We start from the raw sequence: 236,732 nt of genomic DNA, 5'->3' as shown, positions 1-236,732 counted from the left end.
CCTGTTAATGGAGCTTCCTAACTGCCATCCTCTTGCTTCCTCCTGATGCCCAGAGGGAAATGAGGCCAGATCACCTTGAACAGAAGCCTTAGTCACAAGATCCAACCTGTGTTGGCTCAGGAAAAATTAAAGGGGAACCTAAGTTGGCAGTACATTGGGAAAGGAGACCCCAGAGCTGAGTGCAAAGGATTGGAAGTGGCACCAGTAGAGGGCATTCTCCATTGGATAGGGATGAGTGGGTTGGCGGGGTATTTTTGAGATCATTGGGTGCATGAACCATGTTCGACAAAAAACACACAAGTTACATCTCATCCTCTCAAATGGCATATAAGATAGACCAGAGATGCTACCCCAGGGGAACAAAGGAGCCTAAAGAGGGCATGATGTGGTACATATGGCTTACTCAGTTTTCTCCTGTGCAATAGGATGTTGCCTTCCAAGAAGAGGGATTACCGCATATAATCCCCTCCAGCCACAGTGAAAAAAAAAGAAAAGCAAGTCAAGACTGCTCACAGCTAGGGTGACCAGATGTCCCGATATTTAATCCTTTGTCCCGCGTCCTGATCAATGTACGATGGGGACGCCATTTGTCCTGATATTCAGGTAAGGAGGCAAGCGGGAGGGATGCACTGACCCCATGGTTCTCCGGGGCTGGAGCACCCATGGGGAAAAATTGCAGCCAAGCTCCCCCACCCTCGCCTCCTTCTCCACCCCAGCGTGCCGTGTCCCTGCTCCTCCCCCCCTCCAGCACTTCCTGCCGCCTAACAGCTGTTTGGAGGTGCTTAGCGCTTTCCAGGAGGGAGGGGGAAGGAGCGGGTACACGGCGCACTCAGGGGAGGAGGCAGAGAAGAGGCAGGGCAGGGGCGGGGACTTGGGGGAAGGGGGTGGAATGGGGGCAGTGCGAGGGTGGTGCAGAGGCGAGAAGAGGTGGGGGGTGGGCGAGCACCCACCCAGCAGAGAGGAAGTTGGCGCCATAGGGGTGAGTGGCAGGCGGGCGAAGAGGTGAGTGGCAGGTGTGCGGGCGGGGAGGCAAGCGGTGGGTGGGGGACTGAGGAGGGACGCAGTAAGCCAGGAGCAGGCAGGGGGATGAGGAAGGGCGTAGTGGAAGGGCTGAGTGGGGAGGGGGCGGGACCTGGGGCAGAGTGGGGGCGGAGCCTGGGAGGAGCAGCGGTGGGCTGTGGGCGGGGCTGTCCCGATATTTAGTGTGGTGATCTGGTCACCCTACTCATGGCTACTGTAATCTGCACTTTTACTATGCTGTACGTGGCACTGCAGCCAATATCAGTGCTAGCCTGGGGTTGTTGGTAGACTCTGGGCACTTACAGGATGTATTGGTGGTTAATATAATCTAAGGTTCCCTTGCCATAATGACATCATACTGACCATACATATGACAAGGAACCAGTATTCATTGGGATATATGCCACTTGATGTTCAGGTATATTCAGTGGTGAGCTGGAGCCGGTTCATACTGGTTCGCGCGAACCGGTTGTTAAATTTTGAAGCCGGTTTAGAACCGGTTGTTAAAGGGGTGGGCAAACTCCAGCCGTGGCCTGTGGGACCGTCCTGTCTGGCCCACCTGAGCTCTCGGCTGGGTAGGCTCCCCTGAGAATCCCTTTTTAATTTTTACTCACCCGGCGATGCTCTGGCTCTTCAGCAGCACTTCAGCGGCAGGCCCTTCACTCGCTCCAGGTCTTCAGCGGTGGGTCCTTCAGTGCCACCGAAGACCTGGAGCGACTGAAGGACTCGCCGCCGAAGTGCCACCGAAGACCCCGAGCAAGTGAAGGAACCGGTTCTTCAGCTTTTGGCAGCTCATCACTGGGTATATTGAACTGAATGTGGGAGCACTGTTTTCTTTACAAATTGGTCTCTGAGTGGATTGAATTTCTTTTCTGAATATGTTCCCTGTTCATTTTGCTCTGTTGCTGAATGTATTGACTCTTTATTTGATGACTGAATATAACCATACACTTTTCCAACAACATGTGCAGAGAGAAGCCAGCATTCCAGCACTCCCCAGCATGCACGGCCAAAATAACATTGTATCTACGACACTATTAGACATAATACATTGTGCTGTCAGGATACGTGCATAGATGAATAATTCCTTATCAGCCACGTCTGATTTGCCTCAGTTACTTTGTTTTTCCCCCTCTCTCCTGAGATTTGGAACTACATTCCCGTTAGCCATTCATCTACTGTCTAGCTACTGATAGCCCCAGCTCCCCAAGCCACTGTGCTACGTAATATAAAGATCTTTCACATCCAGCTAGGTTTAGAAGATCTTTATAATTATTGTTTTATTGGATCACTGAATTATAACTCTGTGCATGTGCTGGACAAAAACTGCATCAGCCCTGCTGGTAATGTCTACCTTACAATACTTAGTAGAAGAGTTGATGTATTACCAGATGGCTGCTTTGAAACTGCACCACATTCTGCCCAGGACTGCTGGTCTGATGGGCTTTCACTGGTACAGAATCAGGCTATCCTTCTTGGAGATATGCTTCAAGGTTAGCTGAAGGAGTCCATCAAGAAATCATAGATTCATGAATCATAACGCCAGAAAGGACCACTGTGATCATCTAGTCTGACCTTCTGTATAACACCTTCCCTGAGTTAACTCTCATTTGAACTACAGCATATCTTTTAGTAAAACATCCAATCTTGATTTAAAGATTTTTCCAGTGATTCCATGCTTTTGAAGCTGCTTTGTCTTTGTATGCTGCTCCAAAAGAGACAAAGAGTTGATCAAGCAAGCTGAATGTTTTTGTCCTCCTCAAGTAATGTTTAATGGTTCTGTTTGCATCAAGCAGCGAGTGCATGATCCTTTCCATGTTACATTTCATGCTGGGAGAAGAGGAAACATGAGGGACTACTGAGTAATACTAAAGATGGAATTTTGCTTTGGGTTGACACAGGGCACAATTTTCAAGATTGCTTTGCCAGGGTGCAATGCAGCTAGTGGGAATTTGCAGAAAAACACTGCAGTTTCTCTCAGGCTTCTGGCTAAGGTAATCACAACCCAAAAACACTACCTTGAACAAAAGAAAGTTTCAGGGCCTGGTTCTGCCACCGTTCCTCACACTGAGTTCAATGGTGCTATTTCCAGCGTGAGACCCTAGTTGACATGAGTAAGGATGGAAGAACCATGTCCTAAAGAAATATTGTAGTGACCTTCAGTTCAAAAGGAGGAGTGGCAATGTCTTTTGAACACCAGACTGAGTCACTACCATGGAATCTTGGCTTTAGATGCATGACTGCTTATAAAAAACTCTTGACTGAGGCAAAAGGTCCTACAGAGAAGCCCCCATCAGTAGAGCCTTTAATAATGCTAAATGCAGAAGCTTGGCCCTTTAAGGTCCTAAGAATTAGAATTTTCTTTAGGTAACATTAGGGAAATTTTAAAAATTCAGCTATCTGGCACATGAAGGAGGAAATACACCTATCAACATACCATGAGAAGGTTCTTCACACAAGGTAGTGCTCATCACTGGTCGGTTGTTTCTGATTGAATGAATTACTTGAATGAATATTGACTGAGGCAGATTATACTTGGGGCTTCACTCAGCCTCTCACAATCAGTGCCTACAGGGACAGGCTGCTGAGATACAGTAGAAGACCAGCCCATGAGACAACAGTTTGTCCACGTGAGGAAGAAACCAGAGCATAGCTAGGGTCAACAGAGCCAGATAGGCAAAACAGCTTCTTTGCAATCTGAGGCTAAGATAATCAGTTTATATTCTCTCCCATTAGTCTTCTGAGCACCTTGGCAATGCAGATAAAAGAAGGAAAGGCCTAGAGAAGGCTGTGATTTGTAGCAACAGAGACCATTTTATCAGTATAATCCCGTATCTATTGTAGAACAGAGGCACTTTGCAGTTGTGGCAAACCTGTCTATCATAGATTCTTGCTGTAGATTTGTCTCACCCTGGTTTCTCCATGACTCACCTTACTTCACCTGTAGTCACACAGAAATCAATGGCACTACTCATGGAATAAGACTTAACTGAGATTGAAGAAGAGTCAGAGAATCAGGCCCCAGTGAAATATTTCTAAATTAAGATTGCACTTTCCAGGACCTATGCTAGAATAGCGGGCACAATCTGTTGTGAGGCTGAGTTGGTTCCCCAAATACCTGGGTTGCTTTGAGAAATAAGAGAACCATTTTTCCCCATTTCAAGAGGAGTAATCTTTCCCTTAGCAAAGCTACCCTGTCCCTCCTGAATTATTGAGGTTAGCCACCATCACAGCACTGTCTGAACTGACTTGGACTGGATCCTGTAAAATCTGTAGCCTGAAATCTAATAGCACAGAGTGAATGGCTTTCATTTATAGCCGCCTGGTATAAAGGTGTTTAACTACTTGCCCTGTGCTGACATCTGGATCATATGGTCTCCTATCTGAGGATAACAGCTCCTTTTGTTCCTGTGAAACCTCAAGGGAGATATGGATTCCTCTTTGACCTTGTTAAAAGGTCTCTTTGGTGACGAAGGCCTGCAAGACTTCTTGCCATGACACCAGGATGTTTTGCTTGAGGAATGAGTTTGTTGCTTTTATGGCACTCAGAGGGGGACGAAGTCCCAAGGTAAAGCTGAGTGGGAAAGGCAGGGGCTCGTGCAGCAGCTGCAGAACATTTAGCTTCTTTGTTGAGGTAGCTTACCAGTTCCAGAGCAAAGGATGCAAAGGGGAAGGCAAGGAGACAGGGCAGGTTGCTGAGTGGGCCTGGCAGTAGTAGTGAAACTATCTGAGTGTGCTGTGGAGGTACCCTTGGTGACAACACAGCAAGGAGCTGCTCACACGAAGGGTTCACCTTAGTTAGGCCTGTCAAAATTTAGCAGGGGACCTGTCTACTGTACTAGGCTCTGGAGATGGCTTGGTTGTGAGCGGGAGATCCGAGCCCATGCACTCCAGGCACATAGTAGCTTCAGGATCAGGCCACCGTGGGCAGAGCAGAAGGTAAACAGCTTCTTATTTTTCTCCAGGGATCTTCTTCTGAAACCCAGAGTGCGCTATGCACCAGCAACTGCTCCTCACTAAGGAACAGCACAAACTGGTGTACACTAGCAACAGCGACCCCATCAGCCAGAGTCTTTTCTTTCTTCTGATTCATTTATTTATCTGTAATCACCTGAGGACCGAGGGAACCCCCCTTCCCCCCGGTATAAAGGGCTGTTGTTCAGTGCAGAAACAGATACACTTCTGGCTCACAGCTGAAAGAAACCCAACAGAACAACAAAAGAGCAGCCTGAATTTTTCCACACTTCAAAAAGGTTTGGGATTGTCAAAGTCAGATTCAGGACTCACATAATTTGTCAGACCACTCTGTTTATTAGCAAAGAGCCTTGCTAATGCACCCAGATGTGAGCCCCTCTCTGAGGCCCAAGATAACCTATTTATACAGCTAAGCCAAAGCCAATTTAACATAAGAGACAAAAGAAAGCAGAAACTGACAAATATACATACATATCTTATTTGCATACTAATGTTTACCAATCTCCTAGCTCAGTAGGAGCTCTAAGTTAATTAGTTTGAGGACCCATTGTCTCACACTCCTTAATGTTTCTCTTCCTGACAACTATATTTCAACAAATCCTTCAAGTAGCATTTCTTTAATGAATTATAATTTCAATATAATTCATTCTACTTTCACAACCCCTCCTTTTGTTCCACTTTCACAACCCCTCCTTTTGGTCAAGCTACACAATGACCAACAATTACTGGGTTCCACATATCAAGCACTCTTTATCTCTTTGTTCATCAGTGATATTTAAAATCATCAAATTAGCACTCTGGTTTGGGGCAGCTATCTGTGTAGCATGTCTGACACAATTTTGGATACAACAGGAAAGTAACTGAAAACATACAAAAATTATTAGGATTCCAAACAGGAAAGTTAGGGCTCCCTGAAACAACCAGTTTCCTATGCCAGAGAAATTGAAAAGGTTACTTAGCCACTTCCATAAAGAACTTGGCTTTTCGTGGGGAAGATATGCGATTTGTTCTAAGTGGCTAGCACGATCTATTTCCTCATTGGTGTTGTCTGGTGTATACACACAGCAGTCTTTTCCAGTGAGAGCACAAGTCCCTCCTTTTGCCGCCAGCACTATGTCCAATGCCTGACGGTTTTGGAGGGCCATCTGTCGGATTGCCCCTGTTTCTTTGGCCAGGGCTCTTAAACTTTCTCCGGTTTCATTTGCCATTATTTCAACTACTGCTTGTAACCTTAGGAGCCTTTTTGCATGGTGTATTACTCCCCCTAATGGTATTAAGGAACCGCTGCTCTTCCCAGGTTAAGGGGCTTATGTTATTTACATACCATTGGGCATCTGTTAAGTCCCTTCTTTTTCGCCTGAAATTGCGGAGGCATTCTCGAGGGAAGGTTCCTAGCACTCGTAATTGTGGGAAGAGTCGGGCAGGATAACAGATTCCTGACCAATTAGCTGGTAGTGCGGTATAAGCTCTGGTCCCACACACCCAGTGATGGCCTATTAAGGCCGGGAAGGGTTGGTTGCACCCATTTGTCATATAGGTGTTTGCAAAGGAGGAGTAGTATCCCCTAAAGGGTACAGGATAATTCTCCTTACGAGGAGTGGTGTTATTTGCATGACATTGAAAGATTGTATTGTTTTCACTAATGTTACTGTAGGGGGAATATGAGATTGATTTCTCTGTTTGATCCCAGGTTGAGAAAAAATTCATATCTCCATACCCGGCCCGCCACTTTTTAGTTTTGTTTGAATAATCCCGTACACCATTGGCCACAATATGCTGAAGGCAACGGCTTTTCCCCAGATCCAGTCCCAGTCCCATTACACACCCAACACCAATGACCTTTTCCCTCCACCACACTTATCCATTTAGTTGCATTTATTCCCACCGCTTCCCAAGTGTCATTGCTGATCCATATTTTGTTAAACGGACGAAGCCCTCCAGTGAGATCTGGGGACTTGAGTGGGATAGCCAGGACAGGAATACCAGTTTGAGAGTGGGCTGGGATGTGGCTACAGACCCAGCAATTAGAAATATTAAGGGTCTGAGCTATCCACACCTGCTGCTGGATAAAATAATTGTCATCGTGGTCTCCCCAGACCGTAAGATACCAGCAGCTGAGGAACAGCGTCTGCTTCTGGCAACCCTTATGAGAGCGTAGATTGTAAGGTATTGCAAACTGTTCCTCTACGTCTTCTTCTGGAGTCAAAATTGACTCTGCGTTGTCCTGAGGTGATGATTGGTTCTCTGGGGATGGTGCCTTCTTACACTGTGAAGCATGTATCCACGCTGCAATGCCAGATAGTTTAACAGCTGTCTGTGTAGTAAGCAGTACCTGATGAGGACCCTTCCACCGGGGCTCCAAGGTGTGCTTTCGATGATGGCGCTGTAGTTAGACCCAATCACCTGGCTCGAGGTTGTGGCAAGCGTCGGAGGTGGGTTCCGTGGGCCAGGCGACTCGAACCTGTGAATGGAAGTGACTTACAGCTTGCATTAGTCCCTTGCAGTACTGAAGGAGCGCACTGTGAGTCAAGTTCAAATCTGGAACGGGAGTAATGGTAGTCATAGCTCGCATAGGGCGTCCCATAACAATTTCAAAGGGACTTAATTTATGCCTTTGGGATGGAGTGGATCTCATGTCCGTAAGCGCTAATGGTAAGGCTACTGGCCAGCTTAATCCTGTAGAGTTACAAATTTTAGCAAGCTTATTCTTAAGTACACCATTTCATCTTTCAACTGCAGCTGCACTCTGTGGGTGGTAGGGACAGTGCAACAGGTGTTTGATATGTAATATACGGTCCAGGTGTTGAACAAGTTGTCCAGTAAAATGTGTACCCCGATCACTGGACAGAGTAGCAGGAATTCCCTTGACAGGCATAATATGATTTAACAAACATTTGGCAACAGTGAGTCAGCCTTGCGACAAGGAAAGGCTTCAATCCAACCGAAGAATAAACATACCATAACCAATATAAATTCATATTGTTGACACTTAGGCATTTGTGCAAGAACGGTGCTTGAGGCAGGCCCTGGGCCACTTTTACAGGTTTACCAATATTATGGCTTTGGCAAATGGTACAGGCTGCACAGTGGCAGGTTGCAAAAGAGCTACAATGGGGGGGGGGGCCCACCATCCTGTCTTAGTTACAGCAGAGACCATCCCTTCCTTTCCGACATGCAAAACACCGTGTAGCAGGGCGGCCAGAGATGGGTAGAGTGAAAAGGGGGCTACAAAGGCGCCAGCAGGCGAGCACCAAAAGAAATCGGGATGTAGAGAGCAACCTTGGGCAACCCAGGATTCTTTCTCGGTTTCTGGGGCAGAGTCTTGGAGCAGGGTGAGGTCAGTGAGGGACCGGGAGGGTAAGAGGAGAGCGGAGAACAAGGGCATCAGACATTTCGACTAGGTGCGCTGCAGCAGCCACAGCACGCAGGCAGGGGGTAAGCCTTGGGCAACAGGGTCTAAAATGGCAGAGAAATAAGCCACTGGGAGGTTCTTTTCTCTGTGCGTCTGAGTGAGAACTCCAGTGCACACCCAGATTGTTCGTGGCAGAAAATGGTAAAAGGCTTAGAATGGTCAGGCAGCCCTAAGGCAGGGGCAGAAGCCAAACCCTGTTTGAGGGAAACAAAGGCAGAATTGGCCTCAGGGGGCCACGGCATGGGGTCAGGCACAGAGAATCCAGTGAGTTCCTGGAGAGGTTTTGCAAGGGAGCCGTGGGGACAGGAACCCCTTGGTCAGCCGATCCCCAGACAGAGACAGCGCCCAGACTCAAACACACCATAGGGAGGACGGATAGACACAGAGACAAGACAGTCCTCAGTCCGGACAAAACACAGAAATAATTACCTGACCAGATTCCTGATGTCAGATCCTGGGATCCCTACCAGAACAGAGTGGGAACCAACAGGTTTGATGGCGTAGACTTCACTGTGGTCATGCACCCTTCCGTTCTGGCGGAGGACCGCTTGGGCCAAATGCCCAGGTGCCTGCTTGCCATGGCCGTCCTAAGAACAGTCAGGAGTCACACGGCCCCAGTGAAGACAGTTGCCATCTCGGTGGAATATTTGACAATCTCCAAATTGTCAAAGTCAGATTCAGGACTCACGTAATTTGTCAGACCACTCTGTTTATTAGCAAAGAGCCTTGCTAATGCACCCAGATGGTGAGCCCCTCTCTGAGGCCCAAGATAACCTATTTATACAGCTAAGCCAAAGCCAATTTAACATAAGAGACAAAAGAAAGCAGAAACTGACAAATATACATACATATCTTATTTGCATACTAACGTTTACCAATCTCCTAGCTCAGTAGGAGCTCTAAGTTAATTAGTTTGAGGACCCATTGTCTCACACTCCTTAATGTTTCTCTTCCTGACAACTATATTTCAACAAACCCTTCAAGTAGCATTTCTTTAATGAATTATAATTTTAATATAATTCATTCTACTTTCACAGGATCAAGGTTTGGGTGGTACTTTATTCAAATCAAAACACCCGATCCCTAACCACTTATTTAGATTGTCTTTAGCTATCTTGTAAAAGCCAGTTATACAAATACAAAGGTGCCTTATATAGGTATAGCTTATTCTCCTTTCCATATGGGAATAAGCTATACAGGTATAAACACCTTTATACCAGTACTGTATAACTCTGTCTGAACTGGGGAGAAGTGGATGTTGAATCACTCTCACTATATTGGTATACAGACAAAGCAGTACAACTTTCTGGTGCAGAAAAGGCCCCAGTTTGCTAATTTTACAAAGCCTTATGGCTAATTTTCTAGTGTGGCCTATTCTATCAGCATTGCACTCAGTATACACCTGTGACCTGCCTCACCTGCTGCCCCTTCATGACTTCATCCTCTCTGCAAGAGAAAATAAACTTGGTGAGTGAATCCACCCCAAACAAACAACCTGATCCCACTCCCAGCTGCCAAAACTTTTGTTACAAGTATGGGTGGTGGAAATTTGCCTGAGGCCCCCATAGCTTACTACGCAGAGGGTGACTTACTATCTAAAACCTAGGCTGGGCTTTGGTTTAGAGCAGGGGACTGGGAGTCAGAGTGGATTCTGTTCCAAGTTTGCTACTGATTTGCTTTGTGATCTCTCTGCCTCAGCTTCCCCATCTGTAAAATGGACATAATAATCCCTCTCTCCCAGGGATGTTGTGAGGGTTAGTTACTAAATCTGGAGAAAGGTCTTTGAGAGAATCAGGTAAAAGGTGATAGAGGAGTGCAAGTATCATCAGCTTGGCTTCATCTGCCAGTGGAAGTCATCCACATGGCAACATACTCAGGCTCAAAAAAATGGAAAAGCTTTGGCTCTTTACAAACATACCCTTACTGTGTCCTCTAAAATAGCTGTGTTTGCAAGCGAATGACACCAAAGCTCAAGAACTGATTCCTCTTCCCCCCAAAGGAGAATGCTGTTCTTCAGTTATAGACCATGGTAGATGAAGGGAACTAACGGGTCTGCTGGAATGCAGAATGAAAATGGGGAGAAGAAATAAACACAGGTCTCTGTGCCTGAAAGATATCTAGTCTAGCCGCTCATCGCCTGGACCTCGGTAGTGCCAGTGCTTTGAACCCGACAGAAATGTGGCAAGACTCTGAATATTGTGTGAATCTGTACACACACACGGGTCCCTGGGCGACTGCCTCTGGACAATCCACAGCTACATACAGATGCCCCTGAAGAATACTCTCTCACACACGCAGGTTTAAGGGCATTCAACACTGGCATCCCAAGGCTTTTACTCCTTTTAAGATGTGAGGATGAAACCAAAATAATCCCTCAACCCATGACATTTTCTGAATGAGATGTCTGCGGCTGGCATAGTATCTGAAGAACCCAGCCCCTGAGTGGCTGCCAATGTCTGCCTGGGTGCTCTCACCCCTCTTGCCAGTGCTTTATTTAGTTTTCCAGATTTCACGGCAAACAGCTTGTGAAGTCTGAGTGCCCATTACCATAAGATGCTCCCTGGGAATCATAAAAAGAAAAGGAGGACTTGTGGCACCTTAGAGACTAACCAATTGATTTGAGCATAAGCTTTCGTGAGCTACAGCTCACTTCATTGGATGGATCCGATGAAGTGAGCTGGAGCTCACAAAAGCTTATGCTCAAATAAATTTGTTAGTCTCCAAGGTGCCACAAGTCCTCCTTTTCTTTTTGCGAATACAGACTAACACGGCTGCTACTCTGAAACCTGGGAATCATGCAAGGCCTGCGGGGGAGGAGGGAAAAAAACACATACTTCCGTGCTGGGTGCTAGCATGACCAGACAGCAAATGTGAAAAATCGGGACAGGGGGTGGGGGGTAATAGGAGCCTATATAAGAAAAAGACCAAAAAATCGGGACTGTCCCTATAAAATCGGGACATCTGGTCACCCTACTGGGTGCTGAGCATCCTTTGCAGCACGAAGGGAATTTCCCTGCAAGGCGCTGAGAATAGAGAGAGGCATTTTCAGAATGAGAAGAGAGAAATGAATGGGAGGGTTGGGAAAAAGAGAAAATGAGATGGAAGGAAAAGGCAAAATAATCCTGTTTCTAAGGCACACAGTGAAATGACTCTTCTCCCCAAAAGGGCTTTATTTCAAGCCAATGGGTTGTGGAGTCCTGGGAAGTGGACACGTCTAGTGCAGGGAGGCGAGAGTTGGGGGATAGGGGCAATGCCCCCCAGCTTCAGCTCCCTCTCTCTCTGCCCAGAGTTCTGCTGAATGTGACATTTTTGCCCAGTGCCTCACACACAAAACTCTGCTGCTAATTTTATGCCCAGGGTTCTGTTGCTGTGTAATTTGAGGCCACAGACTCCTCCAGCAGCCTGTCAGCCAGGGTGCACACCACTTCCAAAGCGACTCCTGCTGCCCAGGAGTGGGGGAGGGGAAGGAGCCAGGCAAGAGATAAGCCTTGTGTGGGCTGTATGGCTGACTATAGTCTAGAGCAGGGGTGGGCAAACTTTTTGGCCTGAGGGCCACATCGGGGTTGCAAAACTGTACGGAGAGCCGGGTAGGGAAGACTGTGCCTCCCCAAACAGACTGGCCCCCACCCCCTATCCGCCCCCTCCCATTTCCCACCCCCTGACTTCCCCACTCAGAACCCCCGACCCATCCAACCCCCCCATGCTCCTTGTCCCCTGACCCCCCCGCAGGACCCTACCCCCTATCTAACCCCCCCCTGCTCCTTGACCCCTGACTTCCCTGACCCCTATCCACACCCCCGCCCCCTGACAGGCCCCCCGGGACTCCACGCCTATCCAACCCCCCCACCCCGCTCCCTGTTTGCCCCCGCCCCCAGAACCTCTGCCCCATCCAACCGCCCCCGCTCCCTGTCCCCTGTCTGCCCCCTGGGATCCCCTGCCCCTTATCCAACCCCCGCCCCCCCACTGTGCCGCTCAGAGCGACAGGAGCTCGCAGCCGCGCAACCCGGCCAGAGCCAGCCACGCCACCACGCTGCCCAGCAGGAGCGGCTGGCCAGAGCGCTGGCGGTGCGGTGAGGTGAGGCTGCGGGGGAGGGAGGACAGCAGGGGAGGGGTTGGGGGCTGGCCTCCCAGGCTGGGCGCTCCGGAGCTGGAGCACCCACAGGGAAAAATGAGCAGGTGCTCCGCACCCACTGGCAGCCAAACTCCGCCCCCCTCCCTTGAGCGCGCTGCATTCCTGCTCCTCCCCCTCTCTCCCTCCCTCCCTCCCAGCACTTCTGTCCGCCCCCAAACAGCTCAAAGGAGGAGGCAGGGAAGAGGCGGGGCAGGGACTTGGGGAAGGGGGTGGAATGGGGGCGGGGTGGAAGCAGAGCAGGGGTGAGAAGAGGCAGGGCGGGGATGGGAACTTGGGGGAAGGAATGGAGTGGGGGCAGGGCCAGGGGCAGAGGGGGGTTGAGCACCCACCGGCTGGAGCAGAAGTTGGCGCCTATGCCTTTGTCCCCCTCCTTCCATGACAAGCAGCCTTGCCATTCTCTGCTGATTATCTTACGCAGGATCCTCACTTTCTAGGAAAGTGGAGGAAGCACTGAATTAAACCCAGATTCCACACCGCTTACGCCTCCCCTGCAGCTGACACTGCAAAATGGAGACCACCCAGCACTGCTCTCCTCTTCCCACTCCCAGTTCCCTTCCTCTTTAATGCACCAGCCAGCAGATGGAAAAGGGGAACGACGTGTTAAAGAGAAGAAAACAGACCATGACAGCAGAAGAAATGGAGGGGACACCCAGTCCCCTCCCAGTTGGTACGTATCAGGCTCCTTTTCTTTCCAAAAAGATCATGGGTTTGCACTGTTCAGGTAGCAGGAAGCAAATCGTCCCCCTCCACATGCTCCATTCTAGGCCCTTGTGACCAACACACCATTGTATTCACACCCAACACACCATTGTAATAATCTCTGTCCAAAATATGCCTTGTGAGGTATCATTTGACAACTAATAACTCACTGGTCAATAATATCATGGTGACATGAGTAGCAACATTATATGTAAAGTTATGCATTCCCTCTGAATGATGTTGGTAGCATATGTTCAAATTCACATAGCTCTGATTAGGAAGGGGTGGTTAAACAGATTTATCTTAAACCGTGGAATGTGTGTTTACCTCAATTTACGTATAGGTAGTAAACAAAGAGCTTGAGACAGCCGGGGGCAGGAACAGACCGGCCTGCATTTTAGCAAACAACAGCATGGAACCTCTTCCACCATGAGACTCTTTGTCTGCATCCTTATAGTGGGAATTAACTTTATCTAGGGGGAACCCTCAGGAAAATGCATTTGAAAGAGTGACTGGACTCTTTCAGAAAAGTGAGGGGCAAAAACACCCCATGGTACCTCTCCCTATCTCTCTCTCTCACTTTGGGAGAGATCCTGACCTGAAATTTGGCCATCCTTGTTGCTGGGAGCACATGGTAAGGATTTTATCTTGAGCCAAGTCTTAGCTTGTTAAGTTTTACCACTAGAAAGCATTTTATCTTTATTTCTCTTGTAACCATGTCTGATTTTAATGGCTTGAACTTGTACTCACTTAAAATCTCTCTCTTTGTAGATAAAAACCCTTGTTTTAGTCTTAATCAAACTAATCTAGTGCTGTGTTTAAACTGAAATGTTGGGAAACTCCAATTAAAGTAGCAAATTGTTGTATATTGACCCCTTACCAGGGCAATAGACTTATGATATCTGAACTGTCCAGGAGAGGGCTGGACAGTGCAGAACACATGTCTTTGGGGAAAATTCAGAACTGGGAGTGTGTTGTGGTCACCCTGCAAGTAGTAACCGAGGCTGCTGGGCTCAGTGTTGCTGGCAGGCTGTAGCTATCCACAGATACTCGGTGTGACCTGCATGCTGGCTGGCTGTTTATGAGGAACCCAGGTGGGACTTGCACCAAAGAATTGTGAGGCACCCCGGGTTGCAGGGCAGTTGGTGACAATCCCTCACTTGTCTGGACTGCACCCCGAAATGTGATAGTGGCGTAGTCTAAACAGGATTTATATACAACTTGCTATTTGAACTGAGAGTTACACTTTAAGCACGAGTGTAACGGTTTAAGTGAGTCTCAAGTGTGGTGGCTGGGAACAGTCAAAGAAAGGCTACAGTTTGTTGTTTTCTGTTTGTTTATTTCAGATGAAAGACAGAGAATAGAAGCAGGGGCAAGATGAGCAAAGAAACATATGCCAAATGCACCAAAAAATAGAAGAATTGTTTTCAGATCACTGCTTATTCCATGCTGGAAAAAAGCCAGAGGACTTAAGAAGCCTCCTCATGGATTATGACAAAGCCAAGGGAGGGCATGCAGCTTGCCTGGACTCATCTGAGGTCCCAGAGTCTACAGCTTCAGGAAGAAATAGATCCGCCGGCTTACAAGTTAGCCCCGAATGGATGCAGCAGTAGCAAAAGAAACTGCAGTTGGAAACCCTTTGGATCCAACATGAATGGGAAGAGAATGAAAAGAAACTAGAAGAGGACAATAAGAAATGTCAGTGTGAAATCAAGATGTGGGAACTAAGGGTGGACAATCCTCAAGCAATGATCAGTCCTACCCAAGAAACCCCCAGCATTGTGCCCTGCATACAAAGAAACAGACTGTATTGAAGAAAGGCTATGAGAAGTATCAATGGCAACTGGGAACCACATCCTACCCAAAGAGGGAAGAAATGTATCCTTGTGGTAGTGAACTTTGCCACTAGCTATCCTGAAGGAGTTGCTCTAACACAGGGGCTGATTCTGTGGCAAAAGCCCTTTTCCCTATTTTTAGCACAATGGGTTTCCCTAAAGAGATTTTATCTGACTGTGGGTCAAATTTCATGTCTCAGCTGTTTACTGAGTTCTGGAAGTTGTGTGGGGTGAATCAAAGCTGCACCACATCACCCAGAGACAAATGCACTAGTGGAGAGGTTTAGTGGAACTCTGAAATCTATGCTGGGAAAGTATGCAAATAAGAGAGTTCAAGACTGGGGTGAAATGCTACCCTATTTGCTATTCATTTATGGGAGGTGACCCAAGAAACAAGCAGGTTCTCCCCATTTGATATCCTATACAGAAGGGAAAGTGAGGGGACCCGTAGATCTCCTCAGAGACTCCTAGGAAGAGGACACTGAGGCTAAGGGAGAACCAGTAACTGAATATGTACAAAGGTTCAGAAAAGAGTTAAAAGATATTACGGGTATTGTTGAGACTAACCTCAGGGGTAGTCAGTCCAAACAAAAGGAGTGGCCTGACCTACATACTTGTAAACAGTCTTTTGAAATAGGGGACTTGGTGTTAGTATTAAACCCTGTGAAAAAAATACAAAATGCAAAATTCTTGGGAAGGATCTTTACAGGTGATAGAAGAAGTGAATAAAAATACATATCATGTTAAAAGGCCTCATGGTAATGCTGACCCACATCTGGTGTATGTAAACAAACTTCACAGCAGAGAAGTCATGGTAAACATGATCTGTTGTGTAGAAGGGGAAACTGAGGCACACTGCCTCATTGATTTGTCCAGCTTGACAAAGCCCTGGCTGGGATGATTTAGTTGGGGATTGGTCCTGCTTTGAGCAGGGGGTTGGACTAAATGACCTCCTGAGGTTCCTTCCAACCCTAATCTTGTATGATTCTATGATTTGATGATTGAAGACCAAACTGACTTATCTCTGGAAAGCATCAATATCTGCAGTGAGTTAACACCAGTTGAAAAGGCAGAGGTGTTACCTGTGCTGCAAGAACCCAGAGAAGTGTTTTCCAGCAAGCTGAGGAAGACTCACTTGTTGATTGATAAAATCATTACTGGAGGAGCATAGCCATCTCCCAGCAGAGCAAGGTGCAAGAGCAAATTCACACAGAAATACAAAGCATGCTGGACCATGGAGTAATTAAAGAGTCTGCCAGCTCTTGGGCATCACCTGCGGTCTTGATCCCTAAGAACGACGACACTATGAGGTTTTGTGTTGATTGTGGGAAACTCAATGCTGTCAGAGTGCCAGATGCTTATCCTACGCCTAGAATTGATTAAATGCTGGATATCTTAAGCAAAGCTAAATATCTCAGCTCTTTTGGTTTAGTTAAGGAGTACTGGCAAATTCTTTTAAATGATGATGCACAGAAAAAAAGTCTGCTTTTATTACTGATATGGGACTGTATGCATTGAAAGTGATGCCATTTGGGTTAATAAATGCAGGAGCCACTTTTCAGAGGCTGGCCAACCAAGTATTAAATGGATTACAGGACTTTGCAAGGTCTCTGACCTGCTACCTCCAGGCCAGCCAGTGGCCTTTTTAGGCCCTACCAGCCCAAGAACTGATCTGAGCAGCACAGATACAAGAGTGTTTCAGTAAAGCCACCAGCAATGGTGGAAGGAGATCATCTCCCTTCTTCTCTTATTCTTTCTAAGCCAGCCCCTTCTGCATGCTGTAATGCCCAGGCACACCCACGCTGTCTCTCCCTTCCCCACCTTCACAGGGGAAAAATCAAATCAAATTAATGTACATTTGAGGCAAAACATCAACCTTTTCCTGCCTTTTTCAGTGCAGTGAATCCTTTGCAATAATAAGGTGTTGCCTTCATGATGACAATTTCTCCCCACAAGCACTCCTCCCAACCTCCTTTCTCCATCACTATGGACAGCACCTCCACCCTGCCTGTCACTCAGGCCTATAACCTGGGCATCATCTTTAACTTGGACCTATCTCTAGGTTCTCACACCTAGGCTATGGCTAAACCTTGCACATTCTTTCCATGACATCTCTAAAGTATGGCTTTTCCTATCCATCCCCACAGCTAAAACTCTTCTCAAGGCTCTCATCATCTTGCATCTTGATTACTGCAACATCCTTCTCCCTGACCTTCACAAATGCAATCCTGTATTGCTCACATTCATTCAGAATTCTGCTGTGAAGATCATTTTCCTAGCCTGTTGCCTTGATGATGTCTCCCCTCTCTTTGCATTCTTCTACTGGATCACACTTCTCTGTTGCATCAGACACAAGCTGCTTGTCTTCACTTTCAAGGCCCTTCATGGCCTTTCCCCATCCTACCTACCATCTCTCATTCACTATTGAAATGTCAGCTCCCACCCCGGACACCAGCCTCCATCACACACTTGTTACATTTTCAAACAAGCACTTTTGTGTTTTCTCCCATGCTGCTCTCACATTTGGGAGGAGCTCCCCATAAATATTTGCAAAGCCGTCTCATTATCCACCTTCAAATCCCTCCTCAAAACTCTCCTGTGCTGTGATGCCTACAAAAAACTTGACAACAGTTAGGCCACTGTTGCCCTGAGACCATTTCCTATCATGCTGAACAATATTTTCTCATAGTTTCCTTTGTACTACCCCCATCTGTCTATATCCATCTGTCGTCTCTTGTCTTATGCTTAGATTAGAAGGACTTTGGGGCCGGGATTGTTTTTTGTTCTGTTTGTACGTGCCGAGCACAATAAGGTCCTGGTCCATGACTGGGGCTCCTAGGTGCTACAGTAATAGAAATAAATAAATAATGATATTTAGGGTAAACTCATGATTTTGCTTAAGGAAGAGGAGATATGATATCCCCTGGATGAAACTATTGAGTCTCTATGAGAAAATCCTATCATGTATTTTTTTTATTTATTCATTGACTTAGTGATTAACACAACAGTAGATAAGCACTTTCCATAAAATGCACAAATCATCAGGCATTGACCCAATAAGTGTCCATCAGTGTCCCACAAGTTACTAAGAATTCACCTGCCACAAACATCCAACCAGAAAGAAACAAATCCCAACAAAGGCTTGGTTGAGCAAATGTGTTTTGCAGTTTTATCTGAAGATCATCCCAGGCAGATCATTGGGGAAGTGAATTCTAAAGACAAGAACCATAAATTGACAATGCTCTGCCACTGGCCATGAATAAATAATATCCAAGAACCATGCAGGAAATTCCCCCAGCTATTCTCAACCATCATGGTGGAACACAGAGAAAGTGGTGATCACTTAGCCCTTTTCTACATTAGAAAGGGTTTGCCGGTATAGCTATACTGACAAACCCTCATAGTGGAGATGCAGCTTATACCAGCAAAAGATTTCTTTTGCCAGTATAGCTTATACCAGTTCCCCAAATGAAATAAGCTATGCCAGCACAAGGACTTTTTTGCCAGTATAACTGCATCTACACTAAGGCTTTTGTTGACATAGCTATGTCAATTTGGGGGGTGACTTTTTCACACTCCTGATTGACATCGGTATGCCAGCAGAGCCTTTGAGTATAGGCAGTTATGATAAGGTGGCCCCTGCCTAGAGCACCCTCCAGCAGCAGGCTGTGACTGAACAGGCCTGTCTGCCTCAGTTTCCCCTTGCAGAGTTCCCAGTAACTCCACACCAGGCTTATTCTCTGTCTCAGTAATACCCATCTTTGAGGCCAGTTAATTACCAAAACATAGTCCACACAATATATAACAGAAGCCCCAAAACACAGTCCATTTATCACCCCCAGTGAATGTAGTCCTTAAAATCCCATATCCTTGTCCATCAATATAGCACATACCATGCTCCAGCATCTTGCACCACACCCTCCACTTTTGTCCTTTTGCCAGGACAGCCACCCAGCCCTTCCAGCTGGAATGCATCTCCTCTCGTCCCAGCGGGAGCCCCCAAAGCCTCGCTGCTGGGAGTTCATCCTCATCAAGAGAGCATCCCTCAGCTGTCTGGCTCCAGCTCTCCAACATAACGTCAGCAGGTAAGCCCCACTACTGCTCCCCCGCCTTCAGCTCTGTCCAGTTTAGAAGTCATCAGGAACACCCTGGGCTGCTCTCCGGTTTTCAGCGCTCTCCAGCCCTGCCTCTCTGGCTTAGGGAGGTCAGCCAGCAAACCCCTCTTGCTGTTCCCCTGCCTTCAGCTTCCCCATAGGAACCCCTTCACAGCTTCCTTCAGGGACCTCCCACAGTCTCCTGGTTTCTAGCGGCTTCCACCTACCAATTTTCTGACTCTCCTAGGCTGTTGTCAGGCAGCTCTCACTTGCCCCTTTTCCTGATTTACTCTCACTAACCGTCCTCAGGCACTCCCCCATTTATACAGCCCAGGTACCCTCTCTTAAAACCCAATCAGAAGGCAGCGGACAAGTCACAGGTGTACTGGCCTCTTTCCTCTCATAGGGTTGATGTCACCCTGTGGCACCAGGCCTTATACAACTGGTTCCAGACCTTTACACACAGCAAGAGGAATTAGAGTACAGGGACCTGACTGAGACCAAACATACCCTCTCCTGACCACTCTCTAAGTAAGACCTAGAGCATCTTTGGGGGTCATAGGTAACAGACTGTAAAGATTTTTAATGTTCAAAGCACAGTCATTGTAATTCCCTTCTCCATTCATTGTGAACTTTGAACCTGGGATGCAAGGGAGGAAAAGGTTAGGGTGAAGAACATGGTCACTCGTTCCTCATCCTGAGTGTGGTATAAATAAATGTCTGAGATAGAATAGACAGATAAATGCCCATGTTTGCTGGGAGACCTGCTACCCTGTCGACTGGAGAAAAAGAGGGGCGCAGGGGAGGAGAGAAAGGGAGAAAGGACAAGGAAGAAAGAGGGAAGCAGGAAAGAAGAACATGAATGGAGAAGAAAGACAGGGATGTGGGGAAAGATAAAGTACAGAGAAGGAAGGGGAGAATCCATCCACTTCTCCAAAGGCATGTCTTGGGTTTCCAAACCTGACTACACATGTCCTGTTTGCTAATTTATGAGAGGCACAAAATTGGACCAAGTAGCAGCTGGGCTGTAAATCACTCCTCTTGGCTAAGCCATGCTGAACTAGATGTGCAGAGGGGGAGAGGGCTGAGTGAGTCAGAACCCAGAGCCTCCCCTTCTTTGAGTCATTGCTTGAGATATGTCCTCTAGGCTTCCAAGATCTACAGGTATCGTGAGATGACACTCATCCTTCCCTAGTTCTTTCTGATACAGGAGTAATGGAGCCTTGCATCTTTCCACTGCCTGACCCCCCCGCTGCACCCTCCCACCCTCCTCAACACGCTTTTATCTCCATGGTACTAACAATCCTGCTGTTCCAGACGCTCTCTCCAATGCCTGTTTTTCCATTTCTTTCACTCCTTTCAATTGTCTACCTTCCTCCTCCTCTCCCTCTCTCTCCTTTTTCCTCCCTTGTTTCATTTCTCTCTTTCCACTTCTCTACCTCTCTCTTGTTATTATTTTTCATATATCTGACAGTAGGGCCCAGAGGACCCAGTCAGGGACCAGGGCCTCACCATCCCATGCACTATACAAATGTATCATGCAAGACAGGCCCTACCCCAAAGAGCTCACAGTCTAACAACAATCCTAAATGACCTGCTCCCTCTCCTTCCCTTTCTTCATCTTTGTCACCATCCTTCTTTCTTATCTTCATATCTCTTTTCTTCCTGTCTTTCTTTGCCTTCCTAGCTGGGGAGAGGGCATTTGGAAGAGGGAGGGAAAGCATTTCTGGGGGGAGGAGGGTTATTTGGGGGGGCGCAGGGGGAGGAGGGTTATTCAGGGGGGCAGCCATAAGCAGTGCTAAATTTATGCCAAGGCTTGCCAGGGCTGAGCCATGGCACCTCTAGGCCTGGCAGTTCGTAGTCCCTGGCACCTCTGGGCTTGCTGCATCAGTTACAAATATAAAAAAAATTGCTTGAGCCCCAGCACATAATTTCTTGAGCCCTGGCACCTCTTTCATTACAAATTAAGCGCTGGCCAGAAGGATGGGTAGAGAGGGACCTCTCAGCCAGCAACGAATGAGGCTCGCCAGCTGAGGAAGCTGTCAGAGATGACTATGCTGGTTGTATCAGTGGGATGTGGCCATGCTGGCACTTAGTTGATTGAGCTGCAATTGACTGAGGCTTTATCCCGACAAGTTAGCAGGGCAACTTCAATGGCTTGTTACCTCCCTAACCATCGACGAACGTGCCTTTGTGCGTGGTTTGATGGGTTGGATCACAGAAACCCCCTGGGGGCTGCCACCTGATGTGCCAAGACTACTTCTGCTCCTGCTTTCCTGCCCTGTCAGTTTAGGACTTCAGTGCCCTGCCTGGTTTGAGCCAGACCCGCTACCCTGCTGCAAACCCAGACCCAGGTCTGAACCACATCCCCTAACTGCTATAGGCTTACCTGAAAGCAGCTTACAGAAGTGTTCCTGTCTTTAACACACAGATGCCCAACTCCCAATGGGGTCCAAACCCTAAATAAATCTGTTTTACTCTGTATAAAGCTTATACAGAGTAAACTCATAAATTGTTCGCCCTCTAAAACACTGACAGAGAGATATGCACAGCTGTTTGCGCCTCCCCCTCCCCAGGTATTAATACATACTCTGGGTTAATTAATAAGTAAAAAGTGATTTTATTAAATACAGAAAGTAGGATTTAAGTGGTTCCAAGTAGTAACAGACAGAACAAAGTGAATTACCAAGCAAAATAAAATAAAACACTCAAGTCTACGTCTAATCAAACTGAATATAGATAAAAACCTCACCAGTTCCAGTAAGCTTCCTTTTACAGACTAATCTCCTTCTAGTCTGGGTCCAGCAATCACTCACACCCCCTGTAGTTACTGACTTTTGTTCCAGTTTCTTTCAGGTATCTTTGGGTGTGGAGAGGCTCTCTCTTTAGCCAACTGAGGCAAAACGGAGGGGTCTCCCACTGGCTTAAATAGACTTTCTCTTGTGGGTGGAGACCCCCTCCTCTCTCCTATGCAAAGTCCGCTACAAAATGGAGTTTTGGAGTCACCTGGGCAAGTCACATGTCCATGCATGACTGAGTTCCTTACCAGCCAAGCCACATTCCTGGGAAAGCCCAGATGTGGATTGGCGTCTCCAAGTTCATTGTTGGCTTAAGGGCTTCTTGATTGGGCACTTACTGAGCCTAGCCTTTTCTCAGGAAGCTGACCAACTGCTTCACTAAAACTTACTCAGAATCAAACCAGTATGCAGCCAATATTCATAACTTTGAATACAAAAATGATACATGCATACACATAGGATTAATAGATTCAGTAGATCAGAACCTTTACAGAGATATTTTACATGGCATATGTAGCATAAAACACATTCTAGTTATGTCATATATACATTCATAAGCATATTTCCATTAAGCCTTATGGGGGGCACCGTCACAATGGACTTGACAGTCGATTGATCTTTCTAGTCCAGACAAGACCTCTGACAGTATGTTCAGACACTGACTGGATGTCTTTCCTAACTGGCTGAAGTCCCCTTAGAGTATATGGCTAGTAGACACCATCCATCCTGAAATGTCCAGGATGGTCCACTGACCTATAATTAAAAAGTCCCACATTCCTTTGGAAAATGTAGAGGTCACGGCCAGGTATGGGGGTAGAGAATCCAGTCTCCTATATCTGGGGAGGGCTTCAAGGGAAGGGGAGGAGACATTGGGGGAATTCTCCTAAAAAAATGAAGCTTCCAGGAAAGTTACCTTTACTAACACCCAGCAGGAAGTAATGATGGAGATTCTACGAGTAGGATGCCAGTCAGAAAGAATAAACTGTCTCTCCATCCTTCTTCTCTCACTCCCCTCTCTTCCTCCGGAAAGTCTCTCCTCTTTCCTCCAACCTAATCTTCTCCCTCCTATCTTCCCTTTCCCCTCATCCTACTCCCCTCCCACATCATCTTCCCAACCTACTTTCCTCCCCACTCTCCTTCTTCCTTTCTATCCCCATCCCACCCGTCTCTCCACCCCGTACCACATCTCTGACCTTGAAAGAGAGAATGGAATTCCTCAAGGCGCCTTCCCAAATAGCAGCTAATGACTTGGCTTTTGGCCAGGTCCTGCCCTGATGGCTCTCTCTTGTGAACTGGCATGCCGAGCATGGGAGGAAGTTTTTGAAATGAGAGCCAGGAAATCCACAGGCTGACCTGGTAGTCCTAGGGAAAGCCAGGTCTGTATTAATTATTCTTGTAAAATAAGCAGCAGAGTTTAGTGTCTGAAGCGTCTTGCCCCCCACCCCCGAAATAATGTCCAACATTGCACATGTTCAGTGCTGGTAAATGGGGGAGAGAGTAGTGGGAACAGACACCACCAACATGAAGACTTGGACCAAACTTCTGCTAGCGCAAGCAGAGAACTCAATAGAAGTGCTCCATTTTTACCAGCAGTGAATGTGGCTCTCTTTGTGTTCTCTTTTGTCTCAGGACCTTAGCCACCACCTCAGCCACTCACAGACCCACCTTACCCCCCTCGCACCCAGACCTCAAAGGGTCTCGCTGAAAGAAACTGACACATTTGAAGACACTGCTCCCCAGTCGTTCCTATAGAGACTGGCTGTGTCAAATTATGTGCTGTTCTGACAGTAAAGCAAAAAAGAGGTGGAGAAAATTCCATGTGATTTGAGACTTGAACTCTCATGCCCAGTGAGGCTCAGGAGAGCAGCAGAGGGTCACAAACATACTTTGATCTGACAACAAGAAGCATAAGGACATCAATACATGCATCAGCCAGCTGTCCAGTTGAGTAGGACTTCTACTTCAGAGATACTGTCTGAAAGTTTCTTGACATTTTGTGGTCACTTATGGAAAAGTCACTGTTGCACACAGTTAAAAAGCATTGCTAGGGCTGACCAGTGCAGCTTTGTTACCCATGTAATCAACCAGCTAGTTTAATTACACAGGAATTCTTACATCAGAACAGGCTTTTGGTGCAAGCACTCCAGTATCCCTCTTCTTGACACATCAAAGCACACCGATTGTCTTTCTATGGTACCCCATTTGCCACAGTGGTTTATGCCAGATGTTTCAGAGCATGGTTAAGAACAAAATGCATCTGCACATTTCTGCAATACAGCAATTTCTTACCCTTGCTGGTGATCAGCTTATGCACTACAGGCTTGATACCTTTAGCTAGTGTCAGGGCAGAATAGTATACTATATAATATTATATATACTATATAAATGTATAGTGCTTTTTCAGGTCTCACTATGTTATATGCTGCAACAGTATCATGCAGCAGTGAGTTCCGCAAGCTAATTAGGTATTGTGTGAAAAAGCATTTCCTTTTATGCACATTGAAATGTTTTTTATCAAGTGTCTCTCCTTTATTTTGGCTAAGGATAAATAGAAGAGTTTGGCTGGTCTTCTCCCTCCCATTAAGTATTTCATAAATTTTTAGCATCTCTCCTCTCACCAAGCTCCTTTTTCCTTGCTCTTTTGGGTGATACAGAAAGATAAAGTTTAACTGAGAGTTAACACAAGCAAACGAACAAACAAAATCAAACCATGGAACAATCACTCATTTATAGTTTAGGCCCCAGCTCCTACTTCAATGGGACCATTCACAGTGTTTAAAGTTAAGCAGGGGTGTAAGTCTGTGCAGGATTGGGGCCTCCAATGATTAGTATAACAGGGCCCCGTTCTTGCTTGCAACCGCCAGGCACTACTGTCAAACAATAAAAATAGCAAACAACAGCAACACAGAGGCCTCCAAGAGACAACCTTCTGATCAGTTAAAGGTTTCAGAGTGGTAACCGTGTTAGTCTGTATCAGCAAAAATAACAAGGAGTCCTTGTGGCACCTTAGAAACTAACAAATTTATTCGGGCATAAGTTTTCATGAGTTAGAACCCACTTCATCAGATGCATGGAGTGAAAATACAGCCCCCCCACCTGAAGCAAATACTCACCAGCAACTACACACCACACAACAAAAAAACAACCCAGGAGCCAAACCCTGCTACAAACCCCGGTGCCAACTCTGTCCACATATCTATTCAAGGGACACCATCATAGGACCTAACCACATCAGCCACGCCATCAGGAGCTCGTTCCCCTGCACATCTACCAATGTGAGATATGCCATCATATGCCAGCAATGCCCCTCTGCCATGTACATTGGCCAAACCGGACAGTCACTATGCAAAAGAATAAATGGACGCAAATCTGACATCAGGAATCATAACATTCAAAAACCAGTAGGAGAACACTTCAACTTCTCTAGTCACTCAATAACAGACCTAAAAGTGGCAATTCTTCAACAAAAAAACCCATCAAAAACAGACTCCAACGCGAAGCTGCAGAACTGGAATTAATTTGCAAACTGGATACCATCAGATTAGGCCTGAATAGAGACTGGGCATGGTTGGATCATTACAAATCCTAAATTTAATTTCCCCAATACTAATTTCTCCCTACTGTTACTCACTAGGGTGACCAGATGTCCTGATTTTATAGGGACAGTCCCGATTTTGGGATCTTTTTCTTATGTAGGCTCCTATTACCCCCCACCCTCTGTCCCGATTTTTCACATTTGCTGTCTGGTCACCCTATTACTCACACCTTCTTGTCAACTGTCTGTAATAGGCCACTCTCTTAACACTTCAAAAGTTATTTTTCCTCCCTTGGTATCTTTCTGTTAATTGATTTATCTCGTTAGACTGACCTCACACTTGGTAAAGCAACCCCCATCCTTTCATGTATTTATACCTGCTTCTGTATTTTCACTCCATGCATCTGATGAAGTGGGTTCTAACCATGACAGCTTATGGCCAAATAAATTTGTTAATCTCTAAGGTGCCACAAGGACTCCTCGTTATTTTTGCTGATCAGTTAAAGTCCCTTTACCAATGAAATGTCTGGCTGAACCTCCCTAGCGCTGATGTAGTGAGTATCTTTACATTTGATTGCATACACACAGTACTAGTCACCGCCTCACCCCCACCCTCTCTACGCTGCTACACCCAGGCAGTGTTCAGAGAACACAGCTGCTCTGCTGAGAACAAACACACGTACACCTATCTGCATGCTGCCCCAGAAGGAGTGGGGAGAAAGACATTCCCCAGACAGGACAGACTGCTTAGGTGTTACAATAGGCAAGAAAGGTAAGATCATCCCTGACATAACACATAACAGGTTTAGGTTGGATATTAGGAAAAACTTCTTCACTAGGAGGGTGGTGAAACACTGGAATGCATTACCTAGGGAGGTGGTAGAATCTCCTTCCTTAGAAGTTTTTAAGGTCAGGCTTGACAAAGCCCTGGCTGGGATGATTTAATTGGGGATTGGTCCTGCTTTGAGCAGGGGGTTGGACTAGATGACCTCCTGAGGTCCCTTCCAACCCTGATATTCTGTGATTCTATGATAACACGATCATGGTTAGTCTGACACTGAAGGAAAGAGCTGACTAGCACACTACTATCTGGAGCAACTTTGGGAGGAGAATGTTTATTATATCCAGCTTGTTCCACTCAGAATGTCCTTGGCCTAGATTTGCAAAGGAAACAATTGGCTTAAAGGTCCATACTGCTAAACCTCCCTTTCTCTGCCCTTCTGTTAGCATGCTGGTCTCCTGCAAAGTCCCAAAAATGATCCTTTTACTTTGCAAAGATAAGACTGCATTGTGCATCACTTTTCAAGGCAGGTTTTGAGAATATGTCTGTGTTTTGTTCTCCCATCTTTAGGCTCCTTGTAAGGAGCTATTAGTCTTAAAGGTTTCTTAATCCCCCAACTAAATTTATCAGCTGTTGATTGCAGCCAAGAGTTAAGCTAAATTAAACTTTGGAATCCCATGTACAGTGTATCAGATGCACTTAAGTTCGGTGGAGCTGCGAACCACCGAATGTCCCAGTTACCAAATGCCAGGAGACCCGTCCTTCTAATGAGGTTTCTCAGAGCGCTTTCAGCTATTCCAGACCGACACAGCATTCACCACTGAAAACTGATCCAAGGAAGCAATCTGCCACTTGAACCCATACTACACAGCAAGGGTGAGTATGCGTGCAGGCGGGTGCAGCTGTGTGCATGTATGGAGGGGATGCGTGCTATGGCTGTGTGCACGTTTGAGGTGTTTGTGCCAATACATACACGTGGTATACATCTTTGTGTGTGTGTCTGCTCTCCATTACTTACCTTCAGGTATTCTCTTTCTCTCACTCAGCATCTGTCACAGTTGTCACCTCTGCAACTCCCACGGCTGCTCTCAGCCCAGACAGTGAGACACATTACATACACAATCCACATAAAGAATTGGTTGGGTTTTGTGACACCGTCATGTTCCCCCACCTTCCAGAACTGTGCAGTTCTGTGCTATCCCAATGTCCGAAGAGGCCCAGCTACTGACCCGCATATGCCACAAAAACAGGCAAGGTACAACAGAGGACTTCTCCAGTTAAAAATACCTAGAAAAAAATACGGACATTTAAGAGAAAGAGGAATAGGATACAGGCCTTTCACCTCTAGGTCACCTGTTCAAAATTCAAGCCAGGTCAAAAGTCATGGCTATCTAAAAGTTGCTCAGTGGCCATGTAAAATGGCCAACTTCCTAGCAGACAGGTCTTCTGATCACAAAATAAACACCTGTTGGTGCTAATCAGTCCCTTTGTTGGTAGTCTCAATAACTGAGGGCCTGATCCAACTCCTATTAAAGACTACGGATAGACTTCCATTGGCTTTAGTGGGAGATGGATTAGCCCCAGGGCAAGGGAGACTGAAATCCCATTTCATGATCTAGAAGTGGTCCCTGCAAGACAAGGGTAAGGTACATTGGTGAAGCAGTATGGGGAAGCTTGTGCTGCCAGAGGCCACACAGTTCCTGCTCTGCAGACAATGGAAGATTTCTCTCTCTGAGGCTATCAGTCTTTTTTCCCAGCATAGTATTAACTTTTTCCTAGGAAAGGAAAAGGGAAGGCATGTGGAATTTGAAATTCTGCCATCCCATATCCCCACAGCTACCAGACACAGAACTGGGAAGGGAAGTGGGACAAAACACAGTCTACACAGCATAGAAACAGGCAGGTGAACAGACCCCGATACAACAGCTCAGAGAAACAGATGCTAGTTCACTGCCCTCCTCCCCCCATCACCCACCAACCATGCTGAGTAGAAAAATCAACAGCAGGGGTCTAGCCAAAGCCATGTGATCGGGTCAAGTATCACTCTCAGGAATGTATGTCACTCAAGAAATAGGACAAACAGCGAGCAAGTCACCTGGTTGTACCCATAGAAGTATAAAGGATGCCCACAATGTAAAGAATGCAGTCAGGCAATGAGCTATCTCCCTATCCCGTGTGTGTGTGTCTTGTGTCTGTGTAGCATTAATAGCATGTAACCTGAAAGAGAACCCTCTGCCCAGCCCATCCCGAGACAGAAGAAAACCCTCTCCTTTTCAGGAGAAAAAAGACATCCTCCCATCCTGACTGTGGCTTTTGGGTACTGCCATGGCATACGGGTTTATGACTGTCAGGGTTCCTTCCCCACTCTGAACTCTAGGGTACAGATGTGGGGACCCACATGAAAGACCCCCTAAATTTATTCTTACCAGCTTAAGTTAAAAACTTCCCCAAGGTACAAACTTTGCCTTGTCCTTGAACAGTATGCTGCCACCACCAAGCATTTTAAACAAAGAACAGGGAAAGAGCCCACTTGGAGACATCTTTCCCCAAAATATCCCCCCAAGCCCTACACCCCCTTTCCTGGGGAAGGCTTGATAATAATCCCACCAATTTGTACAGGTGAACACAGACCCAAACCCTTGGATCTTAAGAACAATGAAAAATCAATCAGGTTCTTAAAAGAAGAATTTTAATTAAAGAAAAGGTAAAAGAATCACCTCTGTAAAATCAGGATGGAAAATACTTTACAGGGTATTCAGATTCAAAACACAGAGGATCCCCCTCTGGGCAAAACCTTAAAGTTACAGAAAACAGGAATAAACCTCCCTTTTAACACAGGGAAAAGTCACATAAAACAAAAGATAAACTAATCCGCCTTGCCGGGCCTACCTATACTGGTTGCAATATTGGAGACTTGGATTAGGATGGGTTGGAGAAGATGGATTTCTGTCTGGCCTCTCTCAGTCCCAAGAGAGAACAACCATGTAAACAAAGAGCCCAAACAAAAGCCTTCCCCCCCCCCCCAAGATTTGAAAGTATCTTGTTCCCTTATTGGTCCTTTGGGTCAGGTGCCAGCCAGGTTAGCTGAGCTTCTTAACCCTTTACAGGTAACAGGATGTTGCCTCTGGCCAGGAGGGATTTTATAGCATTGTATACAGAAAGGTGGTTACCCTTTCCTTTATATTTATGACAATGACTAATATGAATAACTAGAGAGAATCAAATCCCCACTCCACCTGAGAAAGGCAAAAGAGGCCCACCTCAAGAGAGAGAAGGTGGACACTTCATATGTGGTGTACCAGTTACTGAAGTGGTTAACCAATGAGACGAGGTCCTCCAACGCACTCAGAGTGAAAGCAGTGGGGGTGACCCCATAAGAGGTGCTATCTTTCTGTGGTTCATGCATTGTGACCGCCATGACTCAGCTCACCAGAAGAGAGAAAGAATGATCCATTGGTAGGGGGTCTGGGACTCAGGAGGCTCCGTTCAATTCCTTGCTCTGCTAAAGGCTCCCTGAGTGATCTTACAGAAGTCACAGGCTTTCTCTGTAATGGGGATAATAGTGGTGTTGGAAAGATAAATACATTAAAGATTGTAAGGTACTGAGGCCCTACTAATGGGGTGGCTGTACAAGGACCTTATCTAGTCCAGGGAGGTTCACAAACGGTGGTTCTGGCAGGAGAACTAAAAGGGAGGATGTCTCTGGTGGGCATGGCAATGCGTTAACTTCTGTTGGGAGATACTCGACACTAAACTCCCTTAAAAAGAGACAAGTATCAGAGGGGTAGCCGTGTTAGTCTGGATCTGTAAAAATGGCAAAGAGTCCTCTTTGCCACTTAAAAAGGAGAGATGATGCTACCGGGCAGAAGCAAATGTAGGTCTACAGGGCGAGGCAGTTTCAAGGTGCAGGCTCCAGGCAAGGCCGTGTAGAGCTCTATAGGGCAGCTGATAAAGCGGTGTCATCTTTTGAAAATAATATTGTGAGTCTTGGGGGGGGGCGTAAAAATGTAGCTACTAAGTCGTAGATTCCTGTGCCTGGGAAGAATGGATTTTCCCACAGTCGAGGTGTGAGTGGAGTAGGGAGGGATTATGGGAAGGGTTGCTTAACAAAGCTTTGTAAGGGGGAATTGTGGTATACTGGGTGACTAGGAGTGCATATACTGAGACAACAAGGAGTTGCTCTTGAACAAAACATCTCATCAGAAGAAAGGGCATCAGAGGGATGCTGCTGAAGATTTCAAATCTCCAGTCTGAGATTCACCTGGAGGCCTCCCAGATGAAGAAGGGAAGAATGGTGCTGGACAGGCAGCCTTGAATGGAGATTGAGGTCCTCTGGCATTACAGCCAGTCCAGCATGGGCAGCAGCAGTGTAAGCCTCCCTCACTCGTTGCCCCCTACCATCTGAGCTGGTGAAACAAAAGCAAGGAGTGAAGGAAGTTCACAGCACATGGCCTGTTCAGTCCTTGAACTCTCCACTGAGATACCCAATTAGGGTCAAACCAGGTGGCTGTTTTTGTGATGTGGACATTTGTCCATAAGCAACTGGGCTGAGGCCCTCCAGCTCATTTCACATAGCCCATTGAACTGAACAGAGTAATGACTTTTAGTTACTACTATAGTCTAGGGCTGGATTCAAACTACTGACCTAAAAGATAGCAGGGTCTGTATCCTGTAGCCTCGGGGGGCGGGGAACCATTAGATAATGAAATATTGCCACTTAAATTACCAGCTGACAGAATCTCACTCCCTGTCTGAGGCTAGTTATAGACTTTCTTAGCCAGCACTTTTCCATGGTATGTTGGCAGGAAAAAACCCAGAATGAAGTTCTGGGATCATCACCATGTTGCCTCCCCCAGTTCCGTCCCGGCCCCAGGACAGCTGGAGCTACATGAGTCCTGTACAAACTTCTGACTAGTAAAAGACATTTCATTTTGCACTTTGAGTTAGCAGACAAAAAACATCTGATTAGCTGAAAATCTTTACAAAAACCAGATTCCTTCCACTTGGAAGCATGCTCATAATCCAAATTTGGGGGACATAGTCTGGGGATCCAGATAACCACGAGACCCCTGACTGCTAAAACTGAAGGTAAGTCTCATTGAAGGCTATTTACCCTGATCTAAATCCATTCAGTTCTCCCATCTCCCCAGCCTAGTGTAAGTGTGGATAGGTAATGTAGCCACCTTTCTGCTGAGCTAGTTTATACCGGTATATAAACCCCTGTGGAAATAATTATATGGGTTTGTCCACCCGAGTGTGAATAACACCACAGTGGCAATTACGACAACTGCCTGATAGATGCAACTACCTATTGTAGAAAAAACTGATTCTTTCCATTCCCCTAACCTGGGGCTCAGGGCTTCCCACTGGGGCTAACAGCCATTTTTGCTTTTGTAGATATCCAGTTGAGAGTTGCTGGGAGGTTTTATGACACACAGATCTATTTCTTCGGCTCTATTTTTTTGTTTTCTTGATTAGTGAGCTGAACCCAGCTCTCACCAGGGGCTTATATAGAAATGGTTATCACTGGTTTTGGTTTGTATTCTCTCCTTCTGCTGTTACCTCTCAAGACCTTTCCCTTGCTTTTCCACATCCTTTACAGTATGTTAAGAGCAGCAAAGGTCCCAGATCTCGTCGCTGGAGTGGCCTGCTGGTGACCTACTTCCAGCATCAAGTATCCATTTACAGTTGCTAGATTCTGAGTCAATTTTCACAGAAGCGGGTTCAGAGACTAGAACTCACAAACTTTGATTCAAGGATTATAGAGTTCTAGCAGGTAAAATAAAGGAACTGTTCCATGGACTGACAAGACGTAACAGAAACTAATAAATATTTGAGCAGGTCTGACATCCAAGGCATACAAACAAATCATAGAGATAATTGGTATACACGTGTAAGCAGTGTCAGGATGAGCTCCACCCTGACATCTGGTGGTGAGGTGTGGCAAGTTGTGGAAAAGAACTTCAGGGGCCGATCTCATTTGCATAGGCACACCCACCACGCCTCGAATGAGACCATAGCTGCCCAAATGGTCACTTTGGCTGCTGTGGGATCCCCAGTGTCTCTGTTATTGGGGCAGGAAGAATAAATTGTTATTACCCTGATTATGGGAACTGTGCTTGGAACTGTACGTGGCCTTTTGTTATGATGGAGGGATTCACCATCAACTAAGTAGCACTCGCTAGGCAAGGGTCATGGGTTCCAAAACTGTGTGAAGGGAGAGAGGCTGGGGACAAGTATTAATACTTGGTGGCATGGGCCCCTTGGTGAGGGCCTTACATGCTAATTGCACTTCTTCCTCTCTCCACTGTGGAATATCAGAGCTAATTTTGATTTCATTAGAAGTCTAGTTATAGGCTGCTGAGCTCACTTTGGGCTGACAGTGCACCAGCACTGGGGCTCCCCTACTACAAGCTGAATTCACCTAAAAGCTGAAATCACTGAGTGTTGTGTTAAGTAGTGGGGGAGCCTGAAGATATATTGTGGAGCAGTTCGACGCGGAGCAGTGTGTGGATGGCAGGAGCTGCTTGTGGGCCGTGGAGCTGAGCAAAGGAGTTCGTGGGGCGGCTGGCGGAGCGGAGCGCAGCTGAGCGAAGGAGTTCGTGGGGCGGCTGGCGGAGCGGAGTGCAGCTGAGCGAAGGAGTTTGTGGGGTGGCTGGCGGAGCGGAGCGCCGCTATGGGGCGGTCAGCTTCAGATCATGTAAGGTGCCTCTTACCCCCGTCCCATTTCCACCCAGGTTGGGAGGTAAAGCTCCGCAGATAAACTTTCAAACTCTGGGGCTGCCCTGACCAGGGACAGAGACTTTTGGGGCATTGGACTTTTGGGACTTTGGGTGATTTGGGGTTGCTGGACTCAAGAACCAAAGGGAAAAGGGCATGCCCCAATTTGCCTGGGGTGGGTTTTTTTTTTGCTCATGGGTTGTGTTATGAATCCTGTTGGTGGTGTTTCCCCAACATAATGCCACATTGTTTCTCTCTGTTATTAAAAGGCTTTTGCTACACTCAGACTATGTGCTTGCGAGAGGGGAAGTATTGCCTCTTGGAGGCGCCCAGCGGGGGTGGTATATATTTGTCCCAGGTCACTGGGTGGGGGCTCGAGCTGGTTTGCATTGTGTTATTGGAATGGAACCCCTAGATATTGAACCCGGCCCTTGTTGCTGCCAACTCTGACGGGCAGAAGGGTTACACACGAAAAGATTGACATATTTCAGTCAGAAAGTAGTGGTGCAAAAATATGCGTGTGCCCACACACAGGAGAAGATATATCATCACACCTCAGCAAAGAACACTGGTATACAGAAACAAGTTTGAAAGTTTATTCCTGGTGAGAAAAAGAGCTTTGCACTCTATGTATTTTCAAACAGCAGGCTCTGAAAAATGGGTGATTTCTTTTAATTGGGATACATTTCATGCACAGTCTGTTAAACGGATCCTTCCCTATTTCATGCACACGTACCAGAGTGGGCTTTCCCACACCTACTCCACCCAATACCCGTGGGGCATTTTGCTTACTCCTTTTTAGGCTAAAGCTTAACATCCTTTAGCACTCCAATGTGTATTTCGAATGAGATACAAAACCCCATTTGTTGTCATTAAAGATTCCAGGGTACTCTTTGTAAGAGCAAGGGTGTTTGCCCTAAAGCCCCTGTCAGGCAATTACTTTCCACCTACTTAATAATTCCTACTGCACTTGAATTAGTTAAAATTATTCTTCACTTCTCCTCCCAAAAAAAGGGTATTGGTAGACAGCTTCTGGCACAGAAAAGATGTTACATTGCACCCCAGATGTAGCTGCATCAGAGCTGGTCCCAGGGACATGCAAGCAGTGTAGCTGCATGGGGCACCCTTTTGGCAGACAGCTCACGAGGGCTGGGAAGAGTGGCAATACTGTATTTTTCCCTTTTTTAAATAGGAAGAAGATGGAAGAGAATCAGCTGGAGCCTCAAGAGAAGAGAGGGTGAGTCTGACTGCAGCCTCATGAGGAGTAGGGGGAAGTGGACGGATACAGCTCAAGACTCATAATGAGGACACAGAAGAAAATGGTGCCATCTAGGAGAGTCTTACCCTTCCTCTAACAATAGGTCAGATCAGCACCAAGCTGCATTTCAATAATGGGTGAAGTGATCCCTACAGACAGCATATGCCCTATAAAGTGCTTTGAGACCCTTTTAATTGAAACGTGCTACAGACATCCAAGATATTCTTTTAAGTATTACAATCCCTGTGGGGATTGTTTTCAAATCTAATTGGCATTGTGCTCAGTCACTATGTCCTATGTGCGCCCCTACCCCCAGCAACTTCAACCTGATTTATTATTCTTGGATTACTTCCTGGGGGCAGGATGGAAACTGCCACAGATAGTTAGGATAGCCCACGAGCTCCGAGAGTAAAGCAATCCTATATTATCCTTGGCACCGCAGTACTGGAAAGATGCCGACAAAACTGGAGGGAGTTCAGAGATGAGCAACAAAAATGATTAAAGGGCCAGAGGGACTGATTTATGAGGAACGATTAAAAAGAACTAATTATGCATAGCTTGGCTGACTGATGACTGGGGGATAACATAACTGTCTGTAAAAATATCTGAAGGGTACACATGCCCAGAGAGAGAGGAATTGTTCAGGGTAGACCAAGGAGATAGAAGTGGGAATAATGGGATAAAGATGAGAAAGGAAAATTTAAGCTGAATAGCAGGAAACATTTCCCATCAGTGAGAGCTACAAAACTGGGCAATATTCTCCCAAAGAAAGTGATCGTGTGAGTCACTTAGCAAACAATCAGAAAGGGAATTTGGTGTTAGGGAAAGGTGTCAGATTGGCAGCCCTGCAGACTGAAGTCTCTTTTTATCCACATAACGGATACAGCATGGAGCACTTCAAGCTTCCTTTCTAATGAGCTACCAATGTGCACCAGTCCTGACCCTGAGGGTTTCTCTCAGCTGGGTCAGTTAACTTCAGTTTAAAGCACCTCCAAACATAGCTCAGATGTTGGTGTGTGTGGACAGTAGGGAGCCCAGGGGAAGCACCCAAGTAAGAGCCCAAGTTAACTCTGCAAGGAAGCCATACTCTAAAAGAGAAAAGCGAATTCAGTTTCCAAGGCCTACTCAGTTCTTGATCTCTCCTGAAACAGCCGGCTGAGGTGGCAGCTGCATGTCTATTGATTGGTGTGATGAGACACCATCTCTACCCAACTAATTTCATATAGGCAAACTTTCACTGATCAGATGTCAGGTTCTAACAAGATTCAGTGACTCCGGACCTGGGCTGGATTTATAGCAGTGACCCAGAAGAGTCTGGGTCTGCATCTCAAGCTCACCAAGTGGAAAAAATATTAGCTAATGAACTATTGTCAGGTAAATTAGCATCTGACAGAGTCCTCGCTCTCTGTCTTCTGACAGAGGGGTGTGGATTTTCTTCCCTTTTTGTGAATAGGCTTCAGCAGGAACCACCTCCACGGATAAGAAAGGATTTCAGTCTCTTCCTCTAATCTGTGTGGCTTTCCCACTGCTGGACTAAACAAGGCAATCACATTGACTAGCACTCCACTTGCTCTGCATTAGCTGCTGGGTTCTCGGTCCCCACTGGTGGACAAATACACACATTTCCACACATCAGGCCAGATGGAAGGGAGGAGAAAGGCAGGGCCACAGGCCAGGAGGAAAGGCATACAGCCCTCATCTCCTCAAACCAGTTAAAAGAAGAAAATAAGAGGGAAAGGCTGCCCTGCTAGCTGCCAAGAGGAGGGGGAATAGAGCCCCCTACAAACACCCAAGAGGATGCTGCCATCCCCAAACCAGCATTTACTCTTGTTACCACATCAGTCGGGTAGGAAGTGGTGACTTGAGCAACAAACTCCATATTGCAGGTTTAAGCAAAGGGCACATTGTGGGACCAAGCTGCTTTAGTAGCCATCCTACCTGAGGGAAACATTCAAGAACATAAACCTCAGCTAGCTCATAACATGACTAGATACACCGTCTCATCCACCCAAAGCCAGGGCAGTGGGGCAGCTGGGTGTTGGAGGGAGGAACAAGGAGTTCAGGATCACCCCCAAAATATAACCGCATCTCCATCCTACCATTGTCTGAACTAAACTCTGTGGTGGACTGGAAATTCAAGGGCATGTACAAGAAAGTAAGTATGTGATAAATAACCCAAGGGACACTCGACTGAGCTTCAGAGCTGATTCCATACAATGCCCGCTTTTGAAATTGCCTCAAGCTGCTGGAGAACTTCCAGTATGCCACCACATCCAGCACCAGAGTGATGCAGAAACTAGAGGGCTTTGATGCAGTATTTAGGTCCAGTCACCTTGCCTATACCTCTGTTATGTTCCCTCCCCTCTGGAATCCAGCACTCACGCCAGGAAAATAACTCCCCAGAGGAGAGCTTCAGATGTGTTACTGATGTGTCTGACCATTTCCGAGCAATCTGTGTTGGTTCTGCACTTGAGAGCAGTTGGCTAACAAGCCCTGAAATAAAAAAAAAGACATGCCTTTTTTTCAGCAACAAACATCCAGCAGATAGATCAGTGTGATTAGCGAGCCCCTGTAAAAACGCCAGGGGAAATGAAAGTAGCAAAGGGAAGTGCCCTCCCCAAAATACTGAAGGGCACATGGGGCTCAGTGCCACTTAATTATTATTCTTATTTTACTAATTATACAAAGCAATCAATAAATCAGTAGTAAGGAGCACCTGCCAGAAGATGGCAGTGGATTGAGATGAGACAGCTCCATTTCCTGGCCCTTCTGTGTTAAAGGGGGCCTGAAGAAGAGCTTGTCTCCCCACAGAAGTGGGTCTAATAAAAGATATTACTTCACCCACCTTGTCTCTTTACAGAAGATTATTCCCCGTGGCTCAGTCTTGTCTGAGAGCAGGATTCCACCTTAGCAAGGAAATCAGGGTTAAGTGGTAACACTTTCAGTGCAGGCCAGCTTTGGGGAGGGGAAGACCTTATTGCCTCTTGTACGGAGAGGGGATTTGCCAAGGCAGCAGACAAGAAAGTTACAGGATCCCCAATCCCTAAACCTGCTCCCCCTTAGTCTCTGATGCCTCCTTGAGCAGGGTACGTCTTCCCACCCCTTCCTTCCCAGATACAGCGGGCCTCCTTTCACCTGGGGCTCCCTGTCTGAGCAGGGCTCTCGGCGATCACTAAGGCAGCCATTTGCCTCAGATGTCAAACTGAACCCTTAGCACTACAAACTCCATAATAAAAGCGTCGCTTGCCAGTCTGCCAAGGGAACAGGTTTCGGGAGCTAGGGAAAGATGGGTGACAAGGATTATTAATAGCGCCCCTTGATTAGCTAGCGGGGAGGTGAATGTGATACTGAGCGTGTCCCTGGGTAGCTGACACCGGTGAGGAGGGGGTATCACCCACCAAAAATAGAAAAGGCCAGGAGCCTACATAAGTGGGGTTCCCAGCCTGGCTGTCACCTCCTTTGGCCCCCTCCAAATCTAACAGCCCTTCCCACAGCACTTGGGAGTGTTCAGAAGGTAAGTAGCGAACAACTGGCCCACTTCCATAGCAAGGATCAATTCGTCCTGGCAGAGCAGGAGAGCAGGACTCCAGCCTGAGGGGAAAAAGGGGGAAATTCACCCCCTCCCCCCATAAATAACAGTAAAGGGAGATAGCAGAGAGCCCCTCTTCAGAGCCAACTGCCTGCAGGTGGAAGACTCCAGAGGAGGAGAGACAGGACCCTGTGGAGGGGGAAATGACTACATAGTCAGGAGAAATGGAGGGAAAGCAAGGGGGAAATGGGAGGGGGGAAAGGGAAGGGTGGTGCAAACAACAGCATCTCCCGCAAGACCCGCTAGCAAACCTTACACACCAAAGCCCCCTGTTGCAGAAAGGAAATTGGCTCTTTCGACCTCAGCTCCCCTTGGGCAGCCGTTTGGATGCTGTGCAGAGTGCTCCATCCTTTCTGGCAAGAGAGTCCCAGGTTTCTGCCCAGCAGCTGCTGTACCTGGGGCAGAGGGGGGGCCGGCTGGTTGTTGTTGCCAAGGTGCTGCCTGCGTTGCTTGGTGGTGGTGGCTTTATTGTTACTTTATATTTACATCGTGGGGCGTGTTGCCTGCCTGCCTGCCTGCCTGCCTGCCGCTAGCCCTGGGTGCACCCTGGCCCCAAAGGAGGTTCTATGACTCCAGGGACCAGTGAGCCGCAGCCACGGGTGGGGGAGAAAGCCCGAGTTGCAAGGCGGGGAAAGAAACCACTCTTTCACACCCCCTGCTTTGTGGGTTGCAGCCGACGGGAGAGAGCCTCCAGGGCCTGTCCACCAGGGCCCGCTCCCACAGGACACAAGCAGGGGCTTCTCTCTGTTATGCAAGTGAGGGGGAGAGGATGTGAGCACCTGCTGAATTCCGAAGATCGTGTCAGGGGCATTTTGCTGTTTCTCCTCAATGGCTGGGGGTCGCTGGGATGAAACCTGAGGGAGGCGTGCCACGGGCTAAGGGTTGGCGCGGTTGATGGGGGTGGGCACGGAGCTCCGCAAGCCAGCTTCGGGGAAGACTTTGTCACCCTCTTGATGTTTACTCGAGGCCAAATGCAGCTGCGATCGACCTGGCAAATGTCTTCGTGGCGAGGGGGGAGGCGAGAGAATTCGCTCGGGTCGGCTCACAGGACAGGAAAACTGAACTGAGTCTGACCCGCGCTGCTGCACTTTAGGCTTGGCACAAGCCCTGAGCTGTTTGGGTCCGCTTTAGCCACTGCTTAGGGGAGAGCTGCTCAGGGCTTGACCCAGACACCCAGGCGCCCTCTGGGTGCGGGGCTGTGGTTCACCTGCGGAGAAAGGAGTGACGGGCTCCTGCCACGAGCAAATACAACAAATGGGGACAAGAAGGGGCCAAAGATTCACCCACCCTCCGGCCTCCAGTGAGGTGAGGCCCTTGTTAAACAAAAGGACCCCAATATCTTAACACACACGCACAGGTGCGCTCAGTGGCCTTATACCAGAACTAGGCCTGGACTTGGGGCGGGGAGGGGCGTGTTCCCTTACGAAGCAGCTGAGGAGGAGTCATTGAGAGGATGAACAAAGTTTCTCCCGAAGCCTCTTTCCTCTCTGGGCCCGATGATCCTTCAAAATCTTAGGCAGCGCAGCCACCCCATTGCCTTCAACGGGAAGGAGTGGCGGGGGTGGGCCCCGCAGCTGTGCTGGAAGGCACGACACAGCCCGGCCCTTGGTTTAGGTACTCGACGTGCAGCCAATGTGCCGGCACCTCCCGCACGGATCTGCCCCAGTGTCCCCACGCTTCAGCGCCCCCGGCACCTCCCGCACGGATCTGCCCCAGTGTCCCCACGCTTCAGCGCCCCCGGCACCTCCCGCACGGATCTGCCCTCGTGCCCCCGGCACCTTGCGTGGCAGAGGAGGGAGGTCGGGTGGATCATTTCTGTGAAGAGCAATGGGCAAGTCGCTTACCAGGCAATCCAGACAAACTTCCCGGGCGGCTGGGCCGGCTGCTCCCAGCGGTGACTGAGCAGCGCGGCACAAAGCCTGAGCAGCCTGCGCCCGCAGGACCGCACATCAGCATAGTTACTATGGCACCTCCAGCTTCACCCTGCTGCCCTCGTGTCTGGCGTGTTGGGCGTCAGACCGGGGCTGTGTGTCAGCTACGGGGCTGGGGTGAAGAATTCAGCCCGGGGGCGGGCTAAGACAGGGGGCTCCCAAAGAGCCGAGGGCTGAAAGGTGCCGGGGGGGGGGGGGGCGGGAGGGAGAAGCGTCTCCAGCTAAGGCTAAATTCCATCCGCTCCCCCACCCCAGCTGGCGCGCGGCTTGAGGCGGGGCGCCTGCTGCAGTGCCGTGCTCCGCGCCGCCGTGTGGAACCGGGACAGCGCACGTCTGATTTCCCCGCGCTGCACCACTCGCTCTGTCCCGCTGCACCCGGGAGTCTGCCCTTGACACAACTCCTCTGCCAGCCTAGATCGGCCCCTGGCGCTGCTCCAACGGGGCTTAGTCTGCAGCCTTCCAGAGAACCACCCCCCCCCCCCGCAGCCCCCATCCACACACCGACACGCACGTGCCCCAGAGTGCTTGTTTCCGCAGCCCACTTCGGCTAGCGGCCCTTCCCCCTCGAGAGCGGTCGCTGGCACGGGTCCAGCCCTTCCCGGTGTGCAGTCCCCAGCCGGCGCTGCAGCTTGGGTCATATGCGCAGGAATGATGAGAGAGGCACTGTTTAATCTTTTCGCACTCGCCTCTCCCTTCACCCAGCGGCAGGATGGCGATGTCGGACCTGCTCAGCACGGAGGAGATCAAGGCGGCTGTGGGAGCCTTTTCAGGTGAGTGGCTTTTCCTCTCTCCCCATGCGGGGCTGCGGTGCAATTGTGCTCCGCTCGGGGAAGGTCAGAGGAGCCGGCTGGATAAAACATCCGATGGGGATGGGGAGAAACGTGCAACGTGAGCATGTCGGGCTTATTAAACCCAGGCTGTGTCCCCTGCAAACTTCCCCGGGACACTGGAGACGTGAAACGCTCCATTCATTCTAAGGAGAAGTAGGTAGCGAAAGCAGACAGACTCGGTTCCTAGGCACGAGATATTTCCAAACGGAACAAAGCTGTAGCCACACTAGGGAAGGATATGCCTGGGGGGGGGGGGGAACAGAGCCTGGGAGACCCCCCGCCCCCCAAATCCTGTCCCCAGCGTTGCAGCGCTCTCGGTTCTTGTTTCACTGGCAGACGCAACTGCTGCGGTCTGTCCTGTTAGGGGTTTTTACTTTTCAGGCTGAAGAGGAGTCGAGAGAGTGGGCTCAGCCTGCTGGGTTGCAGAAGCTTCCCGCAGGACAGATGGCTGCAGTGCGCCTTACTTCAGGCACAGATCGATGCCTCCCGTTTCAAACTCCCCCCGTTTCTCTCCGCCAGCGTTCGACAGGTGACCCCCCAAATAAACCGCACGCCGCTGCATCTGCGGCTCGGGCTTCTGCCGAGCAAGCGTCGGGATCTGTGTTCTCGGATGAACACGATCCACGCCCCCCCCCCCCAACAAAAACTCCCTTTTCCAGCCTGCAAAGGGGGAAGCCTCTTTTTACTTCCTTCCCCCCACACACAGAGCGCACAGCCGGGAAACTCGACAGCCCGGAGCTGACGGGACATCGGGCCCCGCTCTCTTCGCTGCGGCAGCTGCCTCCATGATTCTAGGACAGCCACAAAGTCCCCCGGCACGTTGCCCCTGGTGGAATTAACTACGGCTCCGGACTCAAGCAGCTCCCACGCGCCCGAACCCCCTTATGTTGCTGTAAACCCAGAGATGCTACTAGGATAAGGATGCTTTGCAAACAGGGCAGCCTACTGCACTTTGATTTCCCCTGACATCTCTCCAGCCCCCACTGTTATAGGGCTCCCTAGGGGTGGAGGTGCTGGTGAGGGAAGGGAGAAGTGGGCCAGATAACCTCATCTTTCCTCCCTACTTGTGCAGCATATGATCTTGCAGGGGCCATGCAGCACAGCAGTCCCCCCGACCCTGCCCCAGAATACATACTACTTCTGCCTGTCCCTTTGGCTCCTAAAATGCTCCACTTGATGTTTTGAAGCCAGGTGTGGGGAATGAGGAAATGGGAGATGTCACCATAAACTAGAGGCAGGTCTTCTCGAGTCAGCCTGCACGGCTGAGCCGGGCAGAACTCTGATTTCCAAAAGGAGAAGTTTTAAAAATATGTTCGGTACAGTCTGACTCCAGTTCAGGTTTCAGGTGAATGCTCTTACTCCTCTTTGGGACATCTGGCAGTGTAGGCACTGGAGAGGAAGGGAGGAGGCCTGGGTTTAATTCCCCAACTCCCTCACTGCCTCTTGGGGTGACCTTGAGTAAGCCACTTCCCCCCTTCTGTACAGTGGGGGCACTGTCTCTGGCCCTTTGTCTATTCAGAGTTTAAGCTCTTTGGGGCAGTGACTGCATATTGCTCTGTCTATATACAAGGCCTAGCATAACAGGGCCCTGACCTTGTGGCCTCTAGGGGTAGGATTAAGAAGGCAGGTTCTTTGTGGCAGAGGGAGAGAAAATCAGGAATATCTATACCAATGTGCCTCAGTAACCAGCCTACAACTAACCCAGCCTCACTCTTCTTCTCCCGCAGTTGCTGAATCCTTCTGCTACAAGAAGTTCTTTGAAATCCTGGGGCTGAAAAAGAAGAGCCAGGAAGATGTAAAGAAGGTTTTCCACATTCTTGATAAAGATCAAAGTGGCTTCATTGAGGAAGATGAGTTGAAGTAAGTAGGTCAAGTCCTCCCTCTGTCCTTACATTAAGAGGATGTGTTCATATTTTCATCTGAGTGAAACACACCCTAATACGCAGTCCCATTCAGACTTCTAATTGCCCTGTCTTGGGCAGTGTCCGGTTGTTTGCATGGCTCAGCAGGGGGAGTAAACAGTTAAAAGTAGGATCAAATGTGTGTCGAGAGAAAGGTATCTAACTTTTATGTGAGTGATCTGTAATCTAACTACAACTCCTCTATCTCAAACAATTCCAGGTGAGAGCACTTGTTCTGTGTGATAAAGAAGGTCGCCAACAGGGGCCAGGCCTTTGGATTCAATTGCATGTGTCAACACCACTGCTCATCATCTCTAAAAACCAGGAACGTTAAACCCTACTGACCCAGCCTTCTCTTTGTCCCATGCCTTTTCTTTAGATTTGTACTGAAGGGCTTCACCCCTGATGGCAGAGACCTATCTGATAAAGAAACGAAGGCGCTCCTGGTTGCTGGAGATAAGGATGGCGATGGCAAAATCGGCATTGATGGTAGGTGGCTTCAGGAGGGTCAAATTCTGCCCCTAGTACAGAGGTATAAGCACCATAGGCTTCATTGCCAGTTGTGACCTTGTGGAGGGCAGATTAGGACTTTAGTTACATTTCAGGGCTTGCTAAATTTGTGGTACCTTCCTTGGTGCAGAAGCTGAGTCCCAACACTAGAGGGAGCAGGAATTCATAGAAACCCAGATTTAGCACAGGATGGGAGATAGCAAAGGCACTCACAGGGGGGGAGGGATAAAGGGCCCCCTCCAACCCTCACTGAAGTCAGGGGGAGTATTTCCATTGGTTGCAATGGGCTCAGGATCAGGCCCTCAGAGTTTACAGGAGCTGAATTTGGAGGCAGGGAGAGAGAGACACAGCAGGAGCTGAAGAGCAGCATTTCTCCTTGATTAAAAAAATCCTGTTTCACTTAAATGAGAACGTGATGCAAGATTTCTGATGGCTTAGCAAAGCAAATTCTTAACATTCAGTGTTGAGTAAGTCCATTGTGCAGCCTCACTGTCTATCCAAGTTCCCACCATATGCATGACACCGACAATCTTCACAGGGAAGATAGGGAAACCTGTCATTTAACTTCATTAACCATCAAGCTTATAGCATCAGGCTTACAAGAAAGGGGCACATTTTTGTCCACAGCATGGCTAGAAATTTAGAAACCGATATTTTGCTCTTGCTGGCAACTTCTTGTCAAAATAATCCACAGACTGCATTTCTCCCTTTCCTTTTTCTTTTCTCTCCTCCACATTACCGAGGCTCATTAGAACAGATATGAAGTTGTGCAGGTCTGAATGAATCCTTTCCCTCCATTATAAGAAAGGAGGTGGAAGGGGGGGGTTCTAGCTGAATCATCATGCCAGCTTAGCAGTAGAAAATCACTTTGTAACCTCCCATCATCCTGACAGCCTCTTTGACAGGGTGAAAATTGGAAACATCTCAATTTTAACTTCAGATAGTCCTGTCTTAGTATTATCCATTCTCTTGGATTTATAAAGGTGTGGTCTTCAAATGGTATGCAAAATACAAGTGAAAGTGAGGTTACTTAACATGATCTCACAGTTTATAGGGTAGAAATAGAAGGGATGGCATACAAAATTACCCAATGAGAGAGGTGACAAATAAGATACGCTCAGCTGCCTGACCATGGCACACCAGTAGAACAGTGTCTATGGGCCTATTTCCAGGCTAAATCCTCTTAAGTTCTCAGGCCCTGATATGTCACAGTGACATAGGAGCAAAGCGAGCTGTTGCTGATTACTAGCAGCCGTCTTGAACTCAGGGTTCTAGGTCATAAATCTCAGATACTTTCACATGCTTTATTACTGACCGAGCCTTTCCAGTCCCACTCAAATCAGTGGCTCAGTTCCCAGAGATCTAGACAGGAGTGCAATTTACAGGAATCAAGTCATCTGAAGATCCTTGTAAGGATGCTCATAGTTGGTTGGCCAACGTGATAACTCCACGGCTGCGAAACAGGAGCAATCCCAGTTGAGTTAAAAGAAACCTCTACTTATGAAATGTTTCAGACTCATCTTGGCTTATATGAAAGAGAAGGGTGTTGGCATCTCTTAAAATTAATGGTGTGGCCAACATTTAAAAAAAAAAAAAAAAGGGAAGCGATGCCTGCGAGCAGACCTATTCTATGAGAGCAATCTGGAGTATCTCCTCAGCCAAGTCTCCTCTCCCATCAGTTTCGCACCTGTGAAAGTCCACTGAATTCTGTGGAGTTACTGTGGATTTACCCTAGTGTAAGTGCGAAGGGAATCAAGACCCTGATTCTTTTTCCTTGCACACTTCTGGCCAACACCCCCACCAAGCAACATTCCAGAGCTCTCCTCCCTCCCAAGCCTCATTCTACTAGCAAACTGCTGCACCAGTGAGGCGTGGAACGTGTGGCAATTTACCTGTTGTGAGGGACAGAGCAAAAGAGCAAGGAGAAATGGTGATAAGCGACATGTTTGAGACACTTTGCCCTGTCTCACAATATGCCTGATTCACCAACCATGATAGCCTCAGCAGCTCCAACGCCCACAGCTATTTCTTAGCTTTGGTATTTTTCAATTTTGATGCTATATTTTCTGCTACAGAAACACTGGATTTTTTTTTCTAATAAATGAATTGTCCTCCTTCACCCCAGGTCCATCCCTTGGGTCAAGTTTTCAAACGCCACCCTGATCATTAGCTGACTATGGAGATCCAGCCTTTTACAGATGATGGTAATGAATTGGATATCCCCTCAGTCTAGTTCCCAGCAGCCCATAACAGTTCTGAGAGATGAAGGATTGGCATTCCTGCCTTCTAAAGATTTATTTGAGCATGCCAGGTCCACCTGTTCCTCAGTTCTTTCATTGTAGGCTTCCATCTTAGCTGTCCTATGGAGCCTCCTTCAGAATCATGTGTCAGATTAGGAATGATCTCTCAGATCTCCTGTTCAGAGCTCATCTCTGCTTCCACACACAATTCAGGAATTATTCCAATAATCTATCCATACTTCTGGCTAAATGGATCAAGATTTATATTTTGGGGCTGGCCTGCCAATCTAGAAGTGTTGAAAACACAGGGCCTACTCCTGCAAGGTGCTGACCTGTCTCTTGAGAGGTACTGAATCCCTTCATCTTTCATTGGATCCAGTCAAAATTGAGGGACCAGAACAACCTCCAAGCCCAGGTCCATGTTACCCAGGAGGGTGACCATCCTCCAGACCTCATCTCCCAGACTGAAGGGGAATGCTACTGAGGCCACAGTCAGTTTCAGGGCAGGTGAGTCTAGCCTTCCACAGTCCCTCAGCTGGAAATCATCACCACCACCACCACCACATGCTCAGATTCCAAGGGCACAAGAGAAAACCAAAAAAAGGAAGGTTTGTACTTGAGGTCATTTTTTGACCTCTTATGTGCTATTGGACAAATAAATCATACCCTTCAGTTCCTCTAGCTGCCTGATGCTGCTAGGTCTGTGATGTCAGAAGCCATGTTCTCCAGGGAAAAGATCGGAAAAAAGAGCCAAACTTTTATTCAGGTAGATCACAATCTTTATCTAGTACATGTATTCACGCTCCACTCCAGCTGAGGTTCTGGGAATACTTCTAATTCCACCAGTCATTTTCTCAGAACTCTGTCATGAAATATGTTCAGACTTCAAATCCACTATTTGTTGGCTCAAGTTAAAAAAAAAAAAACACACACACACAACACTAAAAGAAAAATCAGGAGGGGGTAAAAAATGTTCTGATGAGTTTCTCTTTTGCACTCGTGTGTCCCAAAATAATGTATTACCAGTTTGGAGAGAGAAATGATTAGTCTATAATAAATTCAGAGATTACCTTTGGTAGTTCAATGAAATACCACAGGGTTTGTGCTGGGTCCTCTGCAATGTTCAGGGAAAGTCTGCTGATGGTCCAAAGAGCATTTCAAAATAAAGTGAAAATAAGTTTTACATAATTAGAACTCTGGAATTTGTTTAGAATACTTAAATGTGATATACTGGGAATATAGGAATCATTCACAGACATGTAAAATATAGGGGTTATTCATATACATAATGTATTTTAATAAATAAATAGCTTTGAGCTATGTTGACAATATACAATAATAGCATCAATATAACTATTACTTTAGAAAATATCTGGCTATAGCCATGATTAATGTATTTGCAGATGTGCTGCCAGCCACTGACAGAGCGGAATCCACCTCACTACAAAATTTATATCCAGTGCTTGCCTTCTTCCTTTTAGGTGATGTCTGTTGGGTTCACAAAGGAAACTGACTTTGTGACTAAGGAGTACGGCACAGCTAAAGAGACTGGCCAAGCGGGCACCAACGGGCAGTCTGGGTGGATTGACATATCCTGAATTCCCTCTTTGGCTTCTTAAAAATGGTTTAGCTTCACTGTGAGGTTTTCTGACCCACAATCTGACCCTCTGATTCATTTTGGTTTATAAGCCATTCAATTATTGTAAAAGGTTGTTAATGAAGTTGCCCCTGCTGTCTCGGTGATGCTGTGAACCTCTATAACATGCTTCTTAATTTAAACAAATTTTCCCTTCTCCAGAATTCATAACTTTGGTGGCTGAATCATAAAGCCTTTGACCAATCTGAACCTTCCATCTGCCCTTCACCACCTGATTCCAGCCAACTCCTGCTGACCTCCTTGGCTCCTGTTCTATTTATTTTTGTTATTTTATACTCCCACTCTGTTCTCTGCAGCCCTGTAACTCTGTAATTGTGCTGAAAGATGCTGTTAAAATAAAGGTCACTGTTTTTGGCTCTACTTTCTGACTATCACATGTTCCTTCTTTCATTTAGGTTTGGGGTATGTTTTAGAGGAAGGGGATATTTTCTTATGATTTTGTGCTGAAACCATATCTGCTATTGTATCTCTGGTTAGGGTAAGGTGGGAAAGCATTAAAATAATTACTTGGGGGTGAAATATACCTAGAGTGACTCATTCAGTCAACATCCCTGCATTGGGGTAAGACTGATTTCACTCTCCTTAAACCATCTCTGATAGATGGGTGTGTATACAAAGCCTTGACAAATATCTAGCACTGGCAATCCCATAAGCTCATTTGGCAGTTTGTTCCTCTGACTTACCTGTTCTTCTAGCTCTAAAGCATTTCCTAATATTTAGCCTATATTTTCCCCCGATTCATTTCGGTGATCAAGACACTGCTCCCCAGATGTACCGTTTGTTAAATGTGTCCAGTGCTTAGAGATCTTTGGAGGAAAGGTTCTCCGGAAATATCGGTTGGCATCAGTCATGCAGGGGGATCATTTCACACCACTGAAAATACAAACCTTTCTGGGATGGAGCGCAGCGTGTATTGACGAGCAATACTACACAGCGACTTCGGCCAGGAAACAAAAAACGATTCACCAGATGAAGGCACAGGAGGAAAAGGAGAAGAAAAAAAAAACAGCAGAGATTGGGCCACGATGCCGGCGTTAAAACACCTACTTGTGATGAAGAGCATCATGTAAGTGTTACGACTAGTACTAGGTCCTGAGTCACCATCATCACATCATACACCCTCCAGTACTGTGGGGACCAACACCGCTCTGTGAAGCCAGCCCGCACTCCATAGCGCCATTCCCCAGGACATGGCTCCGTGCGGACTCAGCAGGAAGCATACTTATTGAAGTTTGTGTTCCTACAAAAGGAGTCCTCTGCTTTTGCAGAACTACAATGCTAACGGATGGATGGGTGTGAAGAACACATTCATCTTCATGAAGTCTAAGTAAATGAAAATGGAGTAATAAAGCAAGATAGTGTTTGCTAACTTGATGGCTTTTTCTCAGCAGCTGCTGACCTCAAGTGGCAATAAGATGTAATTACACCGAGAGTAGTCACGGGGCTCACTAGGCAAGTGTAACACAGACTCATCCTTGGCCAGGATCAAACCTGGGACACCTCTGAAGCGTCAGGTATCTCTACTGCATGAGCTGTGAGAGAGCAGGAAGGCAGCAATATTTCCAACCCCAAGCATTCAAAAACCACGGGTCAGTGCTGCCTCCGTCCCTCCCCGCCCCAAAAAATCATGACATTAGCTTAAAAACCATGCGATTTTTAATAAGTAAAAATGAATTTGGGATCCTTTATATTTGCCTTCTGGTTTTTATGAATCCTAAAGGCTCATTTTCCATATTTTCTCTGTAACCATGAGGGTTAGAAACTTACTTTAAAAAAAAAATCGTTGCAGAATAAACCTTCGGTTGCTCACTTGGGCTCTAAAATCCAAAGTTTCATTTAGAACAAAGTTTCTAGCCTGTCTGGTTGTGACGAAAAATGTTCCAAATGTGAATCAAGTACAAGTCAATATCCACTTCTGTCTGAACAGCCTGACACAATAAAGTGTGATCATCTACAAATTTCACTATCAAAGTATTGTTGACTATTGCACTGCTGATTTTTTAACATTTAGCTACTGACCTTGCTCTGTAAGCCCAAACTGCGTCCACATTTTTGCAAGGGCCAAAAGCCCCAATTGTTTGCTAGTCAAGTGACAAGAACTCCCAGCACCCTCTTGGCTACTTCTATTATTCAGGTTTCAGAGTAGCAGCTGTGTTAGTCTGTATTCGCAAAAAGAAAAAAGGAGGACTTGTGGCACCTTAGAGACTTATCTGACCATAAGCTTTCGTGCGCTACAGCTCACTTCATTGGATGCATCAAATAAATTGGTTAGTCTCTAAGGTGCCACAAGTCCTCCTTTTCTTTCTATTATTCAGTTACACAGTTTTGATACAAAAGTCTGCAGCATGCTGTAAATAAACATTTGGGGCACTATAAAATAAACAATCAAATTCAATTACAGGGGCTACAGTACTGACTGAATTAACCATTTTCATATTTAATTCAATAAAACCCTCAATTGTTTAATGCATCTAATGCTGACATAGAATTTACAGTGTAGATTGGAGACCATAGGCAGATTTTAGGTCAGCCTTGCAACAGAGTATACATTATACTATGCCTGTTACACACATAAAATATCTACATAGCCCTGTGGTGTAAGATCACATACTGAAAGCCCCTACAACTGTCATGTGCCTATGCAAGGCAGCAGAGTTAAATTCACTCTTAGCTTCATGATTTGCAGATAAAACCTCCCTCTCTGTCCTGAATGTTAAGTCCTCTATAATCTTTTTCCCCTGATCATCAAACGCCAACGAAAGTCATGATGTTGGAGGATAAACCTTAAATAAGCACTACAGCCATTATACATCTTGACAGTGGCTTGGCATGTTTGCAAAAAGACATGGAATTGACACTATGGAAGGAATCTGAATAGGCTTTGGTCCCTAGATTTAAGGAGGTTTAAGATAGGTAAATTATGTTCAGCCACACGATGAAAGACTCCACCTGTTTGTGCTCGTTTGTCCTGCTGCCAGGAAAGCATTTGCCTGGGATGGGGGTGCTTCTCCCAATTTTCCCCAGGCTACAAGATATTTTAAAGGATGGGAGAGCAGGTTTTACTACCTACTACTACTCTTGCTACCCCATGTGTAGATTATATCTATCTTAAGTATCCATAAAGGCCTTTGTACTATGGAATCTAAGCCCTGACAGGATTCCACTGAGGCCAGGATTGTAACGGATACTGAACAGCAGCAGTCTGTGATGTCTTCATCTGCCTCTGCTGTCCTGGGTGCAACTTGCTACTGGTTCTGCTTCATGAGGATGAGGACATGGGAAACTAACTGAACACTGAAGGCAGTGAGCTTGCACTAGGGTCACTAAGGATACAAGCCAACATGCAGAACCTGGCGATAATGTGCAAAAAGAAAAGAACCCAGTTTAACTCCCAGACCCCAGTGGAGTTTATAGGGCCAACAATTAGAGAATGCATTGTTTTATTTGTAAACCATCCACAACTGATATGGAATTTTTTTTTAAACCACACTCACTTTAGAACTCACTTTAAGAACGCCCTCCAACAGGCACTAAACTGTCGTGAACCTCCTGCCCCCCCCCCAAACGGTTTTAGAAACTTTTCTCCAAAGTAGGGAACAGAGGGAGAGAAGGGAGTTACCTGGTGTCTTTAGCCATGGGCTACTAGCTATCTAATCTGAGACCATTTCATAAATGTAGAAGTGATATAAAGCCAAGTACTAGAAGGCCAATTTGCCATTGTCCAGGCAGTTAAAATGGAAATGCAGGTAGCTGCTTGCAACAATGGGATCAGGAAACCTAGAAATGAAAAGAAGGTGGTGCTTCAAGAAGTAGGTAAGACTGGCCAGCTAAAATGGGAGCTGAAGACCAAAGGAGTGCACTAAAACCCAAGCAGATGTGAGCTAAAGGGAACAGGAACCTTGACAGCAACCAAATCAGAATGCTCAACCCTTACAACAAAAGAATGTGGAAGACCTGGGCCTGATTCTCCACTCTGTTACCAATTTTGCACTGCTGAAATTCAGTTGATTTCAGCAGAGTTACAGGAGTGTAAAACTGGTGTTACAGAGGGAACAATCAATTCCCTGGGTGTTAAGAATATGTTAATCTGGATCCTCTCCAATGGAAGTGCTGTCATGGTCGGAACCCCAAGAAGAAAAGAAACTGTCCAGGGGAGGGACAAAGGTCAGATGCCTAAAAATGGACCGGTTGTGGGGAGAGCTGACTGGCTGTTTGGAGGGAATGAATGAAATAGCAGTTTTATCAGTGTTTGGGCCTGCTGGCTGGGAGGGTTTTTTGAAGTTCTGATTGTTTCATTGTTAACTGGTTTTATTTTTCAGTAGGTTGTAATGCACCTAAAGTTCAGAATGGGCACCACTGAAGAGCTAGTGAAATACATAAAGTTTTGAACTATTAAGTTAGTGATCTAATAGAAACAAGTTAATCAGACTCACTTAGCTCCAGACCCACAAGTGTACTTAGGTGCTGTAGCAGCATACAGACTCACCAGTGCGGCACCTCCCACTGGTCATCCCTGGAATTAGCTCTTGTCCAGCTCCAGAGCTCCTCCTTCTAGCCAATGTCTCGCCTGCCTTAAGCCCTATGTCCCTTCCAGACCCCAGTGCCCCTTACCCAGGGGTTCTGCCCCCCAGCAATCCCCACACTCTGGGTCTCCCCTCCCAGGGAAACCCCCAACCCTCTATCCCAACCTTGCCTCAGTAGCTACTGAGAGTCATCATCGAGCCCCTATTCACTGGGGCAGACTGCCATCTGTAATGGCCACTCATCACTGGCAAATGATGGACCACCAAGTTGGACCACCTCCCTCTGCAGCCCCAGTATCTTTGTAGGCCTTCACCAAGGCTTGCAGCCTGGTGGTTTACCAGGCTGGATCTCCGCAGCTCCTCTTGCCCTTTCCTAGCACTGCTCTATGTTTGGTACCCTGAGCTCCCAGGCAGCTAAGTCCTTCTCTCTCTAGGGCTGGAGTGAGACTTCATCAGTTCCTGGCCCCGAGCCCTCTTATCAGGGGCCAGCTGAGCCCTAATTGAGCTTACCACACCTGTGGTCAGCTACTCCCTCCGCTGCTCTCGCTGCATATCCCAGCTGCAGCCCTCTCCAGGGCCGCTTTTAACCCCTGTTCTGCTGGAGTGGGGTAGCTGCCCCACTACAGGTGCCCAAAGCCCAGATTAGACGTCTAGATCCCAAATTTAAGAGTCACTGTGATCCACAAAACCTCCACTTAGCTATCACCTCACCCTATAGGTACCTAAACTCACTCGGTGCCTACATTGTTGGGGTAAAAGTTCCCTAGGGGCCTAAGTTTCTACTTCTGGGCATGTCCAGTGCTGCCTCACACTAGGCACCTGGCCACCTGAACCTCAGTATGAGCCACAAACCAGGGGAAGATAGCCACTCCTCTGCTTATCTTACCTGAAGGCCTCGATCCAATAGTCATGCTCTGACCACACCTACCAGATCAGGTCCCATTCAAAGTCCAACCAGGGGAAAAGGTGGTGGTAAGTCATTGGAGCAGGGACACAGGGTCTCCCACCTTCCAGATGCGTGCCCTAACCACCAGGCTATCTCTCTCTCTATCCCAGAGGATTGTGCGTGTATTTTGGAGCAGGGGTTCTCAACCTTTTTCTTTCTGAGCCTCCCCTCTCCCCCCACCAATATGCTATAAAAACTCCTTTTCTGCGGATAAAAGCCAGGGCTGGTGTTAGGGGGTAGCAAGCAGGGCAATTGCCTGGGACTCCATGCCACAACAAGCCCCACAAAGCTAAGTTGCTCAGGCTTCAACTTCAGTCCCAGGAGGCAGAGCTCAGGGACCTGGGCTTCAGCTTTCTGCCCTAGGCTCCAATGAGTCTAATGCTGGCCCTGCTTGGTGGACCCCCTGAAACCTGCCCATGGCTTCCCAGACCTCTGGTTGAGAATTGCTGTTTTGGAGGATGGTTGCAAGTGGGTATCCTTTGCTGTTCTCTCTATTTCTTTCTCTTGGGGAAGTGGGGCTTTGGGTATTTTGTATGTGTAGCTTTGTGGTCACTGAATGTTATATTTCAGGGTTTCTTTTGTTTTAACAGGCTTTTGTCTGCCCTCTGGGCTGGCATGGCCAGGCCCCGGGGACAGAGACCTCTGTTTGTTGTGGATTTTGAGGGTTTAACCCATGGCCACGTGGGTTGCGGATTTTGCCTCTAGACTCTCTGATTCTGCCTGTGTGGAGAGGTGGGTTGCAGCTGTGGGGAAGATGACTAGATTTAAAAATGTGAGGTATGGCTCCCGCACGAGCAAGGCTGTGGTGTTTGTTGCTGCAGTTAGCCTTGTTGAACAGGTGGTTGTGGAGGGGATTGTTCTGCAGGGTGTTTTTGTCCCTGTTGTGCCCCTCACCACACCTGCTGTTAAAGTCACTGTCTCTAATGTGTCTCTTTTATTAGGAAATAAGCAGCTACCTAAAGACCTGGCAAGTTATATTAAGATTCACTAGCCCTATTAGGATAATTCCTTTGGGCTCTAAACCCCAGAGGTTCAGCATGTCTTGTCCTTTCATAGCCAGGTTTATGTGATATTAAACTATGCTTCCGAAGTGTTAGAAGTTTCTCTGAAGTATAGCGTTGGGGAGTGTGAGTACATTGTGTTTGTTGTCACTGAGGACATGGCCTGTTTTTGTTGTTTGAGTCTCCTACATTTGATCAATCAGCGCGCTAAGAAGAGGCAGGCTGCCCCTGGGAATGTAGGGGTTTCCTAACAGGCTCCAGTTGGTTTGGGGCGGTGGGGTTCGTGCCCCCTTTACCACCTGGGGAAGATGGCATTACTGGTTCTGTGGCTCCTGACTTAGTGGGCTCTCGGCCTGAGCCTGACTGCAAAATGGAGGCTGAGCCTGTTGCTATGGAATCCGTGGCCCTGGCTGAGGATCAGGTTTGCTGACGAAGCCCCAAAATAAAAAAACGGTTGTTGAAGGTGGAGGAAGTTCCAAGCTTCTGAGGGGGCTGCGAAGCGGGCTGGTTTGGTCAGCACAGTCGGGGAGCACGCTGTTGACTGTACTGCTGAGAGTAGTTCTTTGGTTGGGAGCATGGAGAATTCTCAGCTAGTAGTTTTGCCCCCAAGGTCCCAGCAGCCCCCACCCTCTTGTCTCTCTGAGGTTCCCTCAGTCGAGGTCAGTAGTGACACTCCTTCTGAGAGAGTGGGGGATGATGAACTCACAGATTCTTTGGATGATGAACTCCCTGAGGGGAGTTTTCTGGATGAGACGAATGGGAAACATGAAGTAGAGGGGGACAGATAGATTAAGGTCAGGAAACCAGTCTTTGTTGTCCGCTCAGCATACTATGAGACATGTCTCTATGTGTGAGTTTGACAAACAGAAATGGTACAGACTGAAAAAACTGATGACCAAAGTGCGTGTCCCTTTGACCAATGGAAATGTTGGGGAATAATGGATATGGGAGAATTCAGTGTTGCTGTCTGAAGTTCTGGGAGTTTTTTCTGCATCTTTTTTCTTATTAATAATTTTGTATGTGGCTCTCTGAATATAAGTGGGTGTAGGGACATTATAATACTTTTACCTGTCCCAGGAAACGGTGGACATTTCATTTTTGCAAGAGACCCACACATAGGGTGACCAGATGTCCCGATTTTATAGAGACAGTCCCAATATTTGAGGCCTTTTCTTATATAGAAGCCTACTGCACCCCTCCCCCCCCATCCCGATTTTTCACACTTGCTGTCTGGTCACTGTCAAAGTCAGATTCAAGACTCACTGAATTTGTCAGACCACTCTGTTTATTAGCAAAGCGCTTTGTCAATGCACCCAGATATATGTGAGCCCCCTGCAAAAGCTCAAGCTAACTTATTTATACAGATAAGCCAAAGCCAATTTAACATAGGAGACAAAAGGAAGCAGAAACTGGTACAAATAAGATATGTATGTATATTTGTCAATCTCCTAGCTCAGTAGGAGCTCTAAGTTAATTAGTTTGAGGACCCATTGTCTCGCACTCCTTAATGCTTCTCCTCCTGACAACTATATTTCAACAAACCCTTCAAGCAGCATTTCTTTAATGAATTATAATTTCAATATAATTCATTCTACTTTCACATCACCCTACCCACACAGATGCAGGCAACCAAATTGATTGGCTTGCTGATTGGAGAGGGGAGGTTTTCCTGAGTCATGGTTCCACTGCAAGTGCAGGGATTGCCATTCTCTTTGCGGACAGGGTGAAGCCTGATTCGGTGGTTTTGCAGGAAGCTGTTCCAGACTGCTCAGAAGAGGTCGAACAGTCAATAGACAGTCTCTTCTTTTGATTAATGTCTATGGTCCTACTATAGGGAAAAACTGTGTGTGTGTTTTCAAACCTTGGATGCTCTTTTGACAAATTGTTTGACAAATGGTATTTTAATTTTTTTTGGGGGGGGGGGAGGTTTAATTGTACTCTTAATAAGAGATTGGATAGGAATAGTTTGGAACTGCATCCACTGTCCGCTCAGTGACTTGCAACACTTTTACAGGATTCTGGTCTGACTGATGTGTGGCAACATTTTCACCTTATGTGCGGTACACCTCGTTGGGTACATGTGCCAGCTCTTTCTCTATGACCCATTTGGACTGTTTTTATGTTTTTACTCATCATTTGTCTCATTTGCTTTCCAGTTATATTGTCCCTATTGGGATTTCAGATCATGATTTGCTCTTATTTGTGTTGTCTCTTCCTTCTACTCAAGACCATCATTCATACTGGCATTTTAACATTTGCCTTTTACAAGATGTTCGCTTTTGGGGCTCTTTCAATTATTTTTGGGAAGCCTGGGTTCCCTGAACAGGTGTTTTCCTCTCCTTGTGGCAATGATGGTAGGTTGGTAAAGTTAATATTAAATATATTTATCAGCAATACATATTCCAGATAAGTCTGGACCTTCGCTGGAGTATAGATTATAGAAGACTTAGTAATGATGTTGAGTTGCATAAGAGCTGGAAATATAAAAAATAACGTTTGCATGACCTATTGGATAACAAAGTTTAGAATGCACTGGCTAGGGCCCAATGTCAGGGCCTTTCTCAAATGGATGTGCCTTTTAAGATTTTCTTTGGCTTGGAAAGAAAGTTTTTCTTGGTTTTCTTCATGCAGAGCTGAAGATGATTGACCACTTCAAGATGCCATTAGGCCAATGTCATTAAGATCCTGTGGGGATTAGGAACTTTGCCATGAATTTTTCCTCAGACCTGTACGTAGGGTTGCCAACTTTCTACTCACACAAAACCGAACACCTTTGCCCCCCTTCTCCGAGGCCCCACCCCCTGCTCACTCCATCCCCACCTCCCTCTGTCGCTCGCTTTCCCCCACCCTCACTCGCTCATTTTCACTGGGCTGGCTCAGGGATTGAGGAGATGAGGGCTATGGCTGGGGGTGCGGGCTACAGGGTGGGGCCAAAAATGAGGAGTTCAGGGTGCGGGAGGAGACTCCAGGCTGAGGCAGTGGGCTGGGATGCAGGAGGGGGTGAGGGTTCCAGCTGGGGGTGAGGGCTCTGGGGTGCAGGAGGGTGCTCTGGGCTGGGACCGAGGAGCTCGGAGGGCAGGCAGGGGGCTGAGGCACGGGAGGGAGTGAGGGCTCCAGCTGGGGATGCAGGCTCTGGGGTGGGACTGGGGATGAAGGATTTTGGGTGCAGGAGGGTGGCCCGGACTGGGATCGATGAGTTCAGAGGGCGGAAGGGGGATCAAGGTGGGACAGGGGGTTGGGGCACAGATGGGGGTCGGGGTGCAGGCTCTGGGCAGTGCTTACCTCAGGCAGCTCCTGGAAGCAGCAGCATGTCCTCCCTCCAGCTCCTACACGGAGGTGCAGCCAAATGGCTCTGAGCACTGTCCCGTCTGCAAGCACCGCCCCCACAGCTCCCATTGCCCTCGGTTCTGGGCCAATGGGAGCTGCAGAGCTGGCGCTTCAGCAGGGCCAGTGTGTGGACCCCCTGGCTACCCTAATGCCTAGGAGCCGTAGGGGGGACATTCTGCTGCTTCCAGGAGCCGCACAACGCCATGCTTGCCTTAGCCGCACTGCACTGCCAACCAGACTTTTAACAGCCCAGTCAGCAGTGCTGACTGGAGCCGCAAGGGTCCCTTTTCGACTGGGCGTTCCAGTCAAAAACCGAACGCCTGGCAACCTTACTTGTATGCCTCAGTGTGGCATGGTGTTCACCCCATGCAAGGCCTAGAAGGGTAAAGATGGTTAAAGGGGCCAATGAACTGCCCAGGCTGCACCCAGAGAAGACAGGAAACAGGGATTTAAGTAGAACAGGCTCAGCTGGGCAAGAACAGGTGGGGCCTCTATCAGCCAGGAAGCTGGCAAAAGAAGGTACTGGAGGGAAGGAGTCTTCAGTCACTTCCTGGAAGAAGGGAGAGGTGTCTGGGGCTAGAGGCAAGTAGCCTACAGTTACTCCATGTGAGGAGGGAGTGTGGCTTGAGGGAGAGCCAGAGAGGTAGGTTAGGCTCAGGGGGACAGCAGCAAGGTGTGGGGGTAGGTTGACCTTGGTTGCTGATGAGAGGCCCCTGAGTCATGGCCTGGAGTAGAGGGTGGGCCTCTACCAGCCACTGATGAAGTGACACCAGCAGAGTGGTGAGCAGGAAAACTGCCTGAACCTATTTGTCAAGAGGGACTTTGTTACCCCACAAGGGGGGAACACGGATGGTGACCCAGCCAGAGGGCCAAGTCACGAAGAGAAGACTGCAGTTCCTGCAGTGAGTGGGGTCCACAGGGCAAGAGGATGACAGGAGACACTGCCAGGGGAGGATGCAACACCTGGCTGGAGCTATTCCCCAGAATGGCCACCAGCGATGCGTAAACCTGTGATACACAGAGTCTGTGTGTCCATCCGAGACTTGGTGAATCCTTGAGGATCTTCCTAGGATCTCAATGTTGAATGTGGACAGACTTGAACAGTACCTGATGCTCTCAGAATTGACTTCTGCCGTTTTGGCTTTGCTCCAGAGCAGGCACCTGCTACTGATGGGTTGCCTATGGAGTTTTATAAGAGCTTTCAGACCCTTCTTGGACCTGAGTTGTTCCAGGAGAGCATCAGAGAGAAGATATTGCCAGTCAGTTGTCATCGAGCAGTTCTTACCCTGTTGCCTAAGAAGGGGGACCTTGGGAAGGTGAAGAATTGGAGACTTGTGTCCCTGCTTTACTCCGACTATAAACTTTTTCAAAGGTCTCGGCAAAGACTGAAAACTGTGAATGGTTTACTCATGCACCCTGATCAGATCAACTGCATCCCCAACAGGTCCATTTTTATAAGCTTTATAAGCTTTTCTTATTGCGAGATATATATATATATAATATATTACTGGGTATGCGCTATCCAGTCTCTGTTATGCATATTGCAAAAGCACCTTTCCGGCCTTTCTCTCCTTTTTTCATCTTGTATTCCAGTGAAAGTCTTTATGCTGACTATGTGACTGTGTGTTTATTACTCATGATTGTGATGTCCAGGTTTTGACTGAATGTCAGCACTCTCTTAGGAACACTTCTTCAGCTTGCATAAACTGGGGGAAGAGTGACACACTCTAGCTGGGGGCTTGGGTGATCTTCCGCCTCCCCCCCCGACTTTGCCAGAGAGGTGGAGCTGAGGCTTGAAGCACTAGGAATTATGCTAGGACCGATATTTGGGGTTGGAATTGGGAAGGAGTCATGAAAAAGTTAGAGGAGGTTACAAAGGTGGAAATGGTGTTTGCCTTGACTCTCCTTTTGAGAGCAGGTGCTAGAGAGCATTAATAATTTAATTGCCTCTTTTTAGAAAAAGTTCAGAAGTTTCTTTTGGGCTTTTTCTGGGAAAGCATCATTGAGGCAGGGTATTTTATTTCTGTTGTAGAAGGTCTCCTTGATCTTTTGAGCAGAGTTGCTACTTTTTGGTTACAGTCTCTGCAGCCATTATTTGGAGATGAGCCTTTTCCTTGGAAACAAAAGGCCTTTGCTTTACTTCAGCAGATAGGGGTTGGGTTTTGATCAGGAACTTTTTTTGATGGCCCGTGGCTGCCTCAATTTTGAGATGTTACCCAGTTGGAGATTTTTTTTTAAGCTGAGGTCACAGGATAGGCAGCTGGAGTTCCCCGGGCTCCCTTGTTTATAACCCTGCCATGAGGATTCCTAGTCTTGTTTCTAGGAGTCTTGTCTCCTCCCTTATTGCAGCAGGTGTAACAAAACAGGTTCATTTAATTGATTTTACTCCTTTGACATGGGCCTCCGTGCATATCCTGGCTGTCAAACTTGGTTTTCATTCCATTCGCTGCTGGGTTTCTTGGTTTATATCAGAGGTGGAATCAGCCCTTCCACGGGGCAGTATTGCCAGTCTGGACAGTTGCCTCCTTGACGAACTATTCCTAATGTTTCTATTTTCTTGCCTGTTGCTCCTTCAATGGATTGGGATGTTAACAAACCTGGCAGTTTGGTTGCCTTCAGTGGGTCTTCTGAATTTACTTTTAATAGCTTAGGCCATAAATCATTGCATATACTTGTGGTAAAGATTCCACATTTTCAAACACCTGTTGATTAACAGATATGGTGTGGAGAAGAGAGCTTCTGGTGGCAGTTTTTCCAGTCTTGGGGCAGAAGTGGGAGGTGTGTGGAGGGGGGGGGGGGAGTGAAGGGGGAGGGCCTGGGGGGAAGAGGTGGAGTAGGGGCAGAATGGGGGCAGGGTCACAAGTGAAAGGGGAGGAATGGGGGAGGGGCTCCAGACTTGAAGCTCTGACCAGGGCCAAGAGCACCACTGCAGTCCCAGCCCCTCACCACGGGGAGGTGAGAGCTGTGAGCTGGGGCAGGGCCTCTGCCAGAAGAAGCAGGGCAGGGAGTTAGCCTCCCCGAGGGGAAGCTTCACCCACCACCTATGACTAGGCCATAGCTCAGCACTTGGACCACACTCATGGGAGACCCCTGTTCAAATCCTCTCTCCCTCTAGCAGAAGAGGGAATTGAACCTGGTTTTCCCACATTCCAGGTGACTGAGTTGGCTAAAAGTTATAAGCTCAGCTCCTCCTCCAGCCATTTTGCAGGGTGCAAGGTAGGCACCTAACTCATTTCTGCAAGAAACAGCTTGGGTGCCTAAGACACCTGACTCCAGGCAGCGGGTTCTTCTTGTTCGTGGATCACTAAGCAGGGACAGGCACAACCCCTGCAGCCCAGATTTAGGCATCTATCCTTGAGAGAGGGGCAGGACTTACGACACAACCCTCTCATCAGCATCTCCTATTGGCTTGCTCCCCACCTAGCGTGCTGGCTTTTGTGGATCACATTCTAGGCACCTGCCTCTCCCCATTCATTGCAGAGGGAGCCCAAGGGCCTAACTCATGCTTTGTGGATTGCAGTTTTGTTCCTGGGATTTTCTAAGCGCCTCAAAATTAGGTGCCACGACACTCAGCATTGTGACACCTAACTCCCTGTGTGGATCCCACCCACCCGTCCAACTTTTATACCATAGAAACACATGGCATACATGTCAAGACAATCAAAAGCGTGGATATCACAGTCGCTAATTTCTCTGGCTGCTTCTCCCACCCTATAATCATCTCTCTTTCCACTGGTTCTCAGCCAGCTAGCTTTCACCCATGCCTCAATCTCTGTTAGATACTGAGTAAGCAATCCTACTGCACAAGCAGGATTAGAACTTGAAGAGAGAGAAATATGGAGCTAGGCATCATCAGTATATTGAGGCATCATAACTCATACTTCCTTACTAATGGCCACGTCTGCAGTTTGTGTAAAGTGGTGACAAAATGGAATCTCACAGAAGTCCACAAGACAGCCCTCTGAGCAGCTGTCTAATGCAACCTCTGAGATCAAACAAAAAGGGAAAGCACCACTCTAAAGTGGGCCCATTTATGCATGTAGCTGCATCAATAAAACCTGTGTCAGTCCCTGTACACCACTTCAAATGCCTACAGGTGAATCAGTAAATACTCCACAGTCAATGGTATCAAAGGTAGCTACAGATCTAAAAGAAACAACAGGGATACTTGATCTTCCTCCATCACCAAGAAGAGATCATTAACCAAGACCACCAGTTCAGTATCTGTACTATACCCAGGCCTAAGACCAAACTGAGCAATATAATCACCCCCTTCTCCTCTTTCTCACTGGGGGTTACCTACAGCGTGGGGCACCCGCTGCCCCAGCACTGGCTTGTGGCTGGCTGTCCCCGCCCCCATGGGGGCTGCACTCCCACACGCAAGGCCAGGGCCGGCTGCAGAACCCAGAGAGAGCACGCGCAACCCCAGGCACGGAGAACAAAGGGCGGAGGGGGCCGACTTAGAGGGAAGAGAATCGTGCGCATGCGCGGTTAACTCGGCGTTGAGTGAATGAGCTGCGTGGAAGAGCCCATTATGTATTGAAGGGTGTACGCAGTTAAAGTAGTTTTTTCCCCGTTCTTTCCCCCAGGACTCTGCCAGGAAGTTGCGCCTCATTTTGGTAAGTACTGCTAGTCCGCATCTTTCTGGCCGTCGCGTTTTTCCCTAACCCTCGCTATAGAATAATTCCGCCTAGATAGTACAGGCCGTCGTGATCTGTCCAATCAAAAAGAGGGTCCTGTAAATGTTATTAGTTGCTAGGTAGAAACAGCTTGCGCGCACGCGCACACACCAAGAACTGCAGCGGTAATGACTTCATCGCCTGCCTCAGGCCGCTTTTCCCTCGCAATGAGCGGGGCATTTCTTCTGATTGGCAGACTCGTACCCAAAGACAAGTATATTCCTGAACCAGTGGCCTCAGGGTACCGGGGTCTCCACGTCCCAAAAGCTGGAGCCCAATGAAAGGGAGTCAATAGCGGCCCGAGAGGCCGGTGGATGGACAGCGCCGCCAGCCAATCGCGTGTCACAGAAGGGGGCGGCCCCCCAAGGAAGGCGGTGGCTGGGCGAGGGCGGAGCGTTGCTAGGGAAGCGCTGGTGGGGAGGGGGAGGGCCAGGGCGGCGGGGCCTGCGGCGCTGGCCGAGTTCGAATAGCTGGTGGGGCCCGCGCTTCCCCCTGCACCCCACTCTCCTCGGAGCCCGCCCTCCTCCCCCTTCTGCACCCCCCCAGGGACCTGCCTCCCACATCTCAACCCCCGGCCTCCTTCTCTGCACCCCACTCCCCTCCCTGCATCCCCTAGGGACCTGCCGCCCTCCCCCTCTCAGCACCCCCCAGGTACCTGCCTCCCCTTCTGCACCCCACTCTCCTCGGAGCCCACCCTCCTTCTCTGCACCCCCCAGGGACCTGCCTTCCCCCACTCCACCCCCTCCTTCGGCACACACACACCAAGACCTGCCCTTCCTCTCTGCACCCCCCCTTGCCCCATTGGGACCCGCTGCCGTGGTCCCGCCTGCTGATTCGCCCCTGCTCAGCCCTTCAGTGATTGTTTAAGGCTCTTTTCCCCACAGGCTCCAGCACCCTCCCCTGAGGCAGCCATCATCACCATAACCCCCCGGGAACGGTCCCCGGTCCCCCTCGTGGCAGCACGGAGCATGGTGAAACTAGCTGCAAAGTGCATCCTGACAGGTGAGCTTGTCATCTGGAGTCCAGTGCTTAATTTGTGCCAGGACTGAGCCCCGGCACCTCTGGGGTCAGCCTTCATACCAATTGTACATCAGTTATAAATGTAAAATAATTGCTTGACCCCCAGCACCTCTTTCATCACAAATTAAGCATTGCTGGAGTCCATCTGGGGTTTGCTGTTCCACCTGACCCAAAATAATGCGTCAGCTGAGGGGTTGAATAATGGCCAAAATGGTCCAATGTTTTAAAACACTGATTTATGAGAATGATAATGAAAGACAGCAAGACTCTGCGATCTCCAGGAGCCCTAGATACTTAGACCTACTTGAAAAAAACAAGTTACTCAGCTGAATTATCTTGACTCCAAACAATGCAATAAATAATTGCCCCAGTAGTCAAATGAAAAAGCTAGACCACCACCTGCAGCAGGGCATTCTTGCTCAAATAGTTGACAGTGGCCAAATACTAGGCAATCAGCTGACCAGTGAATTGATGTTATTTGACCAGTCAATTGACCAGCTTGCCAAGCCTACACCGATCTCTCGCCATGTTGTTATTGTTAGCTGTTATTTGTGTTATGGTAGCAGCCCAAATGTCCATTAGGCGAGATAAGGACTGCATTGCACTAGGTGTTGTGCATGCAAATAGAGACAGTCCGTGCCCCAAACAACTTGCTGTCTAAATAGACAAGGCAATAGACAAGACATAAGGTGGAATGGGGCACAGAGAGGGGAAGTGATTTGCCCAAGGTCACATGGCAGATCACTAGTAGAGCAGTGAACAGAGCCCAGATTTCCTGACTCCCTGTGCAGTGCCCTGTCCACTAGATCAGAGTGCCTCAACAACACTGCTTCATTTTGTACAGCAGCCTTCATATCAATTGTACTTCAGTTAGACTGTTGTTAAATACAATTGCATAAAAAGCAGAAAGTAACAAACTAAGAGGTACAGATGAGGAAAAGGATGTTTTCAGATGAGATATTTAATATGATGGAGAGCCACTGAAAAAGAAAGATGCAGGATGAAAGAGAAAGTTCTCTTCACAACAATGGAAAGATGATGTGACAGGAAGGTCAAGAGAAGCAGAGTGGGGAGCCAAGACCAGCTTCATGAAATAAGCTGGAGCATTTCTATTAGTGCTGAAGGAAAAAAATATGTCAGGAATAAGGATGATTACAAACAAGAAAAAAAATTATGGTGTTAGTCTAGTTGCAAATAAAAGAAAGGCAGATGTGTCCAAGGAGGTTGCTCTTGCTCAAGAGAAGCACAAGTTGATCTGAAAGAAGCTGAGGTAAAGCTGCAAGTTTGTTTGACCATGACAGACTGTTGAGAAGTATGTACAGTTGAATGCTATCAAGCATAATAGAAGCAAGACATCTTATGTAGAGATAAGAAAGGCATAGGTGTAGTTTCACTTCTATTTTAGCGGGGGGCAGCTCCAGCCAGGCCAACAAGGCTGTGCAGAGGGGGCAAATTCCATGCCTGCTGAGGCTTGCAGGTTGAGGGGGGCAACACCCCCCATGTTTCCCCAATTTATGCCCATGATGAAAGGGGCTAGGTAAAAGGAAAGATTCTCACTTCCCTCTGGCTTCAGGAACCTCCAAAGCGGGCGGATCTTAACACAGAAGAGGAGCCACTACAGATTAAAGGGGGAAAGAGAACACAATTAGGTAGGAGCATAAACATCAGAGGAGGGAACAAAAAACTCACATGTACCTACTCATCTGGAGGAGAGAGTGGCTCACATGGCTGAGAGTTGCACTGAGGTCAAGGAGAATGAGAAGAGAAAGAGAGTGTTCATTAGCAGAAAGAAAGAGATGGTTAACTATATGATGGACATCATATAGTTATTCCTTTGTTATTTCCAGGGAAGATTTACGGTCAAGAATATTGTTGTGTAAGCTAATTGCAGAGAAAAGGGGAAGGTTAAGGCTAGGGCAGTAGTTAGACAGGGTGAAGGGAGTGTATTTAAAGAAGGTGGTAAACAGTATTTTGATTTTTTTTTTAGAAGAATGGGGAAGGTATTGGAGGCCAAAGGAATTAGTAACATTAGGAATAGCACAGGGAGCAATGGTGGAAAGATAGGACCAAACTAAAGGAAAAAGGCAGGCAATGTTAAATTACTGTAATAAAGTATAATGATGGATTGGAGTGCAGCGAAAGAATGGAGCAAGGGAAGAGAAGAATGTCACTAATGGGGCATGCAGTGTTGTTGTTGGTCTCAGGATATTAGCGAGACAAGATGGGTGAGGTAATATCTTGTTGGTCCAGCTTCTGTTCCTTTTGTACCCTCTCAAAACAATTTATTTTCCCAACCCTGCTGCTAAACTATCCAATAATCCTGTTTCAATACATGAAATAGAATTAGTACTCAAAGGGCAGAGCAACAAATCAATGTACATAGTTTACTTTTCCAGTTACATTAAATTCAGGCTTAATTTTTTCCTAAGAACTGTGTCAGCTGAGCCCAGGGTGAGAGAGACAAGCTTTGGAGCATATACAGAGCTTTTCTTCAGGTCCTGAAGAAGACTTCTGTGCAAGCTTGAAAACTTGTCTCTCACCATCAGAAGCTGGTACAATAAAAGCTATTATCTCACCTACCTTGTCTCACTAATGGGGCAATCAAGCTGAAAGAAGACACCAAATTAGATAAGAATTTGCACTGAGAGGTGGAAACAAAATAATTTTCTGCAGTTTGGGACAGGGTGTAAAGAAGCATCATGTCATGAAACAAGGAGGTAAAAATGGCAACACCCATTTTTTCATGTTCTCTCTGTATATATATCTTCCTACTGTATTTTCCACTGCATACATCCGATGAAGTGGGTTTCAGCCCACGAAAGCTTATGCCCAAATACATTTGTTAGTCTCTGGGGTGCCACAAGTACTCCTCTTCTTTTTTTTTTCTTTTTTTTTTTTTCTGATACAGACTAACATGGCTATCACTCTGAAAGGAGGTAATGGTCTATTAAACTATGCATTAGCCTCCCCAGGGAAACAATAGACTGGTCAAAGCACTAGAGAACATACTGTAGGGAACAATCCTGAACTGGTCAAGGATGAGCTAGATCAGCGGTTCCCAAACTTTATTGTTTCATGTACTGCCTTCTTAAGAAGTTGTGAAGTGAACTCCATGAGCTAACAGGGCATTTCCATCTTAATTTGTGGGCCCAATTCAGCCCTATTATAAGCAGATACCGCTATCTATATAATAGGATTTCAAGATTGTGACTCTGAAGCCTAGAATGTCTGCTGAGTCAGTGTGAAGCAAAGGAAACAGCTACAAGCATGGCTGAGAGCTCTTGTTCAGGATATCACCAGGTTCAGTCAGTACTGGTCCCTGTGAGAACCAGGTGAAAAGTTGGAGTCCAAAGGTTCTGTGGCAGTCCGAATGTGACAGCTAATCAGAGAAGGTGGGAATAACAACTACTTGGGGTAACAAGGAGGTGGAGCAGGTGTGAGCGCAAACTTTGGGAACATGTACAAATAGCACCCTTGCTCATTGCAACACAGCTCATGAAACAAGAGCTCCATTTTCAGCTTTTTTACACACATGACTACGAAGTATACCCATGCAATAGCATAGGCTTTCAGCTACTAGTATGAAATATATTTACTGTAGGCCTAAATTTGGCCTATGAGTCTGAGCAAGAGTCACTACCCAGAATACTCTTCGTGCTCCAGACATATGTGTACCTTTCCCACTCTGCCTCAAAACACAGTGTGTACACACTATGGTAAGGTCAAAATTTACCCCCTTCCTGGGTTCAGCTTTATTAACAAAGTAACTCAACACACAATATTAATTCCAGGCTTGGTTGCTTCCTAGAATCCCTCCTTATGAGCTGTTCAGCCTAGACCTCTAGACCCTTTGCGCTGGGTAGGCCAGCACAAAGGAGGTAGAAAGTATGAGTATATCCTGTGGGAACACCAGGATAGCTCTTTGCCAGCTTCACAGGAGATCCTGTTGTAGAGTGTATTCCAGGGAGTATACTGTGCAGTCTTAAGATCCAGCAATTCAGTGCCACTGCTATGGCCCATAGGGACTGTTGCAGCAGGAGCCTAAATTAGGGCAGCCCAGGGGGATAACCTACACTCGGGGGCCAAACCAGCACCTGGTATTCCCAAAATAGGGGCAGCACAAGCCATCTCCCTACTGTCCCTGCACCCGGCTTTTATGGGTATGAATCAGGTTTTCACTCGAGAGAGTGACACTCACTTCACTTATGTCCAGGATGGAGCTAACAAGCCACCTGCAGCAGGAGTTGCTTAGCATCTCCCAGCAGGGGCAACACCTGCTAAGTGGGGGAGGGTTCATAGGAGAACACTACCACCCTCTTGCAATTCTCCAGTAGCATGAATGACCTGATCGTCCCACAAACACATTTGGATTTTGGGAGATTTGTAATGTTGAGAGGAAGGTCTATCCAGACCCTTCTCCTCTCCTATTCCACAGTTTTTGTCTTCACATTGAGATATGCCTGAGTAGTTTTGGGAATCTTTAATTGTCCCAGGCTAGAAAGGATACAGGGCTGACCCGTGAATTTCAGAACAAATGGCAAGTCTGCCTTTATGTTTATGGGCCTCTCAGCCATGGATATTGCAGACACCTAAAGCCAGCTCTGCACATGCAATAGCAACTCTCGTTTCACAACTTAGACAATTGTCCTATTGATTTTTCTGGCTTTCTTGCCTGTTGTGACTGGAATGGGTAAAATTGCAAATGCAGGTAACAAAAAGCTCTTTTGAAGATTTGGTGGGAATGGGATTGAGGGGGAGGGGAAATGAGATTGTCCATCCAAGACTAAACAAAGTGCTTTGGCCATGCAGGTGACTCAGCAGTAGGGAAGAGTGCTTTGTCCCAGATGTTCTGCAATGATGGAGCTCATTTCCAGAAAAACTACACACTGGTAAGCTTTGTGGGATGATACACACAGGACAGGGATTGAGGGAGGACACCAGGCTCAATCTGCCATCGGGTGACTTCTCTAAAGCTCCATGAGTGAAGAATGGGAAACTCCAGGCAGAATGAATTATTGAGGGCTGGTTTTAGCTATTGACAGGCCTTTACACTGATGCATTAAAGGGGGTGTCTAGTAGAGTTTTCTTTCAAAATACTTAGACACCAGGCTGTAAAGAGAAGCTGACTAGCATCATAGTAGATTTCCATATACCTAGGGAGTTGGCTTCAAAGTTTAACACACAGTAAACTAATTGCAGTAGTTTCCTTCTGTATCAGAATCTTCACAAGCTAGTGTGGTCTTAGACAATTTCCCATTTTAAGGGAGCTCCAAGGGAAAATGGTTTGCTGCAGGAGGAAGCTGCTTACTCCAAGTAGAATACCTGAGTGTGGAATGTATGCTCTTCACTATACAAACACGAAAATATGTGCCATGGCCCCAAGCTATTGAAATCTAAAGAAATCATTCCGAGAGGAAGAGAGTGCAGTTTTCAGCCCTTCTATATACAAAACATTAATGGTGATAGGTGTATAGAAGCAGGATGAAAAATAAGTCCTGTCCTATGTATTATACATTGAAATAAAGACCAAAAGGAAAACTGGATAATAGAAATAGAAGAGGCAAAAAGGAAAAGAGGCTGGGGGAGGGGCAGAGAAAGTGGAACAGGCATAAAAAGAGGACCCCCTAATCCTATGTGCCAGGTACAGCAAAGCACCTGTGAAGGATCACATGGTCAGTGCAGAGGATTCAGAGGGATGTTTTGGAGCAACCAAGCAGAGAGAAACCAGTGAGTCTTGACCCAGCTCTAGATCTGAAGTTGTCTACCAATATCCTGATATATGAGTAAATCTCCAGAGGCTGGTTCTTTTCCATCGCGTTTCCCCATGTGAGCAAGTCTCTAGGGGTTGACAGTAAGATTGTAAGAAAGTTTAGAGAGAAGTCCTGAAGAAGAGCTCTGTATAAGCTCAAAAGCTTGTTTGTCTCACCAAAATAGAAGATATTACCTCACCCACCCTGTCTGTCTAATATCCTAGCACCAACATAGCTAGAAAAATACTGCCTGCAACATGTAAGAAAGTTTGTCATTAGGACTTTAGGAAGTGTTATTGTGAAGTTGGTTCTCCACGGTCTTAGTTTGATGGTATTCTGGTGATCTAAGGTGATTGCTGCACCCTAGAGCATAGTGTGTAAGTGGACAGTCCTCTACAATCCCTGCTGATCAATGTTTTCCTGGTTCTGCTTGACAGACGACAGGCGTGGAACTGTTGGTGAAGACTGTATCTGTTCCAGAGACAAGTAATAGTGTGGTGAGCCCTGCTGTGTCACAAATAGGGACAGAAGGAGATCTTCAGAGCACAAAGTCCATCTATTACGTGGATGTCTGACATGTCTTATTCTCTTGGATGGACTCACCAGAGCTTTACTTGGATATTTAAGTTGGAAACCTGATACACTGATCATGCGCTAAGATAATACAAATAATAAATTAAAATAATTAAGCACACTAGCTGATTTTTTTTCAGTGATAACTTATTTTTAAAACATACATGTTTACATATTCAGCAGCAACATGACTTCTTAAATTGAAGCTCTCACCAATCCACTTAGGGCCCTGCACTGCCATGTAGGATACCCAGGTATAATTCCAATTCCCCAAAACAGTGGAGACTGGGCCCTATCCAGACTGCTGTGTGTTAATGCTCTGCACTACCATTAAGATATAGGTATATTCAGGTTAGCATCCCAGTCTCTTGTTCCACAGATCTAGTTGGAGGTCGGAATGGAGACCGGGCCTGGTGCACTGCAGGGAAGACCTTTTCACTGTTTATGCAGGAAATCCAACTACTGCTTTGCACTTGCTCTCTGGGGTAGGTGCACTGTGGAGGTTTTGAGCTTAGCCACTGGGGCATCAGGCTACTTTGCTGTGGTTGAACAAGAAGCAAGTGTGACAGCTTCTAGTGTACACCTCCCAAACCCTTCCCCAAATAGAATCATAGAAATGTAGGACTGGGTGGGACCTCAAGAGGTCATCAAGTTCAGTCCCCTGTGCTGTGGCAGGACCATGTTAATCTAGACCATCCCTGACAGGCGTTTGTCCAGCCTGTTCTTAAAAACCTCCAATGATGAGGATTCCACATCCTCCCTTGGAAACTTGTTCTATTTCTAACTACAAGGGTAGTTAAGCAAGTTTTTCCTAATATCTAACCTAAATCTCCCTTGCTGCAGATTAAGCCCATTGTTTCTTGTCCTACCTTCAGTGGACATGGAGAACAATTGATCACCGTCTGCTTTATAACAATCCTTAACATATTTGAAGCCTGTTATCAGGTCCCCGCTCAGTCTTCTTTTTTGAAGACTAAACATGCCCAGTTTCTTTAACCTTTCCTCATAGTCAGGTTTTCTAAACCTGTTATCTTTGTTGCTCTTCTCTGAACACAGTACTCCAGCTGAGGCCTCACCGTACCTAGTAGAATGGGACAGCTACCTCCTATGTCTTACGAACAGCACTCCTGTTAATACGCCCCGGAGTGATATTAGCCTTTTTTGCAACTGCATCACGCTGCTGGCTCATATTTTGTTTCTGATCCACTATAACCCCCAAATCCTTTTCATGATCTTCCATGCAAAAACCTTCTTTCTGCTTTCAGGAACTCTTCCTTTTTGACTCAGCGGGCAAAGAACTGTTTTCTGAGATGATAGAGAAACTGGCAAGTATCATGTAGTAGTCCTCTTGTTCCTAAAGAGGGGCTTTTGCTGTGAAAAGGATCTGAGCTACCCAGTCTGGGAGATGTAGCAAGCCTTGGCCTGAGTGGAAGTGGGAGAAATTCCTCTCGGTTACCTATGACCACTGTTCCTTTACATCTTGAAACTTGGAACAATACTGTAGGGAATCTGTTCCAAAGGAAAGGAGGTGGGATCCCAGAGGAAGCGCCTTTGGCTCTTAAAAAGAAATGGGAATACTAAACTGAGATAACTGTGTGGATGTTTTTGGTTTTTTATGGGCGTTTTTAGAGGAACTTCTATTTTGCCAATTCTAGTGTATCAGATTTTTGCCTTCAGCCTGATCTTTCTGTTCCACAGAGACTCTGCCTTCTGTTGGGACATAGAACTTCCCTTGACTTCTCACACTCCAGCAAGTGTGTCCCTGTCCCCACTTACATTAGGGACCTTTCAGTTGTATCATCTAATTTTGATGCATAGGGTCAGCTAATTGAGCATGAGGTTCCATTATATCAGACTCCTTTTATTTCTGTCCTGGAATGTGTTTCCCATACAGACACGTCTTCTCTGGGGATGTATTGGCAATTGGCCACATCAGTTAATTAGAGCTGACAATATCTCTCTCTTGATGTACAGTGGGAGCAGCCCAATGCCCTGTGTATTGTGTATGATGTCACCAATGAACAGTCTTTCAACAGCTGTGCCAAGTGGCTGGAGAAGCTGAGGGCACGGACACTTGGAATGCACCTTCCAGGTAGGAGATGGTGAGATTCTTTGCACCCATTCTCATGTTTTGTAGCAGCGTCTTTTCCCCATTGAGATGTGGCATAAAGCATTATCTTAAATCCAAGCCAGGCATGGCTTCCTCCAACTCACCCGGTCTATGAGTAGAACAGACCAGGGAAGAGCATATTCCAGGTGATTTCCTTGCCGTCCTCTCTAGCACCTTCTTTAAGTCTAGCAATCCAATTTTTTTCCTCCCCTGTTTTCTAACTCACCCACCAGGTTTTCTGGTATTTATTGCTAACAATTCAGCATTTCTGTTTTCTTTTCCTTTGTTTCACACTTTTTGTAGGTGTCTTAGTGGGGAATAAAACAGACCTGATTGGTCGACGAGTTGTGGAGCAGAAACGGGCACAGGAGTGGGCTGAGATCCATGGCCTGCAATACTGTGAGACATCAGTGGTGAGTGTCTTCTCTCTTCTCCATCTGTGGAAGTGGGTGTCTTCTCTTTTGGGGGCTCTGTTACAATCCTTTATCATTTAATCCACTCCCAGTATCAATGTGGGATTTTTTTATCAAGCAGTTAAGAGTAGAAATAGTTCAATGCTTCCTCCGTCCGTTTTTCACAACGTCGCTTCTCTCTTTACAGAAGGAGATGGAGAACATCGAAGCCCCTTTCCACATATTGGCAAACTCATTCCACCGTCTCTACAGAGAGAAGGTGGAAACCTTTCACTCACTAGTGTGAGGGCCTTGGGTATAGCAACTTGCTTAGCCCCTGTGGGGTTTCTTTTAGTCCGGAAACACCCTGATGCCTAGAATCCCACAGACTGGAAGATGGAGAGAAAGTGAGAGATGGGTTGTTGTTTTTTCCCCTTGTGACCATTTCCTGACCATTCAAATTAAACCAGAAATAAATATGGGGAAAGGCAGCATTTCTGAGGTTGAGACCTGGTGTTTCTTTCATGTCTCCTGACGTGGTTTTCTTCTCCATGAAAATCTGTTGGACAGTTGGGAGCTACAGAATGGAAATTGCCCCGTCTGTTTCCTACTAGAAACACGGATCAGATGATTGGGTGGGGTTTTGAGATGGGGAAGGAGTAGGGAGGCTAATGGGACATGTCTCACATTGGACAGCCCAGCACTGACATATATCTGAAGGGGGTAGGACTGAGGAGGGCCTTGCACCTGGAAAGCACATTCACTAGCAGGGCTGGAATAGACTTTGGGCTCAGAGTCTGTTGAGATGTGTCCAGCAATTGTGGCATGAAGTGTGACATCTGCAGGGATTCTTCTTGACTCAGGAATGGTTCTGAGATGTGCCTACAGATTGGGGCTTGGTTTACGTTCCCAGGTTCATCAGTTTGGAGCCCACTGCCCTGCTGATGTAGTTTGTGACCCTAATCTATGTTTCTGACTTCTCAGAGTCTAGTTCTTACTCTGACTTGGCTCATTTTCTCTCCCTCTTAGAAGCTGTCTGGCTGCCAGGAGCTTTTCCTCTGTACCTCTCATAACTTGGTAATGCAGTGCCCTCTGCTGGTCCCAGGTCACAGACGTGCCAAAGAAGATGCCACTGTGTTGTAGTGAGCAAGAATTGTGCTCCTATCTTCCTTTCCAACCTCCCAGATCAGAGCCATCCCTTGGGTAGGGCAAATCAGGGCAACCACTCCAGGCCCTGCACTTGGTGTGATTGGCTGGCACGGTCACTCCCGGAAGAGATGAATCCGTCACTTCCTCCCTGGACCCCGCACCCCCCCTAGGGATGGCCCTTTATCCCGAGGAGGAGTACCCAGGATTTCAAATAGATAATTTCTCCTGCTCTCTCTCCCGCTCCCCCCAGGCTTGCCTTTGTTTTGTGTGTTTGGAATGTGGAGGGTGTTGCAAAGTAAATTCAGTAGCGTCACCTCCTTACTAGGTCCAGTTTTCCAGTCTCTTGGTCAAATGAGAACCTCATTTTGTTGTTCAATTTTCACCATCCATTCTCACATTTCCTAGCTGATCACTTGGTTCTGGTATCACTAGTGCAAACAGGACACAGGAGGAGAAAGAGGCCGCCTGGCTCTAAACTATTGAGAGTCAGCAGAGCGACTTGTCCAGGTTGAGGTTTGGTGTTACGAATTATACCCGATAGGTCACGCACAGGAATTGCTGCGAATTATACCCGATAGGTCATGCACAGTTCGAGTCTAGGCTGAGGCACATGAACAAAGTCCACAACTGCAGAGTTCCCAAAGATACTAAGTTTATTACGCTCGAGTGTGGTGCCCCCGCTAATCAGGAGGGGACCCCACATGCAGGTTATACACAGATTATATACCTTTTAGCAAAGCATGTTGCCCTTGTGCATCAGAAACCTTAGCCAATAGACAAACCCTTGCCTTATCTACCACCTATCGCTGCTAGATACATTCCCCGTGCTAGACCATTACTTCAACTACATTACATGGTCCTAAAGCAATGCATCAGTAGCCTTTCTTATCAGGATGGGAGGCTCACATCAAGGCCAGGAGGCAGGGAGTTAGGAACAGACAAAGAACAGAAACCAGGAGTCGAGACAGGCTGGAAACAAGGGGGAGGGTTTTCACAGGAATGCAGTATCTAAGGAACACTCCTCTTGGTGCATGATGTGCTTGCTTTTAGACAATGGTGGGCCCCAAACCAAAATGGAGTCACATATGCTAACTTTTCCTTAACTTTGGTGTGGGGAGGCACAACATCTCTAGGTAGAATTCTTGTCTCTGATATAATACTGATACAGCATGTGTGAGAACCCTTTCAGATCTCCAGTGCAAGGAAATGCACTGCAGTTAGGCAAAACATCTGTGCAATTCAAGGTAGGATGTAGCTCTTTTCTTCCAGAAGAGGGTCAATTGCAGAGGTTCTTGTCTGCTTCCAAGGTCACAACATCTTCCCTTGGCTAAGGGGTGCTGATTTTTCTGGGGTGTGCACTGAGTCATTTCTCTGAGACAAGCTTTCCAGGAATCTCTGCTCTTGGTGGGTTGGATGTAATGCATCTAAGTAGGAGTTGTGGAGGCAGGAGCCAGCCACCTCCAGCTGCTGTGAATAAGATATAATTATTTTTAGTACTGTGCTGAGTTAGTCAAAGAACTTTAGAACTAAAAGCTCACTTTGATTTCATGGCTCCTCCTACAGTTTTACTAGTAACATGCTTCTGTTACATGATGGATCTTTTCATATTTAAAATATTTTGCCAAGTGTGTCTTTGCCACCTGTGGCATGATCTGTGGAGGATTAATACCTTGGGGATGGGAGATAAGGGGAAACCCATGTGATTTTTATCTGGGAACGACTTTCTGTCTGTCCCAGAAAAACCTGCCATAGCTCTTAATGACTGAAGAAGAGCTCTGTGTAAGCTCAAAAGTTTGTCTCTCTGACCAACACAAGTTGGTCCAAGAAAAGATATTACCTCACTTACCTTGTCTCTCTAATATCCTGGGACCAACACAGCTACAACACCACTGCAAATAGCTCTTAATAAACAGTCTGTAAAATGGAGATGGGTGAATGTTTTTCACTGAATGAAAGCAAAAGCCGGAGAATCTAATTAGAAGAATGCTTACGGTGCTGATTGGTGATTTATAAGGTAGCTGCTTCTTACAGGTTAGTGAAGAAAAATGTATCCCATTCAGGGAAAGATGTATTGCCTGAGAGTGCAAATGTGTAGTCTAACTAGCTAGCTGTAGGGATTTATCTGCTGCTCCTTTTCCTCTTCCCACAGGCCCTGTCTAGAGGAAGAAAACGGTTTGTGTTTAAAACATGGTGCCTAACCTGCTTCAACACACATTTTGAGCACTCATGTAGACATGATTTAATGTCTTTTAAAATGTTTGCTGGTCATGGTCCTCCAAAGGGAGGAACTTTGGTTTGACTATATTCAGCTAATGCGTTTCAAAGGCATTATATCCTGTCTGCTCTAGTATTTTAAAACATGTCAGCTTGTTTCCCTAGTGTAAACATGGCCCAGTTGGGGAGGTTGGTATTGGCGTGGAGAAGGGGTGCCTGAGAGCTAGGTGGTTTGAGGGTTTGTTGTGGCAGGGAGGCTGTGGATGTTCAGTATGTCTGTGCATAAGGGCGCTTGGGGTAGCTAGGTGAGCTATGGGGGGAGCCTGGAGCAGCTGGGTGCATGGGATGTGTGAGGAAAGAGTCTGGGGCCCATATTGGTTTCCTCACGCTTTCTGTGATCACGGTCAAACCTACATTCCTCCCTTTGGAGGATTGACCTGCCGTCACCTCTTCCTTTGGGTTTTGTGCTCCTGTCGCAGTTCCGTGGCTTGCGTTCAGAGGGGAGAGCAGTGAGCAGAGTGACAGAGAAATGCCTGCTGAGCAAGAAACCTTGCTGTCTCCCTGCAACTCTACCGCTTCCTCCAACTGTGCAGGACTCAGTTCCCAGAGTGGATTGTGAAAGCCCAGGACAGTCCCAGCCAAACCAGGACAGCTAGAAATTCTTCAGGGTAAAAATCAAATAGTCCTGAATGTACCAAGTTCCCTTCAACAGTACATAATCCTTCAGTCTCCTTTTTCCTATCTGCTTGAATGGCTGAGCAAGCACTTCTTTTTCTTCAGTCTCCCCTCTCAGCTTCCCAGTGGCTCATTTTCATAACCCTGTTTCACTGAGCCCCTCGTTAGCTCTTTCGCTGCTCACCTTAGTATGAAATATCACAGGTTGTTTGTCATCTGTCTTTGTCATTTCCCCAGAAAACCAAGTGGTATTGCTTCTCAGCAAGGTTAATGAAAGAAAAATCTGGAGTTTTTAGACCAAACCATTTTGGAGAGATGAGCCGAAAATGGTTGCACACATTTTCAAACGTGAACTTCCAGTAAAATTGAAAAATGTTAAAACTCCTGATTTTTCACCAAACTTCCCAGAAACATTCTACTCTGGAATAAGCTGCAGCATGTAAAATTTCAGGAAGATCAGCTTCTCTTGCAGAAGCTAGTGGGAATGTAAAAACTGAGCTTACAATGAGAAGTTTGCCTTCAAGCTCAACAATGGAACAGTCCCTGCTGCTCTGTAATAAATGGTTGAACACCCTGAAACAGGGAGGTCAGAGCAGATTCTTCAAGACATTAATTAATCTGGGAGTCTCAAGCATTCAGAAAGGACATCTTGTAGATAAATTATATCACATTAATATACTATTTGGCCCAAATTCATCCTAGTATAACTTCACTGACATCAAGGGATAGATTTGGTCTTTTATGTCCATTGACTCCTTTGGGTAAGGTTCCTTTGTACAATTCATATCTTGGGCAGGATCGACCCTGGAGACAAGAATGGCAGAAGGCACAATGTTGTTGAGGTTGAAAGGAATAGGGAAAGGGAGAGGTTACTGTGTTCGGGGAGTACAAAAAGGGCTAAGCTGTAAAATAGGAATTAAACTGGGCGCTCGGCAGGCTCCAGCAAGAAATGTATAATCCATCCCAATTAGGAACTCTCTCTCAAGAGAAACCCCGAGCCTGATGCAGATGCTGACAACAGGGAGAAACACTGCATTTCTAGTCTCTGTGCAGCTTTGGCTTTCTGTCTTTTGCTCAAGGCTGAGGGCTCTGTTTTCGGCACCACACCTAAAACATTCAGGTGAGAATTGCTTCCAGTTGCCATTCTGCCTTCCTGTCCCTCTGTGCTTGGACCTCCATTGTGATGAGTCCCTTACTGATAGCAGAGAGACATTTCCATTCTTCCCACTGTCAGTCCTGGGGACTCCGCTCCCCCTGCACTGTCAGTCACCTCTCCCACAACCTCAGCAGATATCCGATTCCTTGCCTGTCTCTCTTAATGGATAGCTGCCAACTATGCCGGTTCTGATCAAGTAGTTTTTCCATCTGGTGGACTGCACTCCAGGCTAACCAGGCACAGGGTCCTGGGGCTGTGCTGTTATGTACTTAGGGAGTGCCAGAAGTTTCAGAACTGAGGTGGAGGGCTGAGGAGGAGCTGTTAAAGGGCTGTGTTCACAGGCCCATCCTCCCCTTTACACTGAGGGCCCATCTTCCCTCCACAGTCAGAATGTTGTTTCCTCCTACTGTTGTCATCTTGTCTTGAGAGTCCTGTCCTCTTGGCCACTGGCTCATGGTTCTTGACCCAGAACAACAAGAGGGTGGGGGGAAGCTGCTCCGTCGCAGTTAAGGTTTCCCGGTCCTTTCCAATAAATGCTCTTCAGGGGGTCATCGAGTCCTGATTCCCAGCCAGGCTGCCCTGAAAGCCCAAGGGTGTAGCTCCGTCCAAGGTGTATTCCCCTGGCAGGATGGCCCCTGGCTAAGTGCTGGCAACCTAGTCCTGGCTCTGCTGGAGTTGCTGCAATGTAACGTTCACAGACACTGGCTCTTCTCATTCTGACTTGGAGTTGTTTTTTTTCCCCCTTGGGGGAGTTTCTCTTGTTCTGTCACAGCCTCACATAACTCCTCCCCTGGAGCGATTTGTCAGTGAAGCCTGGATTTGCTCTTTTCCCTGGTCTCTGAGATAAAATCCAAATCTGACAATGTTTATAGGGGAAATGTGACAGACCTTGCGTGTCAGGCTGGGGTCGGGGATGGGGTCAATTTGATGAGGTTCCCTCCAGCCAGACATGCATCAACTGGAGAAATGTGGAGCCTGTAATCTCTCTGCATGAGTACTGGAAAAATACCCAATGCCTGTCCCAGCCAGCAAGGGGCACTGAAGGAGTGGGCAGAGGAGAATATGCAGAGGAGAGATCAACTTCTGTGTCTCAGACAACCAGGGGAATTGCAAGAGCAAAGGGGAAGGAGAATATGCAAGAAGGAGTGAATCTCTGTCCCACCTCATTGAGGGCACCAGAGGAATTGAGTGGAAGGAGACATGGGGAAAGACCAATATTTGCCCAGTTCATGGAGTTTACTGTGGAGAACGGAATGGAAGAAGGAATGACCAACCTCCATCCTGGCAAGAGGGAGAGCTTCAGGAAACAGGACAGAGGTTTGGGGTTTTGATGTTGGAGTCAGGCTCAACAAGGGTACGCTCAAGATTGAGATGTCTGGAACAGGGTCTGTTTGGGGATGTCATAGCTCCAAAGGATATGGCAGTGACAGGTTGGGCTCAAGATGTCAGTGCCAGGGTCAGAGCAAGGGGTGGCCATGAAGGGTCAGCGTGGCGGTGTTGGAACTATGGTGGTGATGTGGGGCTGAGCCGATGCATGTAGTCTCAAGGGTGTAGGCCTGAGTCATATCAAGAACAATAATGTGGGTCTGGGATAACAAGAGTAGGGTCAACATGGGGAAGTTGGAGCTACAGGCAGTGGTACCAGGATCGAGGGAGCAAAGCATGGAGGATAGGATGCTGGGGACCTGGAGCTGGAAAGTGTACACCGGTAGGGGCTGAGGACACTCTGGTGAGAGTCAGTGTAGCTTTGTTGGAGAGGTGGATTGAAATCATTGTCGTAGTATACAAGGTCCCTGAATAAAGCTGGACAGATACCTAAAAATATTTTCCGCAAATATTTGTGTGAATTAAAACATTGGTTATCTCTGGCCACATCTGCAGCCCTACTGTATTTTTCTTTCCCCAAAGATTTCAGTGATCCAGTCGTGCAAACACTTGCAGAAAGCAAATTGTAAATTCATGTGTGAATTATTTGCCCCAGCAACCTGAATATAGAAGTTACGTTCATCCATTCAGAGAGCAGAAACAAAACCACATGACTCGTCACCAATCACAACTAACTCAAACATCCTGAATTTTGTGTTGCATACTCAGCAAAGACTGTTCACAATCAAGTCATGCAGCAAAAGAACTCAACAACTATTGACAAATTCAAGAAAATTTCAATCTCCACATAGACGTTCTGCAAACAGAAAAAATGGCTAAATTAAATGAGCAAATTACTTGCCATAAATAATTCACCCAGCTCTTCATGTGAAAGACGTATTTTATTGTGTGTGCTTCAGTTGTTTGGTCTTTTAAGTCTAAGCGAAGCATCACTGACTCCTCTTTTTTGTATTTAATCAGTTTCATGTGGACTTGGTGCAATGTTACTAGGACTTGTTTTAGTGGGGGTGGGGGGGTTTCAACCTAAGCATTTTGTAGCTGGGAGTAATGGGGCTCAGGGGCCCTTTGGAGGGCATCACGCTCAAAGCCAGCTGATGGGGATGTCAGAACATGGGGTCTGGAGGAGATAGCCTTGAGGTGTTGGGATGGTGGGTTTCATTGCTGATGTTCACGTGAAGATACTCAGGCTGAGGTCAGTGTGACTATGCTGGGCTTGAGGAAAATATATGGGTTGTTGGGACAGAAGGAGTGTGGACTGAAACAAGGTTGGCCATGGGTCGGCATGGGGATCTTGGGGCTGGGTACCCGTGGAATTCAGGGGACTGTGGCCAGCATCATGGGTGGGACTCAGATCTGTGTGGAGGTACTTGGGGTGGAGAACTGTGTCTGGCAATAAGCATGGAGTTGAGTGGGGTAAAAAGCTGGAGATGAAAGCGTGGTGCTATGACTCACAGAAGAGCCCTAAACTCAGAGGAATAAATAAGCCCTTTCATCCATTGTGATCTGCCCACCCACTGAAACCCTCAGGATGTTTCTCTTGGGCAAGGATTGAGTCACGGCTACTGCTGACGACCCTGTCACCCGAGTCTGCCTCGTGGTGTCGTTTTTACTATTTACCGACATAGGAGACACTGCTAAGCAGAAGTGACAGGAGCTTGCAGGAGAGACGGGGCAGAGCACGTGGCTGAAGAGGAAGCTGCCGGACATCAGGCAGTTATATACGCTTCAGTATCTAGCTGCCTCCCAACATCTCCCATAGCATTGCCCACAATTCCCACTCACCTTTGTGCCGCTGAGGCTGTCCCAACATACCTCTGGCATGCTGCCTGTGCCCTGCACCCCCGTGCTGCACCTCCTGCACCTACCTAACACCCATCTTTCTGGAGTCTAAAGCCACAGCCCGGAAGAAGCACTTCACATCCTATCCCTTGGCATGCACGCCTGCCGCTGTCCACCTGGGGCCCAGCACAGAGTTCAAGCATTGGTTGGCTCTATGGTCTGGCAGGAAACTGGGCTGGTATCAGGACAGTGCCTGAGCTTGGTGTGTATCTGTCTGGGGGGGGGGGTTCCAGGCAGGCACCCCTTTGCCCCCCCATCAGACTGCACTCGTTTATTATACCATCTGTTTTCTCAGTGCTGGAGATGATGCTGGGGATATGTGACTTGGGGCACTCAGGCGGAAACTGGCCTGCACAAGGCCGGCCATGTGTTTGCCTCCTAGCAATGCAACGGTCAGCAGCAAATTCTTTGCCGCTGCCTCCTCTCAGTAGGGGAGAGAGAGAGCATGGGCCTGGGTGTGTAGGAGACACAGAGAGATGGACTGTGTGGAGGTGGGAGAGAGAGACAGAGATGGGCCAGTGTGTGAGGGTGAGAGAGATGAACCGTGTGAAGGAGGGACAGACAGATGGGCAGTGTGTGGGAGCGAGGAAGAGAAATTAACTGATGGAGGGAGAGACAGACAGATGCACTGTGTGTGGGAAAGAGAGAAGGACTGGCTGGAGGAGGGAGAGAGAGAGAGAGCTGTAAAGGAGAGAGAGAGGCAAATTTGGCAGTTGTGAGCAGGGAGAGAGATGGACTGCATGAAGGAGAGAATGTGGGGAGAGAGACTACAGCAATGAGTGCGTTAGAAAGGCCATAGATGACTGGATGGATGGAGATGGATACACAGTGTGACAAAGATATTGTGTGAGTGGAAGGGAGAGGGGCTGTGAGAAGGAGCAAGTGAGCGAGGAGAGAGAGGTGGCAAGAGAGGAGGAGACATCCATCTGAATGGCAGATGATATCTTCAACAGGCTCTGTGGGCGAAAGTGGGGGTGGGGGGATGTGTGGTGGGGAGGGGTTACTGGTCCTAGGCGTATATAAGAACAAGAGAGACTAATAGTGTGTGAGCTCTTCCATGTGTGGGGGTTTGAGGTTCCCTTACCACACACTGGGAGAGGAGACTGCAGGGCAGAGTTCGGAGACTGGCAATGTCCCCCTGGTACTAGCAAGGAGCACTCATGCTAGGTTAGGGTGAACTGACAAGACAGAGAAAGGTATTCCCAGTCCTGAGGATGCAGAGAAAGTAAACATTCCCTGGGCATTAGCACAGAACCCTTTCCCTTTATTAGGGTTCAGGATGCCCTAGAGCATTACATTGCAAGCTGTTGACTAGTTGTTTCTGGTGGGTTGTTTGAATGAGTTTAAAATGACAGAACAGGTTTGGTTGTGTTGTTTTTTTCTCACCCTGTTCTTCCAGTGTGGGTTCTCAGGCGGGACATGCACCCTCTCTTCTCCCAACCCTGTCTGAGCCCATGGCCACCATCTTCATTTTCTTTTTTTCCTGGTCTTTTAGCCACCATCTTTCCCCTCTTTCTCCATCTGACTCCAACTGTCCCGTTGTTCTTTTGGCTACATCACCTCTTTTCTGTTCTTTTTTCCTCTCTTTTTTCAGTCTCTTTCTTTCTCTACGACTTTCTTATCTTCTAGATTTCTCTCAGCCTCTCATCTTCCCTGTCCCTTCTTCTCCTCTGTGTTCCAGACTCTCTCTCTCCCAGATTATAGGTCTTTCTCTTTTTGCTTCAGCTTACTTCTTCTGGTTACACTGTTTCAAGTCTTGTTTTCTCTCCTTAGCCCCTTTATCCCTTTCTGTCCCTGGCTGTCTGCCTCCTTTCTCTCACTCTCTGGCTGTCTCTCTTGAACTAGGTTGTGAATTCTATCAGCATCAGAGCAGGGCAAACTGTAAAACTGAAGTTCCCGGAGGGCCAGGTTGTGATCATTTTATTTTAGCAATGTCCTTGGATGTATAAAGGTGTTTGGGGGGAGGGGCAGCATGTGTGCTGGGTGGGGGAAGAGAGGGGAGTTCAGGCCAGAGCAAATGGAGCTTTAGACTAATATAGGTCAGTTGCAGACAAGAGTCCCAGTGGTCTGTGTAAAAGAGGAGTGGCTTGTAACTTTGGGCTAGATACTGGAAAGATGGCAACTGAAGAGTTTTACCCAAATGGTGGATGGATCAGACACACAAGTGCACATGAGCAGGCAAGAGCCATATCATCCAAGAATGCAACTAATAGTGAGCAGGATGAGACTCTGACCCTGCGCAATTGGCTACTCCTCTCCCAGGTATCTCCCCAGCTCAGAGAGTTTATGGGAATTTCCTGAAATTCCAGGCAGCTGGTTCTAATCCTGCTTCTTCTGTTCAGCTCCTTGTCCTGTGCTCTGAGTATGGAGGTCAGAGGCATTGCTGGCAGACCCCTCCCTAATGTCCTCAGCCGTGCTGCCTGATGGTTGTCTCAAAAGAAATGGCAGCAAATAATCCACAAGCAGAGTAAACTAGTTAATGACACTCAGAGGAGAAAGACAGCCCCTCCCCCCATATTTGATATTGCAATGAAATGGCTAGGATGTGTGTTCAAGCTGCCTTTTGCTAGCTGGAATCAGAACTGTCCAACTGTGTGTCAAAGACCAAAACAGCTAGTGGAGATTCTCCTTTAGGTCAAGTGGCAAGAGCCTGGAATTTTGGAGCAGAAGGACCAAATTCTGTCCCTGGTGATACCATGAAATCCTGAGCTGCCATGGTGTGTAGCATAGTGACAACTGTGAAGTGACCTAGCTGGCCACAGATTTGCCACAATATGTATGAACAGATGCCTCTCTCCCTCCAGACAGCTCCCAGATACTACACAGGGCCACATTAACACACATCATCATAGTGTACAGTAGATGATAGATAATAATGGCCCTTGATTATACACCCAAATCATAGCCTCTGAAATCCTAGCTTAATTTCTACTAAGATTTTTTAAAAATAGGATCTTAAAGTTAAGCTTATAAATCAATATTTAGGCACCTAAATAAGTAGCCAGATTTCCAGAGGTGCTGAGTTTCTGTAGTTTTCTGTAAAGACAGTTGGAGCCGCTGTCTGCTCAGTGCATTTGAAAATCAGTCCACTTATTAGGTGCCTAAATATGAAGTTAAGAGATTAAGCAGGTTTTTTTAAAAAAAATATCTTGGTCTTCATTCCTGAAGAACAGAATAGTCCTAGCCTATCTATGACTTCTGTCTATGACAGGTTCTTATACTATGCCCATCACCATGGTGTCTGAGTGCCTCTGTGGTGTCTGACATGCTTAGTCTGACATGTTTAGCAAAGTTCTTCTATATGGGTTCACTTTGTGGTTCCTAAAATTTGTAATACAGGATTGTGTCATATGAAATATTTTCAGGGTTGCCTACAGCAGCTGTGTATCTACAGATGGCAAAACTCCCATTGATTTCAAAGGAGCCAGGGCTTCACCCATTATGATTTGAGCTTCTATATGTTTGACCCCTCTGAGCTCCTGTACTCACAAAGTTCCTAAATAGTTTTTAGGTCGTATATTTCTCTAGATTTGTTCCTCTGCAATGTCAGACGTGCGCTTACTAATAAATTCCAAAGGGTCAGCTGCTTTCCCCTTTGGATCTTGCACTGTGACAGAACTTTTGATTTGTGCATAACATTTCTTAGAAAATTTCCTGTCTTCATCATTAGCTCTGACTCGCACAGCTGGATGTTAGAGAAGTGAGAGGATCTGTATGTCATTGATGATCCCCTAAACTAGCCAGTCTTTTGTGGCAAGAGGGCTGAGGATGGCCTAAAGGGGAGAGAGGAACATGTGGGTGGCCTGTGGCAGAGAGGCCTGCATCATTTCCAGTGGCTGCACTGGGAAAGTAAATCTGTTCCTTATGAGATTCAGCTGATGACGTTTCTATGATGCTTCTGTAGAGGATCAAATGGAGAGTGCTTGTGTTAACAGTGGACTGTGGCTTTGGCAGATGAAAGTGAAAAGGGTGAGGCCGCACAGGGGCTTTTTTTGCACTACTATAATATAATCATAGAAGTGTAGGGCTGGAAAGGACCTTGAAAAGTCATCTGGTCCTGCCCCTTGCACTGCGGCAGGACCAAGTAAACCTAGACCATTGCTGACAGGTGTTTGTCCAGCTTGTTTTTAAAAGTTTCCAATGGTGGGGAGTCCACAACCTCCTTTGGAAGCCTGTTCCAGAGCTTAGCAACCCTTATAGTTAGAAAGTTTTTCATAATATCTAGCCTAAATCTCCCTTGCTGCAGATTAAACCCATTACTCCTTGTCCAACCTTCAATGGACATGACTTGTTCCTTAAGTACCCTAGTATGAATTTCATCTTGCCCTGCTGACTTAGATAACTCTAACTTATCTAAATATTCTTTAACCTGTTCTTCTCTGCCATGTACACAGGGAGAAGGTCTGCTACCAATAAATATTGATCAATGTCAGAGTGAATAATCCCCATTGTAGGCCTCACTTTCCCTTGCCATTCATTTTCCTGCTTTTGCTGCCAGGAAGCCTTTCAAAATCCTTCCATTTAGGTACAATTAGATTTCTCTCCCTCTCTCCTCACTCGTATTCTCTGTTTTTCTCTCTTCCTCTTGATTACTGGTATATTTGCATGAAAACAGGGACCGTGTTTCCTTATCAGCCAGTCCACTCCTGCAATGTATTTCCCTACTGGAGTTTCACATATTTTTTCCTGTGAAATCATTAGCTCACCAGTGGACCCTAAATCTGACCTGAAGGAACCAGGGACCAGCCCTCCTCCTGAAGTGTGAAAAGAATCCAGGGCTAGAGAATGTTCTCATTGTAATTAATGGGAGTTTTGGCAATGGCTTCAGTGGGAATGAGGTTAAGCCTTCTGTCTCTGAATGTTGTTCAGTTCTAGCCTTACGTGCATATACACTGCTCCCCCAGTGAGGTCCCATCCTTGTGCCTTCTACTCAAAGCAGTTCCTGACCACAGAATAATTCTACATCCCATTCACAAACCCTCTGCCGACAATGGGCAAATGGCTTTTCTTTCTTTGCTGTTTCTAGCTTTGCAATTCAGACATTAGCTCATCCTTGTGTGCGGCCTCCTTTGATTCCAGGGTTGCATGTGTCTGTGTGCTTGTGGGTGGATGTGTGGGGAAGGGCAGGTGTTTATGGAGGATTTGGTCAGAAGAGTAGGGGCCAGGAGTGGCTATGACAGGTGGATTTCTATGGGGTATTGGTCTGTATGTGGGTGGAGGGATTAGGTACATGTATCGGTGTGAAAGAGTAGACAGATGGGGGTTGTGCAGGGAGGTGTGCAAAGCTGGGTACTAAGGGGAAGCATAAGGAGGATTAGATATGTATGGGGTTCATGGCATGTGCTCTGTTTGTGCAACAGTGTGTGAAGGGTTAAATGTGCTGGTGGGAGTGAGGAAAGTGTTCTGCCCGATTTTCTTTGCGAGTCCCATCCAATAAATCTGTGTTAGCCTCGGTCAGGATACTTTAGTAATTCTGGCTGGAGTGACTTAGCAGCAGCCTGCCCTCTGTTAGAGTTAATGGGTTACATGCATTGATTTCTTTCCTATTCCTATTGATCAGGCAGTTGCTGAACATACAAAACCCACCACAGCATGGAAAGAGGGACAGAGGTAAAACAGTTCACATCCCAGAAAGCCAGCTCTGTGGAGAGTTTGCTATAGAAACCCTGTCCATCTCTGCTGCCTGTCTCACCCAAAGGAGGAATAGTATTTCTCTGGTGGAAGAAATCCACCCACAAGGCCCAAGAGGTGACATTTAGCAGCGTGCGATTAAAAAGGGGTTAGAATGAATACAACACAGAAAGGTCTATTTGGGGAGCAGTGTGTGTGCACTTCGGGAAATTCCTGGACCGAGGGACCATTTAGACCGCCTGGTTTTTTTTAAATCTCATCCCAAGAAAAGTGGAGAATCCACCAAAGAAAGGAATGTGTGTGTTTGCATGTATTTGTGTGTGTGTGTTGGGGGGGGATGCCAGTATTAATTTAACTTGGAGACTGAATTCCCCTCTTACTCTGGGAAAAGACAGGACAGGACAGGGCAGGGTTGACTGGAAAGAATCAGGTGGAGGCAAAAAATTCAAGCTGTAATGGTCATGGAGAAGAGGAACAATGACTAGGAGAGGACAAGGGAGGTGAAATGAGGGCAAAGATGAGAGGGAGGAGGTGATTAGATAAAGGGAGGAAGACAATACAGCCCTTATCCCATCCAGAAGCCCTAGGTGCTGTTTGTGCACCATAGTACTCATCCTTTCCTTGGAGATTTATTTTGTTCTTTGATCTGGTAGAACAAACAGAGAATAGAATCCTAAAATCACAGATCAGTGAGACCCCACTTAAACTTTGGAGAGCAAGGATGGTCTTGGAGTTCAAGCATGGAAGTTGGGATTCAGGAAATTGACGGCTGGTCTGCACAACAAAGTTAGCACGTCTTACCTACATTGCTCAGAGCTGTGAAAAATTTCATGCCCTGCAATGTAATTAAGTCAACCTAAGCCCCGGGGTAGACACTGTGAGGTTGACAGAAGAATTCCAATGAATTTACAACAGCAACAGAAGAACCCTTTCTGTCACTGTCTACACTACAGAGCAGCTACAGCACTGCAGCTGTGCCACTGTAGCATTTCTAGTGTAGACATGCTCCTAGTTTCAATTCCAGCTCTGCCACAGACTTCCTGTGTGACCTTGAGCTAGTCACTTAGAACCTCATCCAAATCCCACTGAAATCAATGGAAAGACTCCCATAGACTTCAATGGGCTTTGCATCAGGCTCCTGATCTCTCTATACCTCAGTCCCCTATCTGCAAAATGTGGATAATAATACTTTATGAGAGTGGGACGAGCATAAATGCATTAACGTGTTTGGGGTACTTAGATACTATGGTGATGGATGCCATATGGAAACCTAGTGAGAGAGTGTGTTATCAACTCCACTTTCCTTTGCTCAGATACCTAGTTGCCTCTGTCATGGTTCCACTCCTTCCGAACAAATTACCTTTTCCTCTGCCTCTGGAGATAGCTCTTCTTCTGCACCAATATCACTCCTCTATGGAGTCCTACAAGTTTTAATTCTTGACCTCTTTCCTACCCACCTTCTTCCTCCAAGTCATATTGGCCCATGGAGTTACACTACAGACAAATTTGGCCTTTTATACGTATGTTTAATCTTAAATCACTTCAGTCACTTTTATGGTTAGACAAGGAGGCTGGGAGTCAGGACTCTTGGGTTCTCCCAGCTGTATCAGTGATTCACAGTGTGGTCTTGGCAAAAGCACACTTAACTTTTCTTTCCTCAGCTCACTCATTTATAAAATGTGTATAACAATCCCAACCTCATTTAGATGTTGTGAGACTGATGGTTGTAAAATACTGTGGGATCTTCAGATGAAAGACATTAATGAAGTGTTGTTACTTATGGATTGTAGATAGCTTTTGATACCATTAATGACTGCTCTGTTTAACCTCTCTGCTTGTCTCACCCATATCCTTTTATGGCTTTTTTCCTGACCTCCAGCTAAATATCTGACTGAAGTGCATCTTTTGGATAAAAGGAGCCCTCTTAAGGACTCATCCCCTTCCACAACTCAGATCTCCCTCTTGTCTCCGCTGTCCACTTGGCATCATGCATGACTCTGAATTCTCCTTTTCCCACATCTCCTATATCTGTGCTGCTGCCTACTACCATCTCCACATTGCCTATGAATACAACTGCCTCAGCTCCATCACTACTCCATGTTTACATCTCCTCTCAACTTTGGCTCTGGCAACTCCTCCCTCTATGACTTCCCTGGATCCTTCAATTCCAGCATATGCAGAATATCACTGTCTGCCTTCTCACACCTACCAAAAAGCTCCACTGGATCACCCAGTCCTCAAACACCTCCTCATCCCTTTCATAATCTAATTCAGAGTTGCCCTGTCTGCTTTTAATGTTCTCCTGTGAACTTGCTTCAGCCCACTTCATGCACTTGGTCTCTTTCTTTACACCTTCCCCACATCCTTCACTGACCTAGTACGGTCTCTTTCTCTCTCCTCCCCAAATCATATCACTTCTGGTGCAAGAACCTTCTTGTCTTCTGCTTTTGCCACCTTAGACAGATTTCCTATATCTTTCTGTTTTATCACTCCATTTCATTTCAAATAGTATTCAGATCTCCTTTTTCTCCCATAGCCTATTACTGTCTCTCCCATTGAACTGTAGTTGTATTGCATAGTTCTGTTTAAAGCATATAGTAGTATCTTATTGTAGCTCTGTTATAAAAATCTGCGACTGTTGTTATTCTGTAATGCATTTTTGTATTAAAATGATTCTCTGTATAAAAGATGAACTCTACACTGTATCTCGCCAAAGTATGAGCAGCAGCAGCTGTATGCAACATTGAAGATTTTGAGTGATTATGTGATTTTGTTTCCTTTTCCTCTTTGCTGTAATTGGTTCCATTTCTCTATCATGTCTTTGCGGATGGTAGAGAAATTATTCAGAATGGTCCAAAGGCATATAACTAGGATAGTGGGAAAGGAAAAACTTGGTGAGAAGCTATATTAGATCCTGAGCCCCCTTAATTCCCATTGCAGTCCATGGAAACTTAAGGTGCTTGTCATCCTGCAGGATTGCACTCTAGTACATTGTGGAATAGTCTCCCAAGGGAAGGATCTCCTATTGCTTGTGTAATTTGAAACTATATTGGTCAAAGCACTAGAAAATGCAATGAAGGGAACGATCCTTTGCTGATGTAGGGAATCGTCTAGATGACCCAGTAGGTCTCTTCTGTCTCTGACTTCTATGATTCTTCTAATATCAATATAATTAGAAACATAAATCTGTTGTTTCAACTGCATTGTTCTGTTTCAGTTTAAATCTATGCTTTGAGTTTGGTTGGTTGGGGGGGGTGTCTGATTTTGTTTGTTTGTTTTTGTTTTTTCTGGTCCTCTAGTTATGTACTGCGGTCCCAGTTGTGCAACACTTACAATGGTTAACACTTACCCAAGTAGTTCCATTCGAGTCAAATGCTCACTTGTATGAACAGGGTTCAGATCCCATTGAAATCAGTAGAAGTTAGGTTCCTAAATACCTTTGAGGAGCTGGGCCTAAGCTTCTTGGGGTGGGCCTGTCTTTTTGTTCTGTGTGTACAGCACCTAGCATGATGGGATCCTAGTTCATGAGTAGGGCTGCTAGGGCTAGTCATTCAAAGAATAAGGGTTGTACAACTGGGCCCTAGAAAAACAATCATAGCACCAAACGATCTTTCCTGCTCTTCATTAAACCACCCTTTTCTGTAATGAGGGCCTAATTTGCAGAGGTGCTGACAGCTGCAGCTCCTATTGACTTCATCTGGAGCTACAAGTGCTCAGCATTTCTAAAGAGCAGAAGTAAAATTTTCAAAAGCACCAAGTGACATAGGCACTTAAGTCTCATTGAAAGTCAATGGCATTTAAAGCTCCTGACTATCATTTTTGAAAATATGACATAGAATACAAAGTCATTTTAGGTTCTTTTGAAATTTTGCCTAATTTCCCTAATATTCCAGAATCATATCCCCATTGATTTTCAGTGTTGTAACCAAGTTGGTCCCAGGATATGAGAGAGACAAGATGGGTGAAGTAATGTCTCTTATTGGACCAGCTGCTCTTGGTGGAAGAGACAAGCTTTCAAGCTTCACTGAGCCCTTCTTGAGATCTGAAAAAGGTAGCCAGATTGTCACAGCTAAGTACAAGGTGGGACAGATTGTTAAGCATAAGGGGTTGCAAGAAACCACTTAAAATGAAGTAGACAATTAACACCTCTGCAATTATAGGACAAAGAAGGTGTCCTTGTTTGGTGAAGGCAGATTTAACTGTGTTAAGTGTGTAGGACTTTCTCCTGTGAGCATGTTCTGTGGTATCTGAGTGCCCCAGGGATTATATGTTAAGCTACACCTTTAACTTTAGTAATCTTTCTTCACCAGAGCTCCTGCCTCAGAGCCCTTTGTACAGCTGGCTGCTCTGTTCTCTCCTACCTCCTGTACAGAGCGATTGTGGATTCTGGGTGTAACAGAACATTCCATGATGGGTCGAGATCCCCGGAGGAGAAAGGAATGAAAAATGAATGTAGGGACAGAGACACCCCCCTCCTAGACCCGCCCCCTGTCACAGTTATGGAACCCTGGGGGAGGGGAAAAACGTCTTTGATAATCCCACTAGCTCCTAAGTAGTCTTAGTCTCCGACCTTCAAGCCCCCCAAGCCTTTCCTCACAATTATAGCCCCTCTCCAAAGATCCCTTTCTGGCAGACGCAGCCTCTCTGGAGGGGTCCCTGTCCTGTATGATTCTAGTCACTCTCCTGGACTCGAGGTTGGAGGAAGGGATCTCTGAGGCTATTGGCCTTCCCAGTATCTATTTAGGACCAGAACAAGAGAACACCAATGGGGGAGGGGAACAGCCCCATCCATCCCCTGCTGAAGACAGTGCAGAAAAAGCAGCCGGGGGTGGTACCACCTGTCGCCAGCAAAACACGCCCTTTGCTCAGGGGAACTCCCTTTTGTGCAGCAAGAAGCCCGCAATTCCGCTCCCCACTGTAGGACTGGACTGAACCGGGCAGGCTGGGGCGGGGGGCGAGATCTCCCCAGACAGGCCTAAACGTCGTCATGAAACCACGCTCGGTCCTCCGATCCTTCCCCTCGTCCCCACCAGGACGAACGGCAGCTGCGGAACAGAGCTCCTGTTACGGATGGTGCCCGACATCAGCAGTCATTGGTTGACAAACAAAACCTCCTGAGGGTGTTGGCCATTTTACTCCGTCGTGGGTTACAGTTCTGTGCTCTGAGGAGGGGCAGGGCCAGGGGGGAATTCGGTGGCGAGGCTGCTCTGCTGTGGCCGGGTTAGCAATTTACAGGAATAAATAGGATTGGGGCAGGGTGGGATCCTAAAGGCTCGTGGAGTAGGGCTGGGCACAGCTGGGGTTTGGGCGATCTCCTGCCCCGCCCGAAGGAGCTTGCCCTGCACCGGTTTTGCGGGGCTGCGAGACGCTAGCTTTTTGGTAGGGAAAGGGGGAGTCTCCTTGTCCCACCCATACCCCAATGTAGCCACGTGCCTGCCCCGTCAATAAACTTTGTTTTCCCTTGCTTGGCCGGGCTGTTTTATGCGCTGAACGTCGTTTGTAGACTGTCCTGGGTTTAAATGTGTTTACTGGGCCAAAGAAGACAACCAGAAGTCGTCGGCAACGGAGCCACACGGTGAAGAGGGAAAGCAAAGGAAAAAGGGGGGAAAGCAGAAGACAAAGGAAGAGAGAGTGTATGATCTTCACACTACAGCAAACCTGTCGTTGCCTGTGTGGGCAGAAACGGTTCGTCTAGAAAATTAGGCTAAAACCCAGGTAGTCTGGTTATTTACTTGCAAAGCTGAGAAGCGGGTGTTTTATTGTAGGTCAGTCAGTATTCGATAGCAGAAGGCGACGCTTAGAGATCAATTTCTACCCGGTGCAAACTGGTTTGTAATTCACTTTTTTTTTTAACAAACTCTTTAGCGTTCAGCAGACCTCTGAGAGATTGTCTTATAAGCATGAGCTCAGCGGAAGGGGGCGGGAGAGGAGAGAGAGAGAGAGAGAGAGTTATGAAATTGCAACGTGTCTCAAACGCTCCAACTGATTCAACTTCCCTGCATCCCCCCTCTGGCAGAAAAACAGTGAACCTAAAGCAGCCCTTCTGGTCTCTTGTTCTCTGAACTATGAAGCTGATCTGAGAGAAATTAAATCTGTAGCATCAGGAATTAGATGAAGTCATTTTTCTCTTTACTGGTGTTAGAGTAAAGAACAGCTACACATATAGAATGAGGAGCGAGGTGAATAATGTAATTAACTTAGTGTAATGAAGCGGGAAAGGATTATGACATGCTTTGATGTCAGCACTGTACAATGTTATAGACATGTTTTCGGATTCGGTACTAACGAGTTATGTCTGACACAGGAAACTAAAAATACAATTAACTACTCCGACTTTGATTCGAATGGACTCAATCAACCCGCACCTCTCGGTTTCAAATGGAGGCAGGAAAGGAGCATTATTTTTTGAGAGGAGACACTTCAATTTGCAGCAACCCTTTTCATTACTAATCTTTTCAAAATGTCTGCTTGTTGGAGCAGCATTTGGGATTTCAAGGAAAGCTACAAAGAGAGAGAGAGCCACCCAGAGATTCATGCAGGATTAGTTAGGAAGAGACAAAGAAACGAGAGGAGCGAGGGGGAAAACCCCACTATGTAACTTATAGCCAGCCCTAGAATAATGGAGTGCTTTTAAAAGTGCTTTTACAAAAAAAACATTTTATTTAATTTTGAATTACCCTTCCACGTTACATTTCCCCCATCTCCTGGGAAGAGAAACGGCTGATTGAAGTTCTGTGCTGGTCTAATTGTGATGTGAGGGTTGTATTTGGAGCTCTGGGCACGTATCGCTGGAATGCGAAGGAGGCTGGGCTGAGAGCGAGCGAGCGAGATCCAGCTACGCCTTTCTCTCAGCTCCTGGATCCTAGGGGAGTTATCATTTCAGGGTTTGGAAGAAGAGGGGTAAAAACAGGAAAGGACAAGTGGGAAGGCGAATCAACCCCTTCCCCATCCCTCCCTGCTCCTCCGAGCAGAGCAGGGTCACTCGCATTTGCAGACGCTGGGGAAAAGAGGATATAGGAAGAGGAAGCGCTTGCCCCCCAGTTTCCCATCAGCATCCCGGGCAAGAGGCACAGGAGCTGTTCTTCAGCACCGCGGGGAAATCGGTGCAGGGGAGCTGTCCACTTCAGCACCACCACGGTAATGCAGTAGGTGGGAGAGGAACTAACAAGGGAAGAGAGACAGAGGCAGCGAATCCTGCAGCAAGGCACCGGTTCCCTTCTTTTCAGAAGCTTTGCCAAGAGGAGGAGGGAAATCCGTCTCGCTTCTCTGGGAGAAACCCCCCCTCTCTTGCCCACTTTACCAACAACAACAACTGCCGCTGCTGCTGTGGGGAAAGCCATGGAAGGCAAGAGCTCAGCACCTGTACCGATGAAATCAAGGGCTCACAGTATACTGGGAAGTCTGGTTTGGTGGTAGGAAAAAAGAAAGGACGAAAAGGAAGGAAGAATTTGAACCCCCCAAAAAGCCAACCACAAAAATCCTAGGAAGATAACTGAGAAGAAAAAGGATTTTCATGGCGCAGGCTGCAGAGCTAAGCAAGACGCCTGAAGGTTGCATCTCTGCTCTTACAGTCTCTAACTGTCTAGGTCCAGATAATGAGAGATTGTGTTGAGGATGCTGCTGCTGCTGCTCCCCTGTTCACTGTGGAAGCCATCTCCAAATTAGCCATTACATATGGAAACTGGAGACCAGAATTTTAGGAAAAGGGATTAAGGCATCTCAGTTTGGGGGGGTTCTCGCTTTAGTCTTTTTTGTTCTTTTCTTTTTCTTTTCTTTTTCTTTCTTTTTTATATTACAACCGGAACGTTTCTGATTTAAAAGGCAAGCCTCTTCCCGTGTGGTCTTTATAATTTACACTGTTTTCCGTGGGCTTTCTTACCTCCCTTTTTGATATCTCTCTCTCTATATATATATATATACCCATTATATTAGTAGTGGAATTATTATTTTATTAACACACACACCCCAAGAATCAGAAGGCGGTTGGGTATTTGTATAATGAAGAATTATGGGGCTCTTTGACAGAGGTGTTCAGATGCTTTTAACCACCGTTGGTGCTTTCGCTGCCTTCAGCCTGATGACCATAGCTGTGGGGACCGACTACTGGCTTTACTCCAGAGGGGTTTGCAAGACTAAAAGTGTCAGTGAGAACGAAACCAGCAAAAAGAACGAGGAAGTCATGACCCATTCTGGATTATGGAGAACCTGCTGCCTGGAAGGTATTTGATTCCGGATCTCCTCCCCCCTCCCCAAATAAATCTCTCCACATTCCACCATTTTCTCACTTCCACCGTGGAACACGGGTGGTTGGGTTAGTTGCTGAGGAAAGAAAAGGCAATAAGAGGGGTAAAATATGCTCTCCACTCTGTTCCTTTATCCTTTCCTCTTCCCCCTTCCAAAAAAACCCCTCCTAATTGGAGTAATCTATGCACTGTGTAAACATCCAGAGACCTTGTTAAAAGCAATTGTGTGATCCGCCTTTTTCCGGATTATTATTGCCTGGGAAAGCAAGCGAAATGCTACATAACTGGTGCACTGTTGGCTATAATAACAGAGTGAAATAATTGCTCTCCGTTGCAAATTGCTTTGATGATCATAAGTCTGGGAACTGGGAAAAACGGCAAAACACCTCATATGTAAATATCAAGTTCCCTGTATGGGGGGATAAACACACCTAACCCCCAATCTTGTTCTGTCTAAGCAGCCTTATTTGGAAAATCCGAATGATTCCAGTCAGCTCAAGCAGAGTTCAAGAGCATTTCTAATGTCTCTGAGCAGCCACACGCTGCTGGGGTGGGTTTTGTTTTTGCGGGGTCCCCCCTCCTGTTTGTTTGTTCTCTTTAAAGGGTTACTGCAAAGTCTAAAAATAAATAAGTCTTTGAACAGAAAACCAGCCTAAGTATAATGTGGTGAAACTGAGCAGCAACTCAGCTCCCACATACAGTGACATGTATGGAGAACCAGCAATGCAGCCAGCCTCTGGACTCAGACGTTGGGGGGGAGTGGGGAGAGGAGGCCAGCACTTTGCTTTTAAATCTGTGTTGTTTTGTATTGCTATTGGAGTATGTGTGCATGGGAGAGGGGGCTTCAAATCACGTCCTGGAAGGAGAGGGGCACGGATGCAAATGTGTGGTTTATGGACACACACACACACAGCATTTCCGTGCATCGTAAAATCGGTGTTCCAGACGAGACTCTAAGCAGGAGGGTCGATTGGGGGTGGGGTGAGGACATCCACAGATAATGTGCACGTATGTCCATGTCTCCATGGGTCCACCTTAACCGAATTAGCCTTGATCGCTCTGATGAGGAGCGGGAAGTGGATACCGCAGAATTGGTTTTCTAAAACCAGCCCTGGAGCTTTGGGGGTGGGGTGGAGGCGGGGAGGGAATAGCCTGTGTTGTGTCCTAACGTCTCTCACCAAACCAGGCTGTTTGGAAACGGTTGTGGTCCGGGAAGAAGCGCGAATGCCCCCCCCCCCCCCAGTTCTTGGTGCAAACGGTTGAGTGATGGCTGGACATGTTTTGAATAGCTAAGTGACTTCATTGAGCGATGGTCTGTTTGACGCATACTGCATTTGGTGCCCTTTCTCTATCCAAACCGCCGCCTTTCACACATTCTGCAGAGGAGCTCTCTGCTGAATACTCGGTGCTAACTCCAAGCCAGAAAATCAATAGCAGTAAATTCAGCGGGGAGGTTTTAAACACACACACCTTCCCAAAAACAAAAACCCAACCCCCCACCACCCCATCCTTAAGAGCCGCTCAGGGAGCTTTCATCCGAAGCGGGGAGAGAGACAGCTACTTCATTAAACATTGATATAAGAGCCCTTCAAAGGAAAAGGAAAGAAAAGCGAAATGAGAGGGGGAGCTTTGGGGGCAAACAGCCTCTCGGTGATCTGTGTCCCTAGGCTTGGAGATCTAGCTGGGAGATGAAGGCGAGAGATGGGGGGGGGGCATTGATGTAGGGAATATTGTTGCATTCCGATTGTGTGTACACCCACAGGCACGTAGCTATGGCTACAACGGGGGGGGGACACACACAGGACAAATCGGAGAGGTTGCATTCCTTCTCCCCCACATTGGACCGGCCCCGAAAGGCACAGGGACTGACATGTCCTGAGCTAGGGCCACCCCTAGATTACAAGAGCTGGACTATTTACATTAAAATGTCATAATTGCCCCCCTCTAGGGTGACCAGACCTGCGGTTATTAGGGGCTTTGTCTTATAGGCAACTATCTCTCCCCCCCCCCCGAAAAGTGTCCCGATTTTTCACACTTGCCATCCGGTCCCCCAAGGAGCCATCCGCCCCGTGCACTCCCTCGCTAGCACGCTCTGGGGCTCTCTCCCTCGCTCTGTGAATGAGCTCCAAGGGTTGGGAATTGCAGCCCTGCAACAGGGGGGCGCGAGATGCAGACAGACAGACAGCTGGCTTGGCCCTGCAGGACCCTCTCCCCCTCAGCCTGCGCTGGGGGGGCTCAGCGCCCCGCTCCCTGGCAATAATCAGCTCCCGCCTCCCCATCCCCGCTTTGTTTAATTGCTCCGCCGCCAAGCTGTGTGAACCTTCAGCGGGAGATGAGGCTTCCCACCCCACTCCGGGGGAATGCGGGGGCAAAGAGGGAGGGTGGCGCGCACAGCTACTGCTCTGTTGCTAATTAACTAGCCCAGCTGCTAAAATCGGCCTTTCCCGAGCGGCAAGGCCAGGTAGAGTTTGCACTAAAACTTTGACAGGGGGCTGGTGAAGCAGCACAGTTTGCTGGCCAAGGGTGTGTGCAAAGGGAGGGATTTTAGGGCACTAACTCTAAGCGGAATTGGCCTTTGCTGCTGGGACAAGTCAGCAGTGCCTCATGCTTCCCTAGGAGGGGTCTTCCCCGCAGGGATTTCTGCGGGGTTGGATTTCTTCTCATTCCCCCTCCCTAGCTGACCATATTTCAAATCTCCTTGTCAAGCTGCTGTCTAAGGGTTGCAAATGAAAAGCAACTTTGTGTTTGCCTCTCATCTCCCTGGGGTTTTTATTAGTGCGGTTGGCTTCCCTGCCCTTTCTGGAGAGAGAATCAGAAACACTTCTCTCAGTCACCATATTTGAAAGCTGGCTGCTTGGGGGCCAGGACCTGTTCCTCCCTTCCCCACAGAGTTCACCAGTGGCCTGGCACCTGGGAGGACGGAAGGCTGAGATCTCACCTGGGGGTTCAGCTAGATGACCCTTGCAGTCCCTTCTAACCTCATGATACTATGAAGTGTACAATGAGTGGAAATGGCAAAGAGGACCCTCCAGCTGGAATCCCCCACATCTACAGGGTGGTGGTGTACTGTAGTGAGACACACTCACCATTAGGTCGGAGTTTTCCCATCAACTTCAGTGGGCTTTGGGTCAGGCCTGTAAGGTGAGGTGGGGCCATTGGTGTGTGAGAAGCTATACTGCTGGAAAAGAACTGAAGAAGTAGGCAATGTTTGTTCTTGGCCTACTGGCAGAAGGACACTGTCCATGCCACTAGCATGTGGGGTTGCCTTAGTCCTCCAAGGACTCTGTGAAATCTGGGCTGGTGCTGGAGAGTGGTGGATAAGTACTGTAGTAATCATTTGAAAGTGGGTTTTTCTTTTAGAAATATTCTTGTAGTTATTTACCTTTATATAGGCCCGGTGTGGCTGGGCATCCTCATGGATGCCGCTATTCAAGGGTCTTTCTGCTTCACCAATCAGTCTCAGTTATCACCTCGAGCTCTCTCCTTCCCTGGCCTCATCTATCTCTCAGGTACTTTTCTGGCCCCAGTTACCATCCTGTCAGCCTCCATGTTCATTCTGCTTTTGGCTCTCTCCACCCATTCTGCTCCCTGCAGTGATCTACCTCCCCAGTCCTCATCCTGCGGTAAGAGGGAAACTTAGTATCTCGGCCAAGATTTCCAAAAGTGATTAGTTATTTGGGGGAAGAGGGAGCATGTTTTTCAGGGGCAATTTCTGAAAATCAGATCCCTTTAAGGTGTCTCAAGTTAGGCACCAAAATATTCAAGCACTCGAAGTCACTAGTCCCTTTTGGAAATCTGGGCCCCTTGTTCCTTCTGTGTGAGGGTTCCACTTCTTTCAGACAGTAGCTTGGCTCCCCGCAGTGGACTTCCAACCTTATACTGGAGGACCTTCTGTGCTGGAGTGAATAAGGACTCAAATCTCAATGTTTTTTCATTGCAGAGGGTCCTTTCCCCTCTTTCTCCAGCCCACCAATGAGCTCCAGTCCTACACTAGGGTAAGAGGAGAAATGTAGTCTCTGCTCAAGTTAAGTACCAAACTAGCGATGTTTTCTGATCTGCCTCCAGGTACCTCTCTCTCATAGAGCTGTACTGTCTAAGCAATTTCTCATGTCACTCAAGAATCTTTGTGCTGTTTTTCTTAAAAGGGCAGAGACTGTCTCCTTTAATATAAAAACCTCACTCTTTTTTAATTGCTCACCCACCCATCAAACAGCTGAGATCTGCAAACTCACTGCACCCATAGATCTGCTACTCTGCACCTTTTCTGCCTTTAAGAAAGTTGATGATTCTCCAAACCATTTCCCTCTTTGCATGGAACCTTCTGTATATTTATTATTATGAATGATACTTCTGGTCTAACTGTAGATTTCTATTCCTAGGGACTAATTTGATCCTCCTCTTATAGAATCTCAAAACCAGAAAGACAGTAGTTTATTGGGGCTTTATCAAGGCTAGCAGTATGTTAAGATCTATTAGGAAAGAGCTAGAAAATAAGACAGAAATATCACACTGCCACTGTATAAATCCAGACTGTAACCACACCTTGAATACTATGCGCAGGTCTGGTCGCCCCATCTCAAAAGGGATATAGTGGCACTGGAAAAGTTTCAGCTAAGGGCTGTGGAATGGCTTCCATATCAGGAGAGACTTAAAAAAATTAGGGTTGTTCAGCTTAGAAAAGAGAGAACTGGGGTATGGGGGGATATGATAGAGGCCCACAAAATCCTGAGTCGTGTGGAAAAAGTGAATTGAGCAGCGTTATTTACCCTTTCCCACTATACAAAAACCAGGAGTCACCTGATGAAATTAACAGGCAGCAGGTTTAATACAAACAAGAGGAAGTACTTTTTCACACAACGCACAACTCACCTGTGGAACTCATTGCCATGGGATGTTGTGATAGCTAAAAGTATAACTGGGTTCACAAAAGAACTGGATAAATACATTTGCCAAGATGGTCAGCAATGGAATCCCATGCTCGGACCGACCCTAAGCCTCTGACTATCAGAAGCCAGAAGTGGAAGACGGATGGATCATAATTGCCCTGTTCTATGCAGTTCCCCTGAAGCTCTGGTACAGATACTGGGTAAGATGGACCCTGGTCTGACCCAGTCTGACAGCTCTTATGTTCTTAAATAGAAATGAACTGTATTTTGTATTTCTGTATTGTTATTGGCTCTGTCATGTCATTATTATTAGAAAAGGAACAGCTCTTGAAGGCTTTTTATACTGGAGAAGAGGGAGAAAATAGTCCAGTGAGAGAAGGCATGAGTGATGTGCACAGGGTTAGACATCCCTGTAGATCTCACTGGTGTGAAGACAAGTAATTGAATGGATGTTGGTGCAGAAAATAATTCCTGCCTAGAGACCCTTCCTGAGGAAAATTAATGAGCTGATCTGTTTCTCTTTCCAGCTTGTTATATCTGAACAGTGCATAGGAGTGTAGTGCAATTTCAGCGTTCGTGAAAAGGAAGGGTTGACAGCAAAATAAAGCAGGGTGCAGGCAGACATTGGGTAAGCTTTCTCCACACAGTTCTGGCAACGTACCTCATCCTCGACCTGTGTAGACTCCCTGTTGTTTCAGTACTGGGCCACCTCGCAGCTTTGTCATTCTACCTTGATCATGATCTGCTCCTCAATCTCCTGTCCTGGTCCTGGTCCCAGTACCCCCACACAGCTCTGCCAATGCCCCTCAGTTCAGCCCTGCAGAACTGCCTGTTACTCTAATCCTTGGCTCACACAGCTTTGCCAGTGCCCCCCAGTCCTGACTAGTAGTACCCCTTGCTGTTCTACTCCTGGACCTCCTCTGAGCACATGCTGTAAACAGCAACAAATTAACTCAGAGTCCTTGTACCTTCAAGGTCCAGGATCACAGGAGGCCTAGATGCAGTGCTGAGCCTGAGCCAGAGCAGCAGGCGATGGCCCAGCACATAGTTAATTGCTGCTGGCTTTCCACCTGCTACGGGGAGGGAGGGTCTGGGCTGGCTGGCTGCATCTTCATTGTGAAAAAGATCAAGGACTCAAAAGTGGGGGAAAGATCACATTTCATTAGGGTGAGGGACAGCAGACAGGAAGTTTGCCCATGGAGCCCTGAAGCTTTGGTGGTTTTGGTCCTCCTATAGACTTAATTCATAGCTGACTGTAAATCATGGCAAGGTGTGCAGAGCTTTTATGATGTGGGTGAATATCCAACAGGCTGAGACCAGCAAACACATTTCATTTGTGAGCTATGACAGGTTAGTGCTCATCTGCAATGGTGAATGGCTGGGCACTGACTTCTAAATAGCTCTAAAAGAGCAAATATGAATCCTCCTACTGAGAGAGAGGGAGCAGTGAGTTAATATTGTCCTGAAATACACCAGGAATTGCCTTGTTGAAGGGAGTGGGTGGGAAATGTAGTGGGAGGGACACAAAGATGTAGTGTGGCAGCAGTAACGCATAAAGAAATTACATGGGGGATAAGATAAATGTTCTCTTTTCCAGGGATACAGAGAGCTATTCCTGTTTGATGTTTCCATTTTAACCCATGCATTTCTCTGTGCACTCCTTTACCCATTCCAGTTTGGAATAGTCTAATCCAGAGTTCTTCAGTGGGGTGGGGGGCAATAGGCAGGGGTGTTGGTGAGGTTTTACATCAGCACCATTAAAAACAGAACCCAAAAGCAATGGTAAGCCTGGGAGCAGGCTTCAGAATCTCTGATCACTGCCCCTGTTTTAAGAACAGGTTCCCAACTGAACATGCCCTTTCCATCCCCAGGGGAAGCCATCACTCCTCCATTCTGTGCCGTTTCTGCCCTCCAGATTGCGCTAGTTGACAGGAACTGTGCTCCCGCACATCACACGTGAGGTCCTGCCATTCCAAAGGGCTCACAGAAGAAAGTGTGTTTCGCTAGAGAATTCAGCTGCTCCCCACCCCTTTCCTTCCCCCAAATGTTCAGCGAGTTAGGGTGTGTCAGGGGGATCGTAGAACTGACATTAAAGAAAATTCACCTCAAAGTTAGGGGGTTTTCCTTGCATATGTGACCTTACCTCTACAACTCTGTTCCCAGCTTTTTCCTCTCCCTCCATCTTTGATTCATTCTAGCCATCTCCATTTTATTTTGTTCTCATTTCTCCCCATTGTTTTCCCTTTTTATTTTCTTTTTCATCTTCCTCTTCCTTCTGTTCTTTCTTTAAAAAGCAGCTCTCCTTTCCCTTCGTTGCTTCTCTCATCTTCACTCCCAGTTCTCTGTTGTCCATCCCCCTGGCCCCCTCTCTGGTTACATGATCTTGTCCTCTTGCTTTCCTTGCTCTGTTCTTCGTAGCCTTTGCTCCTGCATTCTCCTTTTTCTGTCCTCTCTCCTCTCCTCTATTCCATTATTTATTCCGGGTCCTCTCCCATCTCTGTCTCCTCTCTATCTCCCCTCACTGAAGGATCCCAACCCTTTGGAAATCTGGTCCTCCTTTTCCACTTCTGAATTGTCCCAGCTCCCCCCAGCTTTATAAAATGTCTCTTTTTCCCCTCTCCCCTCCCTCTTCCTTTCACCCTCATGAGCTGTTGCTATCCTCCCTTCCTCCACCAAGGAATTTGACAGCTGTTGCTGTTGTGAAGGGGAAGCCAGAGTCCACACTTCCCTGCCCTCCTTCCCCCATTGCCTCCTCTTCTTCCCTCAGAGGGAATGCTGCCGCCACTGGGGCAGTCTGAGACCTGGGCCCCCACTTCTGCCGCTCCCTTCTGCTAGTTGCCTGCAGTTGAGCCAGTTCCTCCACTTTGTTGCCTCCAGCTCTTGGTGACTGGAGGCCTCCTTGGCAGCTCGGCAGAGGATCGGGCTCAGCTCACGGCAGCCTTCAGACAAGAGTTAGTCCAGGGGCCTACCAAAAAATAAGGGGTGCCGTGGCCACAGCCCTGGGCTACTGTTGTGCTGTGACTAATCTGTGACTGTCAGGGAGACATGCCAGGGCAAACATTCATTCCCAGCCATTTGTTTATATTGGGGAGGTTTTTCTTTGCAAGAAAGGAAATGAAAGCTGAGATGAGCACTGACATTTAAAGGATTTGGGGGCGGGGGCAATGCCTGCAGGCTGCTGCTTGAGCCCCAAATGAATAGCTTGATGAAAGGACAACGTGATGACAAATGAAGTTCAGTGTGGATAAATGCAAAGTAATGCACCTTTTGGAGGGAAAGAAATGGGACCACTCGTACACCTTTACAGGGTTCTAAATTAACAGCATCCGCTCAGGAAAGGGACTGGGTAGTCATGGCAGATAGCTCAGTGAAAACGTCTGCTCAGTGCACAGTTGCAGACAAAAAAGCAAACAAGATGTTAGGATGCATAAAGTACAGGATGCAGAATAATATGGAAATGATAATGCTTTTAAATAAATCAATGGTGCGGCCTTCTCTGGAATACTGTGCAGTGCTGGTCACCTCATCTCATTAAGGTTATTGCGGAACTAGACGGGATTTAGAGAAGGGTGACAAAAATTACTAGGGGCATGAAAAAAACCTCCCATGTGAAGAGAGATTGAAAAGATTGGGATTGTTCACCTTAGAAAGGAGATGGATGAGAGGAGACATGATTAAATTACATGAAATAATGATTTGTCTAGATAAGGTAGGTCGGGAGCGTCTGTAATCCCTGTTGTGACACATGGAGGGGCCATGCAATGAAATTGAAGGTAGCAAAATGAAAACAGATAACAGGAAATACTTTTTCACTCAGTTTGTAATTAGACTGTGGAATTCGCTGCCACAGGAAGTTGTTGAGGCCAAGAACCTAGTAAGATTCAGTGAGTGAATGGACGTTTATGTGGCTAACAGGACTATCCAGAATTGTGATAATTAATTATGATAACCATTTTGCACAGGATCTAAAACCTCTTGCTTCAGAAAGTCTTAAGCCAATCTCTCACTGTTAGAAACTAGAATGAGACCTTTATGGAGAGAGATTATGCCACAATTTCCTGCCGTGGTATTTTTACACCTTCCTCTGAAGAATGGGTGCTGCTCGCTGTCAGAGACAGGATACTAGACTAGGTGGGCCACAGGTCTATTCCAGTATGGAAATTCCTATGTTTCTAAATGCTAGCCCTGCTCAATTGCACCCATAGGCTTTGAAGTAGCCTGTGTTTCTGCTAGTGTCAATGGTTGCCCTAATTTCACAAACTGACAGTGAGACTAGGTCATTTTTATCATATTTCCCTGGGAAGGATCGAGGGTAGTTGAGGGTATATGGAATTAAGGAGAGTCTTTTCCTTTGTACCCTACTGAATAAAATGAGTAGTCAGCAACGAAGATACTAGATATGTGCAAAGAACTATTCCTATCAGACTCCTGGCTGCAAGAGAAAGCAATAGGCTTTGGGCCTCTTTGATGCCATCATGACTGAACTAGAAATGAGGTGCTCTTCTTTCTCTTGCCTCTGTGGGAATGATCACTGAACTGGCGGTCAATGCCGTATAATGCCGTACTGTTTTCATACCCAAGAGCGAAGGGCTCGATTCTCCTCTCACTTACCCTGATGTAACGCTGGAGTAACTCTACTGAACTTAGTGGAGTTGTATTGCTTTTTACACCAGATGCAAGTGACAGGAGAATCAGGCCCATACAATGCAGTACTTGTGTTTAGTGAGTGAAACAGGGATCTCCACCGCTGTCTTTCTGTTCCCTTCCCTTTCCAGCACACCTTAGGGACCCAGAGCTAAATTCAGTGCAGGTGTAAGTGGCTGCAACACCAATAAAGTCAATGGAGTTGCACAGCCCCTTATATCAGCAGTAAATTGGACTCCCACTACCACTTTTGGGGAGCTACTTCTATTTTCATGCCAATCACCCTGTCTAGAGAATTCAGAAGGAGCCTAGAACAAACTGGCTTCTTCCAGGTGCAGATTCCTTTACTAGATCAGCAGTTTGATTTTGAGAATATGCAAAATGGCAGATGGAACAGTCTGGCTTTGAGTCTCTGACCATGAATGCTCCACCAGCTTTTCAAAACACAAAATGAGGATGATCTGTGGAGTGTGATATCTAAAAGGGATCAGATTTGGGCCCATAATGTCACGTCTTTGCTGTCCAAAGCTAGGGATTTGTTTGTTTTGGCTAGAAGCAGCAAAAACACCAATAAATCAAAGATTCAAAATGTCGTGTAAAGCAAACACTCTGTCAAATAAAAAAATAACACTCGCCAGCTGTTTTGCCCTTTCATTCTTCTCTTCCCGTTCCCCACTTTCTCCTCTCCGTACCCCGGTGCCTTTTTTCAGTGTCTGTGTTTCCTTCCTACCAATTTGTCTCCACATTTTCATTCTTCGTAAACTTGCTCTTTCTCTGAGACCATCTCTCTTTCTAAGGCTTTGTTTACGCTATGCCTTTAGTCGCCCTGGGATTGATCACAGTTTAGCTGTGAGTGTAGAGAAGGACGCATCCTGGGCAGCACCAGTTCAGCTAAACCAGGGGTAAAACACAGCTAGCTGAGCCACTGTTGATCATGGATTGTCTACACTCACAGATAAATTGCGGCTAGTCCTGGTGCAGCTAAACCAACTGCTGAGAACCAGCCGTTGAAACAGGGCTATTTCTGACGGAAGAAAGTGCCTAAAACTTTTTCTTTTCTGAATCAACTTTTCTCTACTCCCACCACAACCACCAATCCACATCTAATTTAAATTTAACTGTTTGTTCTCTCTGTGCCACTATCCCCGCCTCCACCTTCTCTGATACATACCCGCCTCCCCTTCCCCCCCCCCCCCCCCACATACACACACACAACTTTGGTTCTCTTGACCCAACATTTCTTTGGTCCTCTTGGGGGGGGTCAGAGCTAGGGTCCAGTTCACCCTCCAAATGCAGCTGAATGAGTGGGTGATGCCACAAATTTGGGGGGTGTCCTCTTCCAAAATACAAATGAGTTGACAGCCCTGCTATTAAGGTGGAGGGTTAGGGGGCTGAGGGTTGCCCTCATTTCCAAGGGCACACTCCCCCCTAGAACTTCACCCAGCTTGGGTGGGTTCTAAGTAGTCTGCCAGAAATAATTACCGCTGCTTCATTTAGATCCTGAGCATTACCTTTTCCCTTAGCCCAAGGGGAAACAATTTGGGCATTAGTATTGTCATGGCTTTTTGAAGGTCAATGGCAGAGAGAGGGTGGGAAACATTTTTTCTCCATGCTTATTTCTGAGTGGGAGAGTGAATGAATGGTGATAAATGTCCAGCCGGGTTCCGTACATTGCCAGAGATGCGTGGGAAGGTGGCAGAGAAAAGAGAGGCAGACGCCTTCTACGAGCAGCTGCCTCTGTCCCTTAAGGTGTCACCAACACCAGCACAAAGACAGGTGTTGGAATGGGGATGCTGGAGGTCAGGGGGCCAAGGCAAAAAGAATGCATAAATAACGGTCCCCGGGGCAAAGAGAGAGAGAAAAGGGGGAAAGAAGAAGGGGCGGCAGAACTGGAAGAAGCTGGGGACGGGAGGAATGGTTTAGAGAGAGGATATATTGTAATAGGAAGTGGCTAAAACAGCCTGGCAAAGCCTCATTAGGTGACGGCCCTCTTAAGAGGCAGACGCAATGGTGGGACTGGAAAGTTCCCTTGCCTTTGGGAAGTGACTTTGGCTCTCAGCAAAAACAGCTAAGTGAGGGGTGTGGGGCAAGGATTGTACCTGAGGCTCAGCCCACAGGGTGTGGACAGGAGGCAGCTGAGTGAGGGAAAGACATTCCCCCCCAAAAAAAACCCTGCCCTGGAAACACAGCCTGAGAAAGGGGGAAATTCAGGAGAGACTAAGGGGCTCTGGTCACAGGACCGTCCAGCCATGTCTCCTCCTGTCTTTGTCGCACCCCAGCCTATTCCAGCCAGTCGCAGAAGACCCTAGTGCTTCTGGGGAGATAGCACAGCTTGGCATAGAAGCCCCCTGCACCAGTGCTGTGTCGGTCCAGTGGCCCTGCTGTATCCACACAATTAGCCCAAGGGAGCCAGGCTTCGGGCACTTGTGAAGTTGGCCCCTAGACTGTCAGAGAGGGGGAGATGTACCTCTTCCCCCAGGAACCTACTAGAGCCAGTCACCTGCATGTCTGCCAGACACGACGGGGTTTAACAGCATCCCTGTGCCCCGAGTCCCCCTCTTGCTCCGCCAGTGTCTTCCGGAGGAGGAGGCATTTATCCCTTTAAATGAAGAGGAATTTCACACGCCGGACCAGTGAGCGTTCAGAATAGAGACTGTGATTAAACTGAAGGAAGGCAAAGACAGCAAGGGTGTGTGTCTGGGAGAGCAAGGGCTCGGGGTCATGTAATAGACCTGTGTGGGATTTGAAGATTAGAGAAGCTGAAAGAAGGGCCATTTGTTCTATCTGCCTGGGGCATTGCTATGGCCTCCATTTCTGTAGTATCTGACCACCTCACAGTCTTTAATGGATTTCTCCTCACAACAGCCCTGTGAGGTAGTGCCGTGCTATTAGCCCCATTTTACAGATGGGGAACTGAGGCACAGGGAGACTGAATGACTTGTCCAAGGTCACCCAGGAAGTCTGTGGTGGAGCAGGGGCATAAACTCAGGGCTTCTAAGTCATAGCCTCATGCCCTGACCATTGCACCCTCTCCGTTCTACTGTATGAACTGCCACTTTGTTCCTGTAGCAACAGGAATATGTGATTGTGGAAGGACAGAAATGGTTTCCTAGGAGTTAATCTCAGGGGCTGGAGTGAGATCACAGGACAGGTGTGTTTCTTTGTGCAGAGTGATTATAAGTAGGTGCACATGACAAGGACAGCAAGGGGAGAAAGTTACAACAGAACCAAAACTTCAGAGAACACTGTGTGTATGGAGAAGCAAGCCCAGAGGTGGAGAGAGTTTCCCCCCGCCCCCGCACACTGAGTAGATCAGACTTTTCTAGTACTGGATTGGCTGAAACAGCAGGAGGGAAACCTTGGCAGAGTGATGTTCCCTTTAGGAGGCAGGTGGCTTGATGAGACTGGAAGACACCATGATCAGAGAGAAATGATGGGAAGGGGGCTGTGCCTCAGGTCCAGTTCACTGTGGGGGAGAGGAGAGGCACCTCATTTAGACACATAAAACATGCCCAAGGCAGCAGGATCTACCTCCTTCCTGGAGTCTGCCATGGGCAAGGGGATTTTGGAGACTGTGCTCTAGTGGGTGGGGCTGTCATTGCCCCTAAGTGCCTGTTACAAGAACAGGAAGGACTAGGGGGGCAGGGGGGAAGGAAAAGTAAATCACAGGAGTTAAAATTAAAATATTTAGGTCCTACCTTTTTCCTAGAAGACATTTACCAGACACATCCCCAGCCTCAGAACCTGGAGTATAAAGCAGCAAACTCTTTATTTCTCATCCCTTCCCTTTTGTAAAGGAGAAATATCTAAGTGGGGAGGGAGAGTGTGAAGGGAGAGGAAAGAGAGGAGATCAGAGTGGAGCAGACAGGGAAATGGGGGACAGGGACATTTGCAGGATTCAGAGATTCCAAGGCCAGAAGGAACCCCTTAGATCATTTAGTCTGACTTCCTGTATAACACAGGCCATAGAACTGCCCCCAAATCATTCCTTTTACATACATGTCCATGTAAGCAAACTGCATATGAACATAGCCACCTCTTGCCTGCACTCTCCCCTGATTCGTTCTGGTATAATTCAGTAGAGTTTTATGCTGGGAGACTGGGATGTAACTTCAGTAACAGCTACTTAGGACTTTGATCATGCAGTGTCAATTAAACAGGGGAAGCAAAGCTTGATGCTCCCCTTCATGTGCTGCTCGTTAAGGACCAGAGGGCTCATTATTACGATTATAGTATCATTATTATTGCTACTTTTATCTCTATTGCAGCAGTGCCATCATGCCCCAGACGCGGTCGGCACACCTTTGTACTAGGTGTTGTACAAACATACAGGGAGGCATGGACCCTACCCCAAAGAAGTTACAATCTAAGATGACAAGCACCATACCCCGGGTGTCAAAGCAGGATACAACCAACATATGTACCACTCTGATAGACACTAAATACATATTTATATACATTGTTTTCTACATCAATAAAAAGAGTATTTCAACTACAACTGACTACTCCTCCTCCTGTGGGGTAGTGGAGAATGGGATGCAGAGTCTTTTCCTACCTTAAATCTGAACAAATAATAATAGGTCACTAGTTAGCCTCTGATCCCTTTCCCAAGATTGATTGTGTTGAAAGTTGTTCCCATTTGACAGCTGTTTGGCGCCCTGTGTGAAATGAATTGACTGATCTCACTTTAGTGCCTAGTGAGACAGGTCTCTTAGTTAGGAGCCTAAAAGGGAGCCGAGTGCTTTTCAAAATCTGTCCCCACTTCTGAGTGCTGAGCACTTGGAAAATTGGGCCCCATGGGATGTGAATCCACCATCACAACTGGATCTCTCCTTTGTCGTCTCAGCAGAGAGAGGCCAAGCACTGAATGAGCCTTAGAGCCCAGGCTCCCATATCGCCTCTAGACATTGTCCCTCCAGGCCAGGGCTGAGGCTTACTGGAGAGGCAAGTGCTGCTGCCCAGGCTGTTGCTGCTCTGGGGATAAACAGAGAGCTGCAGTCTCCAGGGCTGTCCATACAGCACGACTGACCAGTGTCAACTCACTCCATTTATGAAAACTAAACAGTGCAGGAGTTCCTGGCAAAGCAATGCTTTTCTGTGAAAAAAACAAAAAGCTGAGCTGGACATAGCCGCCTATTCAGCTGTTCACAGCGTTGGTTATTCTGGGTCTCCTTGCTCATTCTCACTGAGCATGCTGGATCTTCTGTGGCTCTTGATGCTGGCATTGACATAATTGTTTCCTTGAAGAAAGGGTGGAACTAGACTCATGAGCCAGTTGGCCCCTCTCCAGTGAGAAATCCATCGGAAGGGGCTCAAGGAGAGGAAATCCCCAGGGCGAACCCCTCACGGAGTTGCCACCACATCGTTCCATCAGGGAGGGTGCTGCACTCATCCAGAGAATGGGCCGTGGGTTCCAGCCCTGCTCTTCCGCTGGACTTGGCGTGAGGAACTGGGCCTTCACGGCAGTAGCTTTTCCCAAATAACGTACTCATCAGAAATACTAAGAATAGGCCACAATGGAGCATCAGGTCAGCCATATGGAAGGAACAGCGCAAGGCACTGCTTGTGTTTTATGAACTATGCTTTGTGTTTTATAAAGTGACAATGTCGCGGTCGGTAATCATCGGGATAGTGATAAACACTTGATAGGTGATCAACAGGGAACTTTGCTTTCAATGTTGTGACTTTTGCTATCTGCCTGCACTCCCTGGAGCGACCCTTGATCTTCCACTTGTTAGCAGGATGGGACCTCCTGTTCTTTTCAGGACCTAATTTAAGAATATTGTAATAACTCCTTTTCCCAACTACTGATTTGCAGTGACTGGATCACTCCCCAACTTTTCATGAGCTACTTACTGGCTGAGGCCACACTAAACTCGGTCTTAAGAACTGGGTTGGGTATATAGGAGAAGAGGGTGAGATCAGAGAGGAGTTAGTTCAGATCTGTGTGGGGGTGTATGAGAAGGAGAGTGGGAGTTAGTTCAGGTGTGTGGCAGGGAGAGGATGATGGGGAAACTAGGATTAGAGCACATCAAAGCAGGAATGATGGAGGATTAGGATTGGGTTAAAGAAAGCACAAGGGGAGAAAATGGGCAAGGCCATGGGGATAAAGGGAGATTTAGGTTATATGTGAGAGGATGGAAGAGCAGAGTATTGGGGCATGGAAGGGAAGGTGGAGGAATTTGGAAAGGGAGTGTCGGGAGTGGCTGGAGGAGGAGTAAGTAGATCAGGTGTACGGGTTAGAATTGTGGTATTGAGATAGGTTTGTTCACAAGAGATCCCGTTAATTTTCTGATTCCCTTCACCGTATAGACTCTGGTCTAGCAGAGTTGCACTTGATTCAGACCAAAAAAGTGGAGCAGAAATAGTTTTAAGCTATCTTTACATTCCTCTGATCCTGAAGTTGTCTGGGGAGTAACCTAGCTGCCTGTGGGCACCAAGGGACCATTCTGGTCACCAGGGGATCATTGTTTTTACCTTTTCCTTGACCACCTCCTCTGCAGTGGGGGGTGCCACAGGGAGCTGCTAGGCTGGCTTATGCCATTTAGGGATTCCCTCATACTGGAGGAATCCTCGGGTGGCCAGTTAAACCAGTTTTATGGCTGCTTTGTGCCACCAAGTGGCCTAGAGCAACTGGAGTGAACCAGAGGATTTGGCACTAAATTTGAGTATCAGCTGGTTTGTGTTAATATCTGTGGGATTCTAATGGGGGAGAGGGGTTGCCAAATTGTCTCATGACAATTTTTTGGGTGGGGCATGTCTGTCCTATGTTCTGCAGAACATTACAAAGATGATCCCTATAACCTCACACTATACTGTTACAATCGTTGTGTTATCAGACAGCTCTCTTAAAAGTGTCAACTTAAATTATAACTGAGAACACCCAACCTGTACTCAGCCAGTCCAGTTACTGGAGGATAGAACATTTATATCCTGATAAAAAAAATCAAGGAAACTAGGAAAAAGCTGCAGCCCACCAAAGAGCAGCCAATCTACCGAGAATGATGTGCTCATACACCAGGGTGATAAGTGCAGCGGAAAAATGTAAATGGATTGACAGAAAATGCTACAATAAAATAGAGATTATTTAATTACACTTTGGTGGATTAGCTGCTCTCTAATTGGCTGAATCACTTAATGGGTGTCTTCTAGAAGCCAATCACAGAGGGGCAGTTCAATAAAGCTATAGTGAGCAACACTCTGCTGCGTCATTCGGCATCCTTTGGTGAGAATGATTAACTCTGTATCATAGGCAATAATCGTTGTCACAGGGTCATTCTAATGGGTCATGCTGGGTTTTACTGGTAATTTTGTCCTGATTATATCAGGTACTGTTGTGTGATGTCTTGGTTTTTGCTGGGTCATTTGGTCATGCTATGTTATCTAGATGGTCTATGCATTTTCCCCTGAGATACTACTTCTTCAGGGCTGAACTGAAAATGTCAGGAATTTTGTTGGACTATCTCAAGGGGATAATGATAATGGTATGTTGTGTAGCATGTCTAACGCAAACCGGTTGCTGCTTCCTACCCCGCATGCGGTAGCTTTTCAGGGATCTGTGGATCTCTGTATGTTGCGTACCCTTAAAAATGTGCATTTACCTCATTTAGTTGTTTAAATAGCTGCTGCAGTTTTTGTGGTAATTCTCCATTCTACATATAGTGAATCCTATCGGTACTCTAAATAACGGTAAATGTAGGAAACAGCATGGTCCTAAGGGCATCCGCTGTGTGTGCATTACACACGTGAAGATGATATCCATGTGAAAAATTATGTAGCTGTATGCTGACGGAACAGCAATGTGATAAATGAAGTTATCATGCACCTTTGACTGTCTCATCTGGCCTCTGCCCGCTCATTCACTACGTCTCTCATTCGAACACTCTAAATCCCTGGGCAACGTCAAATAGCCACCATTTTTTAAAAAAGCATCATCCAGCCAAAGAGATATTTGCTCCTTCCTCTTCAAAGAGTAAATTTGTCCCTCCCCAACCCCTGCAAATTAAACTTGCCCAAGACCCAGGATGGGTAAAATACATTCCTGGGCCAGTGACTTTCTTATAACTAAAAAGGGCATGAGTTTAAAGTTCATTATATTGCCATGTAACTCCAAAGAGTTAAAAACAGAGGCCCAGAATCTGTCCCCTGATAAGGCTGCCCTACATTGATGGTTCAGCTGGCTACCTGGAGATTGCCCTGGTGTAGGAGAATTCCTGGGTGGCATAGAACTGCATAACCACACCCACCTGGCTTCCCCTAGTTTACGAGACATGAGCAAGGGAAGAGTGTTGCCAGACTGTCATGGTTCTACAACAATTCCTAGCTGCTGCAACAGCTTGTTCGGGTCATGAGTAGTCTGGCAGAATTTAGAGCAGCCCTATGGTCACTCTAAGTTGCACCACAGACCAAACCAGCCTCTGCTTTCCCAATGATCAGAAAAACACAAAGGCAGCATAAAGCTACCTTTAAACCACCACACCATCTGTCCTGTTCCAAGTACAGCGCAGCCAGACCTGACAATTAGGGCCAGGTGCTTTATAGCATTGAGAGGCTGAAGGTTCCCAGCTTCCTTATAGGACCCAGCACCCACGTAAGATGATAGAATTTAAAACTGTGACATTTATATGTATATGAAAGCGAGGTTACGTCACTTTTAGAGGTATTTATGGCTTCCTCTGAAGCCTGTATGGTTGGATTCAGAGGAACTAAGCTACCTAGTTTTACTGTTGGAGGGATAAAGAAGAGTTCCAATAACATTCTTAAAACTCTGATAAAACCGGGTTTTTTTCTGCAAAACGCATGTGGCATCTACAGACTAGCGAATGACAAGGGGGGATGTAAAGGTTTCACTGGCACCAATCAGGATGATCCCTCTAATGCACCTGGTCAGAACAAGGGAAAACAAAGACTGAATAAATGGCCCATTTGGCATCACAAATTTCATTGAAAATGCTTTAGCTAATTATCTCTGTGAATACTGCAGCTGTCTGCCACCCATGCCCATGAAGCAATTTTCTTATATGGCCCTCCTTGCCATGGTATCTGCGCACCTCACCATTTATAGTTATTTACTTCTCTGAAGCAGGGAAGTTTTATCATCGTCGCAGAGAGACTAAGGGGCTTGCACAGGGCCACACAGGAAGCTGGCAATAGAACAGAGACTTGACCCCAGGTTGCCAAGTCTCAGGCTAACACCCTGACCAGTGCACCAGCCTTCCTAACGTGCTACACTGCATTGTGTCTCCTGGTTCTGCAGTTTACCAGTGTATTGCCTGCCTATCAGTACGATATATGAGATGCATATAGATAATCTACAATGTGCTACAGGAATGTCGTGGATCACAATCATTTGCATATTAGATCTCATTTGGGTTTTACAGTACTTCTTGCAAGTGCCTAGATTGTCTGAACATAGAAGGACTCTGTAGGAGCCGTAGCAGCTACTGCTGGCCTTCTCTAGGAAACAGCCAGAAAGAAGTTATTCCCTCTGCAATTCAAATCAAACCCACATTTTCTTCAGCAGAGCTATTTTAAGTCATTCATTATCTTTTTACTCTCCAAAGCAAAGACGGTTTGATACTCAGAGGTTGCTAGAACCAAAGGGGGAAGAGAGGACACTGGGGTATTGTTCTTCCTGCAAATTCAGACATATTTGGGACTGGAAAAAGATTTTATGTCTTGTAATAAAAACACCAAACACTTCACATTAGAAGAAGCCAAAAAGAAAAGAAAGAGAGAGAATCCTTCCTCTTGAAGTCTAGGGTAGTTGGGGTTTCTAGCACGAGCAGAGAAGTTAAGCCTGCAATTGACAGAATGGGTCAGATCCTCAGCTAGCATAAATGAGTGTAACGCTGTGGACTTTACTGGAGCTACTCCTGTTTACACCAGTTGAGGGTCTGATCCAGTAGCTCTTGTTTGGCCTTTGTGATGTGAGCAGGATTTGGCTTGCAGGTATTGCCAGGATAGATGGGTGACAGTGCCAGGGTGAATTGCGGGGGTTGGCTTGACTGACAACACAAAACTACACCACTCTTCGGTGACTCAGCTTGACTCATTTCTGCTGTGTCTGGTAAGAACAGTTACCAGAGGTGTTCCTTTGCATGAAATGCTAGGCCCAATTTTCCACAGGAGTAGTGAACTTTATGAAGAGGCTGCCACGTGTGATCTTCCGCTGCACCAGCAAGACACAAAAGTGCATCAAGATTATCCTGCCACAAAGGTCTGGCTCTAGGTGGATTGCACTGCTTAGGTGAAGATGGGATTTGGCATCTCTGATCACCGCTCTCTCTCTCCCACACACTGAACCAACAACCCACCGGGTCCCTTGTCTATGTAATTTCTCTCTCCGTCTGCATGTCTTCTCTTTCTACTAATTCATGCACTGTGGGTGCCTTTAGTTCCCAAGCATATCCCAGATCATTTCTATTGTCAGCTGTAGAGCTAAAAAGGCACCTACTGAATATGACTGAACAGAATATGACTGAGCAGGGTCAGGACCAAGTGATCAAAAGCTCCACACCTGGATAAGAGCCATATAGGACTAGCCTATGGCACCATGCCAGTCCAAACACTTCTAGTCACAGTGTAGGTCTAAATGCTACAGTGCCCAGGGAAGTGATCTGTAGCCCCATTACTACACTAGTAGTTGTTGGCTACTTGGCGAGCATTGCCCACTAGAACTTATGCTACTTTTAGAGGCCAGCACTTGTCTGCCTGAAATTCTTCTACCAGCTCCAACTCTTTCGGAGTGGCGTGAGGAGTGGGGAGGAGACATAGACTGGATTCTACTCTGGCAAACAGGCAAAGAAACAAGGGGGGTATAGGATCCTGGAGGACCATGTAACACGCACATTTAAAGAAAGGAAATATGAAGACTATACTATCAGCAGATGTTGTGGCTTAGTTAATGTTCCATTCACTTATTCCAGTTTCTGAGGCACTGTGAAAGCTTGACGTATATGCTGGAGAATAGAGGGCTGGGGGTCTATCAGAGACATAGGAGGCAGGGGGAGGTTTCTGGTGTCAAGTTTAAGCTACCAGACAAAACTCCACCTCACAAACATGCACATGAAATTAGGGTGACCAGACAGCAAGTGTGAAAAATCAGGACAGGGGGTGGGGGGTAATAGGAGCCTATATAAGAAAAAGGCCCATATATTGGGACTGTCCCTATAAAATCGGGACATCTGGTCACCCTACATGAAATACATTCTTGGCAGGTGGACAGTTTGGGTGTGGTTTTATTATAAACAATCTTTGGCTCTCAATGGCGAGCAAAAAATGTGTCACTTTTCCTGCCCTTCTGAATAACCTTGCATGGGTTGAATCCTCTGTAAAGTCCTCCCCTCGGCTCTTGGGGTGGTGGTATGAATCCAAGAACGCTCTGGCTCTTAATATGGTGACGTTTAGCAAGTGAAAAATAACTCTGAACCAAAAATTCAAGCTCCCCTGGTTAAACATTGGGTTGTTGAAGGAAGTGATGGCACACTAACAGGAAGTAAACACTGCACTATGGTCTATAAGGCTGTAATGATATGTCATTTACAGAGCTGAGTCAAGCACATGGTGATTATAAAGCAAGAAACTCTGTGAAGATGTAACTATTTAAAATCTGCTTAGGAGAAGGGAGCGTGGTTCAGTTTGGAAGGAAAATGGAGGGAAAGCTGTGTGGCAGGACTTCTGTTGCTAGATGGATGTCTGCTGCATAGTGGCATTTCCCTCCCCCCTTTTCTTGTCAGGACAGTGCCCAGTCAATGGAACTTCCTGGGGTGGGTGGAAGACATCTGGCTAATGAGGAACAGATGGACACCCACATGCTATAGCTGCTCTTTCCTCAGCTCTTTCCTCATTTGCTTAGTTTCTGATACCTGTATCCTCCCCTACTGCTGAGCTTTGCCCTCTTTTTGCTTTTAAATACCGAAACCCACCTTGTTCAGAATTTTCATTATGTTGGAAAAGTTGAAAACATTTTGTTTCAGCTATTTTTTAATAAAAGCAAATGGAGTGAAGGGCTAGAGTGACAAAACGGAGGAGAAAGAGAAGCTGCCAGTTTGCCCTGTGGCCCAGTGATTGGGCACTCCCCTGTGATGTGGGAGACCTACCAGTTCATATTGCTGCTCTAGAGCAGGCACTTGCATGCAGGTCTCTCCCCCTGCCCCCTTTCAAGGCAAATGCCCTAACCCCAAGGCTATTAGGTATTCCAGGATGGGCCCCTCTCAATCTCTTCCATTGAAGCGGTTCCGCTTTGTGTGAAATACTTGAATAGTCCTTGGGCAGGGATTCAAACGTGGTTTCCCACATCCCGTGTGAGTGCACTAACCAAACAGTTAAATGTTATGGGGGGGGCACAGCCACCTCCTCCCTGTTTTGGGGTGTGAATTTATCCCAAAAAAAGCAAAAGAAGACATTCTGGAAATATCAAAAAGGGTTGTTTGCATTTTTCCACTTTCTTTTTTTTTACACTGACACACATTTGCCCAAATCATCACCAATCCACAAAATGTTTCAGTCAACCCACATCTGCATTTTTTGGGGAGAAAAAAAGTTTCAGCTGAAAAAAATGTAGGGTCGGCATAGAGCTCCCTACTCTCTCAGTTCCAGAGCACCTACCCAGCTCTGACAGTGCGCCATTTTTCTGCCCTGCAAGGAAACAGGGGGCATGCAGTGTATAATTTAAAAAGAGGGTTAGACTGCCGTGCCCCAGGGTAGAGGAGTAGGCCCTGTGTAATGGAGATTATTATACTCTAGGGTGCTGCTTATTTAGTGCGGCCTGTTTTAATGATTTGGGAAAGACTTTCCCCAGGATTGTCTTGATGCCATCCTCTGGAATAGGCAGTTTATCCCACTGTGAGAATTTCCATGTCCATCCTCCCCCATGCTCTGTAGCACGCTGGTGACTTGGTTAGAATAGGTGCATGTGATTAGTGCTAGTGACCTGAATTTCCCTTCCACTTCTCTGGCTCCCTTGCTGCCTGAGGACAAGATCTGTGTCAGTGTTCTTTTGTTCTTGTCCAGTACACAGCAGATTCCAGAGCTTGCTGGTCTTCCAGTAACAGCCTTCAGCAATCTGAGAAGGCAAGTGCACTCTGGGCCCTGAGAGAAGCCTGAACCCTCAAAAGGTGTGTGCATGTCACAGCTCATAGGAGAGAGCCTAATGCCCCTAGACATGTTTACACAGATGGAGTATTTCCATAAGTCCCTGCGTTCCAAACCATGATGAAGAGAGAAGAGTTACTTTCCTATCAGGCTCCAGTTGGTTTTTATTAATACAGTTGGTTTTCCCCGAGATCTTCTCCCTGAGAGATCTGATGAGAAGGTCAATCCCTGAGCCTTTTCTCACTCCTTCTGATGACAGCTTTACTTCACCACTTTGATGCTTGCTCACAGGCATGGGGTGGAACTGACCCACGGGTTTAAGTTTGGGAAAGAATCTGTTCACCCTGAAACATATGGACAAGGACCTTGGGGTTTTTTACTTTCCCATCAAGCACAGAGCAGGGACTGTCATTGTGGTTCAGGAGGGTATATTCCCCAGGATCAAAGTCCCATTCAGTTGCAGTGAGCAAATGAGCAATCACTCAGTCCATCCCATCTTCTTCTGTCTGTCTAATTCTGAAGCTGTTGCTGTGTCCTGAACGGGGATTAGCTTTCTTCGCTGCTCTGGTTTGGATGAAAGGCCGCCACAGCTCCTTTGTGCTCTCCCCGCCAGCTCCATTTGTGATATTTCCTAATGATTATGTAGGGCACAGTGTCTCCTCATCACAGACCGCATGGATGAGGGAGGCTGGCTTCAGAGGTGGTTGATTTAGAGACCTTACGCGGGGTTGGGGGGAACCAAGTGAATCCATTTTATTTAATTTAACCTTTTCAGTTATATAAATAAGCTGGGTCCCTACTGCATCCTCCCCAGAGCACACAGACTTTTGGCTAATGCTCAAACCCAGGCCCTTCCTGGGTTTGGCTTTATTGGCAGCTCAAAACTATGACACAGTGTAAATCTCAGCCTAAGCCCCCTCCCTGATCTTGGCTATTCCTAGAGTGTCCCTCCAAGACCTTCTGTATGTCTCTTCTCTAGTTTCCCTTACCCAGGGGGGGGAGCATTCCTACCTCCCTTATATCCAGGGTCAAGTTAACAAGGTGCCCCTGCCACGAGTCAGCAGTGCTTCCGCAGCTGTACGCAGGATTCTAACACCTACTGGCAGTGGCAGGAGGGGGTGTCAGCTGGAGATCCTGGTACATCCCTTTTCCTCCCCACCAACCAACACCTACCTGTTTTGTGCCCTGTGCAACCCATTTGGGATTCAGTGGGTCTGGGCCTCAGCTCCTAAAGTATCATATAGCTCCTAGGAGACCTGGTCTCCTTGCTGCCTACAGATTTTCCAAGGCTACAGCACAGGGTTAGCTCCATGACCAAACTTTGGAATCTACGATGGTGGGAAGTGCTCTAAGTCTCGTCCCTCAACAGGTAATGAGCCTGACCCCCCACCCCCCATCTGGAGTTGACATACATTTCCCCTTGCTCACCGGAAGATTGCAGCCTGGGGATAAGTCCAGGAAGCCTCACAGACATAGGTTACCAGAATAAGTTTTGGCATCTGTAGCAGCTCATCTCTAACTTAACATTCCCATACTAATGTGGGTGTGTCCCAAGTCTACTAAGCTGGACACAGTCTCCACTTTCTAGCTGCCTGGGCACAGTACACTTCTTGGTCTCTGAGTCTTCAACCAGACCCATGTCTCTCCTTAGTCACAATTATTATTAGAGCAAAATTTCTTGTTGCACCTCAGTGTCCCCACACAAGAAAGACACAAAATCACCTAACTGGTGAGTTCTCCATGAATTTGGGACCAGGGTCTATTTTTGGCTTCTTCTCTTGTCCATTAATATTTTTTAATCACTCCTCTGCCTGTCTAATGGAGTGTCCCTCCGATTTAGAATGCAGCTATGGCCAGGATGACATCGTCAGTGGCTCCGTCACCAGATATTCCTCCCTTTGCTGTACAGCCTCCACCAGTGTGGCAGGACAGTGGCAGTGCACCCCAGTCTGCACCCTCCCAGGGAGACGTTCTGTGTACTGCTCCAATATTATGAAGGCCATTAGTTCCCCTCCTGTGACAGTCTTGCATTTGAGACAAGTTATCTAGCAAATCAAGGGTGAAGGTGTGCAGCCACATTCCTGGGTGCCAAGGGCTGACCTCCAAACCATCGCTGGAATACTTCCCCCAACACCCTCAGCTGGTCCAAGATAGCTACTTTCACGGCCTGTAGCAACATCCTCACGGAGGGACTGGAACGCAGTTTGTGCCTCTGCTATCAGAAAAGGTACCAAACCGATAAGCCAGACCCACTGATCTGCAGGAGCTACCTGCTTGTGGGACAGTTTCTGATCACAGGTTTCAGAGGAACAGCCGTGTTAGTCTGTATTCGCAAAAAGAAAAGGAGGACTTGTGGCACCTTAGAGACTAACCAATTTATTTGAGCATGAGCTTTCGTGAGCTACAGCTCACTTCATCAGATGTATACCGTGGAAACTGCAGCAGACTTTATATACACACAGAGAATATGAAACAATACCTCCTCCCACCCCACTGTCCTGCTGGTAATAGCTTATCTAAAGTGATCAACAGGTGGGCCATTTCCAGCACAAATCCAGGTTTTCTCACCCTCCACCCCCCCACACAAATTCACTCTCCTGCTGGTGCTAGCCCATCCAAAGTGACAACTCTTTACATAATCAAGTCGGGCTATTTCCTGCATAGATCCAGGTTTTCTCACATCCCCCCCCACCCCCATACACACACAAACTCACTCTCCTGCTGGTAATAGCTCATCTAAACTGACCACTCTCCAAGTTTAAATCCAAGTTAAACCAGAACATCTGGGGGGCCGGGGGGTAGGAAAAAACAAGAGGAAACAGGCTACCTTGCATAATGACTTAGCCACTCCCAGTCTCTATTTAAGCCTAAATTAATAGTATCCAATTTGCAAATGAATTCCAATTCAGCAGTTTCTCACTGGAGTCTGGATTTGAAGTTTTTTTGTTTTAAGATAGCGACCTTCATGTCTGTGATTGTGTGACCAGAGAGATTGAAGTGTTCTCCGACTGGTTTATGAATGTTATAATTCTTGACATCTGATTTGTGTCCATTTATTCTTTTACGTAGAGACTGTCCAGTTTGACCAATGTACATGGCAGAGGGGCATTGCTGGCACATGATGGCATATATCACATTGGTGGATGTGCAGGTGAACGAGCCTCTGATAGTGTGGCTGATGTTATTAGGCCCTGTGATGGTGTCCCCTGAATAGATATGTGGGCACAATTGGCAATGGGCTTTGTTGCAAGGATAAGTTCCTGGGTTAGTGGTTCTGTTGTGTGGTATGTGGTTGCTGGTGAGTATTTGCTTCAGGTTGCGGGGCTGTCTGTAGGCAAGGACTGGCCTGTCTCCCAAGACTTGTGAGAGTGTTGGGTCATCCTTCAGGATAGGTTGTAGATCCTTAATAATGCGTTGGAGGGGTTTTAGTTGGGGGCTGAAGGTGACGGCTAGTGGCGTTCTGTTATTTTCTTTGTTAGGCCTGTCCTGTAGTAGGTGACTTCTGGGAACTCTTCTGGCTCTGTCAATCTGTTTCTTTACTTCTGCGGGTGGGTATTGTAGTTGTAAGAAAGCTTGACAGAGATCTTGTAGGTGTCTGTCTCTGTCTGAGGGGTTGGAGCAAATGCGGTTGTATCGCAGAGCTTGGCTGTAGACGATGGATCGTGTGGTGTGGTCTTGGACTTACTGGCAGCCTAGGAAGTGCCACCAGTTTAGTAAGTTTCTGAATCAGCTGGTTTTTGAATTGTTGCTGCCAAGCCTGTTGAACTGCAAGTAGGGCTTGCTTCTTCTTTATAAATTGCTGCAAGGTCTAGTGGGTTAAAGCCTTGCCTGCTTGCTGCTGCTGGAGAATGGCAGTCTGCTGTGCTGTAAATATTGTTCCACCAGCCTTGTCAGGAATTCCATTTTCCTCCTTTGTCAGAGGGTTACTGAAAAATCTGGCTTCTGGAACCAGCCAGAGTCCCCCCCGCCCCGCGTCTTCAAAAAGCACACGGACCCTGAGTTAGTGCTCAAACTCACCCCCTTCCTGTCATATGGCTCTGTTGGTAACTCAAAAACAGTAACAGCTCAGAAACTTCCGTCCAAGATTGGCTGTCCCTGGGGTTTCCCTCCAAGAGCTTCCGTCTTGGCTCCCCTGTCCTCTCTCCCCAGAAAACCACCTCTCCTCCATTATAATGAGCTACTGCTGCCATAGCATGGCAGCAAAAGCTCCGAGCTTTATGCAAGGTTCTATCCTCTGCCTCTGGGGTGGATCAATACCAAAGTTATGCCACCCTATTACATGGGCATTTGGGCTAATCTGGATGATTTTCTTTATTGGTAAGGAAAGCATTTGTAATGCTCCAGCAACCAATCTCTAGCTGTGGACAGTCACGAGATATTTGCCCTTAGATTTATCTCATTCTGATTACTATCTTTCCTTTTTTCGTTTTAGCTGCAACATGAATTTGGCAGCTGATGTCTCCTGAATTTGTAAAGTTGCTTGTTTTATAACTATTGCTGGTGGTATTTCTGGTCTGCCCATCCTCATGGTATATACTTTTCAAGTTTGCTTTCTATGCTTTCCGAGGGCAGAGTATTGCCTTCTAGCTCCAGCTGTGGTCAAACTGAAACAGAGAAGTTGACGTTGGGAAAGAAACAAGAGGAACAACAGAATGCTGTGCTAGTGAGGAATCTGTCCCTTCAGAAGTAGAAATGAACGCTCTGTGTCACTGGAGAGCAACATGCTTAGATATCTCAGTTAAAAAGGTCTTTTTGCCCTAACTGTGCTATGGCATCAAAGTTACCAGGTGCTGAGGGTCTGTTGCTGGAAGTCACAGGGACATGTGACTGTCTCAGCCAAAGCAGGTCAATAGTCTGCTGGCCAGCTAGGGGGGCGATAGCAATAGTATTAAAGGATTTGAGGTCCCATGACCCTATATCAACCAATTGGATTGTGCTGGGTAATCTAAGGGTGTAATTATATACAATAAATATTTCATAAAGTACTTTCTCCCATTGGGGCTTGTGTTAGATAAAAACGGCTCAGGCCAGCCTCTTACGGCCAGTTCAGACAGCGCTGCCAAAACCTGCCGCTGCAGGATGCCTCTGGGTCATTGGTTCCCCCCTTCTCTAGGGACAGGCTGAACTTCTGGTGTGAGCTTCAGAGCTGATGCTCCAGAGCCATGTGTTGTGGAGTGCAAATGGCTTCATGCTAACCGAGCTCTTTGGTGGTAGCTAGGGCTTCCTGTAGGCTCAAGATTTCTCCCCCTTTATTGCAGCCCTGCCTGGGCATATCACTGTTCCCTATACTCCCTTCAAAAACATACACCAGTTCTCTGTTAACTTGTTCTGCTCTGATGGAGCTGAGTACCTGTTCCAGCTGGCATGGCATAGGAATTTCTGGCATGCAGAAGGAGGGTAATACTGTACTCCCAAGCTTGAGCTTTGCAGCCGGGAGCCCAATCAAATGGCTTTGCAGATGGCCCCAAAGTTGCCTGAACCATACCCAATGCAATGCACACTGGGCAGGCTAAGCAGTACTCTCATAGTCTCTATTATGCCCTCAGGTAGAACATAGTTGCTTTATTACATATGGCAGAGTATGTAACATTTATGGATTAAATATGATTTTAAGTGTGTGTAGGATCCTAGGGGTCCGTTATTGGTTCTCAGGGTTTTCCCCGTTTCATGGCTGGTTTCCAATCTATGTACTAATTATTTCATTGCATAGGGTAGTTTGATTGATCTGTAGCTAGTTGTGATGACAGTTGTCTTCTCTTTCTGTTAAAGGGTTCTCCCAGAAGTTTGCAAGACAGGCTTCGTTATCATTGCAATAAGCCCCGGTCATGTCTCTGCACAGTAGTCATGTTCATCACACACATGTCATCAGGGAATCATACTTCAGCATCTTCTCCTCTTGAAACCCAGGCCTTTAGCTGAGGAGATAAAAGAGCAGCTTCACTGGCTCTGACAGGAAAGAGAGAACTTTATATTTGATGTTAATACCAATAGGTCTTACATATCAGGCTGAATTAGGAGGTGAGTCTAAGTGAACCAAAGGCAATCTGAGCAGGTGTCATTTGCACCTTTCTCTATTCTGTCAGCATGCAATTCACATCAAAGGTGCACTTAAACTCCCATCTGAATCTGGTCCATGTTATCCTGTAGAGGATAGTGGTGCACATGCTCAGATACACCACACGCACAAGACCATCCCACACCTAAAAGTCTAACATGCCTCGATCAGCCGGGAGAGGAAAGTCAGACACACAAACTGAGAAGTGAGCCAGAGCTGATATATTCCCTTCAAGAGAGGGCAGCAATTCACACCCTGTACCCTGTTATCCTGACGTAATGATTCTCTAGACACTTATTTTCTAGTTTGAAAGGGTTGCTTCATCAGGGGAACATTCTGTGGTTGCGATCAAACTAGGGCAGAATTTCTGCACCTTTTTTGGAGTGAAATGTGTCAGGGTTGAATTTTGAAGTAGTTCCGAAGACAACTTCTTTAATCATAGCATCATAGAAATGTAGGGCTGGAAGGGACCTCAAGAGGTCATATTGTTCAGCCCCTGCAGTGTGGCAGGACCAACTAAACCTAGACCACCCCGATAGGTGTTTGTCCAGCCTGTTCTTAAACACCTCCCATGATGAGGATTTCACAACCTCCCTTATAGTTAAAGTTTTTTTCTGATATCTAACCTAAATCTTCCTTGCTGAAGATTAAGCTGATTATTTCTTGTCCTACCTTTAATGGCTATGGAGAACAATTGATCGCCCTCCTCTTTATTAAAGCCCTGAGCAGAGGACTGGAGCAGATGACCTCTCGAGGTCCCTTCCAGTCCTATGATTCTATGATATTTGAAGACTATCAGGTCCCCCTCAGTCTTTTTTTCTCAAAACTAAACATGTTTCTAAAAACTAAACATTTTGTAAAATCTTTCCTCCTGTATTGGCCAGGGTATAAGCAGCCAAACCAGTAGTGTCTGCTGTGCCGGGGGTCAAAGGCAGTAGTTGAGACTAGTTAGCAAGCTGAGTCAGAAAATGGGTACCAAGGTCAAGCCAGGCCAGGGTCAAAGGCAAGAATCTGGAGCAAGGCAGGGCACAAGCCAAAGTCAGCATTGTTGCTCAGAGGCTCCTGGGGTAGCTTCCTGGTGGGGGAGAGTGATAGCTCAGTGGTTTGTGCATTGGCCTGCTAAACCCAGAGTTATGAGTTCAATCCTCAAGGGGGTCATTTAGGGATCTGGGGCAAAAATTGGGGATTGGTCCTGCTTTGAGCAGGGTGTTGAACTAGATGACCTCCTGAGGTCCCTTCCAACCCTGATACTCTATGATCAACTATCAGTACAAATGGTTGGCATATGGTTCTGCCACTCTGGCCTCTTCAAGTGGTACTTCCTATGATGCCTAACACTTTAGTAGTTGTTGGGGGCTCATTCCCCAGTGGTGATGTAGAGGCATTGGTCGCCCAGGACACACCCCACCCCAGGTTCTAGATGCAGAGATGTTTATTCTTCATAGGTTGAGTTTTTTAAACTTTTTATCATTTTTGTTGCTCTCCTCTAGATTCTCTACAACTTGTCCACGTCTTTCTCAAAGTGTGGTGCATGAAACTGGACACAGTATCCCAGCTGAGGCCTCACCAGTGTGGAGTAGAGTGGGACAATTACCTCCAATGTCTTACATACAACACTCCTGTCAATACACCCCAGAATAACATTTGCCTTTTTAGCAACTGCATCATATTGTTGACTCATATTCAATTTGTGCCCCACTATAACGTCAGCTTCTTTTCAGCAGTAATACCGCCTAGCCAGTTATTCTCCACTTTGTATCTGTGCATTTGATTTTTTTTCCTTCCTAAGTGAAGTACTTTGCACTTGTCTTAATTTAATTTCATTTTGTGGATTTCAGACCAGTTCTCCAGTTAATCATGGTCCCTTTGAATTCTAATCCTGCCCTCCAAAGTATTTGCAACCCCTCCCAGCTTGGTGTCACCAGCAAATTTTATGTCTAATCACCACCTCATTATCCAAGTCATTAATGAAAATATAGAATAGTACCAGATCCAGGAATAACCCCTGCAGGACCCCACTAGAAACATCCTCCCAGTTTGACAGCAAATCATTGATCACTACTCTTTGAGTTTGGTTTTTCAACCATTTGTACACCACTTTATAATAATTTAATTTAGACCACATTTACCCAGTTTGCTGATGAGAAAATCATGTGGGACTGTGTCAAAAGCAGGGGTGAAAGTAAGTCTAGGGACTTACTGGTACGGGGCTGGGCTGGGGCCGGCTCTGGCCCCCGGAAGGGGCGGGGCCTCTGGCAGAAGGGGCAGGCCTGAGGGAGGTCAGAGCCGGCCCCGGCCCACCCTGTACCGGCAAGTGCCTCCTTCCCCCTCCCCGGGGTAACAGCAGCAGCCGGGAGCTCTGGCAGCAGTTTAAAGGACCCTGGGCGGTAGCAGCAGCCGGAGCCCTGGGCCCTTTAAATCGTCCCCGGAGCCCCGCCTCCGCTTCCCTAGGGCTCCGGCAGCAGGGCTCTGGGGACGGGGCTCTGGCCACCACTACTGCCCCGGGCCCTTTAAGTCGCCACCCCAGCCCCACCGCTGCTACCCCAGGGCTCTGGCAGCGGGGCTCTGGCAGCAATTTAAAGGGCCGGGGGCTCCAGCCACTGCTGGGAGCCACAGGCCCTTTAAATTGCACCTGGGGAAGCCGATCCACCCTGGTACGGCACACCGGCTCTTGCCAGTATGCCGTACTGGGGCGTACCGGCTTACTTTCACCTCTGGTCAAAAGCCTTATTAAAATCAAGATATATCACATCTACTGCTTCCCCCCATCCACTAGGCCAGTCACCCTGCACACTTGACATGTTAAACCCCATCCTTCCCATTTGAAGAGTGGGGTTCCACCGAGATGGGTGGGATGTCAGGATGCGGTATCAGGCTGTGTGGGAAAATTGAGCTGTTGTTATCGAATGTGCAAGGGGAAAACTCCAGAAAATATGACATCAAATATTCATGAGCATTCAGTCTAACTTTTCAACAAATTTACTTCAGTTGTATTCACACCATGTTTCTGTTTGCTTTTTGTGAATATTCTAGCAAACAAACCTCCTGGCTGGAATTTTCACTGAAACAGAAGATTTACAGTGTCTATATTTGCAGAGAGCTGAGGGTGAATTAATAATCACAAGATATTTCCTTGGGAAATCTGATACGAACAGTTATGATTAGAGTGGACTGAAAATTTTCAAAACTTGTTTTCTCGATGAAAAATTAGTTTTTTAAAATATTGAAAATGTCTGTGGAAAGGTTTCCTCAAATATTTTCAGAATTTCATCGGAAGATCAAAGTGTTCCAGGAAACTGAATATTTTCAATTTTCAGCTGCTGAAAATAGAAAAACATGGTTTTCAGAATTTTTTTCAACAAAATGGAAACATTTTCCATGTAAAAATAAACATTTTTCTGACCAGCTCCAGTTCCAATACCGTCTGACCCACGTGTCCAATCAAATCGGAACTGACGGTCAAGTCTCAAACACTTAAAGCAATACTGGCAGCAGAAGGTTTGAAAAGAATTCATATGCTCAAGTGTGTTTGCATAAAACATTCTTAGAATAATTTCAACCAATGTGCAGAGATTGCAATTTTTCTTTGTAGACAGTTTGAAAACAGAAGGGAATCAGGGTTAAATATGGCAAATAAATTCCTTATGGTGAACAATTCCCTCATCCCTAGCTGAAAGTATCCAGAAAGTTTTATTTTCTGTTGATCTTACTCAAAAGTGTGTTTCTGTAGCTCACGAAAGCTTATGCTCAAATCAATGTGTTAGTCTCTCAGGTGCCACAAGTCCTCCTGTTCTTTTTGTGAATACAGACTAACACGGCTGCTACTCTGAAACCTGTCATTTTAATTCCTGTAATCTCTTGTCTGGGGTATTTGATGCATCTCTATTTGGAGAACCCAGGTTGGACTGACAGAAAATACAATACAACTGTATTTAGTATCGAAGTTCTAATGCAACGTGTAGCTCAAAACTCAACAGAGAAAACAGTGCAGGAACAAAGTCACAATTTTAAATAAAAAGATATCAGTTGAGATAAATTAAGGGGCATTGATTGGCAAAGCGGATGTTTTCAGATAAGATTTGAACAGATATGGGGAGTCAAAGAAGCAGAGAGTTACAGGAAAATTATTCTGAGCCTGGGAAGCTGCAGAGGAGAAGGATCTCCTGCCACCTGTAGCAATGTTATGAGAAGGGGGATTAAGGAGACTGGTGCAAGTTGGACTATCTGAGCTATGAGCTGAAGTAAGGTCTGTAATTCAGGCTGGAACAAGTTCATGTAAGGTTTAAAAAATGAAAGAGGGGAATTTGAAACTTGACCTTGGGAAGCCAGGAGAGGTGTCTGAGAATGGAGGTGGAGTGGGTGATATTGTCATGTTTTGTTGTATGTGTGAGAAAATGGACATCATGTGAGCCTGGCGATCTGGGATTTGGAAGGCTATAAAAGGAAGTGGCAAAGGTCAAGGTAAGAGGAAAGAAAGGGAGGGAGGAGGAGTTCAGCAGGAGGAACGTCAAAACAGTTACATTCATAGGCAATTGTGCAGAAGCGGTGATAGGCAGATTTGGAGTCACAGGAGATGATGGAGGAGAAGGAAAATGTACAGTCAAGGATGATGTTCAGGTTACTGATAGAGGAGGCAAAAGAGATCTTTGTCGGAGAGGGACACAGAAGGGATAGAGATATATTTGATTAAGAATGCCTTTGAAGCATCCAACTGAATAAAGTTGAGACAAAGCCACAAATTTCATGGGCAAGAGAGACAGAAGATGAGCAGAGAAGAGCCAATAAAGGTGTTAAAAACATTTACACTTGAGGCTTATCAACATAAAGGTGGTAGCTAAGATTTAAGGTAGGAAGAAGATGTAGACTAGGGGACACGTGTGGTTTAGTGGACTAAGCATGAGCAGGCCTTGATTCTGTTCCCAGTTATGGTACCGACTCACTATGGTACCAGCCTTGGGCAAGTCACATACAGCCAAATTTTCAGAAGTGCTCACTAGCTTTGTGTGGCTTCATTGGTAGGTGCCCAACTTGAGACACTTTGCATCTGACATGCAAGGGTGCTGAAGACCCAACTGAAGGCACACTGAAAATCAAGCCCCTCAGGTTCGGCACCCAAAAATGGAGGCACACAAAATTAGTGAACATTCTGAAAATGCTGACCTTAATCTCCCTGTGACTCAGTTTTCCCATCCATACAATGGGGATAATAATACTTACCCACTCCTGTAAGATGATCTGAGCTCTGTGGATGAAAAGTACCATATAAGTGCTATGTGTCATTATGATTTTTATTGGAAAAAGTCAAAAAGACCTTTACTCCATGGAAATGGGCTCTTGGTACAGAGGAGGAGTCTCCACCATGAGAACTGTTAGACAGGTGAAAGGTTGTTAAGAAACCAGAGATACCTTCATAACTATTGATACGCCCCAGAAGGATGGAATGGGCCACATCCACTGTGTCAAAGGCTTCCATCATGAAGCCCAGGAGAATGTAGGGAGGCTTCATAGAAGGAGATTATGAGATTTCAGTGCTATGGTCAGGGTAAAGACTCAAAAGGGGCAAAGATAACATTTGTGAGCAGGCTGGATAAAAATGGATGACTTTAAAAATTGGGTTTTTTTGAAATTGTAGTTTTTTATGTTCATTAAATACACGTTTATTTAAAAAAAATAAACCCATTTGAAATTGACAACCTATGTCAAGGCCTAAACTTATTATAAGTTATCAAAGTCATTTCACTTAAATACAAAAAAAATATTAAGTAGTACATATTTGCTACCAAAATTTTAAAGAAAGTCAGACAACTGAACTGGTGGAAGTCACTGGTTAAGCACCTGGAACCAAAGTTGGTTGATGTGCTAAACCAGTTTTTGATAGCAGTAGCCTCTTCTACAGATGGAGAGAAACTATTTTTTTTTCAATTCAGTTTATTCTACTATTACAGTTCAATCAATACTTCATTCAAAGTTAAAAAACCAGCTGGAAACTGTAAAAGCAGGATAGCTTGTTTTCCTCTTCCAATCTCTGAATAAAAACTAGAGGATGAGATCTACTAGTTTAATCTTGAAGGATATGGTCACCAGAAATAATCAGTTCACTTCACTAACTACAGATAATACTTCCTTTGTTCAATAAATCAGTTTCAAGAGCAAAACCTGTTTTGATACACTTTTTTTCCTTATACTTTCCAACACATTCAAGGTAGTTTTACTTAATTTTAAAAATGCTTGGTTTGTGCATTTTAAATTGAATTTGAATTTCTATCCAAATGGAATTTGACAGAAATCACAAGTAAAACATTAATCATTTAGTAAATAAATGCATCCATCACCATTTTCTAAAACATTTTAAAAATGTAAAAATTAAGAATCTGAACAAATTTAAGTTAAGCTATATAATTGCTTAAATATATGTGTATAGATACACTGTATCCTCTTGGTTAGCACAAAGAAGCATTAAATTTAGTGTAAAGGCTGTATTTAGTTGCAAATCAATATGTTTTAATGATTACCAACCAATGAGAATCAACTTATTTTTAGATAAATATCTAAAAGGTACAAATGCAAAACTTGATCAAAATTGATTATTTAAATCAAGGGTTTCTGTGTTTGATTATTTAAATCATGATTAAAATCATTTTTTTATATTGCTTCAATTTAAATCAATCCACCCAGTGTGTGAGAGAGAAGTCTTGAGAGGAGACTTATGTCAGAAGCTTTCAAGGGTCTTAAAGTGAGTGGGAAGAAAGATATAAGAAAGGATCAGTGGAGGCAGGTGTTGAGCCTACACAAACTATTATCACATATTGGGTCCATTTTACATTGAAAAAAGGAAGCAAGTTTCTCATGCTTGTCTGAAGAAAGACCAGCAGGCAAAGATAATCTGGGTGAGCTGGAAGAGAATTAATGGTATGGAAAGAGGGAGCAAAGATTACTAGGACCTTTCGAAATGAGGGAGGAGTAGAAATAAGAGTACCTCGGTAAGAGTATCTGAATAGCTTCCTAGATCTCATAGTGGACATGGAGATGGGACATGCACCACTGCTTTCTGAAGTGCTGATGAAATGCTGACCTGTGTGACTGAGGATCTATAGCTGCACTGTATATAAGAAAATCTTGAAATGATGGAAATAGGGTAGATTTTCATGTGAGAGAATATAGGAAGTTGGCTACGAGTGGAGAGTAAGACAGCATTACGAGTATCATAGATGGGGCAATGGAGAGAATGTTAATACAACCAAAGAATGGTCAGCGGAGGTGAGATCATGAGAAGAATGGGAAACAGGAAATGGGGATTCTAAAATCAAGTGGTGTAGCCGTGGGTAAGGATGAGAAAGGGGGAACATTAGACAGCATTAGAGGAGTCAAGGAAATTAAAGGAGACAAAGTTAAGGAGGACATCAAGGTGCACAGTGAAGTCAAAGGAGAAGAGATTAATCAGGGGAGAGTCATACTTGAAGTAGCAAAATACCACAGACTGCAAAAGACTGACAGAGTAGGGAAGGTGAAGGAGGAGAGATTCAGATGTACTCCAAGGAAAGAGAAGAGAATTTAAAAGAAGGATCCAGTCACAATTCCAGTATCTGGGTCCATCTTGTTTCATATCCTAAGGGTTCTAATGCCATCTTGAGAAAATGACCTCCCTTACACAATGAGATAATTGTGCATAGAACTAAATTGCAAACATATATGTCCGAGTCAGGCTCTTCCCCTGCACTGATCTCATGTGACTATAACCTCCATTCCTGCCTTCCCTGGAGCCACTCCTGCAGCTGGCTGTCACCTTCTCTGCACCAGGGAGAAGCTCTCTGTTGGTTCAGGAATTAGAGCTGTAATTTCGTCTCTTTCCATATCTAAAAAGAGCTGTGAGTGCTGCTTATCCATGCAGCAGGTCTAGAGCTTTCTCCCAGTGGCAGAGGGTGAGGAAGGATGAAGGGAGTCCTTGTGGGGAATAGATCACCAAGCTAGCTGGGTTTCTTTCTCAGCTTGGCAGCCAGCACTAGCCCCAGGCTGACGGAGGGTTCCTTTGGAAGGATGTAGCCCCAGTAGCCCTACAGCTAGTAGCATAATCTGCTCAAGAATCTGCAGAGTGTGGAGGGCAGCCTGTGTCTGTGACAATGAGAACCCTTCCTTACCGCCTTTGTGGGGAGGCGGTGGGACAGCAGCGCTCCACCACCATTTGCCGCTCGTATAGGGAGGATCTGTGACAGAGCCCCTGTGTCGGGGACAGTGAGAAGCCGTCACCCCCTCAGTGTGGAGTTCCTGTACCTGTGACAATGGAACCTGTACTACAGTCACTGATTGGTAAGGTGGGCCGCTCCCTGGGGCAGGGCCCAGTTGTATAAAATTAGGTCTCCTCATGTGTTATTGATTTATTGCAGTATAGACTAGATCACACAAGCAATGCTCAGCAATAGAGAACCCCATTGGGACTCTGAAGTATGCTTAATGCTCGCATGAATATATCTGACACGCTGCAGCTAAATTATCTTCCGTGCCTGCTGTTCCACTTGTGTCATCATCTCTCCTTGAATCCCTGCACTGGCTTCCGATCTCTTTCCACATCAATGTCCAACTCCTCATTTTCATCTTCAAGGCCCTGCACTGCTCTGCTAGTCCCTACAGCTCCTCCTTTACTGTGCTAACTTAGCGTGCCTCAGCACTTCCCTGAGCTCCTTCTCCCTCCAGCCATGACTCTGCACCATCTCCCCTGCCACTCTCTCTCTGGAACGGCCTCCTGGTGCACCATGCAACCTCGTTCTCTTCTTTCAGACCCCCCTTCAGGACTCACATATTTCAGCTGGCTTTCCTACCCTAATGTTCTTCCGCCACGCCTCTGCTCTTGACAGACTTTGCTCCTTCAGTGAATTTAATATCTTGTATTTTTAGAATGAGAAACCATTCCAGAAAAGTTTCAGAGTGGTAGTCTGTATCAGCAAAAACAGCAAGGAATCCTTGTGGCACCTTAGTGACTAACCAATTTATTTGGGCATAAGCTTTCGTGGGCTAAAACTCACTTCAACAGATGCATGGAGTGAAAAATATGGTAAGCAGAATATATATTATAGCACATGAAAAGATGGGAGTTGCCTTACCAAGTGGGGGGGTCAGTGCTAATGAGACAATTAAATTAACAGTAGAATACCAAGGGAGGAAAATGCCAGAAAATATACACAACTCAAACCAGGAACAAACAAGATGTGCACATACAATAGCTCATCTCAAGATGCTTTTCCGTCACAACCTCTATCCGTTCCTTACCCTAGCCCCCAACCTCTTGGTCCCAATCCTGCTCCTCTTAAAGTTAATTGGTGTTTTCCCACTGACTTTAATAGCAGCAGGATCCAAACTTCTGTTTCTCATCATTTTCAGTTCTGTGACTAACTAAGGCCCTGATTCTGCAAGAGGCTGAGTGCCTCACGCGAAATGCAAAACACCCTCAATTCCTACTGAGTTTCAAGTACTCAGCACCTCACAATTTGGGGTCCTAATATTGTAAGAGCCCTATGGCAAGCTCCTGTCTTTGTAACTGCCTTTAAAGAGCCATGCACACACCTGTCATTGTAGAAATGCATAATAATGCTTAACTTTCTGAGAATACAGCATTAGCAGGGAAAGTCTCTCCCACTCTCCCCTCCTACTCTCCCTTTGTGTATCTGCCTCTCTCCCATTGTTAAAATTTAGCATCCTCCACAGTGCAGCTCAGTTTTGCTTTGGCACTTTGGACTGTATCCAATCTCTGTCTCTCTGTCTCTCTCTGCCTGTCTTGGCAGGTATTCTACACACAGCACTCCCAGCGAAGCAACCAATGCTCTCTCCTCTGCCCCCTGCAGGAGATCTTCCAGTGCTGGGTTTGTTACAGAATCCCTGTGGCTTAAGCAAAGTCTCTCATTGTTCAGCTGAGGTGTTTGCCTCTGTGCTGCTGGAGACTGTTATGGCATTCACTGAAACGGGAGCACTTCATTAGGGGCACGAGCCAGCCCTGAAGATTAATTTGCACCATGTATCTGTTATGGCAGGTGGGAGGAGAGGTGAACAAAGCCAAGGGTAGTTTTGGTTCTAGTTTGGCCAAACTTCACAGGGGGTTTTTACTAGAGATTGACCCAAGATGTAAAGTTTGGTGCTGGATTCCAACCTCCCCAAAGATAGGGCTGATTGAATCTGGAGGTTTGGTTGGAGACTGTGTCTAGTTTTGGCTTTCCAAAATCAGACCCAGCAATGGTCAAGGCTGTTAACCAAGAGGCCCCTGAGGTCTGGACTTAAGGGTGCAGTGATTCTATAAGTTCCGTTCTGAAAAAACAGACAGAGGAGCAACAACAGCTGAGAGAGCTGAGTGAAGAAGTCCCTGAGGAGCAGCTGGCCAGCTGTGTGCTTAGCAGCCACAGCTGTGCTGGCAGGCCTAGAAGACGATGGATCAAGCCACGTGAGGAAAACTATGCCCTAGTCTAGTGTCTCATGTAAACTTCACCTCAGTATGTGCAGCCTCATCCCCATGAGTGACCCTACAGTAACAAACCAGTGCATAGAGCAGCAAACAACGCTGTTGTGATTAGCTTTTCCACACAGTGCGAGCCTCTGGATCAACTCTATAGTATCAAACCAATGTGCTCAATGGATGGAAAAAATACTGGAAAGTTAAAATATTTAGAATCAAACTTCCAAGGGGTTATTATTATCCAACTGCAGTAATCAGCCTCCCCTCCATTCCAAGTAATATCCTTCCTCCTCCTGTGCACCAGGAAACCTCAGACTTCACCTTCAACTCTGTCCTCCAAATCTCATTCCTTTTGGCCAGCCTTCCATCACTGACCTCGACCTGGCTTTTCTTGTAGGCATCATCCACAAATCCAAAGGCTCCCATCTGGAACAGCTGTTACCTTAGCAATACAGTTCCATCCAGGGAGTACACTGGTTATTATCCTTTGGTCCTGGGCTGTGGGCAAAAGCTTACTGCAGTCCAGTTGCTGGGACTGGACACCCTGAAGTGCTGAACAGTGGGTCTGTACCTGCAGTTTGTTATTCTAGGGTCTCTCCTGAGGACCAGTGTTGCATGCTGACATTCGTGTCGGGACTTTCAGGAGTCCTGAGCTTGTTTGGTGTGTTAATATAATCTAGCTCCGGAGTGCTGGTTTCGTGAAGTGTTCTTGCTGAGTACTGGCCATGGCACGGAATGAGACTTGTCAGGAGTTGCTAGATGTAACTGTGAAATTAAAGAAATAAATCCATACCATTGCATTTTAAATAATGGTATTGGGCATATTCCACTCCATGTGGCCCAGCTCGGGTATGCAGTGGGCACTAAGAGAGAGCGGTTGAGCAAGCCACACTCTTGTCTCTGGGCCAGTGCGCTGTGGATTAATATTCCACCCGAGGAGTTGTGCTCATCTGCAATGCTGCACTGTTGGCAGAGCATCCTGTCAAAGAAATACTAAACCAAGTTCCCTTCGACCATCTCTGGTGGGCTGCCAAGGGGGATGTCAAAGGTCCCAGAGCGCTTTTTGAACAGAGTAAGGGATAATCAGTATTCCCTGTCCCTGTAAACCTGGGTCTGTTCTTAGAGGGGGGGTGCGTGCGTGATCACTGAATCACATGATGGCTGCCATGTTCATCTGTGGAGTTGCTGCACCAGGGGACCTTTCTTAGCGTAGCATGAAGGGCTTTGAGTTCCCTGGGGTATGAAAAGTGCTCAAGGAATCCCAACTCTGATTCTTCCCCAAATAAAATCCAGACACAGACGTGCTGTATGGAATAGCAAGACCAGCTTTGGAGTCTCTGTGAGGAGAGCCACCTCATCTCACTCTGCTCCTTACCTGCATCCACTCCCATGACACCCACCCAGAAAACGTTAGAGCAGCCAGGCAGTCCCTAGCTGCTTTGTCCTCTTCCCCAGGACGCAAGGGCAATGAGATGAAAGGGGCCAGTATCTGATGTGAGAAGGGTCATCTTGTGGGGCGGGGGATTAGGAATTCAAATGGCCTGATGTTCCCAAATTGTGTCGACCCCACCATCATGCTGACGGTCCTGCGTAATCCTAGATTGTGCACCCAAGATCAGTAGACACCACTGAGCAGGATCTCTTCCTACTATGGCTGGATAGAGGGAGGAGCATTAAAGTGGCTCAGAAGAGGACGGGAGGACTGGATTGAACGATGCTTGTATAATTGGCTTGCTACACTCTCTGGATTATTTCCCATGGGCTTTAAGGGTTTTTTTAATTATTGATAACAAATAACTTTAATATAGCACCTTCCATTCTGAAGGACCCCAAAGCACTTTACATAATTTATAAACTAATTACTATGGGCCCAATTCTGCTCTGGGTTACCCCGATATAAATGTAAAGAAACTCCACAGACGTCACTGAAGTTACACCAGAATGATGCCAGTATAACTGAGGCCAGAATCTCTCTCTCTAGACCCAAAAGGATATGTCAGAGAGAAAGAGAGAGAGAGAGAGATGCAGATGTGGACTGGATGGAGGAGATGAGCATTTGAATCTACTTTTCCCTGTCTAATTTAAAAAACAATCAAGGAGATTTCATATGAAAAGTGACAAGACCATAATGTTAGGGTTGGAAATTTAAACCCTCAAAAGTTGGGAAACAGAAAAGCTAAAGTTCTCACAACAACCTTCAGTCACCCATAGTGACATGAAGTCCTCCAAATACTCCCTGTTATATAGAGTGGGTCCAATTCTGCCCTCAAATATATATCTACACCCCCAGATGAATTGCACAGATAGATCTGAGGAGAAAATGTAGTCCAATATGGTGAGTTAAGGTATAAACTCTTTGGGGTCTCTAACTTGCATTTTTCCAGAGCCTAGCACAGCTCTGTTCATTGGGGCTTTTGAGAACTATCACAGTATGGATGAAGAATAACTAAGACTGCGTTTTAGTCATAGGTATTTTTAGTAAAAGTCATGGACAGGTCATGGGCAGTAAACAAAAATTCACCGCCCGTGACCTATCCATGACTTTTACTATATACCCATAACTAAAATTTGGGCGGGGGGCTATGGCACTCTGGGGGGACCAGTGTGGGGGCGCCGCAGGTGCTGGGGTGTGGCCAGAGACCCTGCTGCTGCTGGAGGAGAGGTGGGTGGCGTGCAGCCCGGGACCCCTGCTGGTGCTGGGAGGGGGGGCGGGTGGTGGTGTGCGGCCCGGGATCCCCACTGCTGCTGGGGAGGAAGGGTTGGCGGGCCTGGCAAGCTCCCTACCCGGCTCCGCGTGTCCCTGCAGCTCCTGGGGGAGGGGCACCATGGGGCTCTCCGTGTGCTGCTCCCACCACAAGCGCCGGTTCCACAGCTCCCATTGGCCAGGAACCGCAGCCAAAAGGAACTACAGGGGTGGGGCCTATGGCATAGGCAGCGGGCAGAGCCACCTAGCCCCTCCGCCTAGGAGCTGCAGGGATATGCTGGTGGGAGCCAGGAAACCTCCCATCCTGAGGTAAGTGCCGCCCTGCACCCCAACCCCCTGCCCTTAGCCCTGAGCCCCCTCTCACACACCCAAACTGCAGCTGCTGCTGTTGGCCCAGGGAATGCCTGGCTCGGGCAGCCCCTGAGCCAGCACCAGCTGCTGCAACAGTCACAGAGCCTTAATAATAACCATATAAGAATTTTTGCATTTCCTAACTTTTGAGGGTTGAATATTGTAACCTTAACATGGTTACATGAATATGGTTTCCTTAATTGTATTATTATTTTTAATTAAAAAAGAAGAAAAAGAAAAGCATTTCTCTTGCCCTCCAGTCTGCCATTTGCATCTCCCCTCTGCCCCTCCCAGATATCTGCTCCTGGAAAGTCCAGCCACCAACTCAAACTACACATGGTGGAAATAGCACTGCTTATCTCCTCCCCACACCCTACCCACTTCATTTCTCTCACTACAGATAATTACACCACCCTTCCAGTTACTAGCCTCACAGTTTTGGTGTCACATTTGATTCCCCTCCCACACATATGAAGGCTGTTGCTAACTCTTGCATGTACCTCCTCTGTAATAGCTCTGAAATTCTTCATTTACTCTATCTATACTGCTGAAACTTTTCCCCATGCCCTGGTCATTTTTGCCTTAACTACTGCAAGCTGCTCCCTGGCCTCCCCAACTCTCATGTTGTTTCCCTGGAGTCTATTCAACATGCTGCTGCTAAAATTATCCTCCTTACACTCCATCTAGCTATGCCATCCCACTTCTTGAATACTTGACTTGGTCCCCAGTCTCACCTTGCATAGCTTTGCCCTTGCTTATATCTCCTCTCTAGTTGCCTGTGTTTTCTCCTGTGTACCCTATCTTTTCGAAACACACCTTGATGTCTGTTTCTTTCGCCTTCTCACAAACCACTCCAGGACCTTCCCTTTTATGTCTGTAAAAAGCCGAGAACATTATAATGCTGTAGAAATAATAACTAAGCTCTCTGCTGATTTTTTTTCTGAGTACCTCCACAATTGCATAGTTACAACTTTGGAATTCCATAATGAAATAGCAGCAGAAAACCAGACCTACCTAACTAATATCTCTTCTCTCCTTTGAAATCTAGCTCTAATTCCAGTATGCCCAGCACCGTTGTGTCAATGCACCAAGTACAGAATGAAGGGCAACAGTCCCACATTTCTTTTGGTGAACGTACTCCTCCTTTTGGTTCCACACTGCTTTTTCAAATGAGATTCATCTCCAGGCTTGATGCATTATGCTGTAGTTCAGAAAAGTGTCACAACCCTACACAGAGCCGAAAGTTTGTCCTGTGCATGTGTAACATAGATTTTTCTCTTGCTTCTATGGTCGTGCTACTTGTTAACATTTTAAATCAGACTGAAGACTAGCAATTGTAAAGTTCAAACATTTCTGAGTTAAATTATTTTTATAGTTAAAATCTCAGAAATGGGTGTACAGATTTTGTTCAACTTTTCTAGACAAATCCATCTGTTGGCTGAGACAAATGATGGGAAATTTCAAGCAAAGGCATTTTTGTTTTAGAAAGTTATGACCCTGTGAAAGAGGGTGTTTTTATATGAAAATTTCCATCTATATGTTAATGATAGGTTTTGCTACCAGGGATACTATACTCGTACATACAGAAATAACTGTAGTCAGTTCTGAGGTAGAATGCATCACCTATTTAACAACTCACAGCAACATTACTCTACAGTTTAGGATAGGAAGTAAAGAAGAATACCATATCCAATGAATGACTGAATTTTAGGCTGGCAGAATGTCATCAGTCCAACTGTAATGTGGCAAGGAGAATCAGGCTAATGGTCCTATCGGGGATGGGGGGCACTTAATAATCACAAGTTCTATTTCTATCCTATATAGCCTTTTATATCGCACTAACCACTGTTGTATGTAAGCCCCTTCCAGGATGGCATTTAGTGATGTGACTAACAGCTGTCACGTTTGGTTCATTCATTCTTTCATCCTATCCCTGGAGGGAGAATTGTTTTGTGCCTGGTTGTTTTGCCTGGTTTGGTAGGGTTTAGTTTTGAATGTACACACTGCTATGTGTTTATGTCAGAGAAGGCCCCCTGGAAGAAGTGCACCTTGCACTGGAAGTGGAAGGCGGTGAAATTTGTCGCAGGCCTTGGTTCCTGTCAGAGCTTCTTTCTCAGTCTTGGTTCAGCGCCCTCCCTCCCCCCGCCCCTCCCCCCCAAGCTTTGTCTCCTGTCCAGCCGAGCTTTCCCTTATGATAGAAAGTTCCATTGTGCCTGAGGAGCAGCGCTGTGGAGTACACGGGTAGCACCTCACCTACCTTTCACCTAAACGGTGGTACCTCCACTGGTGTAGCAGCCAACCCTTTGCACCGTGCTGGGACACTGTTTCTCACTCAGTGTTCGAGCCGCAACTGCTGAATCCCCAGCGTTACTTCTTGCAGCCCAGCCCCCTCTAGCACCATGGCCAAGACTTTCCAAAATAGGACCCTAAAGTTCGGCTTTTTAATCCATATCGAAACAGCTAAATAAGTGGCCTAATTTTCAAAAGTGCAGAGCACCCAACAGCTCCCATAAAGGTCAATGAGAGCTAATGGACAGTCAGCACTTGAAAATCCAGCCACGCATTTAGGTGACTGAATATTAATTTAGGAACTGAAGCCAAGATTTTCAAAAGTGACTAGCAGCTTTGAGTGCCTCATTCTGGGCTGCCCAATTTGAGATGCCTTAAAGGGGCCGGATTTTCAGAAAGCAGGGGCTCAGGACTTCCTGACAATCAGGGGTCTCGGGCTAGGCAGTCAAAAAGGGGACACCCAAACTCACGAGTCCCTGTCGACAGTGATGGGTAATGGACGTCTCCAATTTTTGAAGGTCTCTACCGATATGTATAAATGTGAACTCCACACTTAGTTTCCCATGGTGCTCTCTGCTATTTTTCATCTGTGCACAGACTTTGGCTCCGAGCCTTGCTTCGCCAGCTGGTCCCAAACAGACTCAGCTCTGAAATGGGGACTTGGAACAGACAGAAATGTGTATGTCTCTCTCTTTCACAACATGATTTACCTACCCCTTTCACACTTTGTTTCTGGCAGCTTTCTCGTGGGTAAATATTAAATACCAGTTTCATCAGAGATCGGGATTACTAATAAAACAGGAAGTCTAAACCTGGTTAGTTTTATTTATTTAGCTTCTATGTCCTCTGCTACCATAGTATCTGAGATTCTCACAATGTATTTATCTTCACAACACCCCTGTGAGGTAGGACAGGACTATTATCTCCATTTTACAGATAAGGAACTGAGACACACAGAGTAAATGACTTGCCCAACGTCACACAGAGCATCTGTTGCAGAGCAGGGAAGTGAACCATGATTGGCACTCTAACTACTGCATCCATCCTTCCCCTCTGGTGAAGAAAGCAATCTCATCCAGCTCCCTTTGTACATCTCCCCAGAAGCCCTCTTCCCCAAAACCTGTGCTAAGAAAGAAATATCCAAAAGCATTCTGGGAAAGGAGGCTTTTCGTCCCTGGCTCCACCTCTGTCTGCTTGTTGCTCTCGGATGTCTTTCCCTCTACCTCAGGCTCTCTCTCGCCAGATGTACAGTCCTGGCCACTCAAAATTCCTCCTACCCTGCAGGAAAGGGGTGTCTCTTTCGCAGGAACTCACTGTTATTCAACGGATCTCCTCCCGCAGACACGGAGGACTTTTAAACATACATGGCCATACAAGGTGATATGGAAGTAAACTGTGTTACTAACAACATAGGGCCAGCTACTCAGCTGTTGTAAACCAGTGTAGGTCCATTGATTTCAGTGGCGCTATGCTGATTTACACCAGCTGAGCCCTATATGCGCCCTAACTATGTGCTAACCATATAGTAAGGGTAGAATATTTAAAACCATTTGCGGGGCGGGGGGTTGGCTGCCCAGTTCCCATTAATTTTAATGTGAATTGGCTGCCCAAAACCCTTAGGCAGCATTGCAAATCTCAGCCTAATGTACTATCTCCACCCTGTCCCAACTGGAAAATACTATCCCTTTGATCCGTGTGTTTTGGGGGTGTCCTGGACTGCTAGTCTTAGTTCTTCAGGCCACCATTTTCAGAACCTTGAGCAGGTGCAAAGTAGCCATTTGCGCAGCTGTGGGAACCCAGGGGATATTCCAAGCTGGTGTTTGATTGTGCCCAAGCTGTATGAGAGCCCAGTGATTTGAACCCTGCAAGAGGGCAGAGTGGGGACAGGGATGGGGGCATTGTCTGGGCCACGGAGCGTTTCCAGAAGGGCCCAGGCCAAGGCCTGCTCCAGGGGCTTCAGAGTAAGTCAAATCAGAAGTATGACTAGCCCAGGATAGGCGGGTTGAGATGTTGAAGGAGCCCCTCATTGGCTGTGCCTGAAGGCCGGCAGTGCAGAGTAAAGATTCCCACGCTTACCTCTTAGGGACAAGACCTTGGCTAGAAGAAGGGAGACAGACAGGATATATTGACGGTGTAGAGAATTCACATTAGAAAGGAAGAGCAGAGGCAGGATTGGGACAGGACCAATAGGAAATGTGTGGGGGAGGCATGGAAAGTGTGGCTCACACAGCAGGGCTTCAGAAGGGGCAGGTCACTGCAAGGTTGGGGAACAGGGAGACAGCACAGAACCGGCCCACTTTAGGGTTGCTTCTCATTAAACAACTCAGGAAAGGGAGGTGATAGGCAAGGGAATGCCAGGCTCAGAGGAGAAGTTGCCCTTGTCCTTCTAACCAGGTCGTGGGCCCATAGATGGGCACCCAAATGGCTATTAGCACCTTCTGAAAGTGTTGGCCACAGGGTATAGAAATGGCCCCTTCACTGCTTCGCATCCCACTCCTGCAGCTCCTGAGTACAGACTGGGGAAGGCTGTTTGAACAGCACTCGGGAAGACAGGTGACCAATTCCCTCCCCCATCCCACGTGTCCTGGAGGCTTTGCTATCAATGCAGGTGCAGGGGAGGTCGTTCTCCTGTCTCAGTAGGCTACAGGTGCCCCATTAGAGAATCACTGAGTGACCTTGGAGCAATGGAGGGGACATATAGGCCTTCTTGACACCAGGCTTTTTCTGAAAGATTTCACACCATTGCTAGTCCATCTCAGGCACCGATCCGGTCCCCATTCGAATCGTCCTGAGCACCTCACAGTCTGTAATGTGCTGATCCTTGCAATGCCCCTATCAGAGAGGGCAGAGCTCTGGTCCCCATTTTACCAATGGGACCTGAGGCACAGAGGGACTAAGGGTGGGATTTGCGCAGATATGTCGGCACCTCGCTCTTAGTGAAACCAATGGGAGTTAGGCACTTACGTGTCTTTGTGAATCTCACCCCAAGGGTATGTCTGTACTGCGTTGTAAAGCCATGTCTGTGGGACCTGGCTTGTGTCATGGCTGTTTCCAAGCCCATGCTTGAGCATCCACACTGGATTGTAAACCTGGGCTTACAATTGCTGAATCCAAGTCTCACAGCCGTGCTAACATGTCCATACTGCGCTACGCAGACCTTCTGACTCGGGTCTGTGGCTTGAGCTGTGTGTATCCACATTGCAGAATGACAGGGCTTGGACTCGAGTCACAGCAGGACTGGGCTCTGATCAACCCCCTAGCAGGGTCCTAGGACTCGGGACCTGAGCGCTTGCTGACCCAAGTCAGACTGATTTGTGTGTGGACAGAAGGGGAGCTTGGACTCAAACCTGAGTCAGAGTTGGGCTTAGTGGACAGTGTAAACTGCAGTGTAAACTGCAATATAAGCACAGAGTTAGTAGAACTCGAGTTAGCAAACCCTGGGTTTGTTACCTAGGGCTTGAGCATCTACACACATTTGCAACCTCATGTTAGGCATTATTGAACCCCGGGTCCCAACCTGGGGCTCCAGCATCTACACTGCATTATGCAGGCCTGAATCCAACCACCCATAGCCCACACTTCCTAGCACCCTCCCAAAATGTAGCTGCTTTAGCTCTTTGCAGTGCAGTGTAGAAAAACTTGACTGTCCACCAAACTTGACAGTCCAGAGAACTAAGAAAGTTGGCCTGTGGGATTGCTGGAATATTTTTGGTGGACTCCTGGAGCATGAGTCCAGTGAGGTTGCATCTACACTGCAAAGCAATATGGCAGGAACCCTGGATTCCAGTTCGACTCAGGTGTGTCCCCTCCACCCTTGTGGAGTTCTGAGACCCTGAATTCAAGCTCTAGGTTAGCACAATTTGTTTGTAAATAGAAGGGGGATTAGGCTTCAGTCTGAGTTCAAATCCTGGGTTTACATTGCATTATAGACATACCCTAGGGGTGTGGCCCTCCGCAAGGGGTGAGGGTCCCACAGCCCAGGCTCCAGCCCAAGCCTGAATGTCTACACTTAAATTTTATAGCCCCACAGCCCAAGCCAGCTGACCCAGGACAGCCACAGGGGCTTTATTGCAGTGTAGACAACCTCTAAGTGACTTGGTCACACAGGAAGTCTGTAGCAGAGCAGGAAATAGAACCTGGGTCTTTTGACTCCAGGTTTGTGCCCTGACCGCTGCAATATCCTTCCTCTCATCTGGCTGGGCTCCATATGTGTTAGCAGCTGGGGTGCTGGTGGAGACAAAGCTCTGACGGCCAGCAGCGTCCTTACCTCCTTAGCATGTCGATATGCTCTGAGCAGGTTTAGACAGCACAGTGATTAAAATGACAGCAGACACCTGGAGCCCTGTGTGCATGAGCACACCCAGCTTTCCTGCCGCTGGTGGAGCTAAACCAATGGCAGCAGTCGTAGGCATTTTTCAGACTAAAGCTTGGTACAGACACAGTGGGAACAGCAATGCCTGGAGGGGGCAGAGTGTCATCCAGCAGGGAGGGTTTGAAAATCCCAGTGGCTGGGCACTTGCTGACCCTGAGCACCCAGACCCCTTGGGCACCCATTACTGGAAGTGGATTTTCAAAGAATAAGCACTGCCCCATACGGTACATTGAAGTTTGCCCTTGTTGTCTGAGGGTATGTCTACACTGCAATTAAAAACCTATGGCTGACTCTGGCTCGGGGGCTAAGGCTAAGGGACTGTTTAATTGAGATGTAGATGTTTGGGCTCGGGCTGGAGCCCAGCCTCTAGGACCCTGCGAGGTGGGAGGGTCCCAGAGCTCAGGCTGCAGCTGGAGCCCGAACATCTACACCACAATTAAACAGCCCCTTAGCCTGAGCCCCTCAAGCCCGAGCCAGCTGGCGTGGGCCAGCCGCAGGTGTCTAATTGTAGTGTGTAGACAGACTCTGAGTGCCCAGAATCTCTGTAGGGTACCCAAAGGAGCCGTATGAAAACTGTCATGCACAAGATGCAGCATCATTCATAAGCAGCCTAATTTTCACACAGGGATTAACCAAGCTGAAAGATAGCAAGGAGTTACTGGGTGGGAAGGAGGGGCAGGGAATCATAGCTGCCTAAGTGTGCCAGGAAGCATAGGGTTCTCTCTGCGTGCACACACACACACACACACACACACACAGTGTCTCGGGCTCATTCCTGGCCATCTGTTATTCTTCATTTACTGGGGCACTGACTCTGCATGTGGTGGGAGGGGGCATTCCCTGTCGAGGAGGCGGTTCCATCCCAGGTGGGAAATGTGAAAGCTACGGCTGGAGGCTTTTCTGGTGCCGCCAAGTGAAAGGGGACGGCCAGCTGAGGTGTCACTGAGCGTGGCCATGTTAAAGGGTTTAGAGCTGCAAGCTAACGAGAGGTGGAAGGTGGGCAATTTAAGACCAAGGAAAAGGGAAAGGGGTAGAGACATAACTATAGTGGGGACAACATAGCCTTGGTCCCCTGCAATTCTGTGGGCAAAATTATGCCACTTGTGGTGGGTGAGAGTTGCTTTTCTGGAGTCTGGGAAAACAGAGGAGATTGGGGTTGTCGACCAGTCAGCCCCAGCCAGGGGCCCAGCAGACAGGTGCTAGGCCAGAGGTGCTCCTCTTTCACAGACGGCTGGCCATCACAAGCAGTCAGGAGCAAGGAGAGGAAAGGACGGCCTTCCCATGGCAAAGGGGAGCACGTCACATGGAGAGAAGTAAAGGGTGAGTCAGCGGAACCTGGCCATTCACGGACTATGTCCAGGCATCCATAAAAACCAGAGGGAAGGGTTTGTGACACACCTGGGCAAAGGCATCTCAAGTGCCTCAAGCTTTACCTGCCTTCCATGCAGGTGTGTGTGCAGTGGGGAGGGAGGTGCAGCTGATTTGCATGGCTGTGAGGCATTCTTTCTAGGAGAACCATGGCTGCAGAGCAGGTACTTCCTGAATGTGGGGCTCAGTGTGGTGAGAGGGGCTTAGTGGCTCCCCCCTGCAGCCACAGGAAGAGGTGGGGCAGAAGGGAATCAACTGCTCTGAGTATGAATTAGTGAGGATCGAAAACTTCGGCGGCACCCAAAGATATTGTGTTCCTACCTCCTAATATACTCAGGTCTTAGGCTAACCGCTGCTGTGTCCCAGCTCCTTAATGGGAGCTCCTTGAATTGGTTGTTAGATACTATGGTGCCTTAAAAAATACCGAAGATCAGCAGATCGGATAGATAGGGTCAAAGCAGGGAGATGTGATAGTGAGGAGTATAACTATCAGTACTGCATGGACAGTTACATGGTAAGGACTTGCATTAAAGGCCCCAAGTTCTGCTCCTGCAGAGTCTGGGCTCAGAGTAAAACCTGGGATGGATTCTTTGTGCTTGGTCTCTTCTTCAAATGTCCCAAAGTCCTGTCCAGGAATATGAGAGAATCTTCCCAGGACATTCTTCTAACCAGGACACCTGCATTGTTCCTTGCATGGCGTCCTGCTGGAAAAGTCTGGGGCTGGCGTATGCTGGGTGCGCCTCACAACCAACACCATTCGCTCTGTGCAACAGCTAGGACTGCGGTGGCTGTAGGGACCCCGCATCCTCCATTCCTGAAGCTTCCAGTCAGTGTTCTGGGCACTGTTAGGATGGTTCCTTGTAAGGCAATGTAGTTCCCCAGCTTCTCCCAGGATTCCTCACTCTCCATAATCGCTGTGAAAGCTCTCCTCCCTTCAGCCCATCCCAATTTGGGGGTGCCAATGCCAGGAGCGTAACCCCCTAGAGCAGCTAATCCATGAAGTCAAAGAATCTGGGCCCAGGTCTCCTGCACAAATGCCTCTGCACTGGCTGAACTGCTGCTCTGGAGCCCAAGGGACGGGTGTCCCCAAGCCCAATTGCCTCAGGCACTGTGCAGACACAGCAACTTCCCTTCTCGGCTAGTCAAGGGCCATGAGTTTTACATGGATGATACCACTGTAAGGGTAAATCCCGGGAAAAGAGAGGGCACTGCACTGGGAGAGCAGGGAACCCATGGAGCTTAATGAGATGGTCTTCTGCATGGTCTTGTTTTGCAATAGGGTGAATGTCTTGATGCCAGGAGGCAGGGGCTGAGTGATCCCAGTGCTGTGTAACCACGGTTCTTCTAGTCTGTCCCAGCTTCCACTCTGTTCCAACGTGTCAGCAGGGATCAGGGAGCTGGATTGCCACCACCACCCACCGAAATGTAGAGTGTGGGGTTGGAAGTATGGGGACATGTTGATAGCTGTGTGTGCATGTGCATGTTGTAATGTATTGGCCAGGGCTTACTTGTACCACGGCTGCTTCATGGCTGGCCTAGCAAGGGTAAGAGCCCTACTATTATTGACAGCTAAGGGTGGTTCTCCTTTAGCTCAAATGCTAAAATCCTGAGTTTTTTGAAGCTGAAGGTCACATGTTGTACACTCCAAAACTGCATGTGTGCAGTTTAACCAGTGCCCATTAGATTTGGATGTAGCTCCCAGATTCCTTACCATTTATGTGGAATTGAGGTGCTATTGAAGAATTAGAGGGGGGTCGGAGAAGGTTGACAAGAATGACTAAAGGCCTGGAAAAACTCTCCTATAAGAAGAGATTGAAAAGACTGGGATCGTTCACCTTAGAAGGGGGACAAATGGGAGCAGACATGATAGAAATACATTAAATAATGTATGATCTAGAGAAGGTGGATCTGGAGCGTCTGTTCTCCCTGTCTTGTAACACAAGAACACGGGGACATGAAATGGCAAACTCAAAACTGATAACAGGAAATACTTTTTCACACAATGTGTACATAGACTGTGGAACTCACTGCCACAGGAAGTCGTTGAGGCCAGAATTTAGCAAGATTCAGAAAGGGTGTGGACATTTTATATGATTCTAAATATATCCAGAGTTAGCAAAGTTACTACTAATAAAAAAAATGGAAGGGGTCTAAAACCACATGCTTCAAGATTTCAGCCAGTCTCTGTAAGGGACCAGGATGAGACCTAACATGGGGGGAATTATCCCACACTTGCCTACTTTGTAGTTCTGACCCTTTCCTCTGAAGCATCTGGTGCTGGCCACTGCCTGAGACTGGCTACTGAGCTAGATGGCTCTTAGGTCTGACACAGCAATTCCTATGTTCCCATATTCCTATGGGGATGTGAAGGGGGCAGGGTTCTGTGTAGGATAGGAGACAGTGCTCTAGAGCTTAATATGAGGGTAGGTGTGAGTGTGTGTGTTGCCTGCGAAGGAGGCAGAGAGGGCAGAAAAAATGACCCCGTGGGGAGTTGTTTGCCGTGGCTGGTTTCTGATGTTCTCATTTGTTCTTTCTTCTCTTGTTTTGCAGGGAATTTTAAAGGTCTGTGTAAGCAAATCGATCACTTCCCTGAGGATACAGATTATGAAGCTGACACAGCAGAATATTTCCTCCGTAAGTCTGCAGGCTCTTTTCCTTGGAACTGATTGTGGGTGCAAGCGCTGGGTGCCCTTTGCTTCCTGTAGATGACACTGTTCAAAGTCTGGTTCCCTTGAGGATTAACATGCCAGATGAGGCAAAATCTGGAAGAATTGACTGGGGGGCATCCCTAAGAGCTTCTGAATATCTGTCTCAGTGGGTCCCCTGCCTTCCACTAACGAATCCACTCCCACCTCCACAAGACCAAATCTACCGGATCCTGCTAGAGTCAAACTTGCACTGGCAATGAAAGGTTTTTTTAATTAAAGGTATTTAATTATGATAAAATTCTGTAGCCCCTCAGCCTCACCCCCAACTCTAAATACATTAGAAAAATATTGACAAGGAGAAGGAAGCATTTCCAAGATGCAAAGAGAGCGTCCCGTTAGCTTGGAAAGCAAAACAGAGAATAGGCTTCCAATGAAAATGACTCTAAGGAGAAGGGGAAACGACAGAAGCACTGACTGTGTCACCAGTTGCAACCATCTCTCAGGTGGGAGGGACTGAATAACCCTGTGGATTGAGGGTAGGTATTAGAGACTTGTACATAAACTGCAAGTCACTTGTTCCATCTGGTCCCTAGGCAAGGAGATTAGAGGGTTTGGGTATGGGGTCGCAAGCCTTTCACTTCTGAGTCACTGAATCTAATGCATGCCAGGTCATTTGTGACCAGGAGTCATTACCCTCTGATAATTGTCAATCCACATAAAATGAGTTAGTGGTCTTAGTCTATTTCTGGAGCAAGTAGTCACCTCACAGAAACCATCACCATGAGAGACACTAATTAGCAGCCTTGGTTGCAGTCTCAGCAGAGCAACAGAGGATTGAATGGGCCATAAAGATTGACCTCTTTTAGATGTAGTAGCCCCTCCATGAGGGGTGGAAGGCACACTAGTGGGGAGGCTGGGATAGTGCACACGCGCATGTGTGTGTGTGCGCTTGGGGGAGAGGTTACACCAGAAGTGGTGTAACGAAAGCTTACACCACTTCTGTTTCTGCTGTCCCCCTTGGTAGGGGTTCATATATTGAATTCTTATACTGTGATCATATCCAATTTCAAAACCTGAGTAGGTTTGTGCTGGTCAGTGCTTAGATGGGCAAGCTCTGAGGAGCTCCTGCTTCTGTCAACAGAGCTGTTGATCAGACACACCTTTTGCTGACAGAACATTCACTTCAGTGGGCTGTGAATAACAGCTGGAGAGCGGATGGCACAGGGAGCTGCATGGTAAGAACAGAGCCTGCTGGAGCTAACACTTCTCTCTGGAGCACAGAAAAGACTGAAGAGCATGTACCAAGGCCACTTGCTGCACTTAGAGCATGGTGTGTCTCTGGAAGGAGCACACAAGTGGAAAGCAGAGACAGCAGAGATCAGAGCCCAACTTGGGGCATGAGGGCAGAGTTCACAACTCCCATGTACGGGTAGATGGAGCCGGCCTGGAAAGCTGTGCAGTTCTCTGTGGTCCGTAAAACTTTCACTGATGAAAAGAGACCACTTTTGTTCAGTGCAAAGCAGAGGCTCGGTCTTCCTTTACAACAGATGCACAGGTCCCCGCAGCTAAGCTCCACCTCTATGTCCTGCTGTCCCTCCCTGAGCACAGTTCCTGTTGACATCAAGAGAGGAGATCTTTGCTCTAAAGGAGTCCAAAAGAAGCGGCTTTTAATTGTGTGGGCTAAGCACCAGGGATCTGCTGGGGCTGGGGATCTCCAGGAGTCACCAGCTATGACTCATGTGTGTTTGGAGCATGCTAGAGGCCCAGCAGCGCAATGGAGTTAGGAAGATTTGGGATTCTTTCAAGATCATTTATGTGGATGAAACAGGGAGACTGTGATAGGACTTAATCATCAATTCTAAAATATTTGCCCACCTGCTGTGGTTTTAAATAATCCCATGGAGAAGGTTTCCTTAAAATGTATTTCTGTTGCATTGCTTGCCAGACAGCTTGAGTGCCAGGGCTGCAAATGCAGGTGACGCTCATCAGCAGAGGGATGGGCACGCTGGTTTGTTGCTGTAGAGTTACCTCTGAGCACAGGTTTGCTAGTGAAGAATTGTTTGCTGGCATTGGTCTCTTTTTAGCAAACAGAGCTTTGGAGCATTTGTTTTGGGGAAAGAGCCCACACAGGGCTCCAGATCACTGTCTCCTCCAAGAGGAGACAAGTGTAGGTCAAATCCTTGACAATGTCCCCTTCAAAGCAAATCCCCAAGGTGGAATCCCTTAGAAAAGAGCAGTGTTCAATGAACTGAAGCAGGATATTGGGGTTTGGTCAGACTTAATGAGGTACTTGCTGGGTCATGTCTGGTAGAAGGAGCCTCATGCTGAGCTTGGCCTGACTGGAGATGGCCTGACTTGGACAGGTTCTTCCCAGGACTTTTTCCAAATTGGAGCTTGTTGAGGCTTCACCTGAGCTGGGCCTGGTAGTGTTGGCATGACTGTCTAGGATGTTGTTTCTGATCTTTAGATTAGGTTGTCGCCTGGGTCAGAGTGGGCAGGAGATTGGGATGGCAGGGAGCCTGATTAGGACTCAGTTTGGTTTTGCTGATCGTTCAGATAAGATGGCTCGGGTTCCTTGGAATCAAATAGCCGATGTCAGGAGGAATGGGGGGAATGTCAGTGTGTTTCTTTGCCACAAGACTCTGAGACTGGGTAGAAGCCATTCCGAACACATTACCAGCTCTTCTCCCCTTCAGACAGTGGGATCTGCACTTGACTCTGGAATGGTCGGTATGGTGGGTTCAGTGACAGCCCCTCTCTTCCATGGTCATTTGACTCTGTGGAACTTCTGAAATGAATAAGGCAACTGAGCTGAGATTAAGGACAGAGAATCCTGGTTTCACCCCTTGCCATGTCCTCTGCTCCCAATTTCACACTGTGACCTTGTGTTCTCCCCAGCATGTGATGCTAAGAATCTCCACAAGGCCCCTCCATACAGCAGGCATCCACTTGGCATTTGCTTGCTGTCGCCTGGTTCCCCACTGTTCAATCTTCCCCTACTTTCCCCAAACCATTAGCACGGTTATTCCCATCCCATTCCCTGAAGTAGAGCTAGGTAGGACTGGAGAACAGCCAAGAGGTTCCTCACACCCCTTTGGGTTTATAGCATGGAGGGATTGTGCTGGAGTCGGCACCAGCAAGAATTCAGTGCCTGTGCCTGATACGAGGGGTAGATTCTCCCCCAGGGCCTGTGAACTGACTGTCCCTGCTGTCTTTGTTTGCTTTATTCAGGTTGATTCTCCCACCTTTGCGCTGAAAGAAGATTTGCATTGGGCTGTTCTTGCATTGAGGCATGTTCTTTCTCAGCCATGTGTTTGTTTCACACTGTAGCCTCTTCTTTCTGCTGGGAAGAGAGGAGCGACCTCTCATAAAAATACTGACTGTATCTGCTGTGATGTATCGTGCAGCATGTGCCAGTCCACCGCACTGCTCTCTGCTGGACAGAATATGGTGGGGAGGGGCAAGGGGTGCACAAACGCACACCACCACCGTCTGTTGGCTGAAATAAATGAAAGCTCCTCCCGGGGGGGGAGGGGGAGTGTTTGCACACGTGTGTGCACTGTTCTCTACTGGATGGAATATGCATGAGGTTGTGGAGATGCACCTTTAGCTTGCCATTGGGAGTCCTGTGCTTCCGGAGGATTAGGTTGTGCAGCCTCTGCTTATAGCCACAGACTGTCACCCTGCCTCGGTAGCTGCTTTCCAACTCTCTACAAACCTCTCCTTAGGAGGCGAGTTCACTTTCCAAATGATGTGCAATTGACTGACTTTTTGGGTGAAACGTTTGGGATGCTGGCACTGCATTGCATTATAGGTGGGAATAATAGCTGAAGGGCCCTACTCAGGCACACGGTGTGAACAAAAGCGGGAGTAAGAGGCTTTCAGGGGGTTCAGGTTATGAAAGAGTCCCGACTCCCAGGTAAACTTCTGCCACCAGGCCCCCTGAGTATGCTACTGGCTTCTGATCGTCTCAATGACAATCCAACACATGGGTGATCCATTTGTGACCACTCTCTCCTTCTGTCTCCTCTTGCCCTCCCCTTCTTTCTCTGTATTCCTTCCTGAATCACTCTGCCCTCTCCATGTTTCTCTCCCTTCTCTGTTTCCTCTCCTTCTCCCCCACACAATACATGCTATTGTTTTCCCTCTGTATCTGTTCCCTCCCTGCCCCATCTCTTTGTCTCCTGTATTGTTTTCTCTTCTCCCTTTTCTCTGTCTCCTACCTGTGCTGTTCTTTCTCCCCCTCTCCCTCTCTTTTTCACAGGGGCTGTAAGGGCCTCTAGTATTTTCCCGATCCTGAGTGTGATTCTGCTTTTCATGGGTGGACTCTGCATTGCAGCCAGCGAGTTCTACAAAACCCGACACAACATCATCCTTAGTGCTGGCATCTTCTTCGTGTCTGCAGGTAAAGGGACGAGGGACAAATGGGCTGGGGGGATGGAAGACTAAGAGCAATAGCGAGGAAGATACCTCAGTGACAGGCTGTCCAGGTGATGGAGCAGCCAGGGCAGAAGGGAAAGGAGGTGGTATGTTTGCACAAGCAAAAAGGGCAACATGTATTTTTCAGTCTAGATGAGCTTTATTTCAGATGAATGAAAACATTCAACCAGGAAGAGTAAATATAAAGTCTCTCTGTGTGTGTGAGAGAGAGCACACAGTGACTCACTCTGACATTCTGTATCTGAACTGACACACAAAATGGCAGTTGCTCCCTGCAGAGAGATTCCTCTACATGTACAAACGCAGTAAACAAAAACACACTGGCCCCAGCTCCCTTCAGTTACATGGCTACCTCCACCACTGGACAGACTCTGACATCAGACAGATGGAGCCATGGAGTCCCTGATGACTTCTCAATAGGGTGCAACCACCTTGGGTGAAAGAAATATAGGAAATAAATTTCTCCAGCCTGGGGTTAGAGCGCTGTTGGGGTGCAGGGCTGGGAAGGCAGGATCTCAGAATTGGATGTACATGGAAACTGAGCTCCTCTCTACATCTGCTGGGGGAGCGGGTCTCACAGAGACTGGCAGGACTGACTGGGGTGCCAGTAGTGGGGTGAAGTTTAGGGTTCAGTGAACATGTGGAATGAATTGTTCTCTCACCTGAGAATCCCTAGAGAGGGCTCCAAGCAGGGCAGGTTTGGAGGCTCGTTTTGGGAGCTGTGAGCAGACAGGCAGCCGGGCCCTCACCAGCACTGGACTACTCTTGGGAAGACAGGTGGGACCCTAGGCTTTAACCTTGCACCTCCTGCCATCCTTTCCCTCTAGGATACTCTAATGTTTTCCTCTCTCTCTCTTATTCTCGCCCGCAGGTCTGAGTAATATAATTGGCATCATTGTGTACATATCAGCCAACGCTGGAGACCCCTCAAAGAGCGACTCCAAGAAGAACAGTTACTCCTATGGTTGGTCCTTCTACTTTGGGGCCCTGTCCTTCATTATAGCTGAGATGGTGGGAGTGCTGGCCGTCCACATGTTTATTGACCGGCACAAACAGCTGCGTGCCAACGCTCGTGCCACGGACTACCTCCAGTCCTCCGCCATCACCCGCATCCCCAGCTACCGCTACCGCTATCAGAGACGCAGTCGCTCCAGCTCCCGTTCCACTGAGCCTTCACACTCCAGGGATGCCTCGCCCGTCGGGATCAAAGGGTTCAATACCCTCCCATCAACGGAGATCTCGATGTATACCCTGACCAGGGACCCCCTGAAGGCTGCTACCACCCCCACCGCCACCTACAATTCCGACAGGGATAACAGTTTCCTCCAGGTTCACAACTGTATCCAGAAAGAGAACAAGGACTCTATCCACACTAACACAGCCAACCGCCGGACCACCCCGGTATGAAGCCGAAACCAGGAGCTGAAAATGGGGAAGGAGCAGGCGGGAGGTGGGGAGAAAACGGAAGAGGAGGAGCAGGGGCAACAGGGAGGGCAGGGGAGGGAGAAGAGAAAGCAACCATGGGGGAAACCTTCCAAAAGCAAAAAACAAAACAACATCAACAAGAAAAGAAACAAAAGAAAAGAAACAACAATGACAAAAAAGTATAAAAAAATAAGAAAAAGGAAAAAAAAGAAAAAACTTTAAAAACCAAGAGAGATTTAAAAAAAATAGAAAATAAATTTAAAAGAAAATGCATGATTTCCCATGTACCATTATTTTAACATTTAATAAAAACAAATTTAAAAAAGGGAACCAAGAAACAACAAAAAAAACCAACAAAAAATTAAGTGGGAGGAGGAGGCAGCTCTTTGGATTTTTTCAGGTTTCATTCTTTCATTTTTTGGTTTGTTTTCTGTTCAGTTTTAACCCGATGTGGACTCACAGGCTCCGGGGGTGGCGGGTGAGGGGGGTGGACTAGCAGTGATGAGTGTATCTGTGGGAGTTCTGGAGGCTCGTGACGACCCTGGAGATCTTGGGGTTACTTGTGACCTGCTCAGACTTGCCAAGACCCTTGGGATCCAAGGTGATTCATGTGTCTCTCGTGGGCCCTTGAAGGGTTAACATTGACTTTCCTGTCCTTGGGAATCCCAGGGGTTAATGCTGATTCCCTGGTCCCCAGGGCTCCCAGGGAGTTAATGGTGACCAACCTGGACCCACTAGTCCCTGGTGATCCTGTGGTTAACAGCAACATTGCAAAAAAAAAAAAAAGTTTCTAAAAAATAAGTGGCAATTTTTTAATAAAACAAAACCAACTATAAATAAATGTAAATACAGTAAGTGGATTTACTTGGAAGAAAACCAGATAGTATTTTTCTTTTCATTTTTGTTTTCTCCAGCTTTAAACTGTGAAAACGTGGGAGTTGGGGGGAGGGAGGGAGGGAAATGCAAATTAGCGGGGTGGGGGGCCTTGTAAAGAGAAAACGGAAATTGAATCCTTTTAACCAAATGAAAATCACTGAGAGGCCGGGCTCACCCGGCTGGCAGGAGGGGAGAGGCTCCCCGCTGGCCACAGGGCTTTGTGCTAGGCACACATCTCTCCCTGAAGAGAGGAAGATGCTGCTACTGGGGGGATGGGTGGCAGACAGCATAAGGACTATATGCTAATAAGGAGACGAGCACTCACACACGCACTCCCATCATTCATGCAGTGGATGCTCCCTGGGGTAGACAGACATGGGATGCCTACTGCTGTATATACCTTCAAATGTCACTTTTGCCTCATCACCAAGAGCCTGACCCCACCCCCGCTGAAACCAGCGAGAGTCTGTCCATTGACCTCAATGGGCATCGGATTGGGCCCCAAGTCTTGGACAGATCTCGTCAGGTACAAGGCCTGATTTCCCACTGCCTTGCCCCTGCGTAGTCGTTTACACCCAGCAGGGCGAGTGCAAAGTGTTACCAGATCAGAGGTCCCCATTCGCTTGCCCCTGTGGTAGTGTTTTACACTCATTCTGCCCCAGGGCAGTGACTAAAACAGGTGCAAGGCAGTGAGGCCCTTGAACTCCTATATACATGCTCTCCTCTTCCTGCTCATACGCACACTGAGCCTGATTCTCCTCTCCTGCTGGTTTGATTCCAGATAACTCCGTTACTCCTGGTTTACACTGGTGAGCATGAGAGGAGAATCAGGCCTACAGTCTCCCACTCATACACACACTCGTCCCACCACACCATCGCAGCCATCTGCCCACCCCTCCCTGCTTCCTTCGAATATGTAAATCCTGCAAACCTCCTCACCGCGCCTGTAGCACCCATCCATCCCGGGAATTAACACACGCACCGGGAACTTGGCCTGACATTTAGCACCAAATCTTTGTGCTGAGGAGAATCAAATGTGCCCAGGAGGTCCTAGAAACCACTTGTAATTCAGCTCCCTTTATAATGCTGCTACCAGGACACAGAGAGGGATGGTAGGGAGAGTGGGCAAAGCAAACAGAAGGAGAGAGTTATCAATATGCCTCTGTGTGTCACTCAGTCAGCTGCAGACCAGCCCAGGACCAGCACAGATTGAGAGAATTCTCCACGGACGTTCGGACAACAGAATCCCTTCTGTTGCATCCAGGGGCAGGTCCAGGGCTGCGGGTTCATTGAGTGGGTCAGTTGACCCTTTCAGCTGCTCAGCCCCACCCTTGACTCTGTTCCAATTCCTGCTGCTCCAGTTTTAAAGGTCTTTAAGTCCAATGGTTCAGCTCCCACTGGAGTGTAGACACTGTTCCTAAAGGATTCCTGGCCCCAGATATTGCTGCTTTATCCTACTTTCCCTCTCAGCACAGGAAAGTGGGGTCCTTCCAGGGCAGGGCTGGGGAGCAGCATGTGGGAAATTTAAATCCAAGGTGAAACGAATCCTCTCTAGGTCTCAAGGGGAAGGTCTGACGCTGACGGAGAAGCATAGAGAAAGCTTAGATGAAACTGATCATCTAGGTGGCATGCCTCAGTCTGTACTGGGTGTCTGGGATTCCTGCTGAATTCCAGTTACTTCCCAGCCTGCCATCCCCACCTGGTCCCCAGGCCTTTTAAAATGTAAAAGGATAGATGAAAAATTAAAAAAAAAACCTCCACCTCCAAGCACTGAGTTAAAATTGGTTTCCCAAACTCCGGCATAGACAGAGTACAGTGTTTTGGTTTAAATCCGAAGCTGCTTTTGAGAACTTGATGCCCACAGAGTTCTTGAGCATTCGCAGAGTGAAATGAGAAGATGAGTGAGCACCTGGGTGTGAGAGAGGGAGAGAAAAGGGGGAGGACTAGGATTGGAGGGGAAGCTTTTTCTAAGGATATTGCTCATGTCCAGCTCAAACCAGTTCAAGAAACCAACCTCCATTTTCTTTATTTTGTGGGTTTTTTTCAGACTGTTAAAAAGAAAAAAATTTTAAAAACAGAAAATTACAAAAAAAAAATCCTGGTACATGAAATAAAGATTTTTTTTTTTTTATAACTTGGTCCTTGTTTATGTGGCTTTATTGCGAAGTCTTGAAGAAAAGAATTCTTGGCCTGCCAGAGGAGTCCCTCGGGGGAACAGTGACACAGAGTAGTTTGAAGGGAAGCGTTGGTCCAGTTAGGAGTTCTGGCTGATGTTGCCACTTTGTCTGGTCTTCCCACATGTTTGTGACCCAGGAAGAAAGGACAACATGGGGGCCTGAGGGGGAATAGGTTTTGCCATCCTTATGTTTGAACTAAATGCAATTAAACTGGAGTTGTTGGTGTGTTTGTTTTCTGGAATAGCAGACATGAGGCCAGGTGAATTGTGGACTTTTCCTGCCTTCTTCTGAAGCATCCTGATGACAGGCCAGTTATCTGGCAGTGTTGCCAACTCTTGCAATGTTAATAATGTATTTTAAAGCCCCAGCTCCTGGAGTCCAGGGATTATATGAGGATCTCAGCTTTCATTTCAAAATAAAAAGTTTCTAGCCCTTGTAGTTATGGAGAAAAGTCTGCAAATATGGAGCTAATGCAGCCCCAAAACCAGAAGGCAAATTAAAAACAAAAAACTTTAAAAAAAAATCTCATGTATTTTAAACCATTCATTATTTTTGGGGTGCTTGACTCATAATCTTTGAATGCTTGAAGCTGGCAATACTAGACTGGCAGAGAGGCAGTAGGGTTAAAGCTTCTGCAAGCAGGCTCAAGGAATTAGGAAATGGGGCTGGGACCAGACCCCAAGGGGAGCCTCCTCAGATATACACCCTTTGTATTAATTGTCTGGGCCTGTTACATCCTGGCACCTTCAGATGTCCAAAGCATGACTGGAAAATTTGGGGCAGAGATGGGGATAGATATTTGTGGGCAATTTGGGAGGAGGGAGGATGCCTGTGTGAGTGGAATCAGCTGCCCTTGGCAGTCAGTGTCTATAGAAAAGAAACTCCATGCTGGAGGGGAATGAGGCAGAGGAACAAGGATGGGGTGAACTGGCTCACCAGAAATTTAACTGAGTTACCAAGTCTGTGCCCAAAACTCAAACTCACCCCATCCCCGCTCCCCGATGTGCAGCCAGAACTCAAACCGGATCCTCAAACTTTTGTCCTAAACTCAAAGGAACCCCCAATATCATCAACATCTCCCTCCCCCTGCCACACACACACAACTTTGATGGGGCTAGTTAATTGTCATTTTGTTTTCAATTTCACTTTTGCAGGCTCTTTGCTTCCTGGTTCCAGCTAAAAGCAACAGTGCTAAAACCCTGCAAGGAAAGGTTGCTGTCTATGGACCGCGGGCCTGGCTGGAACCAGGAGGTAGTGGAGAGGGGAAATGGCCTGACAAGAGGGCTCTGGACGTGACACAGCCAGGAAAGTAGGAGGTGCTTTGAGTGACTTAACTACCACCAAGCCTTCCGGAGCTTTGCTTGATGCTGAGTAGGGGCTGCCGGGGAACGAGGTGACACACAGCTAAACAGGAAGGAAGAATCTCTGCATTAAGCAAATAGAGAGCAGCTGGATGGCAGCAAAAGGTAGTGGGGAGATAGCTCCTGATTATACCAGAGCTGGGAAGAAAATCCAGTAAAGGGCAGAATCCAGCCAGAGAAATTAAACAGACAGTGATGAGAAGTGTGAGGAGGAGACACAGGGTTCCTGTCTCTTCCAACACAAAGGGCAGAGTGGGTAAAGCAAAGTCAGCAGAGGGCAGATCCAGCACGTCCATCCGCAAGAAAAAGGGGCTGTTGTGTGAAGGAGATGCTGGGTTAGGGCAGGCTTCGGAGGCCATGCAGGCATGGGCAAGCCCGCATCCCTGCTGTTTGCTGTTCAAGGGGAAAGGATGGTGCTGGTGAAAAGTAAAAACCCCGCAGGTACGTGAATAGCACCAATGGGGAGGGGAGGAAGTGTGTGTCCAGAGCCCTGCTAATATTAAACTGATGATGCTGGTTACGAACACTTTGCATTTCTCTGGCCCCTCCCATCTGAAGACATGAAAACACTTTGCAAACAGTAATACCTGTGGGCTCCCAGTCTCCCTGTGCCATAGTCTCTGTAGGCCTCCTTACCAGAGAAGGAACCAGAGGCACGTGAGGAAAGAGACTTGCTCAAGGTCACACAGTGAGGCAGTGGCAGACCCTGAAATAGAGTCCAGCTCTCCTGACTCCCTGTCCCCTGTTCTAACCACTAGGCTATATTGTGTGAAAGAGCCAAACCAGAAGGAGTGGAACTGAACCCCTGGCTCACAGAAACAGGACGGCCAGCATATGAACAAAGCCTTTGCAGGGGGTTCAGAATCCCACAGGGAGGGTCAGAGGAAATGTGCTTGTGAGGAGGAGCCAAAGCAAGTGAGGGCTGGGGCTGGGGGGGGAAGGGGGCTGCAGATGCCTGTGGAGGGAGTGGTGAGGAACAGTACTCTGGAAGGCACAGATCCTGACAACGGCATGGGTGGGCTGTGGAGGAAAAGGGGGCAAGGCAGGTAGGGGAAATGGCAGAGAAAGTGGCAGTAAGAAAAACCCAGAGACGATCTCATAGGGGAGGGGGATATTAGATTTGCTCCTAGTCCTAGCCTAGATGCTGGGGGGGGGCGGAGGGGACTTATCATGGCTCGTTCCTGGAGGCTCATGGATTCGGGGCTGGATGGCCATGACACTGCAGAGCTTTGGTGCCCGCAACCTGGCGACACAAGAGTTAGCGTGCTGGGGTCGCCAGTGCCCTGTGCCTGACAGTGCAGGTGCCACCAGAGTGACTAATTCCTGGCTTCTGCAGGGACTGTTACACTTCCCCCCAGGCCCAATTTCCTTGTCCCAGCCCCCCGCCCCAAAAAAAGACAGACTTGCAGCCGCAGTACTTCTATTTTGTAGCTGCCCCATTCTGGATTGAAGGGGGAGCTGGTAACCAGCTGTCTCTGAATCTGTTGGAAAGGTCACGGCAAAAGCCATTGCTCCTCCTCAGCCTGAGTGAACAGCCTCAGCAGCTAACCCAGCACGGAGGAGACAGGTTGTGACGCCTCCCGGGTCTCCTGCATTGGCAGCGCAGGGCACTAACCACTGGCGCCCCTAACCCACCTGCTCCCACAGGACAGCAGTCTGGACAGGAAAACCTGGCTGGCTTGTGTAGCAGTGTTCGCCAGAAGGCCGGCTTGGAACCTGCCACTCCAGATAGGCTAGAATCCCACCCCTCCTCTGCCGACGGAGATGCTTTGAACTGATGTGTGGGAGCAGCAGAGTTAATTCTGCTGTGCGACTGGGCCAAAGGCAGAACGGCGCTCTGGGAATGAAGGGGTTGAAGCAGCAGGTTGGCTCTCCCCGGGCTGACACAGATGGATTACAGTATGTCCTCTGTATTAATAGCACTGCAGTTCTCTCCTCTGACTCTCGCACCCGCCTGCTGCATCTTGCACTGATCAATACTGGGGCCTGGCATTAAAATTCCACAGCTATCTCCTCTGGTCACTTGTAAACACCCTCTCTGCCCCAGTGTGCTCTTCTCTCCTCCCTTTCGATAGCTAGCTGTCTCCCTCCCCCAATTCTCTTACACTCCTTTTCTTCCCTCCTCCACAGTCTTCTGAATTAGCATCTACTTCCCATTCCTGGGGCCAAGCTCTCCCCCAACCTGCTGCATATCACTCACTCCCCTGAAGTACAAAGGGCATGGCTTGTAAGTCCCCAGGGAGCACCGCACACACAAAGCCATGGGGTGATGCAGCATGGTTGTGTTAGGAAGGACACAGCACCACAACCCCCTTCTTTCCCCCTAGTGCCGCATTGGGGTGCTGGGAGACAAAACCTGACCAGGCTGTAGAATACGGCCCTTCGTTCAACACTGAGTCACAGATGTTGTATCAAGCTGGAGCTCCTAGGGTTGCTGAGCTTCTGCTGCCCTTTCTCTAGTTTACCCTCTCTGGATTCACTCCCAGGGCAGTGAGAGCTATCCTCTCTCCCTTACTCTTTTCCCTGTAGCTCTTTTCGCTTTCCCTCCCCCTCTGGACCTCACTCAATCCATGCCTGTCCTGTTCCTCTTCCCACCTTTCCACCTCCTCACTTCTGCTTCTCAGCGGACACCCAGCAGTCCACCAACACTGTCCACCTAGCTCCTTCCACTTGCCCTGTCCTTTCATCCCAGCAAGAATCCTTCTGCTAATTAACTATCCTCCAGATTTCCAGGGTCTGCCTCTCCATTGCCCTGCATCTTAAGCAGGCATTTCTGTGTAAGGCGCTTCCAAGTCTGAATGGGATTCACCTAGTGACAGGTGGAAATGGCAGCCCATGGCATGAAGAAGCAGGTTCCTGGAGCCTGGGAGTATGACCGAGTGCTGCTCCTCACCCCATGCCCTGAGCAGAGGACACTGCTGGAATAGCAGAGAGATTACCCATTGGTTCTCAGTATGGGGGACAGAGCCAGCAGATGCAGCTGGCTAGGGGAGTCAAGGCTGTCTACTCCTGAGTCAGCAATGGGAGATAGGTGCTCATTTCCTTCTGTGCCCTCTGCTGTCCTCGTAGCACTCCCGGCCCCCACCAGCCCAGAGAACAAGAGGCTGGGTCTGGAGATCTAAACCTAGATCTCCCGAGTCCTACTTGGCAGGGTAGGAGCATTCATCTCAAGCTCATTCAACTCGTGTTGGACCCTGGCAGCGCAATGGGGCCAGGGATCCGAAATGGCCTGGCAGCGCAGTGAGCTGATTGCAGGGCACCAGGACCTCATCCTTCCTCTTTCCCTTTTTTCTTCCTTTCCCTCTCAGCCCCTGCTCTTCTCCCTTTTTTGCTCCACGCTGGCATGGTGCACAGCAGGCACTGCTGCCTCCTGCAGGCTGGTATCAAAGCTCAGAGGAAGCCTGCACTGGCCCTTTGATCTGCGTGTTTCAAGCTGCCAGAACAAGCCAGTGGGATGTCTCATCACAGAGATAATTACAGACGCCTGGTGTTCCTTTTCCACTCATCCTCCAGGGATCCCTTCCACAAGCAGCGGCAAAGGGGCCTGCATGGAGAACGAGGGCACGAGGCAGGGATGGAGCTCCAGAGCAGGCCAGGAGCCCATTCAGCAGAGAACAGTCTCAGAGCTGAGGGCCCTGATACTACAATGGGCATCACACACACACACGTACCAGGAGCAAGGCAGGTCTGCACATGGGCATGCTCTTCCGGGGCATGATCATCCTCCCATTCTACTCTTTCCTCCGCCTGCTTCTCCTCTAGGGTGAGACATTGTCCCCCTCCCCATCCTGGTTCCTGCCAGCCTCACCAGGACAGAGAGGCCTGAGCTGCCCAGTCCTGAAGAATGGGACTGGGAAGTGCCGAAGGAGCCGGTGGCTTCTCCATCCCCACTGCATTGTTGCCCCCTCCCTTGGTGGCTCTCGGAAGTTGCTGGCCTCTCCTTGGTGGCTGTGCATGGCCAGGCTTGAGACAGACTGGGAGAAGGATGGAGTGAATTCTCCCTGGTTGGAAAAGCCATCCTCTGAGCTAGGGGCTTATAAGGTCCCCCTCACCAGAGTAGCATAGCGCCTTGCAACACTCCTGGAGCCAGAGAACAGAAGAAGGCAATTATGCAAAGCACTAGCAGGTTGGAGCTAGGTATTAATAATAGTGTCATATGAAAGTAGAGTCAGGAGTGAAATAGCCCCTGGACCAGCTCCCAGAAGGGACAATCATGGCAAGAAAGGATGGATCAGCAAATAGGGCTCTGAATGGGGACCCACGAGACCTGCGTTCAGTTCCTGGCTCAGCCACAGACTCTTTGTGTGGTCTTGGGCAGGCCAATCTATCCTCTGCCTCAAGTCGCCATCTATAAAATGGAGATAATCCTTTCCTAGCTCCCAAGGTGTTGGGAGGCTAAAATCCATTCCAAAGTGTGATGCACTCATGCTATGGTGATGAGGGGCCACATCATTTCTGAGCTGTGGATTCCTCCCTGGGATGTGGCCTGTCCAGCAGGGATACGTGATTCTCTGCCAGGGAGAGATCTCCCTGCCTGGGGTCCGTGGATTAGTGGTTCCCTCCTAGGACTATGGAGTGGGGTGCTTATTCTACCCAGAGGTGCTTTTAAGGTATAGGGGACTGAGAGTGAGAGACAGGAAAGGGATAAGGTTCCAGGGCCAAACATTGTGAATTTAGTTCAGGCCTCAAGGGGTGCAGACAGGGGCAGGCGCGAAATAACAATAAATAACCAAGCACTTACACTGTACTGTTTGTTCAAAGCACTTTCCAAACATTAACTAATGAATCCGTCGTAGTAAGGAATGTTTTAAAGGGGCAGAATCATAGAATCATAGAATATTAGGGTTGGAAGGGACTTCAGGAGGTCATCTAGTCCAACCCCCTGCTCAAAAGCAGGACCAATCCCCAATTAAATCATCCCAGCCAGGGCTTTGTCAAGCCTGACCTTAAAAACTTCTAAGGAAGGAGATTCCACCACCTCCCTAGGCAACGCATTCCAGTGTTTCACCACCCTCCTAGTGAAAAAGTTCTTCCTAATATCCATCCTAAACCTCCCCCACTGCAACTTGAGACCATTACTCCTTGTTCTGTCCTCTTCCACCACTGAGAATAGTCTAGAACCATCCTCTCTGGAACCACCTCTCAGGTAGTTGAAAGCAGCTATCAAATCCCCCCTCATTCTTCTCTTCTGCAGACTAAACAATCCCAGTTCCCTCAGCCTCTCCTCATAAGTCATGTGTTCCAGACCCCTAATCATTTTTGTTGCCCTTCGCTGGACTCTTTCCAATTTATCCACATCCTTCTTGTAGTGTGGGGCCCAAAACTGGACACAGTACTCCAGATGAGGCCTCACCAATGTCGAATAGAGGGGGATGATCACGTCCCTCGATCTGCTCACTATGCCCCTACTTATACATCCCAAAATGCCATTGGCCTTCTTGGCAACAAGGGCACGCTGCTGACTCATATCCAGCTTCTCGTCCACTGTCACCCCTAGGTCCTTTTCTGCAGAACTGCTGCCTAGCCATTCGGTCCCTAGTCTGTAGCTGTGCATTGGGTTCTTCCGTCCTAAGTGCAGGACCCTGCACTTATCCTTATTGAACCTCATCAGATTTCTTTTGGCCCAATCCTCCAATTTGTCTAGGTCCCTCTGTATCCTATCCCTGCCCTCCAGCGTATCTACCACTCCTCCCAGTTTAGTATCATCTGCAAATTTGCTGAGAGTGCAATCCACACCATCTTCCAGATCATTTATGAAGATATTGAACAAAACCGGCCCCAGGACCGACCCCTGGGGCACTCCACTTGACACCGGCTGCCAACTGGACATGGAGCCATTGATCACTAACTAGACATGGAGCCATTGATCACTAACTAGAGCTGAAAGCAAATGGCTCTTGGGTGGGTGTGATCACATTTCCCCTGTCTCCAGGGGTGGATTAAGACTATATTGGGCTTGATCCCTCAAAACCATCCTCCCCAAGCTCCCACCACCACCACCACCACCAAATCCTTGGGTCACTGGCACTGTGTGCTACCCTTGCCACCCTAATCAGAGTCACACTTCCCAGATGCTGCCTGCCTGCCCCCACTGTCCCTCAGGTCATGTTGGGATGTGATCTGCGGGGTACTGGGGTGAAGGGAGGGCACCATGGATTTAGGATGCATGTCCTCTCTAGGTCCTGTGCGGGCAGCAGATGGCCAGCTGGCAGCAATCAGCCGTGCTTTACCCTGTCTGCTGCTCACTGACTCACTTCTGTGTCAGGTATCCTGCCACTGCAGGGTCCTAATCCTTCAGCCTCTCCCGGAGGGTTAATGGTGCCCAGGCTGAGGGGACAGCACTGCCCTGTGGGAGATGACTTGTGGCTGCTCACATGGGTCTGGGAGTCCTCAGCTTTCCTCTTCCTCTTTATTTTCTGTCTAAGCATTGGCCTCATCTACCCTGCTTTCCTCACCTCTTCCCGTGATAGCTTCCAACTGCAGGCTTGGTGCAGTCCCTTCTGAGGATACATGCCTGGCCTAGCAGGGCAGGGATAAATCTGCCTGGCTCCTTACTCTGATATCAATCAATGTACTGTAATATCAGCTGGCAAGCCCAGCAGGTCTCAAGGCCCACCCCTACAGGGAGTCAAGAGGACTGGGTCAGCTAGCAGACCATTCATAACTCAGGAGGAGTGGAGCTGTGATATGCTACCTCTGACCCCAATAGGACGAACATAGTCATGAGGAGCTCCATGCCCACAGCACTGCATTATGAAAGGTCTGTCACGGGGGGATTTCTTTTCCTCAGTTTAAGTGCCATGGGCCATACAGGTGCTTTAACAGGAGGAACTCTGGGAACCACCTGAGTGCCTCCAGGCCGCACTTTCCCAGTACAGTCACGTGGGCAGAGGAATTTGAGGAAGTGGGAAGGGCTCCTGAATTAGGATGGGGGAGGGAAGAGGAGCTGGAACTATGTCACTGGGGCACTGCCCCTCTCAAAACCATGAGAGAACAAAATCCATGTAATACGAATGTGCCCTTGTCCCAGTGCTGTGCACCATTCCTAGCTGGCCATGGAACAGGACGGCTCTTCCAGCTGAAGGACTCACATAAAGGCAGCCACTCCAATGTTCCACGTTATATAGGGCAAGTTCTAGTAGGGGCGGGAGTGCAAATGGAAGAAGCAGCAGCAATCGCCTTCCCTGAATAGCCAGGCAGCTGCAGCTGAGAATTGAGGGTCACTTTCAATATGAGCATGCACGACTAAGGCAAGTCAGTGTGAGCGGCTGTAGACCTGCCCCTGGGTGGTGCCTGAGTTTGCTTCTGGCTATAAAGGCTCTGATGTTAATGTTAACTCTCCTCATCCTCAGATGTCCCTCTAGGTGAATGTTCCATAGTGTGGTCCTGGGAGCCTGGAGCACTGTTTGTTCTCATTTCTGTGTGATCTACACTAACGGCCGGGCATGCAGGAAACCTGGGGACTTTGATATTAAAATATTCCAGGGCATTAAACACCACTGTGCTGAGTATGTCTGATGTTAGATCACAGAGAGAGGGAACTCATTCTTCCAGAGGTGAGCAACGAAGGCCAACCGCACAGCTATTGCTGCAGTACTTCCTAAAGCCTGTTTCGATGCTGCTTCAGGCAGTGCATTTATAATCTACTGGCTAAACACAGGGTCAGGTTGCCCTCTAGTGACTGCCTCATATAGCATCGTAAGAGCTCCGCTACTCTTGTCCGTGAATGGGGATTCTCTTTCATCAAGAGGCAGTGAACTCTGGTTTTGAAGTAGAATGATGGATCTGGAATCTGTCCCCCTGGCTGGGGATCGTGATGTCTGTGTGTCTGCAGCACGGGCTTTTGTTGCATGCTCATCAGGGCTAGCTCTGCTTTGAAGTTGGAGCTGTATCCGCTTGAACTGAGGTCTTTTAATCATGAGGTCAGCGCTCTCACCAAGTCTGTGCTTTAGGGTGGAGCCCAGCTATTTCCTGACAGTAGCAGAGTTGATACTAGTTAACTTGTTCACAGAGCTCTGTCATCCTGCTGGCAGGTCTCCCTTTTGGGCCAATGGGAGGAGCTGGTCTCTTTCCTGGGTACCAAAGGGTGCGTGACCCCAGACTGAGCCTGCTGGTCTTTATTAATGCAGTGCTGGGGTGACAGGGGAGCGGGAGTGGAGTGCAGAGCCTTCAGCGTCTAGGTCCCCAGTCCCAGTGAGGCCCAGGGCTTGTAGTGCCCATGTTGTACCACAGTGACAGCTATTCTGTAAATGAGGGTGGGGAGGTCTCAGTGCACTCGTGCTGATTGGGTGCTGGCGGTGCAGAAGGTCCGACAGCCACTGGCGCTAACTAGCCCTGGCCCGGGTAGTTTCAGGACAGAGGCTGAGGATTAAGGTGGCTGTGGAGATGAGCTCACCCCTAGGGATGGATCCTCAAGGACAGTAGCAAGGGGCTGGCAAGGGAGACAGTGTGTAGGAAGCTTGCTCTGTGTCTGGCCCTACCCCTTCGGTAACTGTCTTGGAAATAAAGTACAGGGCTTCATGCTCCAGGGACCTGTCAAGCGGAACCTTTCACCACCATTTCATTCTCTTCATTCTTTTTTAATTCTCTAAATGTATTTATTGATTGATTTAAAGAGTGTTGGGGCCCTGGGTCTTTTAATTCCTTAGGAGGCAGTGCCATCCAGTGGAATAAGCTCAGCATAGCAGGAAGAGGCTCCCCTTCTCCAATCCTTCTCTTACAGGAATAACAGTAACACCTAGTTCTTACAGCATTTCAACAGTAGATCTCAAAGCGCTTTACCAAGGAGGGCAGTGTCATCATCCCTGTTTTACAGGTGGGGAAACTGAGGCATGGAGAAGGGCTCTGTCTTACCCAAGGTCACCCAGGAGGCCTGTAGCAGAGCTGTGAATAGAACCCAGGCCTCCTGACTCCAATCCCAATATTTCTCTAGCATCTACCATGTGCCAGGTGCTGGCTATACAGCCCTTAAGAGTTTCCAATCTAAGATGATCCTTAGGTCATTAAGAGGAGACGTAAATAACTGAAATGCAAGAAATTGATTTTATTAAAATTATTATTACAGTAGCACCTAGAGGCACCAACTGAGTTCAATGCCCCCATTGTGCCAGGCACTATACAAATACAGTCAGAGTCAGTCCCTGCCTCAGACAGCTTAAAGTCTAAATAGACAAGACAGACAAAGAGGAAGGGAAACTGAGGCACAGAGAGGGGAAGCCACTTGCCCAGTGTCACAATGCAGGCCAGGGGCTGAGCTGGGAATAAACCAAGATCTCCTGGCTCCCAGTCCAGTGCCTGTCCACTGACTAGACCACATTACCTCATATGAAGGAGGGAAGCCTGTATTTGCCATCGGATTTGCAAAGAACGTTTTCCAGTTAAGCCTGGCTCCCAGCTCTCCCTTCCAGCTTCTCCCAGTGGAGCTGCTCGCTGTTGGCATTCTCCCTTCCCCTCAGCAAGAGGTCTCATCCTGGACACAATTAATCTTATTTATTTAAGTATGTGTTTTGCTCACTGCGGCGCAAGACCCAGTGCAGGCAGCCTGTGAGCATGTACAGCATTAGCAATGGAGACCAGGTGTTTAGCAGGGATGGGTAATTAAAGTTTGCTGTTTGGCCAGCAGTGCAGCCGACACAAAACTGTTACGCTAAACTCAGTGGGGGAATTGTTGGGTGGCAAGTGTATCCCAAGAAGCGGAGTCAAGCACAGCCGCAAGGCAGCTCTACTTCTGCTAAGGGCTGTAGCTGCTGCAAGCCCCAGCAGATGTTGAGCTTGTTAGGCCAAAGGTGGGGCTAGGACGGAAGGGTTTGTTCAGGAGGCACAGCACAATCTGGGGACGTTTCAAGTATGCTGATAAAATGCCGCTCGCCAGTCCTGCTGGTTAGAAGCTAATAAGTGAGATCACGTGCCTTTCCCACCCCTGCTGCTCTCTCACAATGGCTCACAATTGCGGTGTTCCACTGTAGTCGTCAGGGAGTTCAGGAAACCTCCCCTTTCCATCATCCCAGACTAATTTACCTCCTCCATATTAAAACCCATCGACACCCCCTCTGCGCTGTCCTGCGTGGTGCTGCGTGTACAGTCCAGGCCAGCTGGTTGCCTCAGTTCAGAGGCAAAGCGCAGATCTGACCTCTAGCATCAGCTGCGACCTTGGGAAGTGCGTTAGTCCAGACGGGGGCTGTGTCTTGGGCTGCTGCAGTGCAAGGCTGAGAATATGCCTCCTCTTTTCCTGCTACCTCAGGGTCTGTGAGGCCTAGTGGAGGACATATGTAGTCAGGCTTTGCCAGAAGAGACAAAAGCACATGGGTGACTCTTCCAAAGACAGAACTGAGCAGATGGTGCTGAAATCTGCTCAAGAAGAGAGAAGGGACCCTGAGGCTCAGAACACTGTAGGCCCTGAGAACCACATGCATCGAAGCCTTAGTACACCCCCAGGCCCAAAGCAGCAGGCTACTCCTTCCTCTAACTTCTCAGGGCGGGGTTCTGGGCCCCACTGGCTGGTGTGGGTCTATGTATCCTCTCTCCACTTTTTCCTCACTCAGGCCAACAAGCTTGCTGCACCACCAACTGAGGTAAGCAATGGTGGGCAGGGTTAGAGTTAAATGGAGGGACACTCCCCCTCCCCCAGACAGACTCTTGAACCCATCTCTGGCTTAGCCAGTGCTGCAGTAGCTGTGCGTCCTCAGGAGATTGATGAGACTGGGCAGCAGGGAAGGTATTCAGAAGGTGGGACGGGGTGGGGGAGAAGAGGAGGATGACACCACTGTTGAAGCAACTGGGAATACGCAGCAGTGGATAAGTGTTGCAACTAATGTTGTAGCCTGCACCTGTGTTTGTGTAATTATCCTAGAGACAGAAAGCAGGTGACAAAAAAATGGCCTTGTGGTTCATGCACTGGCCTAGGAGATATGGATTCAATCCCTGGCTTTGCCACAGACTTCCTGTGTGACCTGAGGTAAATTATTTCATCTCCCTTTATTGCCTCCCTTTCCAATCTTCTGCTTGGATGTTGTTCCCTTTATGCCACCCTTTGTCTGTCTCATCTATTTAAAGAGTAAGCTCTTTGTGGCAGGGGCTGTCTCATACCATGTGTTTGTACCTAGCACAACGGACTCGGCTTTTGACTGGGGCCTCTAGGTGCTACCATTAATACTACTGAGATTAATACTAAGGGGGGAAATGTGTGTGGTCAGTTGAGTGCTTCTGTGACAGGTGGTGTTTCAGTCAGGAAAGTCTGTGCCTTACATGTATTGCCTGCAGTCATTTTACATCGTGCTGTGATCCCATCAGCGCTCACAAACTACGCAGGGTCAAGATATCACTTGATGTAACTTGTGTATTGAAGAACCACCAGGTTGGATTCCCACCGCAAAAGGGCCAACTTCTATTAAAACAGAGAAAGTATTGCAAGGATCACATCACCAGCCTTTCCACCACTCTCCTCCCTGCCGCTGCTGCTCTCTATACAACTCTGTCTCCAGAGTATTTAATGAAACAAAGGGGCAGGCTAGAACACTAACCATCTTGTGCCTCTTACATAATTATGTGCCACCCAATTACCACAGCACCACAGTTCTGATGTAGTTCTTCTCCCAATGCCCGTGTGAGGTAGGGGAGTGCTATTATCCCCAATTCACAGATGGGGAACTGAGAGGATATGGCCCACATCCTCAAAGATATTTAGGCTCCTAACACCCACTGAAATCAACTTACTCAAGGTCACACAGGAACTCTGTGGCAGAGAAGGGAATTAAACCGGGGTTTCCTGAGTCCCAAGCTAGGGTCCTAACCACTGCATGATACCTCCTCTTTTCTCAGAGGCTCCTAGCCAATAGAAACACTGCAGGTCCCTGGGCTCAGATCCACTAAAGTACTTGGGCACCTAAATCCCAGTTTTGGCTGCACTGTAATCCCCAAAACTCCAGCTGAATCCTGCAGACAGCGGCCCTACCTATCTCACTCGAAGTAATCGGCTCTGAGGAAGTACCTGAGGCCCTATATCAACTGAATAGTAGTAAAGCACCCGGCTATGATAAAATAGATATTGAACTGTTAAAAGCTTGAGTGGAAGTGCTGGTGAATTACATGTGCAGATTGTACAGAAGGGTTTGGGAAAAGGAGATTTGTCCTAAAGATTGGAGCGGAGGTGTCATGTGTAAAATTCCTAAAAAGCATATTTGTGATAACCAGAGAGGGGTGACACTCCTATCTGTACCTCAAAAAATGTTTTGCATTATGATTGTGAATAGGATGAAAACTGCTGCTGATAAAGTACTCAGGGAAGAACAAGCTGGCTCAGGTTGTGTTCAGACCAGATTTTCACCTCAAGAAGACTTACTGAGAAAGCTTTTCACTTCCTTGATTTTATGAAAGTATTTGATCATGCCCACAGAGAAACTCTCTGGAAAATCCTGAGACACTATAGAATTCCAGCAAAGATTTTTAATTTGATAAAAGCTTTGTATGACAAGTCTGCGTGCTGCATCAAGACAGAGAGAGGAGACCTGGCATGGTTAACGATTATTACTGGCACACAGCAATGTTGAATACTATTCCCCACTTCTCTGCTACATTGTCATAGACTTTGTGGTGAGATGAGTGGCAACTGCTGCTGAGGACACTGGTATTGTTTGGACAAGAGAGAAGCTGCAAGACTTTTGCAGATGATATAGTCATAATGAATACCAGCTTGGACTGAATAAAAAGACTCTTTATGACCATAAAAGAGAAGCTGCTAAAGGGGGACTTTGTATCAGTATGCAGAAGATCAAGATAATAGAGATAGGAGTGAATGCTGCCAACACTGGCAGATGTACGATGGGGAAGAGTACAAAAAAGTTGATGACTTCATCTATCTTGGAAATTAAATATCCGCTAATGGCCAGCTCACTAAAGAAGTGAAGGCAAGAATAAGCCAGTGGATTATTTTCCCATTTGCCAAACATCTGGAAGAGTAAGAAGAACCATCTACACAGTTAAATGATATTGTACAGTGCTACTGTCCTTCCACACTAGTGTATGCCTCAGAAACATGGCAGCTGGTGGAAATACACAGGAGGAAGCTGGATGCACCACTAGCGTTTAAGAAGACTCTTGGGAATTCATTGGAGAGATTGTATAACAAATGTGAAAATGCTGTGCCATATGGGTCAGCAGACTGCAGACTCAATAAGTAGACAGAGACGGCCATGTCATCGGGTTACCCAGTGACAGAAGCACAAGGTATGTCTTAGATTGGATTTCACCTGGAGGGAAGAGAAAGCATGGAGGACAAAGCATGACCTATTGCAGGACGATCAAAAAGGATGCTGCCATCTTGGAGACAACTTACAATGGAATCAGACATGTTGCTCTGGACAGACAGCAGTGGGGAAAATGGCTTGTCTTGTGCCCCTAGGCACAGGACTTTCTATGTAAGTAAGTCTGGGATGTGAGAGACTCAGGTGTTCAATTCTCCCCTCTTTGCCAGAGCAGGAGAAAAAATTTGAACAGGGGTTTCCTACTTCTCAGCAGACTGCTGTAATACAGGGCTGAAACTAGGCAATTGCTTTTGGCCCTGAGCAGCTCAAGGTGGTCCCCATTCACTTTTTGTTGTGAGGAGGGCCCCAAAAATATTCTTGCTTAGGACCCGCAATGGGCTAACACCAACTCTGGCTGTAACCATAGAGCTATGGGATATTCTCATGTGGGACTCCCTCAGTCTATCCTATTGAAGCTGTTCCTCTGTGAATAAATAATGAAAGAGTGACTGGAGCAGAGGGAATGGACCTGGGTCTCCCATCTGCCAGGTGGGTGCCCTCACCGCTGGACTACAAAGTCATTCCCATTCTCTTTCCCTCTCTGGCCCAGTGACTGGGTCTCCCACATCACAGATGAGCGCTCTAGCCTCTGGGCTACTAGTAGACACTTCCTCCTCTGGCTGTTTTATGTGGAGTGAGGTAGACACCTAACTCATTCCCTCAAGCATCTAAGCTGCCTGGGTCCAAGAGACTGGATCCCATTCAGGGATCACTAAGCAAAGATATGCACCTTATCTCCAAGAGGGGGCGGGGCCTACCACACAACCCTGACGTTGGTGTCTCCCATTGGCTAGCTTAGTGGCTAGCTTTTGTGGATCACATTTTAAGACATCTATCTCTCCCCATTCATTGTATAAGAGCCTGAGCGCCTAACTCAGGCTTTGTGGATTGCAGTGTTTTCCCTTTGATTTTCTAGGCCTCTAAAAGTTAGAGATGTATCAGCATCTCAACACCCACATCGCTTCATGGATCCCTATCTTGGTCTTCTAGTTTAACCATGTGCTGTAAACATGGATAATTAGCCTGCTGGTTGCTGGAATAAAATACAGTGCATAGTACAGATTGAAAATAATGATCCTCCTGGTAGCTAGCAAGGAGTCTGTGGGCAGGGAGTTGTGAATGAGTTCAGACCCTGTTCCCTGATGAAGGCTCTGGAAATCTGTGGGGAGTTCAACAGCTGAGGAACACAGGAGTCTAGATAAGCTTTGTCTGAATAACGTACATTGTCTGGACTCTTACCTCTTAGGTTACAGATCCCCATGAGAGATCTTACAGTGGTGCCCACTGTAAATAAAAATAGGCAAGGGGAATGGAAGTGGAGAGCACTAATTCTGGAGGAGATAAGTTTTGTTGGGTTGACCATGTGTCCCAGCCTGGCCTAGACCTTTCTGCCCACCCCTTTTTCTAGCTGTTATGAAGGAGGGGGTACACAGGCCACGGTAAGGAAGACACTTTAAGCCTAGGGTGGCAGAAGGGACTCAAGTCTGTGAGATAAGCCACAGGAGAAACCTGTACACTGCACAGGGCTACATATCCTCGGGAAGGGCGACCCCTTGTCCTAGCAGCGCTGGGGAGGCAGCCAGCAGAGCTAAACTCTGGAGCTGGAAGCTGGTGGCTCAAGGAGCTGGAGGATGATCAGCAGCCTTCCAGGCAGCTCCAGGATGGTATAGGAAAAGATGGCCCCAGGCAGCAGTAGAAAGCAGAGTGCATGTAGCACAGACAGAACAACACCCTGAGTAGCCAGTTAGAGGCTGCAACCAGAGGGTTGCGGCAGGGAAAGCACTGGTTTGGGAAGCCGGTGGAGGGGAGCTTCGGCCCATGAACAGCAGAGCGAAGAGGCATTGGATGCAGAGCGCTTTGTGTGGATTATAATGCTTGTGGACAGCTGAGCAGCCAAATGGCTCATGGTCTGTGGCATGAAAGTATATTGCAGAGAGTGGCTAGATTGGGCGCATGGGAGGCAGGAGTTTTGTTTTTAAGAGAGCTGGGAGGAAATATGACCCGGATAACTTTGTAAATACTATGGTTATGGGACTTGGGGTGGGTTGTGGTGAGATGAGGAGTTAAAATCAAGATTATTTTTCTTGATTTCTGGGCCTTGTAGAGAGGCGCAGAGGAATGAGAGGTTGTACATGAGCAGCATTACAGTACCTATGGGTGGAAAACTTTCAGGAGAGAAAGGAGGGTTGTCTACTTTTTTTAAAATCATCTATTAATGTAGTTCATAAAATAAGAGGGAAAGGACTTGTTGGAACATGGTTGTGTAATGTGATGGCTAGTCTTCCAACTCCATTCCATCTGTCAGATCAGCACTCCCCCATGAAGGGAAAGAGTACATGGAGAACTAGTGGCCCTTACGGCTGAAACAGGTTCTCACCCCAAGACCTTCCAGGTTGTCTACAGTCAGGTCAAGGGAAATGATTCTTCCATACAAGGGCCTTGCAGGCATGGCAGGGTTAAGCTGGATTCCGTTCCTCCTGTTCAAGCCTGATTCTCAGCAACGTACATCCACAATGATGGAAAAAACTACCAGAGAGTGAGGAAAGACACAAAGGGAAGAGTCTTTCTCTGATAGCTGGAATGCGGCTGCTCAGGCATTTACATTGCTTACGTTGTGGTTGTCGACCATGGAACTTTATGGGAAGGAAGTAGACAAGAAACAAGTCTAGCAATTACGTCAGAGGCCCTGTTTTGTGGATGATGAATCCCAGTGGTGGTTTCTCTGCTGTGGTCCAGAGTTGCCTCCTGGGATGAAGATATGACGTTTGCCTCCCAACAGAGGTGATTGGGTGCTGATAAGGATCCTGAAAAGATGTCAGAGACCAGGTGAATGAGATGAGTCATTGCCTACAACTTCAAGAGGCTGGTTACAAAATCAAAGTAACCTTCTAATGGTTACTGCCTTATTCTACTTCGCTCCGCAAGACCGCCAGCCCTGATGGTGTACGCCCTCTTGGCATACAGCCAGTTTGGCAGAACAGTTGCTCTTGTACAAGCCCTGGAATTGTCATGGGGGACTGAGAGCCTTTCAAAGAGAATAACAAACTATGGCCGCAAGGATGTCATTGGGCAGGAGTGCCCAGAGTGCTGGAGCCATCCCTTTGACTTTCACTGACTTTGCCAGTGCCATTGTAGCCCCAAAAATGGAGAAACAGGGACCAGAGAAGTATAGGATGCATCCCACAAGGAATCAAACAAACCCCTTGAGTAGTTTAATCTTGCTGAATTTATAAGCATCTTCTAGGAAGAAACAGTGGGGCCATACTTGGAGCTAAGGGTCAAACGATGTTAGCTCTTCTCACCTGTGCTTTGGTGTCGGTTGCAAGTGACTCTGTAGTTTGAATAACCCTGAGATGTCATTGACATGGTATTAATGGCATGGCCTGCAAGGGGACTAAAGAGCCTGAATGAGGATGTTGACTATCAGGAGTTCCCAAGTCATTTGGAGAAATGGAGTACTGGGTAAACAGATCACCACATGTGGTGATGGAGTCATACCCTCTGCAAGAACAGATGAGGCTTTAGATTTCCTTGGTACTGCAAGATATGTAACCACAATGACTTGGCAGCAGGAAATGCAAAGGTTATAGCGGAGCCCAAGCTACTTTCATCATGTACAGTGGACTCTTTCAGTTCCACGTTCTCTCATTTGGGTTATATTATTACTCCTGGGGGAATTCTGTGCCATTGTGCGGGCACAGAATTCATGTCCCCCACAGATTTCTTTGCTTCCCCACAGAAAAATGACTTTCTGACAGGGAAGCAAAGGGAAGATGCAAGAGTAGTCATTTGCCCCTCCCGAGCAGTGCAGGCGCATCCTTTTGGGCACCTGGAGCAGCCAGTGGAGAGGCAAATCACTGGGGGGGGGGGGCAGGGAGCTGGGGACATACCAGCTGGTGCTGAGTCAGACACGTCTGGGGCCAGGTAACACCCACCCCTCATCTGCCCACCCCCATGCATCCAGACACCCCCCCCCACCCCAGACCCCAGCCTCACCCCCCTACATCTGGAAACCGCCCCCTGCACCTGAATTCCTACCCCAGCAATCCCCACCCCCTAGGCACCTGGATCACCCCAGCAAGCCCCACACACCTGGACTCCACAACCCCACTGAGCCTCAGCCAGAACACCCAGACCCCACCCCACCAAGCCCCACTCCCGCAGCACCCAGACCTCTCTGAGCCCCCACACAGCCCCAATCACCTTCACCTTGACCCCCCTGCAAAGTCCCATTGCACCTGCACCCAGAGCCCCACTCCCAATCCCCCCTGCACCTCCCACTGAGCCGCCTGCACCCAGATTGTCCCATACAGAACCCTCTCATCCCACACCTGGATCCCTTCACACTAAGCCCCTCCAAACTTGGATCCTGCCGGGCTGAGCCGACCTGCCCACACCTGGTGTGCCTGACATGGAGGGGCCGGCCCCTGGGATGTTTCTGGGGCAGGCGTGGCCCTTGCACTGTGTAAGAGTTGGGTGCAGCCTCACTACTGAGTCCGTGTCCCGGTGACTGGGGGTGGGGGTGGAGCTGCAGGGTGATCTCCCACCTTCATGGAGCCAGTGGCCTGTGCTCCCCACTGCCATGCCGAAGCCTCCACATTTATTTATTGACAAGTAAAATTTGCAGAATTTTAAAGTACTGTGCACAGAATTTTTAAATTTTTGGCCCAGAAGAAGTAAATTATGCACCCATTCTGTTCTCATGACTGGAGAAATACTGTGATGTTGGGCCTGAACTACAAGTTATTTGGCAGAGCTGGAAGACATTATCATTGCTTCACCCTCCTAAGCACCACACAGAGGATATTGCTGTTTCTTCTCTGCTCCTTTTTCACATTCTTTTTTTTTTTTGCTTTGCTCATTCTCTGCTCCATTTCGCACCCTGTCTTTCTGCTTTGGATCTTGTCCCTTTACTCCTTTCACCACTCTCTCTCCTATGCAGAATGTTAACCCGATAACGTTCCACTTGAACCCACAGCGTTAAGTTAGGTAAAGTGTATTCATTCATCCTTAATGGGAATAAAAAACTTAGTTATGGGCTATATTATTACCAGGCCACTTGGATAAAGCCTCAGGGCCTGCTCCTGCTCAAGTCAATTGGCAAAACTCCCATTGACTTCATCGGGTGCATTAGCAGAGTCAAGAGAATGTATGTAATTACAGTTGCCATGACACAGCTGGAATTGGGCTTGGTGAGGCTCCCACCAAACTGTTAATGGGTTACTACCAACATACTGAAATGTGTTCCCTGGATCTGCCCATTGCACTTGTCCTGTGAAGGCTGCTTGATTGTTGGTCTAGTACAATTACTGATTGCTTGTGTTTTATAGGGTATATTTCTAATGGCATATTATCTGACGGTTGAGTGGGTGCTGAAGTAATCTTGCTGCTGGCTGATGAGTGTATATTGTGTTTTTTATGTGACTTCTGTTCCCTCTCCTCTGGAAGGGTTTAGCAGTGATGGATTAGGTAGGGGAAAAACTTTGCATGCCTCTGGCTGAATAAAGCTGTTAGTGTGGACTCTTCTCGAGTTAAGAATCCTTCCAGTGACCTTACAGTGGGAAATCTCAAAAGAAATGGATCTCAGCCTGTGGGGCTGCAGTCCTCAGTGGACTGGGTCTTGCTCTATCTATTTAGGTACTTGTGGCCCTTATCATTGTTCTAACTAATCACCTCACAGTCATTAATAGACTTTTATCCCCAAAATCTGTTGAAGCAGAGAAGTACGCTCCCCACTTTACAGATGGACAACTGAGTCACAAGGTAAATTAATTTCAGGTTTCAGAGTAGCAACCGTGTTAGTCTGTATTCGCAAAAAGAACAGGAGTACTTGTGGCACCTTAGAGACTAACAAATTTATTTGAGCATAAGCTTTCATGAACTACAGCTCACTTCATCGGATGCAGGTAGATTAAGTGACTTGCCCAAGATTCTGCGGAAAGTCTGTGGTTGAACCATGAATTGAAACCAGGTCTCTTGAGGTCAGTGTCCTATCCACTAGACCAATATTTCTCAACCTGAGGGTCATGAAAGGCAATCAGAGTGGCATTGGCATTCAAAATTTTATCCTAAAGCAAAGAAAATTTTGCTCCTCCTCTTCTCGCACATGCTTACCCTTCAAGGTCAAGTATTCTGTCAACCTCTAAAGACACACACACACACACACACAAACTAAATAGGATTAGCATTATTATTGATTTTTTAAATCTTCTATAGTAAATGTTAGAGGGTCACAGAAATTTTTGGCTTCAAATAAGGGGTTATCAACCCCAAATGGTTGAGAAAAAATATTCTTCCTATCCTGCCCTGCCTGATACACATAGAGAGAGAGAAGGTGGGTGAGGTAATATCTGTTATTGGACCAACTTCTGTTGGTGAGAGAGACAAGCTTTCAAGTTTACACAGAGCTCTTCTTCAGGTCTGGGCTGAAGAGCTCTGTGTAAGCTTGAAAACTTGTCTCTTTCACCAACAGAATTTGGTCCAATAATAGATATTGCCTCTCCCACCTTGTCTCTCTAATATCCTGGGATCAACAGGGCTACAACACCACTGCATGATACACATGTAGTCAGGAGACCGGCATTATGTTCCTCACTGTACCACAGACTTGCTGTGTGAGCTGCTGGAAGTCTAACCTGTCTATACCTCGATTTTCCTTATTTGTAACATGGGAATAATATTTCCCACCAGGCAGGGTCATTGTGAAGCCTAATTCTTATTTGTAAAGCTGTCATAAACATACAGCTAAAGGTAGCATAAAATCCCTCCTTCACCTGTAAATGGTTAAGAAGCTCAAATAACCTAGTTGGCACCTGACCAAAAAGACCAATAAGGGGAAAAGATACTTTCAAATCTGTGAGGGAAGGTGTTTTCTTTGTGTTCTCTCTGGCTCAGAGAGGAACCACAGCAGGGAAAATACACCTCCTAAAGCCATATCTGAACTAAGCATCTATGATTACAAATTGTAAGTAATAGGAAGGAAATGCGTTAGATTATCTTTTGTTTAACTTGTGAATTTTCCCTGTGCTAAGAGGGAGGTTTATTCCTGGTTTGGGTTTTTTTTTTTGTAACTTTAGAGTTTTGCCTAGAGGGGAATCCTCTGTGTTTTGAATCTGATTACCCTGTAAAATTACCTTCCATCCTGATTTTATACAGGTGCTTCTTTTATTTTGTTTTTATAATAAAGTTCTGTTTTTAAGAACCTGATTGGTTTTTCGTGTCCTAAAAACCCAAGTGCTCACCTTGTTTACCTATCTGGTTGGTAGATTATTCTCAAGCCTCCCCAGGAAAGGGGGTGAAGGGCCTTGGGGAAATATTTTTGGGAAACAGGAACTCCAAGTGGTCCTTTTTCTTAATCTTTGTCTAACTCACTTGGTAGTGGCAGCAGTACTCATCCAAGGACAAGGAAGGATTTGTGCCTTGGGGAAGGTTTTAACCTAAGCTGGTAGAAATAAGCTTAGGGGGTCTTTCATGAGGGTCCCCATGTCTGTACCCTAGAGTTCAGAGTGGAGAGGGAACCCTGACAAAAGCACTTTGAGATAATTGGATAGAGAATACTATACAAGTGTGAATATTTATTTTATTAAGCAGGGTGGATCAGCATTCTTTGTTCTGTTTGATTTTAGACAGAAAAGGGTCCCCTGGGTACTATCAAGAAAGCCTCAGTGCAAAAAGCAATCTTCCTGAGATCAGAGGGTAAGCAGAGTGCTGATCGGGTAGAGTGCCCAACACCTTAGAGATAATAAAGAATATATGGGACTAATTTACTACTAGAGCACCAGTAAAAAGCCAGACCCCCTCATATTTTCCTTCAAGTAGCTAAGAGGAGAGGGAAAGGGTGATTTAAATTAAATAAATGTTCTTGCTATGACAGGGTACAAGGATAGCAGAATAAAACAGAGCATAATCCCAAGGGACTGCACAAGATAAACAATGGATTTTTATACCAAGTGGAGATTCTCCCCTCTTTTCAGGAAGTAAGACTGGGAGGAGAAAGGAGATCCACACATGTCCTCTAAAGTACTGGAAGAACTGCTCTGAAGAATTCAGCAGTGTAGGTAGTGGGAAGAATAAACAGAAAATTAAGGAAAACCCAGATATTGCAGTAAGTTGTGTGGATGATGGAGGAAAGGTCATTAATAATAAGCTCTTATTAAGCACTTTAACTCTTTTAATAAGATTTCAGAGGCAATCCTGTCTATTGCAGACCGGTAAACCTAACTTCAGTACCAAGCAAATTGGTTGAAACTATAGTAAAGAACAGAATGATCAGACACATAGCTAAACACAGTATGTTGGGAAAGCATCCACATGCCTTTTGTAAAGGGAAATCATGCCTCCCCAATCTATTAGAATTTTTTGAGGGTGTCAACAAACATGTGGACAGGGCTAATCCAGTGTATATAGTGTACTTGGATTTTCAGAAAGCCTTTGACAAGGTCTCTCACCAAGGCTGTTAAGCAAACTAAGCAGTTATGGGATAAAAGAGAAGATGCTCTCATGGAACAGTAACTGGTTAAAAGACCGGAAACAAAGGGTAGGAATAAATAGTCAGTTTTCAGAAGGGAGAGAGGTAAACAGCAGGGTCCCCCAAGGATCTGTAGTGGGGCCAGTGCTGTTCAACATAACTGTAAATGATCTGAAAAAGAGGGTGAACAGAAAGGTGCCAAAATCTGAAGATGATACAAAATTATTCAAGAAAGCTAAGTTCAAAGCTGACTGCAAAGCACTACACAGGGATCTCACTAAACTGGGTGACCGGGCAACAAAATGGCAGATGAAATTCAGTGATAAGTGCGAAGTAATGCACATTAGAAAAAATAATCCCAACTATACATACAAAATGATGGGATCTAAATTACCTGTTACCATTCAAGAAAGAGATCTTGGAGTCATTGTGGATAGTTCTCTGAAAATATCTGCTCAATGTGCACTGACAGTCAAAAGAGTTAATGTTAGGAACCATTACGAAAGGGATAGAAAATAAAACAGAAGATACTATAATGCCACTATATAACTCCATGATACACCCACACCTTAAATACTGTGTGCGGTTCTGGTCACATCTAAAAAAGATATATTAGAATTGGAAAAGGTACAGAGAAGGGCAATCAAAATTATTAGAAATATGGAACAGTTTCCATATGAGGAGAGATTTAAAAGACGGGGACTGTTCAGCTGAGAAGAGGCAACTAAGGTGGGAAATGATAGAGGTCTACAAAATCATTAATGAGCTGGAGAAATTTAATAAGGAAGTGTTATTTATCCCTTCACACAGCACAACAACTAGGGTATGAAATTAATAGGTGTCAGGTTTAAAACAAACAAAAGGAAGTACTTCTTCACACAATGCACAGGCAACCTGTAGAATTTATTGCCATGGGATGTTGTGAAGGCCAAAAGTACAACAGGGTTCAAAAAAGAATTAGATAAGTTCATGGAGGATAGGTCCATCAATAGCTATTACCCAAGATGCTCCAGGTATCCCTCAATGTTCAACTGCTAGGAGGTGGGACTGGACTGGGGTACAGGGGATGGATCACTTAAAATTGGCCTGATCGTTCCCTCTGAAGCATCCGGCACTGGCCACTGCAGATGACAGGACACTGGGCTAGATGAACCATTGGTCGGACCCAGTATGGCCAGTCTTACCAATAGCTCCACTTTACAGATGAGCAATCTAAGAGGCCACCCATCACCCTCCCCAAGGAACTAATTCCTGTGGCAACTCATGTCCCAGCATGGTATCAGCAGAAGACCTGCACTGCCCAAGTTCAGATTTAGATAAATAACATCCCCCCCCCCCCCCCCCCACACACACACTTCTTTTCTTCGGACGAGGCTCTCCGTCTCTCCCGCCCCCCTGTAGAGCCCAGGGCGCAGGGCAGACAGGGGCCACGGGGAAGGGTTTTCACGCTGAGCAATGCCCTGCAGCAACAACGCATACGGGGGGCAAGGCCTAGCTCTGAGACACAAGGATGTGGTGGTGCCGCCAGACTTATGGGTCCCATCCTAGGGGCTTCGATCAGGCCCTCGCCCCAACAGCTCGGGGCCTAGCTTAGCCTCCCAAGGGCCCATGGCCGGGCGCAGCCTCAACCCGCTCGGCCCCACGGCAGCGCAGGACTAGCCCAGGCGAGTGGAAGGGAAGCAGTGCATTGTGGGACACTGGGGGCTATGCTGGGCGCCGAGCGGGGCTCGATGCACTGTGGGAAATTGAGGGACTGACTGCGCTCGCGCGCTCTCTCTCCCCCACTTGGAATCAGCCTCGGGACTAGCGTGGTCTTTCTAGCTCGCGGCGCTCTTTGACGTCCTACAATGACGCGTGTTCTTTTCGTTTACGACAGCCCGGGTGGACTTTTGTGCTTTACGGCAACACTTGCCTTCCCTCACCGAGCGGAAACGGAACAGCCCTGTCTGCTTTTACGACAGTTCGTCCGGGGGCGGGCGCGGCGTGATGACGTCTGTGACTGTGCGCGCGCCGCCCAAGCCCAGTCTTTCCGGCAGCCGGCAGCCCCCGGCCCGCGCGCATCTGCCTCCATCGAGACCCGCGGGCCCCCGCAGGTGAGGGGGGGGGGGCGCACGCGCGCGCGCGCGCGGGGCCCCGCGGCTCGGAGTCTGCCGGGCCCGGATCCGGCCTGGACACGGGATCCCCCGGCCCAGAGGCCGCCGCCCGCGGGGAGACCAGGCCTCGCCGGGCCTGCTGGGGCCTCGGTCCGCGCGGCGTCTGCCCTGGCTGGGACAGAGGCCCGGCCTCCCCGCTGGGCTGCTCGGCTGGACCCTGGCTGCCGGGCACGGCTCCCGCACACGCCGAGCCGGGCCCTGCCGCGCCGCCGAGCCGAGTGACCATGTGCGGAGCGGGGCTGCTGGCTCGCCGCTTCTCGCTAACCTGCGGGACTCGCTGCTGCAGGATCTACCCGTGGCCCAGCATGTAGGCCCAGATCCTCGAAGGTTTAGGTGGTTAGCTCCCGCTGATTTGCGTGAGTGTTAGGTGCCTAAATACTTTTGAGGAACTGGGTCTTAGTGACACAGGATTAGACATTTCTGTGAATAAGGATAGCTGCTTCTTTGACACTAGCTAGGACAATAAAGAACTATAAGGACAGCAGATCCCCAAGCATAAAGGTATAAAGTGGTCTCCAGCTGTGGTCAGAAAGAAACATCCATCAGGGAAAATAATTGTGCTATTATGCACAGTAAAGAGAGATATTAAACATTTTTTCTGGGGCTTTTTATATTGTCATTGGCAGAGGCAGGTTACTTGACTATTGATTTTTTTATTTATTTATTTATTTTTTTGTCTAACAATTCAGTTGATAAGATTCTTACACAGGAAAGTAATTACATTACATACGGACAATGCTGTCAGAGCTCCTGAGACTTTCACCTTTTCCTTGACCCCAGAAATTCTGGGCAATGACCCTGACCCTGGAAACTTTTCTATGTGTGTGGCCTCATTAAAAATGGTGCTGCCTTCTCTTGTCTTTTGAATAGGCATCATTGCCCAGTCACTGTCAGATGAAGTTTCCCAGCAGCCTTATCTTCAGTCTTGTAGGGTTAAAATGTTCCTAACACTTGACCACCCCCATCCCTTTTTTTTTTTTTAAAGGATTTTACAAGATGGCTAAATTCATGACGCCTGTGATCCAGGACAACCCCTCAGGTTGGGGTCCATGTGCTGTTCCTGAGCAGTTCAAAGATATGCCATATCAGCCCTTCAGCAAAGGAGATCGTCTGGGAAAGGTACCTGTGCTAATGCTGCTAAATGAATCACTGGAGCAATCAGTTAATGCCCATGTATTCATCTGCGTGGCAATTCCTGTTAGCTGTTCTTGTCATATGGGCTGTCTGAGTCCTGTACTTTTCCCTACAGTGCCCCCACATGCACACTCACACATACCATTGGTGCTCCGCTACTTATAGCTTCCTTTTCCCATATTGCAGGTGCTGCAAGAAGTGGTATATGAACCATGACCTCTTGATAGTGTGTGTATGCAGAGCAGGGAGTTTGAAAGAATATTGATAGTTATAAGATGATTGTAAGGTAGGCTCTGGAACATAAAGCACTAATTTCTCTCAATGAGTGGCATCTGGATTAAGAGATTGTGGAGAGCGAGTTTAAAATGTTGGTTGACACACGCTCATCAACTTTTCCTCGTTTTTTTTATTAGGTTGCAGACTGGACAGGAGCCACTTATCAGGACAAAAGATACACAAGTAAGTGCTATTTTGGTGGCTGCTCTTGTCTAAGATACTTCACGTGAGGTTTCTTCAGTCATCATCGATGCTTCCTTCCCTCATCGCTGTCTTTAGTAGTGTCTATGAAACCTATGTCCTACAGATCTCCACCAAGTGAGAGAAGTTTCTTGAACTCAGAAGTGTGCCCTACCCTTGGAGAGAGGCACCTGGGGCTGTCTCCATCCTTAGGGGTTTCTCCTGGCTTTGAGCTTCCTTGTGAAAAGGAACTTGTCTGGGAGGATGGGGGACCCTCCCACAATGGACTGCTCTAAGAGAAAAGCCCTACCTCTGATTTCAAGCTCGGGTGAGCCAACAGACAGGGTAGGCGTGCTAACGCTGAGCTCTTCTCATGAGGCATGGTTTACAAACCAGCAGTAAGCTAATTTGGGTCATTGTGTCCTCAGATAAGTACTCATCGCAGTTTGGTGGGGGAAGCCAGTATGCGTATTTTCATGAGGAGGATGAGACCAGCTTCCAGCTTGTGGACACAGCACGTACACAGAAGACGGCATACCAAAGGAATCGTATGAGATTTGCACAGGTATCTTGCACATTTCCTGAACCCTTTCTGAAACAGTGGAATTGCTGTAAAGATATCATTTATAACCTGAACATCCCTTCCCTTCTCTTCCTCATTCTCAGAGGAACCTTCGGCGAGACAAGGACCGCCGGAACATGCTTCAGTTCAACATGCAGACCCTGCCTAAGAGCGCCAAACAGAAGGAGAGGTGAGGGCCCCAAACCTGAACTCTCTGCTGGTATTGGATCTCTGATCAGGTGTCTAGGTTTGCTAACTGGCTTCTGTCAATTGAGTTATTGTAACAAAAACCCAAGGCTTCCAAGACAGGTCTTTTGCTAAGCTCTGCTGTGGTTTGAAGTGATAGTTTCATGTGATGATTGTGGAACCAACAGGGTTTTCTAAGCCAAACTCAGAAAAATAAATTACTGTTGTAAAAGCAGCATGTGCACCTTCTGAGAGCTGTAGTGCAATCTTCAAAGGCTGGGTTGTCCAACTGGTGTTGCCATTTTCAAAGAGTCATTGAGAGCATACAGTGCCTCAGCCTGCTGTGGGGTCCAGTAGTTCAGCAGATGCTCTGAGTGGCTTGGGACCTGAGAGCCCAGTGGTTTCAGCAGTGACTTGTGAAGATGGGAGTGCTGGGGACACGCTGATGGAACTGTGTCTCATGAGGTTGTCACATTCCTCTATTTACAGAGACCGTCTACGTCTACAAAAGAAATTTCAGAAGCAGTTCGGAGTGAGGCAGAAATGGGACCAAAAATCACAGGTAAAGTAACTGATTTTTAACTGTGCTGTTTGATCAGTTCCTCTGGCTGCTCTTATTATACAGACTTCAGTGTACCCTGTTCTCTGTGGTAGCATTCCTCTAACACGCTCCTCCTGCTGCTGTGCTCACACGAATCCTGATGTGCTGTGTCTCTTCCTTTCTTTCTTTGTCCATATGCCCTTCCTCTGGCCACACAGCAGAAGCCTCGCGACTCCTCTGTTGAAGTTCGCAGTGACTGGGAGGTGAAGGAGGAGATGGATTTCCCTCGGCTGATGAAGATGCGCTATCTGGAGGTGTCAGAGCCACAGGACATGTGAGTTCAAGACAACTGAGGCCCCTGTGGGTATTTATTTTGACATAATCTGTGTGTGGAAAGGGATGGGTACTGGCTTGTGATCTAGTTTTATGAAGTTCCTTTTGGGGGAGGTGCACAAAGTCAGTAGAAATACTCTTGCCAATCACTGTTGCTCCCTGGCACTCTGAGATGGGGTTATTTGTGCTGGTGTCTCATGACTACTTCACAGATTCACAGATATTTAGGTCAGAAGGGACCATCATGATCATCTAGTCTGACCTCCTGCACAACGCAGGCCACAGAATTTCACCCACCACTCCTGCAAAAAACCTCACACCTATATCTGTGCTATTGAAGTCCTCAAATCATAGTTTAAAGACTTCAAGGAACAGAGAATCTTCCAGCAAGTGACCCGTGCCCCATGCTACAGAGGAAGGCGAAAAACCTCCAGGGCCTCTTCCAATCTGCCCTGGAGGAAAATTCCTTCCCGTCCCCAAATACGGCGATCAGCTAAACCCTGAGCAAGGTTCAGAGATGTATTGGAGCATAAGCTTTCGTGGGTGAATACCCACTTCGTCGGATGCACGGCACAGGATTCTTTGCTGCTTTTACAGATCCAGACTAACACGGCTACCCCTCTGATACTATGTCGGTGTACTAAAGCACTTACATTGGCAGGAGCACGGCTGTAGTGTAGACACTGACATAGTTAGGTTGACATATATATTGACCTAACTCTGTAGTGCAGACCAAGCCTTATCCTGGCTTCTTACCAAGATGCTTGCCTGCCCCGCCCCACCCCCCCCCAAATCCCTCTGGCCTGAGTGTGGCATTGCTTTCACCCCAGGCTAGCTGGCCCAGCTTGGGGGAAGGGTTAGAACCCAGGTTCCGCTAACACTGGTAACCTACCCACTTTGTGACGAGGATGCCGCAGAGGTGCTGCCAGTCCTCCAATGCCTTCCCACCATGCCCCTCACATGCCAGGACAGAGAAGTTCTCCCACAAAGAATCACAGAACGGCTCAGGTTGCTGCAGTACAAACCACCATGTGGATGTTCCCCTGACATGCTAGTGACACACACAGGGAGTGCAGCATCCGTGAGGACATGGTAAGCCAGGTAGGGTTTTGCAGCGCAGCTGCTCACACCTGGGCTACGCCAACCCAAGTGCCAATCATATGGGATAATTGCAGTGAAGACAGACCCATAGACTGTTAGAAGGAACATGGCAAATTAGAGGCTTCTGAAACCCACAGTAACAAAGGGCAGCTTCGTGTTACTCTCTAGCCACTTGTCCACGTAGATGTTTGTGACTCCGATACTACATCGCTGCTAGCTTCAGTGGTACAGCTCCCATGTTTGTTACTCGTTATGTCTGCAGAGAGTGCTGTGGCGCCTTGGAATATTATGACAAAGCCTTTGACCGCATTACCACAAGGAATGAAAAGTCCTTGCGGAGCATCAAGCGCATCTTTCACACTGTCACCACTACTGATGACCCAGTCATTCGCAAGGTATTATTGTCCTTCCTGCCCATCAGCTCACAAGATACACTAGTATGTATATTACTGTGTGGTATTTTTTGGACCGTGCGGTTCCCTGTCTGTCCTAAGCCAAGGGGTCCAAGATGGTCCTGCTTCCTGGAGTGAGAAGAGATTAACAGAAATATCCCAGGACCCAGCTCTTTAGACAGTAGAAATTTGTGATCTCCATACCAAAGGGAATGGTATTGGCCAAGGCAGAACTGATTAACACATGGATAGATATCAGCCAAAGGAAAGCCCTATTGTGGATGGGCAGATAGGCAGACCTACAGGCAAGAAGGATGAAGGAGAAGAGAAATGTCAGGGTCACAGATCTGATTCCCAAGATTTCTGGTCTTGAGAGGAAAGGATAATTCTTAGAGTGTTGCTGAAGTCAGGGACAGAGGATGAAGAACTTATTCTCTTCCTTGCAGATGCAGATATCCCTTCTCTGTTATAAGTTCTGTCTTTTTTCCCCAACTTGTTGGGGCATTTTCAGGGCTGGATTTTCTGGGCAGCATTTGGCTGACCAACTTGTTGAATGAGTTCAGGTAGGATCAGTGGCATTTGACACGTTTGTGTCCAGATGTCATTGGTGTGCGTCAGAGTCTTGTATCAGCCCAGCCTCCAGAGTCTAGACGAAGGGAATCAGCGTCTGGTTTGCTAAGGCTGCAGTTTACTTTTGGGTGGTGGGGAGAAGAATGTATGCTGTCTTCACTCACATTCTTCCCTCTGTCTGCAGCTGGCGAAGACCCAGGGAAATGTGTTTGCCACAGACGCCATCTTGGCCACACTGATGAGCTGTACTCGCTCTGTCTATTCCTGGGATATCATTGTCCAGAGAGTTGGATCCAAGCTCTTCTTTGACAAGAGGGACAATTCTGACTTTGGTGAGGAGGTTGCTAGGATCAAGGTTGGGCAAGGGAACAAATTACAGCTTTTTGCATTTAGTGTTCCTTGTCCCCTTTAAGTCAATATTACCTCTCAAGTGTCCACACTGTGTCTGAAACAACCCAACAGCTGCACTACCTGCATGTGCTTTGAACAGATTTGGTGCACAGTATGAGGCTTGAGTGCCCTTTTCAGAGGGGTAACTATCCTCCTGATGATCGTTTGAACTTGACTCTTTTCCCAGACCTGCTGACAGTGAGCGAAACTGCTAATGAACCACCACAGGACGAGGGCAACTCCTTTAATTCACCTCGCAACCTGGCCATGGAAGCAACCTACATCAACCACAACTTCTCCCAGCAATGTCTGAGAATGGTAAGAGGCAAGTGGGCTTAGCAAGGCCTGTCACGCAGACAGTACTGTGGAAGACTGAGTCTGCAGGTCTGGAACTTACTATTAATATCGGTGCTGGAGCAGCCTCTTATTAGAGCGACAGGCAACTCTATTTGCAGTGTTACTTTACATATAAATCATTCCAGTTCTGGATGTGTGGATTAACTTTGTGCAGGTGGGGGGGTTTGTAGAGAGAACACCCCTCTTCTTCTTCATGGAGCATTCCATGAAGAGGAAATCCCACCCCATCACTGAACCAGTCAGGATTGTGACAGCACTGAGGCAAATTAAAAGGCTCTGTGGAATGCTGGATGCTGATTGGCTGAGGGAAAGAGTCTTTAGTTCCAAGGGCAGATGGAAGGTGAGTGGCTGCTGGTGATGTGGACATATTGGAGAAAGTCCAGAGAAGAGCCACAAAAATGATTAATAGGTCACATTTTTCAGACCATAAGGAAAGATGGGGGGGGTGGAATGGATTTGTTTAGTCTGGAAAAGAGAGAACTGACGGGGGACATAAGTTCTCAAGTACATAACAGGTTGTTATAAAAAGGAAGGTGATAAATTGTTCTCCTTCACCACAGAAGACAGTACAAGAAGTAGTGGGCTTAAATTGCAGCAAGGAAGATTTAAGGTTAGACGTTAAGAATAACTTCCTGTCAGAGTAGTTAAGCACTGCAACAAATTACTTAAGGAGGTTGTGGAATCTCCGTCATTGGAGGTTTTTAAGAACAGGTTAGACAAACACCTGTCAGGGATAGTCTAATCTAGATAATACTTAGTACTGCCTCAGAGCAGGGGACTGGACTAGGTGACCTATTGAGGTCCCTTCTGGTCCTACATTTCTATGATTTTATTATTCATATCTATGATTGTGTTTCTGATTAGCTGCCTTAATTCTCTCAAGTTGTTGGGCTTCTCGTGATCTGTCCTGGCTTTCTCTGCAGGGGAAGGAAAAATACAAGTTTCCCAACCCAAACCCATTTGTGGAGGATGACATGGATAAGAACGAAGTGGCCTCTGTTGCGTACCGGTGTGTTGTTTGCTTCAAGCTTGTGTATAGGTTTGGGGAGGGAGGTTCAGAAGGGGGTGGAGTGTGACTTCTATTAACAGCTTGCTAGTGGTAGTGTGACTAAAGCTTTATTTCCCAGGGGCATTGCCACACTGTGATGTGAGAGATTCTGGGACTTATGCTTCAGGGTGGTATCTCTCACCTTCATACTGGGTTTGAAAGGAGCGGGGTGAAATCCTCACTGTGGGCCGATAGGGGAGGAAGGGTCTGGCTTTTGTGACTGCTTAAGTGGATCCAGGAGCGGGGGTGGAAAATAACACAGCAGATTCTTTGCTTGCAGGTACCGAAGGTGGAAACTGGGAGATGACATAGACCTGATTGTCCGCTGTGAACACGACGGAGTGATGACAGGAGCTGGCGGAGAAGTATCATTCATCAACATCAAAACACTGAACGAATGGGATTCCAGGGTGAGGAAGAACCAGATACCAAACCTCTCTAGGTCCTCCATTGCTGTCTGATGTACCAGGTACAGCAGGCAAGACGTGAGACAAGCCTCTTGCGTCACCCCATGTGTCTGTTATGTCATTACATCCCATCAGAAAACAGTGACTGCGGAGGACCATCAGTGCCAGCTAAACTGACTCCGTGTCTCCCAAGTGCTGAGTAGTCTGTTTGAACCCTCTTCCAGGCTCCTGCATTTCATGTGATAGCCAGTCCGATGGAGCTCTCCCTTGATTTTTTTCCCCGGCCAGCACCCTGTTTACTGGCCAGTACGTATCACTCCCTCCAGAATCAAGGAGTCCTTTTAAGCCTCCCATCTCTTCTCTGCATAGTATAATTGGGTAGCTCGCAGGTGATCCCTATATGTTCTCATCATAGTTGCAGAGATAATTGCACCCATGGCTTGTTGACTGTCAGTTTGACCTCTCTTTTCAGCATTGCAATGGAGTGGACTGGCGTCAGAAGCTAGATTCTCAGAGAGGAGCTGTGATTGCCACCGAGCTGAAAAACAACAGTTACAAATTAGCCCGTTGGACGTGTTGTGCACTGCTGGCTGGATCGGAGTATCTTAAACTTGGGTGAGACCAATATAGGATTTGTCTGTCAAGTACCTTCTGAATGCTTTTGCTGTCGTGTGGTGGTATATATGTATGGGAGAGCTGGTTTTAGGAGCAGAATTCCCTCCCATTTTTATTCCGTTTGGCAAACCAAAACCTACTTTTGAATATATTTTAGCATTGGTGACTGGGGCAGAATGGGGTACAACGCAGACTGTTGTTTGAGGCAAGCTGCTTCCCCACAATGTCCTGCTGACTGACCACCTGTACATGTGACAGTGGAGTTCATTCTCCATGGCCCATTCAGTTCTTGGCTTGTCTGCTGAACATAGGACATAATTATAGTGGTTAATGTGGTGACCCGTTTAGATCTTGACTGAGACTCCTGGCACATCGTCGAGAGATGTATTGACGGGGGATCTGTGACTTGAACCTGGCAACTTAAAAGTGAATGGCCCTATGTCCCATTACTGATCTCCTGAGCAATCCACTCCTGATATTAGCCTCTCCTTCTTCCAGTCCCCAAAGCACCTTAGCCAAGTGGCTTTTTCCTTGTTTATTTCAAAATGTTGGCACAGAGTTGATGCAGTTCTCTTAATTGGAACCCCCCTCTGCTGGCCAGCCGACCTAGTCAGTTGCACAACAGAAGCTTTGGGTGCTGGTTTGTACCATGTATATTTCTCTTTCATTGACATTTTAAATCAACTTTGTTGCTGCGACACACTTTCTCGAACACTTTTTTCATCTCTGGTGACTGGGTGTTTAAAATAAGATGCTTGATATTTCAAATCTAGCTTCTTTGCCATCTCTCTGGTTTCAGTCCACTTGATGTGATGTGCAGCTGCCTCAGACTAATTTGTTGTTTGAATCAGAACTCCCTGCTAAGGACTCTATTGTTAAATCTCTGTCTTTCCTGTTTGTGGGACCTGGGAATCATCTCCTTTATCACCTCTTTTGTTTTGGACGATGGAAGTGTAGTTCCTGCTCTCTTTGGCTTAGCAACCCTATCCGTTTTACTCTGCCCTGGTCTACATTACGGAGTTAGATTGACATAAGGCATCTTATGACCTAACTCTGTAAGCATCTACATTACAATGTAGCTCCCAGTGATGTAAATCCACCACTACGTCAACTTAATAACTCTACCTCCGTGACAGGTGTAGTAGTTAGGGTGACATAGTGTCCATGCAGACACTGCGTTACTTACGTTGCATCACCTGGAGCCCCCCTGCTGCCGGGGACTGACAGCCCAAGCTGTGAGCCTCGGCGGCAGGGGGGCTCCAAGCTGTGAGCCTGCAGGGCGGCGGGACTCCAGTCATCAGTGCCCCACACAGTTAAGTCAATGGAAGCACTCCTGATGAGGACACACACTGCTGACAGAAGGACTTTTGTGTTTTGTGAAACACTGCTTTAATTACTGCAGTGGCTGTACACTGACTTGACTTAATTTGGTAGTGTAGACAAGCCCTCAGTTACTGTCTGAGACACAGGATTGGCTCCCAAGAAGGGAGTCCTGTCCATTTTCCCCTTTGAAGTGGGGGGTGTTGATTCCTGCAGCTCAGCCCAGAAGTTAAAATCTAAGTGATCACCTCATTTTGGTGACTTCCCTATGAAGTCTGGGCTGGGGCATTGAATTTCCTGACCTTTTTTGCCTTTCCTCCCCAGGTACGTGTCCCGTTACCACGTAAAGGACTCTGCACGCCACGTGATCTTGGGCACACAGCAGTTCAAGCCAAATGAGTTTGCCAGCCAGATTAACCTGAGTATGGAGAACGCATGGGGCATCCTGCGCTGTGTCATTGATGTCTGCATGAAACTAGATGAGGGCAAATACCTCATTCTCAAAGACCCCAACAAGCAAGTGATCCGGGTTTACAGTCTCCCTGATGGCACCTTCAGCTCTGATGAGGAGGATGATGATGAAGAGGAGGAGGAGGAAGAGGAAGGTCTGTAGAATGCTCAGTGGTGCTGGTGCTCAGTGACTGAGGCCTGAGAGAAGGGGGTAATGTAACTGGGGGATTAGATCTCAGAATTTCCAAGCTGCCTATCAAGGTGAGAGGTGGTGTGTGGAGAGTACGGTCACTGTGGATCTTTCGATCAGTGGTGAAAGCAGAGTAAACCTGTTAACTACTCCCAGAGACTGGAAGACTAATGAAATAAATACAAAGGAATCTAGAGAGATCTAAAAACATGAGAAAAGAGTTGCAACGAGTCTCACATGCGGGGAGGGGCGGGGATTAATTCATCTGAGAGGAAAACATATTCTGAAACCCTGAGTAGAAGGGGGAGTAACTTGGAAAGGAAAGCTCAGCTCAGTAATACTGTGACATTGGGGGCGGGGGTGGTAGTGACTGATTTCAGCACAAATGGCAGGTGCTCAGTGCTACTGAGAATCAAGCCACTATCATGACATTTAGATAAAGAGGAGCAAATCCAAAGTGAAACATTAAAAATGAGCGGCTAGACCAATTAAGCTAATGAGTCCATTTCAAATGGATGACTGGAAAGTGAGTGTGGGTGCACTAGTCATGCAGACTGGGATACTTTCTACAATGAAGGAAAATCCTGGGGCAAGTGCTGGCTCGCCTCCCCACTACCTGAAACAATCCCTGATCCCTGGCATGTGCCCCTCATGTTCTATCTCCACTGTGGGAGGCAAGCCGACTTGAAGCTCATGTTTATGGGATGTTAAAAAGGTGTGAATGCTGTTTTAAGCTCTTCGTAGACTTGGGCAGATCTGTTGGACTTGGATCTGTTCACTATTTGAAGGTTTTCTGAACAGTCATAATACCTAAAGACTTTTTTTTAATTAAATTTTTTAAGATTCTCAAGTGAATCACGCAGCAACAAAAATAACTTGTAGCAATTTATGTGGTCGTGTTGTTTTGTTGTCGATGTGGCCCTAATGAACAGTCTTGTACTGGGTGAAAAGGGCAGGCAAGATTGCGCCATGAAGAGTAAAAGATATTTTGTTGTTGTTGTGGCATTTTCTCAGGGGAGGGGGTGTCTGCTGCTTCACATTGTCCCACCACAACCTCTTTTCTCTCTTTCAGAGGAAGAGAGCTAAACCCTGTGGTCAGGGAGCAGGGGCTTCAGTGACCAAACGCTCGTCCCACCCCTGTGTTGTTGTGGGTGGAATCTTAGCTGAACCTTTGCACCGTGCTCATTTACAAGTTTAATTAACAGAATAAAGAGTTTTGTTCTGTTTAATGAGTTTGTTGTTCATTGTCTTATGGATAAATATACTGTACACCGAAACCTACCTTACAAATGTGGTGTGAAAAGAAACCCTGGGAGGAAAGCAGCTGTTGAAATGGCAGGTGAGCTGTTGTAATAAAGTATGCTGCTTTACAAAAAGTTGACCACCTCCAACTATTTTGTATGTCTTCTCTGCCACCATTTTGTGCTAATGTTTTCCTGCTTCACCCAGTTGGGAAGAGGTAAGTATTCTTCTCTACTGCAGTAAAGGAAATAGAGGTTAAACAGTTTTTCCTCTTCTCCCGGGTACAATGAGTGGTGATATCAGAGACCTCAGTGCATCTGAAATATGTGTAATTATTGGTATCCCTTTCTGACTGACAGCACGCTGGTATAGAGCCACAATGAGTATTCGCTCCTCTGACAGCTTGTAGTTTGGAACATCAAAAAGTGCCCTAGGTTGGGGTTTCTCCCATGAAGGAATTCCCAATCAAGCTAATGTAGATGTCTCAGTTCTGCAGAGGGGGGTGGTACTAATAGTTTTGGCAGGCTGAACTGGTTGGATGCGGGTACTGCAGGGTTTTCTCTATCCCACCAAAAAGAACAGGAGGACTTGTGGCACCTTAGAGACTAACAAATGTATCTGAGCATAAGCTTTCGTGAGCTACAGCTGTAGCTCACGAAAGCTTATGCTCAGATAAGTTTGTTAGTCTCTAAGGTGCCACAAGTCCTCCTGTTCTTTTTGCGAATACAGACTAACACGGCTGCTACTCTGAAATCTATCCCACCAGTTTCCCTGTGGCCTTATGTCTTATCTGGTGCAGGGGAAAGAACATGCTAATCTTCAGATTGTAAGTGTAGAAAATGAGGAGTGGTTTCAGAGTGGTAGCTGTGTTAGTCTGTATCAGCAAAAACAACTAGGAGTCCTTGTGGCACCTTAGAGACTAACAGATGTATTTATTTGAACTAAGACCTACTTCATCAGATGCCTGGAGTGAAAAATACAGTAAGCAGCATAAATATTACAGCACATGAAAAGATGGGAGTTGCCTTACCAAGTGTGGGGTCCGTGCTTATGAGGCCAATTCAATTAAGGTGGAACTGGCCTATTCTCAACAGTTGACAAGAAGAGGTGAATATCAAGAGAGGGAAAATTACTTTTGTATTGCTAAGGAGGCCAGTGCAATCAAGGTGGACATCACCCATTTCCAAATGTTGACAAGAAGATGTATCAGCAAAGGGAAAATTACTTTTCGTAGTGACCCATCCACTCCCAGTCTTTACTCAGGCCTAATTTGATGGTGTCCAGTTTGTAGATTAATTCCAGTTCTGCAGTTTGTTTTTGAAGTTTTTTTTGTTGAAGAATTGCCACTTTTAAGTCCGTTATTGAGCGTCCAGGGAGATTGAAGTGCTCTCCTACTGGTTTTTTAATGTTACAATTCTTGACGTCTGATTTGTGTCCATTATTTTGCATAGAGGCTGTTCGTTTTGGCCAATGTACATGGCAGAGGGGCATTGCTGGCACATGATGACATATCACATTGGTAGATATTGCAGGTGAATAAGCCCCTGATGGTGTGGCTGCTGTGGTTAGGTCCATGATGAGGACAGGCTACTGTCAATAGGTTGCTACTCCCCTGCCTCCTAATGTACTGGTGTATTAGTGGAGGGAGGTACTAAATACCATTTCATTAGCACTTTTGATTCCAAAGTGCTTTTCAATTTAATATATAGCACTCATTTTGCCTGCCACAGAGGCCTAACTCTCTCTGCTATTCAATACTGCCACCCTCTTAATAATGCAATGTATTACCAGTCCTACCTTGATCAGTGTGGCTACAGCTATAGTGGAACCTCCTACGGCAAACTACTTCCCCTGAATTTGCTACCAGGTGTGTATACAGTATTTCCCTTGCTTTAGATCATATAGATGGAATGCTAGTCTGCTCTTCTCTCCCTGCACCAATCTCTTCCAGCAAGAATTACTTCTCAGAATCCTGCAAAGGGATTTCACACAGGCCTGGAATTCAGCTCCCTTCCAGATGCATCAGGCTGTGCCCCCTCTCCATGAGCCATCCTAGACTCCTCTTCTTCCTGGAAAGAAGCATTTGCCCCCTTAGCCTTATTGGGTGGGGGGCAGTGCTATGCAAAGGCCTGTACTATCAATTGTCCAAGGTATCAAAAGTCCAGCTCTCCCTGTTACATACAATTGTTTCCAAGTCAGCAAAAGTTGGACACAAATAGACTAGTACAACCTGGCTTGTTTACATTAAAAGAACTGCGATAAGGGGTCAAGTTGAGGTCCTATGAGAATGAGCAAAGTCTAGAAATTAGAGAAAACATTTATAGTTTAATCACTGATGTGTTTTGATTGGTTAGTGGTAATGGGAGGAGGTTACCACTCTTTTGACATTGTTTATTTGGGATTCAGTAAATGAGAGCAAGCAGGGGGAATGCAAGTACTGGAAGGAGTAAGCTTTCTGACTGTAGATTCCATTGCCTCCTAGGCTTCACCATCACATCATGGGGCTTTCTGGATCTTGAGGTACTTCCAAACTGGGCCAGAGAGTGGGACCTAGATAACATGACTTCCCCCACACACTTTGGTTAGAGCTAAATCCCAAACAACACCTTGAATGTGAGACACATGGGATCCTGATATCACCCCCACCCTCATATCATATTCCTTACCCACTTGATTTCTTCTCTTTCTCAGCCTTCTTCTGTCTAAAGAGAAGACTTAGGCAGTCTTCTGGCTTAGGCAGTGGAGGCAATTCCATCTTTTGCAACACTGTTGCAACCCTATGACTAGAAAGGCAACTCAAAGCAATGCCTTAAAAGCCAGTCTCACCATTGTTGATGACACTGTGCTGTGCCTGTGTTTCTGCAGCAGTGAGGTTGCAAATGAAAGTTGGCACCAGAGACAGAAGCTGCATTCCCTTATTTGTGCTGCTATTCTCCCCATTTGTGCTGTGGTCTTATTTTGTCTTAAAGGAAACAGGATCAGACTTCAGCAACAGCTCCAGCCCATCTCAACTCTTTTCCATTTCCCCAGAAAGGACACTTATTACCATGTCAAAAAAGCAAACAGGATGTTAGGAATCATTAAAAAGGGGATAGAGAATATCTTATTGCCCTTATATAAATGCATGGTACGCTCACATCTTGAATACTGCTTACAGATGTGGTCTCCTCCTCTCAGAAAAGATATACTGGCATTAGAAAAGGTTCAGAGAAGGGCAACTAAAATGATTAGGGAACAGGTCCCATATGAGGAGAGATTAAAGAGGCTAGGACTTTTCAGCTTGGAAAAGAGGAGACTGGGGGATATGATAGAGGTATATAAAATCATGAGTGGTGTGGAGAAAGTGAATAAGGAAAAGTTATTTACTTGTTCCCATAACAGAAGAACTAGGGGCCACCAGGTTTAAAACAAATAAAAGGAAGTTGTTCTACACACAGTGCACAGTCAACCTGTGGAACTCCTTGCCTGAGGAGGCTAGGACTATAACAGGGTTTAAAAGAGAACTAGATAAATTCATGGAGGTTAAGTCCATCAATGGCTATTAGCCAGGATGGGTAAGGAATGGTTCTAGCCTCTGTGTGTCAGAGGGTGGAGATGGATGGCAGGCAAGAGATCAGTTGATCATTACTTGTTAGGATCACTCCCACTGGGGCACCTGGCATTGGCCACTTTCGGCAGACAGGATACTGGGCTGGATGGACCTTTGGTCTGACCCAGTATGGCCATTCTTATGTCTAACACCAGCTGGAGGTAGGTTCACCCGTACAGTGGCATGTACAGTAGAGATACTGCACAGCCAGCTTGCAGAGATACAAAGAGCAGTGCAGACCGTGAAGCGCAGCTTAGGAGAGTAGAGTGCCCTGCACACCTGAACCCCAGGGTATATACCCTAAATACCCTCTCTGCACCCCCAAGCTGTGCCTCCCAGGGCTTTAGTGCTCCCCTGCCGGAGCCTTTCCCCGCCCGAGGTCGCTGCACTCCGCAGCAACGAGCGTGGGCCCCGTAGCCTGCCTGTCTCTGCGGCCGGTAGCTGCAGTGGTGGTGCCGGGACTCCCCCGTGCGGGGGGGGGGGGAGCCTGTCAGATGAGGGGGTTTCCCATCACCACACTGGGCGGTGGCAGCGAAAGGCCCTGAGAACTGCAGCTGTTTTAGGGGAAAGGTCATGGGGGGCTGGCCCAGCCCTGTGACAGAAACCCAAGGTGTCAGTGCCCCAGGCAGGCGCCCACACGGGCACCTCCTGGCCCTGGGGCTCATCCCCCACCCCGGGCACCCTGGGCTCTGCCTGGCCTGGCTCAGCTCCCAGCCAGCAGGGGGAATTCATTTGGGCCTGTCCCTTTAAGACTCCTGCTGGGCAGCTTCACCCCCGACACGTGACACGGGGGTGACAGCCCGGCTGACAGGGAGCGCGTCTCCTACATCACGTGACTCGGCTCCGCCGGGCAGCTGAGTAGCGCCGATCCGATCTCAGTGCCCGCCTCTCCCTCGGGAGGAACAGCCGCTCTTGCAACTTCTCTCGTTGGTGGGGTATAGTCTATCCGCCGCAGGAGGACCGCAGCCGCCGGGGCTCTATAGTCCGAGTTTGGTGTTTACGGGGCAGCCGGACGGGACCTGCCTGGATCGATTGGCTACAGCCCGACGTATTAGGTGCGTCAATACGTCACATGTGGCGCATCACACGGACGCCGGTCACGCCTCTTTCCTTATTGGGTGGGAGTGGGGGAGGGTCAGTGGGGTCGCGCCTATTGGCCAGGGGTGAGGGTGGGGTCGGGTCACCTGTCCCCATTGAGGGAGCTTAGCGGAGCACTGGCTCCCCATTGGCTGGGATGGAGTGGGGCAAGGGGGTGATTCACCCCACTGACTGGAGGCTTCACATCCCTGTTCCCCATTGGCTGCGGTGGTGTGGGACAGTGTGTCTGATACCCCCTTTTCCCTTTGAGTTGGGGGGAGTTCACTTAGGGTGTCCCTGTTCCCTATTTTGGGGGCTGTGACCCCCGGTCATGTGGGGCCTACCAAGATGGAGGAGTACCAGGGAGGAGAAAGGGTTTAGCGCCAGAGACTGGGCAAGGAGGTGGCGAGCTGTGGACTAGGTGCATCCATAGCAGCGCCTGGTGGGCCTGCAGTGCTGGCACCAAGGTGGATTCACCCCAAAGCTGAGCGCTGGAGTGACTTACCTGTAGCCCCACCGGGCTCTTGCAAGTATCTTGTGCCTGGATTTCGTTTTCAACAGAGCTGGCCTCGCTGTTCCCATGATGGCCCCACCTGCTGCCCAGTGTCCATGGGGCCTGCTCCTAACCTTTGCCTTCTACTTGGGCTCTTCCTGCACTGACAGTGCCTCTGCCCTTCCACACCACGACTATTGCATCATTGGTGCTGGCCCCTCAGGCTTGCAGATGGCCTATTTCCTCCAGCGTGCAGGCCGGGACTATGTGGTCTTTGAGCGTAGCCATGCACCTGGCAGCTTCTTTGCCCTTTATCCACGCCATCGCAAGCTCATCAGCATCAACAAACGACACACTGGCAAGTCCAACAGCGAGTTCAATCTTCGCCATGACTGGAACTCTCTTCTCAGCCATGACAGCCGACTGCTTTTCCAACACTACTCTCATGACTTCTTCCCTGAGGCTGACACCATGGTGCATTACCTTGAAGACTTTGCTTCCATGTTGGAGCTCCGGGTTCAGTACAACACTGCCATCATCCATGTGAGACTGGAGAGGGACTCACAGGCATGGAATGGCCATTACTTCATTCTTACAGACCATAACAGCCAGGACTACAGATGCAGGTAACCAGCAAAGTGGGCCCTGGTCGGCTATGCAGCTTTCCACGAGCCTAGTACGTAGCTACCTGTTGGGTTGTAGGTGACATGACATTATTTTTGAAAAAGTGCCACCTTCCTTGAGCAACATCACACTGCAGAAGTTTGAAGTGCTGACAGGTGTTATTTCTATTCCCATGGTAAAGCAGTTTCAGTAAACAACCATTTGGGCATAAAGCCATGAACGTTTTGAGTCTGAGATGATTGTATTCTAAACCCTATTATATGTTTCCAGATGCTCTTTAGGAGCCCAGAACTGGACTAGCAGGTCAGGTCTGAGGTGCATTGTCTGAAGGATGGATTTGGGCAGAACTGGAATAATGGGTTGCTACCAGTTAGGAAGAGGTGCTGTCATAGAGTTGTGTGGACAGCTCAGAACTGGAACAGCAGATAGTGTTGCCAGTCAGGATTACCCAATATTCCTTTCCAACTCTTAGATGTTGCCCTAACATTAAATAACAGTAGGAACAGATGGCCTGTGAGATGATTCTGTTTACCTTATTATCATCTTTTTTTTTTAATTGAGATATTTTCTGTCCCATAATAAAATGACAGGGAGCACGCCATATACTGTATTAAAAGGCAACACATTTAAAATGTGTAGAAGGAAATACTTTTCATGCACCATATAGTTAACCTGTGAAACTCACTGGCATTAGTTTTTTTAATACAAAAAGCTTAGGGAGAGTTGAAGAAGATTAGACACTTACGTATAGCATCTGCAATGGCCTTTGCTAGAATAAAATTACAAGGGTTATTGACCCTCCTGGTATGGAGAATAAGCAGACCACTAACTGAAGTAGGGAAGATGCTTCCACCCATGCTGTATAGTATTGAGCAGTAAAAATGCATTAAACAGCTGCTTCAGTATGGCAGGCTGCAGAATATTACACTGAACAAGGTAGCAGTAGTGTAATCCTGTACTACAGGAGGTGAGATGGCGGATGAGATCTTATGTGGCAATTCCTATATTCCCTAATGTTGACAGTGCTTTCTTATCATGTCTCTTTGCAGCCTATTGTTGGTAGCCACTGGAACATGGGTTCCCAATGTGGTAAACTTCCCTGGCTCGGAATATGTTGAGGGCTATGAATCTGTGTCCATCAACCCAGAGAACTTTGCTGGCCAGACTGTGTTGATCTTGGGTCGGGGGAACTCTGCCTTTGAGACCGCCGAGAACATTCTGGGCGTCACCAATTTCATACACATGGTGAGCCGCTCCCGCGTTCGCCTCTCTTGGGCCACCCACTATGTTGGAGATTTAAGGTATGAGGCTGCTCTCCTTCATGGTTTTAATGTGAATTGAATATTAACCAAGTGAAATTGCCATTGTCTGGTGAGACTGGCCGTTAGGACTGGTACAGCAGACTAATAGCTTGGAGGATGAGTAATGGGATATGGGCCCTTTCACCTGTAGGCCTATGTTTTAATCCAGCCCAGGTTTGCAGTTACTGAAAGTTGTCTATTTCATGGCTATGAAATGAGTTGGTAGGGAGAGTCTCTGACAGTTCCTAATGGAAACAAATCATAAAATCTGTCATCATTACAATCACTAATTGGCCCCTTGCTTGCTACCTCAGACGGGAGGCCCAGGATTGACTGGACCACGGAAGGATAGTCCAGTGGTTAGGGCCCTAGCTCGGGAGACCCAGGTTCAATTTCTTTCTCTGCCACAGATGCCCTGCGTGACCTTGAGCAAGTTTAGTCTGTGCCTCGCTTCCCCATCTGTAAAATGGGGATAATAGCACTGCCCTACTTCACAAGGGTGTTGGGACGATGAACACCTTAATGACCATGAAACACTCAGATACTCTGGGAATGGGGGTCATAGATAGAATGGAGACTGAGCTCTCCTTTTATTGCTGTGAGGTGTACTGGTGAGGCAGTATGGAGGAAACGTGTACTGCCACTATCTACGTTGTACCTGCTTGGGTGGTACATAAAGGATGTCTGTCTCTAGCACTGTCAGTCTGGCATGTCTCACCAGCACCAAATTCCCACAGACACAAAAGGCACCAATTGTGAGATAGTTATAGTGTGCTTTGGGACAGAATTGTAGGATGCGTAATAAACTTGTCATGTTTCCAGGAGCAGTTTTTGAACCCCAGATGCCTCCTCTTTCTTATATTCTCCCTGTTTCTCAGAGCGATTAACAATGGCCTTCTAGATACATACCAGCTGAAGTCTTTGGACGGGCTACTGGAGGGTGACTTGGAAGATCTGGCTATTGTCAAGGATAAGAAAGGGAAGCTGCACATCACTCTCAAATTCTATCTGGAGAACAGCAACAGCAGTGCAGGTGCAGAATCCATCACTCTCCCACAGGATGAGCTGGACAACTTTGCCACCCGGGCACCCTACGACCGTGTCATCCGCTGCCTGGGTTGGAAGTTTGACTTCTCCATTTACAACAGGTGAGGGTGAACCAGGGCCTGGAGGAGGCAGGAACAGAGAAAGTGGATTATGTATGTGGGTGTGTGAGAGAGCATGTACCACTGCCCTCTAACAGATGGGATGTCAGACCTGAGTGAATGGAGTTGTTTGAATTTGTAAACCTGCTTCCTTGACTCCCTGGGGAGAGGCCTATGTCTCTGGAGCTGAAGGCCCTGAGTCCCTGATGTCCTGTGAGTATTGTCAGCTGGTGACTGCATCCATGGTGTACAGATACAGATCCATACAGCGAAGCTTTTTTCTAGTCTTCATCCTCAGCACATATCCTCATCACTCTCTGCCTTGGCTTATCTCATAATACAGACTGGAAATGATATCAGTAACTCTGCTTTCCTCTTAAATGGGTTGTTACTGTGTCAAGTGGCTCAGACCCAAATATGACCCCACCCAAAACCACCTTAAAATGGATACTCTTGGTTTCTAATAAAATTCCCTGTGTGCTCCTGGCTGGAGAAGGAACAAAACCTTCTGAGGGCAGTGGAAGCAGGAAGCAAGATCTTTCAAAATGACCAGAGCATAGCCTATGCCCCTCCAGACACGTTCAGCCACCTACCCTCAAATCTCCCCTTCCTGACTGGCTTAATCTGCTCTTTTGTGCACCCAGATCTCTTAGGCTGATGCCAGGGAAAGGGAATAAGAAGAAGTATCCTCTGATCAAACCCAGTTATGAGTCAAGAGGCACCCTGGGGCTCTTTGTTCTGGGCGCTGCTAGCCACTCTATCGACTTCAGGAAATCTGCTGGGGGCTTTATCCATGGATTCCGATATACAAGTGAGCGTTGGATGTACAGAATGGGCAAAAGTTGGGAAAGAAGGGCTGAGGTGGGACGGAACAATTCACTGGCTAGTAGTGGATTAGTGAATGTTACTAGATCACCTTCAGTCTTTAGTATATCACACAGTCCTCATTGTGAGAATGTGATATATCCAGTTTGTGATTGCATAGCAAGGTATGGGGTGAAGGACAGGCTGTGGAAGAGATTTTGGCCCATATCTGTTATGTCATTTTTTGTTTTTTGTCTTTGTTTGTGAGTTTGTCTTCCTATCTCTTGCCTTCTACCTCTTATTTATATAACGCAATACATAAGTTCTTGCCATCAGGTATATTGTCTTCTGACTGGTTGTGGGTGAGAGGTCTGTTTTGTGGAGCAGAGTTTTGGGCAGAGGCCTTAATATTTTTTGAAAATTCTTATACTTGAGAGAGACTGCCACTCTTAATGAAATGATTCATTAAGAGAACTCCCCTACTTCCTAGCCGGTTAGGATCACCTCAGCTTTCTGAGGACTGTCCACTCAGGGTGTGAGTGACCCTGGGGAAAATTCTTAGTGCTGATTGGCTGAGGTGGAGATCACATGATTTGCTATAGTCTAGAATCTATCTTGTGTGTCATGATGTTGCTTGTATGTGTCTCCTTGTTGTGCGATTCAGTATCTTAAAAGTATGAGCTGTATTTTAAAGTGAGCCTTTTCTTTCTTGACTTGCTGTCTTAGCTCGTGCTGTCCATCACTTGTTGGAACATCGTCATCACGGAGTCCCCTGGCCAGCATCAGTCTACCCCATTACACAACTGACAAATTCCATCATCAAACGGGTGAATGAGGCGTCTGGACTCTACCAGATGTTCAGTGTCTTGGGTGACATCATTCTGCTGAGAGAGTGAGTGAGTAATTATTCCCAGCACTCTGATTCATCAATAAGTCCCTTCTCTTTGGGGGCTAAAACAAACCAAAACCTCCTGCTGAAGTCAAAACTGTATTCCTAGATTCCCCTTTGAATGTCCCTGGTGAAAAGCTTTCAATGAGATATGCTGTCTCAGTTTTGGATGGGGAGAAGCAGGGCTTAAATTCTCCCCAAATATTTCCCGGAGCCCCAGGGCTTGGGGCTCCAGCCCCATGGGGTATGCCAGGACTCTGCACCGGATGGCTTTGGCTGAATTTAAGCCCTGGGGAGAAGGGTCCCTTTGTCTGGAAATAATGGAGACTTGTAATAGGATACTGAGCTTTTTAAATCCCTACATCACTAGGTCTGGTCCAAACCGGATGGATAATGACTGAAAGTCATTACCATCTGATGACCGTTTATTGGCCTCAGCCTATGAGGATATATTGGGTGCTATGTATTTGCCTTAATCCCTTGTTGACTGGTTAGATTGTTCCTTGTAGAAAGATCTCATGAATGTGGTTGTGGCTCCTAGAAATGCCACAGCATTTGAGTACCTGGAGGAGTATCCAGTCGGGATCCTGGCAGAGCTGGAATTGCACACAGGGAGAAAGGCCCACAATGGGCTCTTTGTTGTCATCATGGAGTATGGGAAGAATTTTTCTGGGGCTGACAAGGATGTCTTCTACTACAACCGAGCAGTGGGGGAGGCACAACATGCCTGGCAGTCTAACTTCCTGCATCCTGTTATTTATTACTACAAACGACTCCCCACAGGTAAGCTGACAAGCAGCCCTCCCCACCCTTGTATCCTGATTATCCCATATATACAAGATGGAAAGTTAAGGATGGTTCAGGACAAGAGGGAATTTTGAGTCTATCCTAGACAACTTTCCCTGCTTCTTTGAAGTTGCTCCCCTGTGGTATACTAGCCACTACTGTAGGTGCTAATGGTGTACTTGTAACCCACCCACCCCATCTATGTATATTCATTTGTTGTCTCTTGTCTGACCCTTGTAAGCCTCTTGGGTCAGGGATCGTCTGTTTGTACAGCACCTGGCACAGTGAAGTCCTGGTCTATGACTAGGGCCCTTAGGCCCTACAGTAGTAAAAATAATAAGAATACAAAATAAAGAAATGGAAGAGGGAAGGGAAGTTCCTGTAGAACTCATCAGCGCTGCTCTTCAGTCATCCAGAAGACATCACTGATGAGTCACGTCAGATATGGCAACTTCCTGCAATATCTTTGGGAGACCAGTTGTATTAAGTGCATAAATGGTTTATGTATCATTGTGGGCCAAGTATTGTATACGCTCCATGGAAGGGTGTGATAGAGAAGGGCTACAACAGCTCCTCCAGAAAGTGAACACAGTAGAGGATGATTTAGGGAAATCACTGATTATAACATTTCTAGAGAAGTAACACTTCCTGGGAAGGCTCACATAGTCTGGTTCAAATCCACTGACCAACAGACAAATAAAGGACTTTTGGATAAATAGCCCAAGCTTAAACCGATTCAGGGCCTTCATTCTGGTCTAAAGACTGATATGAACGGGTAACCACAGGAAAAACCCAGTTGTGGGGTTTGAAGAACTGACATCTACCAGAGTCCTGTGTTGGGAGTTCGGGGGTGACCTCTGGTAGGCTCTTAAGCATGTGTGTAGGTTCTTTTATTGTCTTTATGTGCTTTCTCTGTAATGCTTTTACCTTCAGAATAAATGTGATTGCTTGGAGGGAGCTGTGTAGTGACTTGTAACTGCTGGCAATACACTGGTAATAGCCCTCAGAGAGAAGGCAAAGTGCAGATGCTGGCTATTTGGGCAGACTGGCTTTCTGGAGATATTGCAGTGGAGATCAAGTTGCTGTGCAGCCTTAAAAACCCCGGTCAGAACTGAGTGAGACTGCCCAGGAGAGGTGGGAGTTGGGAGACCGAAATCTTTAAGTGGGTGCCCTCGAGGGACCACAGAGAGGGAAATACAGGTGCGTTTACCCTGAAACTGTGACAAGTGGCTAGGTGGTGGTTGAAACCTCAAGTTTGGTTCCAGAAAAGGGGTGTTGGGGAAACATTTCAACTGTCCAGAAGAATCCGGTATCCCATGGAAGCGATGTGCATGGTTTTCCTTTGCCTGGTGCCATGTGACTTCTGAGTTGTGTAAGTACTGCGGTGCCTAGTGTTGTTGCCAAAAGTCAACTGCTCTCCTGTGGTTTACCCATCTCTGAGACATCATATACTGACAGGAGAACCCCCAGCTCTGATGAAAGAAGCCAAGAGCAAGATTTAAAAGCAGCGTAACATCAAAGCAAATAAAAACGCACACAATGAATTTCCCTAGGAGGATCCAAAGATTAGAGTGTTGACATTTCACCTCCAGAGACTTAGCTTCAGATTCTGGCATGGGTCACAAGGGAAGTGAATTTGGTTAATAATAACATAAAGCCTAAGCACAGTTTGGCATGACTGGCTGGTTCAGAGGAATCCGAGCTAAAATAGTAATGGTGGGTGTCGTGTGTGTGTGTGCGCCCCCGCGTCCATCCAGGATTGGAAAAGCAAGGGATGCTGCAGGGCCAGGAGTGAGGGGCATTGACAGAGCTGAGAGTCAGTCCAGGACTGGAATAGCTGAGATTCATGCTGCAGATCAGAACGAGGTGCAGTGTTGCAAGTTAGGGGGCCAGGAGTGGAAGCTGGAATAGCTGTTGCAGTGTTAACATCCCATCTCCTTGAGCTCTTCCGAATTCCATTTTGATTCTGGAAAAGGAGGACAAAAGCACATTTTCTCCTTTGTTAATATGATCTGCTCTGTCAACAGAGCGTGAGATGAGGCTCTGTCCTCCAGACTGGCCTCTCCCCCGCCCAGATGCTGTCCATCATATTGTGGAGGATTTCCTGACAGACTGGACTGCCCCAAATGCCCATATTCTCCCACTTAGACGCTTCCTGGAGAATTGTCTGGAAACTGACCTGCGCAGCTTCTTTGCAGGTAAGCTGGACGCTAGCTGGCAATGGGGGTTTGGAGACGCATCTGACTCAGATAGGACAGTAGCAGGCCAACAGTTTAGTTAACATGAAAGATCCCTCTGACTACTGGGCAGCTGGGAAATCTTACTACTAGTTGGATGCACTCCATGAAACAGGAAGAAGTGCTGGGTCATATCAGGAGCTCACCCATTCCAAAATAGCCTATGATCTTAATTGCCCCAAGAAGCAGAGGGACAGCAGGGTGCCCCTTGGCAGGTCCTCTCTCCTGGGAGTGTATGCTAGGTCTTGATTCAATACCCCACAGGCTGCAGCTTCCCCACTCCTCCATCTGAAATGAGATTTGTGCTGACAAGCACCACAGCTGCTTTCAGTTGGAAACAGTAGGGACAGTTTGTGGAATGAGAGATGAGAACTCTGTGATACCAAAGCTGGAAAACTAGTCTCTCACCTCCTGAGCTGGAGAATGGGTTGGGAAACCTATATATGAATTTCATGGGGCCACAGAGAGAAGCACCTCTGAGCTACCAAATTGAAGAACCAGGTTTCGACCTCAAATCCTGTTCCTCCGTCTCTGAATTTACAGATTCTGCGGGAGACAGTTAATTACTCTGGATTAATCAAGTCAGGGTGCTTGCTGGCGAAGTGCTGTCACTGTCCCTGACCTTTATTTTTTTGGTTCCGAATGATTGAGCATCTCTACATAATCTTTTTTTGTTTTTATTTGTAGAGTCCTGTTTCCTGTTTGCTCTGACTCACCGGAAGCTGCCTCCCTTTTGTCAGCAGGGATACCTGCGAATGCAAGGGCTTGTGGGTAACAAAAGACTTAGGCACCATGCAGTGGAAGCTGGCCTACTGGAGGACCACACTGTTATGCACTCTACAGATGAACTGCTTGGTGGCCAGAGAGGTTCATGTGACCAGTTGCTGAAGGATCACATGATACCAGGTAGCCCCCTACATCATCTTGTGAATACCAAGGATGAACTTTAACCTTTCCCAATTCATACTGAAACCCATGGGGACTGTTGTGACAATACTGTAACACACATCTGCAGCAAGATTCCAACCTCTTTCATGTGACACTGGCTTCCTGCCCATCCCTCCAGCTGTCCACATATTGCCAAAGACCTGCTCAGATCTGTTGTGACTGATGGGCCTGATGTGCTGTGGAGGATAAGTTAGAAGCTGAGATTCAGTGAGGCGGAGGCTTCTCCTTTGTCCCTGCAGAGCCCACGGTGCTTGAAGACAGTGTTGTATTTATCTTATGGACCAATGTCTGGGGCAACATTTGGGGATCAAAGATATGGGGAGAGAAAGAGAGAAGAGATGCACAGATGGCTTACCATGAAATATTTTCGGTTTTGATGTGACACAGTTACATGTCTTGAGGGCAGCTTGGAGACTGATCATTGGATGCTGTGTCCAGCACATTCTTGTGTATACTTGAAGATTTGTATGTCCACTGAATTCAGAAGCGATACCTTCAGAAGCAAAGTTTTTCGTGCCCTTTGATAGAGACAATGAGGTGCATGCCAGTATATTTAGTTTTAGTGCAGGGCAATATAATGTCACTGCCTGGACACGGGTCCCAAAAGCCATCTCCCTCTCTAATGGTGAGCAGCTAGCCTAGGAAGCCTAGACCCAATGTGAACTGTCACTAAATTAGCCCTGCTACCCTATCCATTCCTTTACTTGGTGGAGTTGGTATTCTGTGCCAGCTGCTCCTATTTAGAAGGGATAGTCCCTGTATTTTTTAGCAAAATATCTGTCCTATTTGCTCTATGTCCTTCCAAAAAGCTTCCTGTGCATTTCACTCTAGTTAAAATGTGTATTCCTAGTTTTCTTCCCAGATGTTCCTATTTATAGCTTTCAGATGTTGTATGGTAAATTGTCTGCATTTTATTGCTCCTTCCCTAATAGGCACAGACCTCTCACTTCTTGGAAACCACTAATCAGAGCAAGGAGTTTGAGCTCAGTCTTCCTATGTCCCCATGATTTCTGTGAGGTAGAGGAGGGGCAGATGGGAATATGCTTCCTGCTCTCCCCATATCCATGAGAATACCTTACATTTGTGCTTCCTGGTAAGATGGGTGGAGGAGAGGGTGGACCTGAATATTCCCTCCCCGTCAGCTGATTCCTAAGTAGCCTTTCCCAGGGACCCCTTAAATTTTCTTTCGCTTCCTATAAAGACCCAGTTCCTATAGCTCTTTGCTGCTGGAGGCTGGGGAGCACTGAGATGAGTGAGGTATTGAAAGGAGTGTCACTCTTAACTGGGAACACTGGTGACAATGCTGCTGCTGTCAAAGGATCCTCTTAGTAGCTGCTACTGGGAGAAACAGGGTTGGCGTCTCAGAAGGTGTAAATTGTTATTGCTCCACTCTCTCTCTTTAATGGAACTACATCCCTTTTCACCGGATGCGAATCTGGCCCAGAGGGAGATGGTTGAACAGTCTGTACTCACCAAGCAGCCCACAAAACTCACCATGGGCTTCCTACATGTGGACTATCCAAGGGGGGTAGAATTAGGAGGGCCAGTAAGAATGCTAACGCGCCTGTCTGACCTAAAGGTTCAGTTTCATTGTCTATGAAATACTAAAGCCAAGAGCAGGCCCGCTGTACGCACATGCATGCGTGCACACACACACAAAGCACGCTCTGTAGTATCCCCACTCAAGATCGTAAGACTATAAATTCCTAGTGTGTGGGTTGCCTTAGATTGCAATTCTGCTCTGAAAAGTGACTTAAAATGGTATCATCTTCTCCACCTGTGCGTCTAAATCAGATCTGTTAACTTCAATGTCAGAAGGTTTTACTGTTTACTCCTGCTACCCATGCAGAGCCAGAACAGTTGAGAGAATGAGCATGATTCATTCTGACTCTCACGTAATCAATAACATTTGTTAAGTCCTAACTTCATCTTTGGTGGCACTTGAACCAATCCAAATCCATTGTCCCTCTGGGATCCCAGGCAGGAATGGTAGTTGGGAAAACCATTCTACTTGTAAAGCAGACAAGTTGGATCTGGACGTCACAAAGGAGCAAGAAACACAAACTTCCATGGTGCCATTTTTGTAATGACTTTTCATAGCGGAACTTCATTTTAATACCGATGCTCAATTTAATTTTATTGTATCTCCTGTTGAAGTGGATTACTGCCTGTTGTAATTGGTTGTATAGGTTTTGTATGGTTCTATTCTTCCCGTGCAGTTTAAAAAAATATTTACACAGCTCCCACTGTTGGCTTTTTAACCCTTTGCTCAGAGGAGATAGGTATACGTGCAGGTATGGCCACAACCATGAGACTCAATAGGAGTTTTTCTACAAACTTCAGTGAGCTTTAGATCCGACCCATAAAGGGAGTAAAGGATTCAAAGTATGCAAAGGTAGACTGACTAGTGATCTGAGAAAAGTAATTAACAGCAAAACAAGCCACTCTTACATCCTCCCCCCATATGCTTGCTATGGGGTTCTATCCTTTTTTAATCTAGTTCAACAGGTTTTGGACAAAAGGAGCTTGTTGGACAAATAAACTGTAAGGCTAATACTTATCTGACCAGTGCCATTTACCCTCCCCAATCACAGCACTGCCTTTGCTCTCACCCTCTGGGACACAGGAGCAACACACAGTCCTCACCCAGCACACCCAAATTTGGCCCACTCACAAACACTGTGCTCTAGAAAGGGGGTGTGTGTGAGTGAGTGACTGACCACTGCTCTAGCTGAGACTAAAGAGGTGCCTTCAGTCTTCAAAGCTGTTGATCCAACAACACCTTTCATCTAAGCTCAGTGTTTTTAAAAAGCCTTTCCCCTACAATGCTGTGAAAGACATGTTGCTGGCACCCAGTGCCAGAAGCAAGCAACAGCAGGGGTTCATTGCCTGGTGTGTGTCACCCAATAAACACAACGGGGTGGAGAAGCAGAAAAGTTTATTTGGAGCTCTAAAGAAGGTACAGAGAGAAAAGAATCTCAAATCCTGCACACTGAGCAGGCAGAGTCACATACCTTTATACTCCTTATCTCTCTTGCATTACACATCAGCCACGTAAAACTGCTTTGCCTTATATGGGTTACAACAATACTTTTTCCGGCAACCTTTAACAAGCATTTTAGCAATTCAAAACAACAGCACAGTCTGCTTAGCCTTGTAATTAATGAGGCAAATAAGCGGTTATGGCCTTGTAGCTGATTCCTGCCATTATCCTAACTTGGTGCCAGCAAAACCTACACAAAACAGCTCTATCTGCAGCTGCAGCATTATTTTGGGAGTACACGGGCTTTCTCAGGCCAGCCAGGACTGAACTCTGTGAAGGGGGGTTGAGAAGGGCACCTCAGTCGCTAGAGCAAAGAGACTTCCTCGTCACTCATGGTCTTCCATCCCCTTGACTTAACTAGTGGCCATGCCCTGGGACCCCAACAGACAGTTCCCACCCCACCTGCCCTTTGACAGTTTTTAGATCTTTTAGTTTAACAAAGACCAAGAATAGATTGTGTTGTTTCCAAAGTAGTGGGATGTTGCTGTATTGCAACTAGCAGGGACTACGAGAGCTCACTGCACAAAACTGGGATGATTTTGCTTTGTTACTACCCCAGCTTGTACCCATCGTAAAGCAGTGGGCCACAAAAACACCTGAAAACAATATGGTAAGACAGTTCTTGCCATCTGTCAGGTGAATAAACAGGGATAGAATGAAGGTGCCGCAATTAGCAAGGTTTTATTTGTGGTAATGACTATCATTGGCTTGAAAATTTTTGCCTTTTTGTACCTTGTAGCAGAAATCACTGCCAGTAGCAACTTCAATGTACAGTGAGGTAGTAGGCTAAGGGTTGGCTTATCAGTCTGTTGGCACAAAGACAATAGGGGGGATGATAATCATCTGATATTCACATCATCCTAAATTGCCTTGGAGCCAATCTGAAACACAGTGGCCATTCTGCACTTGTGATGCTGCACACCACTGTGGTGGGGTACTAGAGTCTGTACTGACCCATAAGGAAAAATGACACTTTTGGGTTGTCCACATCATTTAATGTGGGAGCGTGGGTGTTCTATGGAGGTTTTGTTTTTCTTAAATCTCCATCTCCTGAACTCAAGAGTCTGCATGAGAATTGCAACATTTTAATCAGTGAAAGTCATAGTTGTGAAGCAAAGCTTGAAAACAAGGCTCAGAACCCCAAAGGGAAATAAAAAGAATCCAATATATATTGAAAAACAAAATCACTTGTGATTGTTCAGCCACTTTCATTATTTTTAGGACCTGACTCATGATTTTGAAACACTTGAATTTGACCATAATGTATGTTTGTACATCTAGCACAAGGGGGTCCCAGTCCTGACTGATGCATCCAGGCCCACGTTTCTAGGTCTAAATCTTAAAGAAGGAGCAGGGTGAATTAAGCAACAGCAGCAATGGATCCGCTACTCCTCTTTCAGCTGTTTAGTCGCAGTGACCAGGGACCGCCTCTCAAAAGCCTTCGGGATTCGCTGACCCATGGCTCTGAGCTGGTTTGCAGTGGCCTCGCAGGGGCTTTGTCTTATGCAGGCGTCTGTGTTACCACCACCCCCGCCTGATTTTCCACACTTGCTATCTGGTCACCCCAGCAAGGTGCAGGCCCACACCAGGGCACGCAGGGTCTGCGCTGTGACGCCGGGCAAGGGGCACCAGCTGCCCCCTTCGTGCAGGAGCCAGCCCGCGCGCGCCCTAGGCTCACGGGATGGGCGGGGGGGGAGGCACTGCCGAGCTCGGCCCTTCATGGGCGCAGCGGGTGGAGGACGGTAGAACGGTCATACTATTGAACACCCCTTCTCAGCAGCCAATCAGCACCCAGGAGCCCACCCTGTATTCTGAAGGTAGCCAACCAAAGCCTAGAACTACACGCAGGGGCCTGAAGGACATCTTCGCCAGCCAATCATGTTCCAGGACTAGAAAACAGCGGCCCGGAGTTGCTGTTCAAGGGCCAATCAGCGCGAAGCTGTGAAAGATTGGCTTTCCTCAGCCAATCCATTGTTCAGGGTCGCCCTGCGCTCCTGAAGCGCCTCGGCCGCCCCAGCCAATCTGCTCCTCGGTAGCGTCTGCGTCACCTCCGCCGCCGAGAAGGTGAGTGGGGGGACCCCGGGCCCAGCGCGCGGGGTGACTGCGCCGGCGGGGCGGGGCGGGGGGGAGTGAGTGAGTGAGTGAGGGAGGGGTACGGCAGGGCTGGCACGCTGGGGGCGGGGGAGCGCAGGGCACGGGGGGAGCAGAGCACGGTGGCAGGGCTGGTACGGGGAGGTAGAGCTGGCATGGGGGGAGAGGGAGCGCCGGACATGGGGGGAGGGGGAGCGTCGGACATGGGGGCACGGGGGGGAGGGGGAGCGCAGGACATGGGGGCACGGGGGGGAGGGGGAGCGCAGGGCTGGCACGGGGGGGAGAGGAAGCGTCGGACATGGCTGGCACGGGGGGGAGGGGGAGCGCAGGGCTGGCACGGGGGGGAGAGGAAGCGTCGGACATGGCTGGCACGGGGGGGAGGGGGAGCGCAGGATATGGGGGCACGGGGGGGAGGGGGAGCGCAGGACATGGGGGCAGGGCTGGCACGGGGGGAGGGGGAGCGCAGGACATGGGGGGAAAGGGGCTGTGATGGTAGGGGGCTGTGGATAAGAGGGAGGAGCACTGGGAGGCTGGCATGGCAGAGATGGGGTGGCAGGGCATAGAGAAGGAGCACTTGTGGGGAGGGCTGGCATGATGGGGGGGGGAGGGGCATTGGCTGAGCTGTAGGAACCGGGAGGAAAGCAGCAGTGGAATTGCTGGGGCTGGAGAGCTGTTCAGAAGCATAATACCCAGAAATGCTGTTTTTCTGCTCTCCTTTCCGCCATGGCATGGGCTGATCCCAAATTCCTTTTCCCCTTCATTATACAGATGGCCCAGAGGCTCGCGCTGAGGAGGTTTCTATCCATCTCCCCCAAAAAGCATTCTGTGCCACCTGTGTCGATCCTCTCCAAGGTGTCAGCAGCACCATGCTACCCTAGATCACTTGTCCCTCTTACCCAGATCACTGTGCCTGCTTCCATTAGGACATTTTCTACCACACCTGTCTGCAGGGCCACCTTTAACATCCAAGATGGGTCTGACTTCCAGGACAGAGTTGTGAACAGCCAGAAGCCGGTGGTGGTAGATTTTCATGCACAGTGAGTATTGGGTGTGGAGCAGTGAGCCCCTCTGGAGTGTCCTTCTTTCTCTCTCTCACTCTTACATCCTACAAGTAACACTCTTCACTATTTAGCCTCTGCTACTGTGCCTTTGGGCAAGTTACTTGCCTTCTCTTTGCCTTGGTTTCTGCCTCTGTAAATAGGGATAAGAGTGCCTTCCTATCTTTTTGAAGTGCTTTGTGATCCATGTAGGGAGAGACCTGGCCTCATAACAGCACTACACTTAAGCATGTTTGCTGGCATAGATATACCGGCAAACCCTCCCAGTGGAGAGACAGCTTCTACCCACACGAAAGTACTTTTATTGGTATAATTCATACCCGTTCCTAGAACAGAATAAGCCATATCAGCAAAAGGTTTCTGTGTTCCCCTCATTTCCCTCGGCCCAACCCCCCCATTCCAGCAGCTCTCTGTTCCCATTTCCCTATATGACAGACACTCTGTGTGGCCCCTTTTCTCCATGTCCCCCATTATCCCCTCCACTCATTCCAAAGCATTCCCCAGCCTCCCCCTCAGCAGGGGTTTTGTGTGTCCCCCATTACTCTCTCACCCATTCTCCCACCATTGCAGGAATTCTGTGTGCACCCTCATTACCCCATGCCCCCTATTCCCACCTTCCCTCCCAAACTAGCGGCTCTCTGTGTCTCCCTTTCTCCCTCCCCACATACCAGGGTCCCTCACTCTCCTTCCCCAACCACCAAGTGTTCTGTGTCCCCCATTCTCCTCCCCCACATGCCAGGGTCCCCCATTCTCCTCCCCCACCATGCCAGAGGCTGTGTGCACAGCCCTGTTTCCTCCACCGTTATTTTTCTTTCTGGGAGAGAAGTCATTCAGGATGTCAATGTGTTTAATTCTATTGGGAGAATGAACAGAGATGAGACAGAGTATGTTGTGCTGGAAGACATTAATTGCTAACATCAACCAGTTCTTTTGAGCTGTAGACAATTGCAGAAGTTGTTATGACTGGGTAAAGAGTTGGCAGGGCTTCAGGTGTCCCCCGCAATGCCCCTTCTGGTTTTCTGATTTATTTATTCCCCCCCCCCCCCAAATCAATAGAGTTCTGGCTACTGATGCTTAGAACGTTCCCTGGAGTTTTGGAATTGATTGAATGCAGCATTCAGAAGCTGTTGCGTGACACAAAGAATTAAACTTTGTCTATGCTTAAAAGTTATATCAGCATAGCTGGATTGCTCATGGGAGTGGAAAAATCACACCCCTGACTGACACACCTAAGCCGATAAAACTCCAGTGTAGAGGCAGCTGAAGGAAGAGTGTTTCTGTTGACATAGCTATTGTCGTTCAGGGAGGTTGTGTTCCTACACCACCAGAATATCTTCTCTCATGTAGGCTGCTTCTGCACTAGGGGACTGTGCTGGCATCGGTTTCGTAGTGCAGACATAAACACACTAAACTCAAGAGAATTTCTCTGTAAGGTTTTAGCAAGTTTGGTCAACAATACAGAATGCTACCAATACCTGTATACAAAACATAACGCTTATGGTATTTCACCAAGATGTTAACATAGATTGTGTCATTGTTATGGATCCATAGCATCTGTGCTATGCCCAGCTTTAAACAGTCCCTTGCATGCAGAGATGACCTATACCTGCTGATTGGGGTGGGGAGAGGAGGGGACACAGTTTAAATATTTGGCTGCCCCCAGAACAGCTCGAGTCATGGCACTCCACCAGGCAGGTCCCCCCCATAGCAGTGGCCCCTCCCTGCAGCTCCCAGCTGTTGCTCCTTCCTCTCCCCACAGAGCTCAGCTTACCGGCTCCCCCAGCAGCTGCTGGGCAGGGATGGGGTCCAGCCACCCCATGTGACAGAGCAGGGCTGGCAAATGCTGGTAGAAATATGGGGGGGCACGTGACCCTGCATTGTCGTCATCGCCCCCCCCCACACACACACACACACACAGGAACCTTTTCAGTGTGCCAGATCCTGAAGGGTGCCCATTCTTCCTTAAAGGTAGGGCACACGGCTTCAGTGCCTCCAAAACTGAGCACCTGGGCTCTTGAGCTCTACTCAGCAAATCCAACTGATAACTCGTTATCAGAGACATTTCCTGTCTTCCAGAACCAGTGCACCTCAGCAAGTATTTGCAGTGACACCAGGCAGCCTTTTCCAAACAGAGTAGGTTTTATTAGTCAACTGTAACACAGCACTGGAAAGTCCTTAAGTTAACCTTTAAGTCTCTATGCTAAGACATAATTCATACTGGCCGAGCCAGTGCAATCAGCCAGCAAAGCGGCTGTGGAATCCGTTTCCGCTCTCTCTCCATGTTTTTGTCTCTTCGCCTGTCAATCCCATGTCTCTCCAAAGACCAGCTTGTATCTTAGCATCTTCTCATCTCTTGGTCCATTGTCTTCCTCCTGCTGAATTCACATGTTCCACCTGCTGGAGTTCCTGTGGATCATTGTCAATTGTTCAGTTGTTGGGATTACCGTAGTCTTTCTGAATCCTTCACTGATAGGGGTCAGTGTTGGCCAGTCCTTCAAGGACCCATTCATACTGCCCCAGGCAGTTAGGTGACCCAACACCTCATGTCTACTGCTCTACACCTATGGGGTGCCAATCCCTACTCAAGTAAGTCACTGTCATGTATATCATTCATAAGAATATTACAGAAGATTCCCACTTCATCACAGTAACAGAATGAACACGCATAACAACCCCAGTCTTAGTAAGCTTTTTATTTACTTAATATTATTTTGGCTTCCACCTTTTTCAGCCCACAGTCTGACAGTGACAAACACCAGAATCTATTTTATTGCTACATTTTACTGCCCTACAGTTCAGCTCGCTCCCATTATGGCTCATGAGGTTCTCTTCTTACTGTGTCATAAGGATACTTGCTAGCATTAAATGTGCAGCACAAGCTCGTTATGTTTTCTTTATTGACATTTAGGCCCAAACAGACAACTAGAACAAATGGCTGCATGAAAGCTGTGTATTACAAGTGATCTGTGTCCTCCAAATTAATCTCCAGGCAATTTTTAAATCATTCCAAATACTCCTCTTGTTACCTTCATGTTTTCTTTAGCAGCTACTAGTTCCCGGGTGACCAGAAGTAGTTGCTGAGAAGTTCATAGTCTCATCTATAATCAAATTATATAATATCTGTCCCATTTTTTTGAATGCTGTTTACACTGAGAAAAGACTTTCACCAGTAGCAATGAGTTGGTATTGGCAAAGGCTTTTGCTAACATCAGCAGTTGGCATTGATAAAGATTTTGCCATTGACTAACAATGGAAATAGATCCAAGATGTTATCTGCTAAATTATAGTAGTAATAATTTTCTGTCTCATTTGTGTCTGGTGGCACCTAGTGTCCCCAAGCAACATAAAGGCCCCCTTTTTTGCTTGGTTCTATACAAACACAGAGCATAGAGTCTGGAAAACTCTCAATCTAAATGGACAAGAGCGACAGACTGAAATGGAAACTAATGATGACTGGGGCCGTGAGAAGGAGGATCAATTTGTATGTCCTCAGATAGAGAGACCAAAAGCTATTGGGGGTAGCATAGGGAGCAAAATCAGCTGTGGTTTCAATCTAAAGCATGATGTAAGAGTTTGGGACTTATTAGTCTTTTCTTTGTGAGGGTAGGAGGGACTGAGATCAGTGTAAGCTGGGCAGTATGACTCCAAGTGCAGTGAGAGGAAGAGCTCAGCGCTTTGATTAGCACCAATAGCTTCCGTTCAAACTCTTGCTAATACCAGAGTTTGGTACAGGTAGTGTCTGTTGTTGTGGTTTTTTTCTTTTTTTTAAATAGAGACAACCTCTCAGTGACAGTGATTTTGCTGTGAAACAGAGCCCGTAGGTAAACACAGCAACCACTTTGGAGACTGAGGTGTTTCAAGAGTAATGGGCTAACACTGAATATTAGCCTCTTCCCATCTTCCCCTGATTTAATTATTTCTTATGGAAGCCTCTCTTTAAACTGTGTTGCAATCCAGGCTTGGTCTATGCTTGTTATGTTGGCATAGCTGTGTTGGTCAGGGGTATCAAAAACCCACACCCCTGACTGGCATAGCTTTGCTGACAAAATCCCCAGTGTAGATGCAGCTATGTCAACAGAAGTGGGCTTGTCATTCAGGGAGGTGGTGTTCCTATACCAAGAGAAAAACTCCTTTTGTCAGGCCTGGTCTACACCTGAAACTTAGGTTGACCTAGCTACATCACTCAGGGCTGTGAAAACTGTCACCCCTGTGCAGCATAGTTAAGTCGACCTAGCTGTAGACACAGCTAGTTTGATGGAAGAATTTGTCCATCGACGTAGCTGCTGCTTCTGAAAGATGGATTATCTACATTGACAGAAAACACCCTTCTGTCCATGTTGGAAGCATCTACGTTACAGCAGCAGCACTGTACCTGTGCTGCTGTAGTGTAGACGTACCCTCAGTGTAGGCTGTGTTTACACTAAGGGGCTATGCCAGCATAGGCTCCATAGTGAAGACAGTCTCAGAACTTGTGTTACTTTCTGACGGTGATTCTGAGTCTAACGATTGCAAAAGCGGTTGGTTAATGTTCACCCTTGGTGTTTAAATTGTGGTAATTTCCCATAGTGTAAAGGTCAGTGTAGGGAGGAGGGGTTAGGTGGTGATCAGGTTGCCTGTGAAATACCATGAATGGTGTGAATCAAACTATGGATGCCTAGCAGTTTCTTGTGTAATGCCTGCTCTTTTTCTTCCCTGTGAGGTGGTGTGGCCCCTGCAAGATCCTGGGCCCCAGGTTAGAGAAGATGGTGGCCAAGCAGCAGGGGAAGGTGCTGATGGCGAAAGTGGACATTGATGATCACACAGACCTGGCCATTGAATATGAGGTATGGGCCAGGAGCAGGAGGACGCTGTTCCAGCGGTGGCTAGGCGGGGGCATAAGGGTATCCTTATGTTAAGGAAAGGCTTGTCAGTTGGGCTGTCAATTAATCAGTTAACTCACGTGATTAACTCAAAAAAAAAATTAATCGTGATTTAAAAAATTAATCACAGTTTTAATTGCACTGTTAAACAATAGAATGCCAGTTGAAATTTATTAAATATTTTGGATGTTTTTCTACATTTTCATATATATTGTAGTCTATTTCAGAGTAGCAGCCATGTTAGTCTATATTCGCAAAAAGAAAAGGAGTACTTGTGGCACCTTAGAGACTAACAAATTTATTTGAGCATGAAGTGAGCTGTAGCTCACGAAAGTTTATGTTCAAATAAATTTGTTAGTCTCTAAGGTGCCACAAGTTCTCCTTTTCTTATTGTAGTCTGTGTTGTAATTGAAATCAAAATGTATATTATTTTTGATTACCAATATTTGCACTATAAAAATGATAAAAGAAATAGTATTTTTCAATTCATGTCATACAAGTACTGTAGTGCAATCTTTGTCTTGAAAGTGCAACTTACAAATGGAGATTGATTTTTTTTTTGTTACATAACTGTATTAAAAATCAAAACAATGTAAAACTTCAGAGCCTACAAGTCCACTCATTTCTACTTCTTGTTCAGCCAGTCGTTAAGACAGAACTTTTGTAGCCGACATTGCAAGGTATTTACATGCCAGATATGCTAAACATTCATTTTCCTCTTCATGCTTCAGCCACCATTCCAGAGGGTATGCATCCATGCTGATGACGCTCATTTAAAAAAAAAAAAGCATTAATTAAATTTGTGACTGAACTCCTTGGGGGAGAATTGTATGTCCCCTGCTATGTTTTACCAGCATTCTATCATATATTTCATGTTCTAGCAGTCTCGGATGGTGACCCAGCACATGTTGTTCATTTTAAGAACACTTTCACTACAGATTTGACAAAACACAAAGAAGGTACCAATGCAAGATTTCTAAAGATAGCTACAGCACTCGACCCAAGGTCTAAGAATCTGGAGTGCCTTCCAAATCTGAGAGGGATGAGGTGTGGAGCATGCTTTCAGAAATCTTAAAAGAGCAACACTCCGATGTGGAAACTACAGAACCCGAACCACCAAAAAAGAAAAACAACCTTCTGCTGGTGGCATCTGACTCAGATAATGAAAATGAGCATGCATTGGTCCACGGTGCTTTGGATTGTTATCGAGCAGAACCCGTCATCAGCATGGACACATGTCCCCTGGAATTGGTGATTGAAGCATTAAGGAACATATGAATCTTTAGCGCATCTGGCGCATAAATATCTTGTGACGCCAGCTACAACAATGCCATGACGATACCCGTTCTCACTTTCAGGTGACATTGTAAACAAGAAGCAGGCAGCATTATCTCCTGCAAATATAAACAAACTTGTTTGTCTGAGCAATTGGCTGAACAAAAAGTAGGACTGAGTGGACTTGCAGGCTCTAACATTTTACACTGTTTTATTTTTTAATGCAGTTGTTTGGTACATAATTCTACATTTGTAAGCTCAACTTCCATGATGAGATTGCACTACAGTACTTTTAAAAGGTGAATTGATAAATACTATTTATTTTATTTATTTTTCAGTGCAAATACTTGTAATCAAATAAATACAAAGTAAGCACTGTACACTTTGTATTCTGTGTTATAATTTAAATCAATATATTTGAAAATGTAGAAATCAAAAAAATTTAAATAAATGGTATTCTATTATTGTTTAACAGTGTGATTAATCGCAATTAATTTTTTTAATCGCTTGACAGCCCTACTTGTCAGTGCAGCAGCATGTTGGGGTAGGAGGTATGTGATTGCTTAGGGACTCCTGTTTTATGTGTGTCAGTAGATACACACCCCAAGCCTTCAGTCATCTCTATTTGTAGCTCTCAGGCTCTTCTTGAATATTGCTGGTGTTTGTATTGGGATAGTGCCTAAAGACTCCAAGCCCCATGGTGCAAAGCACTGTACAGATGTATAACACAAGGACAGGCAGCGACGCGGAGAGCTTGCAGGTCGCTCCAAATGCAAGGCAGCCGATGGAACGATGGGCCTAACATTTAGCCCAGTGTGCTCTTAAACACCCGTGTCACGTGATCAACACCGTTTGCCCTAAAGATGCAGAGTAGGCTGAATCCCTTCCCAGCCCCTCTCATTCACTGGCTCTCCCTCCCAAGCCATAAAAGGATTTCATAGGTGTTAATGTCTCATCCTCAAGCTATATCACACGGCTTTGTTTTTTTGGGGAGGGAAAGGGAATGTATGTGGCGGGAGGAATAAACTCATCCATTTTCTAGCAGGTTGGGTCCTCAGCACTTAGGTTAACCCATCTTTCCACTGCTATGCATGTGAACTCTCTGTCCTCCGCACTGCCACCGGGTGCTTTGGGAGGAATAACTGAACACAGAGAAGGATTCGGCCTTTTTATTTAAAAAAAAAAAAAAAAAAAAAAAAAGCTCATTTGAGAAACTGAAAAATCCCCCAGTTCGGCCCTAGGGACCTGGTGTCTCCCCTTCCCAGTACCTAGTGTACAAAGAACACTGCTGCTGTAGTCTACAATAAGACCCTGCAGCAAAAAAGGGTTAATATTCACTCTCCCATTGGAGAGGAGAGCTGTGCTCCTTCCCTTTAGGGATTAAAACCTCACATCTTTGAGCCAGGGCTGAAGCTAGGACAAGGAGCTCAAAAAAAACCTGCCAGCCAGCTGTCAACCAGCCTCTGGGGAATGTCATCTCTCCAAGAGTGGGGGGTGGGGTGTCACATGCTGTTACTCCCAGGTTGCAGTGGGTAAGCCTTTGGGGCAAAGTGGAGCCAGTCTCTTCCCTCCCTCTCCCTTTAAAGTGACAGAACTCTCCAGCAGGCGTGGAGGGTCTGCACAGCTTGCATCCTCTGTTAAGGTCGGTGGTGGGGGCTTTGCTCTGTAACAGTGCCCGGACATACATGCCCAGACCAAAGTTGAGGAATGTTGTCATTAAGCATGGAGGATGTGTTTGAGGGTGCTAATGAGGACACACTGGGAGAGGTTGCGATTTTTTTAAGCAGTGAAGTATTTGAAGCCAAGAGATGTACACCAGGCACTGGGTAAGGATTGTGCTGTCCACAGATAAGAGATTAGGGATCAAATAGCTTAATCATTATTGTTCCAAGCCTTGCTATAGGTAACTGGTAGCACTTCTGCTCCAATTATACCAGAGCAGTCCCAGACAACTGGAAAACCAGCTGGAGGGGTTGGCCAGAGTGGCTCCATGCTGTTCTAAGTCTGCACAAAAGAAGAGGACGCTATGGTGTTCAGGGTAGGGGGTCGGAAATCGACCTACACTGGGGCAGGAAATCTGAAGTACCCTGCTAGCAGCATCCTCTTCTAGGAACAGGAACTGAGGGCCCTTCCACCTGGGATCCAGGACTCTCAAATTGTTCTCTGCTTGTGTCCTGGGATTTTCAAGGCCCTTTTCTCACCCCCACAATTCCCCTGCTAGCTGCCAGAAAACCAGCTTCCTCCCACGTTTCTCCCTCCCCTTCACATGCAGACCCTGGCCGGCTGCCCAGCCTGAGATTGCACAACGTCCTCTCTGCAGTGGATTCTTTAGGGGCTGCGGATGGAGAGAGACCCCCTCAGAGAGCTTTGGAATGCCTGAGCATTCCTTCACATGGGTCCCCGCCTGCCCTTGGCTCCAGGCTGTCCCAGCAGAGCACAGGTCCCAGAGGCATTTCCTACTGCTAGAAACCTTGCAGATCCAGTTCTGCCCAAGACAATAATCTGTTCTCCTTTAGATTCTCAGTCCCTTCTCATCCAACACCCACTTTTCAGGAGGTCTCAGAACACAGCTTTTCCACCCCACTGTCGCTTCCCTTCTTAACCACAAGGGCAAAGAGAGGGGAGTACTTTGGCTTTGATCTGCTCTGTGTGGGATTCTCTCTCACTTTCAGTTGCACTGGCTTGTTGCCAGGATGCATTTTAATCCTAGCTGGGAAAGCTCAGCCCCTTCTCCCACGCTGCTGCTGGTCAATGCATAGACTGGCTGGTGTGGTAGTTTTGGAAAGCTAGCAGTGGGATTCCTTTGGCTGGAGACATTGCTGCAGTAGTCGCTTGTTCCTGTCCGGAGTTCCCTACATTGTTCCTAAACTTACTGGTGAAATCCTCACTTCTTCTCTGGTCTCTCTATGCTGCGTAAAAGTGCTGGAGTGGTGTAAAGGAGGCCTAACAGCCCTGGTTCTGTTTGGGGGAGATTTTCCCTGGTGCAGGCAGTACAGAACCCGAGGACTTGCGGACCAGCCCTGGTATAGGGGCTGCCCATAAGACATCCTGGGATGCTGTTGTAAGTTAGATGGTCCCATGAGACTTTTTAAGCTATGCTGGGAGCCGCTCGGCCCCCCTGGAGCAGTTCAGCATCTGGAAGCACAGAGTAGCTGAAAGCCACTCTAGCTGTCCCCTCCCTCTGCGCTGCCTCCTCTCCCCCTTCCTCACCCCCCAAAAAAAGGCTGTGAGTTCTGGGCCGTGTCCCTTAGAGACCACGCACACAGCAGCTGGGCGGAGATGCTCAGCTCGAGGAGATGAAAATGCGCTAGCTCTGCTCAAGCTAGCACGCTAAGAATAGCCGCGTGACCGTGGCGGCTCTGGCTAGCCACCCAGGTACAATCCCCTCTGAGCCCCTGGGTACGTATTCGCTCCACCTCCCGGCTGCCATGTAGACATACCCTTAGAGGCACAGCCCAGCACTAGCATATCTAGTGTGGAGACCAGTGCTCCTGCTGCCACCCCAAGGAAGGGTCAGGGACGAGAAACGCTTAGCTCCGTGCGCGTTGCCAGTTCTGTACGTAGGCTGATATTTTGAGTGTGGTTCAGGGTGCGTGGGAGGAGAGGGAGGGCTCAGCCACAGGTGCACGTGAGGTTCATGCTGGCCCACGCACAAAGGCTTGTAACTCAGCATTAAGTTAACTGCTCCTCTTCAGCTCTGGAGGCTGCCGCTGTTCCTCGCTTGGACTAGCGCTTGCTTTGATCATGTGACCTTTAAAGCGGCTGGTTAGTTAACCAAACTCGTCTATAAAATAGCCTCACGTGTAACTCCACTTGCTGTTTAATCTACATTAGGGGCATGAGGAAGGATCCCTGAAAAGTAACAACTACGTTGCCCCGGGAGGGCATAATTAAGGCAAGCTCAGTGCTCCCCCGTTATATCCTTTCTTCCTGAAAAAGAAAAAAATTCATACACCGGCACATCAGCCACACCATGTGTACGGTGAGCAGCTTTCCAGGGCTACAGTGCACTTCTACAACTAGTCACTAGGGGGTGCTAAAGAACACAGATTAAGCAGGCATTGGGCAAGTGGCGGTAGGAGCCTCAGTGCCTGAATTATCTAAAACTGGTCTGTACAAAGCCCTGGAGGATATACACAGGGAACTGTTCTGGATGGGTGTGGGGGAGGGACAGGGTGAACAAAACCTCTTTTATGTCAAACTGCTGGTGAGAGAAGAGCCAGATCTCAGAGGGATTTCCTGTGGGGAGGATTTGTGTGGGTGGCAGATCCCTGATGGCAGCAAGAGACAGTGCAGCTGGGAATGTACTTGCTGAGTGGATGCATTCCCAGGATGGATAGCCTACAAGATAAGGATGGGACACATTCCAGGAGATAAGTGCTCTACAGCTAAGGGCCATGAAGTAGCAGGAGGTATGTGGCTGGCTGTTCTGAAATGCTACCAAATTCTTTCCCTTGCCATTCCATGCTGGTCTGAGCCTAGTTACGCCTTCCCCAAAAGAGGGCCGCAAGGTTTCTCATCCCCCTGACTGAGTCCCTGTGGATTTTGCTTTGATCCTGAGTGCCATCCTTTGCACAGTTACTTCCTTAGTTTTGAACAAAGCTTGTGGGGGATCATCTGAGGGAGTAACACCCAAAGCCACTACCTGCCTGCCAGCTCAGTTTGAGCGCTTTTCTTCCCCTACCTAATCAGCAAGGCTCAGCAGGTGGTGGTCTCTGACCACGCTATCAGTGAAGCCATGAGCTGTGAGAGCAGGGAGAAGGAAAGAGATGGATTGTGGGGGGGGAGAGGGACACAGTCTAGAGCTAACACAAGAATACTTCTCCAAGGGTGGAGGGGGAGGACAAGGAATCCTCTCCTACCTGCGGAAAGGTGCAGTTCCACTCTGGTCCACGTTGAATTGTAGGGAACAACTACCCAGTGTAAAATATACTTTATAGGGCACTTTAAAAGATTTCTAAACCATTGGGTTTGCTCCCTCCTGCACTGCCTTGTGATGAGATAAAAGGGGTGGTGGGAGGAGAGGTTACTATTTTTATTGGGGGGGAAATAGGTATTTTGTCTGCATTTTTAATCTTGAGTCTTGTCTAAACTACAAAAGCTGCATGGATTGATTTTAGTTAAATCAGTGCATACATAAGGCTCAAAAACATGAGCAGCATCGATGCCTTCCATGGTTTTGCTGGAGGATGTCTTGGACAATGTTCGTTGTTAGCTCTTGCACCTTAATTAAATCGCTGAGCACGTTCTCCAGCTGCCCTATGATCGTCTAGACCAGGGGTTCTCACCCTTTTTCTTTCTGAGGCCCCTGCAACATGCTATAAAAACTCCATAGCCCACTTGTGCCACAACACCTGCTTTCTACATATAAAAGCTAGGGCTGGCATTAGGGAGTAGCCATCAGGGCTGTTGCCCAGGGCCCCATACCATGGGGTGCCCCACAAAGCTAAGCTGCACAGCAGGGCTTAGGCTTTCTGCCCTGGACCCCAGCAAGTCTAACATTGGTTCTGCTTAGTGGACCCCTGAAACTTGTTTGCAGCCCCCCCAGGTGGCTCCAGACCCCAGATTGAAAACCACTGTTCTAGACTAGAGAGGCCCTGAATTTCTAATGTCAAAAGCAAGCAGGAAAAATAAAACCCCGAAAACTTTTCAGTCCTTTATGAATTATACAGAAAGGCCCAAGCCTTTTGTGTGTGTGTGTGTGTGTGCTTTGCAGGTCATCCTTCAAAGCCATTGTGCAGCTGGGCTCTTCCCAGCATAGCTTATTGTGTGTCTGTTTGTGCCCTCTCTGCCTTCCAGGTCTCAGCTGTGCCAACTGTACTGGCTATGAAGAACGGAGACGTAGTGGATAAGTTTGTGGGGATAAAGGATGAGGATCAGCTGGAGGCCTTCCTTAAGAAACTCATTGGAGCCTGAACAAGAGAAACCTGCACCCAGGACTCTGGATTTGGTCATGTTGCACGTTCTCTTGCCAGGGGAGGCGTGAAGCAAAACTGAACTGCCTTGTAGAATCTGTGCCCTTTTTTGTGTGTAGGTGTGGCCCACCTTCTCCTCTGGAACAGCAGTAGTCCTGAGCAATTCTGAGGGATGGTGAGAAGTAAGGCCGCTCATCCTCAAAATGGGTGGGGAGAAGCTGGAATTGGGCTTCCGTCTGTCGGCAAAGAACTGGCAGTGGGGAAAGCAAGACAGCTGCTGAATTAGAGGTGTGTTTATCATTTCTCTACTATCCAGACCCAGAGCACTGGGTGGTTACTCTCTGCAGGATGTGGACACATATTTGCTCTGGGTGGGTTTGTTAAAATCGGGGATTGCTCTGCTTCATCCATGATACCTGCATCCTTGTCCTCATGTTGCTGGGACAAGTATGAATCCTCTGTGGCTCCTTGAGCCTATGCCACACTCTCCCCTGCTGCTGATTTATGAAGAGAAACATTTTGGGGGGGGGGCTTTTGTAGGTCTGTAATAAAGAGAACTTTATTAATCACTTCTGTGTAGTTCTGTAGAAAAAAACCCTCTCTGAAATCATGGGGCAACTCTCACCTGCCCACGAAGGAGGGAGGAGTAGTAAGGGATGATGCTGCTGTGATAGCTGAGCATAGATAAGGGGCTCCCCAGATGGAAACAGTGGGGTGGGAGTGCAGGGTGGGATTTAAGAATGTTGGGAGTGACTCATTAGTATTAAAACTTAATGCACTTGCTTGTTTTAATACCATTATTTCTGTGCAGCTCCCAGCACAGCTCCTCTGGCTCTATGGACTGGTGGGACTTGTTTCAGGTGCTGCTGGATTCTGAGACCCAGAAAGCTGATGCATCTCCTGATCGAGGAGGAACATTGGCTCCTGCCAGTAATGAACCACAGCGTGTTCTCACCCCTCCTCTACTTCCTGTCTGTTTGCATAATTGAAGCTGTTCTTATCACTGAACTCTGGTGCAGAACCCTCACAAGAGGCTGCAGGGACTAGCTGCTGAGGAAAATGTTGGTGGTGTGGAGGGAAGTGATGAGGAGGGGTCTCTGCCTTTGGACTTTAACTAGGCTGGCCTTTAAACGATGGTCATGAGTTTATACATTCATAACTCTAGTTGAGTGCAGTCCCTCTCAGCTGCCTCTCCCCACCCTGCCTGCCCTTTCTGCTTGTTCCTTGCACCTGCCTCCATCCTACCTGCGTAGCAGCAGCTGCTGCCACCTTCCCTAACCTCTCCCTCAGCTACTCCCATCCAGCAACTGCAAATTAGTGTTCTCAGGATGAAACCTAGGGCCACTGCCTGGCTTTTCCTGTATATCAAAGAGGCTTAATTTCAGTGCATTTATGCCACACGCCTCAGAATACTGTCAATATTTACTGCCTTTATAGGCTTTTTGTTTCTGTTTGTCTTCAGTCTCCCTTACCCCGCCTTGGCTCTGAACTCAGTCTTCTCCCAGCACTTACATTATTACAACCAGCTAAGGCATTTTCCTCCAGCAGTGCCATCACACTTTATAACGAGCAGTACATTTTAAGGAGTGGTGATGAAAGTCCATAGGTGCTGGGCTGTAGCCACGATATGGCTGGCAGTTTTGTTCTTATCTCAAAGCGGGGTAAGACTGGCTGCTCCACTGCAGGAAGTGATACCAGTGGCCCAGTAGGGGGCACTCTTCACTTTGGGCCAATGCTGAACTAATGCTTTGCTGTGTCGCTCTGTAGCTCTGCTGCTGGAGTTGACATCTTTTGAATGAGATTTAAAACAGCTCTTGGCCACGTATGATCATTAAAGAGCCCCTGCCAACCTGTTGAAATGGAAGGGTTTTAATCCTGGCAGTAGTGCCATGCCTCTTTAAATTCCCCTGGCAATACCAGTTCACTACAGTATTCTCACTTCTAGTAAAGACTGTCCATTTTCCAGCATATGCAGGAAAAACAGGGGAGCACCATCATATGTTCTTATAATAGTTAACTTGCATGCCTTACCATCACCCTAAAACAGGAAAAAACAGACTTTGACTTTGCATTGTGTGTACAGGAGACAGTATAAATTAGCTATTTTACCATTTCCTTCCAAGGGAAAAGTCTAGCTTGGGATTTCTGTGGTATTCCAGTGTCAAAGCACAGAGTTACTGGCAAACTTTACGATGGGGGTATATGTACAATTGCTTCTGTAACATGAATACTGAGTACCCAAGTATTTGATATGCTCAGAGATTTCCCTCTTTAGCCACCCCTACGAAGCACCACTTTCAGTGGCGGGAAGAGGGTAGCGTTTTCTGTGCATCTGATTCTCCCTTGAAGTCCCAAAATGCCTGGGCACACCTTTGACCCAGTAGAGAAATAATGAAAAGGGCAGAGAAGTGCAAGGATGTTTTAGGCAGCAGGGCCTGATACTCAAAGATATTTCACTTCCATTGTTGTTGATGCCAGTTAGGAGCCTAAGTACCTTTGAAAATCTGGGTCCAGGACTTTAATTTTAATCCCTTTTTTATTGTCTCTGCGGAGTGAAGCTGTTACGTGCTAATGATGTCTGCTAATAACAATCTCCCCATGTTGGTGTCATCAGGAAGGTTTGCACATGGTCTGAGTCAGGGTGTTATATGGCAGTTTTCACACACACTGAACATGATGGTCTGTTGCAAAGGGGCTAATGCAAAAGGCTGTTCCACAGCACTAACAGATTTCTCCATATTAGTGACTAAAATGCTTCCCTTTGTTTCTGTTGCACCAGGGATGCTGTGTTCTTCACTTCCTGTTTTGAAACATGCATGGTGTTGCTCTGTTCTGTTAAACCTTTGCTGTGCTCTGTCTTACCAGTGGCCGCACCACAGTCATGTGTGTATGTGCTATAACTATACAGCTATATTTAAAATGCAGGAGTCATGGACTTTAAATGAACCCTACATGAGTGTCTCTTCACATCAAATGTTTCTGTCCTTCCTTTCGCTTCCGTTCTTTAAACTGTCCCCTGGTCATCTTCCACCACCACCCCCACCCCCCCGTCTGGGCTCTCTGGGAGGCTGCAGGACAGGGAGATGTTTATCCTTTCAGCATTCCTGCCATATAGTAATAACACTTAGTACTTTGTGATTACAAAGCAAAGGCTGAACAGAAGAGACCAACACCATTTGCAGAACTCTGTGCAATCTGTCCTGTGATGTAGGTAAATAAATATCCCCTTTTTACAGCTTGGAAAACAGCTGCTGTTAGTCCTGATCTGGCCAGGACCTCAGGCTTTTACTCTCCTGTCATGGAAATTACAGTTCTAGCCTGTGGCCTGGAGCTGCCTGAAAGCTCACCTGCAGTTATGGTGTCCTGCCACAAGGGGCTGCTGTGCCTGGGAGTGTGGCTCATCCCCCCACATCTGCTGCTCCCTTGTGAGCGTAGAGGAGATGAATCAGAGTAGGGAGCAGTTGCCTCTGTCTTGTCATTCAATGCAGCTGCAGCAGTTGGGATCATCCTCCCCAAGGGGCATGGGAGCCAGGGGGACCCAATGGGATAGGAGGAGGGAAAGGCAGGTAGAATGGCAACACCAAAGAGGAAAGCCCCCAGCCCTCCCCTACAGCTAGAGGAAACAAATGGTGGAAACATGAGGCCTTCAGGAGACAAGCCTGAGAATGTGCTTCTCTCCAATCACCCCAGAGAGCAAGAGTGCCGGGGAGAGGCCGCATCCATCCCTCCATCTCACCTCATTCTTGGGGAGAAATGCTCCTTAAGGATGCCGGGGAGTGAGCCAGGCCTGCCGTCCTTCCATGGAGATGCTGGAGTAAAGGAATAGCACTAGCAGCCCACTGGGCAGCTGCTTCCTATCTTCAGTAGGAGGGAGTTTGGGAACTTGGTACAGGGGATGCTGGTGCTGTTCCTACAGCGTCAGAGGAACATGTCAATTTCTAAGTGCTGATTCAAACCCCAAAGCTTCCAAGACCCTGATGATTAAGATATTTGTCATAAAACTAAATTAAAATGCACTAGGCGTCTGCTCACAACCCTCTGGCAGCTCATGGCCCTCTGCTTTTATGGAGGAGTGTCCCTGGAGCTATCTTTTAACCATCGGTGACCATGAGGAAGCACACAGCCGTTTCTGCCAGTGGGTAGAGCAGCTGCAGTTGATGGGGAAAGAAAAGGTGACCCCGTCCTACATGCCTCCTTTCTGTGGGAAGATCCATCTCCTGCCAGCTCCTCTTCTGTGGGAGAACCCTACTCCCCTCCCCTACACTAGCTCTGACTTCCCCCCAGGGAGAAGGACAGATAAGGAATACACAAAACAAGGGTTTTGCATAAAACCTTTTTTAAAAATCAACTTAACATTGTCTAAAATGCACCAGCACTTTCCAGGGAAGATGCCCCCAGACTTCCTAGGCTTGTTTGTGTTACATCAACACAGATTCTCTATCCTGCTGGACATAGATCGGAGAACTACCGATGTGCCCAAACCAGTTCTGCACAAGGAGCTTAGGCAGGCTGATGGGGCCTGGAGGGGGGAGGGGAGGAACTTCTTTTGGCTACATTTGTTCCCTTTCCCCTACTGCAGGGCGGGACGCTGCTGCTTCGCCACTTAACACCCAGACCTGTGGTGACAAGAGAGTTGGTGAGCTCCCACTCTTGCTTTGATCAGCTTTAACTGCTGGTTCGGAGCACATGGCCCTGCACAGATAATGGCTCCACAGGCCTGGCTAACAGAGCAGAGTCACCCTTCATGGAGTGTTACGCAGCGCACATGCTGGAGCGTGTTTTCTAATGTTTATATAACTGTGTTGTTTCTTTTATCTGAATTTTTGAGCAAATTGCCAGAGCCCTTTCTGATCATTAGGGACGCTGCTTACACCAAGTTTAATCTTTCAAAGTTTAGCCAGTGTTGAGTGATGCTGGAAAAGGAACAGTTGCAACAGGCCAACATATTTTCTTTATAGGGTGGTGCAAAAATGGCTTTTTTTTTCACTCTGCCATAATTCAGGAATGACTGAATAGGTTTGGCCCAAACTTTCCAGGAATATTCACCTGTGAAGAGAAACCAAGCATAGCAAGTTTCAGCTGACAAAATGAATGTTTTGGAAAGTTATGATCCTCTGAAAATAAGATGGGGGGGGGAAAATATAATGCAAACTACTTTGCAACTTTTAACTCTTATAAGTGTGATCAGTGGCTGCTAGAATATATTTGTACAGTGCTTTGAGTCCCTTCATGCTGAATGGGGCTATTACAAATCAAATAATTTCCTGGCTAGACAATCTGTCCTGCAGCAACATTGTAACTTGGGTATAGGGTGAGTGCTTTCAGCAAGGCAATGATAAACATGGGTGAAATATTCTCTGCAGGAGGCTAAGAGTGACTCAGGGTTCCTACAGAAAAGCAACCTCCCGCTGCTCAGAGCAACATATGTGAAAAATGAGAACACATAGCACCAGAGGCTGGCCTGGGTTAGCACATCTTCCTCTCTGACAGCAAGAGCTCAGCTCTGCAGGAGACAGAGGGGATTATCCACAATGTAAATCGTGCAGATAAAAAAACACCCAGAAAAAAACATGCAAAGTTCTTGTTGTCCTTCAACTCACTGATTGCTGGAAATTCCTCAGGTAGCTGCTGAGACGTGAGGGGTTATTGTTCTGCATTATGATTTTTACAGTCTGGCCAGTGGCAGGAAACAACCAAATAAAATCTCCTGTTCTTCTTTCTTCTTAGCAGGGCTTCAGCCACAAGTCTCAGGCCTAGCTGTGGTCTAGTGTTCATGCTCTTCGCTGCCATTAAGGAGATCTAGAGTCATTTTCCGGGTTTGGTCTCTTCCTGCCAAGGCCAGCAGAGGCTTGGTGCTGCACTGGGAAGGCCTGATAGCCTTGGGGTTAAGGATTAGCACTGCTATGCAGGCCAGTTCAGGTGTTATTCCCAGTCCACCTCTCCTTGGCAGGAGGTGGGAGTGCTGCACAGAGAGCATGCTGGGGGAAGGTGTTTCTTCTCCAGCTGGGGTTGTTGTAGACTAATACTGGTGAAGTCCTTGGCCAGAAAGATGTAGCCCTTTTGAGGGGGACCCTCAGAACTCCATTAAGAAATACCCCAAACCCACTCAGCGGCAGGGAATTACGTGGGTAGCTGCCTGTATGTGTGTGACCTGGAAATCTCTTGATGCCAACTGGCAGAGGACATGGGGTGCAGAGTTTTACAGGGAACCCCTTGGTCAGTTATATACATACTAATTCACTAAAGGGCGGCCTATGAGGTCTCTGCTCAGAGCCAGTAACACACTGGGCATCATAATCCCTGCAAAATGTATGTACGGGTTGTATGTGAGGAGTTATGCACCTATACTAGAAATTATGTTCTTAAGGTCAGTGAGTTAAATCAGGTCACCAAGAGGTGACAAATGTCTTCCTTTCAGACAGGCAGGAGACGTTTATCTATCTGCCTAGTTATATTCAAACTGAGCATTGTCTACTTCAGTGGTTCCCTACCAGTGGTACGTATACCCCTGGGGGTACGCAGAGGTCTTCCAGGGGGCATATCAACTCTTCTAGCTATTTGCCTAGTTTTATAACAGGCTACATAAAAAGCACTAGCAAAGTCAGTACTAACTAAAATTTCATACGACTTGTTTATACTGCTCTATGTACTATACGCTGAAATGTAAGTACAATAGTTATATTCTAATTGATTTGTTTTATAATCGTATTGTAAAAATGAGAGCGTAAGCAATTTTTCAGTAATAGTATGCTCTGACACTGGTATTTTTACGTCTGGTTTTGTAAGCAAGTAGTTTTTAAGTGAGGTGAAACTTGGGAGGTACACAAGACAAATCAGACTCCTTAAATGGGTACAGTAATCTGGAAAGATTGAGAGCCACTGGTCTACTTCACAATGGATACCTATGTGCATACGGAGCCACCACCTACTCAAAATTAAGTAATTAACAAGCGATTGCAAAATCTACAGGAAGAAACAAACAGCAGGAGCATGTCAGTTTATGGATAAAAGAGAACAGAATTGTTTTGACATATCTGGGGTTGCAAAGGGCCACCCTGGTGTGCTTCCCCAGGGGGACAAGCTGCCAGCTGGCTTGTTTTATAAAAGGTGGATCACAGCCGGTCTGGCTGTTTGAAGCAGGGAAAGGAACTTTGGGTGAGTTAACCTTTCGCAGAGAGGGGAATGCCTTATTAGTTAAGTTTAGGCTCTAGTGTACATGTTATTCTTTTATATGTAATCCTTTGTTTCCAGTATTTCTGCTCGCTGTCATTTGAGACTCTGTTCTTTGTTAAATAAACATAGGCTTGGTTTTGCTATAAACAAATCTCAATGCTGTGTGTTAAGCGGTGCTCTGTGGTGGAACTGGTAAACTGGAGCGTACTATTCTTCCTTTGGAAGTAGCAGATCTGTGGATTCCGTGAGTGTCCAGTGGCCCAGGGACTGGAGATGCTTGGAGGACTCAGGGGTTAGAAGAAAGAAAAGGAGTACTTGTGGCACCTTAGAGACTAACAAATTTATTAGAGCATAAGCTTTTGTGGGCTACAGCCCACTTCGTCGGATGCACAGAATGGAACATATAGTAAGAAGATACATATATAGATACAGAGAAGGTGGAAGTTGCCATACAAACTGTAAGAGGCTAATTAATTAAAATGAGCTATTATCAGCAGGAGAACAAAACTTTTGTAGTGATAATCAAGATGGGGTTAGAGTGAGCCTATTACTAATCTGTAAAGAAAGAGCAGGGCCTGCAGAGGCCTAGAGGGGAATGCTTGTGTTGCCAGAGGCTGGTGATGTTGGGGAACAGAATCAAGGCTGGCACAGACACTGGTTCTTCACACTAAGAGCAGGCGGTAGCGAGGTGCCCAGGGTCCCCCCTGGGAAGCGGCACAAAATGTGCCATGAGCAGATCCCTTTAATCACTCTCTCTTCCCTGTATCTCTCCTCTTCTGACCAGGGCCGGCTCTAGGTTTTTTGCCGCCCCAAGCAAAAAAAAAAATTTGGCCGCCCCTGCCCCCCCCCCTTTTTTTTGGCTTTTACACGTTTGCACTTTGCAATGTTTTTTTGTTTTGTTTTGACTGTTTAAAATTTAAAAACAAAACAAAACAGAGAATTTGTAGTTAGTGAAATAAAACAATTTCCTACTTGTGTACTCATTTAATTTTAACAAAATCACAATTACAAACCATTTGAGTTCAACTATACACTGTAATGAAAAACGTTAATGTCTTCTGGTGCAACAAAAACAAAAAACTATATCTTTGGTCTGTGAATACACTAACCACGATCTATTAATTCATTTTTTTTCTTCATACTGGATGGCATAAATCGACGAGTCGACTCATTAAATGGATATTCAAATGTAGGATCTAGTTTTGAAGGACCTTTTTTCACAATAATCATTAGCATTGCATCAGTAATTATTGTCGGCGATGTACTTGGATCCGATCCTATGTCAGTCTCTCCACCTTCCAATAATTGTTCTTCAGTTTTAGATTTGGATAACAGTTCTTCGTTTCTGGACTTTTCAGCTGAAGAAGTAAATCTTTGGATGGATTGTGATTGTTCGTCTTTATCAGTTAGCGAAGATAATCTTTGGTCGGATTGTTGTTCATCTTTATCAGCTGACAAAGATAATCTTTGGTTCAATTGGTCTTCATCAGTTGATGAATTATCACTTTCAATTAATTGCTTAGAGCTTTCTCCTTGATTGTCAACTTTTTAAAAATACTTATTTGAAGTACGAGATAGTTTTTCTAATTCTTTTTGCTGTTTCTCTCTTTGTTGCCAGTAGGCACCACCGGAAAGTCATTTTCATTTTTGTCCTGGCATTTTAGCCCTATAACCACTGGCACCAACGCAACACAGAAATTGGCACGAATGGCGCCGATAGGGCGGAACAGTACACACAAGTAATCATGATTCCTGATTTAATTAATCAATAACCATTAACATTTACACATTTACGCACGTTCACATTATGAGTAATCGTGTCACGACGTGACATGATATTTTTCACGTCACACTCCTATCGCACTACTGGAGATTTTTTTGATCTTCATGTTTGGTTGGTTTTTTCGTACATTGGTGGATTTTTCCAGAAAAAAAAAGGATGGCCGGAATGTTGCCCCTGGAAAATGTGCCGTCCCAAGCACATGCTTGCTTTGCTGGTGCCTAGAGCCGGTCCTGCTCCTGATTCCTTGCTTTTGCTGCTGTTTCACTGGCGATGTTTCCCACAGCCTTGGGGAAGGATCTGCCTGCTGCTTCCTGTTTGTGGGTGGGAGTGAAACAACAGCACAACCTCCAGCCCTGTTCTTCCTAGCACAGCATATGCACTGGGGGCATCGTGGCCGAAAAAAGCAATCTCTGCCCCCCAGCAGTTTTCACTCCTGAATCTGTTTCTGTGCCTCCTTTTCCCCTCCCCTATTGAGGAACTAGAGTGTTCACACCCAAGGACAGGAACATAGGTCACTTCCCCTCTAAGGAATGGCCAGGCAGTTTTGTTTCCTGTGATAGAGGCAGCACTGGCTGTTGTGTAGGGCGTCTGCCTCGCCAATGTGCCCACCTTCCTGCTGCTAAGATTCCCACCCCATCGGTGGCATGCAGTGCACACAGGATTGTAGGTGATGGGCATGGCTAAATGTATCGGCCAGGTGGTTTGCGGACACTGGATATCAGCAAGGAGCAGGCTGTTGCAATCTCATACAGAAATACCCGGCGCAAATTCAGCTTTCTGGGGCTGTCTGCTCCTAACTCACCTTGTGATCTCATTGGGTTTTGTAATCCGAGGCTGGGCCAAGCCAATACTTGGTGGAAGAGCTGCAAGGAAAACTCAGATGCTGCAGGAAATGCGGGTGATTCAGTAGGAGCGTCTCTCCCTTTTGAGTCAGTACTTATGTCCCAGCATGGTGCTGATGTGCTGGACCCTGCATGGGGTGCCATGCTTCAGACGAGTCATAAAAACAGGGACCTGTGACCACTTGCCATTGTTACAGCTCCTAGGGCACTTTTTTGGCAAGAGGTGGATGTGTTAACCTTGGCGTCCTGGCTAAGTTTCAGTGTGGCTGTTTAGATCCTGCCTCCCTAAATGCAAGTGCACTTGGGTCAGGTGGTGGTGTCTCCCTGTGTGTGCTGTTACTGTAGGGCAGGGGTAGGCAACCTATGGCATGCACGCCAAAGGCGGCACGCAAGCTGATTTTCAGTGGCACTCACGGCGCCCGGGTCCTGGCCACCGGTCCCCGGGGCTCCGTTCCTGGCCTGGGGTACCAGCCGCCGGCACCCTGCCAGCTGGGATACCATCTACCAGCCCTGCTCAGCCCACTGCCGGCCCCAGGTCCTGGCCACCGGTCCCTGGGGCTCTGCTGCCAGCCTGGGGTCCTGGCTGCTGGCCCAGGGCTCTGCAGCTGCCCCCAGCTGTGGCCCACTGGCCCCAGCCTGGGGCAGTGAGGGGTGCAGACAGGGGCAAGAGGGGGCGCAGCTCAGCACCCCCGCCTTAAAAATTGTTCCAGCCGCCTTAAAAATTGCGCCACCTTATTTACTTTACATACAACAATAGTTTAGTTATATATTATAGACTTACAGAAAGAGGCCTTCTAAAAACGTTGAAAGGTTGCCATCCCCTGCTGTAGGTAGTTAAACAGCTGCCTTGTCCCACCCCAGCGGTGGCTATGCTACACTGATCAACGGAGTCATGCCTCCAGGTGTGTCTCTGTAGTTGCTACTGTACGTTGAGCTGGATGGCGATACAGAAAAGTTAATTATTATCTCTAAGGGGAGCAAATGAGAGAGAAGGGGGAAGAGAGGATGACAAACGGTCTCTTAGGTACAGCCTAATGAGATCAGCCCAACCACGGGAAAGCCTGCCCTCCCGCCCTCAGTCCTCGGTAATGCAGAACCAACAGGGGTCCACTGCAAATTGGGTTTCTGCAGACCCCATCAAAATAATGTCTTTTGTTTCTCTTGTTTTTCTTCAGGACATGAGTGATCCATTCTAAGGAAAAAACAGCTATTTAGGCCAGAAGGGGCTTTTTCTCCCTCTTCTGTAATATGATAAATTAAATCTGTTTTCTACATGAAGGGAGGGAGGTGATAAAGTAACATTTAGCACTGACCAGTATCACCCACTAATCACCCCAATAGTATCACCCCAATAGTATCACCCACTAGCAGTATCACCCACTAATCACCCCAATACCCCTGTCCAGTAGGCTGAGGCACAGAGAGATTAAGGCCCCAATTTTCAGAAGTCTCCACTCACTTTGGGTACATCTAGTTTTGGATGCCCCACTGGAGACACAAAGACCGAGATTTTCAACGTGACCCCTGGTTCTGGGTGACCAACTTGAGACAACTCAGAGATCTGATTTTCGGAGGTGCCAAGCGGCTCCTCCTGGAGTGGTGGGTGGACAGCACTTCTGAGAATTAGGCTCACAGCTTCTCAAGCTGGGCTCCCAGGGACAAAGGGCTTGTCTACCCAAGAAGCCTGAACCAATGTAGTGAAATCACTTCGGAGCCACATTTAGTTAACTCAGTGCATCCCGCTTGTGTGGTGGCTCTTATTTTGGTTCCAGAGTGCCTTATATCGGTTTACCTTGCCTCAGTAAGGAATCAGCTTACGATCAACCGATAACGCGTTGCTGAACAGAAATAAGAGCATTCACGTACGTGGGTTGCACTGTTTCAGCCGAATCACATTTCAAACTGCCTTAGTTACATTTGTTAAATTTTCTTGTGCAGACATGGCCTGAGGCACTTAAAATTGTTGGCCACTCTTACAGAAATGTGGGTCCGAGGACTCGATTTTCAGAGGTGCTGAGCACTAGCTGAAGTCAACGGGAACTGCAGGTGTTCAGCAACGCGGAAAATCAGGCCTTAGTACCTTGTATAGACTAGTGTCCCTCTAGTCCAGGAATGGGGCAACTACACTTGTGCTCGCATTAGTGTAGAAAAGCCTCAGGTACTTCTGCTGCCCTGTCATAAAAATCTGCTCAGATTTTTGTGCCATGATTGGAAAATGAAGCTGGGCCCTGTCTGAACTAGTGTGTAGTGCCCCTGCAGCTGAGTCGTTGCCGGAATAGATACGCAAAGGTCTCTAATTCATACCCGCCCGGAGGCCAGAATTTCCCAAAGAGCTCAGCTCCGTTTTAGGCACCCAAAGATGTGGCCAGGTTTCCAGAACAGAGCAGCATGTTGAGAGCTGAGCACTTTTGAAAATGTGGCCCTTATTTTGGTACCTTAAAGGGACTGGAGCTCTTTTAAAAATCTGACCCTACTTGTGGGTATTGAGCAATTGAAAAGTTGGCCCCAAATGCCTTAAGTTGGACACCCAGAAATAGGGGCAGCTTTTGAAGAGTCAGGCTGGAGAGCGCTCTGGCAGAGCCAGAGTTAGGAGTTCTTAGTTTCCACTCCCTTTATTACTCGCCCTCCTGTCCAAGTGCATTTCTGAATTACATTTGCAAACTTGTGCCTCACCCTGACTGGAAAACAAAAGATCCTGGGATGGGGGAATTCCACTGTATGCTACTGGCAGCTAGAGAGCCTCCAGCACCAGTGAATGAGTGTCCGTCTCCCTCCCTCCGCCCCTTGTCTGAGATGGCTCTGCCCTCTCCTGTGTTTGGGGGATGGGACAGGAAGGCCCTCTCTGCTGGCAGCCCACTAATTAGATAGGAATGTCATCTCCAGCACAGATGTCGACTCTAACCTCCCTCTAACCTCTGTGAAAATCAAACC

The 236,732-nt window shown here is 47.3% G+C and overlaps 6 protein-coding genes and 2 long non-coding RNA genes across 23 annotated transcripts; 7 read left to right on the top strand and 1 right to left on the bottom strand.

Moving 5' to 3' along the window:
* Positions 1-5,311: 5,311 nt before the first annotated feature.
* Positions 5,312-22,998, bottom strand: LOC142070187 (uncharacterized). Its single transcript, XR_012666192.1, has 2 exons — positions 22,879-22,998; positions 5,312-7,456 (listed from the first exon to the last, which is right to left on the bottom strand). It is a non-coding gene; the product is annotated as an uncharacterized LOC142070187 (long non-coding RNA).
* Positions 12,856-17,957, top strand: LOC142070186 (uncharacterized). Its single transcript, XR_012666188.1, has 2 exons — positions 12,856-13,206; positions 14,585-17,957. It is a non-coding gene; the product is annotated as an uncharacterized LOC142070186 (long non-coding RNA).
* A 17,082-nt stretch (positions 22,999-40,080) lies between the features above and the next one.
* PVALB (parvalbumin) lies at positions 40,081-47,277 on the top strand. 6 transcript variants are annotated; one of them, XR_007354241.2, is made up of 6 exons: positions 40,081-40,549; positions 42,337-42,469; positions 42,890-42,999; positions 45,146-45,224; positions 45,640-45,767; positions 47,059-47,277. XR_007354241.2 is itself a non-coding variant. In XM_048833549.2 (5 exons), the coding sequence occupies exons 1-4, from the start codon at positions 40,489-40,491 to the stop codon at positions 45,181-45,183; spliced, it is 342 nt and encodes a 113-aa protein (XP_048689506.2). In that variant the 5' UTR covers positions 40,081-40,488; the 3' UTR covers positions 45,184-45,224; positions 47,059-47,277. The 6 variants fall into 6 exon arrangements, 4 of the variants coding, with proteins under 4 accessions (XP_048689506.2, XP_048689502.2, XP_048689510.2 ...); XR_007354237.2 differs by having other exon boundaries at positions 46,742-47,277; XM_048833549.2 differs by lacking the exon at positions 45,640-45,767.
* A 13,912-nt stretch (positions 47,278-61,189) lies between these two features.
* Positions 61,190-78,677, top strand: IFT27 (intraflagellar transport 27). Of its 8 annotated transcripts, none has more exons than XM_048833460.2 (8): positions 61,190-61,333; positions 62,278-62,395; positions 67,223-67,302; positions 68,601-68,660; positions 70,002-70,061; positions 70,711-70,828; positions 71,150-71,259; positions 72,268-78,677. In XM_048833460.2, the coding sequence occupies exons 2-8, from the start codon at positions 62,362-62,364 to the stop codon at positions 72,379-72,381; spliced, it is 576 nt and encodes a 191-aa protein (XP_048689417.1). In that variant the 5' UTR covers positions 61,190-61,333; positions 62,278-62,361; the 3' UTR covers positions 72,382-78,677. The 8 variants fall into 8 exon arrangements, with proteins under 8 accessions (XP_048689417.1, XP_048689434.1, XP_048689439.1 ...); XM_048833477.2 differs by lacking the exon at positions 61,190-61,333 and adding an exon at positions 61,478-61,518; XM_048833482.2 differs by lacking the exon at positions 61,190-61,333 and adding an exon at positions 61,501-61,607.
* A 12,636-nt stretch (positions 78,678-91,313) lies between these two features.
* On the top strand, positions 91,314-155,248 carry CACNG2 (calcium voltage-gated channel auxiliary subunit gamma 2). 2 transcript variants are annotated; one of them, XM_048833344.2, is made up of 5 exons: positions 91,318-92,838; positions 93,362-93,507; positions 146,281-146,364; positions 150,643-150,783; positions 151,690-155,248. In XM_048833344.2, the coding sequence occupies exons 2-5, from the start codon at positions 93,366-93,368 to the stop codon at positions 152,223-152,225; spliced, it is 903 nt and encodes a 300-aa protein (XP_048689301.1). In that variant the 5' UTR covers positions 91,318-92,838; positions 93,362-93,365; the 3' UTR covers positions 152,226-155,248. The 2 variants fall into 2 exon arrangements, with proteins under 2 accessions (XP_048689292.1, XP_048689301.1); XM_048833335.2 differs by having other exon boundaries at positions 91,314-93,507.
* Positions 155,249-180,364: 25,116 nt separating this feature from the next.
* Positions 180,365-191,856, top strand: EIF3D (eukaryotic translation initiation factor 3 subunit D). 2 transcript variants are annotated; one of them, XM_048833019.2, is made up of 15 exons: positions 180,365-180,515; positions 181,561-181,694; positions 182,123-182,168; positions 182,594-182,730; positions 182,832-182,917; positions 183,403-183,475; positions 183,676-183,788; positions 185,151-185,283; positions 186,035-186,182; positions 186,428-186,558; positions 187,521-187,606; positions 187,926-188,055; positions 188,525-188,667; positions 190,312-190,592; positions 191,700-191,856. In XM_048833019.2, the coding sequence occupies exons 2-15, from the start codon at positions 181,572-181,574 to the stop codon at positions 191,711-191,713; spliced, it is 1,644 nt and encodes a 547-aa protein (XP_048688976.1). In that variant the 5' UTR covers positions 180,365-180,515; positions 181,561-181,571; the 3' UTR covers positions 191,714-191,856. The 2 variants fall into 2 exon arrangements, with proteins under 2 accessions (XP_048688976.1, XP_048688965.1); XM_048833008.2 differs by having other exon boundaries at positions 183,673-183,788.
* A 4,428-nt stretch (positions 191,857-196,284) lies between these two features.
* On the top strand, positions 196,285-208,004 carry FOXRED2 (FAD dependent oxidoreductase domain containing 2). The gene is made up of 9 exons (XM_048832974.2): positions 196,285-196,513; positions 197,097-197,654; positions 198,702-198,953; positions 199,832-200,101; positions 200,743-200,909; positions 201,629-201,794; positions 202,333-202,574; positions 204,605-204,775; positions 205,502-208,004. The coding sequence occupies exons 2-9, from the start codon at positions 197,116-197,118 to the stop codon at positions 205,762-205,764; spliced, it is 2,070 nt and encodes a 689-aa protein (XP_048688931.2). The 5' UTR covers positions 196,285-196,513; positions 197,097-197,115; the 3' UTR covers positions 205,765-208,004.
* A 2,740-nt stretch (positions 208,005-210,744) lies between these two features.
* TXN2 (thioredoxin 2) lies at positions 210,745-231,327 on the top strand. Of its 2 annotated transcripts, none has more exons than XM_048832985.2 (4): positions 210,745-210,869; positions 211,665-211,933; positions 216,654-216,777; positions 223,888-231,327. In XM_048832985.2, exons 2-4 carry the CDS (start codon positions 211,665-211,667, stop codon positions 224,002-224,004), a joined length of 510 nt encoding a protein of 169 aa, XP_048688942.1. In that variant the 5' UTR covers positions 210,745-210,869; the 3' UTR covers positions 224,005-231,327. The 2 variants fall into 2 exon arrangements, with proteins under 2 accessions (XP_048688942.1, XP_048688951.1); XM_048832994.2 differs by lacking the exon at positions 210,745-210,869 and adding an exon at positions 210,875-210,902.
* The last annotated feature ends 5,405 nt before the right edge of the window (positions 231,328-236,732 follow it).

The sequence above is a fragment of the Caretta caretta genome, chromosome 1, assembly GCF_965140235.1.
Source record: "Caretta caretta isolate rCarCar2 chromosome 1, rCarCar1.hap1, whole genome shotgun sequence".
NCBI lineage: Eukaryota > Metazoa > Chordata > Testudines > Cheloniidae > Caretta > Caretta caretta.
Note: the sequence above shows the minus strand (reverse complement) of the source record. Positions and strands in the feature narration are given on the sequence as shown.

Excerpts from the sequence above, each read along its gene's own strand:
- PVALB (XM_048833549.2), top strand. The coding sequence starts at position 40,489 with ATGGCGATGTCGGACCTGCTCAGCACGGAGGAGATCAAGGCGGCTGTG. Across the intron at positions 40,550-42,336 it reads GGCTGTGGGAGCCTTTTCAG|TTGCTGAATCCTTCTGCTAC; the intron begins GTGAGTGGCTTT and ends CTTCTCCCGCAG. Across the intron at positions 43,000-45,145 it reads TGGCAAAATCGGCATTGATG|GTCCATCCCTTGGGTCAAGT; the intron begins GTAGGTGGCTTC and ends CCTTCACCCCAG.
- IFT27 (XM_048833460.2), top strand. The coding sequence starts at position 62,362 with ATGGTGAAACTAGCTGCAAAGTGCATCCTGACAG. Across the intron at positions 62,396-67,222 it reads TGCAAAGTGCATCCTGACAG|GTGACTCAGCAGTAGGGAAG; the intron begins GTGAGCTTGTCA and ends TTGGCCATGCAG. Across the intron at positions 70,829-71,149 it reads ACTTGGAATGCACCTTCCAG|GTGTCTTAGTGGGGAATAAA; the intron begins GTAGGAGATGGT and ends CACTTTTTGTAG.
- CACNG2 (XM_048833335.2), top strand. The coding sequence starts at position 93,297 with ATGGGGCTCTTTGACAGAGGTGTTCAGATGCTTTTAACCACCGTTGGT. Across the intron at positions 93,508-146,280 it reads GAGAACCTGCTGCCTGGAAG|GGAATTTTAAAGGTCTGTGT; the intron begins GTATTTGATTCC and ends CTTGTTTTGCAG. Across the intron at positions 146,365-150,642 it reads CACAGCAGAATATTTCCTCC|GGGCTGTAAGGGCCTCTAGT; the intron begins GTAAGTCTGCAG and ends TCTTTTTCACAG.
- EIF3D (XM_048833008.2), top strand. The coding sequence starts at position 181,572 with ATGGCTAAATTCATGACGCCTGTGATCCAGGACAACCCCTCAGGTTGG. Across the intron at positions 183,476-183,672 it reads AATGGGACCAAAAATCACAG|CAGAAGCCTCGCGACTCCTC; the intron begins GTAAAGTAACTG and ends CTGGCCACACAG. Across the intron at positions 187,607-187,925 it reads GTGGCCTCTGTTGCGTACCG|GTACCGAAGGTGGAAACTGG; the intron begins GTGTGTTGTTTG and ends CTTTGCTTGCAG.
- FOXRED2 (XM_048832974.2), top strand. The coding sequence starts at position 197,116 with ATGATGGCCCCACCTGCTGCCCAGTGTCCATGGGGCCTGCTCCTAACC. Across the intron at positions 200,102-200,742 it reads GACTTCTCCATTTACAACAG|ATCTCTTAGGCTGATGCCAG; the intron begins GTGAGGGTGAAC and ends TTGTGCACCCAG. Across the intron at positions 202,575-204,604 it reads CTACAAACGACTCCCCACAG|AGCGTGAGATGAGGCTCTGT; the intron begins GTAAGCTGACAA and ends CTCTGTCAACAG.
- TXN2 (XM_048832985.2), top strand. The coding sequence starts at position 211,665 with ATGGCCCAGAGGCTCGCGCTGAGGAGGTTTCTATCCATCTCCCCCAAA. Across the intron at positions 211,934-216,653 it reads GTGGTAGATTTTCATGCACA|GTGGTGTGGCCCCTGCAAGA; the intron begins GTGAGTATTGGG and ends CTTCCCTGTGAG. Across the intron at positions 216,778-223,887 it reads ACCTGGCCATTGAATATGAG|GTCTCAGCTGTGCCAACTGT; the intron begins GTATGGGCCAGG and ends TCTGCCTTCCAG.